Genomic DNA, 288358 nt, shown 5'->3' on the forward strand with positions numbered 1-288358 from the left:
CCCAGTCTGATGCATGGCATACCAGAGGCAGGGAGGGGACCTGGGGAGCCCTTTCACTGAGTTTCGGCACACAGACTGCTAAAGGAAAGCCTAAGTGGTGGGCTTGAACATGAGAATAGAAGAGCTCTTTTTAAAACACAGGACTTGAGCTGACTACAGGGGTCACAGGCAGAATAACAAACAGAGACAGGACTATAAATAGCAGCTGCAGCTGGAAAGCAAAAGACAGGCCTGACCTGTGCATAGTATAGAAAGGACCTCAGGCAGGCCATCAGTCTCACCCTATTGCTCCCTCCTCTTGTAGAGGCCCCTCCCCATGGCAGGCATCCTCAGCTCTGCCAGAGAAAGACTGCATTATCACTGGAAGAGCTGTGAACCTGGAAAGATTTCTTCTTCCCCAATCAAAGGAGTTAAAACTTAAAACACAGCGAGTCAACCACAGATCTGGGGACAGGGCTCCTCCGAGTCCACACTGCAGGGCTGTGAGCTGATCCTTTATTTCTGCTGGGTTGTCATTGTTCAGTTCTGTCTGCTTAGCCAGATTGGAAATAGTTTGCTGGAAAAAATTATGGTGCTGTCTAACATGATGTAACAAGATGTCATCTTCTAACTCCAACGCATAAAATGGATTTACAGGAAGGAGAAGAGAAAAAAAAAACAAAGCCCCAGGGAGCACTTGACTCAGATAAAAACCACTGGGTCTTGTTTGTGAATGGCTAAAAGCTGCATGTTATTTTACTTAGAAGAACATGAGAACAGACTGGCATTTCAGTGGAAACAAAAGATGGGGGCTACACAGCCCAGAGGAAAAGTGTGCTGAGAAAACGAAAACGAATATTCATTTCATTTTGCACACACATACAAACACACCACAAGCCCTGTCTACCAATCACACAGACACACAAAACGTGTGCCACAAATACCACACAGGAACACATACCACACCCCTTCTAAGCCTCGCCCAGGCGTGACAGGCACTCACCACCCACACACATTGTCGCATATCCTCCGGCATCGCCCCAACACCCTTGCTACAAAGACAAATACACTCATTCTTTTTACTCAAGAATCGTTTAATTCCTGTATCACTGAGCCATGGGCGTAAGCATATATTCTGGATCTAAGCTTTTCTAATGAACGAGACTGTCATGGGCTTTGCAGAGCTCCCTTTTATAAAGGGAAAAGACATAGTGGAAAGAGGATCAAAGGTTTTGTGGGTTTTTTTAAATATATAGTGGTTCTAGAAAGGCACATTCTAAGCCAATCCTAATATAGTGCCGGGAAGTAACATGAGTAAGAAAAGATATGATAGGGGCCAGGCACAGTGGCTCACACCTGCAATCCTAGCACTTTGGGAGGCCAAGGAGGGTGGATTGCCTGAGCTCAGGAGTTCGAGACCAGCCTGGGCAACATGGCAACACTCTGTCTCAACTAAAAATATAAAAAATGGACTGAGTGTGGTGGCTCACCCTGTAATCCCAGCACTTTGGGAGGCCAAGGTGGGTGGATCATGAGGTCAGGAGTTCGAGACCAGTCCTGACCAACATGGTAACCCATCTCTACTAAAATTACAAAAAAAAAAAATTAGCTGGGCATGGTGGTGGGTGCCTGTAATTCCAACTACTCGAGAGGCTGAGGCAGGAGAATCGCTTGAACCTGGGAGGCGGAGGTTGCAGTGAGCCAAGACCATGCCATTGCACTCCAGCCTGGACGACAGAGGAAGACTCCATCTCAAAAAAAAAATTGCAAAAAATTAGCTGGGTGTGGTGGCATGCACTTGTAGTCCCAGCTACTCCAGAGGCTGAGGCACAAGAATCGCTTGAACCTGGGAGATGGAGGTTGCAGTGAGCTAAAATAACACCACTGCACTCCAATCTGGGGGACAGAGCAAGACTTCATCTCAAAAAATAAAAATAAAATAAAAAAGAAAGAAAAGGGTTCCGTGGTCATTTGTGTTTCTTGGAACTCTATTGCTTTCTTCCTTTATTTGAAGCAAGTTCTCATGTTGCCTCGGGGACTGTCAGTGCTTCAATTATATACATACACCAAAAATAATGATATAGAAGGAAAGGGAAAGACTGGGCAACCCACAGTCTTTTCAGACCTTCTTTATTCATCAGCTTGCCAAAGACAGACAGTGTTAGTAGGACATACATATATCAGGAAATGAAGTAAAAATAATTAAATTAGTTTTATGCAGAGTTTTCACTGTTCTGGTAAAAACTAAGTCCATACACATGTATGAGCTATGAAATATGAGTTTTGTAATTTCATCAAACACTCTTATGCTTGCATTTAAAACTGGCATTATACAATATAAACATAAATAATGAAATCTATAGTGGTAATTTTTAAATGATTATTTTTCTTAGAAGGATCTTACATAGCAAATTTTAAAATGTCATGATAAGTTGAGAGGGAAACTGCAGGAAAAAAAAGAAAAAAAGCTTTATATTTTAGTACCTGTAACAACACTCTTCTGCTATTTGAACAAAAGACCCCAAATTTCCATTTTGCGTGGAACCTCACCAATTTTCCAGCAGGCTGGATTATCTATCCTCCCTATAAGAATGTCTGCACCACCTGGGAAAGAGTTTATCTGTTTTATCACTGTTGATAAAACAGCTCCTATATTATTGTTGAGAACATCAAAGGCTTTTAACACATAATTTTTGAATTTATAAATGATTGTATAAATTAATGTAAGCCCCAAATGCCACTCCTGTTCATCTGAAGGCAGAATGAGTCAGAATGCCTGGCACATCCAGCAGATTTCATTCTAGAACCAGCCTGTTCATTCAGTTCCCAGTTATAAAGGCTAAAGGTAATAAAGGCTAAAGGAACACAGTTGTAAAGGGCTTAAGATCATCAAGGGTTAAAAGCAGCTTGAGAGAACTACAGGCAGGGGACAGTTGGAACACGGGCTGGTGATACCTTGAAGGCTCTGGAAAAATGCTAAGAGGAGGAAACATGGGCTTCCCCACCATGAACCCTGGGCTCCATTACAGCCAGTCTTCTTACTGCCCAGACTATATTGTACAAAGCCTAGCCCTCCTCACACTAGGGATTCTCACTGCCACCTCCACCACTTGGTACATGTCCTTCCAGGAAGGTCGTCTTCATTTCTCTAAATTTCTTTCATCCTCCAAGGACTTCGTGGCTGTAATTGATCTCTCCCTGTAGCTGCACTGAGCAATTTAGTCCTTGAACATATATTATTTTGAATTGTTCCATTATTGCTTCTGTGTATAAATCTCGTCTGTTAGGACCAGGCGCAGTGGCTCATGCCTGTAATCCCAGCACTTTGGGAGGCTGAGGTGGGCGGATCACGAGGTCAAGAGATTGAGACCATCCTGGCCAACATGGTGAAATCTACTAAGAAGACAAAAATTAGCTGGGCATGGTGGTGCACACCTGGAGTCCCAGCTACTCAGGAGATTGAGGCCAGAGAATCACTTGAACCCGGGAGGCAGAGGTTACAGTGAGCCAAGATCCTGCCACTGAACTGCAGCCTGGCGACAGAGCAAGAATCCATCACAAAAATAAACAAACAAAAAGTTATCTGTTGCCCTCCTTGCTCACATCACACACACACACACACACACACACACACACACACACACACACACACACCAAACTAGGTTGGAAGAACCCAGTTCTATTATATGCAGTGGGTGCTGGGTGCGTCATGGGTGAAGTCATCTGAACTATAGTGAGAGGCACATGTGGGCCCCACTTTCAAAAACTGCAGGCTAGAAAGGCCTCCAGCTCAGATGCTCGCTCTTTTAAGAAAGAACAAGACTGCTTAGACAAGTGTGAGGTCCTTTTCTTCAAGGCACCAGCCAGACAGGATGGGACCTGGGCTGGGAGGTACAAGGACCTACTATCGCCTCCTGGGAAATGTGAAAAGAGAGAATCCAGGCTCCCAGGCTCTTGTGTTCAAGCCACCGCACTAAAATGGAATCATCTGATGCAGATGAAAAAGCAATTAATTAGCTAACCAAAAGCCGTTTCCTCTCTGACTAGCCTGGGCAGATGTTCATTCTGGATTCAGCTTTTCCGTGACAATCATAAAGAGTGCCAAGACACTGAGTCAGGCTGGCAGCCGCCTGCACCTCAGTTTTGTATGTCCTCGTCTGCTGTGGATAAAATACTGAGCTGCCAATAATGAGAATTTGCTCTATGCTTCTCCTCACACTGGGTCACAGTGGCCCAGGGCTTGAGGCTTGAAAATGTGTTACTTCACATAGCTCAAGGCTGGCCAGCTGATTGGAGGACCTCAAGTGATGAAAGAAGGGATTCACAGGCCAGGTGCAGGGTGGCTCATGCCTGTAATCCCAGAACTTTGGGAGGCTGAGGCGAGCAGACCATGAGGTCCAGAGATTGAGACCATCCCGGCCAACATATTGAAACTCCATCTCTACTAAAAGTACAAAAATTAGCTGGGCGTGGTGGCTAGGACCTGTAGTCCTAGCTACTCCGGAGGATGAGGCAGGAGTATAGCTTGAACCCAGGAGGTGGAGGTTGCAGTGAGCTGAGATCATTCCATTGTCCTTCAGCCTAGCGACAGAGTGAGACTGTCTCAAGAAGGCATCCACGCGCCACTGCACTCCAGTCTGGGCAACAGAGCAAGTCCCTATCCCAAAAAGAAAGAAAGAAAGAAGTGATAAAGATAAAAACCCTCCAAAGCAGGCTCCATATGGCCAGTGGATTCATGATGCAGCTGTGAGCAACAGTGAGCCCATTTCAAATAAACTGAGCAAATATTATTTATTGAGCATCCACTATGTACCTCACCTGAACTTGTAGGGGAACTCATGTTTGAGCTGGGAAAAATAAGATGATAAGGAGAAGTAGAAGATTTAAGCAGCAGTGTAGGCTAATAAGTAAGATGGCAGGCCCTAGACTTGACTGCTGGGTGTGTCATTCCCCAGATGCTTAGCCTTGGGCAAACTCACCCAGTTTACTCATCTGTACAAAGGGGATGATAAACAGTGCTTTCTCTGCAGTATTGGGAGAAAGATTAAATAACGTATTACACATAAAGTTGTTAGCCTAATTGAGCCACAAGTGGAATAGCTATTTGTATCACAATGATGGTGATGATGATGATGATGATGATAATGGTGATGGTGGTGTTTGTAATCCCAGCACATTGAGAGACCATGGCAAGAAGATCACTTGAGTCCAGGAGTTTGAGACCAGCCTGAGCAATGTTGTGGCTGTCTCTACAAAACATAAGAAAAAAAAATTAGCCTTGTGTAGTGGCATGTGCCTGTGTGGTACATAAGTTAAAGGGAGAAAGTCATTGACTTTCTGTGGGGTATGAGAGAAGTTATCTGTTTGTAAATGTATCCTTTTTCCAAATTGATCTTCTCTCTTCCACCTCAGAGGGTACATGGGGAGTTATTGTACCTTGTGATCACCCAGTAAATCCTCACTGGTGATGAAGATCATTTATTTATTTTGAGACAGGATCTTGCTCTGGAGTCCAGTAGCAGGATCTTGGCTCACTGCAGCATCAACTTCCTGGGCTCAAGAGATCCTCCTACCTCGGCCTCCTGAGTAGCTGACACCATAGGCACATGCCGTCATGCCAGACTAATTTTTTTTCCTATTTTTTGTAGAGACAGCCACCATATTGCCCAGGCTGCTCTCAAACTCCTGGCTTCAAGTGATCTTCTTACCATGGCCTCCCAGTGTGCTGGGATAACAAATATGAGCCACTACACCCAGCCATGATGGAGACTCTAAGTTGATGATCCTGGGGTAGGATGCCAATGGGCCAACTGAGAGTAAAATCTGGAAGGCAAGGTTCGAAGCACTGGGTTTGGAGCCTAGCTAGGACAGCTGTGGCTCGGCATCCATCAAGGCTCCAGCAAAGGCCTAGATACAGAGAAGGCGAGGGGCAGAGTCTGAAAAGCACCAAGTAAGATCTCTGCAGGCCTCAAGTCTTTGCAAAATCTCACATGTTCAGTGTGCAGGGATTAAAAAGGTCAATACCAAAGCCAGCACTGCTGTTCCTGTGTCTCCTCACCCAGGAACCACAAAGCTTGGGGACTGCAGAAACTGGGGGTCTCTGGCATTTGGCAGAGCTGTTATTGGGGTTCTATCATTGTGGGGATGATCCCTTGACTTTAGAGGCCCCCCACATGTGTTCACGGACATAATAATAAAGGACAATAGGAAACTTCTCTAGAAAAGGACCAAGATCCCTGAATGCTTCCAATTTTCCAATGTCTCACAAAATTTTCTCATTCTTTGCCCAAACAATCCATTCTAACCCCTCGTTTTTCCTCATTCGTCTTTGGCTCTCACACTTCCCCTCTCTTCCTGTCACACTGGACTTCACTATTTATTTGCATCGCACCACATGTGCCTTTGCCAAACCTAGTAACTAAATAAAATAAATCTTTTTTTTATTAGATTTCTTTGTCCTTTATTATTGCTTTGCTTTTGTTATTACTACACCATCAGGAAACTTGGATATGATATATTGGCTGTCAGCATCCAAAAGTAATAAAATGTTTTCCCAAATCTCTTTCAGGCAGTTCATCACCAACAATCTCTTCCTACCTTGAAACGTTTTGTTTTATTGCTCCCCTTTGTATTCTGCCCATAGGCCAATCCACGTTCTGCTGGTGCCAGTTTTCCTCCCGCCACTCACACCCAACCTTAGAGGCCATTTTCATCTCAGGCTCTGATACATGACAGTCTCAAGGTTATTACTTTACTGAGTTCCTGTGTGCTCTTGGGCAGAGACCCTCCATGAGCTGTAATATTTTGCTTGCAATTTCCCAGGGTACCCACCAGCCTTTATCTAGATGGCTGAGCCCTGCAATAACTACTCTGCCTTCTTTATCTAGATCCAAAGCTGTCTGTCTTATGAAGTAAATACTCCTGTGCATGCTATCTCACTCTTCATCTCTTTATCACTTGTAGAATTGCTTTTATGTATGTTCTGCATCCTATCTCATGTTCAGATTCTCTCTGATATGAAAGAGAATCTGATAGGATTTTTAGGATGTGTGTGTGTGTGTGTGTGTGTGTGTGTGTGTGTGTGTGTGTTTCAAAGTCTGATGAATCAGGAAAGACCTGGCTATTTACTTCTCATTAGAGAAGACAAGAAATGATGAAAAATTTCCACAGCTTGGTCTCATTCTCCTCTCTAATTTGATTTTCAGAAGCAATGTGTGATGCTTTTGTTTTTTACCCCTGAAATCTGCAACAGTTCCAACTTACCTTTCAGTGTGTAGTCCTTTCAATCTGAAGACACCTCTTGGGTCTCAAGAGCTAAGAACCAGACAGTATTTGCGGAGTAACTGAATTACGTCAGAACCCAAAAGTTCCCATTGTGTCTTCCTGTTGTCCCTTCAGGGGTGTTCTGACACAGACTGGATCTTTCCACCTCCTTAAATCAAAATTGAAGTAATGTAAAATTTTGACAGCCTCCAAATACCCTCTCTTTTTCCTGACTCTGTGTGCTGGGGCTCAGGCTGCGCTTCCTCTTTACCAGTAACCTTAAGGAACAATATTGTGCTCTTTAATTCAAATTTTCTTTTTGAAGAAATCATTCTTAATATGAAAAGTTTCTGTTTCTGGAATCCCGACAGTCATTTTCCCCTTGTTTGGAGGGATGACCGTGGAGAGCGAGGGGTGATTCATTAAGTTAAAGTCAAACTAGGAAGTGATTTCCAGGTTCCGATGTGATAAGGATAGTGAGAAGCATAGAAGTTCACATAGACTTCATTAGCGAGGAAAGAGCATTGCTCTATAGCTTCTTTTCTCTTTCCCGAACTCAAAAATAATGCTAATTCAGGTGTCTCTGAAGTGCAAAAAAAAAAAAAAGGAGAAAAAAAGAAAAAGAAAAAGAAACCACCTTCCCACATTTCAGTCCCATGTCCTGGCCAAAGGGCCACCCCTGCAGGCAATACCGGTCCAGGGACTGAGCTACAGGTACATTTGAAGCTGTTTTGTTTTCTTTTTTTTTTCTTTTGCCTCAATTCCATGAAATTCTCTCGCACTGGTCATCTCACCTAATAAAAGCTGGAGCTAGCTGGAGGGACAGGTATAGTTGGTGGGATTTTGCTCAAATCAAGCTTTGAGTGTTTAGATGAAGGCAATTTACAGGGTCTGGTCTTAAAGTTATAAAAGTAAGATACAATAAGTCTGGCTGCACCATTTACTGGCTATGTATTCTGAAGCAAGTCCCTTAATCTCTCTGATTCTCAGTTTCCTCATCTGTGACACAGAACTAATAATATTAACTTGGTAGAATTTTGTAACATTTAAACTAAATATTCCACAGTTCTTGGCACATGGCAAATTCTTAGAAAATACTATCTATTGATATAACTATATTATAAAATATTAGAAAATAAGAGAAAAGCAATTCTGTAACTGAATATTTCAGCATTTCTGCTTTTTTTTTTTTTTTTTTTCTGAGACAGAGTTTCGCTCTTGTTACCCAGGCTGGAGTGCAACGGCATGATCTCGGCCCACCACAACCTCCGCCTCCTGGGTCCAGGCAATTTTCCTGCCTCAGCCTCCTGAGTAGCTGGGATTACAGGCACGCGCCACCATGCCCAGCTAATTTTTTGTATTTTTAGTAGAGACGAGGTTTCACCATGTTGACCAGGATGGTCTCGATCTCCTGACCTCGGGATCCACCCGCCTGGGCCTCCCAAAGTGCTGAGATTACAGGTGTGATCCATCATGCTTGGCCGTATTTCAGGTTTGATTTTCCAGGATCAGAGACTTAATATTTTTTAATGTGTCAATTCTTCCCAAATTAATATAAAATTCAATGTAATCCCATTTAAAATCATAGCAGGAGTCTTTGCAGAAATTGACACTGATTTTTAGTGAAAATGCAAAGGACTTAGAAGAGCCAAAGCAACTTTGAAAAACAAAAATGACAAAGTTAGAGATCTCACATGACCTGATTTGGGGACTTATTATAACTACAGTAATCAAATACGCTTGGCATTGGTATAAAGATAGATGAATAGATTAATGAAACAGAACACAGAGTTACAGAGTCCAAAAATAATTTCACACATATAGGGACCATGGATTTTCAAGAAAGATACAAAGGCAATTTAGTGTAGGAAAGACAGTCTGTTCAACAAACAGAGCTGGAACAACTCGATATCCACATGCAAAAAATTATATAATAACTGATCCATATCTCACACCATATATAAAAATTAATTCAAAATGTATTTCAGACCTAAATGTAAAAGCAAAAATTATAAAACTCTGAGAAAAAAACGTAGAAGAAAAACTTTATGAAGTTGGGCTAGGCAAACATTTTCTTAGACAACACAAAAAGCACAAATTGATAAACTGCTCTTCATCAAATTTTTAAACTTCTGCTCTTCTAAAAACACAGTTAAGAGAAAGAAAAGATAAGCCCCATAGAAAATCTTTGCAAACTACATATCTGATAAAAGGCTTATATATGGAATGAATGATAAACTCTCCAAATGCAATAGTAAGAAAAAAACCATTTTTTTAATGGCAAAATATTTGAACAGACACATCACCAAAGATAAAAGAATAAGGAACTTCTGGCTAGCTGAGAGAGGATACGAAAGTGCCATGCGCCTTCCCCTATACCTCACCCTAGCCACCTCCTGATCTGTGATTCCAGAATTTATCGAATTTCACACCCACTGCTGCCTAAAAACTTCTGCCACCATGTTCTTCCCTGAACCTCTTGGACACTGAAGCTTACCCAGTCCAGATAAGTCTAGAGCTAGATCTGGACTTTGAACGGGGAAACCTCTTGTCTCAGATTCAATCCAGTGTCACAGTTCTTCAGCTTCCTTTGTCTTTCTGGATATTGGCTTTTCTTGGAGAGTACAAGCTTGTTGTGTTTTAGAATCTCCCTCGTGGGTTTGTCTGACTTTGTCTTATGATGCAATTTAAATTACGCATTTTGGGCAAGACTACTTCAACTGTGATGTAGAATCTTTTCTAATGCATCACCTCAGGCAGCATCTGCTACCTTTAATATCATTAACCAGGAATTCATACTTTTGGTCATGTTAATTTTGACCCCTTGGTTAAATGATGTATATAATCATAAAATGTAACAACATAATATAATATAAATATAAATATGTAACAATGGAATACAAAGACAGAATAAGCTGGGTGCCATGGCCCACACCTGTAATCCCAACATTTGGGAGCCAAGGTGGGATAATTGATCCCAGGAGTTTGAGACCAGCCTGGGCAACATGGCAAAACCTCATCTCCACAAAAAATTATAAAATAAAAACATTAGGCCGGCGTGATGGCACATGCCTGGAGTCCCAGCTACTCGGGAGGCTGAGGCAGGAGGATTACTTGAACCCAGGAATCTGAGACTGCAGTGAGCCATGATCACACCACTGCACTCCAGCCTGGGCTACAGAGCGAGACCCTGTCTCAGAAAACAATAAAAATAAATAAAGTGTATATGATACATTTGGTCTTGGTACACCCACAGAACCATCACCACAGTCAAAAACATCAACATCTCTATCACCTCTAAAAGTTTTCTCATCCCTTGGCCACCCTCTTCTCTGACTTCTTTCCTGCCACCATTCCCAGGCAACCCCTGATCTGTTCTTTGTCACTATTGATTAGTTTGCATTTTCAAGAGTTTTATGTAATGGAATCACATGGTATGTACTCTTTTGGCCTGGCTTATTTCACTCAACATAATGACTCTGGGATTCATCCATGTTGTGGCATATATCAATAGTTCCTTCCTTTATATTGCTGGGTAGTAGCACACTGTGGATATTTTAGGTTGGTGCATAAGTTATCATGTTTTTTGCCGCTAAAAGTAATGCAAAAACCACGATGACTTTTGCACCAACCTAATACTACAGTTTATACATCCATTCAGCTTTAATGGACATTTAGGTTGTTTCCAGTTTGGGGCTATTACCAATAAGGCCGTTATGAATATTCCTGTACAAGGAATGCATTTGTACAGACATCTGCTTTCTCTTTTAGTGAGCAAACACCTAGGAGGAGATTAGCTGAATCATCTATTACCATATGAGAAGTGCATGTTTACCTTTTTAGGAAACTGCCAAGTTGTTTTCCAAAGTAGTTCTATCATTTTGTATTTCCACTAGCAGTGTGGGAATTCTAGTTCCTGTGCATCTTTGCCAACATTTGGTATGGTCAGGTTTTTAAATTTTGGCCATTTTAATGTGGTTTTAGTTTGCATTTCTCTAGTGGCTAATAACGGTGAGTATCTTTTCATGTGCTTATTCATTGTTCTTTTTTTTCTAGCACAAAATATTTCTTTGTTTTTTTGATCTTCTTTCTCTCTGTTTCTCTTTCCTTTCCTTTCTCACTTTCTCTCTTTCTTTCTTTCTGACAGGGTCTCAAAATACCCAGCTAATTTTCAATTGTTTTTGTAGAGATGGGGTCACGCTATGTTGCCCAGGCTGGTCTTGAACTCCTGGGCTCAAGTGATCCTCTCACCTTGGCCTCTGAAAGTGCTGGGATTATAGGTGCAAGACATCAATCCTGGCCAATTTGTACACTTTAAATACATGCAGTTTATTCTATGTCCCTTATACCTCAATAAAGCTATTTATACATACATTTTTAAATCCTCATCTACATAAAAGGAGACCATTTAAAGTTTAAAATTGATGGGTTGGGAAATAACATATAAGCATAATATTTAGAAATATGAAGCTAAGCACCAGAACTGCCCAAAAAGAAATGTTTAGGAGTAGTCATCTTTGGTAGCCAGAACTGGGGCAAGTGGGTAGGCAGTGGGTGGGGAGCAGACAAGAGACTAATGTTTTTCATTATGGGCCTTTTGCTTGTGTTTGATTTTTAAACAATGTGCAGGTATTACTTGCTATCCACAAATAATTGAAAAGAACATTTTAAATAAGAATTATCTAATTAGGTAATTGAAAATCACTCTGGGTTGCACTGTGGTGAATGGATGGTGAAGAAAGGCATCCGGAAACAAGGGGGCCCAGTTCAGAGACTTCTGCAATAATTTTGGTGAGAAGTACGAACCTAGAGGGATCTGAATGTAATCTCTCCTTGTGTGACAACTGATGCATGTGATGACCACTCACTCTCTCTCAGTCCGAATCCCAACTGTCTCCCTGCAAATCCCCACCTCCTACCCTCAGCAGCCATCAAGCTTCCCATTCTGAGGCATAGCATCGGCAAGAATCTTGAGGTGGCCTGTGGTGTGGGCACATGGGCATGTGGCCACTTGGCCAAGAAACATTGTAAGATTGGAGGACAAGGCTCCAGGGGAGGGCTGGGGGCTCCTGGGATGCGGTTAGTTCGTTCCATCACTGCTAGAACCCTAGCCTAGGTTCCTTCTTTAAACAAACACATAGAGGCCTACTACCTTACCTGCTTCAGGGAGGGCCAATGCCTGGACTCTAATTTCTGAAACCTGATGACAGAAGCCAGTGCCTTCTGGTCATTTTCACAGAATTGTTGCCAGTTACCCGTAGTCTGTTCATCCAGTTCTTCCCTTCCTTTGAATGCCTGCATTCCTTTCTTGCCTGTTGACATTGGCTGTGGCAATGGAATTTTCCAGTTTCATAGAAACCATCACAGTTTTAAGGGTATGGCTGCTCTGTAAACTCGTTGTTTCTGTTACAGCCTGAGCCCTGGAGCTCTTGATGAAACAAATATTTTATAACATGTAGGGTTTGTCGCTGAACTGGTCAAAGCACCGATTACCAGCCACCAGTTAGCTAGAAAAGGGCTGCACACTTTATTGATTTGTCCTGTTCTAATTTATGTTGCTCAGCTTGTAAATAACTGTAAGCAACTCAGAGCAGTAGAAGTGGACACATGGGGTTTGAGGTAAATAATAGGGCAAGATGACTCTTTAAGGCAGTGAGACATTATTAAGTGAAAAAGCAGGTTACAAATCGCTAAGTATAGGATGACCCAATGTTTCTAAATATGTATGTGTGTTTGTGTGTGTGTGTGTGTGTGTGTGTACACAAAGTTAAGAACATTAAACAGTGATTCTCTTAGATTGAGGGATTTGTGGAAGATTTGTACTTTCTTAATTTTTGCTTGCCTGGTTTTTCCAAATTTTTTTCAAACATGTGTTGCTTTGTAATAATAAGAGAAACAAGTTATTTAAAAACATAAATAAAAACAGCAGATCTTGGGCAAACATCATGTGTTTTGTCTGAATTCCACATACCCCTTCATGAAGAGCCAAGACTGGTCTGACTAGTGGGGGGTCCAAATTGCTGGGGGCAAGAGAGTGGGAGCTTCTCACAGGTGGCAGTAGGGGACATCCAGACTGAGGAGTCAGCAGACTCATGCCCCTTACAAGAAACACTCCAAAGTCATCAGATGGTGGTCCAGAAAGTTGCTACAGCAGGAAAGACAAAGGCACGTATTAAAGCTGCACTCAAAGTTAGAAATCCAGGGACACTAATTCATGTATCCACTGATCGCAGCCAGCACTGTGCTGAGAAAAAAGGAGATGGCAAAAGGCAGCTGGGGAGGGGCCCTAGTGGGACCTGGGGTGCAAGGCTTGTTGGCAGGGCTTGGGACACTGGTCAGTCAGCGTGGCTTCATGATTTCTGACTTGGTTCATTAGGGCTGCTACAATAAGATACTATAAACCAGGCCAGGTGTGGTGGCTCATGCCTGTAATCCCAAGATTTTGGGAGGCTAAGGTGGGCAGATCACTTAAGCCCAGGAGCTGGAGACCAGCCTGGGCAACACAGTGAAACCCCCATCTCTACAAAAGACACAAAAACTAGCCAGGCATCGTGGTGGTTCCTGTGGTCCCAGCTACTTGGGAGGCTGGGGCTGAGGATTGTTTGAGCCCAGGACGGGGAGCTTGCAGTGAACTGAGATCGTACCACTGCACTGCAGCCTGGGTAACAAAGCAAAATCCTTCTCAAAAAATTTTTCAGAAGGTCGGGCATGGTGGCTCACACCTGTAATCTCAACACTTTAAGAGGCCGAAGCAGGCAGATCTCATAAGATCAAGAGTTCAAGACCAGCCTGGACAACATGGCAAAACCCTGTCTACTAAAAATACAAAAAATTAGCCAGGTGTGGTGGTGTGTGCCTGTAATCCTAGCTACTCAGGAGGCTGGGGCAGAAGAATGGCTTGAACTTGGGAGGCAGAGGTCTCAAAAATTTGTTTTTAAAAAGAAAGAAAAAGAAAAAAGAATGTCATAAACTGGGTGGCTTACAAACAACAAAAATGTATTGCTCATTGTTCTAGTGGCTGAGAAGTCCAAGATCAAGGTGCTGGCAGATTCGGTGTCTGGTGACGACCTGCTTCCTGGTTCATGGATGGTGCCTTCTGCTGTGTCCTCATGTGAAGGAAGGGGAGAGGGAGCTCTCTGGAGGCTTCTTTATAAGGGCATTAATACCCCCCCAAATCTCTACCTCCAAATATTATTGCATTGGGTATTAGGCTACCACATATGAATGGGGGAGCCAAGCACAGACATCTTATAGCAATCCCCAAAAACAGTAATCACTCTTGGCTTCAACCAGGGGAACATGAACCACATGGCTGCAGTGTGGGGTCTGCTTCACATTTCCAGGTTTTATTAAAAAAAAAAAAAAAACAACAGTTGGCTAGGATGGCTATTATTATTTATTTTTAACAGTTTCTCAATATAATGTACACATATGCAAAGCACTTTAATATGCACTATTTTCACATAAAAGAGACATTATTATTCCCTTTTCATAAGAGAGTAAATTGAGGCTTAGGGAAAATATTTGCCTTACAGTATTTACACAGTGATTGGGCCAGGGCTGGGAATATGGTTTCCTGGCCTTTAGTCCAGTACTCTTTCCACTATACTATCTCATGCTTATTTGTTCATTCATCCATTGATTCATCCAACATCAGTCTTACTTAGAGCCTGTCAGAGTTATTGCAGGTGTGCCCAGAAACTGAGAGGTGGGCCCCAGTAATTACACTCCAGTATCTGACCTAAATCAATAATTCTCCATTTTTGAATGCACTTACAATTGCCTGGGGAGCTTTTAAAAAATACCACTGCCCAAGTCCCATCTTAAACCAAATGTATTTATAATCTCTGCTGTTTTGAAAGCTCCCCAGGTGATTCTAATGCATAGCTAAAGTTTAGAAGCATAGTTTTTAAGAGTAAGCACGAAGTGTGACCATTTCAGCTACTCTCTAAACCAACTTTTCTAGTGGAACTGTTCTGGATGCTGGTCTTGAACTCCTGTGCTCAGAAGTTCTGTTTGTCATCAGATGCTCGCTGAGGGGTGAAAACTGAGTGTCACAGACGTTGATTTACTATTATGATAGGATGGTGCAGGATGGTAAGAGTTCTGGACAGCAGCCAGAGGCCCCAAACTGTGCCTGGATATTACACTAAAGAGAATCTGAGCTCCGTATAAGGGATTTGCTTAGCTTTCCATTGCTGTTTCTAGTTTCTCTTTTCTGAATTTTTATATGTAAATGAGGGTAGAGGAGCAGCAAAGAGAACTGAGAAGAACTAGACAGGGCTTAAAGAGGATCTCATCCAAATTCATGCTAAAACTAGCTAGGAAATTGAATCTCAGAGAGGGGAAATAACTTGAAATAATTAGTGAACAATGCTAAACAGGACATGATTCAGTGCCAAAATGTGGCTGCAGGCCACAACTGCTTACTCTCTCAGTGCTTTTGAGAACTAATGGTTCTCCACGGGTCATAGTGCATAAGCACTTTCTTTCTAGGTTGATTGACATTCACATTTTCATCTCCCCTGAAGCATTTAGCTGGAACAAATTCATAAGGCAAATTGGATAAAGATGGACAGGAGAAGGAAGAAGAAAAAAGGCAACTCTCATTTGTTAAGCATCTACTGCATGTACTAGCACCTCACCACAGCTCCACAAGGCTGGAATTATTTATTATTCTCATTTTGCAGAGGAGAAAACTGAGGCTCAGGGTAGTCAAACTAGTTTGCCTCAAATACAGAGTTGGTACGTGGCAGTGGAACTGGGTTGCATCTGTCTGTTTTTGCTATGCTTAGCATTTATGAAACTATGACTATAAATTTGAAATTCACTTCTTATTGGTAGTTTGCCTGCAGGTTGATGAACTGGATGGTGTTTTATGGTGACAAACTGAGGACTGAGATATCTACTATCCTCTCCCGTCTTGTTTTTGCTTTTCGTTTGTGTTTTGTTTTTGCTTGAGTTATTTATTCCTATTTCCCTAAGTTGATTGATGTGACCAACATAAGCTGCATGTGATCATGAAGCATCCATGACTTTGGTGGAACAGACGAATAGAAAGGACAAGACAGGAAGAGAACCCAAGGTGAACTTGAATCACAGCCTAGGGCAGCCCCATCCAAGATAGGGAAGCCATGGTATGTAGTATCCCATAAATTTGTTCCAGCTAAATGCTTCAGGGGAGAAGAATTCCAGTGGAAACTGGAAATGAGGACTCTTTTTTTCAGGCTATTTTCAATTTATCCAGGAATAGAAGATATTGTTTTCTAAACACATGAACACATTGATGACAAAGGATAAAAACACATAAATGTCACTGTCTTCTAAGGAAATCCTGGAAACAGACGGGTTTCTTGACCAGCCAGGAGTACTGTTTTGTTTCATTTCACTACTATGACACAAGCATGGCACATCAGTCAAAAGAGCTTTGTGACCTTGGATACAACAATTATTTTTCATATCATTGTTTCTAACTATGGGGCAGCTTCCACATGCTTGTCTCCCCTTATTTGTTTCTGGAAACTGTCTCTCATCACGAGGCAACACAATGAACCAGCCTAGATTTCTGTGAATAATGCATGTATCTCTGATCCTGAGTGTTGCTTTGCATTTTATAGCCTGGGACATTTATAGCTGAGAATACCTGAAGGTAAGGCCTATTTGCTACTCTGTTGGCTTCATATGGTATTTTTCTTGGATGCCTTTCTCTCTTTTATGAAGAAAGTAATCATTTTCAGGTTCTGTAACACAGAATACACTCCAGGATACTTAGACACTGGCTAGTTGGTAGGTTTACAAGGGTAAAGGAAAGGAAATATCATCTATTGAGCATGTAGTATGTATCCCCATTCCTCAGGAGCAAGTATTACCATCTCAATTATACAAAAGAGAGAATAAAGAAGTGAGGCAGTATCAGGGGCATGCACTTTGACACGACATTGGCTACACACACCACCTAGTTCTGCAGACTTGGTCAAGATTTCTGAACCTCGGTTTTTTTCTTTTTGTTTTGTTTTGTTTTCTCATTTAGTTTTATCTTAACAGCTTTATTGAGGTATAATTGACATGCAGCACACTGCACATATTTAAAGGTCTGTGTTAGTTTGTTCTCATGCTGCTAATAAAGACATACCTGAGACTGGGTAATTTATAAAGGAAAAGGTTTAATTGACTCACAGTTTTGCGTGACTGGGAAGGCTCAGGAAACTCACAATCATGGTGGAAGGGAAAGCAAACAAATCCTTCTTCACATGGTGCCAGGAAGGAGAATGAGAGCGAAGTGGGTGGGGGAAAGTCCCTTATAAAACCATCGGATCTTATGAGAACTCACTCACTAGCACAGAAACAGCATGACGGTAACTGCCTCTATGATTAAGTTACCTCCTACTGGGTTCCTCTCAGGACACATGGAAATTATGGGAAATATTAATACAATTCAAGATGAGATTTGGGTGGGGACACCACCAAAGCATATCAAGGTACAATTTAAGTTTGCCATATGTGTAAACCCACAAAACCATCATCCAGTCAAGATAATTTTAACCTTCTCCCCAAAAGTGTTCTACTGCTCCTTTGTAGCCCCTCCCTTCTCCTCCCTCCCACCCTGTTCCCTGGCAACCACAGGACTGCTTTTGATCTATATGTGGTAGGCAGTAATAATGGCCCCCTCCAAAGATGTCCATGTCCTAATCTTCTGTGACTATGTTACCTTACATGGAAAATGGGACTTTGCACATGAGATTTCCCTGAGTTATTCTAGGCCCAACCTTATAAAGGAAAGAGAGAGGCAGAAGAGTCCGAATTAGTGAAGGATCAGTGATGATGGAGGCAGAGTTTTCAGGGCTAGATCTGAAGACACGACACAGCTGACTTTGAAGGTGGAGAAAGGAGCCACAAGGGAAGGAACTCAGGTAGCCTCTAGAAGATGAGAAAGGCAAGGAAATGGAATAACCCCTAGAATCTTCAGAAGAAATGCAGCCCTGCAGACACCTTGATTTTAGCCCCATAATTCCTAGTATGGGAGGCTGAAGAATAGCTCTCAAAAATATCCAGGTTCTAATTCCTAAAACCTATGAATGTTACCATATATGGCAAAAGGAACTGTGCAATTATGATTAGATTAAGCATTTTGAGATAAGGAGATTATCCTGGATTATCTGGTGGGCCATAAATGTAATCACCAATATCCTTCTAAGAGAGAGGCAGAGAGAGATTTTACTATGGAAGAGGAGAAGGTGAAGTGATGTCAGAAATAGACTGGAGAGAAGTGCTTTACAGATGCAGGAAAAGGTCACAAAACAAGTAGCACAGACACTAGAAGCTGAAAAAGGAAAGAAAATGGATTCTCCCCTTAGAATCTCCAGAAGGGACCAATGCTGCCAACACCTTGACGTCACTCAATAAAACTGATTTTGGACTTCTGACCTCTAGACCTAGAAGATGACGAATTTTCTGTTGTTTTGAGTCACTAAATGTACGGTAATTTGTTATAGTAGCAACAGGAAAATAATACATTGAGCCTTGGTTTTACATCTATAGAATGAGGATAATATATTATTTCTGGGTTCATAGTAAAATTAAATAACTTAGTTTACAGCATATGGAGTTATTTCCCTACAGTCCCCCTTATTCCTTTCTCCTGAACCCTGAAAGAATGTGGTCTTTGGCATAACTTAAGTTATACTTCTAGACGTGGTGAATATTAGCAGGGAAAGATTTGTTTGTGCTGTAGAACCTCTAGTGGGAAGACTATGGGATATATGAGCCCACTCTAGGGAAGGATCGTATTATATAACCAGTTGTACACCAGGACCAGGAACTCCACAGGGCTGGTTCCCGGGTAGGGAGCGCAAATGGTTAGAAACACACCAAGAAAAAAGGGGTTTGTTTTTTAAAAGTTTTCTTGTAACATAATTAAATGAATTAAATGTAATTAAAAGTAAATGTTCTTTGGTTTAAGCCACAGTTAGTTGAGTTTGTGATAACTTACAGAGGAAGGCAATCCTTTCTGATACAGAGGGTTTGTATTGAGTAGTAGCAATAGGATAACATTTTTTTTTTTCTATGTTGGATGAGTGTCTCATCACCAGGGTTCTAAATGCACTTTCTGGCAGTTGTATCTTTTTAGCCTAAGTGAAATTTTGGTCCTTCAATATATCAGTTAGGTTTTCACAAGAAACAAGTGACACACTTGACACAGAAGTGATGGTTAAAGAGAGCTGAAGGCCAACTACAAGGGTACAATCAGCATTAAGAGAAATTAACAGAGGGCAATGAAGCACCTTGAGACTAGATACAGTAAGTTAGGCCATCATACAGTGGGCCTTGCCTGAAGGGACAAGGCAGGGAGTGGGTCCCAGAACCCAGTGAGAACTGGGCTCTAGACAAGGAGCTTTGGCCTTAGGTGAAGTGTAAAGCCACTGCTGCCCTACAACCCCACAGGGAGGGAGCCAGCAGAATGCAGCCTTGACTCTTTCTCAGCCCACCCTCCAGAGTCCAGCCAGGGCCTCCCATTGGCTGAACCCTGCCAGAGGCAAAAGACCAGGGAGTCAGGAAAGGCAAGCAGGGTAAGTCAACATAAAGATGGAGGTGGGGAATGGGGAAGGGGAGAGACGGAGCAATAAGAAAATAATCAGAAATATTAATAATTAAACTGCACAACTGTTTTGTGTTAATGTAAATTTGTCACTACGTCTAAGCCATTTGATATAGCACCAAAACTCCTCAGCTACCAAAGACGTGGCTTACTCCACGTCTCAATAAATCAAAATCTTTCATTTCAAATCTTTTGAATTTCAGAATCTCAATGGATGACTGATGACATTAGGTAATGGTAAGTCTCATTCATAGAAATTTTGCTAACAGGGAGACTGTAGGCTATAATAAATGGGCCACTCTGGGCCTCCAATTAAGTATCTGTGGCTTCTGCTGGCACTGGGCTGCATGTTCCTTGCATTCGTTACCTTGGGAGAGCCTTGTTCCAATTTTATTGGCAGTGATGTACTTGGCTCTTTCCTGAGGTCTGTTATTGAGCACATATTTTCCCTTATTACTCTCACATTTTGAAGAGGAGAGAGCAATTACATGGGCATAGAGAGTACCCCTATAATGACAAAAGTACAATAAGAACTAGGACTTGGGATTTCCTGTGTGTCATACTGTGTCCCTGAGCATTAGAGAGAGGACTCTATTAAATGTGACTATTAAGTCAATGGCTCATGAGGTTGAGTAATTCATCAGCTGTGATACTCTGCTGTTGGGGTCAGGAAGGATTCAGAAACTCTGGGGGAATCACCCTTCGGGACAGTAGAGCACAGATTAACACCACTTTTTAAGTGTGTAGACACCTCAAAGAAGCTTTTAGGTTTTCCCTCCTCAAAATTCACAAGGTAATACATATACCTGTTTAAAATTCCAATTGTACAAAAAGGAATACAGTGATATGTCAGTTTACTGGGGGGCAGTTTCACTTCCCAGAAGCAACTACAGCAATGGTTTCTTCTGCAGTCTTTGCAGAGACTCTAGGCACATACAAGCTATATGTATTCTTTAGAAAAGCTAACACTGACTTAGCATTTATGATGCATCTGCAGTAGATGCTATTGGGCCCTTCCCAGATGGACCATCCATGTCCTTGCTGCTGTGAGCTTTGGCTGTTAATGACTAGTAGTGTAGCCCCAGCGTCCCAGGTTTTGGAGTATGCACTGTGAAAAAGTACCCACTTGTAACTGTTGCACCTTGAGTTCTTGTTCTTTCAAAAAGTTCTGCAGTCCTAGAAAAATAAAAACCCATTGAATCCAGAGATGCCTGAGTTAGAGACGAACTTTGGTCAATTCTCCTCATTACCATACTAAAAACCCTGCCCCAGGAGGAGGTTACTGGCCATTTTCTTGAACTCCTGATCTCAGGTGATCCACCCGCCTTGGCCTCCAAAGTGCTTGGATTACAGGTGTGAGCCACCACGCCCGGCCTATTACTGGCCATTTTCTACACATGCAACATATGTAGAAGTATGATCCTCGCCTGCACCTGTGCTGCCTTTACTTCATGTCTACATACTGACTCAGCTAACCAGTTCAGTAAAAACCCTGCTTTCACCATTGTTCAAGAGGAACTGCTTTGGGAAACCATCCTGGTGTCCCTCTTACTTGTTGCAAGTAATAAAATCTCCTTGTTAAATCCTCTTTGGTTGCAGCCATTGAACTGTCACCCATCAAGCAATTGTACCCACCTGCTGTGTGGGTAACAATGGCTGCCCTCTCTCTCCAAAGGATTCCTTTCATGAAATGGGAGCTGCCAGGGCTGATGATGGAAAGTGCTGTTAAAGAACAGAAACTCCTAGTAGCAATGAGGATGAAAGGATTCCAAAAAAGCAGAGATAACTGGAGAAGCCATGGCAACCTCACTGCCACACTGGATAGCAAGGTAGAAGTGGCAGCCAGGGGTCCTGAACTGACCTATAGAACTGAGATGGCCAGTAGAACACAGCATTTCCAGGGATAAGATAAATGGGCAGCCAGAAAGGGTACTGCTTAATACAGAACCAGAAGAGATCAAGAAATGATGGAAGGCTTAGGTTAGCCATCACTCCAAAGAAGAATCATCATCTCTTGCCCAATGTCAAGACTGGAGCCTGTTCTCAGACCTAGAATTCATGGTCTGAAGGAGAGACTGTTATCTATGAGGAAGGATCCAGAACACCATCACAAATATACATATAGATTTCTTCATTCCTTCTTCAGAGTGATTTGTGGTTATTTCTTTGAATAACCGTAGATGGAGGAAAGAAGAATAACCTGATCTTTTGAAGGATGTTGGATTCAGGGTTCAAGTTGATAGGGATATCCAGGGGTCCTAAGTACCATCAGGTTCCCCTCTCCTCTCACAATCTCCCCCCAGCTCCCCCTCCAATCCTGTGAGAGTATGGGCGTACTGGATTCAGATAGTAAATGGAGCCTTCATTTAAGTGTCTCTCAGTGTGTTCTGTTACAAACCTAGTGGTCATTTCCCTGGTTCCTAAATGTGTGATTGGAATGGACACACTTAGCATTTCACAGAACCTCACGCTGGTCCTTAACCGGTAGAGTAAGAGCTATTGTAGTAAGAAAGGCAAGCAGAAGTTCCTGGAACTGCTTCCACCCCTGTCTCCCCAGCCAAGATAGCAAACAAAAACAATATCCCATCCAGGGGAAAATAACATTCACATGGTACAGACAATGTTCCCTTTTTGCAGTCTTGCTCCAGGGTTATGTTCATTTTCCTGTTTTCTGTCATAATTTACTCCAAAGGGACCTGGACCATATGGTGTCACACTGGTCTTCCACAATGTTAGTTGAATCTGTTGAGCAAGAAATACAAGTACAGTCATGTGTCACTTAGCGACAAGGATACACTCAGAGAAATGCATTGTTATGGGATTTTGTGGTTGTATGGACACCGTAGAGTGCACTTACACAAACCCGGATGGTGTAGGCTACTACACCCCCAGGCTATGTGGCATAACCTGAGCTACAAACCTATACAGCATGTTACTGTACTAAATACTCAAGGCCACTGAAATACAGTGTATTTGCATATATATGCATATCTAAACATAGAAAAGGTACAGTAAAAAATACAGTTTTATAATCTTACTGAATCATCATAACATACGTGGTCCCTTACTGATCTAAATGTTTTTATGAAGTGTATGCCTGTACTGTACATTAGGAGTCCCCAGTCCTTGGGCCACAGACCAGTATGGGTTGGTGGCCTGCTAGGAACAGAGCTGCACAGCAGGAAGTGAGCAGCCTGCAAGCAAGTGAAGCTTCATCTGTATTTATAGCCACTCCCCATTGCTTGCATTATCACCCAAGCTCCACCTCCTGTCTGATCAGTGGTGGCACTAGATTTTCATAGGAGTGTGAACCCTATTGTGAACTGTGCATGTGTGGCATTTGTGTGCTCCTTATAAGAATCTAATGCCTGATAATCTGTCACTGTCTTCCCTCACCCCCAGATGGGACTTTCTAGTTGCAGGAAAATGAGCTCAGGGCTCCCACTGATTATATATTAGCATGAGTTATATAATTATTTCATTATATACTACAATGTAATAATCATAGAAATAAAGTACACAATAAATGTAATGTACTTGAATTTTCCCAAAACCATCCCCCTTCACCCAGTTCATGGAAAAACTGTCTTCCATGAAACCAGTTGCTGGTGCCAAAAAGGTTGGGAACTACTTTTCTAGACACCTTGAAGAAATACATACATTTCAGAGGTGGATAAACCCCATGAAAATTCAAGAGTTTACCACATTGGTGATATTTTAAAATACTTATTTAAAAAAATTTGGGGGATAGTTTTAGACTTAGGAGAGATTGTAAAAAGAGCACAGAGATTTTCCATATATTCTTTACCCAGCTTCCCCTTATGTTAACATCTTGTATAAGCATAGAACATGTATCAAAACAAAGAATGATCCTGTACAATAGTATTATCTAAACTACACATTATTTTGGATGCTGAAGTTGTCCAATGATCTAGGGCATGTCAGGACATTTTCCCCAGAATGAAAAACATGTTACTATATCTTGCACCTCTACCAAAAAGGAAGTATTACGACACTTAGTAGATCTCTTAGAGTTTAGAAATCAGCATATGTTGCTCTTGAGAATACTGTTCCTACCCATTTAGCAGTTGATGTGGAAGGTGGCTAGTGATGAGGTCAGATCAAGAAAGGGCTCAGGGCCAGGAGCTATGGTTCAAGCCTCTAATCCCAGAGCTTTGGGAGGCTGAGGTGGGTGGATAGCTTGAGCTCAGGAGTTCGAGACTAGCCTGCGCAACATGGTGAAAACCTGTCTCTACACAAAACACAAAAATTAGCCGGGAATGGTGGCAGATGCCTGTAGTCCCAGCTACTCTGGAGACTGTGGTGGGAAGACTGCTTGAGACCATGAGGCAGGGGTTGCAGTGAGCCATGATCATGCCACTTCACTCCAGCCTAGTCACAGAGCGAGACCCTATCTCAAAAAAAAAAAAAAAAAAAGGAAAAAGAAGGGGCTTAGTGGCACTGTCCTCTGTGGTTAGGGCAACCTTGCCTCTTGGGCTGTATCACCTGACACATCTCATGATGCTAGAGATATCTGCAGTGGAGCTGCAAAGCCTATAAGGAGCCTCTGGCAAGTCCCCAAAGAACCACAGTACAGTCCTTGAAGGTTCTGGAGCATAGCCAGGGCAACTCTTAACAACAACAAAAAAGAATGTAGAGATCTTTTATTCCAGTAATCTTATTTTAAAAGTAAAAAGGAGGCCTAAGGTGATAGGCATAATTGGCAGAGTTGGCTTTTGTTCTGGTGTTTCTCTCTGCAGTCATTCTTCATTTTCTGATGCAATTTTAGCATATTTAAATACTAACATGTTTTGGAACAAACTTAGAGAAATTATGAAGCTGATTTAGGCAAAAAGCACAGGAATCTTTGATTTACAGGGAATTTGGGGATATAATTCAGCTATATTGAAGCTATGCAGCCAAAATGTAGATGGTCATTATTATTAAACTATAAATTTTGTGAGGTCAGGTACCTTGTAATTGAAAAATATTGCCTCCTCTGTGCCTTGTTGAATAATTGGATAAAACAAATATACATACATGAATGACTGATGAGTGGCTGTTGTGATGTGTAGCTAAGTTTATTATTTTTAAGATTCTTACTGCATTTGTTGAAGGCCAAGTTGAGGAGGGCATTGCATAAGGGAAATGAAAAGGTGTTTAACCACAGTCCCCACCATTCAAGAGCTTACAATCTAGTAGGTTAGGGGACAGACACACCATGGTAAGTGATGGAGACTTTTTAAAGAGCAATGTGATGAAATTGCTATGGGAACCGGGAGGAAACATGTTCTAGGATTTGGGAAATGGTATGCGTGCTGGAAAAACGTTGTGCTCCTGATCAGAGAACCTGGGTTCAGAACTGCTTCTTCCACGAATCTGTCCTGTGACTTCGTGCACCAAATTTATGCTTGTAAATTAAACTCCCAGATTTCTGTTTTCCATTTTGCAGCTCCAGGGGTTGGAAGAACCATTAGGTTCCCTCGGACAAATGACCTCCGCTAATTTCCTATCTCGTTGTTTCTTACCCCTGCACCCCCCCGACCACGCTCCATGTGTCACTCCTCTCCAGAAGGTCAGTCGAGGAAATAAGCACCGCCTCTTTAAAGGAGCTCTCAAAGAACGCCACCGCGGGGTATCCCGGGCTACGGGGCAGGGGCGGGGTGCCGGGGCCCCCGGGCTTCCCACGCAGCCGGGGACGCCGTTGCGTCACGGCGCCTGCAGCCAATTAGGACGTAGCCTTCCGGGACGCATTACTAGGGCGACCGCCGGACGCCTCCGCGCTACGGGATGAATTAGCGGCGGGTTCCGCTTGGAGGTTGTGACCCCAACGAAGTCCCAGCTTGCCCACGCGCCCCCCTCGGCGTCGCGCGGCGTGCCCTGCTTGTCACAGGTGGGAGGCTGGAACTGTCAGGTGGGGTTACGGCGCAAGGAAAATGGCGGCGGCCGGGGGATCTCAGAGGTGCAGGAAGGGGAGCTGCAGCCCGGGGTTTTCCTCTTGAGCCGTGGGCCTCCCCCGAACTGCGGCCCCCGGTAACGGCCACTGGCCTGGGAGTTGGGGTCCCGGTGCAGGTGGCATTGGCGTCGCTGGCTCAGGTGGGAGAAGCGCGGGGAAGCGACTCATGGAGGCTGGCGAAGGCTTAGGGTGCCCAGGGGCAGCACGAGCTGCGAGGACGAGGTAGTCGCGGGGCGAAGAGGGTCCCGTCGGTATTTACGCGACCAGCGTCCAAACCTTCCGGCCGCGACCTCCGCGGGTCTGGGAGCGCGACCTGAGCTCTGCTCCTGTTGAATCCCAAGCGCTGAAACGTCTCAAGTGGCTACCACGTGCGGGGCTTCGACGAGAGCTGTGGAGAGCAGGGGTTGGGGCTGCCTTCCCTGTGAGTCCTGCAGGCGCCAAAGGCCTGCCTGTAGGTGCCAGAGTGGCAGTGCCACGAAAAGAAGGGTAGGTCCTAGCCAAGGCGGATACCAAACCTGATCTTTAAGGTGTACCATAGCTTCTAATTGCCGATTCGAAGAAAAGAAATGGAAAGGTAAGGTACTTAGATGTGGTTGTGGAGATGTTTTGCTTTCTTGTACTTCCCTGGTTCAGATGGGTTCCCTGGAAACATTGCATCTGCCTTTAAAGTTCATTAACTGTATTTCTTGTGTACCTCGCAGTAGATGAGATTAGGGATTGAGAGCCCGAGAAAAGTATTGAAGATAGGTGTTGAAGGCATTACCAAGATGAAATATTTGTTCATATCATTAACTTATTTGGTCAGAGAACTTATTTCATCCAAAAAACTGATTGGATGAAAGCCCTTTTTGTAAAACATATTTATTTTTGAGAGTTAGTAAAAATAAATATTGCCACGTATTTTTAGATTTCTATTGCACATTGTACTTTGCTTGATATGACAGATAAACATCATATTCAGGGACTTTTGTTTTTGGTAGTAGGCTTGATTTTGTGGAGTAGTACCTTGTTCTGTAACTGAGAAAAACAGTAGTGCTGTGTTTCAGTCATCAGTAGTTGCCGTCTCTGGAGTACCAACTGTGTGTCAGTGTCTGTGAAAGCTAGGCTTCTACTTTTTAGTTTGAGCACATGGCACACTTCTTTTGCCTTCACCAGGTCTGTAGGCTGGCTGTTGCTGACAACCAGGAGAAAGCAATTGGGAAAACCCAAAAGATTCTTTTTTCCAAATTGGATCCATGGAGATTTTGTCAGCTCAGCATGGGGTTGACGTTATGTGTGATTTTTTGTCCAAACTCTGCCACTTAAAAATATCTTAGGGTAATCATACAACTTTACTATTAGTGTCTTATCTCTAAAGTGAGTGTTTCGTATTCAAACAATCTCACTGCACTGTTGGGAGGGAAAGAAAAGACAGTATATGTAACAGGGCTTAAAAAAGGTAAAAACACAGTGAAAATACTTGAAATTTATTCCTCTGGATTCATGTACTCTACCAGGCACTGAATCAGGGGCCTTATATATGCCAACTCAGTCATGCAGCAACACAGCGACGTGGATACTTTCATAATCTTTATTTTACAGATGAGGAAACTGAAGCATATTGAAGTTTAATTTCTCCATATCACACAATTAGCATTGTGTTTCCAGCCTCTGTTCTTAACCACCATATATACTATTTTCCTATGACATACAGGTGTGTTATGTATTAAGGGGAAACATTAATATATGTACAGATTTTTCTTTTTTAATATCTATATTTTTCTTTTTCAAAGATTCTAGCAATGTCCTAGAATGAACACATTTTTCAAGCCAGTAGTTTTGTTTGTGATCTTTTAGTTGTATAAATAATAATCATGATTTATTCCATCGACATCCAATAGTGATTTGTGTGGTAACAATTACATTTACCTTGGTTAAGTTGTATATTCATCTTAACTTTTGTTGCCCATTAGTTAAAAAGGAATTTTGAAGCAGAGTTATGACTACTTTTTTTTCTGAGATGGAGTTTTGCTCTTCTTGCCTAGATTGTAGTGCAATGGCAAGATCTCAGCTCATTGCAAGCTCTGCCTCCCGGGTTCAAGTGATTCTCCAGCCTCAGCCTCCTGAATAGCTAGGATTACAGGCATGTGAACCACGCCTGGCTAATTTTGTATTGTTAATAGAGAGGGGATTTCTCCATATTGGTCAAGTTGGTCTCGAATTCTTGATCTCAGGTGATCCACCCACCTTGGCCTCCCAAAGTGCTGGGATTACAGGCTGAGCCACTGTGCTCGGCCATTTATGACTAATTTCTATCAGGAAGCACAGATCAATTGAGATTTTTGTTTTTAATCACATTTTTTAAAAGAATAATTTGCTGGGGGAGTTTTAAAAGAAAACTGGCTTTAGTTAAGCCTGTTGTTTTAATATAGTTGTGCTAATTTTTCCTGTCTTTGTTGAAAAAAGAAGATGAGGCCGGGCGCGGTGGCTCACGCCTGTAATCCCAGCACTTTGGGAGGCTGAGGCGGGTGGATCACGAGGTTAAGAGATCGAGACCTTCCTGGTCAACATGGTGAAACCCTGTCTCTACTAAAAATAGAAAAAATTAGCTGGGCATGGTGGCGCGTGCCTGTGATCCCAGCTACTCGGGAGGCTGAGGCAGGAGAATTGCCTGAACCCAGGAGGCAGAGGTTGCGGTGAGCCGAGATTGCGCCATTGCACTCCAGCCTGGGTAACAAGAGCGAAACTCCGTCTCAAAAAAAAAAAGAAAAAAGAAGATGAGTAAAAGTGGCTAGGACGTTTATTCTTTCACTGAAACTTTATGGAATAGCCCTGCTAAGTCTTTAGGATATAAAAATTAACTCCTGACCTCACCCTTGAGGAGTTCAGGCAGAAGTCCTAGGTCCAGAAGTTTGTAGATGGTTGAGATAAATAAATAAATGATTAATTAATAAAGGGTGATAAGGACTCAAATATAGATGTGGGTACAGAGAGCCATGAGAGCACGTAAAAGGGAACAGTTGGTTCTTCTGGGGTGGGCCTGGCCAGAAAAGGAAGGGAGTTAACTGGATGGTAAAGGCATTGGGAGAAGCAGAACAAAGCCAGGGCAAGTGAGAGCTTATGGTGTCCAGGGATCAGACCAAAGTATGGTAGGTGTTGCTGGGAGAGAAGCCAGGAAAGGTTAGGGCCGGGTTGTGAACTCTCAGCTAAGAGAGTGACTTTATTTTGCAGGCAGTGAGAACTGTAGAAGGATCTTATTTGATGCCTTACCTCAACTTTATGTTCTTGAAAGGTGACTTTGGTGACAGGGTGAAAGACAGACTATAAGGGGGAGACCAGTTTAGGACAGTTTCCGTACTCCAGACAAAAGTTGGTGAGGGAGGGAACTAGGCTTTAGCTGTGGCAGAGCAGAGTTCACATTCCACACACATTTTGCAAGCATATTGTGAGAGTGATTGGATGTGAAGATAACAGTTGCGGAGGAGAATACCTACTCACAAAAAGAAGAATAAGGTTTATTTCTTTGGAACTATATGATTGGAAATTGGAGATCTTTTTAACTAATTTAGGAAAAAGGATAGAGCAGAGAGTTCTTTGTTTAAAAGGTGTAGAAAGAATCATCTAAAGTATGTTCGGGGGAAAAATGCTAGGATAATGGGTATTGGAATTTTTTTTCTTTTTACATTAGGTTTTGAATATATTTGTACAGAAATCATTGTAATATGGAATTATCACTGATGAATTCTCTAGTTTTAAAGCTGAACTCCACTTAAACATTTATAACACCAAAGTTGTCCAGCACCTAACAGCATAAGGTATGTGGTGGTTACATTATGTATATATAAAAATTCTGAATATGTAAAAATATTAAGATTTGTACACTTTACTGTATATACTCACTTTAATAATTAAAAAAAGAGGCTATAGTGAGAATATGGCAATGCTAGATCACTTTAGATGAGAAAAACCAGCAGGGGTAATTATGAAAGAGGTACTTTAAAAGAGTTTAAAAGGAGTATGAGAGGATCCAGGAGAAAAATTATGAAATGTATAATTTTTTCTTTGGTCAAAATGGCTTTTATATAATTGTCTTGCAAAGGCAAATGTGAAATTAAGGCTGTCACGTCATGCTGTTTCACAGTTTGGTCACAAAATTATGCCCCAAGCACTCCACCTATTCATTAGTTCTTTGTCCTAAGAATTAGTGCATAGTTGCAAATTGTAATCTAAATTTTGATCAGTAGAATACATAATATTTTATGAACACAATAGATTTTTTTGGAAAATTCTAATCAAATCCTTCTTTCATCATTGTGAAATGTGGTCCTTGTTAAAGAGAAATGGCTGTGTGGTCTTTTCACCTGTGAGAAGCTAATTGCAATTGGATAATGAGGACTGCTCTAATTCCTTTGGCTGCAAGGTTTTTAATGCAATGAGCTAAGAAAAGCCTTCTTTGTGTTCCCTGTGGCTGTGAGGTAATGCCCCCAAAAAGTCTTATGAGGCTTACTCACATCTTTACCTTGTCCTCTCCTTGTGGCAGTAGGGCCATAGGGATCCTAGTATGAAAACTCTCGAGGCAAGTGGAAGAGACATATGAGGGATCGCCGTCAGTGAAAGCTGACGGTAGAGGATTAGTCACTCTGCAGCCTTTCACAGTTGAGATTTCTGACAACTTCAGTTCACTTTGTCAGAGGAAGTGGATTACTGTTCTGGGGACAAAGGTAAAGGGAAGAGTTACGGTATCCTTATTTTTCCACCTCAAATAAGAGATCATATCCATTTTATATATGTAAGTGTATATAGTTAATTACCTTGGGAGAACTCGTGGAGCAGGGGGATAGCATGTTGGTGAGCTGGTATCTAGTGGTGTTGTCACGAAGAAAGGAAATGCTGGATGAAGACAGGAATGAATGATAAGAGGAATGAGTGGTGGCAGCCATTCTTCCTGGCTCTTCCAGTTCCATGTGGTTGACAGTGTGGGCTGAGGGGATTGTTTTTAACTCTTGACAGGGACTCTTCCCCCACAGGAATGTTTAGGTGTCTTGGGAAAGGCAGCCTTGGTTGTCTTTTTTACTGCTTTCCTATCTACTGTCTTACAATTATTATTTCTTTTTGTGTAGCTTTTAAATAAAAATTTACCTGTGTAGAGTTAGGGAGGAAAATGAGTGAAAGTTGGGATGGCTTGAACACCAAAATGTTTCTTGACTTACTTGATCATGAGTTTGGTGATGGGGACAGAGTTAAATAAGACACGATTTCTGTCTTTTAGCTTACTGTGTAAAGGGGCAGATAAACACAAATCAGTGCCTTCAGTACAGAGGTCATTGAGATTTCATCACCTCTAGGTCTTCTGTGATTAAAAGTAAACAAAGCAGCTGTGAAACTGTTACAATGACCATAGGTAGTAATGGCGACCCTCTCTTTTAATGATGAGTGAGTGTAGGTGTATGCTGAATTCTGTTCTAAGTGCTTTAAGTTTTTAACTCCTTTAATCCTCCCAGCTTCCACTATGAAGTAAATATAGGTGCTGTTATTGTCCTCATTTTACTTATGAGGAAACTGAAGCCCAAAGAAGTTAAGGGGCATGGATTTGAACCTATGCAGTCTAATTTCAGAGTCTGCACTCTTAATTGCTGTGCTAGAATGGCTCTTTTGATCTACTGTAAATTTAAAATATACTGTACTTGTGTGGCTTTAAGTGTAAGGGATATTTTAATGAGTATGCCTTGTGTTAGGTCCAAAGATTCTGAATATCCATGCCGAGTGTAACTTACTGTAGCTACTTCGGGTGATTCTGTTTCTAATGTGGGCGATTTAAATGAGACATCCTTTTTGTCTTTTCCCCTTTCATGTTTTATAATGATTGTTTTGGCACCCTTTTGATAGTCTTGCATGTTCCGTTATATCATTCTGAAATTCAGTAAAATATATTACCAGGTTTATTGTTTGGATTATAATCATACGCATAATGAAATTTTACGATGTAGTGCTCAAACCAGAGAGTTTGTGAATTACTGGGTTAACATACTTCTTAATGAATGAGAGTAACTGCAGAGTTAAACTTAGGTTGTATTTTTAGTTATTTATTTATTTTTTTAGAGACAGGGTCTCATTCTGTTGCCCAGACTGGATTGCTGTAGCCTGGTCACAGCTCCCTGTAACCTTGAATGCATGGACTTAAGTGATCCTCCCATCTCAGCTTCCCGGAGTAGCTGGGACTACAGGCATGTGCCACCACACCTGGCTAATTTTTCTGTTTTTTTTTTTTTTTGGTAGAGATGAAGTCTCTCTGTGTTACCCAGGCTGCTGTCTAATACCTGGGCTCAAGTGATTCTCCCTCTTCGGCCTCCCAGAGTGCTGGGATTACAGGAGTGAGCCACGGCACCTGGTCCTAGGTTGTTTACATTTTTAACGTGGTGGTTCATTAAGACCAATTGATTAAATTAAAGGAAGAATTCTGTTTGCTTTGTTCACTAAGAATGGAAAAGCAGTGGAGAAGCAGGATAGAAATAATCTAGAGGACTCCAAGAAGTGCTAGAGTGACCTTATTTTGTTGAATTTATTTATGGTAGTAATGAAACCTATACAATTTAGCTCCTCTTTCCTTCAGAGAAGAAATATACTAGAAGTCAGAGTTAATCAAGATTAAGTCTTCATTTGCTAGGCTACTGTGATAAACAGTTCTTGTCTATTGAGTAGGCTAATCTTCAGGAAACTGAATCTACATTGGATATAATTGGATCTAATGGATATAATTTCCAAAGCTGTATTTATTTCTCTTTTTATGTCTATTTAACTATAAAAAAATTAGGAGTGTGTTATAGTCTCATTTCAAATGAGAAACTCTGAAATTGTATCTAATTTTCTCTTTTGCAGTTGTACTTCAGACTAGTCAAATATGTATGTCTTTTGCATACGTATTTATTAGCTCTTTATAACATTTCTAGGAGATGGGGAAGTATTTATACTATTTTCCTATGGTTGCCATCAAATTATTGCAAACATGGTGCCTTAAAATGACAGGCATTTATTTTTCAGCGTTCTGGAGGCAATAATTTTTTTTTTTTTTTTTTTTTGAGATCGAGTTTTGCTCTTATTGCCTAGGCTGGAGTGCAATGGTGCTATCTCAGCTCACTGCAACCTCCACCTCCCGGGTTCAAGCGATTCTCCTGTGGAGGCCAGAATTTTGAAATCAGTATCAGTCAGCCAGGATCACAGTGTTAGAGGGCCATGCCGCATCTAGAAGATCTACGGAGAATTTGCTCCTTGCCTCTTCTAGCTTCTGGTGGCTGATGGCATTCCTTGGTTTATGGCTGTGCCACTAATCTCTCCCTTTATGATCACATTATGGCCTTCTCCACTTCTGTCTGCTGATAGATCTCCTTCTTAGGCTGGGCATGGTGGCTCACGCCTGTAATCCCAGCACTCTGGTAGGCTAAAATCATCTCCTTTGGGAGGATTGCTTGAGCCCAGAAGTTGAAGACTGGCCAGGGCAACATTAGGGAGACTCTTTCTATAAAAAAATTAAAAAGTTAGCCAGATGTGGTAGCCTGTACCTGTAGTCCTAGCTACTTGGGAGGCCAAGGCAGGAGGATCACTTGAGCCTGGGAGGTTGAGGCTGCAGTGAGCCATGATCATGCCACTGTATTCCAGCCTGGGTGACAGAGTGAGACCTTGTTTCAAAAAAAAAAATTTGGAAGTGCTCCCTACCCTTTTGTTTTCTGAAGAAGATTGTGTAGAATTATGTTAATTCTTTAAACATTGGTAGAATTCTTGAATGAAATTATCTGGGCCAGATTTCTTTTTTGAAGGCTTTATTCAGTTTCTTTAACAATTATTAGGGTTATTCAGATAATCCATTTAATTTTGGGTAAGTTGTGGTAGTTTGTGATTTTGAGGAACTGATCTATTAACACACAAAGTGGGCATCCTCATTACTGCTGGGCAGGTGTGGGAGTGTCAGCCCCTCTTTAGGACTCTACTGACACCACTGGGAGGGGATGGCCTTCTTACCCCTGGGCTGAGGGGAAAGTTCTGACTGTCTGCTAGGCCTCCTCTGATACCATGCCAGTGGGGATGAGAAGGGGTGTTTCATTACTGCCACATGGGAGGAGAGGCTTTCCAGGTGGTCTCCATAGTCACTCCCTGGCAGGGTCTTATTACCACCTGTCAGGGAAGAAAGCCCAGCTTCTCGAATATCACTCCTGCAGGGATAAGGGGTGGAGACACCTGGGAGGCAGGTTGTGGCACATTACAGACTCCTAAGGGTGGAAACTTAGGCTCCTCACCTGGCTTTTGCTATTGTAGGTGGGGCTGGGCCACAATTTTTTCTGTGGTATTGGCTGGAGGGCATGTTGTTGCTCCCTTCTTTGGGTTAGGAGAGGAGGGGTGTTTGTTGTTTGTTTTTTGGTTTGCTTGTTTTTGTTTTTAAGCCCGTTATCTGTGGTATATGATGAAGCAAAAAGAAAACCCAGGGAACTCACCACCATGTTTTCCTTGGGTCCCGAGGCCCCTACCTGGTTCGCCTTTTCTCTGCCTTCAGAATTCAGTCTTCCCATGTTTGTTTTAGGTATAATGGCCAGGATTTTTAGTTGTACTTAGCTGGAGCAGTAGGAGAAGGTACATTTACTTGATCTTGCTGGAATTGAAAGTTGGACAGGGATTACTTTTTTTATGGAAGAAAATATAGGGTGGAAATTGAGATGCATGAATTGGCCACTAAAACACTTTAAGGAGCTAGTTTTGGGTTCGTTACTTGGAAGTAACAGCTTAACTATGTCTTTATTTCTCCAGAGAAATTCTGTAGGTCGTTGTTGAGTAAAACCAAATTCTCTTTAGTTTTAGATCTCTTAAAAGGTTTGACAATCTAGTGAACTAATTTATTTCCGCATTGAGATATAAATTAATAGTATAATTTCTGGTTTAGCACATGATAGAGAAAAATTTATCTTTGTGAAAGATTCTTTTTTTTTTTTGAGGTGGAGTTTCGTTCTTGTTGCCCAGGCTGGAGTGCAGTGGCGAGATCTCGGCTCATTGCAACCTCCTCCCCCTGGGTTCAAGTGATTCTTCTGACTCAGCCTTCCTCAGTAACTGGGATTACAGGCCTGTGCCACCATGCCTAGCTAATTTTGTATTGTTAGTAAAGATGAGGTTTTTCCATGTTGGTCAGGCTGGTCTTGAACTCCCCACCTCAGGTGATACCCTCACCTTGGCCTCCCTAAGTGCTGGGATTACAGGTGTGAGCCACTGCGCCCAGCTGAAATAGGCGTTTTTGGAGGGGACTGACTCCAGTTTTTTCTAGTCGTTGTCAGAGATCTTGGAGCTGTGAATCCTTATCTAAAAAGAAGAAAAAAAAAAGTGTAGCAGTTCAGATCTATGTAAGGAAATTGTGAACATCTGAAACCTACCGAAAAGATTACTGAGTGTCTTCAGTGGAACCCAGGTGCTGGCTAGAGCAATGTTCTTGGTTATCTACTACTCTGGGATTTGTAGCTTTCACTGTTTTTGGTTTGTTTTACAACCTTGTAAGTTGTGAATAATAACAATACAAATTATTCTTGCCCTTTTATATGCAGAGGATATTTGTTGGAAGTACAATGGATTTCTTTTCTTCTTTTGTGGAAGAAGCCAGTGTTTTAATCTGTTAAGCAAATTCAGCTTCCTGAGTTGCCTGTGCATTAATCCAGTCGGTTCTCAGGTGTTTCAGGTCCCTGGGCCCATAATAACCTGTTTACTTCATGAACCATCTGATTATCCCAGTGCACCGTTCCCAAACTCTGCTTTCTCTTTTTTTTCTCCCATTTATCATGCTCACAGGCTGAAAAACAGAGTGGGTATTCTCTTCTGGGAAGCTGGCAACAAATGGATGATGTGATACGTGCATTCCAAGGGAAAGTAAATTGTGATGCTTTTGAACCCATGGTCAGTTAACAAGGCAGTTTCTAGCTACTGAACGTACTGTAAAAAGCAGGACTCTAAACGCTTTGGGTAAGTCTTTGTAATGATTAGATGCTTGAGGTTATTGTCTTGTTTCATGTGTCTGAACACAAAGCTTTTTGAATTGATTCATAGTTGTTCCTGTTTATGTTGTATTGTTGGCATATTCTATGCTTGTTCTATAACCTTTTCATTGAAAAATAAACATTTCTGTTGGAGGGAGATAAATGTCCTTTTTTAGATAATAAAATAATACATTTCTGTGAAAGAACAAAACCAGCATTTCTGTTTGGCATTTGGTTGTGTGATTCTTTTTGAATCTCTTATTTTAAAGATTAGGTACTATTTTATTTAGAGTTATAATAATAAATTTTTTAGAGGTCATCCCTTACACACTCCGCTGAGTGCAGTAACTTGCTTTCGTTTGCAACATAGCTTAGCTAGTATCCTCTTTTTGAAACATTTCAAAAATGGTTTGAGGGTGTCCAGGGGCGTTCATCTATGTGGATAACTCTGACAACTGATTCTGGCCATGTCCTCTCTCATCTCTAGGCTCATGACCTCTGTCTCCCCAGTGTTAATCTGCAATCCCTGGCTGTCACCTCAGTCTCAATGTGATTAAAACTAAATTCATTCTCAATCTCATATTCAGTTTCCTGCCAGCATATGTCTGTCTCTGTCTATTCAATTGTCCAGACTAGAACCTTTGTAGATAATTTCAACACCCTTCCCCCTTTATTGCTGCTGCTTTTATAATGCTTTTGATGTTTCTTCTCCTTATCTTTATGCTTACACTACTTCACTAGCATACTAGTTGGTTTCTGATAGTCTCCATTTGTTGTTTCTGTGATATAGTGAAGAATCCATTGTATCTGTCTTTGTCTTTGGTTCCTGACAATGAGCTTCAAAAACTCTTGGAATTTCCTTATAGGTGTATCTTTTGTTATTTATAACAAGAATCTCGTTTGATCACACCTGAGTTTATCTTAAGAAGGTGACTCTGGGTGGGCCCTTCCATAGTTCAGGAAAGGAGCTGTCCACATCAGAGAGACCTTGGAACTTTTAGCCCATCTCCTGGTCTCTCCTAGGGAGAGGAGAGGGACTTTACAGCAAAGCCGAGTTATCTGGCCAGTGATTTAATCACTCCTGCCTAGAACATGAAGCCCCATATAAAAACCCTACGGCAGCAGTGAACACACTGGTTAGCTAGGAGGATGACATCTGGATTTCTATTTTTTTCCCCCCAAACCATATATTCTATAATAACACGTGAATTTCTTCAGGAGAAAGCATGGAAGCTTTGCGTCCCTCTTCTCTCTTCCCTAGACTTCCCTTGCCCTGTGCACGTCTTTCATTGGGCTGTTCCTGAGTTGTATCCTTTATAATGAAACTGTGATTGTTTAAGTATAGTGCTTTCAGTGATTTCTGCTAATTGTTGTAGAGAATTGTTGAAACTGAAGGGAGGTTTTGGGAATCTGAATTTGTGGCCAAGTTTGACATTAGTGTGGATAGTCTGGGGATGTCTGAAGTAAGAGCAGTCTTGTTGGAAACCTTGTTCTTTAACTTGTGGAATCTGATGTTAACTCCAGGTAGTGTTGGAATTGAATTGAATTGTAGGAGACCTAGTTGGTGTCAGAGAATTGGTCACAGAGTGCAGTGTGCTAACCCTTTGATAGGCATTGTGGTATGTGTGCTGCGTGCATTATTTCATGTAACGCCCACCACAGTGTGCAAGACCTGGAGGTTTTTCAACTTGTTTCTAGTTTTTTTGTTTTTTATTTGTTTGTTTGTTTTTGAAACGGGGTCTCACTGTGTTGCTCCCACTTGTCTTGACTCCTTGGCTCAAGCAATCCTCCTGCCTCAGCCTCCTGAGTGGCTAAGACTACAGTTGTGTGCTACCAGGCCTGGCTCGGATCTGGTTTTATCATCTTCATTTTACTGGTAAGGAAACGGAAGCCGTAACTTGCCCAGTGTAACAGAGGTCAGTACTTTCTGACTAAAGCCCTGTACTTAACCCTTTAGTTGGGCCAACTATCTTCCTTGCTATAGAAATTATTACCCTCCTATGATCTGGCTGCTGTGGACCACATTTTCTAAATTAAACTTTTATCATATAATTTTTGAACTCAGAACTTTCAGTTGGTGTCTCCATTACTGCAGGAAAAAAACCCATTATTTGCAGGCAGCCATTCAAGGCCCACTGGAATCGAATAGGCTCAAATTAATGCTATCCCAGTCTTTGTATACAACAAAAGAAAACAAACACCTATTGTGTTTCTTGGAGGGGCCACTCAGTCTGTATCTACAGTGAGTTGCATTGAAGATGAAACTATGTCTTCTTGTTACTTGTAAATTGTAATTGGAAAGTTAGAGTATATGAAAAGAATGTCTGTGTAAAAATAACATATGCTGACCAAGTCAGTAGCACAGATGATAAGATGCTTCTGGAGTTCAAAAGAGGCACAATTTGACTAAGCAGGTGTATCTTGAGCGTATTGTTAAAGAGATGATAAGATTTTGAGAATTGTGACTGAGGAGAGGACCCTTAATGCTCAGGAAGACCATGAGTGAACAAGAATGGAGGGGATTCTTGGGCATCTATGGAAACGCAGTGTGGATGACAGTGAATACTTAAGTTAATCTGGGGGAAACTTCTGAAACCAGAGTCTATTCCTTGTCCCCAGACAAGCTGGAAGTTGAAGCATATTGTTTTAACTGACAGAACTTGTGCTAAATTTTTGTCCTTTGAAGCTAGAGTTTTTTTAGAATGAGCCAAAATCTATTTGAGGGCTAGCCTAGGTGATAAAAGTTGGGTGATTATGTTAGTTAATACTAATTTTAAGAAAGATCTTTTTTGTGTGTTACCTGAGCTGATCAAAGGAAATTTTAAACTATAAAAGTTCAAAATTATTTTTAGTAGTAGAACATGAGAAGAAACATATTTAAAGTAACCAGTCTGAATGAGGGAACGTTCTTCAGCATAGATAAGTTTTGGTAAATATATATAGTTTTAAAAAGTCTTCTTCTTTTTTTTTTTTGTAATCCAAATATATAATAAAGAGATTATATATTTCTAAGAATAAATTTTAATGGGAAGTATTACATCTTTCAAAGTGGATAATGAGAAAACTAATATCAAATATTTAAGACAAAACTAAAGCAAAAATCGGGGATATATTTTTATTTTAAATGCTTCATGTGTAATAGAAAACTGAAATAATAAATTGAGCCCTCAAATGAAAAAGAGAAAGAAGAATGCTCAGAACATATACATATGAATATGTGTTAATAATATAGAACGTAAAGATGTAGTAACGACAATTAATAGAACCCAAGGTTGGTTCCTTTTTTTTTTTTTTTTTTAAGTCTTTCTTTTTTTGAAAAGTCTTCATTGTACATGAACTCACATCATTATACCCAATCTCTTGGTATTTTTTTAGGGTCAGAATCTCTCCTGACCCTAGTGCCAGCTACTTGGGAGGCTGGGGCAGGAGGATTGCTTTAGTTGCTCAGGAGTTCAGCACCAGTTTGAGCAACATAGCAAGATCCTGTCTCTTCATAAAATCAACTTGAATGCTATATAAGAAATATTTATACTTTTTGGAAAATAAAAAATATGTAAAGAACAGATCAGAATTAGATTACTCAGAGATAGTTGATAACCGTGTTTATTTTTATTGTGCTACTTTTGTTTGTGTCATTACCTATACAACTTTGTAGCATACTTTTTTCACTTTATATTATTAGGATTTTCCCATGTTGTAAGATTTTTTTAAAACATGATTTCTATTAATAAACATATTATCATACATAGAGATTTCTGTTTTTGTTTTCTCCTTTCAGTAAAAACAGAGTCATTATTTTATAAGTTGCTTTCTTTGCATGTCGTGTCTGCCTTTCTGAATGATTTGTTCATGTATATTCAGCCCTATGTATCCACAGGTTTTGCATTCATAGATTGAACAAACTATGGATCAAAAATATTCAAAAAAGAATTGCCTCTGCACTGAATAGGCACAGACTTTTTTCTTGTCATGGTTCTCTAAACAATACAGTGTAACTATTCGTACAGCAGTTACATTGTATTAGATATTATGAGTAGTAGAGATAAAGTGTGTTGGAGGATGTGAGCAGGCTATATACAAATATGATGTCATTTTATGTAAGGCACTTGTGCATTTGTTAATTTTTGTTGTCCTCAAGAGGTCCTAGAACAGATTCCTCCATGGATACTGAGAAATGACTGTGCTTCACTTTTTTAAAAGTGGTTGCATCATATTCCAGTTATATGGCTATGCCATAATTTAACTATTTTTCTGTTGATGGACATTCATACTATTTCTGATTTTCACATACAAATGGTACTTCCATGAGCATTTTTGTACTTGTGTTTACTTATTTTTATGACTACTTTTGAAGAAGATTAGAATCAAATTATTGGGTTAAAATGTATATGCATTTTATAATTTGCCAGCCATTGTGAATTCGCCTTTTAAAAGGGCTCTATCAGTTTATTCTCTTAGCAATTGTGTTTGAGGCCTTATTTTCCTATACCCTCACTTAGCTATATATTATTATTGTCAAATATGAAAAAGTAATTGGAAACATGGTATCATGTTACCTTAGTCTGAGTTCTTTGCTTTTTTTTTAGTGTTCCTTTTTGTATGTGATTCTTGATTCTTGGCCCATTTTCCCATTACAATTCTTTAATGCTTTCATATTTTACCTGTAACTCTTTAATTCATCTGGAATTTATTTTGATTTTATGGAATGAAACTGCTTGATTCTGGAGGAGATTCAAGGGCTAGTGGGTCTTGAAATTGTGTGTCTGGAAAAATTTAGAGGATAAAAATAAATTTTGCTGCCTTGGAAAGTAGTTTGTCTCAAATTTATTTAAAAACTTAGTTTATTATTAACCAACTCTGTAAAGTATGTTGGGGCAATAAGAAAATCTTGCCAACAAAAAGACCCCTTCTTACCAATACAGAAGAGAAAGAACGCTTTGTTTTTATTTGCCTGTCAGATATATACAGATAGGTAGTTTGAGACTACAAAATTTGAGCAGAACTTAACTCATACGGTAAAACAGACAAAACTTCCCTTGTGTTCTGAGACAAATGGATGTACACTGTGATAGTTTTCTGTGCATCTGATGAAATTCCCGAGTTAATTTCAGCAGTGTGTTTTTGCGGTGTCTAGGGTCAAAAGGACTATGACCTTGGCATTGTAAATCTGGAGACTAAGATAGTATCTAATTCCTGACCAAAAGGCTTGGCCTGTTAGGTTTTGTTTTTGTTTTTGTTTTCTTAAAATTTTTATTTACTTTTTGTTTTATTTTTTACATAGAGATGGGGTTTTGCCATGTTTCCCAGACTGGTTTCGAATTCCTGAGCTCAAGCAATCTGCCCACTTTGGTCTCCCAAAGAGCTGGGATTACAAGCATGAGCCATCACACCTGGCCAGGCCTGTTAGGTGTTTAAAGAGATCCTCTTGGGTGTGGTTGTCTGAAAATAGTTCTCTAAAATACCCAATTCTTAATCCTGGAAACTGTGAAATGTTACCTTATATGGCAAAAAAAAAAAAAAAAAAAGTTTTTTTAAATTAAATTGAGAATCTTGATGTCTAGGGCTCTTATCCTGGACTATCTGAGTGGCCCCTGAAAGTGATCCTGTGTATCTTTATCAAAATGAGGCAGAGGGAGATTATACATACACTGAAGAGTAGGAGGCAGTGTGACCAGGAGGCAGAGATTTGAGTGTCAGGGCCACAAGTCAAGGCATTCCCACAGCCATCAACAGCTGGAATAAGCAAGGAATAGATTCTCCCCTGGAGCCTTTGGAGGGAGTATGACCTTGCTTTTGTTCTAATGATGCTGCTTTCAGACTTTTAGCCTCTAGGACTGTAAGAGAACAACTTTCGGTTTCAAGCCATCAACTAATTTGTTACAGCAGCCATAGGCAATTACTGTACACCCTAAAAAGGGCTGTCTCCCTTTTATTAAACAAAGGAAGATTCATTCTGATTACTATGGTAATTATTGTGAATGACAGTTAATTCTTGTCTACTCTTTACTAATCACCATTATTTATTGGTTCTCAGTGTTGAATAACAGGCTAGACAGTCTACCAAAATGATGTTAAAACAAAAATGAAAAGTTAACCTCAATAGTAAAGTTAATAGGGTGTAGGGTCTGAGCTTTGGGTGTAGGGCCTGAGCTTTTGCGTTTTTAACAAGCTCCCCACCCTTCCCCAGGAATCTGGATGCACCGTCAGCATACGGGAACTACAAGTCTCATATATCTTTAATTTTTTCATTAATTCAACAATTGTTTAGAAGGCTTAAAAATTTCAAATCATTAGGGTTATTAGTTTTGAATTATTAATTCTTAGTTTTATTGTGTTGTAATGAGAAGCTTGCCCTGCAGAATTAATTGGAATTTCCATTATGGCTTAACAATACATTTTTGTAAATGACCTCCACTGTGGATAGTTGGGAAAAATATAGCCATTTTATATCTATTTTTTTATTGAGGTGAAATTTACAAGAAATTAAGCATTTTAAAGTGAACAAAGCATTGGAGTTTTTAGATATTCATGGGTTGTGCCATCACCACCTCTGTCTAGTTTCAAAATATTTTTATCACATCAAAGGAAACCATGTACCATTAGCAGTTGCTCGCTTCTCCCTAGCCTCTGGCAGCCACCAGTCTGCTTTCAGTCTCTATGGACTTAACTATTCTGAATATTTTAGATAAAGGAAATTAGGCAATACGTGACCTTTTGTGTCTTATTCACTTAGCATAATGTTTTTCAAGCTTTACTTAACTCTTTAAGAAACTGCTACTTTGGCTGGGCGCTCACGCCTGTAATCCTAGCACTTTGGGAGGCCAAGGTGGGTGGATCACAAGGTCAAGAGATTGAGACCATCCTGGCCAACATGGTGAAACTCCGTCTCCACTAAAAATACAAAACTTAGCCCGGTGTGGTGGCATGTGCCTCTGGTCCCAGCTACTTAGGAGGCTGAGATGGAAGAATCGCTTGAACCCAGGTGGCGGAGGTTGCGCTGAGCCAAGATTGTGCCACTGCACTCCAGCCTGGCGACAGAGCAAGACTTTGTCTCAAAAAAAAAAAAAAAAAAAAAAAAGAAACTGCTATTTTACATTCCCACCAGCAATATGTGAGGGTTACACATTTCTACATCTTACCAATGCTCATTATATTCCCTTTTTAAAACTGTGCCCATCCTAGTGGGTATGTAGCGATACCTCATTGTGCTATTGGTTTGCACTTCCCTAATGATGTATGATATTGCCTAGCTTTTCATATGCTTATCAACCATTTGTATGATTTCTTTGGAGAAATGTCTATTCAAGTCCTTTGCTCATTTAAAAAAGTTATTTGTCTTTTTGTTGTTGAGTTGTAAGAGTTCCTTATATCTTCTGGATACTAGACCCTTGACTTGTGAATTTTTCTTCCATTCTGTGGGTTGTCTTTTTATTTTCTTTATGGCGGTCTTTCATGTGCAAAAGTTTTTAATCTGGATGCAGTCCAGTTGATTTATTTATTTTTTCTTTTGTTGCTCATGTTTCTGTTGTCACATGTAAGAATCCCTTGCCAAATCCAAGGTTGTGAAGATTTACCCTTGTTTTCTTATAAGAATTTTATAGTTTTATCTTTTCTGTTTAGGTTGATTGATTTTTGAGTGAGTTTGAGGACACCTTCATTCTTTTGCATGTGGCTTTGCAGTAGTAATCATTTGTTACAGATACTGTTCTCTCTCCATTGAATGTCCTTTACACCCTTATTAAAAATTAGGTGGCCATAGATGTATGGTTATAATTCTGGACTCTCAATCAATTGGTCTATGAGTCTCTCTCTTTTTTTTATTTTTACACGGAGTCTCACTCTGTAGCCCAGGCTGGAGTGCAGTGGCATGATGTCGGCTCATTGCAACCTCTGCTTCTGGGGTTCAAGCAGTTCTCCTGCCTCAGCCTCCTGAGTAGCTGGGACTACAAGTGCCCACCACCATGCTTGGCTAAATTTTGTATTTTTTAGTAGAGATGGTGTTTTGCTGCTTTGGCCTGGCTGCTCTCAAACTCCCGGCCTCAAGTGATCTGCCTACCTCAGCCTCCCAAAGTGCTGGGATTACAGGCATCAGCCACCGCATCCGGCCTACAGGTTTCTTCTTATGCCATTATTGTTATCGCCCAAGCAGATTCTTCTTGCCCACTGCTCTGATAAAGCTGATACACTGAGAACAGCAGATGTTGTGCAAAGAAAGTTTAATAATTGCAGGGTGGCTGAGCAAGGAGGATGGGAGACATTTCTCAAATCTGCCTCCCTGGCCATTTGGAGTCTAGGGATTTTTAAGTCTAGGGATTTTAAGTCCCCTGAGTAGTTGGACCTACAGGCACCTGCCACCATGCCTGGCTAAGTTTCGTATTTTTAGTAGAGACAGGGTTTCATCATGTTGGCCAGGCTGGTCTCAAACCCCTGACCTCAGGTGATCCACCCATCTTAGCCTCCCAAAGTGCTGGGATTACAGGCGTGAGTCACTGTACTCCGTCAATATTGTATTTTAATCCCTAAACCTGGTATATCCTTCCATACATTAGATTTTCTTTTACCTCCTTGGTTCGGTAGGCAGGTGGCTAGGGAATGGGCACTGCTGATTGGTTGGGTCAGGAGTGAAATCACATGAGTATCAAAATGGTCCTCTGTGCTGAGTCCGTTTCTGGGTGGGGATTACAGGGCCAGTTGAGCCAGTTTCATGGTATGAGTCACCCATCCAGGTGGCATCAGTTGGTCTACCATAACGTTGAGGTCTGAAAAATATCTCAAGAATCAGTCTTGGGTTTTACAATAGTGAGGTAATCTATAGAGGCAGTTGAGGAAGTTACAAATCTTATGACCACTGGCAAGTTACTCTTGTCTAGTAAGTAATTACGCCTGTAATCCCAGCACTTTGGGAGGCCGAGGTGGGTGAATCACGAGGTCAAGAGATCGAGACCATCCTGGTCAACATGGTGAAACCCCATCTCTACTAAAAATACAGAAAATTAGCTGGGCATGGTGGCGCGTGTCTGTAATCCCAGCTACTCAGGCGGCTGAGGCAGGAGAATTGCCTGAACCCAGGAGACAGAGGTTGCGGTGAGCCAAGATCGCGCCATTGCACTCCAGCCTGGGTAACAAGAGCGAAACTCTGTCTCAAAATAATAATAATAATAATAATAATAAAAACAAAAAAGATAAGTTAGAAAATAGTGTCTTGTTATTATTTAACAATGTCTAAGTCTTAGCAAAATTCAGGCCTCTACCATAAATCTGACATTGTGTCCTTTTGTTAGTTGTACAAAGATAGTTTTGGTCCCTGAACAAGGAGGGGCTTAGTTTTGGGAAAGAACTGTTATCATACTTGCTTTAAAGTTTAAATAGAAACTAAATTTCTCCAAGAGTTAGCTTGGCCTATGTGCAGGAATGAGCAAAGACAGCTTATGAGGTTAGAAGGAAGATGGAGTCAGCTATGGTAGAGTTCTCTCACTGTTAGAATTTTGCAGTGCCAGTTTCAATACCATACTGCTTTGATTACTGTCGCCTTGTAGTAAGTTATGAAATTGGGAAGTGTGAGTCCTCCAAATTTGTTCTTTTTCAGTATTGTTTTGGCTACTTGTAACCCCTCCCAAATCCATTCAAATCTGATGATTGGCTTTTCCATTTCTGCAAAAATGGTTATTGGAATTTTGATAGAGATTGCATTGAAACTATAGATTGCTTTGAGTGGTATTGCCATGTTAACAGTATTGTCCTTTATTATTTTCATTTTATTTATTTATTTATTCATTCATTTTTAAGACAGAGTCTCACTCTGTTGCCCGGGCTGGAGTGCAGTGGTGTGATCTCAGCTTACTGCAACCTCCACCTCCTGGGTTCAAATGATTCTCCTGCCTCAGTCCCCTGAATAGTTGGACCTACAGGCACCTGCCACCATGCCTGGCTAAGTTTCGTATTTTTAGTAGAGACGGGGTTTCATCATGTTGGCCAGGCTGGTCTCAAACCCCTGACCTCAGGTGATCCACCCATCTTAGCCTCCCAAAGTGCTGGGATTACAGGCGTGAGCCACCGTACTCCGTCAGTATTGTATTTTATTCCCTAAACCTGGTATATCCTTCCATACATTAGATTTTCTTTTTCCTCCTTGGTTAAATTTATTCCTAGGTTTATGTTATTGTAAATGAAATTATTAATTTTTCTTTTGGTTTGTTTATTGCTGGTGTATAGAAACAGTTGATTTTTGTGTATTGATCTTGTACCCTTCAACTTTGCTGAATTTATTAGCTCTAGTAGTATTTTTGTGGGTTTTTGGGGATTTTCTATACATCGGACCATGTCATGTGCAGATCATGATAGTTTTACATCTTCCTTTCCAGTTGAGATGAATTTTATTTCTTTTTCTTGCCTAATTGTTCTTGCTAGAAATTTTAGTACAATATTGAATAACAGTGGTGAAAGCAGTCATTCTGGTTTTATTCCTGATTTTAGGGGCAAAGCTTGTGGTCACTTCATCCTTGAGTGTGAGGTATGAACATCATTGTCATAAGCCATTGCTGGAGGTTTTTCATAGTTCCCTTTTCTTTTAAATCTTCAACAATTTTCTGAGTAGAGTTAACTGGAAAACTTTAAAAAAGCTAATTTAAAATTTTTGCTAGTTTATGGGACATACTCTCAAAATTGAGAACAGAAGAAACATTCACATGGTTATAATTTTTGTCCTTAAGGCTTACATGGGCAAGAATATACAGAAAGCATTTATGGAAAAGGAGTTAAAAGGAGACAAGACCTTCAGACCTCACTGAAGAGAAGGTTCCACTTGTTTCTTTGGTTGTACTCTCTGAACTGTTGGAGTTGACAAGCTCCTTCTAAGGCTTTACTTTTTTGTCACTGGCTTGTAAAGCTGGAAAATTTGCCTAGATTAAGTCTTTTAATGTTTTATTTTTTGTGTTAATTTCTTTCTTGATTTGAGATAAATGTTTATAAACATCAACCAGTTTTTGTTTCTGAGGTCTACACTGGAGGAAAGGACCTTAAGCATCAGAAGTTGCTCAGACAAGTGGAAACTTTTTCTTTTCTTATAAAAATGGAAGTGCCCTGGTGTCAGAATGCACATTATTCTTGCATTTGGTAAAGTGTTCCATTACTTGTCTTTTTTGTAGTCATTTTAATGACATTCAGATAGGTTTTATGCAAAACATTTATGGTAGGCCAGATCTTGAAAATATTTTTGGCAAGGAGGTAGATGGCGATTACCTTTCCTGTTAATTTCAGGAATTTTCAGTTTTCCTAAATATTTTTAGGAAGAAACCTAGGTTCTGTTTAGAGTATTTTGTCTCCACAAATCTTGCCAGTCCCTCCTACCTGCCCCCCCCGCAGTACCTTGTAATGGAAGACTTTGTGCCACGTCTAGCTAATGCATTAAATAAAACTTTTAAGTCACAGAGATGAGGAAGAAAAAAGATTGGCTGTGGATAGTGTGTTGCAACTATTTTTGCATTAAATCATAATTATGCCTTCTGTCTTCTCTGGAGTTGAAAAAAAAGAAATGATTTGTCTCTGAATATAGTTGATATTTGTATATGTGCGTGTGTGTACATTGTGTGTGTGTGTGTGTGTGTGTGTGTGAAGTTCTGAACAAAGAAGGCAGGTTGTATGCTTCTTATAGTAAAAGGAATCTGAATCTATTACGATCTTTCTTTTAAGTTAGTGTCCTTGGCATAAAGAGAGCAGGTAGGTGGAGGAGAACCTGGTAGGCTTAAAACCAACCTGATTCTCCTGATTTGGGTCACCCGAGTCTGGAACATCCTCTTTAACTTGGTTATCAACATGTTTTTATCATCCCTTTATTTCTTCTATAATTCCTTATAATTATAATCTTGATAATTTATGAGCCTAAACAAAGACTTTTGTGTTGATTTCTTCAGTGACATAAAAATTAACCTACTTCTGTGGATGGGTAGATGAACATGGATGCATTCAAAAGGATGGAACCTTCTTTGGAGCAGAGTCTACCAAAATTATTTTTTTAAATCATCTGAAGCAAATTGTGCTGTTGGATTGACCATTTTCCTCAGCTCTTTTAACTGTTTACAGGGAATGAAGATGCGTGGGCAGCAGGTTGTCGTTGCTTAGAGTTCATGTCTTCACCATTATCTGCAGTCTGAACATTGACTCTGGAGGTTCCGAAACCTGATTTCCTAGTTTTATGCAGTGCTCATGACCTAATTTATACTAGTGAAATTTATAAGGGATTGATTTTCAAAGCACAAAGGCTTGTTTATTAATTTACATGGGCTATGGACCTTTCCAGTCCAATTTGACGTTTGGATTGTTTTTGTGTTGGTATCTGAGTGTCAATCATCATCTTACCAATAATAAGAAAGCTGTGGGGTAGTGTATTAAAGGTGATATAGTGACTTATGCAGCTATGTAAATACATGTGTTAAAGAAAAAGTTATAATTAGGGAAGAAGGCAAATGTTATACCTGATTCAATGGAAAAGTAAGATAACCCACAAATTTATATAAAGAAATGTTGAAATGGAGACAAAACTGGTTCGTTGCGGAGGGGAGCTGGGTAGAGGCTAGGGAGGTCAAATGAACCCACCACCTGGCAGGATAGAATTTTCATGTCTCTCAGTTACCTATAGCTTAAAGAGTTATAAAATAGCCCTCAGGAAACAGAATCTGATAACGTATAGCGGTATGCTATAAATCATGCCTAGTTTTCCATCATGTTTTTCTCTACATATTCCTGTGAATTGCAGTGGGGGGTTAAAGGATTTTTTTTTTTTAAGTTTGAGAGACAGGGATTTGCTAGGTTGTCCAGACTGGACTTGAACTCCTGGGCCCAAGTGATCCTCCTGCCTCAGCCTCCTGAGTAGCTGGAAATACAGGCATGTGCCACAGATAATTGAGTATGGATCTGGATTCTCTTTTAAAATTGTGCCATTACCTGGTTAATGAATGAATAGTTTTAATGATTTGGTTTTAAGTAATTTAACCTTTTTTTTTAATAGGGCCTCACTCTGTCACCCAGGCTTGAGTACAGTGGCACAATCTCGGCTCACGGTAGCCTCGACCTCCTGGGCTGAAGTGGTCCTCCTGGCACGGCCTCCTGTGTAGTTTGGGACCACAGGTGTGCGCTACCTCACCTGGCTAATTTTTACCAATTTTTTTTGTAGAGATGAAGTCTTATTTTGTTGCCCAGTGCCAGGATTACCAGCATGAGCCACCACACCTGGCCTTAAATTGCTAGCTTTTTTTTTTTTTTAGGTGAGATGAGGTCTCATTGTTGCTTAGGCTGGAGTGCAGTGGTGAAATCATAGCTCATTGCAGCCTTGAACTCCTGGGCTCAAGTGATTCTCCTGCCTCAGCCTTCCAGGCAGCTGGGATTACAGGCATGTGCTACCACCACTGGCTAATAATTTATTTTTATTTTTATGTAGAGGTAGGGTCGCACTATGTTGCTCAGGCTGATCTAGAACACCTGGGCTCAAGTTATACTTCCTCCTCAGACTCCCACAGTGCTGGGATTACAAAATTGAGCCACAATCCTTTACTGGGCTTATAGAAACTGATAATTTTCTTTTTGGCACTGGGTCTTTTTTTGGATAGCTGGTGGTGACTTGGAGTCTGGCAGCAAGGGGCAGTGTTAAATGTAATGTGGTGTTGTATGCTTTTCTTTGTAAACATGTAACCATTAAAATTGCATACAGTTATTGGGAGGCTATATAATGGGGTTGGAAAGAGTCCTGGCTCTATGATAATCTGGATTACTGACCTCTACAACAACACATGCAATTATTATGATTTTTGACCTAATTCTTCAGAAACTTTGCTTTAATTCATTCTGAACATTTTAATGCATCTTTAAATAATTTTTAAATTAGCATGCCTATTTCATAGAACTCAGCACAGTATTTTTCTATTAGCCAGCATAAATGTTGAATGATTCCTTCCTTTTAGTGATTCTTTCTGATACAGTTTCTCCTAATATGTGATGCCCTCTAGTGAATTCAGCCTCAGAAATATTTTGAAGAGCAGTAATCAGTAAAATGAAATCTCAGGGAACATTCTAATAATTAGAACTATTCCTTTATGCTTTGTTGAGATGCAGGTTTCTGTCCCTGTAAGTGTTCAAGCAAAGATTTGATAATCCCCTATGAGTCTTATTGTTGAATGAAGTGAAACTTTTCCAGATGACTTCTAAAGTCTCCTTCAGCTTCGTGTTTCTAGCTTCCATATAAACCAGTAGTCCTCAGCCAATACATATTGAGCATTCAATTGGCGTTTGCAATATCCTGGGGGGTTGTGAAGATTCCAAAGGTAGGATAGGTCATAGATGTGATTTCAAGTAACTAATGCATCAAGAAGATAAAATAATAGTAGCTAACCTTTATTGAACATTTACTCTGTTCCTGTAGCTGCTGAAGACAGTTTACTTTGTCATTTAATCCTCACAATAGTCTTTAGGTACCATTTTTAGTCCAAATTATTTGTGTAGATATTGGGACTTAGAGAGGTTAAATAATTTGCCCAGGGTCACACAGTAAGTGGTGGGACCAGGACCCGTTTATGGAAAATAATAGTGGGTAGGAGGTGAATGGCAGGCCAGCCATCAAAGCTTCATCTGTATTTACAGCCACTCCACATCACTTGCTTCACTGAATTCTGCCTGCTCTCAGATCCGCTGCTGCATTTGATTCTCATAGGAGTGCAAACCCCTTAACTGCCCATGCAGGGGATCTAGGTTGTGTGCTTCTTATGAGAATCTAATGCCTGATGATCTGTCACTGTCTCCTATCACCCCTAGATAGGACCATCTAGTTGCAGGAAAAGAAGCTCAGGACGCCCACGGATTCTACCATTATGGTGAGTTGTATAATTATTTCATTATATATTATAGTGTAATAATAGTAGAAATGAAGTGCACAATAAATGTAACATGCTTGAATCATCCTGAAACCACCTGGCCCCTGCCCCTGCCATCCATGGAAACATTGTCTTCTATGAAACCAGTCCCTGGTGGCAAAAAGGTTGGGGACTGCTGGTTTACAGGTTGTCAGCTCTCTGAGGGTCTGTTTAGTTGTTTGTATATTAAGCTAGCTCAAATTACTTTTGGATACTTCTTTACATTGTTACACTTAATTATGTGATTCTCTTATTAACTTCTGTCACAAAAGTGATAGTTAATAATTTGTACATAAGGTTTGCAGTTCATTTTAATTTTTGGCCCATAAAGTACTTAGTATAAAGACTTGATAGAATGACACAATCTTAACTTCTTGCTTTACTTTCTTTAAAACATCCATTCTTTGAGGATTAGTGAATCAGCTGCTCCTTCCTGTGCCTAAGAATCCTTTGAAGGCATTTATGCCTTACAGGTTTCTTTAGATTTTCAGGGACATCTGCCATCCTCTTTACTGGATTTTAAGGCTAGGATAGCGTTGTCCTTTTAGTTTTTTATCACCTAGACTAAATAGAAATTGATTTCTCCATTTGTAGGTAAATTAATTTCATCAAATTAGAGCTAAACTTTTGAAACCTTGGATTGTACCTGTTTGTGGTGTATTCAGCATAGTGCTTATTGTATGGAGAAAATGTAGAATACATCTTCAGTCTAACTATTGGAAAAATAATGAGCCTTAAAGAAGAAGGGAATATTATACTATAATAAATAAGGTAGATCATTCTCATTTCTGGAAACTTTTTTGGTGTCCATTTTGTTTGCTCCAAGGTATCTATATGTAACTTCTAACAGGTACACAACTAAGTTACAGATTGTGACCCTAATGGCCTGACCACCCCCTAGGCTTCATCTCTCCCTTATTTCACTTCTGTGCATACCTTAAGACTTGATGTTATCAACATACCACTTTATCTTTCCATTTAGAATATCTGTGAGTAATGAGAAGAAATTAAATTGGAGGCTTTCCTAGTGAAAGGAGAGCTACTCAGAGGTGTCCAGCCTAGGATTTTAAGAAGTCTAGAAAGATCGAGCAGGGCTCTTGAGAAGAATATTTTAATGGAAGTAGGAGGTTAGGAAAATCCTGCCTGACTCTGTGCCCGTTTTGGTAAAAACAGAACAACTTTTTAAGACTTCTTGAAATTTATGCTTTTCCTTCTATTTTTCTAATTTCTCTCTCTCCCTCACAAAATTTTTTCTAGCAGTTAAAAATCTCAAAGGGTTATTTCAAGGATAGGAATTAAGGAATTCTGTGGTCTAAATTCTGTGGCCCAGGATTTGGGAACATAAAGTGAAAAGTGTTAGTGAGGGATTTAAAAAAAATAAAAGTCATAAGCCAGTTTCAGAAGCATTTGGAATGGGGCCTCCACAGATTATGAGTTAACATAAGAGATTGGGGTGTTAGGAGATAGTTTTGTAAATCATTATTTGAAGTTAAGAATTTATTCATAATGGTTAAAGACTATGTTGTTATTAGTGCTATTTTCAGGTACATTTTTGTGACTTTTTTGTAGGCTGATCTGAAAACCTGTTTGCTTTGTATAATATAATTTTTATGAGAAAGTGCATTCTGAATTCCAAACAGCTGATTTAAATGCAGAGTTTTAGAATGCTACCTGCTCATAAGTTGGGACTGTTGTCTCTGTTCATATTTTGATAGAATTCCCAATGTGATACATTTCTAATCTGGGAAACAAAATTTTATTTGACTGTAGATGAGGTAAATCTCTGTAGAATAGTGATGTGTGTAAAAATAAGTTACTTCTTAAGTGGTTGTGGTGGTGTGTGCCTGTAATCCTACTACTTGGGAGGCTGAGATGGGAGGATCACTTGAGTCCAAGAGTTTGAGTTCGTGGTGAGCCATGATTCTGCCACTGCATTCCAGTCCGGGTGACAGAATGAGAGCCTGTCAATAAATAGGTAGGTAGATAGATAGATTTAAAAAACCAAACACATCTATGGAGGATCACTCAAGCAATCCTCCCATTTTTGTAGAGGTGGGATCTCACCGTGTTACCCAGGCTGATCTAGAACTTAGCTTAAGCAATTCTTCAGCCTCAGCCTCCCAAAGTGCTGAGATTATAGGTGTGAGCCACCACCCTGGCTGTGTATATGCTGATTAATTCCATTTAGATCAAGTTAAAAGACAGGTGAGACTAACGATGGTCATAGAATTCAGAATTGTGGTTACCATTGGAGTAATTATTGGGAAGGGACATGCATGGAGGTGGTTTCTGGGTTGCAGGCAATGCTATCTCAATCTGGATATACTGACTTTGTAAAAAATTTATTAAATTATATACTTAGGATTTGTATATTTTGCTGAATACTACAGTTTTAACAAGGCTGAAAGTATGCCTCAAAATGAAACACAAAAAAGAAAAAAGTAAAAGAAACGAAAGATTGACTGGATTGGGAGTTAGAAAAACTGGGTTTAGACCTCAGCTCCACCACTAAAAATCTATGATTTTAGGTAACTCATTGACTTTTTTGCCTTAGTAATTGTATCTGTAAAATGGAAATAATCCCTGCCTTGTGTATTTCAATTAGGGTAAACGTTTTCATCCTACTATACTGAATCTCATTACATCATAGAGATAAACCTTTGAAAGCACATTGGAGGTTGTTAAAAATACTCTGAATGTAAAGTGACATTATTTTCCTGTTAATGCTTTTATATTAGTATTCTGTTTAATAGAAAGGACCCCATGTAAAAGTAGCAAAAAGGCCAAAGAACCACATTTGTTATACTTACCTTTTTTCTTTTTTCCAGACAGGATCTTGCTCTGTTGTCCAGGCCGGAGTGCAGCAGCCTGATCTTGGCTAACTTCAACCTGTCCTTCCCGGGCTCAAGCTATCCTTCTATCTCAGCCTCCTGAGTAGTTAGGACTACAGGTGTACACCACCACACTTGGCTAATTTTTATATTTTTTCTTTTTAGAGATAGGGTTTTGCCATGTTGCCCAGGCTGCTCTTCAGCTTCTGAGTTCAAGTGATCTACCTGCCTTGGACTTCCAAAGTGCTGGGATTCCAGGTGTGAGCCACTGTGCCTGGCCTATACTTGCTTTTGAATTTCTGGAAAAAAATAAAAAATAAAATGATAGTAATTTATCTGACTTTTACTTTTTACATTAAGCCCTGTATCAAGTTGAAATTGAGCTCTTTCATGCAGGGTATGATGGTTCATACTTGTAATCCCAGCTCTTTGAGAGGCCTACATGAGGGGATCACTTGAGGTCTGGAGTTCAAGGCTGCAGTGAGCTATGATCCTATCATTACACTTTAGCCTGGGCAGTAGAGTGAGACTCTGTTTCTGGGGTGGGGAAAAATTCAAACTCTTTCAAAGTGTGCTAGGGTTTTATGCTGAGGATGTAATAGTGCACAATATCAATATGGTTCTTACAACCACAGAACTATGGAACTAAGATTCTAGAGGGAATGACAGATGGAAAACAAGGAAACAAATGAATAGACAACTGCTGGCTGTAATGAGAGCCATAAATGAAGCACTCAGGACTGAGACTGAAAACCTAAAGGAAAAAAAGGAGGTAGTGAAACAAAGTCTGAGAAGACCATTCTAGGTAGCCTGGACAATTTGCACCAAGCCCTGAGGTGGGACGTGGCCTGTTGGAGAACTTGACAGAAGGGTAGTTAGCATGGAGGTAAGGGAAGTGGTAGGCAAAACACTTGGATAGATAGGTGAGATCCAACTCATGTAAGACTATAGAGTTTAGTGGGAATTCGATTTTACTCTAGGCTCAATGGAAAGCCGTTAAAGGCTTTTAAACTGGAAATGATGTAACCAGATTTACATTGTAAGATTACTAAACACCCAAGTATTGGGTAAGTAGATGAACCTGTGAGTCTGGAGTTAAGCTAATGTGTTGGAGATATTTTGGTAATAACAACATAAAGATAACACAAAGGAAAGAGAGGAGGAAAAGGATAGAGAGAAGACAACCGATGTCTGAGTGATAGGAAGCCTCAGCATTTGGAGGTCCAGTAGAGGACGGGGAACCAACCAAGCCAACCAGGAGAGAAGGATCACTGAGGTCCGAAGAAAACCTGGAAAGTGATGTCACAGAAGCCAAGTGAGGCTGGCATTTCAAGGAGGAAGTGGCCATGCATGTGGAATGCTGCCAAGAGGGCAGAGTAAAATGAGGACAGAGAAGTAGCTATTGGATGTGGCTACATGAAAGTGGACTTTTTTGCCAAAGTGGTTTTAGTGGAACATTAGAGGGTGAAAGCTGACTGAAGAGGGAAGTTGATTGAAGAGGGAATGGGAAGTGAGAAAGCAGAGACTGTGTATGTAGTTAATGATTCATTTCTCTGGGCAGTCAGTTTAGATATATACTTTGCTACTCCAGAATATTTGAAGAGTCTTAAAAACTCATTCAGTAAGCCTAGGGGTTTGCATTATCCATAAATGGCTGTAGGAACTTAGCATTGGCCTTTGACTTCCAATAATTTTCTTCGGTTAGCATTTAACTGTTAATTTGAGAGATTCTAAATTTCACAGGAGGTTTCCATGTATGGTAGAGTATTCAGTCTGTTAACTTCTAGAGAACTAGTATTAAAAATAAATTGAAACTTGGATTATTTACCTTTTCAGGGAAGTAATTATAAGCCTTGAAAATTATGCAAAAATGATTTTATCTTGAAATGCTTAGAAATTCATTTTGTTTTTTTTGTGATTACAGTGTTCAGTAAGATAGACATCTAAATAGGGATTGCATTTGGCAGTTATATGCATGTTCTTGTTCTAAACTAAGCAGTGTTTCTATGGTTTAGAGTTTTCCTTTATAAATAGAGTTTTAATCAGTGTAGGTTAGATTTTTTTTTCCAGGCATGTTATAATTAGCACTGGCTACAACTTAATCCTAAAATGTGTATAATAAATCTAATAACATTTTATAAGCACTCCTGCCATGAAATGAAAGCAGATAGGAATTATTTGAATATTTAAAAAAAAATCTGTAGTGTATATCTTTCCAAAACTGTGCGGGAAGTATGGGTATTTTTTTTTTAAAGTTAATTCATAACTTGCTTGGTCCTGTCACTGATGAGAATGAGGTTTCTTACATTTTGGAGCCGCATGGTCTTATATGGCATGACAGCTCATTTATATATTCTTTTGAATATACTGTGTAGTAATGTAGTTGCTGGAAGAAGCAGCATTGCTGTAGGATCTACTTTTGAAATGCAATGTGTCTTCCAATTTAGGCTCACTGCTTTGGGAGGCTGAGGCAGGAGATCGCTTCAGGCCAGGAGTTCAGTTGAGACCAGCCTGGTCAACAAAGTAAAAACCTATCCGTATTAAAAAAAAAAAAACAAAAAACGAAACCCAAACAAACCCAAGGACAAGCAATTTGGATTATAGGAAGTTATTTAATAGTATGGTTAACTCCTCTCTGGAGTAAGACACACTTGGGGTCAGTCTCGGCTTTTTAGAATCTTAGGTCATCAAAAACAAGGAAAGTCAGACAGACTGTTATAGCCTAGAGGAGCCAAGGAAAACATGATGGGAAATGTAATGTGGTATTCCCGTGGGACTCTGATGCAGAACATTAGATAAAAACTCAGGAAATTTAAATAAATTTGGACTTTAGTTAATACAGATGTAATATTGCTTCATTAGTTGAGACATCTACTAATACAAGACATTAATATTAGGGGAAACTGGGTATAGAGTATATGGAAATTCTGTCCTTTCGCCACAATTTTAAAACTACATTAGGGCAGGCACAATGGCTCACACCTCTAATCTCAGCGCTTCAGGAGGCTGAGGTTGGGGGTATCACTTGAGCCCAGGAGTTCAAGACTAGTTTAGGCAACACAGGGAGACTCCGTCTCTATAAAAATAAAATAAAATAAAAAAAACTACTCTAAGTAAAAACTTTTATTAAGAAAAAGAACGAATTTTTATAACCATCTTTAGAAAATACAACCTGCCACACTTTGTAACTCTGATTATATGATTTAACCTTAGTAGATCTCCCTGTCTTTATCTTTAAAGTGAGGTTATAATGTATCTGCCTCCATAGGGTTGTTCTGAGGATTTAATGAAGTAATGCAAGCAAAAGGACCAGGCAAAGTGGAATGTTCAATAAATACTAGTGAAGATGAAAACTCATCTTTAATTTTTTTTTAATGCCTGCGTAAGCAAACACATTCATAGATTTTGGTTGAGTTGTTAGAGATCTGACATTGCAAAGCAGACCCAGTTTAGGGCCTAGACCTATTATATCATCCATTTCCAGTTGTCTTAACTTGAATTCAAAACTGAAACTCCTAATGGATTTTAAAGGCAATTCTACTTTGGTCTCAAACCTTAAAGTTTATGGGCAGCATAGTGAATGGGAACGAGTACTGAACAGGAATTCGGAGACCTGACTTTTAGGTCCCAGTTTGCCACTAAATATTTGAGTGATTTGGGGCAATTTCCTTTACCTTTTAGAAACTTCATTTTCTCCTTACTAAAATGAGAATGTTAAACTAGATGCGATTTAGTTGTCAAATTGTGTTACGTTGATATCTAAGAGAGCACTGTGCTTCAGAGCAGTCACCTTAGAGGTTTTGTCTTCCCTGGTGGCCTCCAAGGAAAATTAGTCTATTACCGATGTTTACATCTCATTTTGGACCAAATATAGATTGCCCTGCTTGCTGATCCATCATATTCTCTGTATTAGGCCCCATGAGACTCTTGAATTGCTTCAGAAACTCAAATTCATTTTCAAAGTTTGGATATTTGTTAGTATTCATTAAGGATAATTAATAGAACATGCTAAAGGTTATGCAGGGATTTCCCACAAAGGAGTTCTAAAAATATTGTAAATATTGACAGCGTTGTTGGAGTAAGTATTATGGACTTCCCAAATCAGTCATTTTGAAGGGCACAGGGCTCTTTTGGAAATAATTCTGGAATTATTATTTTTTTAGTGTATTTACTCACTGTACAATGTGATTCTAGTTTTGAGATTTTTAAATTTGTAGGGTTTTATTAGTTTCATTAACTTCTTGGCTTTGCCATTAACCAATATTATTTTATTGTAATTTTAAGGTAATAGCACTAGAAAAGTACTGTGGGCAAGACCTGTACTGTGCAGAATAAAATCTCTAATGCAGATCTAGTTTCTGTTTCTTTGTCCAGAGCTTAGAGGAATGCTTGGCCATACATTCTGTAAATCTTAGCATTAAATTTTAATATGACTAGAACCATTATGATCAGAGTGTGTAACTGTGTGTACATTTGAATGAAAGTATAACGTTTAGTAACATATTTTCTAGGCAGTTTTAAAAAAGTGATTTTATTGTAAAATAAGTTGAATTATTTATCAAATATTTCAATTCCAAAGTGTTTTAGATTGAATTTCAGTGACCTAAAATTCTGTTTGTAGAAATAACTTTGTACGTCTTTTACTATGGTATGATATATATGTGTTAAATTTTTAAAAAACAGTAGCTCACTTAGGTAAAACTTTTGTTAAACCCTGACTAATTAAATTATCCAAACATTAACAGACTGCTATATGGTATTAGTGGTTTTTGTAATATTAATAAGTCACTTAGTGTGATCTTTCACCAGCGAATAATTGCATATTTTCCATGGAAAGCATTGTGATAAGAGACATGTACTACTATTGGAAATCATTAACTTTAGAAATTATCAGCAGATGTTTTCCATGTGTGGTTGGCTTCAGTTGGTTTGGTCCCTCCTTAGTTGAATAGTTCTAACCTGACCGAGAGATACATGGCTAACATTTACATGAGTGTTTGGAACTTAATGAAGCACTACACTAGGTTTCCAGTTAATGGAATTTGCACTGTTTTAATTTTTTGGACAGCTTTTTTCTCTACTTTTAAGGAGGTATCATGTGCAGTGTCATCTTTTTCAGTACTTGCTATTAGTGGTACGTAAGGAAGAAGGGTTAAAGAAGTGATTTTTTAAATAGAGCTATGATTTTATTAGAGGTTAGGAATTAACTTTCTGTCTTTAATAAGCTCATATTTCCATCATCATAAATAGTTCTTAAGTTTTCACTTTTTTTAAGATTTAAATTTAACACTTTTATTTAAAATAAAGTTTATTTTTATCTCTTAGTTGAATGATATTTGAATTTCTCTAGCAAAAACAGCACTTTACTTTCTTCGTTGCTATTTTTAATGGTAACTACATTTTTCTCTGTAACCTATAGTTAATAGGAAAATAGTTGATTATGCCATTTTTAGGTTAAAAGTAGTTACTTTAGGAATGGCACTTTGGATTAGTGCTGCAGGAACACTTGGATTAATGCTATAGCAGATTGTTTTTAGCTTGCTAATTTACTACTTTCTTCAACTCTGTTTTGGGTTTGTATTTGTCATGTATGTTATATGTTTATAGAATAGTTCGAAATTGGGTTCGGAAGAGTCAGATACTTTTCAGTCTTTTCAGCATATGTTTTGAGTGTAGTTTATGTATGTGGTCTGGTAAGTCTTTCTGCCCACTTCCAGATAACTCTTGTTTTGTATATTTGAAGCTTTATGACTTTTTGGACTTAATCTTTTCTAGTTTCCAAAGCAATACAGGTTTGTTAGAAAATATTAAACCACTGAAAATACATAATAAACTGGAAAGTGTTGGTAAATCCTCATTGCCTATAGGATAAGGTCTTTGGTATAGTCGGGAAAGAGCATTATCTTAGAAAAGACCTTTTGACAGCCTTAACTGACCTGTTAAATATTTTTTAATACAAAAATTAAAGCATACAATTTTTATGTTATGTTATCACATATGTAAATTACAGAAGTTGAACTATAATATTTAGCATTATTCACAAGATATGAACTTTTATTTATTCTCATTTCATTGTAGACTGGTAGAAAATTTGACATATATTGGGGATTGGTTTTAAGTTTAGTGTTTGGGAACCACTGATCTAACCACTCTTACTCTTCTCTCACTCCTCCTCAGAATATAGCCTGACTTGTCCTCTTGCTCTTCTAGTGTGCTGTTACTTAGCTTTGATTTGCTTGTTTTTGTTCATGTGGTTACTTCCTTCCCAGTTAAGTGCCACACATCCTCCATTGCTAATTTCAAATCCTCCATTGGCAGAGACTACCAAATTCCTACCAGAATTTGTTCTCTTCATCCTGAGACTGGAGCTAGCTAGTTCTTGTTTCCTGAGTTCTAGCCAATGGAATACGAGTGGAAAATGATATGTAGTGTTCCTCTGCATTCTTTTCTTTTTTGCTAGGTGGATGTGTAACATGATGTGAAACCAGGGAAATGGAGAGCCACAGTGCAAGCAGCCTAGGTCCCCAAATGACTATGTAAGAGAATTGCCCCACCAATGTGAGCCCTCCTCCTCTATGATAATTACATATGCAAGAAGTAAATTACTTTGTTAAGCCAGTACATGTTTGGTGCTATTTGTTACTTCAGTTCCACCTACTGTAATAGCACTACTTTCTCTAGGAGGTGGTTCCTGACTATGGTAGTTCGCTTAGATTATCTTTTTTTCTTCAAAAATTCTATGATATTTACTAGGTATTTTTAATTCACATTTTTTAAGAACCAAAAACAAAGGCAGGAAAAAAGATAGTATCTATTTAATTTATACATGTCTTGCTCACATAGATGGTAGGCCTTTGGAAGAAAGTGACTTTGTCTTACAGTTCTTTTGTGTTTCCCATTGTACCCAGCTAAGGCAGTCAGTAAAGACTTGAAAGAATGAAAAGTTGGGAACAAATCTTTAAAGCATGGATACTGGAGTCTGCAATGGTGATAAGTTTTTTAGTTAACTTTGTTTATTTTAGTTTTCTCTGGTTAGATGTCCTTCTTTATAAAGGAGAAAAATGGTATAGAAATCCATAATTTAATCAATTGAAATAAACATAAAATAGTGACATTTGTAGTAGGGAAGCCATTTTCTTCTTTCTTCTCTTTCCCTTTTTCCCCTTCTATAAACATTAAACTTTTACAGTGTTTCTGTTCTAGGCCCTGGGGGTATAGCAGTGAATAAAACAAAGAAAAATCTTTGCCTTTCAGAGTCAACAGAAAATAAGTAAAACATTTGAAATGCTAAATACAACCAGTATTGAGAAAAATAAAGTGGGGGTTTATGGGTGGGTGGGCAGCAATGTGAGTGGTGCTTGAAGTGTGTTAAATGGGGATGAGATGTGTTAGGTGGAGCTGAAGTGTGTTACATGGTGCTGGTGTTAAAATTTAAGTTGTATAGTCAGCGAAGTCCTGTGTGAGTGAGTGACTCTTGTGTTAAGTGCTGAACCAGGTAAATAGAAACCTTGTGGCTACCTGGAGAAAGAGCGTTAAGTAGAACAGACCACAAGTATTCCTCAGCCCAAAGTGAGAGTGATGCAAGTGTTCTAAAATTGATTGTGGTGATTTTGCACTACTCTGAATATACTAAAAACCACTGAGTTGTACACTTTAAATATTTGGATTTTATGATATGTGAATTATATCTTAATAAAGCTGTTAAAAAGAAAAACCATCAAAGCTTTAGAGGTCTTCAGCATCAACCCAGGGAAAAAACCCCGTTTTCCTTACTGCTCTTTTTAGAATATTTGGCTTTGTAGTAGTCATAGTTTACTACAGTAATCACATGAATGTTCCAGTTATGTCTAGAGACTGTGAGTCACAGTAATCATGAATATATTAATAAATTGTATCAGATTACTCTGGCTGTAAGGTTTTAAAAATTCCAACACTAAAATTTGGTCATGTATGTGCAATCTTCATAGCTTGCTGCTAAAGTAACAGTAGATTATTATCCATTTATAACTTGGAGAAAAAAGGTAATGTTGGCTTCGTGCTTGGTAATGACCAATTTGAGATTGCGACTGTGTTCACTTTGCAGCCACGTCCCTCACCAGAGTGCCAGTTGCCTGATAGCACTGAGCTTGGAACTGTCCTTACTTTCTCTTCTCTTGTAATGGTTTATATTCAAAACAGGTTGGTTGTCCTTGGATCTTGCTTTTTCAGATTCTGACTCTTAGATATTATCTTTCCTTTTTCCTCTGGAAATAAGTTTTAGCACTCAATAACTGTTTCCTTTGTACACCCACATTCCAGATTCCAGCCACCTAGGCTGCATGAATTTAGATCCCTTTTCCTAGACACTGCGAATTGTAGCGCTAGAAAGGGTCTCAGAGTGCAGAGTTGTGTAGCAAGTCAGTGCAAAGCTCATATTAGGTTCTCAGCAATCCTGAATGGCATTGTTTCCAATGCCATTACTATATTTCCATCAGGAATTAACACGTGATGCTCACTAAAGGCAGTTACCTTGATCATAAGGAGATTCTCCAGATTTTATTACAATGTGAAAATTATGGACTATGAATTTGTATAATCTTAGATAAACTATCAGATCATTTCCTCTCAACCTGTAATCATTTTTTGGCCCAGGATCAGTTTTCCTTCGTACTGATATGTTAGCATATGATCTTATCCTGGTTTAGAATTGAGAGCACGTGACTTAGACTATAGATCTAGCCCTAGATCTGCCACAATATGACCGCACAAATATCTTAATCTTATTAAAGACATTTTGTATTTCAGTTGTAGTTCTGATAGCATTCCCTCCTCCACCTGTGCACCATACAAGTGAATGGGCTTGGAGAATACAATTCACAAGATGCGAGTTAAATGAAAGCGTATTTGATATTACCTTCTTTACCTCCCCTGGGAAAGAAAAGGAGGAATTTCCACTCCAAGAAGTAGAACTTCTTTACAGTTTCTTACCACATAGGCAAGATACAGTGGGGAAAGAGCCTGTTCTGTTCCATCTGGTCAAGGAAGAAAGAGGAATTCTGCTAAGAGGTCTGTGTAAGGCAGGGCCCAGTGCCCTGTGGCCCCACCTGCCATAGTTATCTCACGAACAAAGGAGAACAAATCCAAGTGGAATGGAAGACAAAAGACAAAAGATTCTATTAGAAAGCAGGGGTCAGGGGCTCTGCTTCAGGTGAACAAAGGCCCTGAGTTTTTACAACCCTTCATATTTATTAAGTAAAGTGAATAGGGAGGAAGAGTGATAGTCAGCTACTTGATTTATCGCAGGTACTGCTTCCCTTGTTTAACAGGTTCCAGATATTCAGGTAGATAACCTCTAGGAGCATGGGATCTGAGGCGTGACTGCCCTCAACATTCCTTCTGGCGCAGACACAGTTTGTTAGTTTGCTGACATCCTGCTTTCATGAGGACAGTTTGTTGTTTACTCATATAGCCTCCAGAGGTATATTGAGTTGGTCATGCCCCACATTATTGGGGTATCTGGCACCCACCTTGGCCTGAAGAGAGCCAGCCAGTGTAATGGTGGGTCTGTTCAAGTAACCCACTGTTACACTTAAAACATGCAAAACACTGGCCACACTTTCACACTTCACGTGAAGCATTTCTGTCTAAATCCAAACGGATGTGTCTTCATCTAGCTATATCAGCTTTCTTTTAAAAATTAATAATAACCAGTATTTACTCAGTATGTGTACCATACACCAGTTGCTGTTCCAGGTACTTCCTGTGTATTAACTCATCTGATTTTCACAACTCCTTGATGTGTAGGTACTGCTATTATCACCCGTTTTTTACTGAGGAAGTAAAAGGTTGGAAATTTCACAATTATTAAATGGCCAAGCTAGAGTTCAAACCTGGATAGCCTGACCATAGTCTTAGCTAATTTAGGGGCTACCCTGATTTTGAAGAGTAGTTTGATTGTAGAAAGGCCTAGGACTCAAAAAAGGAAATTTTCCTGGTAACCCTTAATAATACACTAAGTTACTTCTCTGAGTTTCTTCATCTGTAAAATAGAGTTTTGAGAAACTAGGCACTTGAAATGCTTCCTTTTGGAGAAGTCTAAGATTTTGGACTCATAGATAATAATACCGAAATTGTTACTTGTTTTCAACAAACTTAATACAGCATGCAAATTTTGAAGATTTAATTTTGTAGTCATTCTGTATACAGTATGCATACCTATGTGCAGAAGTATATTAAGCTGCACTGTCCAATGTGGTATCTACTAGAGTAACACATAGCACTGACTATTCGTGATGTGACTAGTCAAATTGAGATATGCTGTAAGTGTAAAATGTATACCAGATATCAGACTTAGTATGAAAAAAGTAAACGTACAGTATCTTGTTAATAATTTATTTGGGTTGATTACATGTTGAAATGATAACATTTTAGACATACTAGGTTAAATATATTATTTACTTTTAAAAATATGGCTACTAGAAGAGTTAAAATTACAGTTGTGACTTAATTATATTTCTATTAGATATTTATATCTAATAGATATATATTATATTAGATATTGCTGTTGTAGAAAGTCCTAAATGAGAAAGAAGGTATGGTTTATATGAGCAGGAAACTCATCTAGTGAAATAGGCAGAAGACAGTATGTATCTGGTAAACCTAAGTACATCTGTAAATATATAGGCCATGGATAAAGCATATATATTTTTTTATTTTTCTGTTTTTTGAGACAGTCTTACTCTTTTGCCAGGCATCAGATTGGAGTGCGGTGGTACAATCTTGGCTCACTGCAACCTCTACCTCCCAGCTTCAAGCAATTCTCCTGCCTCAGCCTCCTGAGTAGCTGGGACTGCAGGCGCGTGCCACCACATCCAGCTAAGTTTTGTATTTTAATAGAGATGGGTTTTCATTATGTTGGCCAAGATGGTCTTGATTTCTTGACCTTGTGATCTGCCCACTTTGGCCTTCCAAAGTGCCGCGATTACAGGTGTGAGCCACTGTGCCTGACCGGATAAAGTATATGTTTGATAGAATATATTAATTGAAACAATAGACATGTATAATTCAGTAGTATATTTATTGAGCACTTACCAGGCACTCTTCTAAGCACTTGACATATATTAATTCAATACTTATCCTAAGGTAGGTACTGTTATTACTCATGGAGGCACAGTGAGGTTGTTAACTTGCTTTAAAGGCTACATTGTTAGTATAGTGAGTAATGGAGTTAGACAGGGTTCGTGTAGAGTTTGCCTCCAGAGCCTGTGCTGTCAACCATTGTGTTTTATTGCCTCATCAAACTAGGTGACCTTATGATTTGCTGTATTTCTGGCTCTCATGATTTCGTATGGTAGTATATGCATAGGTAACCCACTCGAATTTAAAAGCTTAGCAGGTGGCCTTAGTACCAGCTTGTATTTGTATTTTGCTTGTAGATATATTTTCAGTTTCCCAAGAGTGAATAATTTTTATTTACGGCTACCACTTCTAAGGCTGGTTGTTTATGCCTCAATTTTAGCGTATTAGTTGCATTTGTGGTAGTACTCCACAACCTTTGTGTATGTTATATGTAGATGGTATAACTGGACTTTCAGGGAGAAATGTATGAGGCCAAAATAATAACCAATGAACTATTTATAATTTAAATGGGTGATAAGAAAAGGGAATATAGGAATTTGCCATTGGATTTACTCTGCTTAGAAGCTTTAATTGCAGAAAAGATAAAATGTGTTTTAAACATTTTTATTCCTAAAGGGAAACTGTAATACTATGTCTAGGTTGTGCATATATTAGACATTTATGTATCATGTTGTATGTATCAATATATATATTTAAGTATCATCCCTTTTTAAAAAATTTTCTCCTCAAACTTTTTTTTTTTATACTTTACGTCTGGGGTACATATGCAGATCGTTAAGTACCATCCTTGTAGCCTAAAATTTAAAAAAATACTTATTTTCTGGCTACCCAGTAGGTGTGGATGCTACAAAAATAGGCTTCTGTATCAGGTTTCTGACATGTAGAAATAAGACATATATGAAAAATAGTGAGATAAATAGCAGTTTAACACAGTAACACTAGTACATTATGAATACATAAGTCATAGGAATTGTAGGGAAAGGACACTGTTTTGAACTGGTAGTTTGGGTAGGGTTACTGTAGGAGGAGAGAATTGAGCTAGTTGTAGGGTGGATTGAATTTCCTTAAGTGGAGTAAAGTGGGTATATGAGCAAATGCTTAGATGTGAGGACGTATAAATTGAGCTTGGGCAATAGGAAGAATTCAGCTGTGGCTTGAGTAGAGTGTTAGGAAGCTGAATAGTTAGAGGAAATTTCAAAAATTAACTTGGGGCCAGACTGTTGGAGACCTTAAAGTTTAAGAGTAGGTGTTTGGACTCAAGAAGTTAAGAGCTGGGGGGAGGAAAAAAAAAAAAAGTTGGGTATATGGTACTTTATCCTTGAGTTGCTGCTATGTGATGGATATCACCAATAAGTTATGTAAAATGCTAGATATTTTTAATTCTTGATAGTAGACAATACCAAAGAGCTTGCTTTCTTTATTACTAGTAAAATCTAGTGCATGAAATTGTCTTGTTAGCATAATCTCAGACTTCTTGGTTGGAAGAATTTTTATCACATAGCAAATAACTTGACAGTTTTCTACTTTTAGAGACGACAAATCAGTATTTTGCACTGACTCTGTGAATTTCATTTATAAATTTCCACATACTGTAAATTTATACTCTTATTTTTGGGGCACACTAAAATTAGCTCTTTTTAAAAAAGCTTTGGCTTATTTTGGCCCTACTACCTTATTAACTCAGACCGATGGGCTACATTGTTTAACCTGCTGAACCCCATGTTTTTTCTTTGTAAAATTGGAAGAGCAACTCCTTTCCAGGGGTGGTGAGATTATCTAGTGAAGTAAGACAGTTGCAGTAATGTTTGGCACACATGTGGAGGTGGATACTCAGTAAATTTTGTCTCCCTCCCTCTTAAGATTAAAATGGTTGTGAGTAGAGACTTAAAATAGACTTTCTTCTTATTTAATATAGACTTTCATGTAGTGGAACTCATAAGGAAATTTGGAAGGCAGTCACTTTTGTAGAGTCTGACTTTGTTATAACTTGGATTTTTAAAATGTTGAAATATCAATAGAACTTAGTGATGTTTTAAAAAATAAATTGGCAGCTGTTTTATGGGAATGTACAGAAAACACTGAACAATCGAAGGACTAAAGTATTTCTACAAAGTCATTTTATTTCGTGAGCTAAACGCTGTGGTGTTGAAAGTAAATGAAGTCCAGGAGGAATATTCTTACACCAAAAGCGTGTTCTAGATCATGCTGTTAAGGAAGTGCAGTTAAGTTTTTTAACTGACATTTTTTTGGCATACATCAGTAAATATTAATATATGTGTAGTTGTGTAATCCCCAGCACCCAACTATAGTCAAGATACAGAACAGTTCTGTCACTCCAGAAAACTCCTCGTGCTATCCCTTTATTGTCTCACATTCTCTTCCTAACCCCTGGCAACCATCGATCTGTTTTCTGATTCTTCCTTTATGGACTGGAATAATAGGGGCTATCAAATCACATGAATATCTTAAACATGACACCAACTGAGATAAAATGTTGAAATCTCAAATAAGGTAATGGTTATGAAAGTTCTTAGTACATAGAAGCATTAGGCATTTAAAAAATAGTCCCAGCACTTTGGGAGGCCAAGGCAGGTGGATCACGAGGTCAGGAGTTCAAGACTTGCCTGACCCGTATGGTGAAACCCCGTCTCTACTTAAAAAAAAAAAAAATACAAAAATTAGATGAATGTGGTGGCGCACGCCTGTAGTCCCAGCTACTTGGGAGGCTGAGGCAGGAGAATTATTTGAACCCGGGAGGTGGAGGTTGCAATGAGCTGAGATGGTGCCACTGCACTCCAGCCTAGGTGACAGAGAGAGAGAGAGAGACTCGGTCTCAAAAAAAAAATTAGTTTTGACTGGGCGAAGAAGTGGCTCACACCTGTAGCCCAACACTTTGAGAGGCTGAGGTCTTCAAGACCAGCCTGGTAACATAGTGAAATCCCCCCATTTCTGCAATCAATCAGTCCAATAACTAAATAGCCAACTAAGTAATTAAAAATAAATAAATAAAAATAATAAATAAAACAGAAGAATAAAAATATAATTGGACAGGTATGTTGCGTGCCTGTTGTCACAGCTGTTGAGGATGAGGAGGCAGGAAGATCACTTGAGTCCAGGAGTTCGAGGTTGCAGTGAGCTATGATTGCACCTCTGCACTCCAGCCTGGGTGACAGAATGAGACCCTGTCTTAAAACCAAAAAACAAAAAGGAAATAGTTTCATATATAATATTAAGTCAGTGGGTGAAGTTTAGCAGAACTCTTCTGCAAAGTCAAGTTTGTATAATGTTCGACAGCTTTCTTCCTCAGAGGCTTTTAGGCTAATTTTGAAAAGGCTTGTTTCATGTGGTCCTGATAGCTGGAAATCCCTGTGTTGTCCTTTAACCTCATATTCTTCATAAGTAAAAGTGGACAATATCTACCTTGAAAGGTTATGATTATTAAATGCTATGATTAGAAAATATAAACTTGTAAATACAAGTACACATACGTGTGTGTAAGTGTGTGTGTGTGGGGGGGGGTTGCCTAGCCTATAGTAGGCATTCTATTAATTTTTTTTTTAAAGCCTGCAGTAGCTTTGCAATGTTGACTTGCTCAAGGGATGCCATGTCTTCTTAACATCTGTATTCTCTCCCCTACTTTTCCCATGGAAAATTGATCAGTTGATCCTCAAAGCATCACCTTTCTGTTTTAACAATTTTTTTATTTTTATTTTTTTGAAATGTATCACCAGTTTCTCAGTTTGGGGGTGGATGGAAGTATAGTAAATGTATTTATGTTAATGATTCCAGGTTCATTTCATGCTATAACCGTTTCATAAAGTGTGCTTTTTTTTTTTTTAATTTATCATTGGGACATATGGGCCAAATCTTTGCCAATCCCAGAGCTTCCTTTTGAACTTGTGTTTTTAAGTCCCTAATATAAGATTGATTTTCTTTTTGACATTTTAATCTTTTCTTAAAAGTAAAGTACACAGTGTTCTGATGCATAACATTTTAGGCAGTAAGATGTAATTACTTTGCTACAAATTTAATTATTTAATCAAGTGCAGAAGCAGATTTAGAATTTTTTGTTCTTGCCCACAAATTATCATGTACACTTTCTTTATCAGTGTTCTTTTTCTCATAATTTGTGGTAAAAGTATTCGTGAAATCAGTAAATTATAGAACTGGAAAGAACCTTCATGATTATCTAGTCTATTAATTTTTAATTCTAACTCAAAGCCCCCCTTTCATAATACGTATTTCTTTTTTTGAGATAGAGTTTCGCTCTTCTTGCCCAGACTGGAGTGCAATGGCACGATCTTGGCTCACCGCAACCTCCGCCTCCCAGGTTACCTGGGAGGCTGAGGCGATTCTCCTGCCTCCACCTCCCAAGTAGCTGGGATTACAGGCACATGCCACCATGCCTCACTAATTTTGTATTTTTAGAAGAGATAGAGTTTCTCCATGTTGGTCAGCCTGGTTTCAAACTCCTGACCTCAGGAGATCCACCCACCTTGGCCTCCCAAAGTGATGGGATTACAGGTGTGAGCCATTGCACCTGGCCCATAATAAATATTTCTAGTACTCTCCTTAGTGTCCTGAAATGAAATTCCTAATGAAAATTTTTACCCCCACAAATAATATGAATCAATATATTCTCTAATTGCAATATAAAGGAAAAATAAAAGGAATATAATTTAAAATGCTGTAGAAGGTACAATTATGCTAGAAGGTTAAAAAAAAAAAGGAAGAAGAAAGCAAAAGCACCAACGGATTTGCAAAATGCTCTTAGCGGGGTAGTGTCATTTTGTTGAGAACGACTAACAGAGCCCCGGTCTTCTCATTTCATAGGTAGAGAAAGTAAGGGTGGAGGTGAAAGGGCAGAGGAGAGGGTGTTGGTTGGATTACATAGGTGTGGTTTTTAGTAGCGTGCGAGGCCTGGAGTATAAGTCTAAGCAGTCCGTAGGTATAAGACTTCTTTGCCTTATGGTTTTTCTAATGATTACATGAAATTTTTTTTTTTTAATGAGGTAATTATGTATTATTCTTGACTTCTTTGCTGTGGAGATACGGATAATATATTGGGGTCTGTATTAGTCTGTTCTCACGTTGCTGTAAAGAACTACCTAAGACTGGGTAATTCATAGAGAAAAGAGGTTTAATTGGCTCATGGTTCCACAAGCTTTACAGGAAGTGTGGTTGGGGAGGCCTCAGGAAACTTATAATCATGGCAGAAGGCAAAGGGGAAGCTAGATTGTCTTACATGGCCAGAGCAGGAGGAAGAGAGAGAAAGAGGGGAAGTGCTACATGCTTATAAACAACAAAATCTCATAAGAATTTACTCACGTTATGAGAATAGCAAGGGGGAATCTGCCTCCATGATCCAGTCACCTCCCACCAGGCCCCTCTTCCAACATTGGAGATTGCAGTTTGACATGAGATTTGGGTGGGGACACAGACCCAAACCATATCAGGATCCTTCTTTCTGAATTAGTTTGTTGGGGGAATCCTGTAGGATAGTGCCAGCTCACTGTACCTTTTGCCTCTGATTCTGCCCTTGGCACAGTGTAGCCTTTCAGTTCGTGGAGTTTCTTGGGGTCTTTCTGCTGGGTATTGTGTGGGTAGTGGACATGTGTATGATAACTGGAGGACGTTCAGTAGGATCAGAGATACCGCCAGTGCTTCCATTATCTGGCATTATGACCTTGGGCACAAAACCATTTCTTCATCTGTAAAATTCCTACCTTTTCTTTCTTATAGGTTGCCACAAAGGTCAAATAAGAGTGTAAAGGGAAGTGATTTGTAAACTTTGTAATGTGTCATATGCATATGCAATGGATTAGTGTTAACTAAAAGCCTAGCATCCTTCCTCTCTAGAGTTATAAAGATATTATGGGCCTATTTTTTATTATTAAAAATGCTCATCTAAATCTTATTTCAGTTCCTTGAACCTAACAAACACCTACCTGCCCAGGGATGCAGGATACCATACACACTCGCGTCTCTTAAGCCCCTATCTCTACCCAGGCAGCCCCCAGTAAACCCACAAACAAAACCCAAACCAAAGCTTCTCTACTTTAGCTGTACTACTGTTATTATTTCTGGCCTTCCTAGAAGAGCATACAACTCTTGTTATAGCTTTCATAGCCTTTATTACAATGTCACTATTTACTTATTTCAGAATTAGATTCCCCTGCTAGATTGTAAGTTTTATGAGACTTTTATGATCTACTTTATGTAGTTGTGTATGAAGGTAAAAGTTTATTTCCAAAATATAGTAAAACTGATACTTAGGGAAGATGCCCTATATACTATACTTGTGTATATCCTCTAGACTCAACATTTTCTGATATAAACCAGAGGTGCTTGAAGTAAACACAATACAAGGTAACCCTAGTACCAGTTCAAGTTCCTTTTTACTTTCATCCCACTAACTGATTTAATTTCTTGGAGAAGTGCCACCTGCAATAACTTCTAGACTGTTGCTTTTGTAATTATTAGTTATGTGGAATTTTAGTATCTTAATTTTATATATTTTTTAGCCTTTACACTGAATTGCTTTTTTATCAGGATTCCAGTTAATCAAGGATAAAAATATTTTGGAGAAAAACTGAGTTTTTATTAAAAATGGTAGACTTTGCATTAATAACTATTTCTGTGGCATTTTGTTAAATATCTGAAAAAACATTTTACTCTTTTTTTTTTTTTTGTGAGATGGAGTCTTGCTCTGTCGCCAGGCTGGAGTGCAGTGGTGCAGTCTCGGCTTACTGCAACCTCCACCTCCTGGGTTCAAGTGATTCTTCCGCCTCAGCCTCCTGAGTAGCTGGGACCACAGTCTCGTGCCACCACGCCTGACTAATTTTTGTATTTTTAGTAGAGATGGGGTTTCACCATATTGGCTGGGATGGTTTCAGTCTCTTGACCTCGTGATCCACCCACCTCGTCCTCCCAAAGTGCTGAGATTACAAGTGTGAGCCACCGTGCCCGGCCTACTTTTTGATAAATAAATTGTAATTTACTCATTTGTAGCAGCCTCTGACAATTTGTTTTCTTTCACTTTGGAACTTAATGCTTTTCCTTAAGGGCAGTGATTGAGTTTCTCATGGTTGATTCTCTGAATAGTTATTTTTAAAACTCTTTACATTCATAATCTAGGCCTCATTAATTTAAACTGAGCTTTGCTTTGTTGGTCTTCCTGTTACTTTGTTTCTTCTTATTTTTTAATGCATTGTCAGCCATACTCTTTGTCACCTCATTTCAGTGATGCCAATAACTTAGGGTATTCATATTAGTAGACAGCTGTCACTGATACTGTTTTGAAGGATATATGGTATTTTTCTCTGCCTGCACCATGTGGTCCTCCTTTCTTTCATAGCGTGGAATTTGTGCTACACAAATGTGAAGTTTTTTATTGGAAACAGTTCAGGATTTGGAGTTAAATGGATGTAGGCTTAAATCCTGACTCCACTGATTGCCAGTTACATAGTCTAGGTGAAGCAGTCTAGTTGTCTGAGGTGTTACCCATACTTCTTTGTATGACCAAGAAAATTGAGCATGGACACCAAGGGTGAGTTTGGAGCAAAAGTTTAATAAACAAAAGAGAAAAGCTCTCTGCAGCTGAGAGGGGGTCTGAAAGAGGGTTGTCAGCTATGAGGCTGAGTCTGGGGATTTTAGGCACTGGAAAGATGAGGAATGTGCTGACTGGTCTGGAGGCTGTTTTAGAGAAAGCACCACTTAGAAAGAGATTATGATAGTATAAAGAATTGGAGGCAGAGGCAGAGGCTTGGCCCAGGACCTTGAGCTGGGACCAGTCAGGGACTGAAGTTTAATCTTGGCCGGAGATCAATCTGGTTGAAATGATGATTCACCCTATGTAAATGAATACTTAGCTGGTGGCTGATTACAGAAAGGTAGGCATATGTTAAATATGTGAAAAGTAAGAGACTAAGGCATGCCAAGGAGAGAGAAATGTGTCCAAAAAGGGTTTTGGGTTCACAGAGTAAGTATTTCCATTCAAGGACATGGACTCTTTCCTATCAGGGGCCTGCAGTTTGATTTCCAGGCTTTGTTTGAAGAAATTTTACCAAGGGCCCATCCCAACTGCCTGCCTGACTGGTTTCTTTATCCTCTCTCATGGGCATGTTTAAATGTTTCTGAGCTCACTTTCTGCAGCTATAAAATGGATATATGGTTAACTACTTTATAGAATTGTGAGAATTGGAATATTGTATGTAAAGTTCTTTATATAGCATTTCTCTTTTCTTCCATGTCTTTTAATGATTCCTGAAAAAATACTCATTTTTAATGCAACCAATTTTAATATAGGCAGAGTAGACTGGAGAGACCAGACTGAGAGTGGGAAGCCTGCCGGCTTCTTCTATCTCTAAAATTGTGTGTTTGTGGCTAACTTTAAATGAAGATTATATAAGATGTAAACCAACCATCAGGCAGTCTGGATAAAAATTTTCTTAGCATTAAGGAAAATAAACTACCAAAAGTAAATCTGATCTCTGTTACCTCATCTAGAATAGAAAGGGTTTGCCTGGGCCACTGATTTCGGATGATGTTCTTTAACACCCCTAGGGAGGAGAGGTCCTGGCAGAGGTGAGGAGTGGGGTTGGGCTCTGAATCAGAGCTGCTGTGTTTTTATTTGTTTTATATGAGACTTCTTGGTGGTATTTTTGGATAAAGGGTTTCATGGCCCAGAAGTTTGCTAGCCAGTCGACTAAGTTATCTCTAAAGCCTGTTTGAACTTTGAATTTCCATGATATATGATTTTATAGACAATGTGGTTTTTAAATTGATCAGATTTTCAGAGATGACTTCCATGATATTTTAATAATTATACTTTTCTGAAAATAGTCTCTTTTTGTCCATCAAAGAGTTTCATCTGTATATCTTGTAAATAATTTTTTAAAATCCTGAGTATCAATTGCCTTTCTTAAGGCTTCGTGAGATTTATTGACAGTCACATTAATTATCTGTGGTTTTTATTTATTAATGGTAAGAATGTGCTACATGAAACACTTTAAGATACATAGAGAAAGTTCTGGGGTCCTTCTCTATCTGTTACTTAATTTGATTTTTGTAAATCTAGAGAATAAAAGGTTCAGCATTTTAATAGTGAAGTAGATGTTTCAGTAATTAACTGTGTTACTGTTTGTATGAAGCATACTTTTATATAAAACCATTTTCCTTGAGAATAAGTAAAAAAAAAAAAAATTAACATTTGTAACATTCACACAGAATTCCATGGTTGATATTCAATCAGAAATGCTTTGAATCAAAACTTACTTGATTTCATTCATATTATGAGGTATTAATCATGAAAACATCTCAAGTATTTAAAAAACAAAACCTAATGCCAATAAATATAAACAACAATTTTACCTATAATATATACATAAGTAATAAATCTGTTTCTGCCTTTTCTTCAGTACTTTGTGGTTTTTTGACTTCTCAAGTTAGAGTTATTTTGTAGAATAATGACCATATATGCTTTATCTGTGGCTCTACTCATTGCCTAGATAAGCTTGTTTCATGATGAAAATTACACAACATAATTTTTTTGCGAGTTAAGCACTTCTCTAGAATTTGTTTCCAGCAGAAGACTATCTTAGACTGCTATTGAATTTTCTTTCTAAAGCAGTAGTGCCTTAACTCCTTTTATTTACAAACCCCTCTGAAAAATGTTAGGGATCTTTTCTGTGGAAATATATATAACAGCATACAGTTTTAGGAGGCTGAAATCTTGAATATACATTTTAGGACTCACTGTGGGTAAACTATCCTTTGCTGTGTGAAGAACAGATTGTAAGAGGGAAACTGATTTAAATATTTTCTTTTTTTGCTTGTATCTATTAAAAGATACTATGACTGACCCATGTGAAATCAGCCAAATTATCCCATAGAACTGATTTGATAGTTTCTTTTGAATAAACATAGAAATTGACCCTTTCAGGCTTAAAACCTAGAAAGTTACAGTTGTCTTATCTGAGTTCCTTTTTCAGGAAACCAACCATCAGACCTCCCAGATAGTATCAGGGAACTGAAACTTACCAAATCACCATTTCTAGACAGTGAGACACCAGCCCCCTCACCCACCATGATTGCCTTACTAAACCACCTACTGCCTATTGACCAAGCCCTCTTCCCTACCCCTCCCTAATTCCTGGTTTGGTTTTGGCATGTAGTTATATTTCTTTCCTGCTTATAAACTCCTGATTCTAGTTTGGCAAGAAGATGGATTTGAGACTGATCTCCCATCTCCTTTGCTGTGCACCCAATTAAAGTCTTTTTCCTCTGGCAGTACTCATCTTAGTGACTGGCTTTCTGTGCTTTGAGCAGCAGAGACCTAGACCAAACCCCCAGTGTTTTGGTAACAGATGTCTTTGTTTTATCTGACAAAATGGCAGTGTGTTCATTCAGTGTGCATTAGTCTGTAACTTTAAAAAAGTATTTTATTAAAGATAATGACATAACTATAGATTTTGTAAAGAATATGAGCTGTTTGTTTTTAAAGATTTCATTGTAGGCTGAGTGTGGTGGTCAACATGGTGAAACTCTGTCTCTACCAAAAAATAAAGAAAAAATTAGCCGGTTATGGTGGCTTACACCTGTGGTCCTGGCTGCTTGGGAGGCTGAGGTGGGAGGATCACTTGAACCCAAGAGGTGGAGGTTTCAGTGAGCCAGGATCACGCCACTGCCCTCCAACCTGGGTGACAGAGTAAGACTCTGTCTCAAGAAAAAAAGAAGAAAATAAAAAAGAATTGATTATAATAAGAAACATGAAGGAAAGCATTTTATTTCTTGTCCAGTCAAATCACTTGTTAGATGCCCTCCCCTGAAACAGTGGCATTTTATGCCTTTCAATGAATACCAATAATTTTATATTAGAAAAAAATGATTAATGTCTGAATATCAACTTTTTTATGTATGGAAAACATTGGACCAGTTTCTTTAACATTATATAATTCAAATTTTATACTTTATGTTAGTGGCTAATGCCACCCTCATTGATATATGTATTAGTGATGAGCTTTATCTAGTCCTTTAATGTAAGAAATCCTAGCTTATAATTTTTCTCTTTGGAACAAATGTTGCTGGGATATTTTTTGTTAATATGTAAAAATAACACTAGTTGCACACAATTGGAAAATAAAAATAGGGGAGAGAGGAAAAAACAATAGTTTCACTAGGCAAGGACAGCCATTGGTAACATTTTGATGTATTTCGATCTAGTCCTTTTTTTGTTCGGTCATTTCACTCTCTAGTTTTCGGTCCCCTTTTGTTCTCTGGCTTTGCTTGCATTTGTTCTTGTTTCTAATTTGTAAGGTGATAGGTATCTTTACAATTTCTCTTTTCCTTCAGCATTGATGACGTTCAGGGCAGAATTGATTAGTTATTCATGGCTTGGTAATCTCTCAGCTAAGTAACATTATTTTTCTGTTTTGAAATATAATTCACATATACAATTCATTCCTTTAAACTGTACAAGTCAGTGGTTTTTAGACTGTTCACAGAGCTGTGCAACTATCACCACTGTCCAGTTATCATAAGCTTTGTACTAACTAGTAGTCACCTCACATCCCACTGTCCCTAGTCGTAGGGAACCACTGATCTGCTCTCTGTCTCTGTAGCTTTGTCTGGTCTGGGCATTTCATGTGAATGAAATCATATACTATGTGGCCATTAGTGACTGGCTTTTTTCACTTAGAATAGTGTTTTCAAAGTCCATCTATGTTGTAGCATGTATCAATACCATCAGTACCTCCTCTCTCTCTCTCTTTTTAGTATAATATCTACTGATAGATATACCACTTTTGTTCATCCATTCAACAAGTAAAAGCTGTTTGGGTCTTTTCCACCTTTATTATGAATAGTGGTGCTGTTGATTCAGGACAGGTGAGCCCCAGAATTGGGGCTTAACCCAGGAGGATTCTTGGCTTTACCCAGGAAAGAATTTAAGGGTGAGCCAGTGACAGCAATCATTTATTGAACAGTACTGTTCCTTGTGGAACAGGGTTGACTCATAGGCATTGGGCCCCGAGTAGGCAATGTATGGTCTCTTGGCAGTTGCATTTATACTCATTTATACCCACTTCAATTGCATGCAAATTAAGGGGCAGGTTAATACAAATTGAGAGGCGGATTATTTAGAACTTTCTAGGAAAGGATCAGTAATTTCCAAGCCCTTGCCAAGGAAGGGGTTGGTAACTTACAGGTCGTTGCCATGGCATTTATAAACTGTCATGGTGCTGGTGGAAGTATCTTATGGTAATGAACAATGAGGGCAGCTAGGGATTGCTATCCTTGCCATCTGTGGATGCCTGCCTGTTTTTTCACTTAATCCTGTCTGGGTCAAATCCTGTTGTGGTCAGCAGGGTTGTGACCAGAAAACAAGTCTTGTGGGTCTTTTATTTCATTATGAACATTCGTGTACCTGTTTTTGTGGGGACATATGTTTTCATTTCATTTGGGTTTATGTATCTAGGACTGGACTTGCTGGATCATATTGTAACTCTATGTTTAACATTTTGAGGACTATAATAAGTAATTTGAACCAGAAAAGTAGTTCCTTAAATAACAGGTAGGTAGAGTGTACTAGAGATACCCTAATCATTCTGAAATGATTTCACATAGTAGAGTTCCACTTAGTGTGGGTGTATGTGGTTTTAACTTTTACATCTTATAAGAAAACTTTGTGTAATAACAGGAAATTGTTGAAATACAGTGTACTTGCTATTTGAGCAGAAAAAAATTGGTGATATTTTAATAAGTTTGCTGTTGATAATTCATATTGTTTGAAACAATTTGGAAGAAACAAAACCCAACAGAAATCTGAGAACATGGAAAAACTTCCTTGTGACTAAACCAATCACTGTGCAGTGTGTACCGTAAAAAATAATGTCAAGAAGTCTGCTTCTTTATGTCTTTGCAATTTGTCCTCGCTTGACTGAGTTCTGTCCTTCTTGTATCAGGCCTTGTTTGTATCTTAATTTCTTTTCTGTGTTTCAGTTGATTTTCCTTAGCCTTCTAAGATCCCTTTCTAATGGAAAGAATGCTCAGCTGGCCACAGGAGATACAAGGTCTTACTTAGCCTGACTCTGTTGCAACTGGCCTCTGTGAGTACAAGCCAGGGCCCTCAACCTTCTAGCGCCTCACTTCCTTTGTAGGTATGCTGAAAGATGTTTAAAGCTCAGCGATTTTAATTCTAGATCGAGGCTTAAAAGATTCTTTGAACTCACTATCACATACCTGATGCTTTTCTTATGAACTTGGCATTTAGTATATGCTTCCTTATCTTCTTTCTTTCCTCCCTTATTGAAATTCATTCTTTCCCCACCTAGGTGATACCCATAGGAGGGCACAGACTCCATGTTACTACCCTTGTACTTTGCCCAAAGATGGTTAATATTTGATAGTGCAAATAATATGAGTTTTTAATGACTATGGAATGACTGGTTGATGCTTATTTTCTGTTTAAATGAAATGATTAAAATAACTTTGTAAATGTAGACAGATTCTTTTTCTTTTTATAAAACTATGTGCTTTTCACTATAGTAAACATGAGGATAGTCAGGAATGACCATTCTGTTTTTGGTAACTTTTAAAATAACTATTTTCTGCTAGAAGTTTTTTTATCCTTAAGGGACTTTTTGTGTGTGTGTGTGTTTATATTTGTGTATATATAACATTATATATAGCATATTACATCTATAACATATATACAACATACATATACACTGCATACATATATAACATATATCACACACATACCATACAGCAGACATAGCATGCATAAACATATATTACATGCATATATATAACATATAACATACACCACATAGACAACATATATTACATATATACGTATATAACATTACACATATAACACAAATAATATATATTACACATATATTACATGTAACATATATATTTATGGGCTCATATTTAGTTGGATTTAATTTCAGTAAACCTGCTTTCTGACAGTCTATATACCTTCCTCACTTAATTCTTTTATCCTCTTTTTTTCTGGCTCTATCTCATGAAGGGAGAAACAAAACACAGGCTTAAACTTCAGGTGGACAGAGGTGAATGCTACTCAGTAGACCAAATGATGGTTTTATTAGGCTCAGGATCCTTGGTGGTACCAATGTAGTTTTAGTTTACTAAGATACTTTTATCATTCCTATCTCAATTTATGTTTTCAGTCTTTTTAATTTGTCTGTGAAAATTTACTTTGAGCTTAATACATGGTAGGCAGTCATCTGCCTAGGAGGTACGGGTTATTTCTGCCTTAACATTAATCATTTTTGCTTTGATTATGGGATCATGGAAAAAATAGCAGTTACTGACTGACAGGCAACTTACTTTGGCTACGCCTAAGCTACTACTTTTTCCATATATGCCTTTTTGCCATATAAGTAACAAATGGAAATTTTTTTTTTGAACATTACAGAAAGGTTTAATTCCCTTTGACCACCATCCTCAGTCACAGCTGTCCCATCCCATAAAGGAAACCATATGTACTATTGGCAGATATTCTTTTAGACAGATCTCTTTGCATTTATAATTATTTATGTAAACCATATGGCATTAAGTTTTTTGGGGGAGGGTGTGGTTTCCTTCCTTCCAAAAATGGTATTGCATTTTCTCTTAGCAGTACATCTTGGGGAGCAGATCAATTTAGAAAATACAGCTTAACTGCATTCTTTCCAGCTGCTGCATATTGTTGCATAGTATTTGGATGTACCATAGTTCATTTAGCTCTCTCCCCATTGGCAGACATTAATGTTTCTGTTTTCTGTTACAGACAATGCTGTAGTGAAACATCTTTGTACATAGTTGAGTATTTCTCTAGGGTAAATATTAAGAGTGAATTAATGCTATTCAGAAGAGCAATAGCTACTTACCAGTTTGCCCTCTTAATTTGGTATACCACTTGATACTCCCTCCAGCTGTGAAGGCAAGGACACCAACAGTGATTTTTAGAATATTGGAGGCAAAATGTAGACATTTATTTATTTTTTAATACAATTTACAGGAGAGGGTAATGGAGTCTTTTAATGTTTTAATTTATATTTTCTTGAAAATAGTGAAGTTAAACATTTCTTTGTACATCTATTGACCATTTGTATTTTCTTCCTATAAACTGCGTATGTCTAATTAGATTATTTATAAAATATCCAGGTTAAGTTAATTTCTATATGTAACATTTTTGGGTGAATATTGTTGTATTATAACATACATATAGAGCGATACATAAATCAAGAAACCAATTCAAGAAACAATGTTGCCAAAATCTTAAAAGCTCCCTGGTGCTCCTTTCAGTTGCTATACCTGCTCCACACCTCCCAAGGATAACCAGTATTCATACTTCTAACAATTAATGTAGCTTATCTGTTTTGGAACTTTAGATAAGTAGAATCATACAGCATATACTCTACTTCTTTCTATGTATTAACTTAAATTTTAAACAAGAGAATTATATCAGGGTTTAGAGAACTGTGACTATTTAATTCACACTAAACCTTTTGGTAAACCTCAAGAGGTAAGTAATAAGAGATAAGTAATGTCATTTTGAGATAATCCTAATCACCTTTATCCTGGTTTAAGAACTCTCAGAATAGACTCCCCCGAGGGAATTATCAGGCTTATTTATTGAAATCCATTAATGGTTGAAAGTTCTTCCTTGCTTCATTTTGGGTAGATATAACTGAAGTTTGGCCCCATTCTGCTTTTTAACTCTCCTGTTGTATTTGCTTAGAATTGCTCAGCTGGGCTTTTATTTCTCCTAAGTTCTTCTAACTAAAAAGCTTGTTATCTTGTAACTTCTTTTTTTGTTCCTAGGAAAGTATTATTCTTTTGTACAGTTTCCAAAAGAATGAAACTGTGTAGTTTATTCCTTTCCTGTTTGTGTCTTTTTTCCAAACAGATTAAGGTTTGTTTCTTCTGATGATTTGCTTATTAAAGGAGTATGCTTTTCAGTCTTCAGAATATTTTTAACATAAATTCTTAAATATTTCTAGTGGTTTCTCAAAACCATACTTTAATAGAGACAGTGTTTTAAAATTAATAAGTAAGGATGAGTAAGGTCACTAATAGTGACATTCTATTTATTTTTAATTAATAATCTGCTTTCTAAAATAAAGTTTTTTTTTTTAATAATAAAAGACATGTGGTAATGCTATTAAGAATACAAATAAAAGATTGAAAGAGGAGAAAAAGATAGTAATAGCCATAGTCTTTCATCTTGGAATTGATTGTTAAATTTAGCCATGAGCCTTCTATCCTTTGGGACTCAAAGGGAAAACAAATACAGTTTTCATTGGGGGCATAAAGAAGCATACCATTTCATCAGGCAGGATGGTTTATGTTACTAAGTTCTGAAAGAAAATTACATGGATCCTCGTAGATTGCCCAGAAAGGCTTACATAAACTCTTTAACAGCAGTTAGAAAGAAAATGTAGACATGTTCATCATAATGAGGCTGTGCAAATTAGCATGTATCCATAGATTTAAAAGAAATTAGGCACCTCAAATATTTCACTAATTTAAAAAAACTTAATCAGTTTGTGTCTGGTTATGAAGCTTATAAGAAGAGTGATGCATAAATAACATAAATTCCTTCAGATTGCAGAATTATCTCAGTAATCAGGTTCTGATTATTTTATCTATCTTTTAAAATATTTCTATTTTTCATTGCTAATGATAATTTTATAATAACGACTATTACTGTATATGCATATACTATATAGCCAATAATTGATATTCATGTTCACTTTAATATGTTTGATTTTGTCATTTGAATAAAAATCAACTTATAGTTGTCTTGGAAAAATTATAAAGTTGTCTGATATATTTGTTTCAACTGACTCTCATGGACTGCTTTTCTAGTAGAGTATTGGATTAGAGATTATAACAAAAAATAATTCTAACAGGGATTAATTGATGTGTTTTCAAAATTTTTATTAAATATTTTTATTTATTTTAAGTTCAGGTTTACATGTGCACGTTTGTTATATAGGTAAACTTGTGTCATGGGAGTTTGTTATACAGATTATTTTGTCACCCAGATGTTAAGCCTAGTACCTGTTAGTTATTGTTCCTGATCCTCTCCCACCCTCTAGTAGGCCCCAGTCTGTTTTATTCCCATCTGTGTGTCAATATGTTCTCAGCATTTAGCTCCCACTTAGAAGTGAGAACATGTGGTATTTGGTTTTCTGTTCCTATGTTAGTTTGCTTAGGATAACGGCCTCCAGCTCTATCCACGTTCCTGCAAAGGACATAATCTCATTCTTTTTTTAATGGCTGGTGTATTTGTACCACATTTTCTTTATCTAGTCTACCACTCATGGGCATTTAGGCTGATTCCATGTGTTTGCTATTGTGAATAACATCGGTGAACATATACATGCACATAACTTTATGAGAGAACAATTTATATTTCTTTGGTTATATATCCAGTAATGGAATTGGATGGTTGAATGGTATTTCTGTTTTTAGGTCTTTGCAGAATTGCCACACTGTTTGACACAATGGATGAACTAACGTACACTCCTGCCAATAGCATATAAGCATTCATTTTTCTCTGCAACCTCGCCAGTACCTGTTTCTTTTTAATAATAGCCATTCTGACTGGTGTGAGATGATATCTAATTGTGATTTTGATTTGCATTTCTCTCATGATTAGTGATGTTGAGCTTTTTCTCATATGCCTCTTGGCCACATGTATGTCTTCTTTTGCAAAGTGTGTATTCATGTCTTTTGCCCATGGTTTTAATGGGTTTTTTTTCCTTGTAAATTTAAGTTCCTCATAGATGCTGGATATTAGACCTTTGTCAGATGCATAGTTTGCAAAACTTTTCTCCCTCTCTGTCAGTTGTCTGTTTACTCTGTTGATAATTTCTTTTGCTGTTGCAAGGTTTTAGTTTTCTGAAATCCCATTTGTCAATTCTTACTTTTGTTTTAGTTACTTTGTCATGAAATCTTTGCCAGTTCTTATGTCCCGAAGAGCATTGCCTTCTGGATTTTTATAGTTTTGAGTTTTACATTTAAGTCTCTAATCCATCTTGAGTTGATTTTTGTATATAGTGTAAAGACGGGGTCCAGTTTCAGTCTTCTTCCAGCACCATTTATTGAATAGGGAATCATTTCCCCATTGCTTGTTTTTGTCAGCTTTGTTGAAGATTAGACAGTTGTAGATGTGTTGCTTTATTTCTGGGTTCTCTATTCTGTTTCATTGGTCTGTTTTTGTACCAGTAACATGCTGTTTTGGTTACTGTAGCCCTGGAGTATAGTTTTAAGTTGGGTAGCATGATGTTTCCAACTTTATTCTTTTTACTTAGGATTGCCATGGCTGTTTAGGCTCTTTTTTGGTTCTATATGATTTTTAAAATAGTTGATTTTTCTAGTCTCATGAAGAATGTCTTTGGTGGTTTAATAGGAATAGCATTGAATCTGTAAATTACTTTGCGTAGTATGGCCATTTTAATGATATTCTTTCTGTCCACAAACATGGAATGTTTTTCCACTTGTTTGTGTCATCTCTGATTTCCTTGAGCAGTGTTTTGTAGTTCTCCTTGTAGAGATCTTTTCACTTCAGTGATTGGCTGTATTTCTAGTTATTTTATCCTTTTTGTGGCAATTGTGAATGGGATTGTGTTTCTGATTTGGCTTTTGGCTTGACTGTTGGTGTATAGGAATATTAGTGATTTTTGTACATTGACTTTTGTATCCTGAGACTTTGCTAAAGTTGTTTATCAGCTTAAGGAGTTTTTGGGCCAAGACTTTGGGGTTTTGTAGATATAGGATCATGTCATCTGCAAACAGGGATAGTTTGACTTTCTCTCTTCCTATTTGGATGCCCTTTATTTCTTTCTCTTGCCTGATCATTCTGCCAGGATTTCCAATACTATGTTGAATATGAGTGATGAGAGAGAGCATCTTTATTTTGTGCCGGTTATCAAGGGGAATGCCTTCACCTTTTGCCCATTCATTATGATGTTGGCTGTGGGTTTGTCATAGATGATTCTTATTATTTTGAGGTGTGTTCCTTCAAAGACAAGTGTATTGAGAGTTTTCAGCATGAACGGGGTGTTGAATTTTATCAAATGCCTTTTCTGCATTAATTGAGATAATCATGTGGTTTTTGTCTTTAGTTCTTTTTATGGATGAGTCACAGTTTATTGATTTGTGTATGCTGCATCAACCTTGCATCCCAAGGATAAAGCCTACTTGCTTGTAGTAGATAAGCTTTTTGATATGCTGCTGGATTCAGTTTGCCATTATTTTGTTCAGAATTTTTGCATTGATGTTCATCAAAGATACTGGCCTGAAGTTTTCTTTTCTTATTGTGTCTCTGCCAGGTTTCGCTATCAGGATGATGCTGGCCTCAAAGAATGGCTTAGGGAGGAGTCTCTCTTCCTCAATTTTTTGGAGTAATTTGAGTAGGAATGGTACCAACTCTTCTTTGTTTGAAATCAGTCTAGTTCCGGGTTCGTTTGTTTGTTTTTTTTGGTTCATAGGCTATTTATCACTGATTCAGTTTTGGAGCTTGTTATTGATGTGTTCAGGGATTTCTTCCTGGCCCACTCTTGGGAGGGTGTATGTGTCCCCGAATTTATCCATCTCTTCTAGGTTTTCTAGTTTGTGTGTACAGATGTGTTCATAGTCGTTTTTGACGGTTATTTTTATTTCTCTAGGGTTGGTGGTAATGTAACCAGGGGAGCATATCCAACTTCCCATTCTGAAGAGGTTCTTAGCCTTGCTAATCCCGAAGTATGGGGAAAGGGGCCCCAGAGGCATGGTGAGTTTGCCGTTTGAATAAATATCGTGGACGCAAAGAGTTTTGTGGAAAAGCAATTTATTAGACAGACAGACAGAGAGAGAGAGAGAGAGAGAGAGAGAGAGAGAAAGAAAGAAAGAAAGAAAAAAGAAAAGAAAGAAAGACAGCTCCCATGCTGTTGTTGGAGGGGACCCAGAGAAGGAATTGTATAGGTAGGAGCAGCTGGGGTTTTAACCTTTGAGTTATTCCCTCCCCGTTCATGTTCTCGTCCAATGAGAGGAGTTCTTTCAAACTTCCTCTGGAATGATTGATCTTTGACTCTGATACTGATTAGCTACTTTGTCCACAACTCTGAGTTACAGAACCCTTTCCTCCTAGAGCTTTCGGTGGGTTTTTGGGACAATGGAGCCCACATGGCTTTCCCCACCTAGTCTCAGTGAGGGAAACCCAGACAAAGGCCTTTACATTTGAAACCCCTCTGTTTCCCCACGGTTCCAGGATGGATGCGTGGAGCCCGGAAACTCCTGCCTTTGAAACCATGCCCCTCATGAACCCGGGAAGAGAAGTCCCTCAGTAATATCCCCTTTGTAATTTCAAATTATGTTTATTTGGATCTTCTCTTTTTGTTTATTAGTCTAGCTAGCAAGTCTATTTTACTAATTTTTTCACAAAACCAACTCTTGGGTGTATTGATCTTGAGAACGTTTTTTTTTTGTGTTTCATTCTCTTTCAGTTCAACCCTGATTTTGGTTATTTTTGCCTTCTGCTAGTTTTGGGGTTGGTTTGCTGTCAGTTCTGGCAAGCTTGCTGCCCCATTACTTCTCTAAGCAGCTCTCCCTGCCAACTCAAGTGTCCATGGTGATCGAGGGTCTCCTGCTGAATTCTAGAGGCTGGTGGCAAGAGTGGGTTACTCCTTGCTGGTTCAAGTCATCCATTTCTCCTGAGTTGTTGAGGGCCAGGAACTAGTCCCTATGGGTGGTAGCCCTGTGCAAGGTTCTCTGCATCCTCCCCTCTTAGCCTAGCTTCTGTGCCTTTCCTCTGAAGATCTGTTAGGAGAGCACTAGTCATCTCAGTCCCTCAGTGGCAGCTGTTTCATCTGTCGTTTAGTCAGCTATCTTCAAATATTTTTAATTGTAAATTAATACATGTTTATACTCTAAAAAACTAGAGTAATATAAAAGTAAATGAAATAAAAGTGCTGTTCTTTCCCTGTTGTTTCCACTCAGGATAGTGGTAGTGATCACTAAAGACTTTTTTTTCTTGAGACAGCAACTGGGCGCAGTTGCTGAGGCTGGAGTATAGTGACATGATCATGGCTCACTGCAACCTTAACGTCTTAGGCTCAAGGGATCCTCCTACCTTCCTCCCAGGTAGTAGGACTATAGGTTTACGTGACCATGCCTTGCTAGTTTGTTTTGTCTTTTTGCGACAGGGTCTCGCTATAATGCCCAAGCTGGTCTTGAGCTCCTGGACTCAAGCAGTCCTCCCACTTTGGCCTCCCAAAGTGCTGAGATTACACAGGTGTGAGCCACTGTGCCTGGCCCCTAAAAACATTTTTTGTTGTTGCTGTTGTACCATATAATTAGAAGAACTTACGGTATATGGTTTGTGTGTTGATATGGTTTGGCTATATTCCCACCCAAATCTCATAGGGGCCTGGTGGGAGGTAATTGAATCACAGGGGCAGGTCTTTCCTGTGCTGTTCTCCTGATGGTGAATATGCCTCATGATATCTGATGGGTTTTTTTTGGTTTGTTTTTTGTTTTTGAGACATAGTCTCACTCTGTCACCGAGGCTGGAGTGCAGTGATGTGAACTCAGTTCACTGTAGCCTCTGCCTCCTGGGTTCAAGCAATTCTCATGCCTCAGCCTCCAGAGTAGCTGGGGTTACAGGCATGTGCCTCCATGCCTGGCTAATTTTTGTATTTTTAGTAGAGACAGGGTTTCACCTTATTTATCAGGCTGGTCTCGAACTCCTGACCTCAGGTGATCCGTCTGCCTTGGCCTTCTGAAGTGTTGGGATTACAGGTGTGAGCCACTGCACCAGGCCCTCGATCTGATGGTTTCAAGGAGGGGAGTTTCTTTGCACAAGCACTCTCTTCTTGTCTGCTGCCATGTGAGATGTGCCTCTCACCTTCTGCCATGATTGTGGGGCCTCCCCAGCCGTGTGGAACTGGAAGTCATTAAACCTCTTTCTTTGTATATTGCCCAGTCTCGGGTATGTCTTTATCAGCAGTGTGAACTAATTTGTTTAGATTGGCAAAATTTTCAAAGCTAGCTATAGATATTTTAAAATTCATTGTTGGCAAACACACATGTAGCCATGATCCTTAAGAAATAGAACATTGTGAGTGGGCAGGTCAGGAGGTCAGGAATTCAAGACCAGCCTGGCCAACATGGTGAAACCCCATCTCTACTACATTGGCTGGGCATGGTGGCGTGTGCATGTAATTTCAGTTACTTAGGAGGTGGAGGCAGGAGAATTTCTTGAACTGGGACTTGGGAGGTGGAGGTTTCAGTGAGCCGAGATCGCGCCACTGTACCCCAGCCTGGGTGACAGAGCAGGACTCCATCTCGAGAAAAAAGAAAAAGAAATAGAACATTGTGGTAGTGGACAAGTTCATGCACAAAAGAGTTCTGGGAAACAGGGCTCACCATAATCAGGGCATCTGACAGGACTCTGCAGATGTTAGCTGTCCAGTGGGAACATATTTTCTGTTTCTAAATTCATCATGTGTTGTCTCCATATTTCAGGATTAGGTCAAAGCAGAGTACTGGTTGCTTGTTTGTTTTCGTTTTTTTAAGGCAGAGTCTCAAAAAAACGAAATAATGTCACTCAGGCTGGAGTACAGTGGCGTGATCACTGCAACCTTGGTGTCCTGGGTTCAAGTGATTCTCCTGCCTCAGCTTCCTGAGTAGCTGGGACTACAAGTGCATGCCTGGCTAACTTTTGTATTTTTAGTAGAGAAGGGGTTTCGCATGTTGGTCAGGCTGGTCTCAAACTCCTGACCGGCTTTGGCCATTCCAAGTGCTGGGATTACAGGCATAAGCCACCATGCTCAATCAAAGCAGAGTACTTTATGACAGATAAAATGAGTGTCATCAGCTGATGTGGAAGCCAAATGTGGCAGGGCGAGCAGGAATTTTATTAGCGCATGGTCAAGAAGCCAAGTACAGATGAGAATTTGTGCCAGGTTCACCTGGCAGTTTATTCTTGACTCAAACAGTTGGTTTGTTTAGTAGCAAGGATTTTGGGGATACAGCTTTCAGAGAGTCTTCCTCCTATGCCATGCTCTCAAAAGTTGTACTGAATGCCTTCTCTATCTTATGTATAGTAGTCATCCTGAAATCTCCCTTCAGGGTTATCTTTACTGGCCTCTCATCTATGATGATCTCTTGTTTGCTGTATTTCAAATCTCCTTCCGTCTTTCTTTACTCCTTTTAGTGGAGCCCATTTCCCAGTAGCTTATTTTCAAAAGATTGTGTGGGAAGTCACTTTGACACCTGGCACGTCTGATGGTGTTTTATGCTAACTATCCTAACACTTGCTGCAGGGACAGGTTGGAAATAATTTTCTTTAGAATCTTGTAGGCATTGTTCTGTTTTTGTCTTGCTCCTGGTATTGGCTGCTGACATGTTCAAAGCTGGTCTAATTTTTAATCTTTTGTATGTGATCTGTTTTTTCCTCTCTAGAAGGTTTGTGGAATGTTCTTTGTCTCCACTGTCCTGTACGTTACAGTGATGTTCCTTGGTGAGCATCTGTTTTCATCCATTATCTTCGCTTTTAGTAGGCTCTGTTAATGTGGAATGTCTCTGACTCCAGTTGTGGGGAAGTTTTTTGAGTTTGTTGTTGCTGATTTCCTCCTCTCCAATTTCTCACAACTCTCGTTTTGGCCCTTGTATTACTGGCAAACAGGACCTCCTGTCTTGGCCCTTTCATATTCTTTCTACTTTCCATCTCTTTATCTTCTGCTGGACTTTTCGGGAGATTTTTTTCTTAACTTTGTTTTCTAACTCTTTTGTTGTATATAACTTTTGCTAATCATCTTTGCTGTTTTAAACTTTCAGTAGTTCTTTTATTCTCTGGATATTTCCTTTCTTCATTTTATTTTCCCACAGGAACATGTTATTGTTTCCTGAATGCGGTATTTCTTGTCTTTTTAAAAACGTTAAAGATAGTTTTCTTTAAAGTTTTTTTCTCCCTGAATAGTTTATTTACTTTAAGTATGCTTTTTTTCTGTTTAGTCTCTAATGTTACGTTAGTATTTGTTCAGAAGTCTTGTTAACCTGTTCATAATAAAAAATGGGTGACTTAGAAAGCCATGTAGAGGCTTGCATGTAGGTGAGGCTTATGAACTTTGAGCCTTACTGAGGGGTGATTTATGTGGGCTGTTTATTAGGGAATCCCTCAATATTTCAGTATTTTCGAACTCCTCACCTCAAGTGATCTGCCCGCCTTGGCCTCCCAACGTGCTAGGATTATAGGCGTGAGCCACTGCACCTGGCCTGGTTCTGTATTTTCATCTTCCTCAGACTCCCCAGAGAGTATGCTCCAGTCTTCTGCCTAGGACTGTGCTGTTCAATATCATGGCCACTACCCACATGTAGCTATTTAAATTTAAATAAAATTAAGTTAAAAATTCATTTCCTCAGTAGCACTAGCCACACTTGAGATGTTCAATGGCTACATGTACCTAGTGGCTGCAGTTTTAGACAGCATAACTAGGGAAAATTTCCATCATTCCAGAATGTTCTACAGTACAGCTGGCATAGGTCTAAAGATCATGTTGCCAGCCATCTGATAGCCCATCCAGGGAAGATGGTCTGAAGTTTTAGCATTCAGGATTCTGCAGGTATATTGTCACTTAATCTCACTGTCCATGCCCTAAACTGTGCATTTCCTAATTGGGAAACTGTTTTACCTTCTCTAGAGAATACACATGCAGGTTTATGCTGGGATAGGAGAGGAACAGTTACCCAGAGGTGCAGAGAGAGAAGGGAATCTAGGAATCCACCTGCTTTTCACTCTTTACCTAATCCTCTTTGTTTGGCAAACTGCCATTTATCCCCGTTTGTATTCGGTGGTACCTGCTGCTTCTGCTTCTGAGGCCTTAGGAGGATTCTGTGGGTTTGTTCTCAACTTTTTCCTCTGCTGGCTTACACTTTGTCTTTTCAGGTCTGCCAAGATAGTCAACATTTGGCTTTCTGCTTTCCAGCTTTTAAAATGTTGTTCTCTTTTTGGTTATCCTTATCTTTGTAAGTGTAGAATTTTTAGTATGTTTTTTGAGAGAACAAAATTAGATATTTCATCTTAATGTGGAATCTCTTCAGACCTTTTTAATTTTGTTTTTAGTTTTTGCAATTCTTATTTTCTTTCATGACACATTTGTTTTTATCAAAATTAACAAATACATGTAAGCAAAAACACAAAAAATTAACCACTGTATAATGTATGTATAAATAAAAACAGTTCTCATATTCTAGATAATGCTTCGTAACTTCTCATTTTGTTTACGTTCATATTGTTCTGCTGGATGTCTTCTCTATGCCTTTTGGACCCGCTCTCCATTCTTTTCTTTTGTCTGCCTCAGGAGACCTGTGGGGCAGCACTTTTCCCTTATTTTCAGTTTGAGGTCAAGGGGAAGGAAGCCCTTGCAGGAGATAAAAGGGTGGATGGAGATTGAGAGGATAATTACCTCCAGATAGCCTCTTTGCGGCATGGTCTTGAGCTTACTATGCCCCTCTATTGAAATCAGATCTATTAATACACCTAGAAATATGTGTACTCACATACACTAATATACACAGGCGTATACACTTTTTAAAAATTTGGCTTGTTAAGGCAAAAAAATGGGATCATGCCATCTATTATATTTTGCAATTGGTTTTATTTACTGAATATCAAGGATACCCTATCATATCAGAGATGAGAATTTTCTTATTCTTTTGAATGCCTGCTTAGTATTTCATAACAAACATTAAAATAAATGTTCCCTCTTCTCTTATTGGTAAGCTTTATTATTGCCCACTGTTTATTAGTATGTATGTATGTATGTATGTGTGTGTGTATTTATTTTGAGACAAAGTCTCTGTCACCAGGCTGGAGTGCAACGGCATGACCTTGGCTTACTGCAGCCTCCGACTCCCTGGTTCAAGTGATACTTCGGCCTCAGCCTCCCGAGTAGCTGGGATTACAGGCACGTGCCACCATGCCCAGCCTGATTTTGTATTTTTAGTAGGGGTTTCACTATGTTGGCCAGGATGGTCTCGATCTCCTGACCTTGTGATCCACCCTCCTCAGCCTCCCAAAGTGCTGGGATTACAGGTGTGAGCCACCACACCCAGCTACCCACTGTTTATTATTCCACATTCTACTTCGTGAACAATGTTGTACCCATTTCTTTGTGTACTCCTATAAATATTTCTGCATGATAGAGTTCTTGAAATATAATTATTCTTAATTAAAAATGCACATTTCTATTTTGACAAATACTGCCTTATTACTAACCTAAAGGGTGGTACTTTATTTACAGTCTTAGTAGCAAAATAGCAAAATACATTTGCATCTATAGCCCTGCTAATGTTAAATATTATAAGCATTTTCAATTTTTCTAATGAAATAGAAGGAAAATGGTACCTTATTTTAATTTATATTTTACTGATCACTAATGAACATATTTCACAAAATATGTTGAGAGTTTTTCATTGGAAAGTTTGTTGAATCTGAACTGAGTTTAGATTGATTATTAATATGTAGTTATAATACATAAATATATAATTTGCTACATTTAACTATACTTATATGTTTAAATATATAAATATATGTGTATATATAAGTCAGCACAAGTTAATTTTCATTTTCCTACATTTTTGGAAAAAATGGGGAATTTCTAGAGTTCCCTAGTTAGTAGAGTAAAATGCAAGAAGTGCAACTTTAGTATAATGGAGTTGGTTGGTGTTGTGTGTACTTTATTGATCCCTAGTCTCATGAATAAATGAGTTTGCAGTTGCTTAAACAATATGCTCGGCCAGGCAGGTGGATCACCTGAGGTCAGGAGTTTGAGACCAGCCTGGCCAGCATGAAGAAACCCAGTCTCAACTTAAAAAAAATATATAAAAATTAGCTTGTTGTGGTTGCGGATGCCTGTAATCCTAGTTATTTGGGAGGCTGAGGCAGGAGAATGGCTTGAACCCAGGAGGCGGAGGTTGCAGTGAGCCAAAATCGTGCCACTGCACTCCAGCCTGGGTGACAGAGAGACTTTGTCTCCAAAAAAAAAAAAAAAAGTTTAACTCATTATATGTTTTTTTGATTCATTATTTACTTTTTGGCCTTTAAACTTTGCAGTTTTGGACTCTTCTCTGTGTGAAAGAAAACTATCTTGGGCCCCTAAAATCACTCAGCTTTGGAATAAGTCAAGCTGGGAACTGCTTAGAGCAAACCTGCTTTCCATTCTGTTCAGAGTCACCCCCTCTGCTCACTGAGATAAATGCTGATCTGATTGTCTCCTTTGGAGGGGCTAATCAGAAACTCAAAAGAATGCAACCATTTGTCTCTCATCTACCTATGACTTGGAAGTGCCCTCCCCACTTGTAGTTGTCTCGCCTTTCCAGATGGAACCAAATGTTCATCCTACATGTGTTGATTGAGGTCTCATGTCCCTCTAAAATGTTTAAAACCAAACTGTGCTCTGACCACCTTGGCACATGTCATCAGTACCTCCTGAGGCTGTGTCTCAGTTGCCTGTTCTCAACCTTGGTAACTTTCTAAATTAACGGAGACCTGTCTCATATTTTTAGGGATCACAACTGCATTTTTCTGAGAATGTCCTTGGTTATACGTTCTCTTACGTCTCTCAGAATAAACAGTATCAGGGACTCGTTAATGGAACTAAATCCTTCATTCCTTTACTTGTAAATACTACTGATAAGTCAACACCTTGCTTTTGAGGCTTTTGTTTGGATTACATGAGAATGTCAAGTGTCTATTTTAGGACATACTTGACATTGTCAAGGGATATAACAAGGTCCTTTTAAACCTTTGCATTTACAAATCTCCTATAGCTATCACTTACCCCAAGAAGTGCATATGAAGTAGGTAGAACAGAATAAAGGCTTTTTGTGGTTAGTGACAGTTGGCCAGAGTCATTACTACCTAAATGGTTTGTTTTTTGACATCAGCCTTGCAGTGTTCACAATTCAGCTTTGAGTTTCAGCAGATTACTTCCGTGTCATGACCTTTGGATTGTTCATGAATAGTTGCATATCTGTGTGTTAAATATGTAAATACCAAGAGCCCTCTATAAAGTGCCTGATAAGTGTTAGGTGGCCCAAAGATAGCCTATTTAGAATTTCTGTGTTAGTAGAGGCCCTAGAGAGGTTCTTCCCTAACCTCCTCTCTTCATAAGTGAGATGTCCAGGTTAAGTAATGCGGTTGTGATCCTCTGGCTGTTGAGTGTTGGTGCTTCATCACAGACCTCTGTGACACCAGCATCTGTCAGTCCTGGGATTTTTGCCAACAAGTCCCATGCACTCTGTTTTTAAGTCCAGAGAAGGCTCTTAACAAAATCAATCCATATACTGATTGAGTTTGTTTTATACAATTCACTTTTGAAACGTTTATATACATTTCATTTTTAACATTTATTGTAAAACATGACTCATGCCTTAGAATTTTTTCCTCCACCCCTAGTGACCTGGCAAATGTAGTCTTCTTGGCTATCCTGGCCTGGGTGTGTGACTTTGTCCCTTGGGCCTATGTTCTTGTGGTTTCTTGTAGCGCCCCTCCCCCACCCACCATTGTGTACCCTATACCTCAGTAATATGAGTTTAAAAAGTTTTCTGATTAAGCCATGCTGTTTCAAATTGCTGTGACTCCACAGGTTATTTTTTGGAGTTTTCTCTCCCCTCCCACAACCACTTATCCGCCAAGAGTCTAATGCCTTCGTTAATTCCTGTTAGCAGAGTTCATATTGTCTACTTTGATCTACCCTTAACACCTGTGGAATACCTCCTGTTCTTCTATTACAGCCCGTATCACAGTGAATTGCAATCATTTATTTTCATACTTAGCTTCTCCATTAGACTCTGAGAGTAATACTAGTTGCTGACTCTTGACTTGTTATGTGAATAAAATAACTAAGGAGATTGTATGAAAGTATGTTTCCTTCCTGAGCCAGGAACTATGGGTATCCTTAATGGAGTTCGTTAATCTTTGTCAGGGGGTATCCTCCCACGTTGTCGCACTGTAGGAATAGCATATGCAACTGAGTAAGAAGTCTAGGTGGGTGTGTCATGGTTCATGTACTCTATTTTATCTTTTGTTTGGTGATGCAGTGGTTTGAACTATAGATTGTTAGACACCATGGGCAAGGATGATTAAGCCATGCTGTTTCAAATTTCTGTGACTCTGCAGGTTATTGCCTGGAATATTCTCTCCCCTCCCACAACCACCTGGGGTCTGAATCAGGACAGCTTTCCTGTAATATAACCTAATCAGGAAATAGAACAGTATCCTCAGCCTCCGAAACTTTTTTTTTTTGAGACTGAGTCTTGCTCTGTTACCAGGCTGGAGTGCAGTGGTGCGATCTTGGCTTACTGCAACCTCCGACTCCCTGGTTCAAGCCATTCTCCTGCTGCAGCCTCCCGAGTAGCTAGGATTACAGATACTATGAGCTAGGAAATTAATGTGGTTATTAATGGGGTTATTAAGATCGTTGTTAATTCATGGAAAGGAAAGTGGTCATCTGGGAAAATTTGTTAGGTTACACTTGAAGTAGTCATAGTTTTTGAGAATTATCTACAGTTCACTTCTCTGTGTCTGTTATATCTGACTCTTATTATTTGTCAATAAAATGTTATATGCCGTTTTAAAACTATGCTATTTTTCAAATGTCTTTTTTAAAAAGCTGTCAGTATTATACAAAGAATGTACAAAATATATTAATTGCAGTGTTTTAAATTTTCAGTCATGTGGTCTTTTTTATTTTAAAGCTTTTTAAAAAGATTAGATATTTAATTTGTCAGTTATTTAAGCTGACTTTCTGCAGAAGCTGGCAGCTCCCATTCCTTGCCCCTCCCCGAGTTTTGGTGTGCTATGCATTACATTAGGCATTGAAGAATAGTAAGATAATAAAAACATACGGCTTTCTCACTAAGTTTCTATAAATTGAAAAATTCAGAATAATTTTTGTATGAGGTATTAAAAATTTAATTTATAATTGTAACATCTTTATAGCCAAATTATTTAAAAATAGGTGTATTTAACTACAAATGTAATATATTCTTTAAAAAGAAGCATAGTGTAACATTTTAGACTGAGTGGATTCTGATACCAAGTTACCTGGCTTCAAGTTCCAGTTTTGTTATTTACTAGCTGGGTAGCCTTAAGTAAGTTACTTAACCACTTGCTGCTTCAATATCTTTATATGTAAAATTAAGGTAATGAAAATACCTACATTATGTATGAGATTGCTATGACTGGTGAACAGGTCTACATGTAAAATATGTGAAACAATGCCTGGCATATTTTAAAAACTAGATATATTTTAGGTGTTACTATAATTGAAACAATCCAAAAATGCAGAATTCCCCAAAGTATAAGATAACAGTAAATACTGTCAGATTTTCTATCACATAGCATAATTTTTTAAAGATTTATTTAAAAATCTACAAGCAGTAAGGTTCACTTTTTAAAGACTATACATTCTATGGATTTTCACAAGTGTGTATAGTATTGTGACTGTCAGAGCTGTGTGAACCAGAGCAACTGCATCTTAAATAGGAGCTGGATAAAATGAGGCTGAAACCTACTGGGCTGCATTTTCAGACGGTTAAGACATTCTAAGTCACAGGATGAGATAGGAGGTCAGCACAAAATACAGATCATAAAGACCTTGCTGATAAAACAGGTTGCAGTTAGGAGTCAGCCAAAACCTACCAAAACCAAGATGGTGACGAGAGTGACTTGTGGTCGTCCTCACTGCCACACTCCCACCAGCACCAAGACAGCGTAAAAACACCATGGCAACATCAGTAAGTTACCCTATAAGGTCTAAAAAGGGGAGGCATAAATAATCATCCCTTGTTTAGCATATCATCTAGGAATAACTATAAAAATGGGCAACCAGCAGCTCCTGGGGCTACTCTGTCTGTGGAGTAGCCATTCTAAATTCCTTTACTTTCTTAATAAACTTCAGTTGGCCCTGTGGACTCACCCTGAATTCTTTCTTTCATGAGAGCCAAGAACCCTCTCTTGGGGTCTGGATCAGGACAGCTTTCCTGTAATATAGCCTAATCAGGAAATGGAATAGTTTTCTCAACCTCCTAAACAACTTCTTCTTCTTCTATTTTTTTTTTTTTTTTTTTTGAGACGGAGTCTTGCTTTGTTGCCAGGCTGGAGTACAGTGGCATGATCTCTGCTCATTGCAACCTTCTGACTCCCTGGTTAAGGAATTCTCCTGCCTCAACCTCCCGAGTAGCTGAGATTATAGGCATGCACCACCATACCCAGCTAATTTTTGTGTTTTTAGTAGAGACGGGTTTCACCATGTTGGCCAGGATGGTCTCCATCATCTGACCTTGTGATCCGTCACCTCGGCCTCCCAAGGTGCTAGGATTACAAGCGTGAGCCACTGCTCCAGGCCAATCCCCTAAACTCCTATTGGGTTGTTTATTTGTAGTCAAACCACCTTCCTACTTGTAATCTTTGCCAACCACTGATCTTCTTCCCTCTCCTTTGGTTTTGCTTTGTCTGGAATGTCATATAAATGAAATAATCCAGTAAAATATTTTAAAATCTTATATTTTGAGTCTGGCCTCTTTCACTCAATATAATGCATTTGAGATTAACTCAACATGTAGTTTGTCATTATTCTGAGTAGTATGCTATTATGTAGATGTACTACTGTTTGTTTATCCGTTCTCCCCCACTGACATTTGAGTGGTTTCCAGTTTTTGGTAACTATGAATAATGTTGCTGTAAATAATTATGTACAGGTTTTTATGTGAACATAGATTTTCATTTGTCTTGAATATTCAGTAGTAGAATTTCTGGGTTTTATTATAAGTGTACATTTAGCATATTAAGAAACTACCAAACTTTTCCAAAGTGGCCATCCCATTTTCCATTCCCATCAGCAATGTTTTCAAGTTCTGGTTGCTCCACATCCTTTTCAGCTCCTGGTATTATCAGTAGTTTTATTGTTTTTAAAATTTTTTTTTAACTATTCCAAATAAGTTTATGGTTAGCATAATTCTGAACCAACTTTGTCCATCAAACTCTTGAGACTTGGAAGAAGATACAGAATAGGGCTACATTAAATGCAGAGCCACATAGGAGCTAATAAGGAAGAGATGGAGAGACCATTAGATTTGTGAGAGCTTTGCAATTTCTGTCATATTCAATGTTGTATCCCTAGATGACTAACATAGTCTCTGGCACACAGTAATTGGGATATCTTTGTATGTTTATTGAATCATTGAAAATCAACAAATGATTGAAAGGGAAGGGATAGAAGTAGGATGGAAAAGTAATTTGAGATTAGATTTGGTCTGAGTAATCCCAGTGTATTCATGGGACCTTTCTACCTCTTTAAGTCTATGTTTAGAGACATATTTTGGTGCTAATTTCTGGCCCCTTAGTAGGAGAAAGAGAGCATGATATATCTGAAGAAGCAGTAGGCAGAAAAGATTTGATGCTACGAATTTGTTATGTGGATTTAGGAAAGTCTTCTTAACTTTCCTGAGCCTCAGCTTCATCACTGCATAATGAAAAGATCTTATTAGATGATAGCTAAGCTACTTTATATTTTTTCTGTTAATCACATCAAATCAGAAATTGGTGAGGAAGAAGCATGCCAGAGCCTTGATGGGGGGAGCATTATATATGGATACAATGTGAAGTGTGGCCCTGTAGGGAGTTGAGGGGTGAGTGTCTAAACATAGAGCTAGCTAGTCACTGACTGGCAAAAACAAAAAACAAAACAAAATAACCAGTAGATAGAAAAACGTAGTTACAGGGTTTTCAAATAGAGCAGTAGCACTGAGCATTGCAGGATTGTGGATCGAGGCAGGGTGGGGTGGGTGTATAAAAGGAAGTAGGCATTGAAAATACCAATTTAGACATTTGTAGGGTTTTTTTTTTCCCCCTGGGGAGAAGCTAGCTGTAGTGTCATCAATGCAAAGAGAAGGATCTGAGCCTCAGAAAAATAAAAGTTGAGGATAGGTGGTAACACAGACCACTCCAGGCCCTATGTGGGTTCTGGGAATTATTCAGCCTGCTGCTTTCCAGTGGTCTTTTTCTCTGCCCTTACTCCACTACCCCACCTCTTAAAAAGTTTAGATCTAGAGTTTAGCGAAAAGCCAGCTCTTAGTTGGTATTTTTATTCAGTTTGTATTTTGAAGGATTTTATACACGTACTACTGTCAAGTATCAGCAGAAATTTTAAAATATACTTAGTAGTTGGTTGGGCATGGTTGCTTACCCTGAAATCGCAGCACTTTTGGGGGCCGAGGTGGGTGGATCACGCGGTCATGATATCAAGACCATCCTGGCCAACGTGGTGAAGCCTCGTCTCTACTGACAATACAAAAATTAGATGGGCCTGGTGCCGCGTGCCTGTAGTCCCAGCTACTCGGGAAGCTGAGGCGGGAGAATTGCTTGAACCTGGGAGGCGGAGATTGCAGTGAGCTGAGATCATGCCACTGCACTCCAGCCTGGCTACAGAGCAAGACTCTGTCTCAAACAAACAAACAAACAAACAAACAAAAAACACTTAGTAGTCAGTCTTGATTGTATGTTTTAAGGAATTTGACCTGTTTTGTTTTTGTCTGTGTGTCATTTAAAAAAAGCACCATGACATTTGAAAATTTATTCTGTTTCTCATTGTGATTCTTTTATAATATTCAGAGGTCTTGATCTCTGGCATTCCTTCTTTACTATGTAGATTTTAAGGCCTTTTTTAAAAATTGTTTTACTCTTTCTAACAATTTTATTTTGAGACAAAACATAGTCTTTCTCTAATATAGTTTAGGTTATAAAATCAAATGTGTATGTATTTTAGATCGTGTTTCCAACAAGCATTTATTTTAAAACATCAGTATGATGCTTTGCTTATGAGGACCCCCTATAGTAATCCCTTGGAAATAGCCAGTGAAGAGTCTGAGTTCTCCTTAACCCTTCAACTCATAAAGAACCAATTTAAGGGCAGGTGCCCAAGATGTTATTTTTAGATTCTAAGGTAAAGAATCAATATTTCTGAATTTTTAAAAAAATTTCAATATACTCTGCTGAATTGCCATTGTTTTTAGGTGTAGAGTAGCCCCTCCTCACCCACAGTTTTGCTTTCTGCAGGTTGTTATCCGAGGTCAGCTGTGGTCTGAAAATATTATATGGAGAATTCCAGAAATAAACAATTAATGGGTTTTAAAATTTGTGTGCCATTCTGAGTAGTGAGTGGGTGAAATCTGATGCCGTGCCTCTCTGTCACATCTGGGATGTGAATTATCCCTTTGTCCAGTACTTGACGCAACATATGCTTTGCTGCCTGCCTTTTGTTAGTCCTTAATAGCCATTTTGGTGATCAGATTGACTGTTAAGGTATAGCAGTGCTTGTGTTCAAGGAGCCTTTATTTTACTTAATAATACTTTATTAATAATATTAATCTCTCACCATGCCTAATTTGTAAGTTAAACTTCATCATGGTATGCATGTATAGTATATGTAGGGATTAGTACTATCTGTGATTCAAGCATCCACTGGGGGTCTTGGAATGGATCCAAAGTGGGGACAAAGGCTTCTTAAACTAGATAACTCTTTTTGAGGTCAGACATTTATTCTGTTGAGAATATCAATTTCTTTCTTTCTTTTTTTTTTTTTTTTTTTTGAAACAGTCTGACTCTGTCATCCTGGCTGGAGTGCAGTGGTGTGATCTTGGCTTACTGCAACCTCTACCTCAGCTCTGCCTTTTACATAGCTGGGATTACAGGCACACTACCACACCCAGCTAATTTGTGTATTTTTAGTAGAGATGGGGTATCACCATGTTGGCCAGGCTAGTCTTGAACTCATGGCCTCAAGTGATTGGCCCGCACTTGGCCTCCCAAAGTGCTGGGATTACAGCTGTGAGTTCCTGGCCAGAGAGTATCAAGTACTGGCAACTTGTTAGACCAGTAGAGCATGTAGTAGGGTCATCTCTTTGAAATTCAGGCTCTTATATTGCTTATGAGAGCCTTTCTGTAGCCCTATAGTTAAAGATGATTTTATGCTTCATCATTCTGAAATTGAAGTTGAGACATTAAATGCATAGTAACAAACTATATCCTTTTTTATATCTTTCAGAATCATGGTGTCATGGAAAGGGATTTACTTTATACTGACTCTGTTTTGGGGAAGCTTTTTTGGAAGCATTTTCATGCTGGGTCCCTTTTTACCTTTGATGTTTGTAAACCCATCTTGGTATCGCTGGATCAACAACCGCCTTGTGGCAACCTGGCTCACCCTCCCTGTGGTAAGTTACACACCAGAGGAGACTGTCTGCTTGTCCTAGAGTGCCCCCTACCCTTGATAGATACCTAAATCCATGGATGTTCAAGTCCCTCCAATATTTACAGGTATCTTATGCACATCCTTCTGTATGCTTTAAATAATCTCTAGATTGCTTATAATACCAAATACAATGTAAATGCTATGTAAATAGTCGTTATTGTTTGGGAATTGTATTAGGAATAATGACGGGAATAAAAAGTCTGTGCATCCTCAGTACAGGCTCAGCCATCCTTTTTTTTCCGTGAATATTTTTGATCCATGATTGTTTGAGTTTGAGTTCACAAATGCGGAACCCAAGGATGTGGAGGGCTGAATGTATTTTTCTGTGTTCCAATGGGCTTCTTAGATCTGTAGGTTGGTTGGTTGGTTTTTTTTTTAACTGAGAAATTTTAGACCCATTTTTTCACATTTTTTTTTTCCTGACTTATTCTCTCCTCACTTTGGGACTACAATTATATGTATGTTTGATTTGTTACACATGTCACAAAGGCTCTCTTTTTTCTTTCCCTGTATTTTTTCCTCTATTCTTCATATTGAATGATTTCTGTTTATCTGTTTTCAAGCTCAATGACCCTTTCTTCTGTCATCTTTATTCTGCTGTTTTGTTCATCTAGTGAATTTCTGTTTAAAATATTGTAAGTTCTAGAATTTATTTTGGGTTCTTTATTGTGTCTCTTACTTTCTTGAGATTTCTCATTTATTCATTAATTATAGCCATATTTTCCCTTATGTCATCTGGGTGATGTCTAGTACCTTTTACTCTGTCAGGGCTGGTCTTTTAGGCAAAATTTCTTCTTGCTTTTTTAATATAAGTATATTTTGTTTTGTGATGGGATTACAAGAGTAGTTGGCAGGATCTCACTCTGCCTGGTGATAGAGTGAGACTTTGTCTCAAAATAAATAAATAAATACAAACCAATCACTTTGTCTGATGGTCAGGTAGAGTAATAGCAATATAGTACAATTTTGGGAGACAAGTGGCTGAGCTGGACTTATTGATAGTGTGATCTTTTGAGATGCACCATCTTATGAGATTTTCAAAGATAATTTCATCTATTCCTAACTTTTGCTTTATTAGCTGTTTGGACAGTTTAACACATAGGTGAGATTTAACTACCACAGTACTAGTAAAAAATTAGTATAAATTTGGAAAACTGCTGTCACTCAGCTGTTTCATTTACTAGTTACAGCATATTGGGCAGAGAAAGTTTTTCTAGTTGAGAAATGTATAGACTTTGAATTCCTTATAGCTAGGTTACAGAAAAATTGATATTCTAGTTTTGAGACAGTGAACATCTCTGTTGAAAGAAACAGAGAAGAACTGTCAAGGGTGTCTTTTATCACCTTTTATCTCATACTTGTAGAAGGAGCTAAAGGAGTTTTTATTTTTAAGCAATAGCAAAATGTTATTTTTAAATTCAGAGTGAATTTAATCTAAAATTTATTGCTTTATCCCTTATTGATGTACTTTATTTTAAGCAATCCCAGAAAGTTAAAAATAATTTTCAACTAAAAATAAATTAGGATAAACGTATTTAAACTAATTATTGCTTCACAAAAATAGTCACAAAATGATCTGCTCTTTCGTTAAGTTTCTCTTGTGGATTAAAATGATTTTGTTGGCAAGATTTTTCTTGTCTTACTATTTTTAAGGAGCACATTTTCTGTGCTAAAAGAGGCATAGCAGTGAAATGTTTTAGAATCTTAGAATTAGATGAGACTTAGAGGTCACTTTGTCTAACCTAACTGTGTGTGCAAGAGTCCCTTCTAGAACCATTTGCAGGGTGACCATTCAGTCTTTCTTTGAATGTTTCTATAATTTGGAGAGCATGTCTTTGTTCCTTTCATTTTTGGACCATTCTGTTCAACATAATCACTATTGTAATGGTCAAACTCAGCATGTGCTCAGAGCAGTTTTTGCTTCTCAAAATTCTGACTCTAACCAACAGTCTGATTACTACCAGGGATTATAAAAATTACTGGGAGTTCTGTCCTTTCACCATAAATCATGCCTTAGGAATTTAGAGATCATTTTCTAATTGTCTATCCAGGGCACAACTTTCTTCCACAGCCTTTTGATACCATTCCAGTCCTAGCACAAAACAGGTGTTCAATAAACACAAATGGCTGAATGTGATTTTTGTCTACACTGTTGCTCTTAAGAAAGTGGGTACTCAGTGTTTGAAGAATGAGTTGAGATTGCAAAGCCTCAAGTGTCTAGGGGTTTGGGGAGCCAGACCTAAGCTGAGCCTGAAAAGCAAAAGCAGATGTGTAGATGAGTTGTTATTACCTCAGACTAAATAAAGATCCATTAGAATGATAAATGAGAGTGACAGCAGCAGGCATGATGGCAAAACTTTCTCTGTGATCATGAGAGGAAACACTCTCATCTTTGTTTTCATATTGGAACACTTGGACGTAGTAAGTAGTGGTAAATAAAAGATCCTCGGAAAATGTTCCCATATTTTTATTAAATAATACACAGAGAAATCTTTGACCAATTACATAAAAATTATGAGAATTGTTACTCTTAATATAAGAAACTATGTATTATAAAATTTTGTAAGATTTATTACTGTTGACACTATTATCTCCTTACTGGAAATAAAATAAACATTAGAAATCTGAGAATAGTGTCTTTTTTCCCATTCTTTTAGTTTGGAATTCTAGAGTTCTTTATAGATATTACAATTTTATTTCTATGTAGTATAATTGTTTTTCTGCCTTTGCAGGAGCTGTAAATAAGGTTGACTGGATATGTCTCATCTGATGTTACAAATGATTAATGTGGACTTGAGATCTTGGCTGCCCAGAAGGTTATTTATAACTTTCAGGCATATTCTCATAGAATGCTGGATGTCAAGGGAGAGAATGTCATGTTATATGAGATGTTCCTGGACACACAGTCTTGGTGGTTTTTTTTTTTTTTTTTTGGAGACAACACTCTCTTGCCCAGCTGGAGTGCAGTGGTGCAGTGAAATCTCACTGTAACCTGAAATTCCTGGATTCTAGCAATCCTTCTGCCCCAGCCTCCTGAGTAGCTAAGGCTCTGGGCATGTGCCATAATACCCGGCTTTTAAAAATTGTTTGTAGAGCTGGAGTCTTGCTGTGTTGTCTAGGCTAGTTTTGAACTCCTGGCCTCAAGCGATCTTCCTGCCTTAGCCTCCCAAAGTGCTGGGATTACATGCGTGAGCCTCCACTCCCATCCTGGTCTTGAATTGTTTATTTTATTATTTTTCATAATGAAAAAGGATTGTTTGGGATCCACAGGTATCATATATTAGAAATTGCGTTTATAGAGTTAGATTTGAGGTTTGGGATTTATAGGCTTGAGACTTTTAACTCTTGATCTGGCTCAGTGGCTCACGCCTGTAATCCCAGCACTTTGGGAAATCCCAGCACTTTGGGAGGCCGAGGCAGGTGAATCATGAGGTCAGGAGTTTGAGGCCAGCTTGGCCAACATGGTGAAACTCTGTCTCTACTAAAAATACAAAAAATTAGCTGGGTGTGGTGGCGGGCACCTGTAATCCCAGCTATTCGGGAAGCTGAGGCAGGAGAATTTCTTGAACCTGAGAGACAGAGGTTGCAGTGAGCCAAGATCACGCCACTGCACTCCAACCTTGGTGACAGTGCAAGACTCTCTCTCAGAAAAAAAAAAAGAAGATTTTTATCTCTTTTCTTTTGTACAACACACAACTAACAGTCAACTTCTTTTTCCTGTCAACTAAGTGAAGGGAATTTCACTTTCCATTTCTTTGCAAAAACTTAAAAGTGTATCATATTTGGAAAGTAGAGTGGAGGTCATCCAAACTAACCTTATATGGTAACTTGATACATATACCTTGGCCCAGGATGTATAATTCAGTGATATGTTTTGGTACTTGATGGCCCTTTATACTTAGAAGTAGAAAAAGGGATATTTTTTGTTGTGGGTCCAAGCCTGGAGGACTCTGCCATAATCCTTTTTACCCCGAAGTCTTCCATGTAGGTATTTCACTTTCAAAGGACTTTCTGAAGTAGGGGTTATAATTAGTTGAGCAGTTATGGACCCTTTTGAAAATTTGAAGAAAACCCCAAGCATTTTACCTAGCAGAGGATATGCACACATTGACATATCTTTATATACAGCTTAAGAGGAATACATTTTTATTGACCTCTTGGAGGCCATCCTTCTAGGACATAATAGGTACTAAATACCCATGCTTAAAGTGAACTTCATCTGTGGGAAAGTAACTTAATGAGGACCTATGGGATATCTGTAGCTACTTAGCCCAAATGATTTTGTATCAGGATGTTAATGCTTTTACTCTGCAACAATTTGAACATATAACTTTTCTAATTTCTTTTTACTTTCTAGTGTATTTCTTTAGCTAATATTATTTTGAACTTTTGTTTTATTGATTATGTTTATTATGTTTTCAAAACCTTACTGTTTTGTATTGCTTTTTTTTAAAAAAATACTTTTTGTTGTGAAGTATAGCAAACATACTGAAAAGTAATTAAAACACAAATGTATAGTTTAATAAATAATTTTGAGTGTAACTGTCAATCAAGTCAAGAAATACAACATTGCCAGCTCTTCAGCAGTCTACCTAGATTTCCAATGAAAACGCCCTCCTTTTGGTAGAAGTAGGCATTAATCTGACTTTTAAGATAATTATTTCCTTCTTGTTCTTTATAATTTTAGCATCTATATAATCACCTTTACAATACCTTAATCTTTTAGAAAGTCTTGTAATTGACATTTATTGTATATGTTTTTGTTTTGCTGTCTCTCAAAATTATGCTTCTGTGTGTCTTTCATGTTGCTGTAGATAGTTGTAGTTCATCTACTTTCATTGTTGTATCATTTCCCCATTATATGAATATAACACAGTTTTTCTATTGGCTATACTTTGATCAGGATTATTATGATACTCACCAAGAGAACTTTTGATTCTGCATTTTATATTTTGCCTTTAGATCAATTTTCCTTTTATTAATAAGTCAAACATTAACTAGTAAATTTGTTACATGTAAATAATTTGAAAATTCAAATAAGAATTTGAAATCAATAATCAAGTTTTATTATAATCTGTGACTTTACTTTCAAGAATTCTAAGCCTATAGTATAGTGTTTTTCTAAATATTTCATATATATTGTATACCTGGCCATCAGAAAAGTGAATTAAGCAAGTTCAGCAAATATTTGAACATTACTATAATCCAGGTACTATTATAGGTGCTAAAGGCTTGTAGCATTTTAGATGTATAGTTAATTTATTCTGTATATATTGTCAGAATAAAGATCTATGTTTTTGTTTTTAAAATATCGTAGTACAGGAAGCTATAAAATGAACAGTTTAACTTCCGGGGTTTTTTTCCCACCCCCTGTATCCAGTGCTAATTTTTTTGACTATTCTTTCTAGAAAAAAAGATAATAATGTTACTTATCGATATCCCTAAAATATTACACAGTAGAATCGTCATATACACCTTTTATATTTTCTTTTTCTTTTTTTTTGAGACAGTCTTGCTCTGTCACCAGGCGCCATGCTAGGTAGAGCGCAGTGGCACGATCCCAGCTCACTGCAACCTCCGCCTCCCAAGTTCAAGCAATTCTCCTGCCTTAGCCTCCCAAGTAACTGGGACTACAGGCACGTGCCACCATGCCCAGCTAATTTTTTTGTGTGTATTTTTTAGTAGAGAGGGGGTTTCATGTTGGCCAGGATGGTTTCGATCTCTTGACCTCATGATCCGCCCGCCTCAGCCTCCCAAAGTGCTGGGATTACAGGCGTGAGCCACTGCACCCGACCTATATTTTCCTTTTACTTAATAAGAGAATCTTGATTTTGAGGACAGTTAGCATTTTTTAATTAGGAAATCACCAGAAGCTTAAAATAGAAATAGTGCTTGATATCTTCTAGATAATCTCACCCCCCCAATTTTTTATTATAGAGGCAAGGATGTTGGGAAATACTATACTTTAACTTATTAGAAATCGTAAGATTTACTTATAGGGCATGACAAAATTTACGTATGGAAAATCGTAACTTTGATTTACTCTGTATCTGTATTATTTTCTTAGGCACTATTGGAGACCATGTTTGGTGTAAAAGTGATCATAACTGGGGATGCATTTGTTCCTGGAGAAAGAAGTGTCATTATCATGAACCATCGGACAAGAATGGACTGGATGTTCCTGTGGAATTGTCTGATGAGATACAGCTACCTCAGATTGGAGAAAATTTGCCTCAAAGCCAGTCTCAAAAGTGTTCCTGGATTCGGTAGGTTATTACTCATACATTATTTTAAGTGGTTCGTTCATTTTATATGTAATGCACCCACTGTAAAACTGACTTAGGCATTAAAGGGATTCTATTTTTATCCTCATTGGGCTAAAAACAATCTCAGGTTCTTTTGTCTTTAGAGGATCTGCTATGGCAGATGACTTTATTTTAATCTCTTTTTTTAAAGTATTATTCTGAAAGAGAAATAAACACTTCTCAAGGAAATGGATATATAGTGTCTGAGGATCACCAAATTGAAGGACATGAATTAATAGTTAAGTAACTTTTTATTGCATGTAGTATTTGTGATTTAGGCCAGAAACTGGTCTGTGCTGATAAAGTACTTGACATTGACTGATTCATTTATAGTTATGTAGTAAATATTAATTGAATACCTAGGTTCCAAGCATTATACTAGGTGTTGGTACTTTCTGGACTTCCCCAAACTATAACTTTTTTTAAAAAAGCCTTTTTTAAAAAAATTTTTTTTAAAGACAGGGTTTCACCTTGTTGGTCAGGCTGGTCTTGAACTCCCGACCTCACGTGATCCGCCCACCTTGGCCTCCAAAGTGCTTGGATTACAGGCATGAGCCACCAAGCCCGGTTGTGCTTATATAATATAATATTAAAGTTCCTGGAAATATTTATTTTAAATGGCTAGGAATACAACATGTTCATTGTGTGTTGGAGAAGTAGCGATATTTCAGCATTGCATGTTAAAAACATATGGCCTCTTTTCTCAACTTGCTACTTAATGTTAAATAAGGGAGGGGAACAGATTATAATATATTCAAACCAGTTATTCACATGGGTACCCACTGTATACTCCTGATAGCCTCATTAATTACATTTATACTTCTGTGGTTTACCTAGGTAACATTTCTTACTTATTTAAACTATTTACCCTCTTAAACCCTGTGTCTGTTAGTGTACTGACATGGTTTATGATTTGTGAGGGCAAAGGTCAGGCCCTCACATGATAGGCCAGTAAGGGTAGACTAGTAAGGGTATTTGTGGTTGATTTACTCTTTGTGTTTTAATTGCTTTTGTACTCGTTTTATCTTTCCTTTTGCCACTTTTCCAATATAGAGGTCTCAGGTTAGTAAGATTTCTTATATGGCAGCTGGCTTTTCTTAGAGAACACTCTCCCATGAGAACTAGCAAGAAGCTACAAGGTGTTTTATGACCTAGCCTTAGAATTCAAATAGCATCACTCCTACCATATGTTATTGGTAGAAGCAGTTACCATCCTCAAAGATTCTAAGGGAGGGAGCATAGACCTCACAGATTCAAGATGTGTCGTAGATCTCAGTATTTAAAAAGTTGCCAGAGGACTGATAAATAAAAAACGGCCCATATTACCAATAGCAAGATTGATTCTAAATGAAATATGCTAACAGGATAATAAGAATAACAATATGCCAGTGACTTTAAAAGTATATGAGATTTAAAAAATACAGAAAAATGGAACTGACAAAATCTGACATTAACAGAAATTGAAAAAGCCACATTCAATCTCTATGGTGTGTCTAATAGAGATTGAATCCATAATTAAAAGTCTTCTTACAAAGGTTTTTGTAGGACAGTGGCAACTGTGTATTTTTTGTCACCTTTATTTTTAAAAAAATATGAAATCAAGGAGAGGAAAGAAAACCATGTATCACCTGTCTGTGTAGTATGAGAAGACATAAAATGCCATAAACTTTCAATTGATTAATGAAGAGAAGTAAATTCCAAAACATTTTCTTCTGCCCTCCCATCTTCATGAATTGAAGAGTACTAAGAGTGGGGAGAAGAAGATTAAGAGTAGAATGATATGCAACTGGGGCTTGCTGGCAACTCTGTCCCTTCTGGTGGCATTGTGTGCATGCATGCGTTCACCCTCCAGGGCCAAAAGATTTGCCTTCCCAGTGTCCCTGCCTCCTGTAAAGCCACACTGCAGCATCCACAAACCGCTGCAGCCTAGGCTACTGAGGCACTCACAGACACCACTGATGTTGATGAAAGCCAAAGAAATCATATGGAGTCTATATTACTGTTTTTATAGGGAACCAAAGTCAAAGCACTCTACCCAACTGACTATATGACATATCTACAGGAAAAAGTTTTTCCCTATAAAAGCTATACCATACAGTTGGAAAAAGTGATGGTGCCATCATATGCATAGATACCAGTGTAGGGACACAGGAAATGTGAAAAAGCAAGGAAACTTGATACTCTAAAGGAACACAAGAATTCTCCAGTTAATGGACCCCAGAATAGAGGAAACCCATCAAATACCTGAAAAAGAATTCAAAATAAAGATCTTAAAGAAACTCAGCAAAATACAAGAGAACACAGATAAAGGATTCAAACACAATCAGGAAATAAATCATGATCTGAATGAGAAATTCAGGAACATGGTAGATAGTGTAAAAAAGAACCAAACAGAAATCTTGAAACTGAAAAATTCAGTAAATGAAATAAAATCAAGAGCTTCAACAATAAACTAGATCAAGCAGAAGAAAGAATTTCTGAATCTGAAAGCTTGTGTTTTCAGATAACCCAGTCAGATCAAAATAAAGAATGAAGAAAGCGTACAGAACATATGGAACACCATTAAGTGATCAATTTTTGCATTATGGGAATTGGAAAGAAGAGGTTAAAAAAAAAGGCATTGTAACCTACTTAATGAAATAATAGCTGAAAACTTTCCAAGTCTTGGGAGTGATATGGATGTCCAGATACAGGAAGCCCAGTGATCTTCATCCAGATAAGTTTAACCTGAAAAGGCCTTCTCCAGGGCGGGCACTGTATGGTCGAACGTTCAGAAGTCAAAGAGAGAATTCTATAAACAGCTAGAGAAAGGTACAAAGTCACATAAAAGGGAATCCCCATCAGACTAATGGCAGATTTCTTAGCAGAAACTTTACAGGCCAGGAGAGAATGGGATGATATATTCAACATGCTGAAATAAAAAACTGACAGCCAAGGATACTATAACTGGGAATGCTATTCTTTAGAAATGAAGAAGAAATAAGTCTTTCCCAGATAAGCAAAAAGGAGAATTCATCATCACTAGACTGGCCCTAAAAGAAATGATTAATTACTTCTTCATCTGGAACAAAAAAAGGCATATCTAACCATCGTGAAAACATGCAGATAAAGCACACTGGTAGAACAGATATATAGATGAAAAAGAGAAGGAACTCTAACACTACAGAAAATCACCAAATTGCAGAAACAGTAAGGAAGAAAGGTAAAGGATATACAGAATAACCAGAAATCAATTTAAAAGTAGTGGGGATAAGTCCTCACCTATAACAAGCTTGAATGTAAAGTGTTTAAATTCTTCAATTAAAAAATAAAGACTGGCTGAATGAATTTAAAAAAAAAAAAAAAAAGGCAAAACAGGACCCAACTATATTCAGCTTATAAGAAACTGACTTCACCTGTGAAGATACACATAGACTTCAAATGAAGGAATAGAGAAATTTCATGCACACGAAAACCACACATGAGCAGGAGTAGGTATAGAACATCAGATAAAATAGATTTCAAGTCAAAAAAAAAAACCCACAACATAAGAAGTGACCAAGAAGGCAACTATTAATATATAATGATAAAGGAATCAATTCAGCAAGAGGATATAACAGTTATAAATATATAAACATCAAACATCAGAGCACCCAGATATATAAAGCAAATACTGTTAGATCTAAAGGGAGAGTCAGACCCTAATATAGTAAATGTTGCAGACTTCAACACCTCACTCTCAGCAACATGTAGATGATCATCCTAGACATACTAGATTTAAATTGCACTATAGACCAAGTGACCTAATGGATATTTAAATAACATTTTATTTAACAGCCACAGAATATACATATTTTCATCAGTTCATGGAACATTCTTCAGGACAGATCATGTGTTAGGCCACAAAATAAGTCTCAGAAAATTAAAAAAAATTGAAATTATGTTAAATATCCGGTCAGACCACAATCTAATAAAGTTAGAAATTAATAACAAGAGGACATTTGGAAACTGTACCAGTATTTGGAAATTAAACATGCTTCTGAATGACCAATGGATCAATCAAGAAATTAAGAAGGAAATAAAAAAAATTTTTGAAGCAAATGAAAATAGAAACATAACATACCAAAATGTGTAGGATACAGCTAAAGCAGTAGTAAGAGTGCAGCATATAGCAAGAAATGCCTACATCAAAAAGGTAAAAAGATTTCAAATAAATACCCTAATTCACCTCTATGAACTAGGAAAGCAAGAGCAAACCAAGCTGAAAATTAGTTATAGGCAAAGATATAAGAAAGATCAGAGCAAAAGTAAACAAAACATAGACTAAAAAATACAAAAGGTCAATGAAATGGAATGTTGATTTTTTTGGAAAGATAAACAATAAAACTGATAAAACATTAGCTAGACTAACAAAGAGAGAAGATGAAAAAAAAAATTGGTGTGTTAGCTCATGCCTGTAATCCCAACACTTTGGGAGGCCGAGAGAGGCAGATCACCTGAGGTCAGGAGTCCTAGACCAGCCTGGCCAACATGGTGAAACCCCATCTCTACTAAAATACAAAAATTAGCCAGGCATGGTGGTGGGCACCTGTAATCCCAGCTCCCTGGGAGGCTGAGGCAGGAGGATTGCTTGAACCCAGGAGGTGGAGGTTGCAGTGAGCCGAGATTGCGCCACTGCACTGCAGCCTGGATGACAGAGCCGGACTCCATCTCAAAAAACAAATTAGTAAATAAAAAATTAGAAGTGTAATATGAAATATTACAACTGATACCACAGAAATACAAAGGACCGTTAGAGGATATTATGAATTACTATATGCCAACCAATTGGAAAACATAGCAGAAATTGATAAATTCCTGAACATATAACTATCAAGATTGAAATAGGGAAAAATAGAAAACCCAAACAGACCAATAACGAATAACGAGATTAAATTAATAATTTAAAAACTCTCCCAGCAAAGAAAAGCCCAGGACCAGATGGCTTCACTACTGAATTCTACCATCCTCCCCCGACTTTTTTTTTTTTTTTTTGAGACACAGGGTCTCACTCTTACATATGCTAGAGTACAGCGGCGTGATCATAGCTCACTGTAATCTTAAACTGCTGGGCTCAAGTGGTCCTTCCACCTCACCCTCCTGAGTAACTTAAACTATTAATACAAGCTTGCACAATGATGCCTGGCTAATTTTTTAAAAAATAAAACTTTAGAGTCAAGCATGTTTAGTCAGGATCTAGACACCATTAAATGTTCTCTTTTAGTGTCAGACATACTGTTTAACAAGCTTAGCTGGTCTACATTGAATTTATTTAAGAACATGTATTACAAGACTATTTAAACAAAAACCTTAGATTACTGTGTATGGAGCATGCTAACGTAAACTGTCCACTAATCATTTTAAGGAATCTTTTTTAGATAAATGGTTTGTACTCCTTAATCATGGGCCATCTTAAATTAGATGTCAAAAAAAATTTGAGTCATTCAGTTTGGTTATAATTACAGGAGAAGGAAAAGGTAAAAGAATCTCTAGTATTATGTGCTGTGTGCAGAATACTATATAAGGGACTTTATATACATTAACTTATTTAAAGGTCACAACTGCATATTATGTTATGATATGCAGTTGTGACCTTTAAGTTAATGTATATAAAGTGGATTTCTTTAAGTGGATTACGTTATGTTGCATATTATGCATAATCCACTTAATATGCAACATAACGTAATCCACTTAAAGAAAATGGAGTTTATGAATGTTAAGTAATTTGCCTTCTTACACATGGAACTGTGGGGTGGCAATAAATTATGAAACCAGGTCTGTTCAGTTCTACAGTCAAGGCATAAAAAATATTTATTTTTAAATAAAATGTTCAATTACTTAACTTTTATGTATTATAATTAACAGGTACATTATACAAAATCAAAGCTACAAAGAGTTGTATACAGAAAATAAACTTTTTTCCCATGCTGGCTCTGTAGTTACTCAATTTCCTCAAAACAGTTGTTACCAATTGCTTCAGAGATACGCCATGCATATACAAGCAGATTATTTTGTTACACTCAATTTTTTTAATAGAAATGGGTGTAACAGAATATATACACTGTTCTTCATATTTTATTTTTTAAAAAGTATTTAGAAATATGTGTTGGAAATTATTCTCTGTCAGTGTATCCACTGCTCTGTTATTTTTAGTATTTAAGGATACATGATATTTTTAACCCATCCACTGTTTAAATTTTTGCCGTCTTCAGCACTTACTAATAATGCTGCAGTGATTTTCTTTGTCTATGCAGTATTTCACATAAAACTGAATTTATCAGTAAGAATTGAAACCTGGATCATAGTATGGGAGATAACTGTCCATATCCATCTGTAGGAATTAAATTCATTTCTGTTTCAGACAACAATATATATGCTGTTTGATTACACTCTCAACAATATGGTGCTATGAAATACCTGGGTCTTTGTCAAACTTATAGTTAGATAAAAAAGATATTTCAATGTAGGTTTATATTTAGTTTTCTTAAAGATGATGAAGCTAGACATTTTTCTATTGGAATGTTAATCTTTATCCTGTTGGGTTATACAGATTCTTAGTAGAAATTATTAACATTTTGTCTTTGGTGAGTTGCTTACATTTTCTCTGTCTTTTGTCCTTTTTCTTGGGTTAGGTTTTTTTTTTTTCTAGTTTTTGGAAATACTGTTTTTATGCAGTCAAACTAATTATTCTTTTGTGTCATCTGGATTTTACAATCAACTTAGCTTTTCCATCATGCTTTTATGGTTTCATTTGTCATGCTTACTCTGGTTTAAGCTAGGAGAGCTGGGCATGGTAATTATAGCTTTTTGGTTGGCCTAGGTAGGAGGATCACTTGAGCCCAGGAGTTTAAGGCTGCATTGAGCTATGATTGTACCCCTGCACTCCAGCCTGGGTGGCAGAGTGAGGCACTGTCTCTTCAAAAAGCAAAGAAAAAAAAAAATGCTAGGAGAAAGAGACTTCTTGTCTATTTCCCCAGATAGCTACTCAGCCCAGTATTCTTTTCGAATAATCTTTTCTTGACTAGTTTGAAATGTCACATTTTATCAGGTTTTATTTTATTCTGAATTTTCATTTGCTATAGGGTCTATTTCCAGACTTTTTGTTCTCTTCTGTTGATCTAATTATGCATGAATACCATGCTGTTTTATTTACCATACCTTTATATTATTTTTAATATATTACTTACATTCAATAAAATTAACCGGTTTTAAATTACATACCATCATGTAACTCACAACAGTCAGGTTGTATCCTTGTACCCTTTTGCACCGAAACCCTTGGATAATATGGGAAATGTGTGTTCAACTGTCCATACAATTTTTCTACTTTTACATTTTTACTAATAATGTAAGAGAGAGTTCCAGGTGTCCCATATCCTCGTCAGCATTCGGTGTTTTTAGACTTTCTGACTTCAGCTATTTTTGTGGCTTTGTTGTGATAACTTACTGTGATTTTAATTTTCATTTCTCTTAAGACTAGGGATTTTGAATCTCTTTTTGTGTGCTCATTGACCATTCCTATAGCTTGTTTTGTGATGTTTCTGGTGATATCTTTTCTCCTTTATTTATGGGTTGTTTCTTCTCTAACTATTGATCTACAAGAGTTCTTCAAAAATTCTGGATATAGGCTCTTTATAGATATGATTTTTGCAGGTTTTTTTTTAACCTCAGTCTTTGGTTTGCCTTTCTACTTTTTTTTTTTGAGACAGAGTCTCACTCTGTCACGAGGCACCAAGCTGGAGTGCAGTGGTGTGACCTTGGCTTACTGCAACCTCCACCTCCCGGGTTCAAGCAATTCTCCTGCCTCAGCCTCCCGAGTAGCTGGGATTACAGGCACGTGCCACCACGCCCAGCTAATTTTTTTTGTATTTTTAGTAGAGACCGGGTTTCACCATGTTGGCCAGGTTGGTCTCCATCTCTTGACCTCGTGATCCGCCAGCCTCGGCCTCCCAAAGTGCTGGGATTACAGGCGTGAGCCACCGCACCCGGCCTCTACTTTTTTAAACCTGTCTTTCAAAGAGCAAACTTTATTTTCAAGAGGTGTTTTTAATCCATTTCTTATTGTTTGGTCTTTCTTTGTCTAACCTTGTGTCACAAATATTTTCCCTTCCCAGAAGTTAATGATCTTCTTAACTTTATGTAGACCCATTTTGATTCAGTTTTTATTGTGAGGCAGGCAGGGTGAAGGTTTACTTTTTTCCTATAACACTTTCCAGTTTTTTAGCAGCTTTCATTGAAAAGTCTACCCACTATCCACTAAACTAACTTAACACCTTTTTTGAAAATTAGTTGTCTGGTAAGTGTTATTTCATCAGTATCACATTGTCACTATACTGCAATTTTATAGCAAGAATTGAAATCAACTGTTCTTTAAAAATTTATTCAACTGTTTAAGTATTTTTCCTCTCCATTAAAATTTTAAAATAAGCTTGCTAATTTTTTCAAAAAGTCCTGTTAAGATTTTCGTTGTGATTGCATTCAATCTAATTTCTCTTTGCAGTACTTGTAGTTTTTCATATAAATGTCTTTCACAGCTTGCATTTAATTTGTTTCTCAGTATTTTTGATTGATGCTATTTTGGAGTTGTTTTAAATTTGTACTTTCTAATTGTTTGCTGCCAGTTTATGGAAATGTAGATGATTTTTATATCTTGTGACTTTTCTAAATTCAACTATTCTACATGCTTTGTGGGTTTCTTAGGGTCTCTACATACATAATCAAATTGCTTGCATGTAAATATAATTTATAATTTTAATTTTCAACTTATATGCCTTTTTTCTTTTGCCTTATTGCAGTGGCTATTTTTTTAGTATAATGTTAAATAGAAGTGCTGAGAGCAGACATTCTTGCCATGTTCCTGATCTTAAGCTAGAAAGCCTTGAGCCTTTCACTGTAGAGTGTGATGCTAACTGTATATTTTTCATAGATGCTTTTAATTAGGTTGGGGAGTTCCCCTTCTAGTCCCGATTTGCTGTGACTTTTATCATAAAACAGTGTCGATTTTGGTTTTAATGCTTTTGCTATACCTATTAAACTGATAATATGAATTTTCTCTCTTATTCTATTAAGATGTTAAATTGCATTGGTTAATCTCTAATGGTAAACTAACCTTACATTTATAGGATTATCTTCACTTAACCTTTTTTTATATATTGTTGGTTTCAATATGCTAATAGCTTTCAAGAGTTTATATTTATTAGGGATTTTTTCTTGTGAGATATTTATCTGTTTGTGGCCTCATAAAATGAGATGGTCAGTTTTCTCTCCTTACATGTTTTCTTTTAAGAGTTTGTATAGGACTGATGTTATTTCCTCATTAAATGATGAAAGGAATTCACCAGTGAAGCCGTCTAAGCATGGAGTTTTCTTTAGTGGGTATGTTTTTGAGTTGATATAGAATTCTTTAGTTCTTCTGTTTCCTTTTTTTTTTTTGAGATGCGGTCTCTCACTGTCACCCAGGCTGTAGTGCAGTGGCGTGATCTCAGCTCACTGCAATCTCCGCCTCCTGGGTTCAAGGAATTCTCCTGCCTCAATAGAAATTGTGTTATCGAAGTTGTCAAAGTAAAGTGTCAAACTAAGGTATCAAGTGGTTCATAGTATTCTGTTAATCTTTTAATGCTTAAAGAGTCTGTAGTTACATTCCTTCTTTTATTTCTCACTTTTCTTGTTCCATCTGGCTGGAGTTTTGTCAGTTTTATTGATTTGCCCCTCTCCCCCTAAAAGAATCAGCTTTTGGTTTCATTGATTTCTTCCTCTCCCCTCATCAATCTGTGTTTTTAGTTTTACTTATTTCTTATCTTTATTATTTCCTAACTTATGTGTTCTTTAGGCTTAATTTGCTTTTTTTTTTTTAAGTTTTTTAACATAGAAGCTTAAGTCATTGATCTAGGATCATTTTTCTTTTTAAACACAGGTGTTTAGGACTATACATTTTCTTTCAGCACTGCCTAGTTGTGTGTTTTGGCCACACGTTTTTCTGTAGACTGCCTTTAGCGCTAGGCTGAAAGTGGCGGAGAAGGGAACATACTCTTAGAGCTTTCCATGCAAGTGAGCATGAGCTTGCACCAGTCTCTCTGCTTCTGCTCCCTCCTTACTACCTTCTGATGATTACCTTTATCTTATGTCCAGATTTTAAATTGTTTTCTACAGGGATGATTTGACCAATAGGGTCTTAACTCCATCATGCTAGAAAATGGAAATTGCATAAGGAATTTTTTTTCTTTTTAACAATTAAGAAGATGATTCCTGAAGCATAGGATTTTGGAGTTGGTACAGAATTTAGAGATTACTTAGTTTCTATGCAATACAGGAATCATCTCTGACTCATTCTTTATTCAATTAGTTACCAAATCCTAGTTTTTCTCAAAATATAAAAATATTCTGTTTCCGATTATGCTATTAGTAGCTTCCAGGTTGCAGCTGAGATCCTGATCCCTGGTCCTTTGGATCATCCTTCTCTTCCTTCAGACCCACCCTTAAATACCCAGTAGGGCTAGAGTCCTTCTCAGCTTCCCCTCTGTGTGTTACTTCTGTCAGCTTTGAATACCTGATGTGTGTCCTGTGCTTAAGGGATTATTCTTGTTTATCCTGAGGCCCACTTTGGATATTGGTTTATGAAGGTGGATAACACTCACCTACCACTTACTTACAGAAATCCATATTAGACTTAGGGTCCATTATCTCTTTCCTTGACCACCAAGTGTTTATTTCTCCTACTCTGTACTAGTATAGTCATTTTTATTATTGCAAGCCTGTCCTTCTGTAATACAAGAGGAAAATTCATCTTGAGGCCCTATTTAAATATTTCATTCTTAACTTTTACATTTGTTTGTTTTCTTTTCCTTCCTGAGTTATAAACTACTTATAGAGTATCTTACACATTGTAGGCTCTTAACTATTTGTAAGCTTGATAGAATTTCATGAAAATGCAAACTACTGACAGGAACGGATTTTGGATTGGAGAAAAAAGATGTTAGAACCTCAAAAGCAAACAAATACAGAGTAAACAAGGCATGAGTGTAAGCAGCAAACAAAACAGCATGCTTGCAAATGAGAGTTAAAGAGGGAATTAAAGTTGGAGAAATGATAGAGAAAAGAATAGATGCATTGTAATGGTTAACTATATACTGTTTCAGACTATGCCAGTTTTAGTTTGTTGACAATTTGGTGTAATTTTAGGGAGTATTTAAGATTGCTAGTCACATTTCTTTTCTCAAGTAAGTGTTTGCTTACCAGATGTTTAGAATATAATTATCTGGCCTATTTAATTCATGTACAAATGGCTAAAGGAAAACACTGTATCTGTAATGCCAGATTGAGAAATGGATGAGAGTTTAGAATTAGAAAGTTCTTTTCTTAAAGTATAAGAGCAACAGACTTATGTAACACGGTAGGAAATAAATCATTATCAGTATCTAGATTTCAGGTCAAGTTATAAAGAGCTTTGTTAAATTAACGAAACTGTTTAGAATTTACTAAGATATATACAGAGTAGATTTTAAGAAAAATGTTTTGTAGAGTTCATCTGTCTCTGATGGTAGTGCATATGTAGATTTTTACTTTTAGCCAATTTTATGACCACTTAATAACTAGTGAAATGAAATATTAAACTTAAAACTGTCATAAAAAGTCCATTTGCCTAGTGATTCTTTGCCAGGAAATGCATGTGACAATTGTATGTACCCAGCTCATGGCTTCTTGGTTTCTCTGGATCATGAATCACTCTAGAGTGAGAAAAGAGTTTGAGCCTTTTAGAAAGTTTGAAAAGGAGAGTAATATTAAAGAGATAGTGATTAAAATCTGGCCAAGTCATGGATTAAGCCAGAAGTTTTCCTGATAATGACCTCATGATTTCAAATTAAATTGTTATATAATTCTGGAATTCCAAAACATTACATTCTGTAAAGAAGTATAGTGGTGAAAACTAGGAAAGACACACATTTTGATGTATCTAGATTATACAGACAGCATGGCCTCTGATAAAGGCTTTCATCCATTCTCAGTTTTTCAAGACATACGAAGACTGTTACCGGATATGTAGAAGTTCTTGTAGTGGTCTGCTTTCACAGGATAGTGCCAACTGTATAGTTCAGCCTCCTAGAATATAAACTGCCAAAATATTAAATAATTTTTTAGTCAAATCTGAAGAAATGATTAGAATTTTTACATGCAGTTGGTATTTTTACATATGCATTTTTCTTTTTAAAGATCATGAATAAAAGCAACTCAGTTACAGTGTGTTGTTTACCTTTTTAGTATACTATAGGAACATGATTATAATGCATGATGCTGCTAATGTGAAAGTGGGTCAATACAGGGATATGTGGATTGGAAAGATACATTTTATGTGGTCAGATTTTTCAGTTTGATCTGTAGTTTATTGATGTGTTGAGAAACATCACTATAAATTTGTGTAAATATGCCACTGCTAACACAGTTTTAAGAATTATTAAATGTATTGAAGTCACCCTAATTTTATTTACTATCACATGTTAAATGCAAAGAATAGATGTCTTTCTGTTTGATGCATTTAAAATTTATAATGCCTAACTTTACTTCCTGTGACAAGGAAAACTCCCCCTTTCTTACCCAGCTTCCTCCTACTTAAAACGGACATTCACTAAAATTAGAAGAAAGTCATGAATATTTTTGACTCTATCCAGTTTGGTGAGTTCAGTTTTTAATTCCACACAATTTAATGCTGCCCTCCTGCTCATAACCAGAAGAATAAGATGAATAGATTTATCTTATTGGTGATTTTGTGCCAGGAAATGCACATACCAGTTGTACATGCCCAAACTAGAAGACTCCCCACAGGACTCAGTAACACTCCACTCCTGCTTGTCTCTTTAGTGCAATCATAGGCATCAGTTTTGTTACCTGCATTAGGTAAAGGTGCCTTATTACCCAAAAGTAACAGTAGCTCGGGCCTTCCTGGAATCAATCTCCACAGCTAGTATGTTTGAAGCTCCATCTGTGATTCTTTCTTCAAAGGGGGCTTCTAGTCAAGGATTCCTGGTTACTTATTAATTATGCTATAGCTATTACTGTCAGGCAAACTTTCTGGTGCTCTGGCCTTCTTCATTGCATTGTTTACTTTATGGTATCCTATTAACTAATCATGTAAAGCTTCACAGCGGCCTTCTTCTCCTGTGTTATTCCGTGTATTACTTAACAACTAAAGGCCAGAAGTAGTATTTTACTAATCTTAACAGTAAACCATTGTGATGCACACATCCTATGACAGAGAATGAAAATACCTGATACTGGCTTTTTCATGTTAACAGGGATGGTTGTTTGAGCCAGTCGAACCAAAGGGCCTTATTGGAGAGTATGTTGGAGTCTCTGGGAAAGATAGTCCTCCTTAATAAGATGAAAGAAGTCAGTGAAGGGCCTGTGCCTCTCCTTTTCTTTGCTTGTGGACAGAATTGTGTGAGCACATCAGGCTTGGAACTTCTGCAAGCATTCCCTCTAAGAGGAGGAGGTTCTCAGACATCACAAGAATGGCAGACTAGAATGGGAGATCCTGGCTCTTGAACTGGCATTGGGGCCAGACTTTATTTTATGTGAGAAGCATAAACCCAAATTGTTTATATGACTTTTAGATTGGTATTCTGTTATTTATGGCCAAAAGTATCCTGATGTAACTTGCTTTCCCCCATTTCAGAAAACCATAAGAAATGTATCTATTGTTTGATTTTTTCATCCAGTAAATTTTAATTAAATGCTTGTCATGCATGAACATTTTTATGAATTTAATGTATTCTACTTTACTTCTATCAAATAAAGTAGAATATATTAAACGTATTTTAGTTCTGTTGCCTGGAATACACACATACAACTCTGCTTATTTTTAGATATATAACAAATTATTTCATTTTAGCAATTCTGGTACTTGAAACATAAGTTTTGGTAATTGTCAATTTTGTAGTTTTGGTTGCCAGTGTTGCTTGGCCGAGATGAGTTTTGATGCATGGTCGGGGGGTGGTGAGTAGTGGGGAATACTTTTGTTAACGAAAAGAGTCAAACTCTGTAAAATATTTGAAGGGATTTATTCTTAGTCAAATATGAGTGACAATGGCCCATGACATAGCCCTCAAGAAGTCCTGAGAACATGTACCCAAAGTGGTTGTGGCACAGCTTGGTTTTATGTATTTTAGGAGGCTGGGACATCAATCAAATACGTTTAAGGAATACATTGGTTTGGTTCAGAAAGGCTGGACAACTTAAAGCAGTGGCTTCTAGGCTATAGGTAAATTTAAACATTTACTGGTTTACAGTTGGTTGAGTTTATGTGAAGACCTGGGATTAAGGGAAAGGATTGTTTAGGTTAAGGTAAAGGATTGCAGAGACCAAGTTTTATTGTGCAGAAAAATATCTCAGATAGCAAGCAGCCTTCAGAGAGAGAGCAGGTTGTAAAAATGTTTCTTACCAGACCTAAAAGGGTGCCTGGCTTTAGTTGATTATCTCCTGAATCTGTAAAGAAAGGAAGGAAAACGAAGGGGAAAAGGAATTCTCTATAGAATATGTAATTTTCCCACAAGAGACTTTGCAGGGCAATTTCAAACTATGGCAAGGTAATATATTTTGGAGTAAAACCTTTTGATTTTTTTCCCTTATGCCTGAGTAAGACTGGAAAGTAAGTCACAATATATAGGGTTAAACAAAACTCATCTGTTGAGAATTTATGGTTTGTAGGGCGTGACTCCCTAGATCCCTTAGAAAGGAATTTGGGCAAGATAAAAATCAGAGCTTAGTCTTAACTTTCTTCCATTGGGAATAAAAGAAAGTTCAATACAGTTAAATCATCTGCCAGGCAGTTTACCAGGATTACCCTTCTTTCTGGAATTACATTGAGAACTAATTTTTTAGGATGGCATTGAAATCTAAATAACTTAAATGAAGCTTTTGTTTTGAATGTGTTAGCTGACTTCTGAACAGAACTCAAGCCTTGAGCTGTGTGCAGTTGACAGTTTCTTTGGCCAGGAGAAATGGCTCTGAGCTTTAAGGTTATCTAATCAATCACTTACTGAGGTTACTGCAATTGTTTACCTAAATTGGATATCCTGTTGATGTGTACTATTTCTAATACCTAAGTAAATTTACATTGCATTAGGCTGCTAGATATCCCACATGTGAGCTAGGAAGTGTATTTCACCTCTAGTACTTTTAGTACCCTCAGGTCTGCTGAAAATTGAGAAATTCCTTTGCTTAAATTGATAATTACATTCTAAAATTATCTAAAAGATAATGCTTTTATAATAGGGTAACTTCACTAGAAAGCAGTATAGAATTTGGAGGGAGCTTTAGGGTTTTTAATCTGCTTTGTATTCGGTGGAAAAGCACAAATGAAATAAATCATCTAATAGTTTTGAACCAACTTCGAAATGGCACTGTGCAATAATAATGGAAAAGATATGCAAGATGAACTCACTGTATCTCATAGTTGGTAACTTTAATAGATAATTTGACTCCAGTGCCTTTAGTTGTTATTTGTCTTGTGCCTAAGTATTCGTACTGTGCAGATATTTTTAAAGAGAAAGGCAACATCGTAAGACCTGGGGGCAAAATGAATTAGCTGTTGCATTTATTATATATGTCATTTAAAAAAAATGTGTTCTTTCCCCATTTATTTCATGTAACAAATCTTACAGAAAATATTTTCCTTATGCTTAAAGTCAGATGTCTCTGAGTGTTACACTGTTGTGTAATGAATACCAGGCAGGGACATATTATATAGCCAAGAATTTAAAATGTTCTTTCACAATGAAAATAGTGTCAAAACTGTATCTTTAGAAATGTTGTTGCTGATAATCTTCAATTATTACAACCAAGTAATATGGTATAGTAAACGAGTTCCAAGTAAGATTATTTAGGTCTTGATTTCAGAATGGAAAATGGCCATTATTTGTGTATTTTTCAGTCGAGCAGAAGTTTGCATCAACAGATAGATGTTCTAAAGAAAACTTTTTATATGGAATTGTTTTAGATTTATTGAAAATTTGCAAAAACAGTACAGAGAATTTTCCTATCTTTTTCACCCAGCTTGTTAACATCTTATGTGATACATCTGACAAAACAAGAGGTTAGATTTGGTACAGTACTATTAACAATGGACTTTATTCAGATTTCGCCAGTTTTTCCTTTAATGTCGTTTTGTGGTTCTAGGATCCAATTGAGAATACCACCTTGGTTTTAGTCATTATATCTCTGCAGTCTTCCTTCGTTTTGTGATAGTCTTTTCTTGCTTTTCATGGTGGCTTTGAAAAGTAATGATTGGACATTTTGTAGAATGTTCCTTAGTTTGGGTTTGTCTGATGTTTTCTCATGATTAAACTAGAGCTGCTGTAGGCTTGGGGGAAGAATATTGCAGAGGCGAAATGCCCTTCTCATATCAGAGAGGTTCATGATATCAACATGACTTATCACTGGTGATGCTAATCTTAATCACTTGGTTAAGGTGGTATCTGTCAGGTTTCTCCACTGCAAAGTTACTCTTTTCCCCTTTACATTCTCTATCCACTAAGCACAGCCCACACTCAAAGGCTGACTGTTCGGGGAAAGGAATGAAGCTCCACCTCCTGGAGTGCAGAGTATTTATGTATATTATTCATACTTCTGTGGAAAAAATTTGTCCTGACTCCCCATTTATTTAATTAGGGATTTAATTATATCAATATGGGCTTATCCATACTTATTTGATTCTTTAGATAATAATCTGATACTATCATTATTTTGCCACTGAAAGTAATGGTCAGCTTTGGCCATTAGGAGTTTTCTTTTTTTGAGACAGGGTCTTGCTCTGTCATCCAGGCTGGTATGCAGTTGTGCATTCACAGCTCACTGCATTCTTGACCTCCTCGGCTCAAGCAATCCTTCTTCCTCAGCCTCCTGAATAGCTGGGACTACAGGTACATGCCACCATGCCTGGCTAATTTAAAATAAATAGAGAAGTTGGGGGAGGGTCCTTGCTACGTTGCCCAGGTTGGTCTCGAATTTATGGGCTCAAGCCATCCTCCTGCCTCAGCTTCTCAAAGTGCTGATACTATAGGCATGAGCCACAGAGCCCAACTTGGGAGTTCTTGAGGGTTGACTCTTGTATCCTTTTGACATACTACCGTCTTCCTTCTTTTAACCATGTATTTTTTTGGCACTTTATTCTCCAGGTTCATCTTGTATTTTTCCTTGCCCCATCCCTAGACTCAGCATTTCTCTAAGGAGCCTTAGATCCTTTTTTTGTTTGTTTGTTTCCTTTGCTGCTTATACTACAAATAGAGTGGTTTAAAGGACACTATTTATTATATTACTGTTTTAGAGGTCAGAAGTCTGATGTGGATCCTACTGGGCTAAAATTAAGGCATTTGCAGGACTGTTTTTCCCTGTAGGATTGATATGGGATCTGTTTCCTAGCCTTTACTAGCTTTTAATGGATGCCTGCATTTCTTGGCTTGTGGTCCCTTCCTCCGTCTTCAAAGCCAGCATTGGCTGGTTGAGTCCTTCTCACATAAGTACTAAGTCATCTTGTGCCTCCCTCTTCCACTTAAAAAAAAATAATTTTTGTAGGTACATAGTAGTTATATATATTTGTAAGGTTTCTCTCCCAACTTTAATGACATGATTACAGTGGGCTCACCAGAATAATCTAGGCTAATCTCACTACCTTAAATTCATCCGATTAGCAGTCTTAATTCCTCTTTGCCACATGACACTATGCATTTACAGTTTCAGGAATTAAGATGTGGACATCTTTTGGGAGATAATTACTTTTCCATACCATAAGTTAATTGCTCCTGGGATATCTTTGATTATAGGTCTTCTCAAGTAATGTACTTAGGAATCAGTTTTGCAACAGGAAGAAATAGCTCAGATAACAGCTCATTTAGAAAATTGGTCAAATTTGCAATCTCATACAATATGACAGATGAGTTTGGTCTCATGTTAACATGAACTCCAAAATTGTGATCATAACCAAGAAGCCTCAGTGTCAAGCAAGATTTTTTTAATCTCTGTAGGCATATATGATTATGTTTGTGGAATCTAGTGAAATTTGTAGTATGGGTGGTTTCTCTCCACTTTTTGGTGTTTCAAGTTTTCAATTATATCAAGAATTAAGTTTGTTAGAATATTATGCAATTATTACTTGCTCATATTTTATACTTTGATTTCTGTCTTGTATTTTCAGCACAGTCACATTTGAAACCTAATGATACAGGCATACTACAACAGGATTATTGCTGCAAAAAGTCAAAAAATTGCCTCTCATCAGAGTTTTTAAAAGCCTCCGTGGAAATTAATCATCTTAAAAGAGGGATATGGAGAGCACTACCCAGTTTGTAATGTGAGTTCAGAAAAGATAGATCTTCCCTAACATTTTCTATCTAGTATTTAGCACCCTAACAGAAGTTGAAATTCTGAAAAATATAATTAGTTATTACTTAATTCCCTGATTTATTTGTATAACAACTATTGTTACAGACAAGTACACACTCAGTAAATACAGAATTTTCTTATGATCTTTGTGATAAAAGTTTATATAAAATTTCCATCTATTCCTGTCGTTCATTCTCATTTAATAGAGGCCTATGGTAGCATTTCCTTGGTTGCGTCCACATCCTTGATTCAGGATTGAAAATAATGTTGAAGGAACCGCTGTCGATCTCTCTTCCACCTTGCTTTTTGTTTCTGGTGTCGTATTCATGGTGCCATAGTAGATACCGTATTGAGTTAATAGGAGGACAACAGTGATAAATTTTACTTTATTGTTGAGATTCAGTTATGCATTAGGTGAGTAGTGCACATGTTTTTGTTATTTCCTTAACTATATTCATCTACACTGAAATGAAAAAAAAACTTGTGAAAAGGCTTAGGCTTACTGTTTATTAAGAATGCATAATGCCAAAATATAAGTGCAAGTAAATATTTCTTTCTTCCCCTACACAACTCTAAAACTTGATAAAAAGGGAATATAAGTCAAAATTAGGTTCTAAAATGATGAGCTAGGTTTCAACAATGGAGTAAGCCCAGGGATTACTTACATCTGCTTTGAGAAGGCAATGCTGATAACATAAATGAGGTTTTAAAAAGAAGATAGCGGTAGTGGAGCTATGCCAGTATATACAGATTCTGTCTTTATAAACCTGCCAGACTCCTAGCCCTTGTCTGAGAAAATCAGGTTAAGGACAGTATATCCTGCAGTGGAAAAGTATGAAAAAGACAAATTATATATCGTAATTTTAAGGATACAAGTTGCACTATCATTAGCTCATAGAAATATGAAATAATTGTCATAAAAATGTGTTTTTTGAGGATGTCAACATTAAGAAAAATCTGATAATACTTTAAACATGGATAAAATTGGCATTGATGACAATGAAATAGAAAAAAACCCAAAAACCTTGCCAGGTATTTTTGTGATTTCTTTTTTATGTGGAAAAAGAGAAAAAAAATTAAGCTAAAGGAAGTAAAAGAGATTCAGAAACATTGATGTGAAGTTTCTAGAAGATATAACGAAATATTAGAAAAGTTGTATAGCAAAACCTCATGGATATTGCTGCCATTTCCTTATCATATGGGGAGCAAGAGGTATTCTCAGTTGGAATGCAGGAATACATTCGACCTGTCAGTATTGTTCAGTCTAGAATATCCTTTACAAATATGAGACTCTGCAGAATTAGTAAACATTTAAGGAAAAAACAGAGACAGTATCTAATACTAAAAAATGGGAAATCTAATCTCTGAGGAATAAATAATTCTCCGAGGAGAATTAAACTGTGTAATTAATACCTGTGGAAAGATTCAAGTATCTATGCAGAAATAACCTCGTTTCGTGTCAGACTGCCTGTGTTTGAAATCTGGCTTTACCACTTACCATGTCTTTAGATCTCAGTGTCTCTAGTTTACTCATCCATAAAATAGGGGTAATAATTTTACTTGATTCATAAGGTTGTCTTGAGAATTAATTGAATTCATGAGAAATGCTTGGAACAATACTAAACATAGAGTAAGCACTCAGTAAACATTTTTATTATAATTACACAATTTGTTCCTAAAAATGGCTGCTACGAAAAAAAGGACCAATTGCAAATCTTGAAGATTAAGAAGATGATTTTTGAAATAAACTCAATTGGCAGGACAGGTGTAGCTGACAAATTAGTGAGTTAGATGATCAAGCCGAGGGATTATCCTTACACTTGTCAAATGGCAAAGAAATAAAGATTATGAGAGGAGATATACAGAAGTTTTAATATCCAACAGAACTTTCAGATGAAAATATGAGAGAATGAAGAGAAAAAAGTATATTTTCTCAGATGGAAGGAATGTTTTTGATATTAAAGAAAGACTCAAACATTAGAAGAGTTTACCAAGTGCTGAGCAAAATTAATGAAAAAAGTTCCATACCTAGAATAACACTGATGAGTTTCTATAAAACTATGGGTAAAGAGGAAATTATAAAAGGTTCCAGGGGAAAGAAATAAAGCATCCAGTTAGGAAAACTCTGTTATCTGTACACATTTATATAGCTAGATTTCTTACTAGCTATATTCAGTGATAGAAGGCTACAGAAAATAGCTTTGATATTCTGAGGGGAAAATGATTTAGAACCTCAAAATTCTGTTTTTAGCCCAACTAGCTGCTAAAATTGAGAACAAAACAAATGCATTTCAGGAATGCAAAGACTCAAACATTTTTAAAAATAAATTATTTTGAGGAAAACTAACAGAAAGATGTAGGCAACAAGAAAAAATGATGAGCGAAGAAGCCAGCAAACATCATCAAATGTAAATAATAAAAAAAGTTTTTGTCAAGTTTAAGGAATGTATTAGTAATAATAATAATTCTAGCAATTATTATATAATTGCTTTTGCAGTATAATAGTATTTTTTGCAACTGTTGGGTGATTTCTACAAATCTTGTAAGAAAGGCAAGAGGAAAGCATATCCTTTTTATCCTTACTATTTTAAGAAATTTCAATTTAAACTACATTCTTTTCATTTAATTAGTGGTAGAATTGAGGGCATGCTTTTTTGTTTGGGGGTTATTAGCCCAATGTTGGTAGAATTAGATTTTTAAATACATTTGTCAAAAATGGAAGGGTGAAAAAATTTTGAGGGCAAATTCTAAAAGAAAATGGGGTATACAGTTTCCAAACCACTACATTAGGGGCCAATCAACGACATCTGCAATGGACTAGGTAATAAATATTTTAGGTTGTGAACCATACTCTCTCTGTTGTACCTATTTCCTCTGTCACTGTAACAATGAGGCAGTCATAGGCAATACAAGTAAACAAGTAGGTATGGCTGAGTGTCAATAAAACCTTATTTATAAATAAACACTAAAACTTTAATTTCATGTAATGTTTTCATATCACAAAAACATTCTTCTTGTGGGCCATACATGCAAAGACAGGCAGCAGAGTGGATTTGGTCCATGGGCCATAGTTTGCTTCCTTCCCTGTTAGAGAATAAAGGGAGGGAATAAAGAAAATTAATTTCAACTAAGACAGAAAATAGGAGAAAAATGGACTAGGGTAGGGGAAGCAAAAACCACAAGGGAGTATAACAAACAGGAAACATAAAATGAGATGTCAGGAAAAGAAAAAAGTTATCCCAATAAAAGCGAACAACATAAACTTTTATCATAAAGACAAGAAATTCTCAGGGTGTAGCCTAAATGATAACAGGGTACTAGATAAATAGGGTGTATCTCTTCCGTAGAGCAGCACTACTGAAGTATGATTTGTACAACAGTGCCAGTCAGCAAACTGTTAATATTCTACAATAAGATAAGAACAGAAATAGGATAAGTATTTAGAAACTAATATGACATTGATACGACATCCATGTGTGACATTATTATAACTCATTGTATTTCAAAAAACTCAGTTCATACAAGTTTGGAAAATTAAAAAGAAAACTGGTTTGAGAATTGTTACTAGAGAATACAATGCAGTTGTTTATAAAATGAAGTAGTTCCATGTGTATAGACATGGTCAAATAACTAAACACATTGTAGGACAGTGTAGAAGGTATGAGTGTGAGTGTGTGTGTGTGTGTGTATGAATGACCAGTCTTAACTGGAACTAACATGTTTTTTAAAAGCACCAATCATATGTAACATTTTCAAGGGTAGAAGAATTCATATCAATTTTTTTTTCAGATGGAGTTTTGCTCTTATCACCTAGGCTGGAGTGCAGTGGCACAATCTCAGCTCATTGCAACCTGTGCCTCCCAGGTTCAAGAGATTCTGTTGCCTCAGCCTCTCAAGTAGCTGGGATTACAGGCGTGTGCTATCATGCTCAGCTAATTTTTGTATTTTTAGTAGAGATGAGGTTTCACCATGTTGGCCAGGCTGGTCTCAAACTTCTGACTTCAGGTGATCCACCCACCTTGGCCTCTCAAAGTGCTAGGATTTTAGGCTTGAGCCACCGTGCCAGGTCCACATCAAATTTTTAATGATTACCAGAAAGAGATTATGACTGGTAGAACAGGATTGAAGGAAGTGGTAATAAAGCAGTATTTTCATGTTTTAGTCTACTTATATTTGTATTATTTGACTTTTTTGTTTTACAGTACATGTATTTCTTATATAATGCTTTTTAAATGTTTTATTTAAATTAATAATCTATTGGCCTTTTAAATAATTGCTACTGGCCAATTGAATATCCATTCAGAAAACAAAATATTTAACCTCTGCTTCACATAATCCACAAAAATTCATTTGAAATGGATCAATCATAAACTAAAGTGTGGAAGTTAAAACAGTAAAGCTAATAGAAAAACACATGGAACAATGTCCTAATGAGCTTCGGATAGGCAGAGATTCCTCAAGTGGGATACAGAAAACACCAAGTACATGGAGAGGATTATATATTTATATTCTGTATATGTATATATGTGTGTGTGTGTGTGTGTGTGTGTGTGTTTATACCTGATGAACTTTGTATCTTAAAAGCTACTAAAAAAAGACAGACAAACCAATTTTTAAAATGAACAAAAGGTTTGAAGAGGTATTTCACAAAGAAGAAATCTGAATGACTAATTTGAATATGAAAAAGTGCTCAGCGTAACTATGCAGGAAATGCGAATAAGAACTACACATGAATTCTAATGGCTAAAATGAAAAGAACTCATAAGACTAAGTGTTGGGGAAGATACAGATAGAGCAACTGGAAGGATCATACATTTCTGGTAGGAGTGTCAGTTGGTATAATCACTTTGAAGAACTGGTGCTGTCTACTAAAGCTGAACAGACATAACCCGTATGAGGCAGCAGTTTTACTGCTGGTTATCAATAGAATTGGGTGTTCATGTTCAACAAAAGACAGGTACAAGGTTATCTGTATTAGCTTTATTCCTAGTAGACAAGGAATCTTCATCAAAAGTATAAATAACACTGTATATTGATATATATAATTGACACCAGCAATTATATTGATACTGGCATTGTAAAGAAGAAAATACTGGCACACAACAACATAGATGAATCTCATAGACAAAATATTGAGCATAAGAAGCAAAATATATAAGAATATATACTGTGTGATTCTACTTATATGATTTATGGTATTAGGAGTTGGAGCAGTGGTTTCCTTTTGGGAGGAGAAGTATTGACTGGGAATGGGACACATGGAAACATTTGGGGATTTTAGAAATGTTCAATTATCTTAATAGGGTGATAGCCAGACATATGTATATGAGATAATTTATTAAGCTCTGTACCTATATAATTACTGTCTGCACACTTCACTTTAAGTTATATCTCTATAAAAATGTTTTAAAAACCAACTCATTCATTACCCACTTATCTGAAATTCTGTCATTATTATATACCAAATTTTTAACATATTCAAGGACTTTTATCTAAGTCTTGCATTCTTTTCCATTCACCTATTTTTGCTGGTGTACTTTTGTTTGTTTGTTTTTTTTTCTTTTTTTATTGCATTTTGGGTTTTGGGGTACATGTGCAGAACATGCAAGATAGTGGCATAGGTACACACGTGGCAGTGTGATTTGCTGCCTTCCTCCCCTTCACCCACATCTGGCATTTCTGCAGATGTACTTTTGATTTAATCATCGTTGCTTCATAACACAGTTGTTTGATGGTTCACGTCTTTTCTGCTTATTATTCTATTGCAAAGTTATCTTGAATATTCTCACCTTTTTATTATTATAGATCATCTATAGCCGTATTTAATTTTTGACTTTGTCAGATAGCCAAATTCTCATACCCCCTCAGGCTATTGATATTTTCATTGGAGACCGTTGGCATCACTGGTTCAGTTCAAAAACATTGTATAGTCTCTCCATCTCTTTCTAGTGAAGTAATTGTTTTCATGTGGCTCCTGCAAGTTAATTAGGTTTATTTCTGCACATTTTTGTTTAGTGTTGTGAATAGGAACTCTTTTGTTACACTTTACAATCCTCGATATAATATTCTTGATATTATTGTAACTTGTTAATTACAACAATAATACCTACTGGTTGAATGCTCTGTGCTAAAGAATCTTATTTGTTTCTCACGCTAGTCCCCCTCAGGTAAATACTGTTGCATTGTGCTCATTTTATATTTGGATCTGAAGGATGAATAGCTGGCTTGTGGTGGTTTCACTCCAGAGGTATACTGCTTTCACACATTACTCTGTTGGCCTAGGTGTCCTTTGATGAAGGACAGATGTGTGGGAGGGGCAGTGTGGGGTCACGTCCAATACTGGTGGATGAGACTGACGTTATAGTGACTATTAACTGGATGCTTCTCAGTAAGACCTATACACTGAAGTGATTTTTTTTGTACATGCTTGTTTATATCTGTGAAATGCAGTATTCTAGTTTGGACTTACCCAAGCCAAATAAAGTGTGTGTGTGTGTGTGTGTGTGTGTGTATTATTTACTTTATTTTTAATTTTTTTGAGACGGAGTCTTGCTCTGCCACCCAGCTGTGTTGTTGTGTGGCTGGAGTGCAGTGGTGCAGTCTCATCACTGCAGTCTCCACCTCCCGGTTCAAGTGATTCTCCCACCTCAGCCTCCTGAGTAACTGGAATTACAGGCAGCTACCATCATCATGCCCAGCTAATTTTTGTAGAGACGGGGTTTCATCATGTTGGCCAGACTGGTCTTGAACTCCTGACCTTAGGTAATCCACCTGCCTCAGCCTTCCAACATGTTGGGATTACAGGCATGATCCACCATGCCTAGCTGTGTGTTTAATCATTGGTAAATAATTTAATGATTATTTTTATGTATTCTCAGGGTACTTCTGTATTTACCAAATGATGATAGCTGTTGTCTTAGTTGGTTCTTTGTTTGCAGGGAACACCAGCTGAAATAATGAGAATTTATTATTCCTCTACTCCTGCATGGCAGGAAGAGAGGTGAATTCTCATGGATAGCCAAGAGGTAAATCCATAGACTGGCCAGGACTTGCGGAGATTAAAACTGTCTCCCAACATCTGGAGCTTTTGCCCTTCACTCTCACATGCTTTTTTTTTTTGAGATGGAGTTTTGCTCTTGTTGCCCAGGCTAGAGTGGAGTGGCACGATCTGGGCTCATTACAACCTTTGCCTCCCGGGTTCAAGTGATTCTCCTGCCTCAGCCTCCTGAGTAGCTGGGATTACAGGCACCCACCACCATTCCTGGCTAATTTTTTGTATTTTTAGTGGAGATGGGGCTTCACCATGTTGGCCAGGCTGGTCTCAAACTCCTGACCTCAGGTGATTCACCTTCCTTGGCCTCCCAAAGTGCTGGGATTACAGGCATGAGCCACCGCTCCTGGCCAATTATATGCTATTTTTATCCTGCCTTAGCCCCTCTGCTTGTTGGTCTGTCCATTTGACTGTATCCTACCAACTTGTCTGGGTTCTCTGTGGTCCTAGGTGAAATTTCTGAGGGGGAACACTTGGTCGGCCTAGATATTTACTGTGTTTGCTCAATCTTTTCATGCTCTGTGGGCTATGGGACAGACTTGGATTGGCTGCCTCAGTTAGGTATCTACCGTAGTAGTTCTAGTTATTGTGGCCAGGGAGAGATGGCTGGTCATCTGAAACATCGCACGCTTAGGGCTCCCTCTTCAAGGAGCAAGGGTGAATTTGCCCTAGAGAAAAGGAATGTAGTCACAGTGTACACTCTGATTAATGGGTCTAGTAACATTCACAATTTTCCTAGTCTTTTCAATGAAATAGAAAGTGGCTAATAGTGAAAATAGCAGTTGCATTTAGAGGCTGAGTAGTATCAGAAGGAAAACATTAAAGAGAATGCTTCTTATATACTTGACAACAGTCCTTTACTTACTGCTTTGTAAGCTGGCAACATGTGTTCTTTTACCTTTTGTAGGTATCTTAGTTAAAATACCTGTTTAGTTAGGATTGTTAAAATTTGGGATAAGTTTGTTATAAATACTAAGGAAATTTTTTTTCTTAAATTTTAATAGCTAGTTTTGGCTTGAAAAGATAATTTTGAGAATTTTGCAAACCTCAGGATTACCAAATTGCTTTGAGTGTATTCTCTCTCTCTGTGTGTGTGTGTGTGTGTGTGTGTGTGTGTTTGTATGTTATTTAACCCAAGATCAGTGCTGAATTTATGGTATATCGTGAGATGTTTATGATAGTAAATAATTTATAGTAAAACCAGAAAACTAAAATATTATATTTATTAATATGTGGATATTGGCAAGAAAATTGTATGTAAATACTTGTTAAATTGATTCTAGGTTGGGCCATGCAGGCTGCTGCCTATATCTTCATTCATAGGAAATGGAAGGATGACAAGAGCCATTTTGAAGACATGATTGATTACTTTTGTGATATCCATGAACCACTTCAACTCCTCATATTCCCAGAAGGAACTGATCTCACAGGTAAGGTAGCCTGGGTTTGGCAAAGTTAGAACTCATCTAGTCTAAACTTCTCATTTCTCAGATGAAGTAACGGAACACCAACAAGAATAAGAGCTCTTATAGGTATAGTGGCCCATATCTGGAATCCTAGCTACTCAGAAGGCTGAAGCTAGAAGACAGACTGAGTCCAGGAGTTTGAGACCAGCCTGAGCTACATAGTTAGACTTCGTCTCAAAAAAAAAAAAAAAAAAGATGAATGGCACACTCCTAAGGTCGGTCACTCAGTTAATCAATAACTCTTTGTTTCCAGCCCATTGAATTTATAGTAGGCAACTCCAAGCGGTCATATTATTCATACTTGCCATCTTAGTACTTTATGTTAAACCTCAGTATATATTTTTAAATATCAGGCTTTTATCTTTATGTAAGCATGGTTTTAAAATCATGTTTTAGGTAATGTTGATCCTCTCCTACCTGTTGTTCATATTCTCTTATCCTTTTCTAAGGTATTTATTTATCCATCAGATCCTTTCTACTCCTCAACTTCTTCCTCATAAGAAAAAGATCTGTTAAGTTACTAATTTCAGTTATTGTTGATTTACCTTAATAAGTTACCTTTCTCCTGATATTTAAACCCTATCCTTGCTACAGTTAGGGAAAGCTTTGCCCTTCTTCAAGAAAATTCAGCCATCATTGAGTTGTAGTGAGGACACAGGAAGACATATTTATAACTTGTCTGCCTTCCTAAATATTAAACTTCTTTTCTTTTTCTTTTATGAGCCTGTCCCCTAGGCTGGAGTTCATTGGTATAATCATGGTTCACTGCGGCCTTGAACTCCTGGGCTCAAGTCTATAGTATCTGGGACTACACCAGAAACTACCATGACACCTGGCTACCAGATATAAACCATATAGGCCAGGAATTGCCAATGGATTTCAAAAAAGTCTTACAAAGACTAAAAACAAAATGCTAAACAGTCTGTCATCCTTGCTAAAGCAATAGTTTTCACATTTTTTATTATTTTTGTATATGAAGCCTTCTATCAAGAATATAAGATGATAAGATACAAGCAGAACTGCTCTGGTTGATACTGAGAGGGGTGACAGTGGGGGCAGAGCTTAGACAGGAAGTACTTCCGTAGAATCTTTGGACTCAAAAGACTAAAATTTACATTTAATAGTCCAGATAGATAACTTCAAGAAGATAGAACAGAATTTGAGAAGGATTCAGTGGATCTTACAGCTCTGCTGTCTAAGGGAAGATAGGCTAAAGCAGGAGAGAACTGAAATCTAAAATCTCAAGTAATATGGAGAGGTAGAACATGAACTTACCTTTCAAATTTTTGGTAAAAGACTAAGAAGGGCAACTCTGAATTTAAGAGAGGAGAACAGGTAAATGAACATACTATTCACACTGTGGACGTAATTTATGGAACTCATTACTACAAAAGAGAATTCAAGATGAAAAATAGACATTACACACGTATTTAAGTAAGTGAATAGGTGACTGAGCCATAATTAGTTGTTAAGGGAAATTCAGGTATTTTGGATTTACTATAGGTAACAAGGAAGAGATCTTTGACACATCTATTGCAGATGCAACTGAGCTAAGTGAACTGTGGCCCTTTTTATACAGCAGTCAGAGCTCTAAAATATATGCCAACTCTGTAGTATATATTTTATTTTTTATGATTGAGATTCTAAAAGTCTTTGGATCACAGAGGATAATACAGAGAATAAAATGGCTGCTTGTTGTTGAAGCTTGCAAATATATTATTGGTTGATTCCCAGAACTAAATTATCATTAGGAAATTATACGGGACAGGCAGCCATATTTAAATTTTATAATATTTAGAATGTATAATACTTAAATTTGGATATTGAAATATCAGCTTTATTTAATAAATATAGAGTATAGAAACCTATTTACTGAAATGATAGATTCATTTTTGTGAATGCAAAAATGTACATCAAAGAATGCCAACTTTGGGAGTTATTTGGTAAATAAAAAGTAATGGAAAAAAGGTCATATGTTACTGCTACATTAATGTTAATATGTTCATACATTAGACCTTCAGAGTAATAAAATATGTATATAAAATATTTTTCATCAGAGTTTTCACTCTTGTTGCCCAGGCTGAAGTACAATGGTGCAATATCAGCTCACCACAACCTCCACCTCCTGGGTTCAAGCAAGTCTCCTGCCTCAGCATCCTGAGTAGCTGGGATTGATTATAGGCATGCACCACCATGCCTGGCTAATTTGGTATTTTTCATAGAGATGGGATTTCTCCATGTTGGTCAGGCTGGTCTCAAACTCCCAACCTAAGGTGATTCACCTGCCTCTGCCTCCCAAAGTGCTAGGATTACAGGTGTGAGCCACCACAGCTAGCCTTCAGGTTTCTTTTTATAGGTGTTGAACTCTACATCTATTTGTATGCTTTTTGGAGTCCAGAGTGCTCACCATTACATGATATAGCTGCATATATATTTTAAATTCAAATGGTATTTACCTTTAAAGCCAGACTTTGCCAAGGAGAAAAAAATACACTGATCCTGAAGCTTTTGAACATTTTTTAATAGTATAATACAGATAATTCACTGAGTTGGCAAAAAAATCATTTTTAATAGTAGGCTAACAAAATATCTCCAGTTTGGAAAAAGTATCTGTTAATTAAAACGTGTTAGTTACTACCATACTTAACTTTAAACTGGGTTTTTTTTAGCCCAGTGAGACTGTTTTATAATTTAAGTTCTGAATCTAGCTTGCATGTACATTTTCAAATCAGTGTATTTAAATCTAATGTTACATATATTCTATCTTTATATTGTTGGTTATAACTTTTTAATGATAGATGCTAATTTGGAGAAATTTGCAAAGAGCAGTATGCACAAAACTTGCCACTGTCTATAAGTCAACACTGTTTAATTTCCATTTATTTTTAGTCATTTGGTCACACACAGACATATGGGCACCCATATATATTTATTCTTTATTCTTTAAAAATGTGTTTTAAAGGTTAGGGAGTTCAGTATTTTATTGGTGTATTAGTTGGGGTTCTCTAGAGAAGGAGAATCTGTAGGATGTGTATATATAGAAGAGGTTGAGATTTATTTGAAGAAATTGACTCTTAGAGTTGTGAGGCTTGGTAAGTCCAGAATCTGTAGGGTAGGTTGGCAGAGTGGAGATTCCAGGAAGTAGTTGTGGTTCAAGCCCAAAGGCAGTCTAGAGGTAGAATTCTTGTTGGGAGAGGAGGGGACCCCTGTCTTTTTCTGTTAAGGCTTTCATTACCTGATTTGATGGGGCCCACTCCCATTATGGAGGGCCATCTGCTGTACTCAGTGTACTAATTTAAATATTAGTTTCTTCTAAAAAATACCTTCCCAGAAGCATCTAGAATAATATTTGTCTAGAAACCTGAATGTCATGGCCTATTCAAGTTGACATATAAAATTAGCCATAACAATTAGTATACGATAATTTCGAGTTCCATTTTCCTGATTTGGAAATAATCTAACAATTATATTATTGCATATAACTTACCCATATACATAAAACTTTTTTTTTTTTTGAGATGGAGTCTCACTCTGTTACCCAGGCTAGAGTATAGTGATATGATCTTGGCTTACTGCAACCTCTGCCTCCCAGGTTCAAGCAATTCTTTTGCCTCAGCCTTCGGAGTAGCTGGGACTACAGGTGTGCACCACCATGACTGGCTAATTTTTGTATTTTTAGTAGAGATGGAGTTTCACCATATTGGCCAGGCTGGTCTCAAACTCCTGACCCTTGTGATCCGCCCATCAGCCTCCCAGAGTGCTGGGATTACAAACATGAACCACCGTGCCTGGCCAAACTTATTTTTTTTAATAAATATATGAGTGCCTAGATCTTTATCCCTACTTTTATGAAGTTTACATTCTATGAGGAAAGACAGATGATAAACTAATAAGTTAATAAAAATATGTCAGGTAGTCACAAGGGCTATGTTGAAAAATAAGGATCAGGAGATAGTCATAGAAGGGGTGTAGAGTGTTATTTTCTTTAAGGTGGTTAGGGAAAGCCTCTCTGTTAAGTTTCTATTTAAGTAGGGACTAACTGAACAAAGCAGAAAAGCATGCAGCTGTATAGGTGAAAGGCATTCTGGGTGATGGGAGGAGCAGCAACTGCATGGATCCTGAGGTGGGAACACGCCCAGCTGGTTTGAGAACAGCTGCTAGTAGTCTCATGGGTGGGAGGAGTGCAGGAGTGGGAGTGTTACAGGGACTGATGTGACAAGACAGGAGGCTGTGGTCAGAAAGTGGGATGCTAGTGCACTTACTAGCATAACAGTCTGGGATGGGTAGATGAAGTCGAGGGGTAGATGGAAAAGTCTGCATCTCTAATCTCTCTGTATTTCTGATCATTCTTACCTTCCCACATTGTGGCTGTTTGTTTTAGAACTGTTTGTTCTTGTTCTCACATTCTGCAACAGTTCAGTTTTGATTTCAGAATCCCCAGAGTTTTATAAACTGGAAGATCAAACTAAAGAGTAGTTACTACTCATCTTTGTGGTGTCTCTGGGATTCCTAATCCCATTTAAGGTCCTGTCAATTGTCTATAATATAAATAATGTTTTGTAGCCCCATATCCAGGATATCCTGAAAGGAATATGAGAGGAACTTATTACTTTTCATGTGTAGGGCCTTTACTTTTGACTTGCCTGACTATTCTTCCATCATAAAATGATGTAACACGGTCTACAGCAGTGTTATTTGAATAGTTCAGTGTTGTAGAAGGCATGTATGGTTTTTGGAGGTTTTGAGGACTCAGTGATCTTAAATTTACTCCTAGTAAAGTTGTATCTATGTAGGTGTTTTTCTTGTGATTTGGAATAATAGTTTATAAATTTCGGAATGCAACTGAAGATTGTGGGTTCTAACATCTGCTGTCATCAGAAAGTATTTCATGATCTCTCCCAGCAGTTGAGGCCAAATTTCTGAACACTACTTTTTCCAAATGTATTTGCTGAATAATGGGTTTGGTTCTTCTTGGAACTTGTAAAGTTACCTCATGGAATGGAAAAATAAGTTTTTGCCAACAATTGGAACATATACTTGACTCTGTAACTATATTCAGCCAAACCATGCTCAGATGTTTGTACATGATGTGCTAATCATGTGCCCATTCTGTTACGGAGTGGTTTGGGTTAGTAATATTAGCATACTCTGTGCCTGAGCAAGGCAGATATTTCAGTTTACATTGAAGTCCAAAATTACCGGGTTTTAAAAAATGTTGATCTGATATATTTGATTGCTAGTTATTTTTTCTGGATGTCTAGGTCATTATATTTTATTAGTGTCTTAGTTTTGTTTTATTAGCATTTTATATTTTAATATTTCAGTTTTGTTATATAGGGATTATTTTACAAAAAAATTAGTTTATTAGTATTTTAATTTTCATTGAATGTTGACTTTTATGAAATCTTTTAAAGAAGTTAAAAGATTTGAATATGGATTTCAGAAAATATATAAAAATCTATTTATACCTTTGTTATAATTTTTTTAATTCCTGTAAGTGTAATGGAGCATCTCAGCTTTGAATTGCATTTTAAAACTTTTTTTCTTTATTCTTAGAATATAGCCTTGAAATGTACTTCACACTCTGTTTTCCCCCCTTTTCCACTAGACACTTCCTTGCACCATGTATGCTTATCTACTGTATGCTTGCTTAGAAATTCCAAGGGCTAATTTTGAAATAAACTAGGCATGGAGCCCCTGTGGAATCCTCCCACTTTGGCGAAGTCGTGAACAATTAGTCCCCTACCACCAGGCTGAAGTCAAAATAATGCCAAGTGGATCTCTAGATGACCAGTTACGCAAGATAGCTATCAGACCAAGACACACAGACCTTGTACCATTCCCACGTCTCTCATACCAAGTTTTCTTTTAAAAACTCTATGATAAATTTGGAAACTTCAGATGGTATTATAGAACACTAGTTCTCCATCTTCTCAGTTTACTGGCTCTCTGATTAAAACCTGCTTTCCCTCCCAGCAAACTTTGCCTCTTTTGTTTGGCTTTAGAGCAGGAAATAGCCAAACCTGGGTCTGGTTATATAAGTAGGTCTGGGATCTTGATAGCGAACCATCTGCAACGTTTGTATCTTCTCATTTGACTCAGTATTCAGTAATTATAGAACAATTAACTGCTATTTTTATCAATGAACTTCTGCACTTCTTTCCTACCTCACGTATTTCCCTTTAGTTTATGATTTCTAATGGCCCATTTTTTTTTTATAGAAAATAGCAAGGCTCGAAGTAATGAGTTTGCTGAAAAGAATGGACTTCAGAAATATGAATATGTTTTACATCCAAGAACTACAGGCTTTACTTTTGTGGTAGACCGTCTAAGAGAAGGTAAGCCCCCATCTCAAAATGTGTCTTTTTTATACAAGTGGCAAAAAAATGCTAAACTCTATATATAGCCTTTTAGAGTTTATAAAGGATTTTTAACACTTTATCTCAAATTGACTACTAGGTATTTTTGTTCCAAGTTGACCTATGTACTAAAATGTTTTGCTGTGTATTCTTTAGAGATTTAAAAGAGATATCTGTAAGAAATTATTTTCCCTTTTTTGGAACCAACATAACTCTATATTACATAGACAGATAGATACACATATAAAAACACACACATATATAAAAACGCGCGCGTGTGTGTGTGTGTATTTACATATAGAGTTAGGCTATAATTTCATGTTAGAATATTTCTCAAAAGTGTCTTAAAAGTATCTTATCACTTAATTCATTCCTCCAGTATTCATGAAAAACAAATAAAAAAAAATCTTACCATTTAAACGAACTATATGTTTGGCTCTTAGGATTTGAGAATATATCATTCTCTTATTATTTTAAGCTATAACAATCTGAAAAATCATTTTATTTTAATTATTTCACTCACTCCACCCAGCAACTGGTTGGTAAGAAGGCAAGACTGGCATCCAGTGTGGTAAGTACATTTCCACAGGTCATGTGAGTCAGGAATAGAACCTCCTTCTTCTGCTTCCTAATTTCTGGTTCATATCACACTTCTTTTCAAGCTGTGTCTATTCAGGGGCATATATGAGCAGAAAGTGATTCCATTGATGATATCACACCCATTTAAATGCTTACATTTTGATGTAAACAAAAACCAATTGTACTTTTTAACTGTAGCTCTGCATATTTGCATGTTTATATATTTATACACATTTGTACACCCAAATAACACACATATGAAGAAAAGGTAACTATTGGGAAACATAAGCCCACAGTCACATAATAGAAGAATTGTGTTTGCATGTTTCTGCTTTCACTCTGATTTCTAGTAAGCCATATTATATAATGGTGATCTCTGTGACAAATTATCACCTTCATCTGGTAACCGATATATTTTCATAAAACGCTGTGCATAACATGAAAAGTCTTGAACCATTATGTAAGAAGAGATATAAAATTCTTCTTTCCCTATATAGCATCACTGTTGTTCTTTTAGTATTTAATGTACTTTAAGATAAAAAGTATGACTTGTCAAGACAACATTTATAACCAAGTACCCGTGATTTAAAGAAAGGTTCACAATCAATTCAAAATCACATGATATGGTAAACCAAAAATGTAATCTGTATTAGTTTGGCTTGTTTTTTATATTCTATGATTACAACTAATATAACATGAACTTGTGAGCTTGACATTCATATGTCTATGAGTGCCTGTCTACCCATAGAAGTTCATGGAGAATACAGTTCTTCATGCCTGTGGAGTGGGGTGGAGAGGCACGAAGACATCAAAGTAGTGATGCTTTTTTTTTTTAATTTGATACCATTTACTGTGGCATGTAACTTAGACTCACCCTTCTCATTCAACAATGTTTTTCTATTTTAAAGTATTTAATGAATTCTTTAAAGGTATTTCTAACATCATAGAACAATCTCTAGTGCTCTCTGTTTTGAAACCTGGAAAATATTTTAGTAGCAAACTGAGTTATAACTTGGTGAATGGGTGTTACTTAGTCATCACTTCAAGCACTAGTCAATAGCCACAATATGTAATTTTTCCTGCCAGCTGGTCTGGGCAGTTGGTCACCCAACATTTCTCCTATATCAGTAAAAGAAATACAGATGATTCCATTTGCTTCAGTTAGAAAACTACAGTTAGATGATTTATTTGTTAGAAGCATAGAATGGGACTTGTATACTATAATAATAAAAATAAAAAATATGATGAGGATAATTATAATAGTATAGCAGCTAACATTAACTGAGCATTTACTAGGTACCTGGCATTATGCTATGTGTTTTATATGCCCATGATCAGTTAATCTTCATAACAGCTGTGTGTGGTAGTTTTAAATATTTATCTCATTGTGCAAAACTGAAGCAGAAGTTGAGATAAAGAACCTCATCAAAATTATTGGAATACAGTTTGTCTAACTGAATAGCTCATGTTCTTTCTACTGTAACTACTTGCTGCTTATATTTATAGTATGATTTTAGTTAAAAAAATCTCCAGATTATTAAGTACCTTTGTAACATTAGTGAGCTGGAATATTTTCTTTAAGAGTTTAATAAAAGAATTTAAAAAGAGGCTAAATGTCCAGAACACAGAGAGATGGTAGTCACAAGGCAGGTGCTTGTGATGCTGCCTGAGATGCTGGAGGAGCAGAGCAGGCAGAAGCCAAGGAGACATCAGTTGGGGAGTTGCGGGCCACTCTTGCTTCTGAGGAGTTCAAGTGAATAGAGAGAGAAAAAGTTTAATTGGTGATCGGAGCTGAGGAGGATCTTAGAGGTCATCTAGTCCAGACTTCCCTTTTAGAACAGGAATCTAAGACTCAGAAGGGGGCCCGGCCTGGCTTTCTGATCTTTAAGCTCATGTATTAAGACTTGAGATCATCATATAGATTTGAGTTTTGGGTTTGAAATACTTGTTTTTGAATTCAAAGCAGTTTATGTTTCAATCCATATTTAGCTCATATGCTTAGATTCTAAATATAAAGGAATGAAGGATGTAATCTTTCCACTATTACTCTCGGGGCATACAGGGTTAACCACTAAATAAAAATTAAATTCCCACTAGGTAATTTCGATCAGCACACCTCAACAAAATTCTTCAGTTTGTATTCAGGGAGAGAGAATTGCTGACTTAACACGCAGATTACTTATATAGTGTCTAATAGTCCTGCTTGTGGACTCTCATGTTTGTCTGCAATAGTTCTGATTTACTCTGAGAAAGTTGATAGCTACCTAGGAAATAAAAGCAGTATACCAATCGTAGACAGCTCAGTCTTCAACAGCATTATTAGACTATTTTTATTTCATGGACTTTTGCTTAGTGCAAAACTAGCAAACAATCCAGTCTGTTTGTTGCCTACAGTAGAGGACTAAAGAGGCCCACAGAAATCTCTCTCTGTGGCTCACATTGCATTTATAATAGTCAGCAAGCCTCTCCCAGGGTGGCATTTCAGTTACCCTTTTGAATAGCCAGCATGTTTTAGGAGGGAAGGAAGAAAGGCAGACAAATTATTGAAATATTGGGTGCATTATATGTCATGCACTCTGACCTTTTCACACAGCCTTTTATTGCTGGAAACTATTTATGAAATTGGATAAGACCTTTCTGTTATGTTAAATAAGATGTGGCTGTACAGTAGACTTTTGACATTTGCTAGAATATTTTCTGAGACCATCTCTATTTCCCCAATTTTGGAAATATTTTTATAGATTAGCAATTGACTTTCTTTTGAGGCCATTTTACAAGGAACATTTAAAAAAATCTATTTAGGGTGATAAAGTGCAACAGAACCTAAATGAGACTTGTACACCGAAGAGTGGGTAAGCACCCAGATCACCTGAGTGACCTGGTGACCTGCACATCACGAAGCAGAAGTTTTTCAAATTTGCCTCAGGAGAAGTATACATGACCGCATGTCAGAGACCTTTAATGTCTCTTCATGTTGAATTTTCAAATGCCATGGTACCGCTTTAGACCGTAAAGGGAATTCATATTGTTTTTTTGTTCCTTTTAGTCACTGCCCACCTCGCCTCTTTTCCTTCAGCACAAAATCTGAGCTGCTCATTTAGGATAGATCTTTTTGTTGTGTTTAGTGAAAAAAGTCATGATAGCCTTAATGAAGAAGGATAGAAGCCCTGTTTTGTTCCTGAAAACAACCATCTAACACTTACCAAGTACTTACTGTGTGCCAGGTATTGAGTTATGCACATTTCTTTACCTTGCCCATGCAGTAGAATCAACCACAGAGCTTTTTAAAAATACAGATACTAAGGTCCGAGCTCAGACCTACTGAATCAATCTGGTGATGGAGACCTAGACTCTTAGCTGCCTCTTTCACAATTCATACATACCCCATAATTCTCCTACCTAAGCCAAGTGGTAGTTTGCCTTATGCTGTGCCTGTGGAGCCTGGCTCCATTTAGCAACTTTCCCAGGGTCATACTGCTGCGGAGCAGAGGAACTTTAAACTCAAGTCTTTTGGATTCCAGATTCCAGTGCTCATGTTCTTTCCACTGTGTAATAAGCTTACAGTTTTTCAAATGCTAAAAAAATTTAAAAATAAAAAAATAAATTATTCTTTGTAGGGTTTTTTTTTTTTTTCTATTAAGATTTCTCCCTGATATCCTTGGCTCTACAGTGAGTTCTGTTTAAATGAAGAAAATATGTATATATAAAGGACTTTCTTTCTGTAAGCCTGTTTTATTTTTCTGATTCCTGCATTTACTAGTTTCTCCTTGATTTCTCTAATCTTTAAAACACAAAACAAAACATCACGTTCAAACTATCTGTCCTTTCAAATTGTGGTTCCATTCTCTGGCAGAGCCTGGCTTGAAAGAGGGATAAAAAAACGTGGTTCAGTTGTTTTCTTTCTATTTACCATCAACTTGCAGAAATAGCTTGATGACTTGATTTTCTCAACACTGGCTCATTTTTTATTAAAAATAGATAATAGTTTTTTAACTGTAAAAACAGAACATACTTACTGTTAAAAAACTGGAAAATTAATAAAGAAGAACTGAAGGCATTGACCCTGTTGCTCAAGCCAGAAACCTGGGAGTCATTCTTGGCTCACCCCCCTTTGCTTTTTACATGCTATGAAATCCAAAACAAGGCCTTTGATTCTACCCCTTAAGGATCTCTCAAATTAATTCTTTTCATTGGCAATGCCTTACTGATCTGGGCCTCCATTGTATGTTCCCTGAATTATCATATAGCTGCTCAGCTGGTCTTTCTAATTCTGGTCTTGACATAACCAGTCCTTTCTTTACTTTGTAGCTGTAGAGTCAAGCTTTTCTCTAAATGAGGGTGGTAGCACACTGAAGTAGGTGTCCAGGCACTGGAGTCAAAGGACCTGGATTAGAATCCTGGGCTTCACCAGGATTAGCAGTGTAACAGGTCGGATTACTTTCGTCAGCAAGCCTGAGGGAAATAATAACAGTTGTTACATTATATGACTTCATAAGACTCTTGTTAGGATTCAGTGAAGTCAAGTATATAAAGCAGTTAGTACAGTGCCTGGAAAATGGCAAGCATTCAATAAATGTTGCAGTGCAAATCTGACTGTGTGAGCTTCCAGCAGAAACCTTCACTGGGTTTCATGGTATTCCAAGGTTAAATCTACTCTAACATGATTTACCCAGGCCTTTTATGGCCTACCTCTCTGGCCGTGTCTCTGATCTCCCTAGTTGTACGATTCATTCTAGCCTTACTGAACCACACTTCTTTCCCAGAGTGCACAGTATGCTGAACCTTCTCCATGACTTCCTCAAACTGTAGATGTCACCTTAGATAACAGTGTCCCCAGGAAGCTTTCCTGATTATCTTTGGCTTGGTTGGGTACCTTGCTTTATGTTCCCTATATGAATGCTTTTCCTACTAGCTATATTTAAATTTTTCTTACTGTTGTATTACTTGTTTAGTTGTTATCTCCATGACGTTTTATCCCTAGCCTTCAGCATGGGTCCTGGCATATAATAGATACCCTTCATGTTTTTTGAGCCAATCAACTAATTGGTCAATGTAATTTTATACTGTGTATTCCAGTAAAGGTTTAAAATGGCAAACATAAATACGTATCATATAATAATAGCGGTACCCCAGCCTGGTCAAAATGGCGAAACCCCATCTCTACTAAAAATACAAAAATTAGCCAGGCATTATGGCACACACCTCTTAATCCCAGGTATTTGGGAGGCTGTGGCATGGGAATCACTTGAACCTGGGAGGCGGAGGTTGTAGTGAACTGAATGAGATTGCACCACTGTACTCCAGGCTGGGTGACAGAACCAAGACTCTGTCTCAAAAATAATAATAATAATAATAATAATAATAGAAGCACCAAAAGTAAGAGAAGAAATCAAGGTAAAGGGAAAATAGGAGTAAATTAAAAAAAAACACACAACCAGATCTGAAGTTAGTATACAAAACATGTTATAAGGTTCTACCTTCCTGTATAATGTGGGTCCAAACATTGGCCCTGAGCTTCTGTCCCTTTTATACAAGGAAATCAAATGGTATCATTGACAAGGTTTATAAGATCAAAGGAAACCAGATGATTAGAAGAAGCATTTTTGAAAGACTTGAAATGTCTTCCATGGTTCTTCACAAAGAGGACATTGTACATTTCATGGCCAAGATCCTGAACAGCAGCTTTATGGGAAATAATAATGAAATTTTTAGTTACTCCACATAGCCTCATTGTGGTTGTCCATGTTGGCTAATGGAATAAACACATTCCATTACATGAGAAAGAGAAGTCTCATAAAAGCTCAAAACACTGGGACTCTATATGGATTTAGAGTGTCTCAACTCTAAAGGTATGGATAGACTGCATGTCCTTCAAAACATTCTCCATAAAAAGTATCTCACTCACTGAGGATTGGATGACAATTAGTTTACACTGAGTTTGATTATTCTTTGTAAGGCATCTGTTTTACAGATATTTTGTGTCATGAGTTAAGCACTGCAGAGCCAAGAGCTATGGTAGTAAGTGGATCTAGGAGTTGGACTAAGAGAATTTAAAGAGCTTACTGAGATTTCACACATGAATTGAAGGCCTACCTCCAAACTGAGGTCTGCCAGCATGTCCTTAGAAAACAGTGGGGAGTATGTGTTTTTGTATCCGCTACAACACTTGCACATCACACTGCTGGAAGCTCAGGTCCTACTCCGTGTTACTTCATGCCCTTTCTTCACTCCAGTCATGTGGGACACACTTTACTCATGCTGTTTCTTCTTCAAAACTATTCCTGTTCATCTGGCTAGCTCCCATTGGTTCCTCCAGACAGCGTAAGTGTCTTTTCCACTTCAAACAATTTTTTTGACCCCTCCAGGTTATTGGAATTCCCTTTTCATACTCTCATCATACTCTATACATTGCTGTTAATAACCAATAGTTTTTTGGTGACTTTTTGTTGTTGTTGTTCATTTCTCTCATTGGATTTGAGCTCCTTTAAGATAGAGACACTGTGTTAGATTTGTTTTTATATCTGAGGTCCTAATACCATGCCAGGAATATTACAGGTACTCAGTAAATTTATAGTTTGGTATAAATCTTTAAAGATGACCTATTTTTAGCATCTCTGTCATACATACATATGCACATCTGATTAGCAATTCTTCCTACCCCCGTCAGTCTAGTGATCAGACACTTACAGATTTTATTTTATATGGCATTCTTTCATTGCAACAGAGATGAGATTTATGTCAGAGCCAGAGGACCATCTGGGGCAGATGCACAACAGATAATAACTGTCTTAAGACAATCTCTTCTTTTTTTAACTACTAGAGGGTAAAAAGATACGTTATTTTTCTAGATTATGTTGTTTTTCTTTCTAGAAGAGAATTACAGAAATGTGTTATATGTAAATTTAAATGAATAAGGTCTTGGCATTTGATGATGTAAAATTCAGTATGGAAATGTGGTTTTCAATTAATTAAATGTTTATTTGTAGCTCAGTGAGTTTCAGATTCTAAGATGGTGTTAAACAGATAGTTATGTAGCTTTGTGTCTCTGAACCACTTGACTTCAATAGGAGAAAAATTTCGCCTTGGTGTTATTATGTACTATTTCCCTAACACCAGCCAGCTATAAAAATGCCTGCTATTTTGAAAGGTAGGTCTGGGTTATAATGATTGCATGTCTTATGGCACCATTAATTAAAAATTCTCAAAATAATGTGTTCTTTATTAATTAGATGATCATTTTCATAGATGAGTGAAAATTACATAAGCATTATATTTTAGTCATTCATTAGTCATGTCTTTGCCTAAATATTGGTGTCCTATATATTGTTTAATATTATTTTTTTAAGAGTAACACACTGAAGAATGCTGATAACTATGACCTTTACAAAATGTGTTTATTTCAAAATTCAGAATTTTGGAAGCAGCTTTTGTGAGTAATACTTGTGGAATTGCCTTTGAGTGATGACTTTCTGTAGACTGTGCACTGACCATAAAGAATATTGTTACATACATTGAAATATTTTCGTCAGTTTCCCATTGGAGGGCAAACATGAGAGACAACTGCAGGAAACAACTGCAGAAGGTGTGAGTAGCTGTGCCATCATGATACTATTAACTCACGGTGTGGGAGATGGGCACTACATGTTTATGTACTTAGAATCTCATTTGCAGTAAAACAGAGAAGAGAGTTTTAGACGAGTATGCAAATTGTATGTAGCAATATACTTTAGCTTCCTGTTCATATGAAAATCAAATTTCTCAGCAAAGGTGAGATTTTGGCCTGAGTCTAAATTCTGTGGACCTTTGAATTCAGAAATTCATCTTAACAGGAACTAATGCCTGCCTTTTGGTTTTACATAGTATGTAGTTTCATTGTGAATGTATATGCTTCTTTTTTGGGTTTGTCCAAAAAAGGTTTACCTTGTTTCTTCTTTATTGTTGACATATGTCCATTTTATTATTTATAAAGGCTGTGCCTTTTCTCTTTTAGCTTTATAGATTTTTTCCTTATTCAAAATATTCTGTCTGCATTTTTCTAATTATTAGAACTTTTTTTGCATTTTTTTCATAATTGATATTTGTGTTGAATATTGCAAAGTAATGTTAAAACAGTACTCACTTGCTGGAGTATGTGTGTACACATGCAAAGCCAAGTTCATATGCTTCACTTGTAAAAAATATGAAACTAAATACAGAAATTGTTTACTTATTAATGTTGAAAATTATTTGCACAGCTCTCTAAATAAAAGCCATTTTCTTTTATTTTGCACAGATATTTTCATGTTATATAAAATTAGATTAATATATCATGTAACAATATATTATTATACATATTTTGTCACATAGGCTCCCTATACATATCTGACTGCTAAAAAGCATGCAAACTCACCTTGTCATAGAATCTGGGCTGAGCAAAACTAGTCCAGGTTCATTTATCGTAAGTTGGCTCCTTGGTACTGCATAAAGTAAAAGATGTTGAAAGAATGTCAGTAACTTCTGAATCAGCTGCCTTTCCCTAATGAAGTTATGTAGGAGAGTAAAGTATTAAGTGTCCTCAGTGGCTTTCACTCCCTCCACACAAGAGTATTGCATTTGACCACATGGGGTAAAGTCCAAGGATTATCCTACCTGTACACAAAATGCATATTTTTAAGTGTTTTATTTTGTGCTAACTCAATCCACATAATTTCATTGTGGTTCCCTCCTCTCTTTTTCATAGGAAATGATACTTGAAAGAGAAATTAAAATGAAACTACTGATTTACATTTGTTTCTCAATATTGTTTTATGAAGTACCTTTTCCAGTGAAAAGTCTCATTTGGTTATAATACACTGATAGTAATCTACATTGTGTTGCATGTTTTCATTTTAATATTTTTCCTTGGGAAAAAAATAGCTTTCTTTAATCTCTTGACAGCAAGCTTCATATTTATGCTGTTCTTCTTTTTCTCTGACCAAGGCCATTATCTCCGTGGTTCATGCTACATGCCTGACTTTTATGGCTGAAATATTTTTCACAAACAAATATCTGAGTATTGTTAAATAAACATCTGTCTCTAATTTCTTATTATTTACCACATATAACATTTTAAAGTAATCTACATACGGTACATGGGTATTTTTAAACTTTTAAACACCTTGCCTTTCAAAGTATGAGGCTGCCACACAATTTCTTAGACATTAAATGTGACAAATTTGTGTTGATAGTTGTTTGTCTTATCTCTAGGTTCACAACCACTTTCTTCGAAGTGACATATTTTCTCTCCAAAACTTTGAATGCTTTGGATTAATTTTGCATTGTATAAATGTAGTCTGAAAGTAATTTAGGGTTCCATGTAGAAATTCTGATAACCTGTGAGACTGTGGTACCAAAGTTTAAAAATCCTATTGTATATTCATAGTTTATTTATGACTTACACCTTCCTGTTTCATCATAGAATTTTAAATGGCCTTTAGCAGAAGATAAATAAGTGAAATGTGGCCCAATGTGCCAAAGTCAGGTAATAAAGTATGTGTGTACATAAGGCTTTAAAGGAAGGCATATTATCCAAGCTAAGGAAAGATGCTGTAGTCAAGCATGAGCCTTAGCACTGATCTCCTTGGAAGTCAAGGCATAACGGGCCTTCCTGTATTTTTCTCATTACGTTAAGTTCTTGCAGACTTACGGTGGTAACAAGCTAACTTGCTGTAGAAGAAGAAATATTAGTCAGTGCCTTTTCTAGGCACATTTATCACTCATTGGTAGCAGATCTATGTTCAGTTAACCAGTGTCTCTCAAAGCTAAAAAAAATTCCTATTTTTGCGGACTGATCTTAGATGTCCTTATTATAGAAGCTCTACCAACTTGACCATGATATACTTCAAGAGAGGAACTTCATACTGTTCCTTATGTGAGTTCATGGAAATTACTCATAATCCATAATCCATAGTACCTAAAAAGAATTGAACACTTTTTTTCTAGCTCATAGATTTACTTGTTTTAATTCAGAATGGTGTCTTAATGACCACAACAGGTTCATAATGTTAAATCCAAATGAAGTTAGCAAATAGTTTACCAATTAATTTTAGTTATGGAAATTATTAATAACCTTTTGGATCAGTAGAAAGCATCTTTGCCATGTTGATTCCATTATTCATTCATTCATTTATATATTTTTTTTACTTATTATTTATTTAATTCATTAGAAACGGTCTTACTCTATTGCCACAGCACCTGGCCTGTTCCTTTTGTAATTCAATAGCCACTCTTATGCCTAGATTAGTTTTAATGAAGGCTTGTTTTTTTTAAATTTAGGAATGGACGTTGGTAAGAACTGAAGTTAAGAAAGACTTGACAGGAAATACTTTGGCTTTTGTTTAGACTTGATAGATGAATAGAGTTTAGGCAAAGGAGAAACATGTTATAAAAAGCTTGTCCTGTACATTATTATCTTTAAAGTTGTATACATTAAAGGTGTTTATATTTAAGTATTTTTAAGAAAATGTCTGTTGTAAATGCATATAATCTGAATCTTAGGTAAGTCCTATGCGTTGTGGCTAATATCATGTGATCGAGGCATACTAATGACAGTATCAGAATAAAAATGTGTGATAACACATCGTTATGCATAAATTTGGGAAGTTAGTATATGATCCAGTGTCACAGAAACCGTACACAAGTGCAGAGTTGAGAACAGTTGTGGTGGCTGTCAGAGTAAGAGAATATAGGGAACAGGACTTTGAATTAACTCTGAAGAATGGCAAGATTTGAATTTGTAAAGAAATTGGGAGAGTATAGTCAGGGTTAGTTACTCAGCAGTGGAGACCAGCCTTTTTATGTGGCAAGAACTAAGTTAGAGAGGTAGTATTAGTTGTCATGAAGTCTCACTTGTAACAACCTATATAGAAAAGAAAAGGAATTACAAAGAGTGGGAACTGTGAAAGTATGTTTATGACTTTATAAATACTCCAAGCCTGGTGAGTAAAGTCTTCCTTCCTAGTATTCTAAGAGAGTTTATCATCTTCCTAAGCAGTTTACTATTTGTTCTAAGATAAAATAAGATCTGTTGGCTTTAACATAATCATAGTTATCCCAAAATAGTATCTTATTTTGAGACTTCTGCATGAATTATGTTCAGTTAAAATAGACTCAGTAAAAGTAATTATACCTCATGTTATTTACATCTCCTTTGATCCATGAGTGAGGTATTTACAGACTAAACGATGGCATTTAGTAGGAAAAGACTATGATTCATCCCAATTACAGAGGTGTTTCCTAGAAAAGTACCTCTGGGGAAATGTCTTATGTCTTTACTAATGATTTTGAGACTTAAACAAATAAATCTTGTCTTTTCTGTGTATGGCTGTAAATGGTCATAATTTTATACTTGCAAATATCAATTTGATCTGAATCAAACTTTTCCAGCAGTAGTTGGCCTATTTGCAAGGTTGGATATCCTCGGGCAGTGATGGATATATGTTAAGATATCAGTGGTTTATCTGAATTTTAGGTACCAGTAACATCTTTGAACTTAAAATCTGAGAAGAATCCCTTGGGTGCAGCATCTATAATGTATTTGGTGACCTTAGAGAGGGGATCGTGTCATAAGAATAGAGGCAACAGGAGCCAGATTTAAGTGAAGAGTGATGTAAGTGGAGATAGCTAGTTTAGAGGACTGCTACAGGGAGTTTCCTGTTGAAGGGGAGAGAGCTGGAGTGTAGACAGCAGAAAGAGGAAGCTGCATCAAGGATGAATAGGAGAGTTTAGCATTTTTAAATGCTGAGAAGATTATGTAGAGGAACAGCTGAAGGTGAAAGGATTAATAATGGAGCAGTTTTCTGAGAAATCAGGAGAGGATAGGAACAGAAATCAGGTTAAAAGGGACTCTATTTTCTAAGGCAGGAAGCAAGATTCAGCAGGAATATTTATTTTTGTTTGAGGAGTAGGTGGGGAGAAGGTGAAGGATGCTTTGCTGGAAGGCAAAGCATCTGTCAGATAGAGGTTAGGTAATCTGATGATGGTGGGGTACAAGGGGATGCAGGTGATTAATGAGAGTTTGGAATAGTTGTCTAAATGAGAAAAGGAAGCTGACAAAAACCAAGTAAAAGCATTGCTGAGCTCTCAAATCTCAGGCTAGAGACCCAGTCTGGGCTCTTGCCTCTACTGTACGTTCCATCCAAAGTGGTGACTTCACATGCCTCACAGTGGCCCACTCCTTCCCACCACCTGCAGTACTCCCATCTCCTCTGCCTTTGATCAGATACCCCTGTTCCTTTATGCCATCTTAGCAAGATCTTTCTCTTCAGCTGGAAGTCCTATTAGTCCCCTTCTAGTCTTCTACAACAGTTAAACCCATCTTAAGAATCACACAGTTTCTGGGTAATGAGGAAATTAGTATGTTGAAGAAACATCTGCACTCCTACGTTTATTGCAGCCATATTCATAATAGCCAAGATATGCAATCCACCTAAGTGTTCATAATCAGATGAATGGATAAAGGAAATGTGGTGTGTAAATATATACAATGGCGTTTTATTCAGCCATAAAAAAAGAAGGAAATCTTAATCATTCCCAGCAACACGGATGACCTGGAGCACATAATGTTGACTAAAATAAGTCAGGCACAGAAAGAAATTCTGCATGGCCTCACTTATATATGGAAGCTTTAAAAGTTGATCTCATAGGAGGAGAGAGTAGAGTAGTGGTTACCAGAGGCTGGAAACGTGAAGGGAAATAGCCAAAGGTTGGTTAATGGATATAACAGCACAGCTTGATGGGAAGAATAAATTCTAGTGTTCTATAACACTGTGGGGTGACTATAATTAACAACAATTGATTGTATACTTTTAGATAGCCAAAAGAGCAGATTTTCAGTGTTCTCAACACAGGAAGTAAGTGAGGTAATGGATATGCCAGTTACTGATCTGATCATTACACATTACATACATATGTTAAAATAGTACACTACCTCATAAATAGGTACAATTATTAATCAATTAAAAATAGTAAAAAGCAAGAAGAATCATGTGATTAGAAAATGTATTTTTTCCTCTTTACTAGATTGTAAGCTCCTTTGGGTCAAGCTTTTACTTTGGCTTCCAAAACCAAAGTAAAAACATTGGATCAGTCAATCTCTGTTTCTCTTTTTCCCCCTTTCCTCCTCTCCTCACTCCTGCCTCTGCCCCACCCCCAGGGCAGTGGTGCTAAATTGGTCAATAAATATTGAATGAATAAATTAATGAATGTAACAGATACATTACAATGAAATTGTATATTGGATCAGTGAACTTCTATAGGAATATGTCAGAATTGTTTACAAGGCTAATAACCCACAGGCACCACCTTAAAGTGTATTATTTTATGAAGATATATGACTTCCTCTTCACAATGACAGTGAAATATATTGTATTTGTAGATGATTATCCTAACTTGGTGGCTCAGGATATTTTGTATTTGGTTTATTTGCACTCTCCTAGCCATAAGGAGCTTATGCCAAGCACAATCTCTGTTGTCCAACTTTGCTTATTACGCAGCTTTTACAGCAACTTTTCTAATAGGTTGGATGTAAATGCCATAATGTATCATAAGCCCAGATTCCTTTTAAAAATTTCATCCTCGTAGCCTGCCTTTTAAATTTTTAGTTTACTTCTCACTCAGTGACTCACTGTGCTATGTTGAAGGAACTTTGTGTACCAAGTGCAACATCATATTCTATGGCCCTACAAGGTTTGGCTAGGAGAGGAAAACTCAGGATGAAAACATCAAAGAGGCAGCAATTACAGAAAATGGGAATGTTAGATGTCACAGAGTATGATGGAATATGCCTGAGAATTCTCACTTTTATGCAGCCTTAAGTTCCATTGGCTAGTAGCTTGTAACATTTCCATAAATTGAAGCAGATTGCTATTGTTTTATAAAGGTCATCCTCTTTCATGACTTCAGAACTTTTAATAATTCAGATCTTTGTATTCTGCTGACCATTTTCCTGTGCTATAAACCAGTTCATTTTTTTTATACCCTAATTAGCTCTTTATCTAAAATGTTTTTATCTAAAGTGTTGGCCCACAAATTCAAGATAAGCTAAATTAGCCAACAGATATAGCTAGCTATTGAGTATTAATCAAAAGGATGATAGTATGGCTTACTGTTAAAATAAAACTCAGTATTTAGATCTCAGTTTGCAATTTGAGGAGCTAAACCAGATGTTTCTCAGATGTGTCTGATGCCTCTTTTGCTATCTTGGGCCAGAGATAGATAGCAATTATAACTCAAATTTCATTTCTGTAAACTTCAAGATCATGAGTTTCATTGTTTTATTAAAGTGCCATCCAAAAATAGTGTTCTACGTCACCACAATAGCAGTGTTGTCCTCTGGCTGCCATTGTCTTACCCAAGGCCTAAAAAGTGCATACTTGAATTTTTTTTTCTGTTTCGGTATTTTAGTCCATCCACTTGTAAACAGATTTCCCATCAAAACCCCCAGTGCAGTTTATCTGGCAAGATAATGCTGAAACATACTTTCACCTTGGGAAGGTTGGTTGGAAAAGATAAAACCCTCAGCTTCCAGGTCCATCTGCTGAAATTGTCCAAATTAGGTCAGTGTATTATATCAAGTGATAACATATGGAGAGAAAAGAAGAAAATAAATCTTGACAAGTGAGCTGCCATCATTTCTGTGGCAGTCCCTACCAATACTGCTGCATTTCTACCTACTGGGTTTTTCAGGCTTCTAAGTATTGAGAGAGAGAGAGAGAGAGAGAGAGAGAGAATATATATATGATCGATCTATCTATATATGATATATACTTTATATATATAATATATATATATCAATAAATATGTGGTGGTATATAAAATATGTGGTATCTGTATAGCCACTCAGGATTTTAAATTTGCTTTGTTTTGCTTTTTTTTTTTTTCCTGTTGAATTAGTTGGGAATGTTTGAAATGAGCAAGAAGATAAGGAAAGCACTCTTTTAAGTTCCGGGATACATGTGCAAAACGTGCAGGTTTGTTACATAGGGATATGTGTGCCATGTGGTCTGCTGCACCTAATGACCCTTTCTCTAAGTTCCCTCCCCTTGTCCATCACCTCTCAGTAGGCCCTGGTGTATGTTGTTCCCCTCCCTGTGTCCCTTTGTTCTCATTGTTCAACTCCCACTTATGAGTGAGAGCATGTGGTGTTTGTTTTTCTTTCTATTTGTGGCCATCTCCTCTGTGAAACTTTCTTGGACCCTGCCAGCCAAACTGGTCTTTTCTTTTTCTGAATCCCTATAGCAGTTTAACTGTACTTCTGTTAAGATTCTTCAGTGTGTGTTGTAGTTGCACGCACAAACCTCTCCTCTCTACACTATTAGTCTGTTAGCTACCCTGTTCTTGCTTCCTTTTTTTTCCTGCACACAATGCATCTAGCCAAAAATAGGTTTGTTGTTGTTGCAGTTGTTCTTGTTATTAACTGTTCCAGCTGGCTGAATCACATCTATAATGGCTTTAATAATAAGGAAGGCCTCTTGTTGACTTTAATGAATCCATTCAAAGTACAATATGTGTGGTAGGTACAGATGTCACAGTCTTAAAGAAGGTTAGAGAATATCATTGCTTTGTATGGTATAGAGCTTGATGGTATATGGGCACGCTCTGACAATATCTTGGAAGGTTCTCTGGATTTCTTGCTGTAATTCTTTCTAGTTTATTGTCTGTGTATAATTAGACAGTGCTTTCTAAGTAGCAGAATTTCATTGTAGATACTGATGCAGCTTAGGAAAAAAAATGTTCTATGATGGCAGTTAGTCCACCTTTTGTCTTCTTCAGGACCATTAGGCCTCTGTAATAATTAGAATCCATAAAAACTGGCTATATTCTAGACTCTAATATATCATAAAAGTTTTATGTTCTTCACTGATGTGCTTTACCTTCTCAAGCACATCATAACATGCAGGTTTGATGTGCATAACATCATAAAGCATCAGTGACCTTTCCAGCAATGTTCTTAGGTGCCTGTGATTTGGGTGATTGGAAATGTTTGCCAATGAAAGAACCACTTGCTGCCCTGATAAGGAACCAATATTACTGTATTTCAAAAAAAAACCTCTAGGCTTAACTAAAGGACATGAGTAGAGGTAAGGTTTTATGTATCAGAGTGATGCTGTTGTAGCCAAGTTAAGTCTTCATGAATATGGGGTACGTGAGAAATAATCTTGATCATCCAGATGATGGGCTCATTTTTCAAACTACCTCTGTGTTGACCATGCTATCTGCCTTATTGCCTTTATTAAAACATAGCTGTCTCCTGACTCCATGCCTCTTCCCTGTTTCCCTCTCAATTAAGAGCTGTTCATTTTCTCATATCTCACTACCATATAATTTACATCTGATTTATCTATCCTAGAGTTAAAAAAAATACTGAGTCAAAATAATTTTTTTGAGCTTCTTCTCATTTAAGTATAGCAACCTTTACCTCTCTCAGATATCAGTCAACTCTTCACTACATTCTCTGCCTCAGCCTTCGTTTCACTGGAGAGGGGAGACTTAGCACCTAGCTCAGTCTTTCATTCCCTCTCTAGTCTAGCCATTCTCTTAGGTAAGTTCACCGTCTGCTTGAGTTTCTTGATCTCCTCATTATCCACACTACTTCATACTTTGAATCTTGTCTTCAGGAATTGGTCCACCTATTAAATGTTAAATTGCAACATCTCACTAGGCTGTGTTTTACTCTCATTGAGATCTCTCTTCCCTTAATGCCTTTGTGCTTTTTCCCTATCCATAATCATCCTTCTGTGTTCATGCTTTTCTTTCTTTTCAGTTATACTCTGCGATCCATTTTTTTTAACCCAAATTCTTGCTAGTATCTTGAACACGTTACCCCTATTGCCCTTGGGTGACACACAGTTGGCAGAAATGCATTTCCGGGTCTTGCCAGCTGCTTGCCTTCTCTACACCTGCAGTTGCTTTTAGCTCTGCTAGAGAAAATCCCCTAAACCATGCAGATTACTGTCAAAATAAACTCTTAGTTAATGTATTGTTTTTCTAGGGCTGCTGTAACAAATTATCATAAACTAGGTTGCTTCAAACAGTAGGAATTTATTCTCTCACAGTCTGTAAGCTAGAAACCTGAAGTCAGGTATTGGCAGAGCCACGCTCCCTCTGAAGGCTTTGGGTCAGAGTCCTTTCTTGCCTCTTCGTGTTTGCCATCAGTCTTTGCTTTCCTTGATTTGTGGCAGCATGACTCTGGTCTTTATATGGCCTGCTGTCCTGTGACTTTCTTCTTTTAAGGATATCACTAATGATATCCACTGTAATCCCCTATAACTTCATTGTGACTTAACTGATTATTTAGAAATACATTCTTTGCAGATATAAGGTCACATTTTGTGGTGGTTACAGTAGACATGAAATTGGGGACACTCTTCAATACAGTACAGAGTACGGTTGCTGACCTCAATGCTGGCTGACCATTTTCTGTTTCCCTAGTCAGCCATTCCATTCTCTGCAGTAGCAATTTCAAGTCTCCCCTGCCCATTCTCAACATTCTTGCCGCTGCTTCTCTTGTCTTTACCTTTAAGCTCTAACTTACCATTTGTTCCTTATTGTCAGCATTTAATGTTATTCAGATATCTTCAGTCTTTAAAAAGGAAAAACTCTTTAAAAAACGTTTGCAACTACATGAACACTTTTTATAACCCCCTTACACCATTCACCCCTACTCCAAGCTTCCACGCTACTGCTTTTTTTGCTTCAGATACAAGCTTCTTGGAAGAGCTGTTGATGAACTGTCACCACATCCTTATCCCCTAATAACTTCAAAACTTTTTGTGTTCAGTCTTCTACCTCTTAGATTCCGCTAAACCCAAACAGTCTCTTCAAGTGACCACCTTGTAAATCCCAGATCTTGTCTTTCTTGCTGTGTCACTAACACTTGATCATAATGGACACCCGCTTCCTCTAGAAACATTCTCTTCCTTGAGAGCAGCTTCAGGACAACTACTGAAGAAGACAGAACCCGAAGACTTCTGAGATCTCTTTTACTTCTAAGATTTGAATCATATTCTGAGATTTCAGGAATCTTCTGTTCTCTTTTTTTAATAGAACTTCTAGGCAATTTGTGGTTATTTAAACATGGTAATGCTTTTTATGATGTTGTGACTAGAGTGCAACTTCTTTCTCATGCAGTTACTGTAATTTCAAAGAGATTATTTTTAGTAACTATTTGTTATTGTAAAATTTCTCAGAAGTAGAAAATCACACCAGGGAAACTTTAAATAGAAATGAGCTCTACTGAATTTAAAATCCTAAGATCTGAAGATGTAGACTTTGATGCATTAAATTAGTCTTTTGAAGTTCTGAAGCCTGAGAAATCCTCTTGTAACATAAGGTTTTTATATTTATACAAATAGGCTTATTATCTAATTTGATTTTTCAAAGACAAAAGGACGAAGTTGTAATATAAGAGAAAGTAGAAACTGAACATTGTAAAAGTTAAGCAAAACTTGAATTGACTGTAATTTCCTCTCTTTCCTAACAATAACTTTCAGTATGAATAACTCATTTGTTTATGGTAACTTTTTTTTTTTTGGAGACAGAATCTCTCTCTATAGCCAGGCTGGAGTACAGTGGTGTGATCTCTACTCACTGCAACTTCTGCCTCCCAGGTTCAAGTGATTCTCCTGCCTCAGCCTCCCAAGTAGCTGTGAGGACAGGTGCACACCACCACACCCAGTTACTTTTTTTTGTATTTTCAGTAGAGATGGTGTTTCACCATGTTGATCAGGATGGTCTCAATCTCTTGACCTCGTGATCCACCCGCCTTGACCTCCCAAAGTGCTGGGATTATAGGCGTGAGCCACCACGCCCAGCTGGTAACTTTTTTTTAAGAGCTCTCCTCTTAGACAAATAGTAAATCTCTGTTAGAAGTGGAGCAGTTTGATTTTTATCTAAGATCAATGATTAAAAGACAATTGACCAGTCTTTAAGTGTTGTAGTAATTCCAAATCTCCCCAAGTCTTCCTAACCTAAAGATACAGATGTGATTATAATAATACCAAGAAGTCCTATCTGGAAGCCTTCTTCAGCCTACCTGCCAAACTTCAGCATCTCTCCCCAAATGTCCAACAATAATTTCCAAATATTTGTCTCCTGAGCTCTAGCCGTCTGGTAGAAGTCTTCCTTGTAATCCATGTAAAGAAGCCACCTTTATCAGGTCACCTCATGGCTGGCCGTATAGACCAGAAACATAGCTAGCTGCCTAGGACATGGCTTTGTGTGCTCCCGACATTGCCAACCCTCCAAGAGCCAAGTGGTTCTGGCCTCTCTCTGTCCTGAAGGAGATCCCACCTAGGAAATGCTTCTTCACCTCCTTCAGCTTTTAATTCCAATCTTCTTTCTCTAGGACTTAGACCATGTCCTTAGGGATAAATACCTTGGTCTCCTCTCCTGTTCTTTTTACCAGTTTCTGCTCAGGTGGCTGTGCCCCCAAACATCTTCTTCAGAGGCCTCTTCCCCACTGCCATATCATTCATGCACATACAAGGGGATGAGGAGAATGGATGAAAATTAATACTGCAGATATTTTTAGAGCAGTTAGGAGCCAGAACTCCTAACTAGACTCTGAGGCCTCAAACTCTCTTCTCTTTCTGCCCTAGTTTTATCCAGCTGTAATGAATTAATAAAAGACCCAATGAAATCCAGTCAAATAAAATTGCAGAAGTCTTCAAAGGTTATTAAAAAAATCTTAACATTGTGAATTGCTGTAAACTTGATAGACAAGATTTTGGTAAACACTACATTTTGTAAATTCTGCAGATTGGTTATTTGGCATTGACCCATTAGCAAATTGGCCTGCTTTCGAGATCATCAGATAGTAAATTCCAGTTAAGTTGATTTGGCACTTCCTACAGCCATAGTTCTTTCAGGACAGTAAACTTCACAAAACATACTAATATTAAATAATGTTTTCCAATTGAAATATTGTTCCATATTTAGTTTTATTGAGAACAAAACGTGTCCTCCCTGGTAGGGGAGGTGGTATGCAACACAATTACAATAGTTCCTCTAGGATGTTGTGTTAGAGTACTGTCCAACATAACTGGATGCTGACTTCATTTCCAATTGGATTAATTGAGGAAAGGGTGATAACTGGAGTATGTTTATCCTAAATCAGGACAGCGATTGAAAGATGCCATGTTGAGGAACAGAAAGTAGATAAACAGGACAGTGTATTGCTGTCATGTGTAGGGACACTTGCCTACTGAAAGTGTAAATTAGACATATAACAGAATAAGAATGACTTTGTCCTCTTCATCTAATTCCTGAATTCTAAAACTGTTGATAAGATGTCAAGCACTAGTGTTACTGGAGTGAATTGAATGTACTTAGTGCATGGGGTATCTTCTTGAAAAACAAATGAAAAACACAAATGTGTACACACAGTAGCTTTTATTTATAATGCTTTTTTATATTTGATATCAAAGCATATAAAGTATCCAACTATAAGTGGTGAACTTTTGCCCACTCACCTTTTAGTTCATTCTCTTTGGGTCAGCCACTGCTCCTACTCATGTCTTTGACCAATATTTAGTAATAGTCCAGGATTCTTTTTGCCATTCATCCAGTGTTTGAAAAGGGTCTGCTGTAATAAAAACACAGCATCCAAGAGGTGATTTAGACAAAGTTTTTCTGCCTTCTATATGGCATCTTAAATTTTATTTTATGGAATTTAGTTTTGAAAGAGGTGATAATCGTATCTCCTTACTCAAGAACATCTGCTGTCAGTGTTGCCTTTCTGGTAGATTTCATCTCATTTACATAATTACTCTACTCAGATTTTATCTAGAGAAGATTTTTAGAATCTGTGATGTCCATAAAAATTCTGGATCCTTCTGATTAGGAAAGTCTTCATTTAAATAAACTCCTAGTTATCTGAGAACATTTGTGAGTGAAGATGTGTCTTGAAATATTACTTAAAAATAATTTTTGCCAGCTGTTTAAACTTCCATTGTTGACTTTAAAATACTAACTAGGGCTTTTAATAGATTTCCCTTGAAATACGAAAAAATAATTGATTAGTTATTCCTTAGCTGAAACAACTTTATAGATGGCAGGGAAATCACTTGATTTCTAAAAAGAAGTGAAGAATGAATTAGAAGGAATAAAATATTTGATTTACCCTACCAAGAGGCAGTAAACCTATTTATTACCCATTCTTATGTGAACATGGATCTAATATTATATTCTGGGAGTGACGAGGCATGGCTTTTATAGGGAGGATGGAAATAAATAAGCAAATTACAGATTTACTTTGGAATGGAAACTTTACTTTAAAACAGATCATTTTATGTTTCACTGAAACTCAGTAAGAATTTCAGGAACCAATTATCTAGCAGCAGGTAGTGGTATGGAAATATATTAAATATACATAGAAAAGTCTGATACTTGAGCATTGAAAAGGGCCAGGTTACTTATTTTTACACATGTAAAACAAAGTTCAAAGGGGCTATCACTAAAATAAATACTAAGTACTAATAACCAGCAAACAAGACTAGATATCGCAAATTAAATACACTGCGTGATTTGTAACATCGAAGCTGCTCTGATGTTCTAAATGTTCTCATCTTTTCAGTCCTTCAACTTCGAGGTAAAATTGGAGAGCTGATACGTGTAATATGACTTTTGCAGTTTGGGGCATTAGAAAAACAGTTTGTATAACTGAAATTGGAACTAAATATTATAGCTATTGAGGAAAATAATGTAACTTTCCAAACTAGAGTATAGTGATCAAACTTGGTAAACTCCCCCATCACATCTGTAAAATAAAGATATATGCCTTAGGATTACTGTCAGGAACAAATGGCTTCTGTGTAAAGAGCTTAACTCAGTACCAGGACCACCCTAGTGCTTCATAAATCACCAAGTTATTACTAATGAACTGTTTAAGGATAATTTTCAGCTGCTGAGTTTTGAGTTTAGCATTGGCCTTAAGTACAATATTCATTTGCGTCCCTTAAGGTCAACAAATGAAAGAGTGCTTTTAGAACTGTTTTTTTTTTTTTTTCTTTAAACCTAGTAGTATGTTCAATTTTTAAATTAAGTTATTGTCTACAAGTGTGAGAAACAACTGCTCTATAAATTCATATGTTATTTGTGTTACCTTACTGATAGAATCATCAATCCTACAAAGTTTTATTGAGCACCTGCTATAACCAGGCTCTGAAAAACCAAAAGTTAATAAAACATAAACATTTCTTCTCTAACAGACTAGAGTCCACAGTCTAGTCCTTCAACTTCGAGGTAAAATTGGAGGCAGACATGTGATCCGTTAATAACACCCTACATACTATTTCAGCTGTTTTTGCTTATCCCTTGGCCTCAAATGTCCTATCTACTCCAGAGCTGTACACCTATACACCTTGAAAATTGGCTTGGTTATTGCCCTTCTTAGAAACTTTCTTGCCTCACCCCTTCTACCATAGAGTTATTCCTGTATATTTTACATTTTTACATTTTACATTGTTGTCCTCATCACGTAGTGTAATAATTTATTTACATACCTATCTCCCCGACAAGACTGCTAACATCGTGAGAAGTATTGTTCATCTTTGTGATCCCAGCCCTTAGCACAGGACTTAGTACTTACTAAGCACGCCATCAATGTGAATGAATGGATACTGTCTACCTTTTTTCTCTCTTTAATCACTTTCCCATATTCCAACATGCTCCTTTGACAGACACTGACAGAACATCAAAGAAATGAACCAAAACTGGGGCATGGAAAGGAAAATTGAAAAATCAATTTGATTGATAAGAAAGCATTATTTTTCTTTACTAATTTATTATATTCATAGACCAACCTGGGCAACATAGGGAGACCTTGGCTCTACAAATAATACGATATTAGCGGGACGTGGTGGTATGTGCCTGTAGTCCCAGCTATACAGGAGGTTGGCTCAGGAGATCGAGGCTGCTGTGAGCTGTGATTGTACTCCATCCTGGGTGACGAAGCAAGACCCTGTCTGAAGAAGAAAAAAGTTATATTCATGTATTATAAAGTCCTATTAATGTCAGTTTCTCAATTGAAAATGAATTATGTTGTTTATAAAACTGGACTGAGATATATCGTTATTTCAAAGAAAGGGTTACTAAGCAGAGTAACAATTTGATTAAAACTGCTGAAGAGTGTTTAATCCATTACATACATTTTTAGTAGCATTATTTAAATATATTCAGTTATTACACTGATTACAAATAATCATCTACTTATTAAAGTAAGTCCAATAGGACCTGTTACTTACTAATCTGCTACTAACACTTTTTAAAAATTTTATTGATAAGTAACAGTTGTATGTATTTTAGGAGACATATGTGATATTTTGATAACTGTATACAATGCGTAATGATCAAGTCAGAATAATTGGGTTATTACCACAAACATTTATCTTTTTGCATTGGAAACATCATATTAATAATCCTCTTCTAGCTATTTAAAATATGTGCAATAAATCATTAACTGTAATTTGACTGCCATCCTAGAACTTATTCCTTTGAACTATTTTTGTATGCCGTAACCAGCTTCTTTGCATCCCTCCCAACCTTCCCCTTCCCTTGCCAGCCTCTGGTAACCATAATTCTATCTGCCTCCATGAGATCCACTTTTTTAGCACCCACATACAAGTAAGAATGTGTGATATTTGTCTTTCTGTGCTTGGCTTATTTTACTTAATATGATTACTTCCACTTCCATCCATGTTGTTGCACATAACAGCTTCCATTCTTTTTTATGGCTGAATAATAATCCATTTTGTATATATAATACATTTTCTTTATCCATTAATCTGTTGCTAGACAGGTTGGGTTCATATCTTGGATGTTGTAAATATTGCTTCAGTAAACATGAGAGTGTAGTTATCTCTTTGACACACTGATTTCCTTTCTTTGGGATATATACCCAGCAGTGGGATTGCTGGATCAGCTGGTAGGCTCTATTTTTTGTTTTTTGTTTTTTTTTTTAGGAACTTTCATACTGTTGTCCATGGTGACTGCACCATTTTACATCCCACCAACAGTATACAAGAGCTGCAATTTCTTTGTATCCTTGCCAACACTTGCTTTTTAAAAAAAAAAAAAATAATAATAGCCAGTTTTCCATAATAGCAAACAGTATGCAACTACTTTATATTCTCACCAAGAATGTGTGAACATTTTCCTTTCTCCACATTCTCACCAGCGTGCTGTTTTGCCTTTTTGCTAACGGTCCTTCTAACTGGAGTGAAATGATTTCCCATGGTGGTGGGGTTTTTGGTTTTGTTTTTCTTTCTTTTTTTATTTCTTTTTGTTTTGTTTTGAGACGGAGTTTCACTCTGGTCACCCAGGCTGGAGTGCAATGGCACAATCTTGGCTCACTGCAACTTCTGCCTCCTGGATTCAATCAATTCTCCTTCCTCAGCTTCCTGAGTAGCTGGGATTACAGACACCCACCACTGTGCTCAGCTAATTTTTGTATTTTTAATAGAGATGGGGTTTTACCATGTTGGTCAGGCTGCTCTTGAACTTCTGACCTCAGGTGATCCACCTGCCTTGGCCTCCCAAAGCCCTGGGATTACAGGCGTGAGCCACCACCTATCTCACTGTGGTTTTGATTTGCATTTTCCTGATCATTGATCATTATTAGTGATGTTGATCATTTTTTCATATACCTATTGGCTATTTGTATGTCATCTTTTGAGAAATGTCTCTTTCAGGTCTTTTGTCCGTTTTAAAATCAAATTATATGCTTCTTTGCTATTAAGTTTGAATTCCTTATTTATTCTGGTTCTTGATCGCTTGTCAGATAGATTGTTTGCAAATAGTTTCTCCTATTCTGTAGGTTGTCTCTTGACTTCGTTGAGTGCTTCCCTTTGCTGTGCAGAAGCTTTTTAGCTTGATGTCATCCCATTTGTCTATTTCTGCTTTTGTTCCCTGGGCTTTTGAGATCTAACTGCAAAAAAACTGTAACATTTCACTCAATGTTTTCTTGTAGTAATTTCATAGTTTCGGATTTTACATTTAAGTCTTTAATCATTTCCATTCTGAGTTGATTTTTGTATATGTTGAAAGATGGGTATCTAGTTTCATTCTTCTGCATGTGAATATCCAGTTTTTCTAGCACTATTATTAAAGAGATTATCTTTTCCCTATGCATATTCTTGGCACCTTTGTGGAAAATAAGTTGGCTGTTAAGTGTGTGGATTTATTTCTGGGTTCTCTGTTCTGTTCCATTGATCTATGCATCTGTTTTTCTACCATGTTGTTTGAGTTACTCTAGCTTTGCAGCATAATTTGAAATCAAATAGTGCAGTGCCTCCAGCTTTGTTCTTTTTGCTTTAGCTATTCAGAGTCTTGTGATTTCATATGAATTTTAGTATTTTGTTGTCTCTTTCTGTGAGGAATGCTGCTGGTATTTTGATAGGGATTGTATTAACCTGCAGATTGCTTTGGATACTACTGCTGTCACTTTTCTTTAATAAACTATACTTGAAGTAACAAAGATGCCGTTCTTAAAAAGTATGAACTGAAAAATAATTTCTCTTCTTTCTAATTAATCCATTTAAAGATCTTTCAAATGTCCTATTCCTAGTATTGAATAGCCATAGATTAAAGGCTTAATACCTGGGATTACAGGTGTCCGCTGCCACACCCAGCTAATTTTTTTGTATTCTTAGTAGAGATGGGGTTTTGCCATGTTGGTCAGGATTGTCTTGAACTCTTGACCTCAAGTGATCCACCCTCCTTGGCCTCCCAAAGTGCTAGGTTTACAGGAGTAGCCACTGCTCCTGGCCCAAGTGGAGTTTGTTTTATATCAGAAATCTGTGTAAGATAAAAAATTAAAGAGTTGGAATCTATTTTCCACCCTACATTTCCATAGTATTATTTAGCTGCCTGTCAGTCTACCTGCCTTCTTATCATTGCTTCACCACCTGCCTTTCAAGCTGCTTTAACTCTTAAGATAAAAAACAGGAAATTTAAAGCTATTTCTAGTTGTCTAAATTCCTAAGGCAAAATGAAATTGATAATTCTTAAAAGCTATGAAGAGGTTCCCAACATGATTAAGAGAATATTATACTGACATTTCAGTAAAATATCAGATTGATTATACTTTGTCTTTTGAAAGAAAGTCACATTCAAGAAAATACCTTTTTTGTGCTTAGTGAATTATATGTGTAAGTATTGGTAAAATGAATTGATTAGAATCTGACTTCATTTTTTTAAGTGTCTCTAGCCAGCCAGTTAAGGATTTGAATATAAAATACACTTAAATCTTAATATGTCTGCTAATTCCTTCTGCAAAGCTTTAAAAATCTGGCTGCTGCCATGTGAATGTTTGTGGTTTCCCCTGAATTCAGATTTGATATCCTAATTCCCAATGTGATCCATAGGGCCTTTGGGAGGTGATTAGTGTTATGAGGGTAGAACCTTCATGAATGGAATTAGCGCTCTTACGGAAGAGGGCTACAGAGAGACCCTCATCTCTTCTGACATGTGAGGATATATTAAAAAGATGCAATCTGTGTGAACCAGGAAGAGGGCTCTCACCAGAACCTGACATGCTGACCTCCTGATCTCATACTTCCAGCATCCAGAACTGTGAGGAATAAATTTGTTTTATAAGCAGCCAAACATATGGTAGATTGTTACAGTAGCCTGAATAGACCAAGACACTGGCAAAATGGCATATGTTTATACTTTACCTTGGATTGGTTCTAGATACAGTCCAGTCCTCTCACATAACAAAGAGGTTGGGCTTTTTACCAGTGGATCAGACAATGATACAAATATTTGGGACTTTCTAGTTAAATTGTTTTGGCTTCTTACTCTACTGAATAAGCCTCTTACTCTTGCCCAAGGTATAAGTGGCATCGCTAAGAAATCCCTGCCATACTTGGTTCCCTCTGTTTCACTCTGATTTTTTCACTTTCTCCCTCCAGTTATATGCAGAAGATACTTTTATGATGTTATTTTAGAAGACTTATTCCCACCAGGTTTCATCAGAACATGTAAAATTCTACTAGTTGGGCATGGTGATGTGTGCCTGTAGTCCCTACTACTTGGGAGGCTGAGGCAGGAGGATTGCTCGAGCCCAAGAGGTGGAGGCTGTAGTGAACTGTGATCATGCCACTGCAGTCCACCTTGGGCAACAGAGCAAGATCCTGTCTCAAAATTTTTTTAAAAAGGCATGTAAAATTCTAATTCTAAAATTTTGTCATTCTACTTACTCCCCATTTTATTCCACCTGTATACTAAAAAAAATGTAAGAAATGTAATATACGTTTTATGTTTTAATAAAGTTTTCATAGTTTCACACTTGTGTGTTTAGGGTCTGGAAACTCAGAAATGTGGTAGGAGCCTTTTCTTTTTCATTATAAGCTTTATTTTAGTATTTGACCTTTTAATCTATGTTATTTTAATAGAAATTTTAAAAAATCAAAAGTTACATAAACTTGTTCCTGTAAGAATACATTTTTTTCCTCCATATTCAGCCCTACAGATTTATCTAGTTTTTTCCAATACTTTAATGGGAAATTTTCAATCATAGCAAAGTTCAAAGAACCTTACAGAGAACACCCATACCCACCACCTGGAGTCTCCTCCAAGCATTTGTTCAACTTCATTTATCACGTATCTCTTTCTGTTAGAGAATTGATTAGATGAGTGCGATCCTTGATTAGAGCTCTTTTATGAATTCTTTCTTTTTTGGCTTGTTTTCTTAATTTGCATCAAGTTTTATTGCTGTTTCATTTAGCTTTATGTAACTGAGATTCCTTTAATTATGTGTATGTGTCTATACACACATTTTCACAACCAGCGTTCCCAGGTGTTTACACCAAAGTGGCCAGTTACCACTATTGGATTAACTATTATGTGGGAGGGTCTCTTACACCTCAGCACAATGTGTAAAATTGTAATCTTTTTTTCTCTTCTCCTCTCAGGAGTGCCATGTTAATTTAAATGAAACAATGCATAATTAATACTTCTCTAGGAAAAAACAACCAAGCAGATTTTATTTGATATTTTTAAAGATGTCTACATAGTTTATGCTATATTTGAATCTTGCTGCATAACCCTCAAATAAATATTTTAAATATAAAATAAGCGTTATTTTAATATATACCTGTATTTTCCCCATAAATCATATGCCTAAAGCCTATCCCAGTCAATTATTGTAGTCTCCAGAAATGATTGCCTGTTGACTTTATTCCTTGTGTCTTTTTCCTCTTTTCCTTCGCATTTATGTATTTTAAACATTAATAATGTTAATCATAGCCTTTTTGTGAATAAGAGATTTATTATGTATCCTTTTCAGTCTATCCTTTCTGTTATTATGTAATAATAACAGAAATAATATTTCTATTTCCCCTTGCTCTGGTCCATGGAAAAATTTGTCTTCCAAGAAACCAGTCCCTGGTGCCAAAAAGGCCAAGAGAAAGAAACACTCGTGTCTTTCTCTTGGGTCTGCCCTCTTTTGGATTTGTGTAGTGGACCCAGACGTTTTCTTCTCTTAGGCTTTGGTAATTCATTCAAATCACTAATATCTTGAGTGTAATTATGTGCCAAGCATTATTGAGCTATAAAGACGCTTCTATCTTATCCGCATTCTGCTCAACTTGGATTCTTAGTGCCTCCTGAACACATTATGCCCATTACAACGAGAACCTTTGCCCTGATTTGCAGTGCCGTTCTTACCCATTCCTCTCTATTTTATTCTTCAGCAGTATCCTTCAGTACCTAGCTTCTTTGAGCTTTTGCTGAACTTAATAGGTACACTGAAAATGTCAGATCTCTTTATATCAAGGTAATTTTAAGTTCCAGGGTACATGTGCAAGGTGTGCAGATTTGTTGCATAGGAAAATGAGTGCCACGGTGGTTTGCTGCACCTGTCAACCCATCACCTAAGTATTCAGCCCAGTATGCATTATCTACTTTTCCTGATGCTTTCTTTCCCCAACCCCACCCACGACAGGCCCCAGTGTGTGTTGTACCCCTCATTGTGTCCATGTGTTAGCGTTGTTCACCAACCACTTATAAGTGAGAACATGTTGTGTTTGGTTTTCTGTTCCTTTGTTAGTTTACTGAGGATAATGACTTCAAGCTCTATCCATGTCCCTGCAAAGGACATGATCTCACTCCTATATCTGGCTGTGTAGTATTCCATGGTATATATGTACCACATTTTCTTTAGTCTATCATTGATGGGAATTTAGGTTGATTCCATGTCTTTGCTGTTGTGACTAGTGCTGCAGTAAACATATGCATACATGTATCTTTATAATAGATTGATTTATGTTCTATTGGGCATATACCCAGTTATGGGATTGCTGGGTCAAATGATATTTCTGGTTCTAGGTCTTTGAGAAATCGCCACACTGTCTTCCACAATGGTTGAACTAATTTACATTTCCACCAACAATGGAAATTTACATTTCCAGCAACAGTAAAAGCATTCCTGTCACTCCACAGCCTTGCCAGCATCTGTTGTTTCATGACTTTTAAATAATTGCCATTTAGACTGGTATGAGATGGTATCTCATTGTGGTTTTGATTTGCATTTCTCTGATGATCAATGATGTTGAGCTTTTTTTCATGTTTGTTAGCCACATAAATGTCTTCTTTTGAGAAGTGTCTGTTCATGTCCCTTGCCTACGTTTTTAGTGGGATTTTTTTTCTTGTAAATTTAAGTTTTTTTATAGACTCTGAATATTAGACCTTTGTCAAATGGACAGATCGCAAAAATTTTGTCTCATTCCGTAGGATGTTATTCTTTCTGATGATAGTTTCTTTTGCTCTGTAGAAGCCCTTTAGTTTAATTAGATCCCATTTGTCAATTTTTGCTTTTATTGTAATTGCTTTTGTTGTTATTATCATGAAATCTTTGCCCGTGCCTATGTCCTGAATGGTTTTGCCTAGATTTTTTTCGAGGATTTTTATAGTTTTGGGATTTTTATTTAAGTCTATAATCCATCTTGAGTTAATTTTTATATAAGGTGTAAGGAAGGGGTTCAGTTTCAGTTTTATACATATGGCTAACTTTTGGACTGAGATGATGGGATTTTCTAGATTTACCATTTATTAAATAGGGAATCCTTTTCCCATCTCTTGTTTTTGTCAGGTTTGTCAAAGAAAGATCAGATGGTTGTAGTTGTGCCGACTTATTTCTGAGTTCTCTATTCTGTTCCCTTAGTCTATATGTCTGTTTTTGTACCAGTACCATGCTGTTTTGATTACTGTAGCCCTGTAGTATAGTTTGAAGTCAGGCAGTGTGATGCCTCCAGCTTTGTTCTTTTTGCTTAGGATTGTCCTGGCTATATGGTTTGTTTGTTGGTTCCATATGAATTTTAAAAGAGTTTTTTCTAATTCTGCGAAGAATGTCAATGGCAGTTTAATGGGAATAGCATAGAATCTGTAAACTGCTTTGGGCAGTATGGCCATTTTCATGATATTGATTCTTCCAATCCGTGAACATGGAATGTCATTCCATTTCTTTGTGATTTCCTTGAGCAGTGATTTGTAATTCTCCTTGAAGAGATACTTCACTTCCCTTTCTAGCTGTATTCCTAGGTATTTTATTTTTGTTGTAGCAGTTGTGAATGGGAACTCATTCATGATTTGGCTCTATGCTTGTCTATTGTTGGTATATAGGAATGATTCTAACTTTTGCACATTGATTTTGTATCCCAAGACTTTGCTGAAGTTGCTTATCAGCTTTAGAAGCTTCTGGGCTGAGGTGATGGGGTTTTCTAGATAAAAGATCATGTCATTGGCAAACAAAGACAATTTGACTTCCTCTCTTCCTATATAGATACCCTTTATTTCTTTCTCTTGCCTGATTGCCCTGGCCCAAACTTCCATTGTAGGTTGTTCTGGAGTGGTCGAATAGGAGAGGTGAGAGAGGGCATCCTTGTTTGTGCTGGTTTTCAAGGGGAATGCTTACAGCTTTTGCCCATTCAGTATGATATTAGCTGTGAGTTTGACATTAATGGTTATTACTAATATTTTGAGATATATTCCTTCAATACCTAGAGTTTTGAACATGAAGGAATGTTGAATTTTATCAGAGGCCTTTTCTGCATCTATTGAGATAACTGTTTGTCCTTAGTTTTGTTTATGTGATGAATTACATTTATTGATTTGCGTATGTTGAACCAGCCTTGCATCCCAGGGATGAAGCCAACTTGATCATGCTGGATAAGTTTTTTGATATGCTGCTGGATTCAGTTTGCCAGTATTTTATTGAGGATTTTCTGATTGATGGTCATCAGGGATATTGGCCTGAAGTTTTCTTTTTTCTTGCTATATATCTGCCAGGTTGTGGTGTCAGGATAATGCTGGCCTCATAAAATGAGTTAGGGAGGGGTTCCTCCTTTTCAATTGTTTAGAATAGTTTCAGAAGAAATAGTACCAGCTCCTCTTTGTATCTCTGGTAGAATTTGGCTATAAATCTGTCTGGTCCTGGGCTTTTTTTTTTGGTTGGTAGGCTATTTATTCCTCAACTTCAGAACTCATTATTGGTCTATTCAGGGATTCAGCATCTTCCTGGTTCAGTCTTAGGAGGGTATATGTGTGCAGGAATTTATCCATTTCTTCTAGATTTTCTAATTTATTTGCACAGATGTTTATAGTATTATCTGATGGTGGTTTGTATTTCTGTGGGGTCAGTGGTGATGTCTTCTTTATCATATTTTTCTGTCTGATTCTTTTTTCTTTATTAGTTTAGCTATCAATCTATTTTATTAACTTTTTCAAAAAACCAGCTGATAGATTCAGGTTTTTTTTTTTTTTTTTTAAGGGTTTTTCATGTCTCTGTGTCCTTCACTTCTGCTCTGATCTTGGTTATTTCTTGCCTTCTGCTAGCTTTGGAGTTTGTTTTGTTCTTGGTTCTTTAGTTCTTTTAGTTGTGATGTTAGGATGTCCATTTGATATCTTTCTAGCTCTTTAATGTTGGCACTTAGTGCTATAAATTTCTGTCTGAACACTGATTTCGCTGTGTTCCAGAGATTCTAGTATGTTGTCTCTTTTTTCTCATTAATTTCAAAGAACTTCTTGATTTCTGTCTTGATTTCATTATTTACCCAGGAGTCATTCAAGAGCAGGTTGTTCAATTTCCGTCATGTAGTTGTATAGTTTTGAGTTTCTTCTTTTCTTTCCTTTCTCTCTCGTTTCCTTTCTCTCCTCTCCTCTCTTCCTCTCTCCTCTCGTCCCCTCCCCTCTCCTTCTCTCCCCTCCTGTCCTTTCCTCTCTACTCCTCTCTCCTCTCTGATGGAGTCTCACTTTGTGGCCCAGGCTGGAGTGCAGTGGCATGATCTTGGCTCACTGCAACCTCCATCTCCTGGTTCAAGCGATTCTCCTGCCTCAGCCTCCCAAGTAGCTAGGATTACAGGCACGTGCCAGCACGACCAGCTAATTTTTGTCTTTTTAGTAGAGATGGGGGTTTCACCATGTGGGCTACGCTGGTCTCGAATTCCTGACCTCAAGTGATATGCCCACCTCAGCCTCCCAAAGTGCTGGGATTGCAGGTATAAGTCACCGTGCCTGGCCTTTGAAGTGAGTTTCTTAATCTTGAGTTCTAATTTTATTGTGCTGTGTTCTGAGAGACCGTTATGATTTCACTACTTTTGCATTTGCTGAGGAGTGCTTTACTTCCAATTATATGATCAGTTTTAGAGCAAGTGCCATGTGGCACTGAGAAGAATGTATATTCTGTTGTTTTGTGGTGGAAAGTTCTGTAGATATATATCAGGTCCACTTGATACAGGGCTAAGTTCAAGTCCTAATATCTTTGTTAATCTTCTGTCTTGATCTGTCTGGGGTGTTAAAGTCTCCCACTGTTATTGTGTGGGAGTCTTAGTCTCTTTGTAGGTCTCTAAGACCTTGTTTTATGAAACTGGGTGCTCTTGTATTGAGTGCATATATATTTAGGATAGTTAGCTCTTGTTGTTGAATTGAACCCTTTATCATTATATAATGACCTTCTTTGTCTTTTTTGATCTTTGTTGGTTTAAAGTCTATTTTATCAGCAACTAGGATTACAAGCCCTGTTCTTTTCTGCTTTTCATTTGCTTGGTAAATTTTTCTCCATCCTTATTTTGAGCCTATATATGTCTTTGCATGTGAGATGGGTCTTGTCTTTATATCTAGCTTACCATTTTGTGTCTTCTAATTGGGGCATTTAACCCATTTACAATTAAGGTAATATGTTTGAATTGGACTCTGTTATCATGATGCTGGCTGGTTATTTTGCAGACTTGTTAATGTAGGTGTTTCATAGTGTCATTGGTCTGTGTACTTCAGTGTATTTTTCTAGTGGTTGATGACGGTTTTTCCTTTCCATATTTAGTGGTTCCTTCAGAAGTTCTTACATGGCAGGCCTGGTGGTAACAAATTGCCTCAGCATTTGCTTGTCTATAAAGGATTTTATTTCTCCTTTGCTTATGAAGCTTTAGTTTGGTCAAATATGAAATTCTGGGTTGGAAATTATTTTTTTTAAGAATGTTGAATACTGGCCCCCAATCTCTTCTTTATAGGGTGTCCACTGAGAATCTGATCATCTTCCCCTTGTAGGTGACCTGGCCTTTCTTTCTGGCTGTGCTTATTATTTTTTTCTTCATTTTGATCTTGGAGAATCTGATGGTTATGTGTCTTGGTCTATGATGCGCTTCTCATGGACTATCTTACTGGGGTTCTCTGGATTTCCTGCTATTTGAATGTTGGCCTATTTTGCTAGGTGGAGGAAGTTCTCCTGGATGATATCTTGAAATATGTTTTCCAACTTGGTTCCATTCTCCCTGTCTCTTTCAGGTACCCCAATCAGTCGTAGGTTCGATCTTTTTATATAATTTCATAGTTCTTAAAAGTTTTGTTTGTTTCTTCTTTCTCTAACCTTGTCTGCCTGTTTTATTTCAGCAAGATAGTCTTCAAGTTCTGAGATCCTTTCCTCTGCTTGGTCTGTTCAGCTATTAATACTTGTGGTTGCATTGTGAAGTTTGTGTGTTGTGGTTTTCAGCTCCATCGGGTCATTTATGTTCCTTTCTAAACTGGTTATTCTGATTAACAGTGCCTGTAATGTTTTATCATGGTTCTTAGCTTCTTTGCATTGGGTTAGAGCATACTCCTTTAACTCAGTGAAGTTCATTATTACCCCTGTATTAAGGTGATTTATAACAAGGGTTTCAAATAATCTATATAATTTTGCAAAAGAGCTCCTGAATTTTGGGATTCTAAATTTGAATATGGTATGCTATTACTTTTCTACATGCCAAGAAAGCTGTTGTAATATTTCTAGGCCATTTTTCAACACTAAGTTGCTTTGTAAGTGAATATAATTATTAAAGTGGTAAAACAACTGAAACAGAACACTAACTTCACTTCAGTGTATTATTTATTTTGGTTAAGGACCAATAAAACCAAGATTGTGGGTTTAATCCCATGTGGGCCAGTTAATATCCCACCAACAAATACTTTCAGTATTCACATGAATATGACTAATTTAGTACATACTCATGGTCAGCAGTGCAAGCTTCAGATCTCAAGATTAATAGATGTAGAAAACAATATGTTTTAATGAAAGCACTTATTTGGCAGATTTACTTTCTTTATGCAATGCCAGAGATATACCAACAAAGTGACATAAATGTTGTATATAAGTTCCCCATAAGTAGTATAATTTAATTTGCATGTTGTATATATATATATATATATATATATATATATATATATGTAAAAAATGTTGTTAAACTATAAAAACTTCAAAATAGTCCAAGAAAGAAATAGTATAAAATTGAGAATAAATCAGTTTGGAGCCAATTGCAACAGTGGGCTGCCTAGATATGATGAGAGCAAGATGCATTTGACAAACTTTCTTTTCGTTAGGTAGGAGACTTGGTTGTTTTTCACCCAGCTTCTTTCTTAAAAAGATTTCAGGTGGTGGGCAAAAGTGGTTAGATTTAATCAAATAGACAAATGGATGGAAGACCTGTAGGGCTTTCACAGGCAAATAATGGGCTGATAAGTCTGTTTGAGAAAGATGATGCTCATAGCTATGTTAACGGTGTAGCAGAGAGATTGGTGAGCTTTTAAAACCAGACATTTTCTGCTTTTGTGTATCTTACTAGATCTACCAGCAGATTGGAAAATGCACACTCAGAGGAGTTATAGTTCATTCCTTCTGTACCAGAATACCAGGTCCAAAGTATTTTCACTCTAAGAGTTAAAGAGAACTTTGAGAAATTTGCAGGAACCAGCCTTTGGTAAAATGGCTACAAGGTGAGGTTTGTTTCAGAGATCACCCGTTCAATAATTCCCATCACTGACTTAGATCCTGCTGTCATTTGGCCATCTTAGACTTCTGCCTAGACACACCTGCACTGGGAATTGTTTTGTACTCTGTTTTGTCCAAAATCATCACTTCCTTGTTTCATTTCTTTAAAGTGTTTCACAGATTAATCAGTTGTTTCTTCCTAATGACTTTTTTCTTCCTCTCTATATATTATGCACATTAAAGGAGTGTTTCTAATGGTGGAAAGTTGTAGCATCATGACCATCTGCTTGGGAAGTCATTTGACAGCAGGTTGATCCTGGAATCCTGCTCTTTACACTAGCTGAGTATTAGCTCAACCCTGGCTTCCCATCCCTGTCTTTTGATTGAATATATATACATTTACACAAAGATAAGAAGATATCTAAAAATGGGGATTGTACAACTTTCTTCCAGGGACAGTGAAATAGTAATTTACACAGGATTTGAGAACTGGTAAGAATTGAGTTAGAATCATAATTCCATGTCTTAATAGCTGTGTGACCTAGGGTGGTATATTTAACATCCCCTTGGCAAATGAGGATAATAAAGCGTTACCTAATATCCTTATTGTGCTGCTTTGGTGAAATAATATATCTAAGAAACTTAAAATATATGTGGCATAGAGTAAACACTCTGAGAATTGTTTTCTGAATGTTGTAGCCTTTGCCACAGAGAATAAATTAGCAAGAAATTATTCAATGAATAATTTTAGAATTAAAAAACATGAGTGTCTGGATGGAGATACAATGCAGTGAAAGAAAAACACCTATCACAGATCATAATCATTTAATTTCAGAAGACCAGCAACAAAGCAAGGATTCTAAAAACTTCTAAAGAGAAGACCAAAAATGAGAATGACATAACATTGTGCAAAGCAACACTGGTAGAAAAAGTGGAGGAAGCCTTCAATTTTGTTTTGTTTTGTTTTGAAGGAAAATGGTTTCCAACTGAGAATTCTGAGCATACTCAAATTCTCAATCAAATGAGAGGACAGAATAGGCATTTTCAAACATTCAAGATCTAATAAAATTTATCTCCTTTGCATCTTTCTTGGGGAGCTGTTGAAAAATGAATTGTAACAAAACAAGAGTAAACTAAAAAAGATGATGATACAGGATTTAGGAAACAAGGAAAACAACATATGAAGAGAATCTCCAGGATTATTATGTTGAAGAAGAATCCAAGGATGACAGCTGTGCAACAGGCCTGTAAGATTATAGTCCTGACCAGAGTAGGGACATGAAGGGTTCCAGGAAGAATGTCCCTAAGAAGTTGAAACTGACAGATCATCTGGCATATTTGAGTGTATGGGAAGGAGATTTGTACTTCTAGCAGAGAGTTTGAGGATAAATTAGTGACAGGTCTCTAGAAAATTAAGCAAAGAGAAAAATAAGGTAATTATTAACCAGGGAAAAATGATTAGCGGAATAAGAAATGTAATTGCTACTACATAATTGTACTGTGAATATTTACCTAGCTGTATAATATAAACACTAAATATTGAACGTACCAAGAATTATGATATAACTATATTTGGACCATGGAAAAACATAGTTCTTCTGTCTTTGCTGGGACAGCAGAAGCACATGTTCGCTAGTGCCCTTTTGATTAGGGCACAACTAACGCTGGCCAGAGAGCAGATGTAATGAGTGTCATTTTGAGCTACAACAGTGTGACCCTTCAGCCCGCTTCCCATGCCTCAGCAACTTGGAAGGGACAGGGATAAATTGGAATACATCCAGTAGTCTGGAAATCTTTTCTATGTTCTTTAGGACTGGGACTTCTTAGCTTTGAGAAAAGATGACTAAGAGAAGATTTGACAGCTGTCTAGCTGTCTTTTAATCAGCATTGGTAAGCTTTTTCTGTAGAGGACCAGGTAGTAAATATTTTAGGCTGTGCAGGCCATATGGTCACTTTCCAAACTACTTAATTCTGTTGTAGTGTGAATGAATGAGTCTGTGTTCCAATAAAACTTTATGGACATTGAAATTTAAATTTCATAAAACTCAGGTGTATAAAATGAAATTATACTTCTGTTTTTCTTCCCCATTTAAAAAATGTAAAAATTATTTGTAGCTCTCAGGCTGTACAAACACAGGTGGAATTGCTCCATTTCGCTGACCCGTGCTTTAATATTTGACGGACTGTTATGCATAAAAGTTAAAAGCATCATACTGTTTGTTTTTAGAGGACAAACTCAGGAGTAAGAGTCCCAGAGGGATAAACTTCAGCCTCAAATTTCCTTGGGTAATGAGAGCATTTCTACAAATTAGAGCTGCCTGCAAGGAAAAAGGCTGCCTCAGGGCATCTCTGTCCTTGCAGCCCTCACATACAGGTGGAGGTTGCACTAGACGACCTCTGTGCTCCCTTTTAATGGTTACATTACATGAACTTGTAACACAGTTAACATGGGTCATTCTGATAAAACCATTGTATTGTTTTCCAAAGTACAGTATATTCTCATCAGTTTTAGGACAGTGCTTTAGAATAAAGACCAAAATATTTGCCTTAACTATTTTAAATTAAGCATTTATAGTGCGGAGATTTACAAAGACTACTTGCTAGCCTAAACATGTTTGCACACAGCAGTATTTTCTAATTTAAATTCATCATAATATCCAAACAGCTCTAGCTTAGAGACTAACTAAAGGTATAAACTTCATTTTCATCTCATTAGGCCACCTGGAAGCTGCAAGCAGTGAGTAGTCTTGACGTCAGTAGTCTGTCTGCTTCATTAAAATGTTAATTTCATGGCTTTAATTCCCTTTGTAAAATGTACCAATGCAGGACACTGTATGCAGATTTATTCTAAAACAGCCCAATTTGCATGTTGTGTTTTTAATTTATTCGGATTTTTTTCTTTGTATTGCTGTTCTTAGGAACTGCTTTAGTGTTTAAGAAAGTGTTCAAATATTTAGATACATAAGGCAATTTCAGCCTAAAATGAATTTTAAAAGAATTCTGAGGAAGCTTAATTTTTTCATCAGTGACATAATTCCCACTAAGAATGAAATATACTTTTCCCCCACAACTCTGAAGCTGCATCTTTAAAGAAAGAAAGGTATAACAGCAGTTTTAGCAATAACCAGAATGAATCTAGCACCTAATCGAGAAACAGATAAGCAAATCTTTTATGTCAGTGGTCCCCAACCTTTTTGGCACCAGGGACTGATTTTTCAGATGACTATTTTTCCATGGATCAGGGAAGGAGATGGGGAATGGTTTTGGAATGAAACTGTTCCACCTCAGATCATCAGGCATTAGTTAGATTCTCATAAGGAGTGCACAACCTAGATCCCTCGCTTGCCCAGTTCACAATAGGGTTCTTGCTATTATGAAAATCTAGTACTGCTCCCTGCTGATCAGACCGGAGGCAGAGCGCAGGCAGTCATGTTCTCTCGCTTGCTGCTCCCTGATGCAACCGCCCAATGGGTTCACCCTGCTTGCTGCTTAGAGCCGATTATCAAGACCGCGGAACTGCAATGGAGAAAGCGTAATGCATGCAGACCCAGCTGTGCAGGAAGCAGGAGTTTTCTTATTATTCAAATCAATCTCAATGAGCATTCAAGGATCAGAGTTTTCAAAGATAATTTGGCAGATAAGGGCTTCGGAAGTGGGGAGTGCTGGTTGGTTAGGTTGGAGATAGAATCATAGGGAGTTGAAGTTAGGTTTTCTTGCTGTCTTTTGTTCCTGGGTGGGATGGCAGAACTAGGTGGTGTCAGCTGATCCATCTAGTACAGGGTCTGCAAAATATCTCAAGTACTGATCTTAGGCTTTAGAGCAATTTGGGGAGGTTCAGACTCTTAGAGCCGGAGACTGCATGACCCCTAAACTGTAATTTCTAATCTTGTACCTAATTTGTTAGTCCTACTAAAGCAGACTGGTCCTCAGGTAAGAAGGGGGATCTTTTCGGGAAATAGTTATTCTCAATTTTGTTTCAGAGTCAAACCATGAACTGTATTCCTTCCCAAAGTTAGTTCAGCCTGTGCCTAGGAATGAACAAGGACAACTTTAGATCTAATTTCTTTCACCATCATAGTTTCCTTAGTTATAATTTTGCAAAGGTGGTTTCACTAACAAGCCACAGACTGATACTGGTCCCTGTCCTGGGGAGTGGGGACCCCTGTTTTATGTCATGTTATTCCCAGACCAAATTGAGGGTCGGGCTGCTATTTCTCACGGTGCAGTAACGAGATGCAGATGAACTAGGGGGAAGAGAGTGTTTATTTTCTGCAGCCGGTCACAGGGAGAAGGCCTGGAAATTATCTCCAGACCAACTCAACATTACAAGTTTTCTAGCACTCATAAACCTAAGCTATACGTCTACGTGAAAGTGTGCATTCATCTAAAGACATAAGTGATTAACTTCTTTTAATCTATAACTGAGGAGCCTCAGTAAACTTACTTAATCTAAATGGGCCCAGGTGCTGGGGTAGTTATCCTTATCTTGTCTCCTGCGATATCACCAAGGTTTGGGGAGTTTCTTCAGACCCCCAATAAAACTTGTTTAATCATGCTTTAAGGTTCAGGAAAGGCCTAGGCAAAACTCTTGGTGGGCTTTTGTTACATTTCAGCCTTTGTATAAGGGCACTGGCTTTTAATATTTAACTTACTGTTGTGGAGGCCTGTATTAATGAGACTTGGCCTGCCACATTGTGAGGGCCTCTAAATTACCTATTTTTTTTGAGACAGAGTCTTTGTCACCCACGCTGGAGGGCAGTGGTGTGAACATAGCTCACTATAACCTTAAACCCTGGGGCTCAAGCAGCCCTCACACTGTGGCCTCCTGAACAGCTGGAACTACGGACATGTACCTAGATCTAGGTACAGTGCTTTTGACACCCATCAAGTAAAGTTTGCTCAGCTTTAATTTTTCAGCCAGGACTGTATAAGCTAATCCAATTGAGATGTTTATGGCATTGGCTGTTGTTTCTGCTGTTAATCATTGGTCCTCTTCAGTTAGGGCACAAATAAGATGCATTTTTTTTCTTTGAAAATTGATGTGGATGGTTTGCCATGGTGGGCTTTATCTTCAACATTGACTCTTCCCTTACACTATCTGATGCAGAGGATTGCTTCAGCCTTGGAGTTCAAGACCAGCCTCTGCAACATGTTGAGACCCTGTCTCTATAAAAAATAAATAAAAATTAGGTGTGGTGGCATGTGCCTGAGGTAACAGCTACGTGGGAGGCTGAGGTGGGAGGAAGATAGCTCGAGCCCAGGAGATTGAGCCTGCAGTGAGCCAGAATGCACCACTGCACTTCAGCCTAGACATCAGAGCAAGACCTTGTCACAAAAAAACCCACTGAATTATCCATTTGTAAACAGCTGATTTCTCTGGGACATTGTCTCCATTAACTTTTCATAAATCATCAATAATTTCACTATTCTTCCATCCAAGCTTCACCAGCCATTTGATGATGATCTTGCTTCACTTCATGTTTCTCAAGTTTGAAAAGATAGGGGCTCTTTTCAAACTTGATGTCTTATTCTTCTTAGTGCCTCAAACTAGATCCTTTTTAGACATACAAGTGGTATGGGTTTATTTTGGGGCCAAAAACTTTGAAATCCATGTGTAGTTTTTTCATAAAAGGCATTTTGCATGAATTTTTGAAGACCCATTATAGAACTGAGATAGTTAATTTTTTAATTAAGAATTTAGCAAGTAACATTTCATTCTGTGTTTCCTGGCTGAGTGGATCATGAAGCTCTTTTCTTAGATACATGACTGAAGATTAGATACAATTATAGTGGGCTCTTAGTATCAGAGGGAGATTGCTTTCAGGATCCCTCCTTCCTCCTGGACTCTCAAGGTTATCAAAATCCATGATGCTCAAGTTCCTTATGTAAAATAGTGTGTTATTTGCATATAACCTATCAAAAGTCTTCCTGTATACTTTAAATATTTACCTAAGATAAATGCTATATAATAGTTGTACTATATTATTTAGGGTAGAAAAAAGTCTGTGTTATGTTCAGTACAAATGCAGCCATTTTTTTTCCAAATGATTTTAATCCATGAAACATTGGTTGGATCCACAGATGCAGAGCCCACAGATAGAGGGCTGACTATATTTCAGATACAAAAAGACAGGGAATACCTAATTTTTTGACCAATCTGATACCATTACCACCAATTGTCTTGGGTGACTAGGACATATAAGTCATTAGTGCCACGTAAGTTACTATTTTAAGACAGTTTAATATCTCTTGTTGATGCTTCAGTTAAAATGATGGTTAACAAGGCTGACACATTTTCAGTAAGCCAAGTAGAATAGCTATCCAGTCATTCAGCAGATATTTATTGAATATCTCTAATAGGTCAGCATTGAACTAAATGCTATATGGCATACAAAGGTATTATAATATTCATATATGACTGTCAACAAACCTATACAATTTAGTAAAATTTCTATTAATAATTGAGTTGGTGAATGTTTTTTTAATTATGAGATTAACATTCTACCATAAAGACACATGCATGCAAATGTTTATTGCAGCACCATTCACAGTAACAAAGATATAGAACCATCTTAAATGCCCATGAATGACAGATTAGATAAGGAAAATGTAGTGGCCGGGCATGGCAGCTCACACCTTTAATTCCAGCACTTTCGGAAGCTGAGGCAGGTGGATCACTTGAGGTCAGGAGTTCAAGACCAGCCTGGCCAACATGGTGAAACGCTGTCTTCTAAAAATACAAAAATTAGCTGGTGTGGTGGTGCATGCCTGTAGTCCCAGCTGCTTTGGAGGCTGAGGCAGGAGAATCGCTTGAACCTGGGAGGCAGAGGTTGCTGTGAGCCGAGGTCGCACCACTGCACTGCAGCCTGGGTGACAGGTGAGATTCTGTTTTAAAAAATAAAAATTAAAAATTAAAAAAAAAGAAAATGTGGCACATATACACCATGGAATACCATGGATATATAAAAAAGAACAAGATCCTGTCTCTTATAGGAACATGGATGGAGCTGGAGGCCATTTTCCTTAGCAAAGTAATGCAGGAACAGAAAATCAAGTACTGCATGTTGTCACTTATAAGTGAGTGCTTAATGATGAGAACTCATGGACACAAAGAAGTGAACCACAGATACTAGTGCCTTTCAGAGGGTGGGAGGAGGAAAAAGATCAGAAAAAACAACTATTGGGTACTAGACTTAGTACCTGGGTGATGAAGTAATCTGTACAACCAACCCCTGTGACATGAGTTTACCTATATAAGAAATGTGCACATGTACCACTGAACCTAAGATAAAAGTTAAAAAAAGAAATGATAAAAATAAGACACACTAACTTTCAAATAACTCACATATACAAAGGAACAAAAGAAATGAAAGCTGCACTCTCCTATCCCATCAAATCCTTCTTCCAAAAGATAGTTATTAACAATTCCTCATGATTCCTTCTCAAAAGTAAAATTATATGCATTAAAAATTATGAGATTAAAAGCTTCCTCCTTCCATATCATTGAATGATGAATTTCAAAAATCTACAACAATATTTGGCAGTATCAAGTGTTTGTTCTCATTTGGGTATATTCCTCAGAGTCTACAGCTGATTCTATGACTTCTTTTAAACGCTTAACACTAATGGGATCTACAGTGACATCTTCTCAGGGAAGCCCCTGAGTTTAGGGCAGGATCTGCAGCCTCCTACCCCACTGAAAATATTAAGCGAGCTCTAACCCGCTGCATCTGCTGCAGTATATAAAACAGCCTTAGAATCACTGAGCTACTTTTCTAGACTGAAAGGTACACCAGAATGTAAGCTTAGCTTTCGATTTAAGTATGCAGTCAAATGTTTCTGAGTGAGTCTTGTTGAATGTACTTTTGTTATCAAGTTATCTTTCCTAACTTTCTTAGTTGGGCAATATTTTCACATATATACCCATGGATAAGAAAGTTGAAGGCTGCATCTAAAGAAAGACATGAAAAGAATCAAGTCAGAGAAATCTGAAGTTATACCAGGACTCTAGCTGAGCCAGCTATAATAGAAATTCTGTAGAGAGAAAAGAAAATGTCACACCAAGAGCCACTGATGGGTTTTCATGAGAATGTTGGCTAAGTAGCAGCACCATAAAGATAAAACTACAGAATAAGATAAATGATCACAAGAGAATATTAGTTTGCATGGTCATCCTACTTACTTATAAATGTTTAATTTTCTCTGTCAGACTGGATATAAAAGTTTTCGGTTTTTATTTTTAAGAAAAGGAAGTTTATTCATATTAATTAGCAAAGTTACTCCAAGCAATGTAAATTCACTGGAATAAAAGATAACCTAGCTCACCCTAAGAATGTGATAGACCATACAGTCTTACTTTATTACAGGTAAATGAAGGAACCACTTACAAATTCACACGTGGGCCATAATTCTTTTAAATAGAATTAGGTATTCATAATCATACCTAGAAGAATAACGGAAAGCTTTTCCAATTCAGAATAATATGCAAGAAAACCTGCCATAGCCTAGTGCTTCTACATTGGACACATTCTCAGAACAGTGTGTTCTTCCGCTGTGGGTAAATGTTGATTAGTTGATGTTTTGTTTCAAAAGTAGAATTTCAGTTAGATTTACAGTGTAATAAAACTAAGATGTGTACGTTTGTCTGAAATGCTTTTGCTGCTAAACCTAATGTTTTGAGAGACTTTTGAAAAGATAATGTTCAGAGCAATTGCATTCTTCCAGATCATAACCTTTAAAAACTGTGCTTATTGAGAACACCAGATCACAATTTGGAGGACTTTACTCCAGTCCTTTTATGTAATGGAAAGGGCCAACTGAAGCTGGGATGCAGGAAGCCTGGGTTTTAAATTTAGTCCTTCTATTCAGCCAAATCTAAATGTCTTTGAAAAATCACTTAATCTCTCTGAAACGGAGAAATTTTGAATTATCTCCCATTATTAAATTCTTGATTCTAACCCTTAGGCCTTTTTAGAACCAGATGTCCTAGGTTAGAATGAGTACCCTGTCCCTTACAGGCTTTAAAAATTTCTCAGCCTGAGTCTCAGATCTGAAGGCCCACTTGATGGGGTTGAGTATTGAATAAAATCATATGAGAAAGTATTTAGCATGCTATTTAGTACTCAGTTTTTTTCTTCTTTTTGTGTTTTTTTGTAGTCATCGAAATATAAAGGAATCATTCCTCCAGTAGGTATTTTAAGAGCAGTATGTTCAAAGCAATATGGAGAATATAAAAACAGGAAAGACATGCAGCCTGCCCATGAGGAGTCCATTATCTATCCAATAAATTGTTATGGATTGACAATAACACTTAACATAAACTAGAAAAATGGTTAAGTGCTGTAAGAGAAGTCCACAGAAGGAACTGTGGGATTTACAGAAAGACGACCACATACACCTTGTGATATGGTTTGGCTGTGTCCCCACCCAAATCAAATCTTGTATTGTAGCTCTCATAATCCCCATGTGTTGTGGGAGGGACCCAATGGGAGGCAGTTTAATCATGAAGTCACTCACCCTCATGCTGTTCTCAAGATAGTGAGTTCTCACAAGATCTGATGGTTTTATAAGGGGCTTTCCCCACTTTTGCTCAGCACTTTTCCTTGATGCCACCATGTGAAGGTGGACATGTTTGCTTCCCCTTCAGTTATGATTTTAAGTTTCCTGAGGCCTCCCCAGCCCTGCAGGACTGTGAGTCAATTAAACCTCTTTCCTTTATAAATTACCCGGTCTCAGGTATTTCCTTATAGCAGCATGAGAACCAACTAATACACCTTATCAAATTCTAGGGTTCAGATGCCTTTGTGGTAAAATAATAGATTCATATGTAAGAATTAAGGGGAGCTGAGAGGTCACAACAGAGGCATTCCTACATTTAAAACATTTGGCATCAATTGTATCACTTGATCTACAACTAAAAACTAAAATGATGCACTTAACCAAGAGATCTAAACAATATTGTCTTCGGAACTTGTAGTACTCCAGCTTAGAATAGGTTTTACTGGCCCAGACAAACCATCCCCTCCTTCTTTTCCCATAACGTGTATTAAATTTAGTGTTCCATGGCAGTGGGAAGTCGACCTTTAAATCCATGCTTTGAAAATTGTCTGTTAGCTCTTCCTTTCTAAATATGCCATTATTTGAGGGGTTAATGTAGCTAATTTAGAGAGAGAGAGAGAGAGAGTCTGTGTGTGTGTGTGTGTGTGTGTGTGTGTGTATGTGTGTGTGTGTCTGTCTGTCTGTCTTAAAGGACCTGATTTGTGTTTTTGTGTTTCAAGTATCTGTTAGTTATTTAAGAATACTCTTAATTACTTAATGAAGACCTCAGGTTCTGAGGAATAGTCATTCATACTCTTCACTTTACAGGGCATCATCATTATTGGTCTTCGGCATGTTTTCTCTCTTATTTTTTACGTGATCTCTTTTATCCCTGTATACTACTCTCATTTCTTCCTTCTTCCATAGGTAGTCATTCTGATATATTTAATGCATATCTTTTTTGCTTCTTTGTGTTACTGTGAAATGGTTTTGTTTTATATTCCTATGGCACCTTTTGTTTTAAAACATTTTGTTTTAAGGATCCACTTGTGTTATTTTGAGCCTGTCTAATGCTTGGCTTCTGACTACCAGCTTCTCCATGCTGTGTCCCTTCCACATCTCACTTATTCAGAGCATATACCCATGTAGCCTCCAACTGCCACCATCACAAAAGCATCACAGGAAATATTCTTATAGATGCCTTCTGTGTGCCTGTGTAAGATTTCCTTTGGAATATACAGTCATGCAACACGTAGTGAGGTTTTAGTTAGTGGCAAACCACATATATGATGGTGGTCTCATAAGATCATAATACAGCTAGAAAATTCCTATCATCTAGTGACATCGTCATATGTTTGTGGTGATGCTGATGTAAACCGCTATGCTGCCAATTGTATACAACAGTAGCACATAAAATTATATACAGTATGTAATAGTGATAATACATGACTATGTTACTGTACTATACTTTGTATTGTTATTTGAGTATATTCCTTCTGCTTATTATAAAAGTAAACAGTGGAACAGCCCCAGGCAGGTCCTTCAGGAGGTATTTGGGAAGGACAGTGGCATTGCTCTCATAGGACATAACAGCTCCATGCTTGTTTTTAACTCTAAAGACCTTGTGGTGGGGCAAGATGTAGAGGTTAAGACAATGATATTGATGATCCTGACCCTGTGTAGGCCTAGGCTTGTGTGTGTGTCTTAGTTTTTAAGAAACAGTTTTTTTTTTTTAAAGATTTTATAATTAAAAAGGTTATGGAATCAGGATAGAAATATTTTTGTATAACTATCCAGTAGGTTTATGTTTTAAGCTAAGTGTTATAAAAGAGACAAAACGTTTTAAAAATTTAGAATTTTAGAGTAAAAAAGTTACAGTAGCGATGGTTGATTATTGATTTTTTAAAATAAATTTAGTGTGGCCTAAGTGTACAGTGATGTACACCTCTATAGGCACTTACCATGAATGGAGTCTGCAGGACTGGAAGTTGCCTATAGAGGTGTACTATTTTTTATCTTTTATACTGTGTTTTTACCATACCTTTTCTATGTTTAGACACACAAATACTTAGCATTATGTTACAGTTGCCTACAATATTCAGTACAGTAACATGCTGTACAGGTTTGAAGCCTAGGAGCAATAGGCCATACCCTATAGGCTAGGTGTGTCATAGGCTATACTGTCTAGGTTTGTGAGAATATGCTCTGTGATGTTCCCATGACAACAAAATTGCCTAAAGACGCATCTCTCGGAACATATCCTTGTCAATTGACACATGGTTGTATGTACAAGAGTAGAACTGATGTTTGGTAACCTTAATTTGACCAGCTCCAAATTGTACTACATAATAGTTACTTCCCTCTAAATGCCCACTGGCAATGCACAAGGGTGCCCATATCCTCTCATTCTTGTGAACACTTGGTATCATCCAGCTTTCTCTCCTTGCCAGTCAAATAGGTATATTTTAATTTACTTTAGTCTGATTACAAAGGATTTTCACATGCCTGTTATTTTCTGGGTTTCCTCATTTATTCATTGCCTGTTTATATCTTGTCTGTAGTTCTAACTGGGATTACTATAGTGATTTGTTAATTCACACTAGGTGTTATGTTCTAGATATAATCCCTTGTTTAATTTTAGATTTTGCAGATATGTTCTATTTTATTACCTATTCATTGAACAGAAATTCTTAGCATAATCAAATTAATAAGTTTTTGTCTTACAACCTACGGTCTTGAAGTCTGGTTTTTAATAACCTTCCTTGTTACTTGGTCTCCATTTTCTTCTGTTAATTGTATAATTATTTTTTACATTTCAGTTTTATTCATCTGCAGATCTTCACACGTGTTGTTTGGTGTGAGGATCTGGTTATATTTTTCTCCAACACTGTGTACTTAATCTGTTATTCTCCATTGATTTGTGATGTTACCTTTATCATATATTACATTCCCATATATTGATGAGAATGGCTTTGAGCTCTATTCTGATGCATTGGTCTTTAAAGACATCTGATACTTGTTTTTCCACAACCACTTGATTCTTTTAGAATGTATTTTCCGTAGTGAAGACCCAGTTTTGTCTAAATCTAGTTTATGCATGTCTCATACGAGGATAGCCTTCTGCTTGCGGAACTGTTTAGGCATTTCAGCCCACAGTGATCCTGTCTTCCTTTGAACTCATAGTGTTCATTCTCTACTACACTCATGTCACTTCTCAAAATTTTATATTAACTTGTATTCATTTCCTGTGTTATTACTTAACTTTTCACATGTTCATATCTTGTACTTAAACTAACTTCCAAAAGGCAAGGATTGCTTCCATGTCTTTGAATCTCCCATGGTAGCTGTAGCTAGCACAGGTCTTACAATCATTATAACCATGATTTAGTGAGCAATTAGCAAACTCTTTATCAATACTTTTGATGTGATGAATGCATGTCTTAATTTTAAGCACATAAGGGATATGACCGAGTTTTGAAGGATATAGGACAAATATGTAGTTTCTACATGTAAAAATTAAACATGGCCATACCCCCTGCATTTTTTAAATAATTAGACTTTCTGTCACATCTTACTTCCTCTTTCCTTCTTCAGTAATTGCATTTTTTTTAGGTTTCCTTAATAAGCCCTGTGAAAAGCAATGTGGTAAATAAATTATATACAGGGCAAAGCAATACATTATAATTAGGATTTCATTATCATTTAATTAGGCATTCCATTATTGAATTGATGCCTCTGACTTCTCCTGGTCTCTGTCTAATCCTGAAGCAAATTCTTTTTTGTGGGCAAATATTAGCCTATAATAATTAGCGTATTCATCTAAGCTAAATCTTTTCATTAAATCTCTGATTAAGATAGCTCCCTAAATACAGACTGATTTAATTTAATATGATTTATCCACTTGGGTATCAAGGTCTGGTGGAAATTGTTTTTAACACCAGAGGATTGTTAATATTAAGATCATCTTTGTATTCACAGATCTCTCAGGTATTTAAGACCTTGTTGTTTGAATAGTTATATAAGCCTAGATCTGATGTCACTCTGCTAAATTCAAGAGTATCACAAGTGCTGTAACAGGCTGTCATTAAAAACAATGCTGATTCTGTTTTATATTAAAATGTTGGAGCTTAGAGTTAGTACATTCTTGTGTTACTTGGGTTTGGGAATCAATTTTCATTCCAGCTGGTTGGTCCAGCACATTTAATGTCTTTTCTGTTTTACCAGAACTCCAGTGTTATTAAAAACAAGTAGATCATAGGTATATATTCTGAATAAAGGGCCTCCAAGGACATGAATATAACTTTTTAAAAAATTTCTTGGACTTAACTGTTATTATTTCCTCACCTTTTACCATCCTTGGGCTTTTTTTCTATTAATGCTGGCCGTGACCAAATACTAAGCTTAATTTTGTTTGGTTTTTTTTTTTTAACTTCTTTCTTGATCATCTTTTTTCCAATATTTCTCCCTTGTTTTGTTAAATTCTGGCTTCACTACCTGCTCTTTTAGTTTTAGTTTCTGCCTCCCCCCGCCCCCATCAGTAGTCAACGGACTCATGTGCCTTTCTCTTCTGTCCTTTTTGTCCTTTTTTTATTAATATGTGGTATGAGAAAGTTTGCATTGCTGTATGTGAACATAATAAAGCTACATGAATTAATTCTATGAAACCAAAGCATATATTCTAATTTGCTACAACCAAAAATTCCTGAAAATAAACTGTATAAATTTTCCTAATCATAATTCAGCTCCAGTTTTAGGAAATCCCAGAGAACAGTGAGTATGTGTGTACCCACTCACACTTTCAGTTGAGGGTGAGAGAATGCCATGAAAGCAAAAGGAAAGGCATTCTAGCATGTGGAACTTTCTGGGGTCCCATTTCCAGCCATATCCTCTTCATTTTCAGATTTCTGAGAGTTGTTAACTCTTCTTTTTTCTCTCCCCCACTTATTGTGCTCTGCCCCATGTATACTGTTCTTGGAAGACAGTGGTATATATGGTAGGAACCTGAGTCACTAGGGTGAAGACTTGCAGAAAGAAGGTACCTTTAAGTCGGGACTGGAAGCTGAGGGATAACAGGCCAGGTCAGGCTAAGATTCTAAACTGGTCTGGGCTCTGGGCATAGCAGCAAAGAAGGGCTTACCCCATCAGGGTCAGCTGAGGGAGGTGGTTCACGAACCACTTAACAGACCTCTTGAACTAATAGGAGAAGGATGACACAGAACTCAAGTCAAGTACTGTGGTCATTTGCAGAAGAGATTCTCCTGGGAGGAGGTCAGAGTAGAAATGGGAGTATCACGTCCGTGAGGCAGCAATTACTGTTTTCAGAGCCATGTTTGCACTGATGGAAATGTCAGCTCTGTGAGATTTTTTTCAAGCTGATGGGACTCCCATGTGTCCTATGGATAGAAAGAAAAAAAAAATAGCACAGTAGAAAGTGAAGACTTTCTGTGAGGAGGTTGGTGGTTCTATTTAAAGACATAGTCTTGAGAGTGGTTTAGGAAACAAATACTTCTACAGGAATATCTCTATTAATGAAGAGGCTATATTCCAGAATGTTTAATGAAGTTTCTGTTGTTATCATAGAGAAGGGATGAAGCAAGCACAGGGGATTGCATTCCAGAATGTCAGGAAGGAATTGCAGTTTAAAAACAGCACTGTGTGTTTAACATTGTCAAATATGCCATACACTAAGCAGCATTTATCTCAGAGCTTGAAGGGAGAGGGAGAGAGGAGCATATCAAACTCACATAAGCTCTTTACACTTAAAAAAGGCACCTATCCTCACTGAAGAGGTCTCTAGCTTCCTGTCTTTGTAGCCCTGTGCCTATTCAGATGTTGGTCAGTTAGTGTCCTTGACCTGCTGTTAACATCACACACAAGTGACCTTGACTTCCCAGTTTATCTTCTGAAACTTTATTATCTCAGCTTGCCTGACAACTCATGAAGAACCCCAGTGCTTTAACCATAATAGTATAGTAGTGATTGCACAGATAGCGAGTGGCGGAACTGCAGAGTATCTAAGCCTTAGCAAAGAACGTCTCATGCTCCAGAGCAGAAGCATAAATTTCTGTCTACCTTCTCTTCTGTGGTCTGGGGAATGATTAATCACAATTACTTTATAGTGACAGTCTCTCATAATGCACCTTTCTACTGCAGGCTGTTAGGGTAGGCTCTATTCTTAGGCTCTCTGTCAAGAAGTACCCCAGAGAGAGAGGAGCTCAGCTCAGTTTCCCCTTTTCTGCCTATTCAATTTATGTAAACATTTCCTGAGTGCACTGAAGTAGCACAGGAATACACCAATGAATAAAATAAACAAAAATTCAGACAATAAATAAGTAAAATGTGTAGTATGTCAGATTATGAGGCTTATAGACAAAATAAATCAAGGAAGAGAGAAGACTGAAGTAGGGTAATCAGGGCCCCCCTGAAAAGAGGAATTCGTAGGAAGAGTAGAAGGAACAGTAAAGTGCTTGAGATGAGAGTGTGCCTAGTGTGTGCAAAGAATAAGAAATGCAGTGTGGCTAGACCAGAGCAAGTCAAATGAGCAGTAGTAGAGATGGAGGGCAGAAAGGTAAGTGTTTGCCACGTAGGCCACCATGAGGAGTTTGGTGTTCTCTCTGAGATGGGCAGCCACTGGGGAGAAGGGGTGAAGGGGTGAAGGGGAGGGGGTCAAAAGATCGTGACTAACATTATTAAAGGATTACTCTGGCTGTAATGTTAAGAAAAATCTGTAGGTCGGGGAGGTGGGCAAACAGAAACCAATTAGAAAGGTATTTGCAATCATCAAGGAAAGAGAAGTGGAGAGTGAGGTAAAGTTAGTGAGGTGGAAAAAAAAAGTCTGGATTCTGGATATATTTTAGGGTGGAACCAATAGTATTTTTTGATTGATTAGATGTGGAGTATAAGAAAATGAGAGGGAACTAGTGTGACTGCAAGGTTCTTGGCCTGAATTGAGGAAAGGCAGTTTTGCCTTTTAACTGTAACAAAGACTGTGGGACGTACAGGTTTTGGGGGAAAGGCCAAAAAGCAGTTCAATTTAAGCTATATTAAGTTTGAGCTACTTATTAGACATCCATAAGGACTTACGAAATTAGTAGTTAAATATGTGAGTCTAGAAAGGAGAGAGACAGGAGATACACATTTGGTAGACATGACCACATATGATCTTTAAAGCTACAAGACTGAAAGAGATCACCTAGGGAGTAAGTGTAGATAGAGGAGAGTAAGATCTCAGCTTTATTTAATGGTAGGCAGTACAGTATTAGGGATCAGAGAACCAGGCCATCTGCAAAGGAGACTTCAGAGTGGCCTGTGAAGTTGGGGAAAAGCCAAGAGAGTAAGGTGGCCAGGAAGCCAAGAGGGAGGGAGGCATTGGATTTGGTATATAAAGGTCACCGAGGACCGTTCTGTTGGCGTGATGAGGGAAGACGCTTAATTGGCATGGGTTCGAGAGAGAAATGGAAGAGGATTGAAGACAGTGAGTATAGACAGCTCAGGAAGTTTGGCTGTTTAAGTGAGCACAGAAATGAGTGGTCACTGAAAGGAGAGGTGAGCCAAAAGGGAATGATGGGAGAAGTTACAATATGTTGATGGGCAAGACAGGAATGGCTGATTAAAGGGGAATTGCAGGGGCTCTGTTCTGAGTAGGCAAGAGCAGGTGAGATAGAGGACATAGGTGGAGGGATTGACCCTAAATATGTGCGTGGACAGATCGTCCTTATAAAGAAAAGAAGGCAGTGTATGAACTCACACAGTAGGAGAGTAGATAGGGTGGTACGAGTTTGTGCAAGTTTCTTGTGATTGATTTTCTCAGTGAAATAGGATGAGAATGAAGGATGGTGAGAAAGTTATTGAAGTTTTTGAGAAAAGCAAAATCATCAAGTCCTCAAATCCGAGCAACTGGGACACAGAATGGACTAAGGGAATATGTATGTTGAGGGGCTGCTTTTGGCCAGTGTTCAGGAATTTACCAAGGACTCCCACTAGCCTTCATTCCCAGCCAAAAAACTTTAATACTTCTATCAAAACATGTGCCTGTCTAACAGGCTCAAATAAGTTTCTGGGAGAAAAGGGATACCTCACATCAAAAAGCCTTTAGCCATGAGACTACTATGTAAATGTGTAAAGTGAAAGGAAATAAAACCTTAGGAACTGGGCATTCAAATGTAGTTTGGCTTTTGCAATTTCTGGGTCTGTGGTAAGGAATTTATCTGGGAAAAGTACATTATATACTGCAAAAAATGCATCAAGAATACCAAATCAGATTAGTTACTGATTATATCTTAAGACTGATTGATCAAGATTTATATCTGTTCACATTTGAGTATAATCTGTGAATTGATCAGCTTGTGCAAGGGATTGAAATGAGCCCCTTCCCTACCTTGGAAATGGGTAGAGGGCACTAGACAGAGGGAGAGCTGTGGTCTCCACCGAGTTAGCCTTCAGAGTTCTACCCAGGCCAGTCTCATCTATGGGCACTGTGCATGAGTAATTAGAAGCTACTCAAAGGTGATTTGGACACGAGCTGTCACACCATGTGCACAGCTGATAGGGAATGTTGCTGTTGAATTGCAATGGTAAGTGAAGGGTTTTTTTGTTGTTGTATTTTGGTTGGTGGTGGAGGGAGTAGTTAGTAGGAACAAGTTGCAATGGGTATTTAAACCAGTTTCCAAATGTGTTGAGTTTCTGTATCACAGTATTGATTAAAAGCAAAAATACATCCTTCAAATGTGAACTAAACAGATTAGGTGCCACACTGTCATTGTAATGTTTGCTCTGAGTTTTACAAGAGTAATTGAAGGTGCAAGAGTGTGTGTATGTGTTTGTTTTGTTTGGTAGACCTGAAGCCCTGCTACTACTGTGGTAATCTAATAAATTAGCACTATATGCTTCTAAGATATTACAAGACATTATCTCTCACTTTTCTTCTAATATTTTTATTCTTATCTCTGTCAATTCTAACTGAATTATTTGTAACTGCTTCAGAAGTATGTTGGTGCACCCTTTTTCCTTTCTAGATAGTAGCAAGAAAACATGGTAGTTATTATTTGTGACCCTGAAGGAAATTAACATTCTAGAAATTTTTAAATGTTAGCTTGCACTTTAAAAGTGATCCCTTAATTAGGATATTATCATGCATTAACCAGGAAAGGAAAAATGATGCAAAACAATGAGACGCTTGTGGGATATATTAATGCTTATTTGAATGAATAGCAAAACATCTTGTTTCAAATAAAATGCTAATAGCAAAAAAATTGAAATCATACATGTGAATAAATTTGTTTCAAACACTGAATAATGTTTTCTAACATATTGGTTTGACAAGAATCCAAGCAGCTTTTTAGAAAGCTCTATTTAGACTATAGCACATATTACAGATTTGTGGTATTGTATCACTGAAACTTTTTTAAGGCAAATATTTGAGAAGCCTTAAAAAAAAAAACAAGCAGCTTTTAGAGGTAGAATTTACTTGCTGTAAAATGTACTCATTTTTAAGTGTACAGTTAGATGTGTTTTGTTAAATGTGTAGAGCCACATATCTACCCACAGTCAAAATATGAAACATGTCTATCACGCCCAAAGGTTCTCTCATGTAACAGGCCCTTCCCTGTTAGGAGTAGGAAAGAGGTTGAGAACCACTGGTTTAGATTATACATTAACCTTATATCTTTATATACTACTTATAGATAAAAATTCCACTACTAATTATAGCCCAACTGAGTGAATGCTGATGTTGAAAAGATGGTAATAAGAAACTTACTTCCCCACATGGCTGTAACACTGAGGCCGTAGTGTTCTTTTGGATTAAGGCTCCAGACCACCGGATCTGCTTTCCAGTTCACCCTGGCCTTAGTAAGTAAACCACTATAAGGTGGCTGCATTCCTTCCCTCTTTCACTTTCTGTTTTAGCTCACCGATGAAGGTTTTTACAAATATGAAACTTTACAAGATATTCTAGTGCTAATAAAAAATATACTTTACCCATGCACCTATTTTTAAGAGAGTTTCTGGTTACTTTCCTTATGTATAAAGGGTTGGGATTAAGTGAGAAACTGGGCTGAAATAGAGGTCAGGAGGGCCACTATTCAATCCAGCCAGGGTACATAACTTTGTCATTAATAAGCTGAGCATGCCAGACACAGCAAGAATTCATTTTCAGTGCTAAACTTAGAAGCCACCAAGATCTGTAGGCAAAATGGCAATATTGACAGAGCTTATTCTTTGCCTTCTTCCGTTAAGTTTTTCCCCCAATCCTTAAAGGGCATTTCATGCCCTTTTGCTGTCCCAGAGTTACCCAAACTCATATCTAGCAAGATGTTTCTCTCTGGTTCCAAAGTGGGAGTAAACTGTTTTCAATATCCTAGACAAATCTCCTACTATATGAGCACAAATTAGGATAGTTGACTGTTACTACTGAGTAATTCACTCTATCCTGTGAATTAAAATAATTTTAGTAGGCAACATTCCTTGATCACTTACACTGAGGATAATCTCAGTTAATCGTCCCCAAGGTTATGTATGTTTCTCAAAGCTACACATCAGCAAGGAGTGTAATTTGGCAAAAAACTTAGGGTTTTATCTGATTCCCGAACCCCGCTCTTGAATACAGCTTTCCATGGTCCTCTCTGCTTACCCAGTTTGTTTTTCCCCAGGGTGCTCTTTACAGCCCCTGTATCTGATCATAATCTCTTGGAGTGCTTGCTAAAATGTAGATTGCCTATCTCAGCCATACAAACTGAAGAAGAGTCTTTGGGAATGAAGCCCAGAACTCTTCATTTTCAATTCCCCAAGTATTCTTAGTTTACTAGAGTTTGAGAACTACTGTCATAGCCTCTCTTCCTCAACTCAGGAACAGATCTCTAGTTTGTGGTAACTGCTGTAAAATGACAGCTCCATAGGAACCTATTTTCCATAGGAATCTGCAGTTCACCTGTTCAGATTTAGAAAATAAACTCTCTCCATTTTATATATAGCTATTTCTAATAGTTGGGTGATCATGCTTCCTTCTTCTCAAGATATACCACTTTGTAATTCAAAACTACAATAAAACTTAAGAAATTTTCTTTCCCAAAATCAAGACTACAAAAAAAAAGTATTCAAAATTTCTTAATGGATACTGTATTCGTTTTCTAGACTGCTATAAAATATTACCACAAAACTTGGTGGCTTAAAACAATAAAAAGGTTCATGTTCTTGTAGTTCTGGAGACTAGAAGTTCAAAGTTAAGATGCTGACAGGTACACGAACTTCTCCCACGGCTCTAGGGGAGAAGCCTTCCTTGCCCTTTCCAGCTTCTAGCAACTCCTGGGATACCTTAGCTTGTCACTGCATAATTCTAATCTTTGCCTCTGTCTTCACTACATTTCTGTTTCTTATAACGACATTTTCGTTGGATTTAGAGGACACCTGAATTCACCATGATCTCATCTCAATCCTTATCTTAAATCCACTACAATCCTATTTCCAAATAAGGTTACATTCTCAAGTTCTGGTGGCCAGGTATTTTGGTGGGACACTGTTCAACCCACTAAAAATACTTATTTACCCTCGTGTATTGTTATTCTCCCTATTTAAATTTTAGGATCAGTAACTACTCATCCAGATGTGGACTCTCTTGTTCTAACTGAATTTAAACAGAAAGTTACTACTACAATGACTGTTTTTGATGTTGCTGTGGAGTGAATGTTTGTGTTCCCCCAAAATTCATAGATTGAAGCCTCAATCTCCATTGTGACATATTTATTAGAAGGTGGGGCCTTTGGAAATTAACTTACAAGAATGGAGGCCCTCATGAAAAAGTAGTGCCCTTATAAGAAGGGAGGGGGGAAAAATGACAGATAGGAGGCAGAACTAACTCGCATCTCCCATTCGGATGAACAGAGCAGCCTGTAGAGACTCACATCATGGACTTTTGATCCAAGAAATACTGCAGAAACATACCAGGAAAGCTGAGAGAATCCACAGACCCTTTGAAGGAAGCAGCTTGCCACTGCAGGCTCAGTGAGACAGCCAAAAAACTGTGAGTGACCAAAATGTGAGAAGGGAAACATCCACCCCAAACACACATCCTCACTGGGGAACCTGAAGGTTCAGATCATGGGAGAAGGATTTGACCTTACCTGGAGCTGAAATGAATTTAAGAGAAACAAGCAAAATACAGGGGGAGAGGAAGCAGTGGGGAGAGCCCTGTGGCACTCTTGTTCCCAGGGAAACCATTTCTGACTTTGTCTCGCAGGGGTCCTTGGGGAGGGCTGCCAGTGGAATTCGGGAAAGACCATAGGGAGAAGGATTCTTCCAGCTGAACTTTGTAACAACTTTGGTGGAACATGAAGTTTTCTGGACAGAATCTGGTGAAGAGGGCGAACAGGGAGTGCAGATTTGAGTATGAGCTCAGCAGGCTGAGAGAGACAAAACCTGAAAGCCCTGCTTGCTTTCTCAATGGGGAGGTTTGTAGCCTGCGGCAAGTTCTCAGCCTTGCTCACTGGCTACCTGGAAATAAACTTAGAGCTATTGAGGGAACACAGCAAGAGTGAGACCCGCCTTTCAGGCTGCATCGGAGCTGGGTGAGGCCTGTCACTGTTCCCTGGCGAACCCTGTGTGACACAGCAGAGGCAGCCATAATCAACCTGGGAACATAACTGGCCTGAGAACCATCCCCCCATCCCCCTCCAGCAGCCACAGTAAGCCCTGCCGAAGGAGAGCTTAAGCTCAGACATGCCTAGCCCTACTCGACCTGATGGTCTTTCTTTTTCTGCACTGATAGCTGAAGACAAAGGACATAATCTCTTGATAGCTCTGTGGTCCTGCCTACCACCTGAGAAACCCAAATATTTATCCAGGCAACCTGAGGGCAAACTTGTATCCTCCCTATACTACCACAGCTGATGCTCTCTTGAAAGCACCACCTCCTGACTGGAGGCCAACCCACAAAACCAGCACACTAAACAAAACTACAACTAAGGATCCTCACAGACTCCACTTCGTATTCCTCCTGATATCTCCACCAGAGTAGGTGCTGATATCCACAGCTGAGAGATCTGAAAATGGATTACATCACATGACTCTTTGCAAACACTCCCCAGTAACCATCTGGAAGCCTAGTAGCCCTGCTGGGTGGCTACACCCAGAAAAGAAATAACAGTTACTGCAGTTCAACTCTCTGGAAGCCTCTTCTCTAGGGGAAGTGGGAGAGCACCTCATCAAGGGAGCACCCTATGGGACAAAAGAATCTGAACAGCAGCTCTTGAGCCCCCAGTGTTCCCTCTGGCATAGTCTATCCAAATGAGAAGGAACCAGAAAAACTATTCTGGTAATAGACAAAACAAGGTTCTTGAACAGCCCCAAAAGATTACTTTAGCTCAGCAGTAAAATGAATCCAAATGAAGGTGAAATCTCTGAGTTTCCAGAAAAAGAATTCAGAATGTCAACTATTAAGCTATTCAAGAAGGCACCAGACAAAGGTGAATACCAACTTAAAGAAATTTTTTAAGTGTTACAGGATATGGACAGGAAAATATCCAGAGAAATCGATTAAAAAAAAACAACTTCTGGAAATGAAGGAAACACTTAGAGAAATGCAGAGTGCACTGGAAAGTCTTAGCAATAGAATCAAACAGGACCAATAGATAGAAGAAAGAACTTCAGTGCTCTAAGACAAAGCTTTTGAATTAACCCAATCCAACAAAGACAAAGAAAAAAGAATGAACAAAAACAAAGCATCCAAGAAGTTTGGGATTATGTTAAACAACAAAACCTAAGAAAAGTTGGTGTTCCCAAGGAAGAAGAGAAATTTTAGTTTGGAAAACATATTTGAGGGAATAATCAAGGAAAACTTCCCTTGCCTTGCTAGATATCTAGACATCCAAATACAGAAAGCTCAAAGAACACCTGGGAAATGCATTCCAAAAAGATCATTGCCTATTCTTTATCCTTTTTTTTTTTTTGAGATGGACTCTCTCTCTCACCAGGCTGGCGTGCAGTGGCACAATCTGCAGCCTCCATCTCCTGGGTTTAAGCAATTCTCCTGCCTGAGCCAACCAGTAGCTGGGATTACAGGCACGCACTACCACGCCCAGATAACTTTTGTATTTTTAGTAGAGACCAAGTTTCACCATGTTGGCCAGGATAGTCTCAATCTCCTGACCTCGTGATCTGCCCAGGTTATCTAAAGTCAAAATGAAGGAAAGACTCTTAAGAGCTGTGAGGCAAATGCATCAGGTAACCAGCCTGTAAAGGAAAACTTATCATATTAACAGCAGATTTCTCACCAGAAATGCTACAAGCTAAAAGGGATTGGGGTCCCATCTTTAGCCTCCTTAATCAAAATAATTACCAGCCAACAGTTTTCTATCTAGCAAAACTAAGCTTCATAAACTAAAGGAAAGATAGTCTTTTTCAGACGAACAGAAGCTGAGAGAATTCGCCACTACCAAGCCAGCACCACAAGAACTACTAAAATAAGCTCTAAATCTTGAAAAAACAATCCTCAAAATACACCAAAATAGAACCTCCTTAAAGCATAAATCTCACAGGACCTATAAAATAGTAAGACAATGACAAAAAACAAGGTATTCAGGCAACAACTAGCAGAATGACTAGAATAGTACTTCATATCTCAATACTAACATTGAATGTAATGGCCTAAATGCCCCATTTAAAAGATACAGAGGTGGGCACAGTGGCTCACACCTGTAATCCTTGCAAAGTGAGCAGATCACGAGGTCAAGCGATTGGGACTATCCTGGCCAACATGGTGAAACCCCGTCTCTACTAAAAGTATACAAGTTATCTAGGTGTGGTGGCACATACCTGTAATCCCAGCTACTCGGTGGCTGAGTTAGGAGAATTGCTTGAACCCAAGAGGCGGAGGTTGCACTGAGCTGAGATCTCACCACTGCACTCCAGCCTAGTAACAGAGCAAGACTCTGTCTCAAAAAAAAAAAAGATACGGAATGGCAGAATGGATAAGAATTCACCAATCAAGTATCCACTATCTTCCAGAGACTCACCTAACATCTAAGGACTCACATAAACATACAGTAAAGGGGTCGAAAAGGTATTCCATGCAGATCGACACCAAAAGTGAGCAGGAATAGCTGTTTGTGTATCAGACTAAACAAACTTTAAAGCAACAGCAGTTAAAAAAAGACAATGAGGGACATTATATAATAATAAAAGGACGAGTCCAACAGGAAACTATCACAATCCTAAATATATATGCATCTAACATTGGAGATCCCAAATTTGTAAAACAAGACCTAAGAATGAGATAATGACAACACATTAATAGTGGGGGACTTCTTTACTCCACAGAGAGCAATATACAGGTAATCAAGACAAAAAGTCAACAAAGAAACAATGGACTTAACAGATATTTACAGAGCATTCTACCCAACAATTGCAGAATATACATTCTATTCATTGGCAGCTGAAACATTCTCTCGGATAGACCATATGATAGGCCACAAAACAAATCTCAATAAATTTGAGAATATCAAAATTATATCAAGTACTTTCTCAGACCACAGCAGAATAAAATTGAAAATCAACTCCAAAAGGATCCCACAAAACCATGCAAATACATGGATATTAAATAACCTACTCCAAAATGATTGTCAGGTCAACAAGGAAATGAAGATGGAAATTAGAAAATTATTTGAACTGAATGATAATGGTGTAACCTATCAAAACCTCTGGGATACAGCAAAAGCAGTGCTAAGAGGAAAGTTCATAGCATTAAACGCCTATTTCAAAAAGTCTGAAAGAGCACAGACAATCTAAGGTCACATCTCAAAGAACTAGAGAAACAAGAACCAAACCCAAACCCAGCAGAAGAAATAACTGAGATCAGAGCAGAACTAAATCAAATTGAAACAAACACAAAATACAAGAGGTAAATGAAACAAAAAGCTGGTTAGTTGCAAAGATGGAGAAGATCCAAATAAGCTCAGTTAGAAACAAAATGGGAGATATTACAACCAGGGCCATGGAAAGACAAAACTGCCATCTGTAACTTACCGAAACCATTCACCTTCTACTTTCTAGTTGTCTTACTCCTGAAGACAGCAACTTGCCCACTACCTCATTGATAATATCCCATCTTCAGCCAAATTTACTTTTCCTCTCAATGGAGAAAAGAAAGAAATTGCAGTGAACTCTATTATATGCAAAAACACACAGAAAGATGGTAGGGAATTTAATAACACTAGACTTTTTATTGGAGCATAATTTTACAGGGTTAATCTGTATTATATATTTTCTAGATTTACAAGTATATGTAATTTAAACAGTGTGCTATGGTTTTGATGGGTACAAAACTAGGTCAGTCTGCCTCTGTAGCTCCTGCTCTTAGTATGCCGTTTTTAGAAAGTAGAGTAGCATAGTGGAAAGGCTTTAGAGTCACACAGAACTGACCACTAACTGTGATATTCAAAAAGTGACTTCTCTGTGGCTCAGTTTCTGCAACTATAAAAGAGACAATCTCTCAAGGGCTCTTATGATACTTAAAAGTGACTGTGTGCACTGATAAACACTGTAGGGGCAAGAATTTTCTTTTCTCTTCACCCATGTACCCCAGATGACTACAGCAGTGACTGGCACAGTGAATGCTCTGTAGATAATTTTTTGCATGAATAATGCCTGGCACATCGGAGGCACTCAATAAATAGTAATAGCCACCTGCATCTTCAGTCATCTTCAATCCTAACATCAGAGCATAGAGACTATAATAATGTGCTGTCTCTAGTCTCATTTATTTCAAAGACCAGCAAATTAGTAGATTATGCACATGCTCATGCTTCTTTTAGGCCTTTATTGTTTCATTTGCAGGGGTTTTGGCAACTTGTAAACAAATTTGTTGGACCCAACTGTAAGATAAAGTACACTTTGTTACTGTTCTTGTTTTCACATTGAATTTTGAATGCTCTCTCAAAAATTATAATGAAAACAAAGGCGGCATATGAATTTAAAGGATTATGAGTACATGAATTTATACATGTATATGTGTTGTATACAAGTCTTTGTGATTTTATCACATGTAGATTCATGTTTCATAATCCTTTAAGCTCTTCTGTATTTTAGTGTCTTTTACTATATGTAATTTTAAGTATGCTTTTTTCTCTCAAATCAGATCCATAGGGTTTAAGTATCTTATTCATCTTTATCAAATAACTAATTTCTGCATTAACTGTTTTTTAGCTTTATTAAGTACTGCTTTTTATCTTTAGTAATTTTCTTTTCTCTCCATTTGTATTCTGTTTTTCTCCCTCTAATTTTCAATATGAGTAGTTTCTCTTTTACAGTTTTTCTCTTTAGTAATGAGGCATGTAAGGTCATAAATTTTTCTTTTTAATACAGTCTTCTCTGTATCCTATGATTCTTTTTCATTCCTTTTTAGATAATTCATAATTTTCCTTTTGATTTTATCTTTTATCCACAGGTTATCTAAACTTTTTTAAAAAAGAATAATATTTATTTTTATGGAATCTTGATGTGAGACTGTGCATCATAAGATCTCAGTATTTACAAAATGTGTTTAAATTTTCTTGCCACTAGCTAAGTTATCAGATTTTTATAAATTTTTGTGGTTACTAACACCTTTAAAATATTTTCGAGTGTCAAATGGGTCTGTGAGAAACACGCTCACCCATCCAAACCCAAAGAATGGACTTAGAGGCATGAAGAACAGCGAAAGTGAGACTTTTAATAGCGGTCTTGTAAGATCGGGTGTCTGGTGGACAGGTACACCCAGAGTAGCTATAGCTGATAATTTATCTCCAAGCACACAAGTCCCTCCCTCAGTTCCTCAGTGGTTGAGTACTATGGGGTTACAGTCTTGACATCGCCTAAGTTTCATTATCCCCCTTATAAGGTTATACCCTGGACCACTTAAGTTTCAATTTCCCAGTAATGAAACTTTCTTCCTTTTATAGGCTAACCCCTCCTTTACTTTCTGTTCGCTTATTGTGACCCTCTAGGTGCATGAGCCATGTGGTTTGTTAACGTTCATAGGCTGGATGCCAGTACTTAGATTTATCATGCCTTAAAATGGACCATTTAAAATGTTTTCTCACAGGCAAACCCTTTCCCCCTTCACCATGAGATTGTTATAATTCTTTCAGCACCAAGATTTAATAGAACCCAGGTTGAAAAAATCATACCATGGAACAAGTCATAGAAATTGTAATAGGTGCTAACATCCAGGAACTTACTGTGTGCCAAGTACAGTGCAAAGAGCTCACTGTACATTAGCTTACCAAATTGTTAACACAACTCAATGGAGAGAGCATTTTAATTATCTTCTATATTTTTAGATGAGAAGATAGCCAACCATATAAATATTGGTCACCTACTCATTTCTGGAGCCTTTTTAAATGGAGGGCATTATGCTAGATGCTAGATCTCAAAAAAATCAAAGACATGGTCTTTGCCCTTAAGGTACTTGAGCATCTAGTAAGGACACAGGATAGCAACCAAGTACCCAGATGAGGTTATCAGTGCATGTGCTTTAAGCATTCAAAGCGGGGAGGCCACTTTGGGCCTTGGTACTTGAACAAGCTTCTTCTTAGAACCCTTAGCATTTGAACTAGACATCGAAGGGAGTTGAGATGAGATACTTCAGGAAAAAAGGCTAAATATTTGAAGCAGAAGGAATATTTTTGGCAATTTTGTGAAACGTTTGTTTCAGTATTTGTGTTGAGTAGAAAAGTTAGGAGGTTTCTAATTGGCATTCTCAAGGCCTAGGTGAACAGTGCTGTGGACAGTGGTGTGGAGACAGTATTGAAATGTAATTTCCCCCTACTGTGTTGGTGTCAGTGGACTCTAGGAGCTAAAGTTAGTGAAAAAGGGTACAGCCTAGTAAACAGCCTTTATTGAGAATTTTTATGTATCAGATCCTGTTTTGTACATTTTTACATACCTTATTTAAGCTTCACAACAGCCTTCCCAGGTCATTTATAGATACAGGAACTAAGTAAGCCACAGAGAGATTGAGTAACTCAGCAAGAGGCAGAGCCAGGATCTGAACCCAGGCAGTCTGCATCCACAGCCCTTCACAGCCCTCCACACTCAGTTCTGTCATAAATCTAGAATCTTTCATCAAAGAAAATTTCTGTCAGTGGTGCCATCAAACTTGCTATTTCTGTACTGAACTTTATAATCCCAGACACACATGCGACACACACACACACACACACACACACACACACTATAGATTGTCAAGAGGAAGGAAGAAAGAGGAGCATTCTTCTCACAATTTTGATACCAATTTGTAAAAACAGATGACTGTATTTGATCTGTAAGCATTAGGAACCACCTGTATGAGAAAAGCTAGGACATGTGAATGAGCTTTTCCTAAGATTTTAATACTGAATGTGACAATTGTGTAGAATGACTGAGTAGAAAGATAGAAGGAGCTACATGGGGAAAGGAAATTGGTCAAGGCTGTTGCAAAAGGTGATATTGGTGAAAGACCTGTAATTCTGACTGAGGAGAGAAGTCTTTGGGCAGGAGGTAGAAGCAGAAGTATTTCTTCTAATCATGCAGAGGAGTTTTGAAAGGACATGAAATGTGAACATAGTTCTGAATCTGGCTAATTGGCAGACAGGTTACAGGAGGTAAAGACATCTTATTTGCCTCTAAGTGAGAAAAAGAAAAGGGTGAGTGGCATTGAGATAAGGCAACTAAAACAAGGATTATGGTTGTGGTTGGCGGACAGAAATGAATGGCCTCTGAGGCCTGCAGATGGAGAGTGCTCTACATATTAAACTGGCTTGTACTGTCTAGTCAAGGATGAGTTTCATCGCTTATGAAGATAAACAAAAGATTGATTTTTTTTTAATGCAAGTGAGTTAAAGATGAGACATATTAATATCTTCAGGAATGTATCATACTCAGTTTGTCAGCAATAGAATAGGATCTTCTTTTTTGGATGCTTGATCAGACAGCCCACCTTTCAGCATGTAAATTCCCACTATGGCATACAAGGTACAGGGTCAGCCAGCCTTTCCTCAAATGGTAAATCCGTCACCTCTTGATAGCTCAGTCACAAAGCTTTTCCCATGGGCTTCTAACTACTGGCCCAATTCTCTCTAGAACCAAGCGGGTCTGGCCTAGTCTGTCTTCAGATTCATCTCCACTGAAGCTTTCTTCAAGGAGCCTTTCATTTACACTTCCTCTCCCCACTATGAACAATACACAGCACTTCTGACTCCTGAAGGACTGTCCTTTCAACTTTGAGTCTAAGCCTGTTGATGTAGCATTTCCATTTATAAAGTAGCTCTCATTAAGTGATTATTTTATAATTCAGTGATGAAATCAAATTGAAGCCTGGTTCTTACCCTAAAGTAAATCACAGAGTAGTGGAGACTGACAAACATTTGCAGAAAACTTGAAGAATTTGTTTTTAAAAAGTGAATACAACCTAATCTGTTCAGTGGAAAGGTTAAATGTGGCATAAGGTGGGAGAGTTGCTTCATATCTTTATTACTGCTATTGAGGTAAAATTTAAAGAGTGAAATGTGAATGTACAATCTGGTTATTCTGACATATGTAAGCATCATGTAATCCACACCTGAATCTAGAATGTCGCCCCAAAAATTTCCTTATGCCCCTTCTCATTTCCCACCCCACAGGCAATGACTGTTCTGATATCTTATCAGCACAGATTTGTTTTGTCTCCTTCATATGATTCAGTAAGTAATCAAAGTCCTCATCAGAAGTATGGAAGAAAGTAACATTCAGAGACTTTGAACCAATAAGCTGTACGCCCTTGGGCAAGATACCAAACTTCTCGGCCTCATATACAGAGTTGGATTAAATGACCCCCAGGGTCCCTTACAGATCCAACACTCGACCTGCATTTCTAATCTCTATGTCCCCACCCTCTACTTGGTTCCCTGAGCCAAAAACAGACCTAGATTCATTCCTCCCTGCTCCCTCCTCTTCATTCTCCCACATCCAGTTCACCACTGTACAGTATCGTGTCACACATCTTTTTTGGCCCCTACGTCCTCTCCATGTCTTGCCTGCTGTATTGCAGTAGCCATCAAACTGCTCTATCCCTTTTGCCCCTGATCCTCCAAACCATTCGGGTCACTGCCCCCAAAGAGTAATCTTTGCGGAAATGAAATATATGGGTCCCTTCTGTCTGAAACCCTTAAGTGGTTTTCCACTAATTAAGATGTTTCTCTGCCACCTACAGAATTAAGTTTAAATTCTGAAGAACATGAAGGCTTTGGACCACCTGGTTCCTGCCTACTTTAGTGCTCCCATCCCCACTGTGCTTTTCTGCGGGGACATTCACTCTGCCACTACCCCACCTCGTTCCTCTCCTTTACTGACCCCTCATGTGTTCCTATAAAGTCTATTTAGGCCTTTATGTGTGCGCCTGTCTCCCCGGTTATGTTGAGAACATCTTGAGTGAGGTTTGGAACCACGTCTTTCTTGACTGTCTGCAGCACCTAGCAATCTGACTGACTGCTAAAAACACTTACCCCCAAAGTTAAATTCAGGATGAAAGGATACAGGATCAGGGTCTTACTTGGAGTTCAAGTTTATTTATCTATTTGTTTTTTAAGACTAGGTCTCACTGTATTGCCCAGGCTGAACTGCTGGGCAAAAGTGATTCCCCCATCTCAGCCTCCCGAGTACCTGGGCTATAGGCGTGTGCCCCGTGCCTGGCTCAAGTTGATGTTCTTAAAAACAAAAACATATATGGAAGTTTTCACATGTTTCTCACCACCTAAGTTTAATTGTAAGTTTTTCTTTTCAGTAGTTATCGTGGTAACATTGGGTTAAAGGTGAGAAAATCTGTTTTTATTTGGAGAGATGGCTATATTAATAGGATATATCAAAACTGTGAATTCTGTTGATATTTAAGGAGCTAGTCCTGTAATGTTTAATTCCCATCTCAAGTTTGAGTTAATGTGCTTAGTAATTTTAGAATGGCAGATTACTGTTTCTGCAAATCAAGATATTTTCTTTCTAAAGATTTTTGTGGTAATTAACAAGCAGGAAATAAAACTAAAGATGACTGGTAAATATTGACCCAGGTGCCCAGGAACACCAGTATCTCTGACCCTTGCTTGTTCATTGTGGTTCACGTTGTCCTGATTTCTCGGTTTCTGGTGCTGCCCTGCAGTGTGAATCAGCATTCTCACCCAAATTGATCCCTGCTTAGTCTATGTTTTTATCTTTTCAAAACCTAGGTAAGAACCTTGATGCTATCCATGATATCACTGTGGCGTATCCTCACAACATTCCTCAGTCAGAGAAGCACCTCCTCCAAGGAGACTTTCCCACGGAAATCCACTTTCACGTCCGCCGGTATCCAATAGACACCCTCCCCACATCCAAGGAGGACCTTCAACTCTGGTGCCACAAGCGGTGGGAAGAGAAAGAAGAGAGGCTGCGTTCCTTCTATCAAGGGGAGAAGAATTTTTGTTTTACCAGACAGAGTCTCATTCCACCTTGCAAGTCTGAACTCAGGGTCCTTGTGGTCAAGTTGCTGTCTATACTGTATTGGACCCTGTTCAGCCTTGCAATGTGCCTGCTCATATATTTGTACAGTCTTGTTCGGTGGTATTTTATAGTTACTATCATAATCTTCGTGCTGCAGGAGAGAATATTTGGTGGACTGGAGATCATAGAACTTGCATGTTACCGATTTTTACACAAACAGCCACATTTAAATTTAAAGAAAAATGAGTAAGATTATAAGGTTTACCATGTAAAAACCTAGGGCATATTTTGGAAATGTTCTAAACCTTTGTAAGCTCAGATGCATTTTTGCATGACTATGTCGAATATTTCTTACTGCCATCATTATTTGTTAAAGATATTTTGCACTGAGTTTTGTGGGGAAAATATTGCTACAATTTTTCTTAAATCTCTGAATGTAATTTCGATACTGTGTACATAGCACGGGGTAATCAGGGTGAAATAACTTGGGCTAGAATATTATTAAACAATCTTCAGGCTTTTAGCAGACAAGGAACACACATATTTTTCTTAAAGGCCCAATCCTAACAGACTCCCCATACCAGAGGCAGATCTGAAACTCATGAACAATGGCCAGATCACATGCTGTTATTGGACTGCCCGGGTTATCTCACTGAGGTCAAGTGTTCCTCCAGGTACCCAGGCAGGTGGTGCCCAGGCTCCATCCCTTGGCACACTTCTTCCTGCGCCAGACAAACCCATCTCATCCTTAAGATCAGAGACCAGAGAACTCCCTTGTCATGAAACTGATCAAGCATTTTGACAGGAAGCCCTTCATTATTCATAACATCATGTGCTGACCAAGATGTCAGAAGACCAGCTGTGCCCTTTTCTCTCGTGGAAGATAAAACCTGGACTCAGGGAGCAACCACAGGCTCTCCACTTTGAAACTTGGTTTGAATTTTAAAAGATAGGAAGTAATATGGTTGAAGTTCCTTTCTCACATTCAGTATTGCATGCTTAGTGCTGGTTTCCTTACATTTTGGCAGGTGTAGCTTTTTCTGTTAAAAATGGTATACATGAAGTCACATACTTTTATAAAGGAACACTTAGAACATTCTGTTATTCCAGTCAGAAACTGTCTTTTGAAATATTTCTTTACAACCTACCAAAAAAGGAAGGTTGTTTTTTCTACATGTGCATGGGTATCTAACATCTACCATTAAAACAGCAGATGGCTTGCAGACAGGGTGGTAATGGTTTATCCTAAATTATTCAACCCCTTGGAGCCTTGACAAATATTACTTTTAAAATCAAAGTAAAAACACAAAAATTAATCCTTAATGATAGCAAGGGATCTCTTTAGTTTTAGCCTTCCTCTTTCAATAGTAGTATCTCGACCCACTTGTGACCAATTGTTTGCCCAAATATTCTTGTCATTTGGACTCAGTGGAAAATCCAGCGCACCAACAAGCACCAGTGTCCTTCTGAGGCAAAAGAAAAGTGTTGTCATTTTCATTCTGTTGGCGCTCTACACTCTTTGGTTTTTTTTTTTTTTTTGTCATGTGAGAGGGATGCTGGTCAGAGCTGCAGAAAATAGGCAATTAGCAGTCTTAAGCTTTTAGCAAAACTGTCAGTTTTACTTCTGCATTGAACCAGCCTCAGAAGCTACTTACTGCTTTATACTGTGAGGTATGAAGGCCTTCTCAATAATCGCATCTGCATTGCCATGATAAGTAAACACATCATGACCTGAACTTATCAAGCAGATTCTCTGAGAAAGCACCGGTTGAGGCTGAACACTGTTAACACATCATTTTTATTGGAAGAGTATTAACTGCTGCCTCTTCTGAAACACACCAATCCATATTCAGCTGTTCCCTTTCTAAAGCTGTTTCTAATCCTCTGGGAGCTACTAATTAGTTATTATGCACATCTGCTCCAGACCCAGCTATTTAACTTCATGGTTTTAAGGCTTGTTTTCTTCTTAAACAAAAAAAACAAAAACAAAAACAAAAAACACCTTTTTTTGTTATTTCCCTTTAATAAAAGAGTTTTCTAATTTATGTTTCTCTAAGATTTCCTTTGGTTGTATTTGGAAACACAAATATTTTAATAGCCAGGATTGCATTTGTGCTGGGTAAAACAGGAGAGCTGTGCTTTCTACCCCAGCGTTGGTAATGGAGCCCGTCTGCCCTTCCTACAGTCATGAGACTCCTTGTTCGAGGTAACAACATTTAATTGCATGTCCTCTTTAACTGAAACCTTTAGAAGGGAAAAACCTTCGTTTTTTAAAATTTTGTTCCTTTTCATCATAGAAAACATGTTTAAGATAAAATACAAGCTTGATTTTACCTACCCCAAATTCATAAAGTGCATTTAGTGCTGTACAGCTAAAGCACTAAACTTAGGGATACAGACACTGTACCCGGTTTTTAAGAATTAGAGATAGTAATTCCAAAAATAATGAAGTCCTTTTTTTTTTTTTTTGCAATAAGGCTCTCTTAAAAAATGTCATTATTTGTGTTTTCCTATACATTCATCTGTGTGAAAGCATTTTTCTTCTCTGATTTAAAAAAAAATTAAAGAACTATACAGTTAATGGTCTGGGACTTGGTACTACTTAGAATTAATGCTAATGTGTCAAGAAGAAATTAATTTAGCTTCAATAATTGGCCTCAGGAATTGTCCCTTCCACACTTGCCCACTTCACCGCACCAGAGCCAGAGCAGCTGCTTGTCTGCAGCAAGACACAGTTCCTGTGTTCGTAGTTTCAGTCCTTTCTTGGTAAGCTCAATGGACTTTGAAATGTTTACAGTGCTGTATGTCCAGTTGCTAAATGTACCATTCTGAACGGTGTTAAAGCGAGTGTAGTTTATTTATGACAGGAACCATGCTACTTGAAATACGAACTTAGAAGGAGGGGCACTGATTAGGTAACAAGTTCTTACACCAGACTTCCTTCATGAAACAAGCCAAAATAATGCTAAAATTCATTAGAAGAACTTGGTAAAAGACTGAAATAAATGTTAGAAAAAGCCCATAATTTAAGACTCCTATAAAATCCTTCCTTGTTATATGCTATTAAAACTCAGATTCAAGGGAAATAACAGCTTCCACTTGAGTCACTTTGAAACTAGTTAATTCAACAGCACCGTGTTAGAAATCATTTATTGGTAGCCAAGACTGAACTCTCCAGAAACATTTGTTTCACCCGGACTTCAAACTAGACCCCTGACTATGATGCCCCTGTGTCCTTTTTTCTATAAAGACTCCAACGGAGGGAGCCTGTTGGTGTTAAATTGTTTACATTTCTTTATACAAATAATGTGCTTTCAGTGCCTTAGTTACAGCTCCCTTTCTTTTTCTTGTTCCAAGGATTCTGTAGTATGTAGTGTGTTTCTTAGGGAAAGTCTTTTGCTACTGAGAGGGAAATGTTCTCTACACAGTGGACACTGTAGCAGGTAAACACTAACATATGAAGGAGTGAGCTTCATGCTGAGGTAGTGGTTGCCTTGGAGCTGTTTTTTTTTTTTTTTTTTTTTTGAGACGGAGTTTCGCTCTTGTTACCCAGGCTGGAGTGCAATGGCGTGATCTCAGCTCACCGCAACCTCCGCCTCCTGGGTTCAGGCAATTCTCCTGCCTCAGCCTCCTGAGTAGCTGGAATTACACGCACGCGCCACCATGGTTTTGCTACCTGATAAGCTTCAGATTAGATATAGCCCTAAAGTTATCCTGTACCTACATTAGATTTTTATTTCAGAAGAGAAACTTGGTTTTAGTAATTCATTTTTTAAGATTATGTGCAAAACACCAAGTTTTAAAAATAACTCACAGAATGGCCTTAGCTTTCAATGTCCGATGGTATATTTGTGAGTTGTGTTACCTGTAATATACATCCCAGAATAAAGGAGTGAATTAAATAGTTTGTACGTGTTTTATTTCTGTTTTGGCAAGAATGACGAAACCTGCAGGTTAAGGTGCTGCTTTTTTCCTCAGTGTCCTGCATTGCAGTGTGTAGTGTTAAGGAAAAGCTGGCTAGTTAGGTCTCTTTTTCCCACAGATGTCAAGAAAAGTGGCCTAATCAAGAAAACAATGTACTGCCTCCATAATTGAAAAAGTCCAGGTGCCACAATTGAATTCAGGGTTCAACGAATGTCATCAGAACTTGATTTTCCTCCCTCTCACAGCCTTGCTATTGAGAAGTTTGGTTGTTCCACAAATGTGAGATCTTATATAAATACCACCATCACCAACTCTTAGCTAAGATAAATGGGACTCTGTGCCCCGAGCCTTCACCTCACATTAGGGAGTATATAACTATGAAAGCAAATCTTGGACCAAAATCTGACAAATGGGTAAAAATGTGCTTAGCAAACAGACAAACACAAGAGAAACATGGAGCCTCTTGTAATGGGGCCTTCTGCAATGCCCCACTCTGTCTTCTCAAGTGAGCACTTTGTGTGATAGATTCATGTGGAGGGGAGCCCACGATATTGTTCTCTGGGAATGGGGAATGCAGGACCAGAAGAGCACAGACCGGCCCCAAGAACGCCAGTCCCATAGCCTGGAGCATTGGGCTTGTGGAACTCCTGCCCTCCGTTTAAGCAAAAGGAGGCGGAGGGCTTTGTTTCTCACCACCCATCTACCTTCAGCATTACTCGTTTCACTGATAAATTATATAAAGGCTTAATTCCTCTAGCAATTCCAGCTAGTGTGTCCTGGGATGGACATAAGACACTATTCCGCACATATATAGTACACTCTTCATACTGAAATGCTTTTAAAGTAAATGACTAAGAGACAGCTTGTGCTGTCCTTGGCTTGATTTGCAGGATCCATGTGGGATGGCATGGTGCCTGCAGCCACTTCAGCCCTGCATCCTTTCAGGTTCAAGTCCAGTGGGAGCGAACAAGAGAGACTGCTGCCCCAGTGGCGCAACAACAACCCTCTATGGGGTTTCAGTGCTCATTCCTGAACCAGTCAATTGCCCAGATACATGACATGTGTTACACCCCTGGGTTACTTGTGGAGCCTGTTGAGTAACCTGGACTACATGGATCGGGGAGGGATGAGTTTTTTAAGACAAAAATTCAACACTTGTTATTAAGAACAGGATGAACTGATGCTGGATGGCCAAATGACCACAAATGTCCACCTCAACTATCAAACTCCCCAACCTCCCAGTGTGGAGGGAGGCTGGAGCAAGTGTGATTTCCTGTGCAATGAGAGGCATCAAGAGGCTGGGCAGCCTTGTCCATCCACACCAGGGAATATTTGGGAACCTGAGGGTTCTCCATAGCAGTGTCTGGACAATCTCATCAATTATTTGCCCATCAGAATGATTCAGTCATTGCCTCCACACAGATTTGTATCAAGGGCATTTCCTTATGGGAAGTTTCTGAAGTGTAAATACTACAGCTCTAACGATTCCTGTTGGCAGAGGCAGTTCACATTCTCCCAACGCTGCAGGTTCAGAATCTTGCAATGTTCCTCCTTCCTGGACACTCAAGCTGTCACCACCACCCATATCTCCCTCACCAGGGCAGTCCTTCTTTGTGTTCTGCACACAACTATTGCATGAGAGCTGGGCAGGTCTGGCAACATCCCATCAGTTTCCTGCTCCCACAGTCTCCCCACGCCAGTCATGGTGCACTGGACTCATTCCTTGATTGTACTGCAACACCAGTTTTATCGTGGAGCTTCCCTTCTTGTAATTCAGTGCTTCCTACCAACTGTTGGACAGTCCCGACTCCTCTGCCTCCCCCGGGTCCTCTAGTCCAGCCTTAACCTTGTTCTAAGGCATTTTCTCCTGAGTGAAACTTCTCATACCCGCACAACTGGTTGCTCAAACCTCCTCATGTCTCCTAGCCCTTTCCCAACTTTGTACACATTTCTCATTTGTGAAACGTGCTTCCTTAACCAGCCCGAGTCTAGTTGAATCCCATTTTTTCTCTGAAGCTTATCCTGATCAATCTAGCTTGAAATGTCCTCCTACCATGGGTGATACTTCTCTGTAGCTCTCACTTGACTGGTTATAAGCTGTCTTATGTTACAGTTATTTTTCAGTTTTATCATCATCGTTGGAGTATAAGCTTCTGGAAAGCCTAGATAAGGGTATCTAATATTTCACTTATCCCAGTGTTCAGCCCAGCCATTCTTTTTGCACAATGTATTCTTAATGGTGACTGCTTAAAGTCATTCATAAAGCATCCGGTTCTAAATGAAAGCTGGGTACAGCAGTTTACAAATTTAAATTTTTTTTTTTAAATAATCAAAGGTCCACCCTTGTAATCTCAGCACTGTGGAAGGCCAAGGTGGGCGATCACCTGAGGTCAGGAGTTCTAGACCAGCCTGGCCAACATGGTGAAATCTCATCTCTACTAAAAATACAAAAATTGACTGGGCATGGTGGTGGGCGCCTGTAATCCAAAGCTACTCAGGAGGCTGAGGCAGGAGAATTGCTTGAATCCAGGAAGTGGAGGTTTCAGTGAGCCAAGATTGCGCCATGGCACTCCAGCCTGGGCAACACAGCAAGACACTGTCTCAAAAATAATAATAATTATTATTGAAGTGCAAGCCCATCTACTTCTGGAAAATAGATTTTTTGACAAAATTATTTTTGATGATGTGATTCACCAAAATATTAGTATCTGAACTCTTAGAAAAGTGGTCTCAACATGTGTGCCCTCAAGAAGCCTTGCTCAGGTGATTTCGCCATGCCCTCTTCTACACTTAAACCAAGAAGAACTTGCCGAGGTCTAATGTAATCATTACGCATTTACCCTTGTCCCACGATCCCACTTCTAAGAACCTAGTCCAACGATACACTGGCGAAAACAAACAAAACTCCACAGCCCTCTCCTAAGAATGCTGGAAACAACCTAAACATCTGGTGGGGAACTGACTGGACAGTTCATACGACTGAGTTCAGAGGCATGAGGACCATCTACAGATACTGACGGGAGAATTATCTCCAAAATATTACTTGGAAAAGGTGGAAAACAATGTGGAGAGTTATGCTACCTTTCATCTGAGAAGGTAAGGCCATACAGACATACACACATATATCAGAAAGTAAAAATCATTAAAAAATCTAAAGAAAACTGGCTACTATCTTATCTGTTCCCATGTTCATAACAGTATTATTCACAAGAGAAGAGCCAAAAGGAGTTAGCAACACAAATGCCCATCAGCGGATGAATGGACAAACACAATGTGGTGTGTAGACACACACACACACACACACACACACGCTGGAATATTACTCAACCCTTAAAAACAGAGAACTGTTATTTGTGATGGGGATGAACCTGCAGATATTATACTAAGTGAAATAAGTCAGTCACCAAAAAACAAGACAATACCAACTTTGGGGTATATTTGTTAAGAGTGAAAATGGAAACTCACCTGCCTAATAGTCTGGTAAGCACTACATAAGCTTAATGGTTTTATTACTTACGGTAAGTAGTTTCAAGTCTACTTCTGAAGCAACTGGTGTAAGACTCCTCCTAGTCAATGCAGGCAGCAGGTCTGCTGGTCCTGCGCAGTCACGGTGCTGGCTGAGTGGCCAGTGTGTGGGGGAGACCATTCCACCATAGCCGTCTACCCGTGGGAACTTGTGGGGACTCAGGAACCTTCTGGGAGGGTGCGGGAGGGGGACTGCCACCTCATCCTGTCCTGGGCCTTCCAGCCAAAATGCCAGTCCCTTAGCAGAGCCAGGAAGAGTCCCAGATAAACATTCATCAAATCTGGCCAGCTCTTCTCCCACCAATAGCATGTCCCCAAAAGCCTCCCTCTGCATACTCTCCCCGAAAGCCCCCTTGTCATGACCACTCAAGCATCCCTGCATGTGGGGAGTGAGCAGGACACACACACACCTCTCTCCAGCATGACCCTAGGCTCTGCCTCCTCCCTCACCGGCCAGGACTTTTAAACCAGGTGCATTAGAATCACCTGCAGAACTATAACACCTGCATCCAGGCCCCACCTCCAGGACCCTGACTTCATTGGCCAGGTGGGCAGTGTGAACCTCCAGAGCCATAAAAGTTCCCAGGTGATTCTCATGAGCAGCCAACGTGCCCGCTCTTCTAAGACCTCAGATGTAGGGCTTCCATTCTCTAGGCCTCTGGTTCCTCATTTATAAAATGAGCATTTGGTTGTAGGTGTTCTGGACACCCGAGGTAATTTATATGTTGATTGCATTTAGTAAATATTAACTATTTCCTGGATGTGGGGCCCTGCCGTAGGACTGGGGAGGGAACAAAGATAAATAAGCTTTATTTGACTGGGCGCAGTGGCTCACACCTGTAATCCCAACACTTTGGGAGGCCAAGGTTGGGAGGGGGCGGTGGATTGCTTGAGGTCAGGAGTTCGAGACCAGCCTGGCCAACATGGAGAAACCCTGTCTCTACTAAAAATACAAAAATTAGCTGGGTGTAGGGGCATGTGCTTGTAGTACCAACTACTCAGAAGGCTGAGGCAGGAGAATTGCTTGAACCTAGGAGGCAGAGGTTGCAGTGAGCCAAGATCACGCCACTGCACTCCAGCCTGGGTGAAAGGGCAACACTCTGTTCAAAAAATAAGCTTTATTATTTGCCCTGTGCACATGTGTGTGTACGTGCGCATGCGTGCGTACGCGCGCGTGCACACACACACACACAGAGTTTTCCTTCCAAAAAGAAAAAGAAAAAAAAACCACTGTTTTTGAAGCATTACCTTTCAGAATGTGAAGCCAACCAGGGATGAAGTGAGTAAATAAACAAGAGAGGACAGACATCCTGTGCCAAGGCATGGCCCTGTATCAAAGTTTGGGGGCAGGCAGGCCTGGAGGCTTCCCAGACATACCTGGTAAGCACAGGGCACCAACCCTGTGACCACCTTTCCATTGCCCAAGGCCAAGTAGGTGTTGTGGACAGTAGCTGGTAGTGCGATCTCCAGAAACCATTATGAAATGACAAATGACCACAGCCCACTCCCTGTAACCATTTATATCCACCTTGCTGACAATGGGAATTTTCTATCGCACGGGCTGGCTGGAGAAAGGGCTCACGTCTTCAACTCTTCATTCTATAAGATTGCAACTCCGTCTAAGAAATACCCCTTAGGGCCAGCTCCTGCAAGGGAAGGGAGCGGCAGACTTGGTTCCTCTGGGTTGGTGCCTATGGCTGCAGGGAGTGGGCTGAGGAAGGGGGTGGAGTGCTCAGGGGGTGTGAGTGCACAGTGACAAATGTGAGGCTGGGCCTGCAGCCAGGCGACAGCAGGCATGGGCTTTGAGGAAGCATGAGATCATTCTGAGAAGGGTGCACAGAGCCAAGAAGATCTCCCCCGCCTGCCTCTTCCAGTGGAGATGACTTCACTCATCCTGAGGCTATGATGGCTGGAGAGCTTGCTGCCTTAAGGAACCAGCCCGTGAATCTGCTCAGGAGCGCTACTGAGGATGAGAAGTCAGCTATGGGTCCTTCTAAAGAGGTTGTGGGGGAAACAGTGGCTGGAGACAGGGTCAGCCTTGTGGGTGTGCAACTGGTACATTTGCATAGGGCCCTGCCCTCTAAAGGGGCCCATTCTTGGTTTAATGCTCTGCTGTTGCTGTCTTGAAGTTCTTAATAGTTTTTGAACAAAGAACCTCCTATTTTCCTTCTGCAGCAAGCCCTGCAAATTATGCAGCTGGTCCTTGCTGGCAGCTATAGTAGGCCCAGGAAAGTCTGATTTAGAATCATGGTCCTCAGCCCTGCTGCTCACGGAAATCACCCAAGACACTTTTCAAAACTACAGGTAGTCAACCTTCATACCCAACCCCAGAATGAGGACAGGCACCCCCCCTGGTGATTCTCATGCACAGCCAGGCTGGAGAACATGGATTTTGAGGAATGATGCTCCCTTGCTTGTGGCTTGTAAGCAGCCCTGGCTGAGCTGTGGCACACGCTCCTGAGAAGGCCCTCACTGTGCAGTCTGGAATCATGGAGCCTACCACGCTGTCCTGAAGGCCTCTCCCCTGTCTCCTGGCAACCACACAGACCTGAAGGCAGGGACTGGACCTTGTTCATCTTTACACCAGTCACACAGCCGGCGCTCAAGAAACTTATCTTCCCTCCAACTTGTTTGAACTAAAAAACAACACGAGCTCTGCATTTTCATCATTGCCTCCTTAAACTTTGGGGCTAAGAACACCCCACGACTCACTAGCACAAACCGCTCCTACTTGCCAGAGGAAGGTGGATGCTAAAGGACTTCTCATCTCCGGCTGAAATTTCTCTGCTACTCCTGAGCGCCAGCTACTACTTGAGAATTACATTTCTGTTACAGCGGCTTCAAATCTTAATTGCCTTATCAGATATTTCAGTTGTCCCGTTGTTTCTCAGAAACTTACAGAATAGTTTAATTTTGAAATATCTCATTTTCACATGTGTGAGTGCACTGTGTTTTGCCCGTGCATTCTGCGAAGTCTTTCTGTGTTTATTTTTGCAGAGGGCATTAGAGATGAGGAACCTGCTGTGTTCATGCTGAGAGGAAGACGCAGCACGCAGCCCAGGTGGAAATAGATTCCTGAGGGAGACTTTCTGAGATTCCAGCAGTGCCAAAGGATTTGAAGGTGGTAGAGGGTAGGTCCTGTTTTATTATAAGTTGTTATGTCCCATTTGGTTAGAATCCTCTAGAAAAGCAGAAAACCATTTCTAGAATATTCTAGAAAAATGTTTGGGTCCTGAGACCTCTTTACACACTTACAAACTATTGAGGCCACTAAAGAACTTTATGTGGATTATAGGCATCAATATTTACTGTGACAAATATATATTTATATTATTTATATTTAGTCATAAATATATTCATGTATATTTATATATGTGTATGTATTTAAAATAAACATATATGTTAAAGTAAATGATCTTTTTTTAATCAAAAATATTTTTCAAATAAAAAATGTAGTGAGAAGCATGGCATTGTTTTACATTTTGCCCATCTCTCCAATGTCTGGGTTATTAGAAGCTGAATTCTCATGCCTGTTCTGCAGTCAACCTGCTGAATATTACATGCCATGTAGCCTCTGGACAACTCCACTGTACACTTTTGAGAAAATGAGAGTGAAAAGGCAAATAACATCTTAGTATTTCCCCAGACACCACCCAATCAGAGGTTAGAGAATACCATTTTGACCTGATGGACCCCCTGAAAAGGTCTTGGGGAACCACAAATGTCCCAGGTGTGAGAACCACTTTCTGAATGTCTGTGTCTGGCGTGTGATTTGGCAGCCAGGGTTATGAAAGACGGAGGAGTGAGGGAGAGCCAGGACAGGGCTGTGGACCCAGCTCCCTTAACTCCACAACTGTAACTCTGAGCATGTCCCTTTCCATCTCTGGGCTCTCTACACCTTAGTCTCCTCAACATTCAGCTACACCAAAGGATTTCAACCCAGGCGAAATAACAGAACTACCTGGAGAGCTGTAGGAATGTGCAAGAGCCAGGCCTCATTCCAGAACGATGGTGTCAGGATATCTGAATGTGGCGCTGGGTGTTAGTATCTAAAAAAGCTCCCCATGTGGTACATCAAAAGGAAACAGGCACAAACCTAAAGGCATACCCAGACATCAAAGCTGGAACCATTTCCGCAACAAAATAAAAAAATGATAGAATGGATAACCCACAGGGTACAGGAAATATCCATGAGTTCATACTAACAAAAAATCAAAATCAGGAGAAGGTGCCACTTTTCCTTACAGTAGCATCCCAATTAATAAATGTTGAAAAATGATAGAGATAGCAAACCACCATTTAGCAAACACTACTGTAATAATCGTTGCAGATAATCATTGGTGGATACTTGAGTAAAAATAGATGAGAAATGTGATATGTGCATAGCCTTGCAGTATCTCCCCATGAGCTACTATTAATTACAAAGGGAAAATAATAACTTTATAGAGAAGAAGTCTGCAAACACCACCAGGCTTAAGATATATTGATGTCAGGTAACCCCTGAGAAAGAACCAACATTATTCTTGCAAAAATCACTTAATCTCATCCTAAGAAAACTTCAGACAACCCAAATTGAGAGATATTTCAAGTCAGCTGTCTGGCCCTCTTTGAAAGTGTCAAGGTCAAGAAAGACAAAGGCTGAGGAACTGTCGTCAACTGGGGAGTCTAAGGAGATATGACAACTAAATGGAACGTGGGATCCTGAATTGGATCCTGGCAAAATGTGAATTTGCTCCATAGATAAGTTAATAATATTGTGTCAGCTCCATAGATAAGTTAATAATAATAATGATGTTAATTTCTTGGGCTTGGTAACTACTCTGGCTATGTAAGATGGCAGCATTTAGAGGAGCTGAGTGAAGTGCACACTCCTGCCTCATGATTCTTTGCTCTGTGGTTCCTTCTGCTGAGGCCACTCTTTTCCCAGATATTCACATGGTTTGCTCATTCATTCTCTTCCTGTCTTTACTCAGATATGCTGAGGCATGAGATGCCGTCAGTTTTTCCACCATGGGAGAATGCCATGAAACCAAGTACTGTGCTCCCCATTCACTTTTCAGAAGCATCCCACAAACTTTCTTTTGAGACCGAGAAGGAAAACATCAAGCAGGGGAGGGACCGGGCCAGTGCATTATGGTTCTTGGCTGGATGAAAAGAAGGTCAGGGGATATGAGCCATGAGAGGGGCCTGCAAATATCCAAATGCAGGGTGGTGGTAGGACAAAAGGCAGCTTCTATCCACCATACCAGGGCCCAGGGCCCAGGGCCAGAATCAGGCCTGGTCAGAGATGGCCAATTGCTCTCTCCAGCCCCAGCTCACCACTGGGGCCAGATGTTTCCAGGCTCCATTTGATCACAGCACAGGGCACACAGACCTACTTTGTATCCTGAATTGTCCTGTTTGGGATGCACATCTGCTGTAGGGAAGGGAGGAGGTCAGACCCTGCCAAGGAATTTTACAGAAAACTAATGAAAATCAGCTGGGGCTATAATCCCAGCACTTTGGGAGGCTGAGCTGGCAGATGGCTTGGGCCCAAAAGTTTGAGATAATCCTGGGCAATATAGCGAGACCCTGTCTCTTAAAAAAAAAAATCCATTACCCTTTTCCACCCATTCTTTGACTCGAATCTCATAGCATTCAGCGATGAAGGAAAGCTGGGCTGAGCGCATTATGTCCCTTTCTCGGATGTGGAACTTAAGACTTGGTTAGGTTTTTCCTAAGATCACATAGTGAGAATGCGATTCCAAGTCAGCCTTTCTGGGGAGCAGCTGAGTCTCGACTGTTGCAAGTTATCCAAGACCAGTCACTGCTGCCCATGAGGCAGGGTTTGGAGTTCACCAAGGCTATACTTGGGCTGTGGAGATGTGTGTTTGAATCCAGCTCAGCCACTTAGGAGCTGAGTAACCCTGGGCATGGCCCTTAACATTTTTGGGGTCATGATGTGGATAATGTACGAAACAGTGACTTGCAAACTGTACAGTATCATGCTTCTTACTTAGCATCTGTATGAGGGCAACAATAAGGTTAAAAAAGTCACTTTTCAAATAAGGTTAAAAAAGTTTAAGGTTAAATAAGGTTTCAATAAGGTTAAAAAAAGTCACTATTCCACAGTTTGCTGTGATCATCAAAGGACCACCGTGCAAATAAAGCTGCATGTACGGAGTCTTGCTCTACACCAGGCACCGTGCTGTGTACGCGTGTGAGTCATTTTTTGAGTCCTCCTTATAACTCTATGAGACAGTGTTTGGGTTTTTCTATTGCTGTGTAGCAAACCTCCAAAGCCCTAGTGACTTCATAACAAGAATCACTCATTATCTCACAACTCTGTGGGTTGCCAGGTGTTTCTTCTGCCTCCTGTGGTGCTGGCCGAACTCTGCAGTGGCCTCAGTCACGTGGCTGGCCACCGGCTGGGAGCTCAGCACGGCTCTTGGCCAGGGTCCTTGACTCTCCTCCCAGTAGGTGTCTCCACATGCCTGCCTGGGCTTTCTCACGGCGTAGAGGTTGAGTTCTAAGAAGGAATACTCCAGAGGACAAGCTCTGACACGCAAATGTTCACCAAACCTCATTTGCATCGCCTTTGGCCAAGCTTGTCCCAAAGCCAGCATGGTTCACTGGAGCTACCAAAGAGCAGCCTTCTATCTGCAGATAGAGACTTTTGCTATCCCCATTTTACAGGTGAGGAAACTGAAGCATAGAAGGGGTAAGTGACTTGACCAAGGTCGTGGAGTTACTAATTGGCAGAGTTTGAGCTGAGATGGAAAGATTTGGCAGATTTGGCTCCAGGGTCCCTGCTTTCACCCCTTCACCCATGGTCAAGGTCAGCTGCAAAGGCAACCCTCCCTGCAAAGCTCTAAAGGCTGCTGTATCCCGTTTCCTGGCCAACCTACCCCAGCAACCTCCCTCCCCACCCTCTGCCTCCTTGGCCAACTGTGAAGTGCTGCTGCTGAAATGGTCTTTCTCTCCCAACACACAGTGAGCTTAAGACCCCTCCCTCTCCTCCTCTTCAGCTTCCTCCCTAATTTCTCCTTGCTCCCTAGAACCATAAGACTGTCCTTCTTGGGGCTGCCTCAAGATGTTCTCAGAGGTCTCTGGGAGCAGAGGTTCAAGTTCAGCCAAGAACAGCTATGGGGCAACGAGGACATTCTGAGACTGGGCTTTATCCCATGTGGGGTCTCAGTCTTTTGGGGCCCAGGTCCTTTCAGTTGGCCAGAGGAATCATGAGGCCACTGACTCCATCTAGGGGCACCTGTGGGCTGCTGTGAGTCCTAGGGCATCCCTAATTTTGCAGCCCAGTCCCTGTGGCTATAGAGGCAGTGGGGGCACTGCCCTCCAGCAGGGTGGCCAGCACCAGGCCTGGCTGTGCCTCCGCTGAACTCCATGAATGACCTTGGCCAAGTTGCTTCCCATCTCTAGGACTCAAATGCTCACTGCATCATGATGGCGGGTGGGCTAGACAAGCCTCCTAAAAACCTCTTTTAGATGTTAGAAGAGGAAGCAGGAGTTTGGTAAAAGCTAGGAGGAAAGTGTGCAGAACTGGGCAGCTCCAAAGTGAGGTCTTTTGCTCAGCAGGAGGAGATAGGAAGATATTGAGACAGGCAGACACTTTGATCAGCATCTCAGATCTACTTTCTCACTCACTCAGCCAGTATTGTTGAGTCTTCTCTGTGCCCTGATGTGGCTGGAGGCCATGAGGGTGGGCAGTTCTGAGGCAAGCCTCTAAAGTGAGAGTTGTCAGAGGGGAGGAGGGCAGGGCCACTTCACATAGAATCTTGCAGGCAGCTGTGAAAAATGTTCATTGCTTATTGTATGTCTATTGGAGAGCTGTCAAGAGGAGTAACATGACCTGCTTCATGTTTCAAATAAAGATATCAGTCCCGTGCTCCATGAAGGATGGGCTGTGGGGGTTAGAGTAGAACTGGAACTGAGGATCAGCTTACAAATTCAGGAAAGGTCCCTCGGTGAAGGCCACTACTTATTATATACGAGGGAGCACAAGCATCTCATACTCACCCCTTCTCTGCCAAACCTACTCCCGAATCTCTCCTTTGGATTCCTTGTTCTGTGGCCTGGTGATGTCACCCTCCTCCCATCCATCCCACCAGCTGTCGGTGGTGTGTCAAATACCTGCTGTGTGCAGACCCAGGCAAAGGCAAGTGCTGGACTCTCAGGCCCCAGCTCCTGCCCTTGTGGCCACAGCTGGTCTCCATTCCACCCATTGTTTGCAGATACCCAGGGGATAACATACTCCTATCTCTGAAACTCCAGCCAGCCTTGGAGAATTTCAGGGGAAGATAGCATCCCACATTTGCAAAAACTTCCCATTATGGAGCAAGACCTCCAAGGAGGCCATAGAGTAAGGAATAAAGGTGTCTTCTTTCCCCTCTTTTTCCTTGAGCCACTGAAGATAGAAAGTGAGGAGCCGTCCCTTTACCTTGGAGTCCCTATCTCAGTGTTCTGTGCTTAGCTGACACCATATAATGAGCTCATCCTGGGTACTGTTTTTCTCCTTGTGCACCCCTGACCACTTACCACCATGACTCAACTTCCAGGGACCAATAGCAGCTCCATCCTTCCTGGTCAGCAAACCACAAGCCTGAGTTTCCATCTTCAACAGAGATGCAAGTTCATTCCCGCCTGGGTGGCACCTTGAACTTCTCCTAAGGCCTTGTCATCAGCACAGGCTCTGTGCAAGGCCAGTCTGGACTCAACCCCAATGTCATCACAGGCCCTTGCTTGAACCTGGGCAGAGCTCAAGGCTGCATAACCTTTCTGAGCCTCAGTTTTCTCAGCTGAAAAATGGAGATGATAAAACCCAGCTCAGGGCCACTGTACAAAAGATAAAATAATGTAAATAAAACACACAATTCATGGTAGGTGATCAAAAAATATCATTGCCTGCCCCTACCTTTGGTAATTAACATGAGCTCTGGACTTACCATCTTACATTTCTGATGGACTTCCTACAATTAAACTTTGGAGTGGATGTGTTGTAGAGGTTAGTCTGAATCATACATATGCAGTGGTCTCATTCTCACCATGAGTTGGAATAATTGGTCCTTCCAGAGTGGCCTGAAGTTGTTTCTCCAAACCAGCTCTCTTTGTCATCTCATCCAGAGGTCCCCGTGGAGGGATAGCAAAAGAAAGTACCCAGATTCTGGTCCAACTGGATGGGAAGACACAGACTGGTGGCAGACGAAGGACTTACCTAGTTTGCAGATGAAGGACTTAACCACATTTGCACAGTGAAGAGATGCAGCTCTAGGGGCAGAAATCAGGTTTTCTTTTCTTTCTTTCTTTCTTTTTTTTTTTGAGATGGACTTATCACTCTGTAGCTCAGTCTGGAGTACAATGGCATGATCTCGGCTCACTGAAACCGTCTCCTGGGTTCAAGCAATTATCCTGCCTCAGCTTCCCAAGTAGCTGGGATTACAGGCAACCACCATGATGCCCAGCTAATTTTTGTATTTTTAATAGAGATGGGGCTTCACAGGTTGGCCAGACTGGTCTCAAACTCCTGTCCCCAAGTGATCTGCCCACCTTCACTGCCCAGAGTGCTGGGATTACAGGTGTGAGCCACCATGCCTGGCCCAGAACTCAGGTTTTCTGATTCTTGGACAGCTTGGTCTCCTGGGTAGCCTTTATCTGGACTTACAAGAGCTGAACTGATAGAGGCAGGTGAAGTGGGGCTGAGCTCTGTAGCCCAGCCTGATTCTAAGTGCCAGACCACCCAGATGATGTCTAAACATATATTTTCTAGATTTATTCTGGTCACAAGCTTCCCACAAGAGGAAACTTGGCCCTGAAGTTCTGGCTGGTGACTTATTTCCTGTCCCCTTTATACCTCTCCAAAGAGTTCCAATTCACTCATTCAACAAGCACATATGAGTTTGTATTCTAATAAGTAAAATAGTATGCATTTGTGTTAGTTCATTCTCATACTGCTAATAAAGACATACTCATGACTGGGTAATTTACAAAGGAAAGAGGTTTAATTGACACACAGTTTAGCATGGCTGGGGACACCTCAGGAAACTTACAAACCTGGCAAAAGGTGAAGCAAGCATGTCATTCACATGGCAGCAGCAAGGAGAAATGCAGAGTGAAGCTGGAGGATAGCTCTTTATAAAACCATCAGATCTTGGGAGAACTCATTCACTATCACGAGAATAGCACGGAGTTAACCACCCCTGTGATTAAATTACCCTCCACTGGGTCCCTCCCATGACACATGGGGATTATGGAAACTACAATTCGAGATGAAATTTGGGTGGAGACATAGCCAAATCAGCACTGAATACTTAGAATATGGCAGACTATGCATATATTTCTTATTTCATCAACAGTCTGAGTTGGATTATTGTTAGTATTATTTCACCTACTTACTGAAGAGGAATAAAGACTCAGAGAAAAGTAATTTGCTAAAGAACACTATGTTGGATGGTGCTATGTTAATTTGGTTAAGCGAGGGCTATATTCCCAGAATTCCCTTCCCTGTATGGCTCCAGGTTATAGGAGCCATACAGAGTTGGCCAAATGGCAACTGGTATGAGATTTGGAAGACAGAAGTGGAGCAGAGGCCATTACTCTCTGAAGATTTTCATGGTTGCATATGGTGTGAAACAGATGCAAAGGTGTCTGACAGGTCCCAGCTTGTCCTCACTCTTTTCTGCTTCGCATCTAGCTCATCACCCTGACTTCTGGCGCTCCTGACTAATAAGGACTCTGGGCCCTCAACCAGAAGATTGATTGTGGCCCCACAAGATGGTAGCTAGATGGAGACATGAGTTTTCCATAGACCTCTCCATGAATGTCCCCTTTGTTGTTCCACCCCAGTGGCTGGAGAAATGCAAGGGTGCAAGTCATGCTTTTGGTATATACTATGACATGGGATTACCTCCAGAAGAAACTTTGGTTGTATAAAGACTCAAATATAAAGGAATTTTGGCATCTTGGTATCCAAAGCTTTAGGGCCAAGACCTTATACAGGCATAGTATCCCCATACCATAGAAGAAGACCATTCTGTGGAAGCCCAGCCCTCTGGACTTCCTCAGTGTGGAAGTCTCTGGAACAGTAGGAAAATGGATTCCCTCAGGCCAGGACTGGAGAGAGGCTGGAAGACAGAAGTCGGGCACACAAATGGATGGGGCTGGTATGGAATCCCAAGAGTCACAGCCTAGGACACATCCTGCAGCCCCAGGTCAAGCACGTGGGTACCAGTGGCTCCAGGTTCCTCCACAGTGCCCTGGGAAGGGACAAGTCACAGAACTTGAAGATAGCAGCCAGTGTCTCCTTGGAGCTAGAAGGTTTCCAGGAACCAAAGGAAGAATCAATCATCATTCCCTTGACTCAGGACTCAAGACCCAATTTTAGCCACTTTAAGCTCAGCATGGTGCAGAGTTTGGCATGATGAAGTGGGTCAGCTGTGTAGTAAGAGGCAAACTTCAAGACTTGAGCAAGTCAGTTAATCCTGCTGAGCTTCTGCTTCTTGATCTGTAAAATGGGGAGATGGCACCCACTTCCCAAGGTGAATTATTGAAAATGGTCAATGTGGCATGCCTTGGAAGCCCTCTCCAAATGGAATGGCTGAGTGCAGTTCCTTCATAAGTGGAGGGTGTCAGGAGATAGGACGAAGAAGTGCCTGGGGAATCAGGACCCTTGGTGTCCAGTCTGGGCTCTGCCTCTCGCCATCACCATAGCCTTGAGGTCTGATCATTGGAGGGGGCAGAGGTCAGCACTAGAGGGTGTCTAATCTCTTGATGCTCTCCTAGGCCAGGTCCCACACCCTAAATCTCACAAATCCTGCTTCTAGCAAGGTGAAGGGTGATGAGACATGAGAAGACATGCTTGAGACATGATGAGATGTGGCCTCTCATGTTTTCAGGAGCAGAAAGAGGCTCCATTTTTGGGCTAAAGATGAGGCTGGGGGATTTTCCCTCCTATGTAGCAAATACTTGGAATCCAGGATCCTTTTGGTATAGGGGTACCTGTGGGACCCCTGTGGGACTCCTGTGGTCCTGCCGATCTTCCTCTGTTATGTTCTTATGTTTCAAGGTTGGCTTTTGCATCCCCCTCTCTTCTTTCTTTACCCCAACCACTGTATCAGACATTACATCATCTTTCATATGTGTGTTCTCTTCCTCCTCTTTTCCTTTATCATCATCATTAGCAAAAGTGAGAGCTGATGATAAAACTGGCACTCAGGGAGGGCATGGGACTCATCCAAGGCCACACAACAGCAACTCTTATTGAGCTCCTACTGTGTACCAGGCACCCTGTCCCTTGGGACTGTCATGCCACCCCTGACTGGGAGAGTATTTATTCCCACCCTGAACATCCAAAGACAGAACCATAGAGGCAGGATGAAGGGAGACTTCCAAAGGCCACCTGGGATGCTGAGAGGAAATGCTAACAGATAACTTCTAATCTGCACCTGCTGAACTAGAGAAGGTAGCCTTTAGTGATGGGAAAGATGGGGGAAAGGGGTGAAATAGCTGAAGTGAGAAAAAAATCATGAAAGCTGTGGTTGGATCAGTGGGCATGAACTTACTCCACAGTAACGCCTGAAAAGGAAAGAGGGAGGGAAAATAAAAGGCTGCGTTCCATGATCAATAACAAAATAGTGGAAGACATTATGCTATATGGTCAATGAGACTCAAACTCTGAATGCCCCTAGAAAACAGATGTTGGCTCTTTCAGAAAGGAATGAATGGCTCATTCTATTTGAGGTCCCTACGTCATTTGACAGTCATCCCTTGGTATCATCTCACAGAAATGGTCTTGATTGAACTAAATTTCATTTCTAGACACTGAAAAGTGGCACCTGGCAAAGAATATGCAAACAGCAGGAAGGTGGGGAGGGGTGCCTGATGATGTCTGTGACTCCCCAGGCTCATGCAATGACCACGGGTAGCATGCTGGCCCTCCCTGAACCTCAGCCGTACACAACTTTCCATGGGAAGCAGATTCCATGTCACCCTGCCTTTCAGAGGGTACGGGGATCATACTGAAAAGCACTTGGTCTCCCTCAGACGTGAATGTTCCATGGGGTTAGTCATTCCAACGGAGTGCTTGTGTGAAAGTATGCAGTTGATCAGAAAACAGCTAATGGAGACCGATAACATTGTTAGCTTGAAATGAGAAGGCTGTGTAGAGTACAGGCCTCATCTGACCTGACAGCTGTTGTGCTGGGTGTAGTTAGTCAGGACATGAGGCTTCTCTTTGGGTAAAGCTTTTATTAGCAGTGCTGGGAAGCTGATCAAATAAAAGCATGTGATGCTGCTTGAACCATGATGCTGTTCCTCATTAAATGTGTCAGAGTAGCACCTGATCTACTGACCTGCCCCCAAAAACTCTGGCATAAGATGAGGGGTAGGGAATTGGAAGGACAGCTGAATTTACATAAACCTGCTAGGTCTTATGGGAACTTTAAATAAGGATTGAGAATACCATCTCCACCTCCAGCAAAAGTCAGCCTTTCATCTCCTGGGCAAGGGGTATTCCAGAGATGATAAGGAACTCACCACAAGTCAGGGAGAGGGGATGGTAGTTGAAGACTTTTGCCTCAGCTAGTCAAGATAATAATTCTTAACTATCAAGGAGAAACTGGGCAAACTCTTATTGTACAGCAAAGTAGACCTTAAGCAGAAGAATATTAGAATTACCCAGCTCCCAGAAAGAAACAGTAAGACTGAGGCCAGGTGCAGTGACTCATGCCTGTAATCCCAGCACTTTGGGAGACCAAGGCGGGTAGATCGTGAGGTCAGGAGATCGAGACCATTTTGGCCAGCATGGTCTCTGTCTCTACTAAAAATACAAAAATTAGCTGGGTGTGGTGGTGCACACTTGTAATTCCAACTACTTGGGAGGCTGAGGCAGGAGAATTGCTTGAACCCAGGAAGCAGAGATTGAAGTGAGCTGAGATTGTCCCACTGCATTCCAGTCTGGCGACAGAGTGAGACTCTTTCTCAAAACAAAAAACAAAAACAAAAACAAAACATGGAACGGTAAGACTGTTCATGAGATTACAGAGGCCCTAGCTACAGAGAGTGAATGGTTATTTGCTTGCAGAAAAAAACCTACTTCTTGGAGCAGAAAGAGCTGGATCTGGTCTCAACCCTACGGTCAAGATTCCAGCACCAGGGACCTGGTAGAGTTGGACTCCCAAAGCAGATGGTGCTGAGGGGATGAGCTTTTCATCTGTCCATGACTGGGCTGTGACTCCATGCCAGCAAGGAAACAGACACTTGGTCCCAAAGTAGGAGATCTCCATTTCATCAGTCAACGCTTTCATTGGCTGCCAACTGCTATCTCTGACTATTCAGGGAATCCCACAAAAGGGGAGGGGGGGCCACCAACTGCTAAAGACACAAAGCCCGTGGCCACATGTGTTTGAAGAGGTAGCTTTCCTGTACCTTTCTCATGGACTCAAGCTGCCCCTCCAGCTTCCCCCATCTCCACTGCTCCCATTCTGCACTCTGCTCACCAACACCCCTCCTGGGTAGCTGCACAGGAGACTCCCAGCTCTGCTGTACCCACGGTGCCCTTCTTATGCCAACCAGTGTGTCCTCCCTTCCTAGCTCCTTTCTTGTTAGCTTGGCACTTGCCTTATCTCTCCTAGTGGGGTTTGAGGGTCTTATGAACAGGACCCCTAACTTGCACCTTTATCTCCTGCAGAGCTTAGTACCATGCTCTACACATAGTAGGAGCTTAAAAGAGCTTGTTGAATGAAAGATCTGAACAGGGACTTGGAAGAAAAGCATTCGCGAGTGGGTGCTGGTCCCTTAGTAAGTTGTGTCTGTCTCTTCCAGACAACTCTCAATAACAATCAGTGAGTTGATTGCTTGCATTTGTGCAGTGTTCCCCAGTGCCCAGCAAACCGTCCCTCTCTGTCCTTACAATAACCCTTCTCATGTAAATGTTAACCAAACACAGGGGTGGAAGCTCCCACCCCAACAGCAAATTGACCAGGTAGGATGGCTCCGTGTCCTCCTAATCAAATGGCCAAGGCCCATGTGAGTGTTCAGGAACCCAGGCCCAGCAGCTGACACAGTGGTTGTAACCATGAGGCCAGGACTGTGTGCAATGAAACAAAGCTTCCTCAGCTTGAGGGCTTTTCTGGTTCCCCATAGGGAGACTGTTAAAAGCTCAGCTTCAAACTTAAGGGGACATCTCAGCCCACATCTGGAGCCCATTTCACATCTAGCTCACATCTCTGGGAAAAGCAGCCCGCATTTCATGCTGTTCCACGTCCTCCCTTTGCTGTTCTGGCCTGCATTCCCTGCTCCTCAGGGTCAGAATGAGAAGCAGGCATGTTGACTCGAGTGAACTCATTTGCTCTCCTGGTGCCTCTGCACCTGCTCCCTCCTGGGCTATGAATCCAGCCGTTTCCACAGCAAACAGTCATAAACAGCCGGAAGGGGACCAGGACTTCAGGTGCAGGAGGAGGAATGGGGAATAGCTGAAAACACTTTGGCAAGGCCCACTTTCATACAGATGTTTTTAGCCATAAACCGGGGGGAACTGCAAAGCAAGGGGTGGGCCAGGGTACTAATGACAAAGCCTGCAAAGTGCATTAGGCTGAGGCTCAGACAGTGACTCAGAACTTCCTCAGAGTGCTGGGCTCCACCTCACACAAGCTGGGATGGGATAGGGGCTGGAGGCTTCAGGGATGTTGGGTGTGCAGATCAGGAAGTTGGTGCCAAGAAGACCCTACTTGTGCAAAGACACGGACACCTCAAATTCCCAAGTCCACACTCTGCTGTGGCATCAGTCCCCTTTCCTTAATTCTAATTAGCAGCATTTTTGAAATGTCTCTAATTCACCTCCAACGTGTGCAAGCTTTTTGACTAAGACAGAGTCTGTTCTCTTGTTTCCAACCATGTGGGTGGTGGGTACATGCACAGCTGAAGATACATAGGTCAGTGTCTTGCACTACAGCAGAGGGTACAACATGCAGGGGAAGCACAAAGTGAAGAGGGATGGAGTCATTGGTCTTGGGACTACGGGATCGTTCTGTGGAGGAGGTAGCAGTGAGGTGACCCTTTATAGGTGGGTAGGATTTGGATAGCCATGGAAGGTACAGCACAGTGCAGATCAGGGAACAGCATCTACAAGGAGGGGGATGGGATGTGCCAGGCAAGGCACATCCTGGGAATGGCAAAGAGCCTGGTGTTCTGGAGCATGGCATGGTTTTGGCCATAAGCAGGGAGGATGGTGCTGGATGTGTATGTGAACCCAGACCAGGAAGGGTTCAAAATGGCAGGAATAAGGAAATTATTGAGAGTATTTTACATGTGAATTAGTTACCAACTTTTATAAACTAAGAGATTTCACAGACAAAGTTGGGTTCTTGCATCTTGCGAAAGTCTAAGAGGTCTGGCAATTTGGAGTCTCCATTCTCTTGTAGCTACACTTAGCTGTGGCTGGGCAGTGGCCACCCCTAAGCAGGACAAGCATTCTCTAATCTGCCCCAGTCCTCACCACTCCCTGTTGTGGCCCTTTTATCAACTCACCCTGGCCTGCATCCCTTTGGTCATCTGACTGCCCTCCATGGAGTTTGTGGTCTCTACTGTAGACCCTGACCAGATGCCAGCAATCCCAGTAGATAGTGGGAAATTCCTGCCTGGCTGTGTTTAGGAAAATATTTTGAGCTTGGAGTCAGTCAGTGAGGGGTTCTTGAAAGAGTCCTTGTCAAAAAACAAGATACTCAGAAGGCCAAAGCAGGGGAAGCAAGGAGAGGGCAGATCATGGATTAGGGGTGGAGAGTGAAGAAGAGGAGAAGAAGCTGAAGTGAACTCCAGCATTTCAAGATTAGGATTCAGGGCAGAAGGTAGAGTCATTCAAGGAGGTAGATGTGCGAGGCAGTGCTGGGCACGGGAAGAGGATGGTGCGCCCTGCTTTGGTGTATGCAGTTTGGGGTTCTGGGCAGAGACTGGAGACTCAGATTCGTGATTCTCTGCAGAGATGACAGTCATGGGGACAGGTGTGGTCAGAAGGGCCCTGTTGAGGGAGGAGGTAGAATGGAGCCGTGGTTCCTCGCTGCTCTGCTAGCAAGCTCAGCTGCCATGCTGAGAAATTCATCACAACTTCTGTTGTGAGGATCCCTCTCTGGAGTTGTTTCCTCCCCAAATCTGCGTGTTGAAATCCTAACATGCTATTCACCTAATGTGAAGGTATGTAGCGGGGGGCCCTTGGGAGGTGATTAGGTCATAAGGGTGAGGTGGAGCCTTCATGAATAGAATTAGTCCCCTCATAAAGGAGACACCAGCGAGACCTCTCACCCCTTCAGCCATGTGAGGACACAGCGAGGAGATGGCCACCTCTGAGCCGGGAAGTGGGTCCTCAGCCAACACTGAATCTGCCTCCATTTTGAACTTCCCAGACCTCAAAACTGTAAGAAGTAAATGTGTGTCATTTAAGCCACTCAGTCTGTGGTATTTTTGTTGTAGCAGCACAAACAGGTTAAGGCAATCTCCCTAAGCACATTCCTTATCTGAAAAGGTATGTCCCTCGGGAGCGCGGCAGTGGCCACCCCTGCTTCTCAGACACAGAGGGGCAGAGGGTGTGGGCCAGGCGGGCCTGAGTCACATGGAATAATTTTGTCTCTTGTTCCTTGGAAGCATTCCTGGGGGATGAAGTGGGGCTGAGTCATGTGAGCCCCTCCAGCAGATGGTGGAGGGCAGTGAATCACAGCTCTGGTTCTCAGTCAAAAGCAGAGTAGAGGCCTGAAGAGAATGCATCTATGGCCAGGTTTGGGATGCCCAGCTTGCTGGCGACTGCCTCTTAAACAATGACTGTTGTGGCTGCCACTGTGGAAAGCTTCACTGTTCAGACTTTCACATGTGTTTCCTCACTGGATCTCCGTTTCTAATTATACCTTCCTTTGTGTGGATATTTGATGACTGCATCCACGCTGGACTCTGTGGGAGCAGGGACTGGCTCTAATTCTGCTCATCATTGGATCTTTGGCATCCAATCCATTTAAAATGGAAGACTGAATGAACACGTTAATGAATGGCTCCATTTGGTGTTACATTTTAATATAATGTATGTGTGTGTGTAACCCATTTATAAACATTTACATGCTATTTCATTCATGGCATAACTTTGGAAAAATAAGAATAAAGCAGACATTAAAAATAGAACTTGCCTCCTAGAAATAGAAACTGGGGATTCCTGGGTGATAGGAAAAATATATTTTCACTTCATGTGTTAATCTCTCTCCTTGCTCATCCTGATTTTACAATGAGCCAAAAAAGTTTACAAAGTAGTTTATACTAACCGCATTGTTCCACAACTCTCTCTTCCACTGAATACAATATGGTGGGCATCTTTTGTGTCTGTAAGCCTGGCCTCGACTTTCACCCTTATGGGCTCCTGATCCATGTTCCAGCTCCCTTGGAGCCCACTCTCTGTTGGGTGGATCCCACACTTGGGTTTGGGGATGCTGGTTCACCTCTCACTGCTTGGGTGCTGTATTCGTTTTTTGAGGAGACATGGCCTGCATTACAGCTGGCTGAGATCTGGCTCTTAGAAGCGGACAAAGTGAGGAAGCGGCAGAAGTGAGTGCTGTGTGAGGACCCCAGACAGATGAAAGAAGCAGTCCAGGCTAAGTAAGGGGAGAGGTCAGAGTCCAGAGAGTCAGAAAGCTGTGGGGTGGTACACTGCATGCTGGATGATCCTGGTGGGCAGGCTGGGGCTTCCATAATGAGGGAGGACCCTGTCTAGCTGGGCTTCTTGGTCCCTGGTGCCAATGATGGATGGTTTTTTTTTTTTCACAGGCTCTGCAAATACAGAGCCACCCTTTCTGCCGATTTCCCCGCCTGAAGACCTTAGACAGGATCCAGATCTCCCAGCCTGTGGCCAAGGAAGCTGCAGGCAGGAGACAGTGGACATGCTTGAGAAGCTTTGACTTGGGAGTCACAAGACCGGGAGACAGTCTTGGCTCTACTAGTTACTCATGCAACCCCTCTGAGTCCTGTTAAATTGAACTGAATTTGGCCTGAGACTGCCTTCCTACTTTGAGTTTCTACACAGCAAACTGCAACTTAACTTTGTACGTAAACAAATTGCAACTTAACTAAGAGTATATTCCTGTAACAAACAGTGGAGTCTCAGCCAATCAGAGAAGCTGAGCTTCAGCCAATCACAGGCTACCAACTGATCAGATCATGCCTTTAAAGGCAAATGTTCAGCTGTAAATCAATCAAGCATTTTCTATGTGTCACTTCCTTTTTCTGTTTATAAATACTGCCTGCTCATATTGCTAAAAGTAGCTCTGAACCTCTCCTGGTTCTGAGGACTGCCCAATTCATGAATCATTATTTGTTCAAATACACTGCTCAATTTAATTTATCTGATTTTTTTCTCTTACCAGTCCAAATTGACTTCCATTACTTCGGGTTTTAGAATGTATTCACTTAATACCATGCAAAGTGGTTTCATTTGATTATTTAAATTTTCCTTTCTACATTAACTGCCCTTTTCTTTGTTATTTGTGTCTTTTTCATTTCTCATTTTACGCTTTTCAAAGGATCAGCTTTTGGATTTATGTATTGGTCCTATGTTTCTCTGTTATCAAATTAATTATGTTCTGTTTCTATATTTTCCTTCCTGCTGTTTTTCTTCTTTCAGAATTGGGTCTTAATTCATCTGTTTTATTATTAATTTTTTTACTGATATATCTGTCAAGGATTATTAATTTTCCTCCAAGGACGGCTTTATTTGTATTCTCATTGGATTTAACATGTGTACTTTATTTTTTTAATATACATACTTAATTCTATTTGTTTCTATTTTCCCCTTTAACCTGTGAGTAAGGAGTTTATTAATTTAGAAGGGAGTTCACCAATTTTCAGATGAAAGGGATATTTTTATATTATTAATTTTTAATTTTATTACATTTATTGTGACCTATAAACATCACCTATACTATTTATTGAGGTTCTCTTTGTGGCTTAATGTAAGATTTTCATGAGTGCTTATCATCACTTAGCATTGAAAAGGTGTGTTTCTATTATTAGGGTACAGTATTGCCCTGTGATCTTACTGAAGTTGACTATAAATTGACCTATTACTTTTTGTTTTCCTGATCTGCCCTATACTGAGACACAAATTTAAATCTCTCTGTATGTGTGTTTATCAATTTCTCCTGATTTTTTCATAATTCTTACTGTTTGAAATTTGCTACTGCGTTGACAGGCATAATTCTTACATAGGAGTTGTGAATTACAACCTCAGGCATTAGAAAGTGTCTCTGTCTTGTATAGTGATTTCTGAATCCTCCTGTTCCTTACACTAACTTCATTACTCTTGATTTTTTTCTTCTTGGTGTTTACTTAGCACAACTTTGCCCATTCTCTTATTTTCAGCCTTCCTGAATCATTTCGTTTTAGACATGCCTTTTGTACAGCGCAGAGTTGGGTTTGGCTCTATGAGTCTATCTGAAATCTTTTTAAGAGCTGGATTTAGCTCATTTACATTTATAGATATGACAAATATATTTGTTTAGAGTTTTGTCATATAATTTTGTTTTTGGAGACAGGGTCTCACTGTTGCCCAGGTTGGAGTGCCATGGTACAATCTCAGCTCACTGCAGCTTCCATCTCTCGAGTTCAAGTGATTCTCATGCTTCAGCCTCCCAAGTAGCTGGTATTGCAGGTGTGCACCACCATGCCTAGCTAATTTTTGTATTTTTCTCTTTTTTAGTGGACACAGGCTTTCACTGTGTTGGCCAGGCTGGTCTCTAACTCCTGGCCTCAAGTGACCTGCCTGCCTCAGCTTCTCAAAGTGCTGGGATTACAGGTGTGAGCCACCACATCTAGCCTTGTTATATAATTTTATATCATGTGTTTTGTTTTTCCTTTTAATTTTTACTTATCTTTCAGTCTTTTAGCCTGTGGCTTTATTTTATTCTTTTTCCTTTTGGCCTTGGTTCTTTTTGTGTGTGGTTCTTCTCATGTTGAGAGGGTGGATTGTTGTTGTTTTTCTAGTATTTACCTTTAAGATTAAAGCTTTATGTAATGGCCTTAGCTTCCTTAAGCAAAATATATTAGTTCTTTTCTATAAACAAGAATAAAACTAGCATGCTTCCTTTCCCCTCTCTTCTACTAAGCTTTCCTGGTTAATTAAATTATCTTTTTGCATTTATCTTCACCATGTTAAATATGCACATACTTCTTATTGCCTAACCATTAAGTTTTTTGATCACATGTTACAGAGAAGGCAATTAGGAAAACCTAGTTTCCATTTTTTTTACCCCTTTTCTTCACTTAAAATAATTGTTTTAACTATATATTGTCAGAACAGATATTTTTACATTTTGACTTGTGACTCACATCTCCATTTTTCCTTTTGTTTTTATAGTCCTGCTCTAGAGTTTACAATAAACGGCTTTCAAATATTATACCGTTAAACATATAGTGTAAGAAGCTCAGCACAGTATAATCCCATTTCCTCCCATTTCCCATGGGAATTCTTTATGCTATTTTTGTCATACATTTTATCCTGTTGTAAAAAGACTTTTAAAAGACACAAAAAGTCTTTTCTATTTACCCTCACCTTTACCAGTTCCAGCAATCTTCATTTCTTTGTGGAGATCTAAGTTTCCATTTGATACATTCCTTCGGTCTGCGAAAGTTCCTTTACAAGTTTTTATAGTGAAGACCTGCTGGTAATGAATTCTCTCAGGTTTCTTTGCCTGAAAAAGTATTTATTTTGCCTTTTTTTTAAAAGCAAAATTTTTGCTGGGTATAAAATTATGAATTAAGTTTTTGGTTTCCTGCTCCTGCCCTCCTCAGTGCTTTAAAGATGTTTTTCTAGCGCTGGTTTGCTAAAGTCTGCTACAGGAGTCTAATCTATTACTTCTGTGTGTAACATTATCCTCCTCTTTGGTTGCTTTCAAGATTTTATCTTTATCCTTGGGTTTCAGTGGTTTGACTCTGATGAGCTTAATTTTTGTTTTGTTTTGCTTTTATTTATTCTTGTTGAGGTTTGCTAAGATTCATGGAACTATAGTTTGTTGCTTTTAATTAATTTTGAAAAGTTCTTGGACATGTATATTCAAATAATTCTTTTTCTTATGCGATCCCAGTGTTAGATCATTGATATGGATACTGTCCACAGCTTTTGGATGCTCTTCTGAATTATTATTATTCTTTCCATTTTTGTCTCTTTGTGTTTCAATTTGAATAATTTCTGTTGATTGGCCTATCTTTAAGTTCACCATTTCTTTCTTCTGTTGCATACAGTCTGCTTAAAAGCCATCAAAGAAACTCTGTATCTTCTATTTTAGCATTTCTATTTGATTCTCTTTTATAATTCCATCTCTGCTGAAATTCTCTATTTGTTCACATACGTTGTCCACCTTTTCCACTAGACCTCTTTCTACCAAATAAGCATAATTATTTTAAAGCCTCTGATAGTTCCAGCATTGTTCCTGTTTCTGGATCTGGTTCTGTGAATTGTTTTATCTCTTTACAACAGGTTATTTTCCGACTTTTTTGTGTATCTCGTAAATGTGTATGAGTGTGTCTTTGTAGTTTTAAAATTGTGTTCCAAACACTGTGTGTCAACAACAATAAAGACTGAGGTAACTTGTGTTAATGCCAGAAAGTAGGTATCCCTCTGTATCTGCCAGGCTGTTAGTGTCGGGTGTTGAGTCAATTAAAATCAGTAGTTGTGCTGCGTTTTAGTTTTGTAGTTGTAATAACTTACTTCAGGGCAACATATACTTCAAATTCCTCCAGTGGCGGGTTGCTGCTATCTTGTATTTAGTATTATTGCACCTGGGGAGCCAGAAGACTTTTCTCAGTGTGTCTACTTCCTGCTCAGCTTTCAGGGGACCCTGCATGCCTCCACCACAGAGGGGAGCCCTCTATGTTCTTCTGTTATTGCTCATTACTCAGAACAAGGCTCCTACTGGGTGCAGGTGGGGTGGTTCTCCATTTTTCTCATTTAGTTTTAGTCTTAGGCAGGCTCTGTGCACCTGGCCCTCATTATTCTTGCTTCTCCCTTTTGTGGCATCCATACCTTGCCTCATACCTGGCGTCTTAGGCAGGGGAGAGCTGCCTGCCTCACTATGGTCCCAAACTCCAGTGATATCAGACTTCTGCTTTGTATCAGTACAGAATTCTGGGACTGAGTGAGTTTCTTGCCACTTACCACTAGTAGATGAAGAACAAAAGAGTTTCCTACCTGCCAAATGGCCTTTGCTTTCACCTTCAGCCAGGGAATGTGATTTTTGCCTGGGCCCTTGATTTCCTGTCCTTCTAGCAGCTTAAGGCCTTTTCCTTGTAAAAGAGAAAGGCCTGGGAAGCGGCTGGAGTTTTGTGCCTGTCCTCCAGTGGGAGTGGATTACCCCAGTTTTAAATCTATTGCTATTAAGAAAGGTCATCTCTTTCCCCCATTCTGTTTCAAAATTACTTGATGGAAGGTCATGGTGAAGAGCTTGTGAGTGAGGGTTTCCAGACAGAAACAGAAACTATCCAAAATTAAATAGACAGAGAATAAGGTTTCTATGGATATGTATTTGCATACAACAAAAAACAAATAAACTTTAATTCATATATGTCATTGTATCTAAAAATTAACTCAAAATGAATCATATACCTCAATGTAATAATTAAAACTATAAAACATCTAGAAGAAAATATAGGAGAAAAGTCTTTGTAAATTTGAGTTAGGCAAATACTTTAAAAAATATGACACCAAAAGCACAACCCATGAAAGAAAGAGTTGATAAACCTGACGTCATCAAAATTAAAAACATCTGCTTTTAAAGCGATACTATTAAAAGAATGAAAGGCAAGCCACCGATTGGAGGAAAGTATCTGGAAAGCAAAGATTTGATAAGGCACTTGTATATAGAATATATAAAACTCTCAAAACTCAATAATAAAATTAAAAACCTAATTTAAAATGGGCAAAAATCTTGAACAGACACTTTACCAAAGAAGATAGATAAATGGCAAATAAGCACATGAAAAGATGCTCAACATCATTAATAATTAGGTAAATGCAAATTAAAATCACTATATTATAAATGCAATGAAATACCATTACACATCTATTAGAAAAGCTAAAATTAAAAAGACTGATCCTACCAAGTTTTAGTAAAAATATGGAAGAAAAGGTAACTCTTATACACCACTTATGGGAATATAAAATAGTATAACCACTTTGGGAAACAGCTTGACAATTTCTTAAAATGTTAAGCATGTATCTCTTATGTCACTTTGCCATTGCACTCCCAAGTATTTACCAAGAGAAATGAAAACATATGTCTGTAACAAAGACTTGTACCCAAATGTGCATAATAGGTTTATCTGTAATCAATGTCCATTAACAAGTGAGTGAATAAACACATTAAAGAATATCAGCCAGGCATGGTGGCTCATGCCTGTAATCTCAGCACTTTGGGAGGCCGAGATGGGCAGATCACGAGGGCAGGAGATTGAGACCATCCTGGCTAACATGGTAAAACCTGTCTCTACTGAAAATACAAAAAATTAGCCTGGTGTGGTGGCGGGTGCCTGTAGTCCCAGCTGCTTGGGAGGCTGAGGCAGGAGAATCACTTAAACCTGGGAGGTGGAAGTTGCAGTGAGCCAAGATCACAAGATCACACCACTGCACTCTAGCCTGGGAAACAGAACGAGACTCCATCTTAAAAAAAAAAAAAAAAAGAATATCTAGATAACAGAACACTGCTCAGCATTAAAAAGGAATGAATATGGGCAAACCACAAAGTAATTATGCTGAATGCAAGAAGCTAAACAATATTGAGTACATATTTCATAATTACATATATCTAAAATTCTAGAAAATGCCAACTAATCTGTAGCGATAGAAAACAGATCAGTGTTTGCTCATAGATGGGGTCTGGGGAGGGCAGGAAGGAGAAATCATAGTGGGGAATAAGAAAGTCTCAGGAAAATGATAGACATGTTCACTACCCTGGTTGTGCTGATGGCTCCATGGATTTATACATATGTCAAAACTTATCAAATTGTATACCTTAAATCTGTGCAGTTTATTGCATGTCAATTATATCTCAATAAACTTTGAAAAAACAGAATTAAATTAAATTAAAAGCAATATATATAGAAACCAACAAGTCTTTGCTAGAAATGAATCAGAATTTATTCATCATCTCAGTAAATACAAATGGACTAGACTTTCTAGTTTAAATAGAAATTGTTGGATTATTTGAAAGAAAGAAACAACATTCTGTTATATTTTGTTGACAAAAGACATATAAAAAACTTAAGGACTTCAAAGAAACATACTAAAAAATGCAAGATCTCCAAAGGGTAAAAGGATGGAAAAATATATGCCAATGAAACATTAACAGAAAGAAATCTTATATAGCTATAGCACTACAAGAAAAGATAGAGATAGCCTAAGTGCACATAAAAGATGAGCTGAGAAATCTGAATTCATAGCAAGTTACTTTAGCACTTCAGCATATCTCATAATTGTTCAATCATTAAAATCCTGTAAGGATATAGGGGAATGTACAGAACCAGTAACAAACTTGATGTAAATAGATACATGAAGAACTTTTCATTCACCAACTAGAAAATATACATTTTTCTCAAATTCCCTTATGACAAATTATAGCATTCTCCATTTGTCTGTCTGTCTATCTATCTATCTATCCTTCCATCCATTCACATATCCATTTATCTATATGGAAAATTAAAAAAAATGACCTACGAACAAGGCAAAGAAGTCTCAACCACTTTCTTAAAATCAGTATCATACCTACCATATTCCCTGTCCACAACAAAATTAGTTAGAAATCAGTGATTAAAAAATAGCACAAATCTCCTGACATATTTGGAAATTAAAACACACACACACCCCTCTAGCAAGTCATGGATTAAAAAATTATAATGGAAAGTAGAAAATTCTTATAACTGAACTAAGTAAAAATATTACAGTTAGAAAATGTTGTGGAATCCAGCTAAGGTAGAAATGACAGAGATGTGTGGTATTTATATTAGCAAGTTAGGAAGCCTAAAAATTAATAAGCTAATAGCCAATGAAAGAATAAGAGAAAGAACCATAGAGTAAATCCAAATAGAGAGCAGAGGAAAGGAAACTATAGCATTAAAAGCAGAAATGAATACAATGTAATTAAAATATACATTAGAGAAAGTCAATCAAGCCCCATAGCTGGTCATTTGAACAGATGAATAAGAACAGAGAGAGATCCAAGATGTCCGTCTAGCAGCAGCTCAGGGTTGCAGCTCCCAGAGAAGGTGCAGGGAGTGAGTGGACGCCAGACTTCCAGACGAATTTTTGTTGCCTATGGACCAGAAGATTCCCAACAGAGGAGCCCCACGGGTCACCAGCGTGGCTCTCTTGGCTGGCGCAGCTGTTTTGCCAGCATCCCAGCGCGGTGGTTCTCAGTGCAGAGTATGCAGGACTGGGTACCCTTTCAGTTAACATTTGGAACTCCAAGAAGACAGAGTCACCCATTCAGCTGATTGAGAGGGGGACTGAAGCCAGGATCCAGATCGGGAGATTCCCGGGCAGAAAAGCACCACGAATCAGCACCGCTGTTTCAGCTGGTGTGGTCGCTGCATGGGAAATTGCACAGATCCTGGCGCCTTTTCGGCAGGCAACTGGGGCACCTGGGAGAGAATCAACCATTCAATTAAGAAAAGAAGAAAAGGGGGCTCTGAGGCGGGGAGCCAGGTGATTGGGCTTGGCTGGTCCCACCCCCACAAAAAAACAGCAATTGGAAATGCTGAAGGTTGAGAGTTTCACAGCAAGCACAGCTGAACCTGGGAAGGTCCAGCTCTGTGGGGGAGGGGCATCCGCCAAAGGAAAACAAAGAAAGAAAAACAACATCACCACCAACAAGCTGGATGTCCACTCAGAGACCCAATCTGAAAGTCAGCAATTACAAAGACGGGAAGAAACCAGCACAGAAAGGCTGAAAACATCCGAAAGCAGAATGTATCTCCTCCTACAGGGGATCGCAGCTCCTCATCAGCAACGGAACAAGGCCAGATGGAGAATGAGTGTGATTAATTGTCAGAATCAGGCTTCAGAAGGTGGATAATGAGAAACTTCTGTGAGCTAAAAGAACATGTTCTAACCCAATGCAAAGAAACTAATAACGTTGAAAAAAGGTTTGACAAAATGCTAACAAGAATAGACAATTTAGAGAAGAATATAAGTGAATTGATGGAGTTGAAAAATACAACACAAGAACGTTGCAAAGTATGCACAAGTTTTAACAGTTGAATTGATCAAGCAGAAGAAAGGATATGAGAGGTGGAAGAGCAACTCAATGAAATAAAACGAGAAGACAAGATTAGAGAAAAAAGGATAAAAAGGAATGAGCAAAGTCTCCAAGAAATATGGGACTATGTGAAAAGACCTAATCTATGTTTGATAGGTGTACCTGAATGTGACAAAGAGAATGAATCCAAGCTGGAAAATATTCTTCAGGATATTATTCAGGAAAACTTTGCCAACCTAGCAAGGCAGGACAATATTCAACTACAGGTAATACAGAGAACACCACAAAGATATTCCTCAAGAAGAGCAACCCCAAGGCACATAATCATCAGATTCACCAGGGTTGAAATAAAGGAGAAAATGCTAAGGGCAGCCAGAGAGAAAGGTCAGGTTACCTACAAAGGGAAGCCTATCAGACTCACAGAAGATCTCTCAGCAGAAACCCTACAAGCCAGAAGAGTGGAGACCAATATTTAACATCCTTAAAGAAAAGAACTTTCAACCCAGAATTTCATATCCAGCCAAACTCAGCTTCATAAATGAAGGAAAAATAAAATCTTTTGTGAACAAGCAGGTACTCAGAGATTTCATCACCACCAGGCCTGCTTTACAAGAGCTTCTGAAAGAAGCATTACACATAGAAAGGAACAACCAGTATGGGCCTTTCCAGAAATATACCAAAAGGTAAAGAGCATCAACATAATGGAGAATTTACATCAACTAATGGGCAAAACAGCCAGCTAGCATCAAATGGCAGTATTAAACTCACATATATTATTATTAATCCTAAATTTAAATCGACCAAATCCCCCAGTTGAAAGACACAGACAGGCAAATTGGATAAAAAGTCAAAACCCATCAGTAAGCTGCATCCAGACCCATCTCACATGCAAGGATACACAAAGACTCAAAACGAAGGGATGGAAGAAGATTTGCCAACCAAATGGAGGGCAAAAATAAATAAATAAATAAATAAATAGCAGGAGTTGCAATTCTTGCCTCTGATAAAATAGACTTTAAAGCAACAAAGATCAAAAGAGGCAAAGAAGGACATTACATAACGGTAAAAGAATTGCAACAAGAAGAGCTAACGATCCTAAATATACATGCACCCAATACAGGAGCACCCAGATACATAAGACAAGATCTTAATGACTCATAAAGAGACTTAGACTCCCATTAATAGTGGGAGACTTTAACATCACCTTGTCAATATTAGATCAACAAGACAGAAAATTAACAAGGATATCCAGCACTTGAACTCAGACCTGGAACAAGTAAACTTAATAAACATATATAGAACTCTCCACCCCAAATACACAAAACATACGTTCTTATCAGTACCACATCACACCTACTCTAAAAGTGACTACATAATTGGGAGTAAATCACTCCTCAGTAATTGCATAGCATTTCACAGGTTTAAATGAATATTGGTTGGCTGCTTGTTATTTTCCTCCCTTATTCCTTCCTGTCTCCATTGTTAAGCACAATTATTGGCATAAAAGAGGTTTTCAATACCCATTTTTAGACTGCATTCTAGCCTGGGCAATAAAGCAAGACTCCCGTTCTCTCTCCCTCTTTCTCTTCCTCTTTCTCTCTTTCATTTTTTTTCTTTCTTTCTTTTTCATTTTTTCTCTTTAAAAAAAAAAAGAACAGATGAATAAGACAAAAAAGTCTCCAGTAAAATTTAGCAAGAAAAAAAAGGAGGAGGCATGACTAAACAATATTAGAAAAAACAAAAACACAGATTTTTTTAAAAAAAAAAACAAGATAATTATGGACAATTTTTGTGAATTATATACATCTAATTATGTGAATTATATACATCTAATTATAGACATCTCAGAGAAAATATTACTCAAGGAGGAATATAAAATCTAAATATACATTTAAATAAATTAATTACCTAATAAAAGTAAGAAGAAACTCTCCCCAGATACCTTAATAGGCTAGGCATTCCTCTCCTTCCCCCTATAAAATTTCAGGACTAGATATACACTTTTAAAAATACAAACTGTCCTAGAGATGAGAAACAGATGAGATTAGCTCCTTAAATTAACTCATTTAACTAAGTTAGCAAAACTGTCCTAAAACTAAGAAGACAAGAGAACATAAAAGTATAGTTAAATATCACTTATGAACATGGGTGCAAAAATCTTGAACAAATTGAGATAAAGAAGCTAACTAATATATAAAAGAAATTCTTCGTGACCAAGTTTTGCCCAGGATTGTAAAGATGAGTTAATATTAGATTGTCTATTCATTCACTACATGAACGGATGAAAGAGAAAATGTATGTTATTATCTCAATAGATGTAGTAAAAGCACTTGCTATGATTCAATATCCATTTATAATAAAAATTACTGGGTACCTATGAGTAGAAAGAAACTTCTTTAACTCAACAAATGGCATCCATCCCTAATCCTAGACAACTTCCTATTTAATGATGAAACATGAGAAAGATTACTGTTATACTGCAAGAAGAGAGAAAGGCAGGTCCTGGCCAAAGGATGGAGAAGAGAAAAAGAAATACAAGTATATAAAGTGAATAGGAAGAAACAAAGTTGTCATTTTTAAAGATAACACGACTCTATACATAGAATCTAAGAACAGAAATTATTAGACACTTCAGCAGGTTTTCTTAATGTAAGAACAATAGAGGTCAAGAGATCGAGACCATCCTGGTCAACATGGTGAGACCCCGTCTCTACTAAAAATACAAAAAATTAGCTGGGCATGGTGGCGCATGCCTGTAATCCCAGCTACTCAGGAGGCTGAGGCAGGAGAATTGCCTGAACCCAGGAGGCGGAGGTTGCGGTGAGCCGAGATCGCGCCATTGCACTCCAGCCTGGGTAACAAGAGCGAAACTCCGTCTCAAGAAAAAAAAAAAAAAAAAGAATAATATACAAATGCATACAAAATACTTACATTTATTAATTCACTGACAACATTGAGTAGAGTTTTTCTTTTTTTAGATGGAGTCTCACTCTGTTGCCCAGGAGGAATGCAGCGGCACAATCGCCATCTTTTTATGTATGAAGAAGTACATACATAACAATGTTAATTATCTCCTAATGAGTCTATGTTTTCAATGCAATCCTAATAAAAATCCCATTCTTTTTTATGGAACCTGAAAGTCTATTATAGAATCTAATTGGATGAACATAGGACCAAAAATTTCAAAGGTGCTTGGAAGAGGAATTCGTGAACTTTTCCAACCAGATATCAAGATGTAGAGTAAGTTACAGCAGCGTGGTATTAGCACATGGATAGATCAATAGTCAAATGGAAACTAAACATATTTCAGAAGTGTCACTATTAGTCACTGGCAAATTTTAGTAGAGATGGGTTTCACCATGTCGGCCAGGCTGGTCTCAAACTCCTGACTTCAAGTGATCTGCTTGCCTCAGCCTCCCAAAGTGCTGGGATGACAGTCATGAGCCACTGCGCCCAGCCAGAAAACATAATTTTTTAAAAAAGCGTTAAAACCCTACCCAAATAGTGTATTACTTAGCCAATTGCTGTATCAAACTTCAATCGGCTGTGTGATACAAAGTGGGTGCTCCTGGTTGTCGGTGATTCAGAGACTTAGGTTGCTCCCCTCTCGGCTTCCCTCTAACACTCTGAAGTCCTCTGCAACCATATGGCCATGGGAGGGATAGAGGGCAGGATCCATTTGCTTTCTGATCACATTCTTCAGGGATCACTAGTGCCATGGCCTCGCTTGGATACCAGGAGGGATGAGATATTCTGCCTCTGACTGTGCAGCTGTTTCCAGCAACAACTTCACATAATCCAAGGTTATAGACTTGTGGTGGACAGCTATCCATTCTCTTACAAATGGCATGAAAAGTAAGAAAAAAAAAAGTTTTTACTTAGAAATAAATCTAGCAGAAGTTGTGCAAGACTTTTATAAAAAAAACCAAATGTTATTATAAGGTACCAAAGAAGACACAATAAGTGGGACGATCATCATGCTCACAGGTGGAAGAAGTACATACATAACAATGTTAATTATCTCCTAATTAGTCTGTGTTTTCAATGCAATCCTAATAAAAATCCCATTCTTTTTTTATGGAACCTGAAAGTCAATTATAGAATCTAATTGGATGAACATAGGACCAAAAATTTCAAAGGTGCTTGGAAGAGGAATACGTGAACTCTTCCAACCAGATATCAAGATGTATAGTAAGTTACAGCAGCGTGGTATTAGCACATGGATAGATCAATAGTCAAATGGAAACTAAACATATTTCAGAAGTGTCACTATTAGTCAATGGCAAATGATGGAAACATTTGGTTATCGCGACAAAAAAATAATGTTTATTTGCTGAGGCACCAAGAAATGATTTCCAGATGGATTAAAATTTCAAATGGAAAAAGCAGAACTTAAAAATGTGTCATAAGATAATTTTGAGCCAGGAAATAATTTTTTATTTTATTTTACTTTTTGAGACAGGGTCTTGCTCTGTTGCCCAGGCTGGAGCGCAATGGTGCAATCACAAATCACTGCAGCCTTGACCTCCTGAGGCGCAAGCAATCACGCTATCTCAGCCTCACTAGGACCTGAGACCACAAGTGTGTGCCATGGTTGGCTAAGTTTAAAAAAGGTTTTGTAGATATGGGGGTCTCTCTATGTTACTTAGGCTGGTCTCAAACTCCTGGGCTCAAGCAATCCTTCTGCCTCAGCCTCCCAAAGTGCTGGAATTATAGGCGTGAGCAGGAAATAATCTTTTAAATGATCATAAACTTTAGAGAAAGGTTGAGAATTAGCTACATTAAAATAAAACATTTCCGTTGCCCACAAAACATCAAAATCAAAGCAAAACACAAGCTACATGTTGGGAGAAGATATTTACAACCCATAAAACTAAAAAAGAATACACAGAATATATAAAGAATGCCCACAAATAAATAGCCCCCTAAATGAACAAAAGATATGAACAGAAGAGAAAGCACATGCTCTCTGTGTCTGGACAAATGCAAATTAAGACTGTAATGAGATATTCTTTTCACATCATTAGATTAGCAAAAATTCTAAATTCTGACACTACCAAGTGGAGTGAAGACATGAAGAGAACTTGAAAACACTAACAGTGAAAGCCTAAATTGACACCACATTTTTGGAGAGCAATTTGGCAACAGTTTATAAAGTTGGAGCAGCCTATACTCCTTGACCCAGTAGTTCCACCTGTTAAGTACATATCTCCAAGAAACTTTATCCATGGGCACTAGGAGACATGAACAAGAATGTTTCTAGTAGTTTTATAGCAAAAAGTTGAAGGCAACCTAAATATTCATCATTAGGAGAATGGATAAGTGAACTGCAATATATCCACTTACAGTGTCTTAAAAATACAATGCTGGTTAAAAGAAACGTGACGGAAGGATTTACATAGAATTTAAGATGTGAACGTTTTACCTTTTTTATAGCTGCACCCTCACCTAATCAGGCTACAAATAAGGTTGGCAAGCTTTTTTGTTAAAGTCAGATAGTAAATATTTCAGGTTCTGCAGACCACATGTTATCTCTGTTTGTTCTTTCTCTCTGTCTGTCTCCCTGGTGTTCCTGACTTTATTTGGTTCTGGCCAGCGCTGGTGGTGCTGATGAGGTGGTCTTCTCTGCATAGATGGTGCACAAAGTTTTCTGGGGCTTGTAGTCAGCTCCCCACGGTCCCCTCTGTAGCTGAGTCCCACACTCCTCCAGAGGGCAGCTGTGTCTACCTTCAGCCCTGACAGCAAATGAGCCCCCACAAATCCCACTCTGGGTTGGGAGCGCCATTACTTGGCCCAGTGGCCTATGTGGCTCCTGCTCTGTGCTAACCCCAGGACCCCTTTATGTAGAGCCCAGAGACCTTCTAGGATACTCATCTGGACTCTCTGAAAGCCTGAAGAACGGGGACAGGGTGGGACTGCCCCATGTTCCTCCCAGAATCACCATCCATCTCTGTTGCTCTGAGCTCTGCTGACCAAGGCCACATCACCAAGCCTCTGCCTTTGGAAATCTCCAGACCAGAGGTAGGCACTGATCTTGGGGTCCAAGTGAATCCCAAAATGTCAAGGGAACCGGCCATGCATCCTCTTCTTCCCCACAGTGGGGGAGGCCCTGTGTCAGATGTGTATTCCCAGAATGTGTCCGAGGCTCTGAGCATAGCTCCATGCTGGCTTTGGGTCTGCGGCTCACTGAACACTGGCCCAGCCTGGAAACCGGCCACTAGCCTCCCTTGTTGCAGACACTCCAGGAGCAAGGGAATCTCGGACATTCTTCTCATCTGGCTGCAGCGGAGTAGCCTCTCACCACGAGCCCGGCCCTTGCTGGGAGGCCTTGCCTCTTCTGACATTGCCAGTGGGAAGGTGGGCAGAGCACTTGGCATTTTCTGGGAAACAGATTTCTCCCTGGGTCTGTAGGTGGGAGCTACCACCACTGCAGGTGGGTTTCTGAACTCAGAACTGCTGGGTCTTCAGTGCTTTTCGCTCTCAGCTCTGGCCACCGGCTGCAATTCTGAGACACAAGGAAAATCCCACTTGGCTTCCTGTTCCAACATCCAGTCCATAATCATCAGCTCATTCCTGTGTGCCTGACTGGAACTCCCTGAGCTGTTCTCTTCAGTGTGGACATAGGGTCAGTGGGGTGCAGTGGGAAGGTCACCCTAGGCTTCAAATCCTCCCCCTGCCATCTATTTAACTGATAGATGATAATTCTCCCCTCAGAGCTCACTGTGTGGATGAAATGAATTAATATCTGAGAGAGAGTCAAACAATGCCCACTGCATAGTAAGTGATTTCTAAGTGTCTGCTCTTATCATGCTATTGAATAAGAACTCAGAGGAGCCTCAGTGCCTTGCCTGTAAAATGAGATTCTCGTGCTCACAGGAGGAATTTGAGGATGAATAGAGATGGTCTAAAATCAAGATAAGACACTGCCTGGCACATGGTGAGTGCTCAGTAAAGTCAGTTTCCTTCCATTCCCCTCCACTGCCTTCACATCAGAAGCCATGCCTTACAGAGGCAGGAGGTGCCTCAGGTGAGCAGGAACCCCTATCCTCAGAAGAAACTATGCTAGGCAAGCCAGAGCAAGAGGCAGAGCAAACGGAGTAGGAACCATTGGTGCTTGCCTGGAACTGAGAGGAGACAGAGCATCCTTGCTCCTCAGTGCCTTCGTTCTAAAGGAGACAAGTCCTGGGCTGGGAGGCACAAGGCTGAGGTACTAGCCCCAGCATAGCCTGTGAAGCAATATGCAAGACAGCATCAGTCTGAGACTGGGCTACTCTCAGACAATGAGATGGTTGGGCTTGGCAATGTCAACCTTGGCCTGGTTCAGGCCAGTGACTCCTGCTGAACTCCATTCAGCACCCATTCTCTCTTCGACTCTCTCTCATCCTCCTTTCACCCTGACGTTTGCATTTTTGCTCATGATCACTGAGTTTTGTTATTTGCTGGTGTGGCCCAGCATATTCATTCCTCCTGGTGCACGTCTCAACTCTGCCTGGCAAATGGTGATGATGAGATATCTCCATGGAAACAGATGTTGATCCCACAGTTGCTTAGCGATGTGGGCAGGATGATGTCAGCATGCTCTGGTTTCCAGAAGGGCTTGGCATGCTTTGATGTGTCTGTACTACTCGGGCTGGGATGAGTAGGATGTTTCTTTCCTTGTGTCTCCCTTTTTTAAATGTAAAAGTAAAAGGCCAAAATAAGTGGAAATTTCTTTTTGCGGGGAGGAATGCCATTGTAAGGAGAGCAAAGGGTTGGGAGACAGAGAATTGGGTTTGAGGCAGAGATAAGATAAGATGACGTGCTCCTCTGAAGGCCCACGGGCTGGGGGCACCTTGGAAACTGCTTCCAGCAGGGGAAGCTGCTGGCCAAGGCTGAGCACTCGGTGCCTTCCACTCCACTAAGTCCTGCCATGGCAATAGTCGCCTTCGGATACACGCTGCCCCCACTGGGGCACCCCCATCATTTGTGAGACCTAGAGCAAGAGTGCAAATGGAGGCCATATACCACGTCTCTAAAGACTTAAAATTATAAACCAAGTCAGGAAATTGTCAAACAAAATATATGCTATTCTCTGACTTTAACAGTTGTGATGTGGATTAGTACCTGGGCCCTGCCAAGGTGTCCACATCTTAATCCCTAAGACTTGTCAATATGTTATGTTTGATTCACGTTATGGATGAAATCAAGGTTGTGGCTGACTTTAAGACTGGGAGATAATATCCTGGCTTAGGTGGGTGGGCCCAGCATAATCATAAGGGTCCGTAAAAGCAGAAGATGGAGACAGAAGAGCAAGTCAGAGGGAAGTGACATGAGAGGGCCTTGACCAGCCTGTTGGCCTTGGAGGCGGAGGAAGGGGCCACAAGCAAGGGGATGCAGAAAGGGGCAGAAAACTGGAATCTGCCTGAGAGGCTCCAGGAAGACCCCTGCTGATGCCCAGGGAGATGGTTGACCAAGGAACTCTAAGGTTGTAAATGTGTGTTGCTTTAAGCCACTAAGGTTGTGAGAATTTGTTCTAGCGGCAACAGGAACGTGATACACGTGGGAGGTCCATGGCATGGCTGCTCAGGAGCGTGGCCCAGGAGAGGGGTTTTTTCACCTGCATCTAGGTTCTACTACCAGAGGAAAAACGAAGCGATTTCTTTACCCTTTCCCTCCTTCTCTAACCCTTTTGTGTTAGTCTGTTTTGTGCTGCAATAAAGGAATATCTGAGGCTGGGTAATTTATAAAGAGGTTCTGCAGGGGTCCCAGTTCTGAGGGTGTACAGGAAGCATGGTGTCAGCATCTGCTCCTGGGAGGGCCTCAGGAAGCTTTTACTCATGGCAGAAGGCGAAGAGGAAGCAGGCACATCCCATGGTGAGAGGGAAGCAAAAAAGGGAGAAAGAGAGAGGCCAAGCTCTTTCAAACAACCAGCTATTGTGTGAACAGAGTGGGAGCTCACTCACTGGTGCCCTCATGGGGAGGGCACCAAGCCATTCATGAGGGATCCTCCCCAATAACCAAACACCTTCTGCTAGATCCACCTCCAACACTGGAGGTCACATTTCAGCATGAGATTTGGTGATATCCAAACTATATCACTCTTCAAAACAAAATTCAACAAAACAGATAAAGCTCAAACAACCCAACCAAGCCAAACTCCTCGCTATGGAGCTAAACCCAGCTCTCCTATTAGCAGGAGAAAGGAAGGCAGCTTTTTTGTGTTATAAAAGATGTTGGGGCCAAGGGGCCATATAGGACTCTGAGGTGCCCTTCCTTATCTGACCCTACCATCAACTAGCAGTGTGACGTAGGGCAAGTCACAGAATGTTGTCATGCCTCAGGGTCTTTACCGGTGAGATAAAATTCATGAATGACAGGCAGGCTAGAAGGTTACTATCTCTTTCTTCCCTCCCTGTCTTCTAATTTGGTCAACTGTCTTGTTTACTTCTGAGAGATGTGTTTGGTCAGGAATTGCAAAGAAATCAGTTATTTATAAATAAATCCCTTTTTTTGGGATGGAGTCTCGCTCTGTTGCCCAGGTTAATGTGCAGTGGTGCAATCTCCGCTCACTGCAACCTCCACCACCCGGGTTCAAGCAATTCTTCTGTCTCAGCCTCCCCAGTAGCTGGAACTACAGGTGCATGCCACCACGCCTGGCTAATTTTTGTATTTTTAGTAGAGATGGGGTTTCACCATATTGGCCAGATTGGTCTCAAACTCCTGACCTCATGATTCACCTGCCTTAGCCTCCCAAAGTGCTGGGATTACAGGTGTGAGCCACTGTGCCTGGCCAATGTTTTCTTCTCTCTAGCCAGTCAACCCACTCCAGCAGGATCCTGCAGGTCTGGGACATACCTCACTTCCTCCAGGAAGCCCTCCATGACCACTGCTGCCCATACTCAGCACTTTCTGGCTGTAGCACCTTTGTCTTCACTTTCTTCTCAGTGTATAGCAATGCATTTTGCATATTTAGTTTAAACTTGTCAGTTTGAATCACCATTGGTCAGTTGATTATCAGGTGTTCTATTCAGGGCCTAAGACAGCTGGTTATATAATCAAGTCAAAGCCTGCAGTAACTTGTAACTCTTAGGCTTCCCTGCTCTGCTGAGTGCAATTACAGTGCAATTACTTGTCTGGCCTGATGCTTTTACAGCTTCCAAGACCCCTTCTCTGAGAGCCCATGAGCACCTGTGTACAGGCTCATCCTCCCTGCAGTCTCAGAGTAGATCCTATGCTCAGGTGGGGAGAATTAAACTGTAAGAACTACTTTTCACTTCAGTTATTTAATTTAATATGTGCCATGAGGCTTTCAAGAAGTCCTGGTTGGGACGTCTTTATATAATGGAGTTAAAAAGGAATTTTTTTTTAGTTCAAGAGAAAGGAAAGATTAATAACATGGACAACATCACCATCATGAGAAGCCTGTATTAGCAGCTCAACACATATCTTAAAGCTTGGCCATTTTGCATTTATCAGGATGGGTATTTAGTGCACCTCTAAAAGGGTCCTGTTGAGGCTTTTGTATTTCTTTCCCTGATAGTGTTTCATCCTGGCTTAACAGAGCTTCCGTAAAAGCTGAAAACATGTTCCATCTCTGTATGAGTTCATTCTTACACTGCTATAAAGAAATATCTGAGACTGGGTAATTTATAAAGGAAAGAGGATTCATTGACTCACAGTTCAGTATGGCTGGGGAGGCCTCAGGAAACTTACAATCATCACAGAAGGGACAGCAGACACTTTATGAGGCAGCAGGAGAGAGTGTGAGCTAGAATGAGGAAGTGCCGCACTTTAAAAGCATCAGATCTCGTGAGAACTCACTCACTGTCACGAGAACAGGATAGGAGAAACTGCCCTCCATGATCCAATCACCTCCCTTCCTTGATGTGTGGGGATTACAGTTCTTCCTCTGGACACATGGGAATTACAAATTGAGATGCGATTTGGGTGGGGACATAGAGCCAAACCATATCAGTCGCTGACTGCTTCTTTATGCTGACTCTCAACCTCCTCCTGCACTGAGATCTCAGGTTGATGGGAGTCACGAAGCACCCGACATTTCCTCTGGGGAAACAGTGCCAATGAGTTCCCGTCCCATGGGTGTGAACCAGCCCAAATGAGGTGCTAGTAAACCAGGTGGAGTTGCCCTTTCCAGGACCATCTCCTAGTCTTCTCTGGCCTCCACTGTCCCCAAGCAAAGGGGAAGAACCACAGCTTTGTCTTGATTAAAAGGACTCTGCTTTCACTCCTGGGTCTCTATTTAGCCACAGTCCATTACCTCCCAGAAGGTTCCTGAGCCTTCCCCTCCACTCCACATACTGAGCAGAGTTTTGAACTGTGATGAAATGGTTCAAGTGGTGGGCAAAAGGAAATAAGGGAGCAAATGGCAGGAATAACCCAGGAGGATGGCAAACATCTGCCAACTGAGGATCAAACATCCCATAACATTATGGTGAACATGCAATCTATATTTTTCAAGATGGTCTGGATTTTGGATGTTCAGTGCCACTTGCCTGATACATTCGTGATATTCTTGTGAGCCGACCACGCCTCCATCTGGGAATCAGAAAAGGTGGTGACGGCCTGTAGAGCCACACAGCTGAATGACAGGACTTTGAGCTGGTGGAATTGTTGTTGAGTCATCATCCCCACTGCAGTGATAGTATCATTGATGAAGTTCACTCCACTTTGGGAACCCCCTAAAGGAAGCTGTGCCAGTCATATTTGGTCATGTGCATATTCAATGTCTTCCATGTGCTCACATTGTAGAGAGCTGTATTTGTCTGCCTGATAGGCTGCTTTGGTTATAGACTATAAATAATTTATTTCCAGAATCTCAAGACTTCCCTTTTTCTCTAGGATGACATTTTGTATTTTTCATGTGGTTTGCCCTTCTGGGAGAATGTTCTCAGGTCTGAGTAACTTATTTTGGTTCCTCAAAGCTGCTTTGGTTTGCCCAGATGGTCTTCCTTTCAACCACTTTCCATATTTTAATGATCTCTTATTCTTATGGAATTATTCCAAATGATGTATTTGGTTTTAAGTTTTAGGCTAAAACACAGTTTTTTACTGCTAATTCCTGCCCATATGTGGTGTTTCATCTTTTGGACTGACTGGGTTAAATCTGCAATTAGCTGAGGTCACTGGGGCACTGTTTCCCAAAGTTAGGTTTGTGCAACACCTGCATCCATAGTCAGCATGATTCTCAAAAACGCAGATTTCTTCGACTAGTTGCGAACCCCCTGGTTTAAAATTTTGGTGAGGGACTGGGCGGTGGGGTAATGGGAAGGGAGGAGACCCTGGAATCTGCATTTTTCACAAGTGTAGCAGGTGATGCATGTACACCGTAGAATCTGAGAACCACAACCTAGGAGAAGGAGCTGTGCTTCCAGACTATGTTTCTCCACACATTGCAACTCACAAAGCCACGCTGTGAGAAGGACCCTGGCACTGGCTCTTTCCACCTGCCCTTGATGCAACCATCATTTGGGGCAGAATCTTGATGGCTATTCTGAAGGCAAGCTACACTATTACAGTTGGACACCAAGGAAATGAACCTGGCCACAGTGCCCAGGATGCATCTGAGTGGGCAGAAAGGGGCAGTTGGGAAGTCAGTGCTTTCCAAATTTTCTATGTAGAGGCAATATAAAAATGATGACATTTGAATTGCATACTGGGAGTACCAGAGGAGGATTCCTGGGGTTGCAAGATGCTAGTCCAGAGGCCCCAGGTTTCCCAAGCCTGGTCTGGTTGTGTCCAGGACCAAGGAAAGAAAACCCTAGCCCACCTGTCACTCATCTGTTGGAAGCTCTGCGTTAGATGACTGTGGCTATAGTCCAGATCAGAAACTGAAGATGGTCTGTAGGAAAAGGAGGGCGGGGACGAAGCAACTGACACTGAGGGTGGGGATTTTAGGACTTAACTAATCAGATGTGGGGAAAACAGAAGGAAAGGTATCAGAGGACATGGGGGTCTGAGCCCAGCTGGGAGGTGAGGCCACTGACAGCGATAATGAGAGCCTGTCCTTGTCGCTGTGAGAGCTTTTGTCTACCTCTTGCCCCTCAAAGCCATATCGCTTCCTCGGTCATCTGTCCTGGGGGCTACTCCCAAAGGCCTGAGGCTGTACAAGTGGGAAGACTGTGGCCTCCCAGATGCCCGGGCAGATGCCTGCTTTCGCCTCTTATGACCTGTGCCCCTCCTAATGATGGAATATTTCCATCATTAGGAAATATTTTCCCTATTTTATTTTTTAGTTGAGTAAGTCACATGCAAGCTATGTACCTTGTTCCCTGCATGAATTACTTGCCATGGGCTGGGGAGGGAGTTTATTGCTGGTGTATGAATTCCTAACTCAATGTTTTGTGTGTTTTTGCAGTCAGCACCAAACAGCCACCTCAGCACTTTGACAGAGAGCTTGTTTGCTCTCCATAGTAACCTCTGACTGTGCTGTGGGCAGGTCAGGCTTCTAGAAGGCAATTTACTGAGGACTCCTGGGCTGATATTGTGTGGCTGCACCCAAGTCTTCCAGCCAGCAGGTGGCAGAGCAGTGAACTCTGACTCCCTAATGCGGGAAAGTCTGGGGCTCCATTCTGATCCAGCAAATCATCATGTTTAACCCACAGTGCAGCCCCCTCCTTAACCTGTATGCCCCAAACCCATTTGCCAGTTCTTAATGGCAACAATAGGAGAAGTAGGCTTCCAGGCAGGGCTGATCCAAGAGACAGCTCTACTTTATACCCAGGAGTGGATTAGGTTTTGTGCTACCTGCAGCTCATACAATTTTGAATTGCCTCTTTAAGGAAAAAAAAAAAAGCATATGCTACTTTTGCAAACATTACAGAAAACACAGGACCGTGTAGGCAAGGGGTCTTGATGCTTATGCTTTGTTAGCTTCTGGGTAAATCTGCCCCTGCTTAAACATACTAAGGACAATTAAGGGCAGGCAGGGGCTTGGGTCACTGTTCCCTCCTGCTCACATTTTTCCTGGCACAGGTGCAAAATTGTGGTACCCTCGAATTTGAAAACAGCAGTTATCCCAAGCAGTTACCCCTTGAGGCCCCTTATAAATGTCAAGCTAATTATTAGATGATTAGATAATAGCTACAGTGTGTGCCGTCTGGGTGAGCTGTGGCTGCTGCTACAAAAACACCCTGAGAATGCCAAGTGACATGTTTGGAAAGGATTGGAAGGACTGAGAGTTTCGGGCCTGGAGGGTGAAAACAAGCCTGGAGTGGTCTCCAATGGAGAGATGCCTTAGAGGGAAAGGATGAGGAGGGCAGAGGCTGTGGCAGGTGCAAACCTCTTCCACAGAGAAAGGACTCAGATAGAAACAGCCATTTACTGAGCGTTTGCTGGGTCAGGCTAAGCTTTTTACATGCATTTTTTCATTTAACTCAAACAACCTTTAAATGTGGGTAATTTTATTATTCCTAATTACCAGGTGAAAATGGAGGCTGGATGCCATGAACTGCCAGGAAGCGGTGGAACCAGTATTTGAACTGAGAGCTTTCTAAGCTCATGTTTTTAAATCCTGAGCTGCTGGTGAGAGCCCTCTGGGCTAGGAACCCCTCTATCTCCCAGTCTTTTTCAGGAACACATGGGAGGACTCATTCTGGGATCATAAATGACATCCCCCAGATTCCACCCCAGATCTGCCTACAGTCAAGCTTGAGGCCTTCTGGACCTGGTACCAGGGCATCCTGGACTTCCCATGGGCAGGGCAGTATAGGAAGTTATGCCACCAACAAGGTGGTCCTGGAGAGGGGCAGCATACGTTCATGATTTGCAAATGTGCTCTGTGGAAACTGAGGAAGTCCGTGGAGCATTTTTGGAAGGGGGAAGGGGAGGAGGGCATCTGATGGAAAAGGCTGGGTGGAGGGGCGGGTAAAGAAGCTCCAAGGACCCCCCTGCCCCCAGATTCTACCAGAGCAGTTCCATCTTTATATGATGTCATGCTGGACTTCCTGAAAACCTTTTTTTTAAAAAACAGTCTCGCTCTGTTGCCCAGGCTGGAGTGCAGTGATGCTATCTTGGCTTTCTTCAACCTCTGCCTCCTGGGTTCAAGTGATTCTCCTTCCTCAGCCTCCTGAGTAGCTGGAACTACAAGCATGCAACACCAGGCCCAGCACATTTTTGTACTTTTAGTAGAGATGGAGTTTCACCATATTGACCGGGCTCTTCTCGAACTCCTGACCTCAAGTGATCCGCCTGCCTCAGCCTTCCAAAGTGCTGGGATTACAGGCATGAGCCACGGTGCCCGGCCTCTGAAAAACTTTTTGTTTGAACAAAGGGACCTGCACCCACAAAGTGTATGCAGGCCAACCTAGGTCCTTCCAGCCCTGCCCCCACCACACTGGCTGGTTGGGAGCATTGTTCAAGGTTATTCCAGTAAAGCAGCTCCTCTCCTGTTTGTTAAGGCAGCCTGGTGAAGCTCATGAATCGCTCCTCAGAGCTGTATTTTTAAATGCATGAAACAGAAGACATAGGATGATCACACCAATTACATTGAAATACAGTTATCGCAATATTTTTATAAAAGCTCAAATTTCTGATAGCACATCACAGATTCTTCTTAACACGATAAACAAGATGTAGTGACAGATCTAGCAACCCCCAGAATTTGGAAGCAGCGATTAGCTTAAACAATCATTTCAGATATCGTTAACAAGGACACTGTGATACGAAAGCTAACTGATTTCTACTGGCAAGTTGCAGATGCTGCTAAAATATCTGAGGCCTGTTGACTACATTCAGAAGAGCAGGAGATGCTAAATATCAGTGGAAGGTTAGTGAAAATAAGGATGTAAATTCTTTCTCCATTTAAGTTCACAGACCCTCCTAACTCTCTCCAGGCCCCACTGCTGCCTCTGTTGTAAATCCATCAGCACAGTGTGCTAGCCATTCGGGTCATTACTGCTAATTACAGCTGTTGTTAGTATTTGCTTCAGGCACAGCTGGCACTGTGGGCTCCACAGGTTCCCGGCTCTCAGTCCTGGTGACTAGAGAGGGAAATGTGTCTGCACAGCTTTTCTCCCTGGATCCTTGCCCAGTGCCTCTGGCCTGGAGCCTGTCCCTCGACCTGTCCCTCTGCCAGGGAAAGCTGCAAAGGGAGCCTGTGGCCTTTCTATCCTGGGTCCGCGGGAGTTCATCAGAGCAGACTGCTGGCTCCTGACCCAGCCTATCCTCACAGGAGTGCTGCGAGCTCACCCCCAAGAGAGAATCCGTGGGATTCTTAGGGTGGCCTGCCCTGTCAACATAGGAGGGTGTCTCTGTTGCAAAGGCCTGGGAGGAGGTGGCCAACAGAGCTCCAGAGAGCCATTTTTAGTGTATGTGGCTTATTTTTCCCTCCCCGAATGGCTTGTTTTCAGACTCATTCACAGAATGCCACAGAGGCCATGAGACCAAGGAAAGGGTGACACTTTTCCCCTGCACCTATGGTGGAATGGGCACAGAGGAGACCAAGGCTCGTGTGCCTCCCCTCCTTCTCGGGAAGGAAACTGCCTGTTGCAATTGTTTGCAATTTCTCAGAAACCCCACAGTGCTGCCAGGTCCCCTGTCAGGTGGCCCACTGTTTGAAGGGCTCCTGGCTCTGACTGGAAGATGGAGAAGGCAGGGCAGGTTGGATGAGCCCAGACAGAGCCAAGAAGTTGAGGGCTGACATGGACCTCAGGGGACATGCAACCCTCCTGCCTCATCACCAGGTAAAGAGCTGGAAGCCAGGTGCCAGTGGGTCAGGGCCAGGGCCAAATATAGCCTTTCTCACCTCTCCTCTGGCCTGACCAGTCTGAGCCTCAGAGTCTCTTGGGTGGGATCCCTCATCCCTCCTGGTGATGGGGTGGGGAGAGGACAGACATTCAGCCTGCCAGATCCTGATTTCCTCATTGGTGAAACGGGAATGATCATCCGTCCCTCTGTTACTAAGTGCCCAGCACAAAGATGACAACAACGTCACAAAAAAGAGGCCCCTGCCCCTCTCCCCTTCTGTATTGAGTTCATCAGGAATCACCAAGGCCTAACCTCCGGCCTGGTGCTCAGTGGGGACTAAAAGAATCCCTGTTAAAATAAAATGCCTGGTGATGATGGATGGCTCTGACCTCCAAATGCCAAGACCGGACTCTTTGCAAATCTAAAGGCTCCTAGGCAGCAGTGGGAGGAATTTGAGCAGAAACATGGAACAGCACGTCCAAGGACATAAATTCCAAGTTATTTTTGTTGGGAAATCTGAAGAAAATCATTCCATCCACATTCCCCACGTCGGAACTGTTCTCCCAGGTTGGCTTTGGCAGAGACCCACTCCAGCCACCCCTCCTTCCTGCAGGCAGAGGTGAGGCCCCGGGAGCGGGCAGGACAGGCCAAGTTGCCTGCCCAGGAGAAGCTGTCCCTGCATCCCTGCCCTGACTTGGAAAGATGATGGCACCAGGTGGCAGGGGCTGAGCCACAGGTGGTGCATGGAAATGGTCTGTCCTCTGGGCAGGAAGTCAGACCCTGAGGGATCATGTCCTTAATGAGGGGGGAATGGGGCTGGGAGGCGCCCACATCACAAGGAAGCATTTCTGATGCTCCGCCCACTACAGAGCTCTCACCTAGCACAGTTTAAACCCATTTTATTCCAATAGTCATAGGAATGAAACATGTTTCAGCATGTCCCCTATTAAATGTATATTAAATTCACTTATAAATTATATGACATAAATTACTGTACAGATTTGTGTATTATACACATGAAAACTTTTAAAAAAGAAAAGCATGGAAAAGTAAAAGGATATAAATAAATCTAAAGAGAAGATCCACATGTTGATCTTGCCTTGGGAACAGATGAATCCGGTGGAAAAGCCCCACCCTGGAGGCCCGCGGTACAAACTGCACTTGCATTCATTGCTCTTCTGTGTCTTTGAATCTTGCTTCTTAACTGGTTCAGGTTAGTGGGAGCCTCTCCTGCCAGACAGGGCTCGTGTCTTGTTTTTCCACCTGGTATAGAGTTGCTAAAACATCAGAACATGAATGCTTTGGGAAGTGCATTGCAAACAGCTGGTGCCTCATAAAGGCAGTGAACTCTCCTGAGCACCTCCTTTATTCCAGCTTTGTGGCAGGCCTTGGGTTTTCCAAAATTAAGATCTGCCAGTCTCTTCCAGGGTTTCCAAAAATAAGACCTGCTCCCCACCCTCATGATGCTCACCATCCCGGTGGGGGGAGACAGGCACACGGAGACCATGCTTCTGCCAGGGTCCTACATGTCAGGGAAGAGCTGTACATACCCTTTGGGGACACTGAGGAAGGAGCAATAATCACACTGGGGTACAAGTGGGGGCACCACAGAGAAGCAGCTGTTTGAGTTGGGCTTGAAGGATGGCCAGGCCCCCTGATGGAGAGGAGCAAAGGAAAGATGGGGGAAGCAGAGGTGGAGCATGTGCCAAGGCCCAGATGCCTGGAGGCGCATTTTGAGAGGTATGGAGGTACAATTCCAGAGGCACAGAGGTGCCTTGAGGGTGTGGCCACTGGTCAGTTTCGGCTGGAACTCACAGGAAATGGAAGTAGTTGTGACAGAGGAGGCGGGATGCTGGGCATGAGATGGCTGTGGAGGTTCTAGATGGGAAAGTGTATGGTCACTGTACCTGTGTGGCTTTCCTGCCTGCAGGAGCTCAGTCGGAGTGTCCTTTTCTCCATGTAGCTTCAGCCCAAGGGGAAAAGGGGATCAGACAGCTGGTGAGGCAGCAACTCAAACTGTGGAGGAAGAGAGGCTCTCTCAGGCTCCCACCCCCTCCAGTGCTGAAGGCAACAGCAGGCCCAGGTCAAACTGGGGGATCTGGAGATCTGGAGAGCAATGGGTGTCTTCACAGAGGCTGACCCTCCATCCCGGGGCTCACAGCCCCACTCAGAGGCCATGAAATCCCCGGGAGCTCTAGCCTTGAACAGGGGCTTTACCTGACTCTAGTCTGGGGATGTCAGCCCGGCTGCCCTCACCAGCTCTGGGTGGGAGGCTGGCTTCAGGGCCAGTGGCCCATCCCTACCCCTCTGGTGAGTCCATGGCCCTGAACCCCTTCCTCACTCCCTGTGATGGGAGGCTTGTGGCCTAGATCTGGGGGCAAGGCTCAGAGCCTGAGGCAGCTCCAAGTTGAGCGGGCCACATCTGCTCTCGGGATGGGAGGTGTGAAGATGCTGGGTTTCTGGAGTTGGGGGTGGGGACTGCCCACAGGTGGAAGATCCATGAAGGGGAGACAACCCCACCCCTGCCCCCAGTCTCCCCTCCTACACCACGTGGCTCTGGGCCTGCAGGACTTTTATTCTTGACCCTCCATGGGCCCTGGGCCCTCCTGGTTTAGGCCTCAGGTGTGGGGCAGTGTGGCTGGGAACTGGACTTGGGACTTCAGGGTTGGTCTCAGTCCAGAGGCTGGGAGGAGCTGAGAAGAAGGTTGGGTGTTGCTGAGTCCCAGCTTCAAATGGGAACATGACCTGGTCTGCAGCCATATGGAGAGGCAAGAGAGAACCCCAGGAGGTACTGTCCGGGGCTGGGTCAGCAGGAGCCATTGCTCTGTCTCCAGTGACACCCAGAGGGCAGAACTGTAGCTGACCCAATGCTGAGGCACCAAGCAGGGAGGCCTGTGTAAGAGAAACCTAAAGCAGGGTTCGGGATGATCCAGGCCAGCTTAACAAATGCAGGATGGAGAGGCCCCAGGCTGGGCCACTTCAGGAAAACCTCAGCCCACAAAGCCCAAAGTAAATCGGAAGTCCACATCACTATCTGTAAAGCCTGTGGATTGGTTTTCTTACATGGCAAAGGGAACTTTGCAGATATGATCAGGTTACGAACCTTGAGATGGGGAGATTACCCTGATTATCTGGGTGGGCTAAATGGAACCACAAGCATTCTTATGAGAGGGAAGCAGAGGGTCAGAGTCAGAGAGCAGATGTGTCCATGGAAGCTGCTGTCCATGTGATGTGGTGCCACGGGCCGAGGAACACGGCAGCCTCTAGAAGCTGCAAAAGGCAAGGAGGTGACGACATCCCTAGCTAGAGCCAGAAGGACACAGCCCGGATGCCACCTTGGCTTTCCCCCAGTGAGGCTGATTTTGGTGTCTGACCTCTAGAACTGTGAGATCATACATATTTGTCATTTTTAAGCTACTCATTTTGTGATAAATTGTTTCAGCAACAACAGGAAAGTAATAATGTAAGATGCATGAACTTTTCCAAGGTACAGAGCTAGAGAGGGGTACAGGTTAAAACTGAACCCAAGTCCTTCTCCAAAAGATGTTATGAGCTGAATTTTTGTGTTCGCCTACAATTCATGTTGAAGCCCTAACTCCCAGCATGTGAGGCCTCTAAGGAAGTAACTAATGTTAAATGAGGACCTAAGGATGGGGTCCTGATGGGATTAGTGCCCTGATAACAAGATACAAAACAATGAAATCAGTCTCTCTCTCTCTCTTTCTGTCTGTCTGTCTCTCTCCTCTCTGTTTCTGTCTCTTTCTCTGTCTCTGTCTTTCAGATACAGCAAGAAGGTGGCTGCCTGCAAGCCAGGAAGAGTCCTCACCAGAATCTGACAGTGCTGGTCCCTTGATCCTGGACTTCCAGCCTCCAGAGCTGAGAGAAATAAGCCACTTAGACTATGATATTTTGTTATGACAGCTCGAGCTGATGAATACAGATGTTAAGAAGCTCAGAGCCCACAGCAAAGGGTGATACTACCTGCCCAGGTAAGAGAGGTGTCCCAGCCTACAGCTGAGCTGGAGGGACTGATGCTGAGCCTTGCCTTGGGACACTGGAAGGGTGCTCCACAGGAGATGAGGAGCTCAGAACTGCAAAATGACCCCTAGCCTCTGCTCCTTCATGGAGGGTCTGCCGCTGTCTGACAGCTCTCTGTTCCCATAGGGGTTAGGACCCAGGAGTTGCCCTTCCATAATCACAACTGATTGGGGCTTCTGTTGACAGGCAAGGTTGGGCCAGTATGCCAGTAGAACCTATCCCCTTGACAGTTGGAAGAGACAAAGCCCAGCTCTGCCATGACTATGAGACCCTGGATAAATCACTGACTCATTCCTGTCCTGAGTCTCTCTAGCTGTACAAGGGATGGCAACGTCCACCTCTGCAGGCTGTTGAAGGATCAGTTGCATGTTAGTCTAAGTGGAACTGATGCTTAGCTCTATGACCACTATGCCTCCCTGGGATTACATGACTTTATTATACCCCTTGGAACTAAGTCAAGTATTCTTAAACTCCAGTCACCTGCTACCAACTAGCATACTTGGTAGGTACATTTCTATGGGGCTGGCCTCCTGTGCTGAGCTTTTACTTCTTTATAACAGGGAGATGTGGCTTCTTGAGTGCTTCCCCGTGGGGGAGACATTTGGTCACCTGGAGCCTCCGGCCAGTAGTCTGTTTTAAGCCGCTCCATTGTTCTGCTATTCTCCCCTTTCCAGAATGCCTAGTGAGAAGGCTGCACACTTCCCCACCTCTTGTTCTCGACGTAGTCTGAGAGCTCTGGGAGGGAAGGGGGAACTGGGGAACATGTGCGCAAAAGGAGAGAGCCAGCAGTGGCAGCCTCTTCAAGTGACCTTCCCAGATTTGTTTTGAAAGTACCATTCAGTGATACATCTACTCACAATGCTATATTTATCTATGAAAGAGGCAGGATATTTTTGAACGGATGTAATTTCTGGCTCTCTCCCTTCAAAAAAAGAAAGTATCATTCTTATTTATTTCCTCCTGCCTCTGCTTCTGTCTCTCACACACTTCTTTTGTATAAACATACCCCCCCGACATGCTCATATGCACATGCACACACACACAGAGGCAGGTACACAGTCCAACAGTTAAAATTCCATGACTCTCTATGGCTGGTTCAGACCTATCTAGCATGGTGGATAGAAAGGCAGGTAGACAGAAGGAACAGGAGGAAACTGTGAGTTTGTTCATTTATATTTTTGCCTTCAAGTTCACTGAACACTCACTCAATGTTGAGGGAAATTGGATGAGGTCAAGAGAGAGCTCTGAGACACCTGCTGGGATGGGGGCTGGGGGAACCAGGTCAGAAAGAGCACTTTGCTCTTTAGCTTCCAAGAAGTCACAGAGAACAGAGGTATCCCATTTGCAGGTGACCGAAAGCTGAGATCTGGGGTAAGGGAGGTCCGGAGCAAGATTCAGGATTGTCAGGGCAAGCCTGAGAAACACAGTAAGATGAACTGTTACCAGGGTGAGCATCTTTGGTTCTGCATTTAAATTAAATTGCCAACACCAATGCCTCAAGTGTGGGTGGGGGGATTCCTACCTACAGGGTGAGCAGGTGCCCCGTGTGTGATCTGGGCACTGGGACTGTCAGAGCTGCAAAGGTCTCCAGGCAGTAAATCAGAAAGGGAGGAGGTGTGGAAGCACGTGGCTCCAGGTCTCTTTAGCTGAGTCATAGACAGATGTTAGGTTCAGGTATCAAAGAATTGAAGGGAGAGAGAAAAATGGGTGGGGTGTGTGCACAACTGTGTGCCTAAAGAAGAGACCAAATTTGAGACCCAGAGAACATCAGCAGTAGGTGTCTTACAGACTCAAGAACCAGGGGTTGGGAAAGGGAGAGGCAGGGGGATCTGGTAGAAAGGGGCAAGAGTTGACCTAAAGGACTCATCCCTAAGGTGGTTTCCTAGTGGAACTCGGGCTGTGCTGGGGGCTGCAGAGTCCTGAGCTGCCCCTCCAAAGACAGCAGTTCCAGGAGCTCTTGGAGAATAGGACATGACTTAGTGTATGGATGAGTGGGTAAATTCTTACCTGAGTTTGGTGTGGGGACCCTTCCTGGAGGGGCCACCAGGTCACAGAGGAAGCCAGAGAGCATGGGAGTCCCTGGGGACAGTACCCTCCATACCAAGTTTTACAGCTATGGGGGGCAGGACCATCACTAGAGTCCAAAGCTCTAGACCTGTCGCTGCCTAGCTGGGGAACCGTGCGCAGCTCATCAAACCTGTCTGAGCCTCAATTTCTTCATCTGTTACAGGAGAGTGGTGAAATACTACAGAGAGCTTTGTGAGGATTGAATGAGCTGAGGCGTGGAAAAGGACTTTTAAAAAGTGCTTTCTAAACTGTAAAGCACAATACAAGTGCTGTTTTATTTTTCTCTAAGAAAAGGCAGAAGTCTTCTGTGGAAAGAACACAGGCTTTGAAAAATAATAGACAGGTGGAATCCTGGTTACGTCTCCTATAAGCTATGTGGCCATGGGGACATTCTGGAACATAAGTAGATAGGTGTATAGTCATCGCCTCCACCCACTGTTTCTTAACGATTAAAGTATAATTTACATAGAGTAATTCATCCTTTTTAGTAGACAGTACTATGAACTTTGACAAATAAATACATTTATGTAACCCACACCACAATAAAGATATAAACCAAATGGTCCCAAGATTCTAAAAGCTCCCCCATCCACTCTGTATTGATCTCTATGCATCTGGCTACTGGCAATCACTTAACCCATTTTTTGCCCCTATGGTTTTGCCTTTTCCAGAATGTCCTATGAATGGAAGCATGCAGTATTTTACCTCTTGAGTCTGGCTTTTTTCACTTAGCAATGCTTTTGAGGTTCATCCCTGCGGCAGTGTACGCCAGGAGTTCACTCCTTTTTATTGCCAAACAGTACTCCATGAACGTGCTAGTTTATCAGTCGCCCAGTTGAGGGACATCTGGGTTGTTTCCAGTTTGGGGCCATTATGAGTATAATTGCAATAAACACACAGATTTCTACGTGAACCTGTTTTCCCCTAAGGTAAATCCTAGGAATGGAATAATTGGGCTGTATGCTGGATGTTTGTTTAAGTTTATAAGAAACTAGGAAACTCTTTTCCAGTGTGGTTGTGCCCTTTTTCATTCCCACCAGCACTGAATGAATACTCAACTGTTTCCCATCCTCGGCAGCACTTGGTATTGTCATTATTTTATTTTAACCAATTTAATTGTATCTCATTATGGTTTTAATTGCATTTCCCTATGATTAATGATGTTGCACCCTTTTCTTTTCCTTTTTTTTTTGGACACAGAGTCTTGCTCTGTTGCCTAGGCTGGAGTGCAGTGATCTTGGCTCACTGCGGCCTCTGACTCCTGGGTTCAAGCATCCTCCTACCTCAGCCTCCTGAGTAGCTGGAATTACAGTTGTGCATCACCATGCCCAGCTAATTTTTGTATTTTTAGTAGAGATGGGGTTTCACCATGTTAGCCAGGCTTGTCTCAAACTCTTGACCTCAGCAATCTGCCTGCCTTGGCCTCCCTAAGTGCTGGTATTAGAGGCGTGAGCCATTTTTCACACCTTTCCAAGGACTGCACACCTTTTCAAGTAGTTATTTGCCACCTACAAATCTATTTCGTTACAAGTATTTGCCCTCCCTTTTTAAAATTTACGTTTCTTATTTACTTACTATTGAATTTCGGGAGTTATTTTAATATTGTGGATACAAATCCTTTCTTGGAAACATGATTTGCTAATGTTTCCTGCCAGTCTGTGGTTAGTCTTTCCAGTCTCTTATCAGTGTCTTTCAAGCAACAGAAGTTATTAAAATTTTGATGAAATCAACTTATCAGTTTTTTTTTTTCTTTTCTGGATCATGCGTCTAGTATTGAGGACATTTTTGCCTAGCCCAAAGTCACAAAGATTTTCTTCTGCGTTCCTTCCACAAGTTTTATAACTTTACATTAAGGTTCATGATCCATTTTGAGGTAATTTTTACATAGGAGTGGGAAGTGTGGATTGGAGATTTACTTTTTTGCAGATGCATATTTAATTGTTTCCGCACCAGTTGTGGAAAAGTATCCTTTCTCTACCGAATTTCCTTTGTATTCGTGTAAAAAATTAGTGGGCTATATGTGTCTATCTATTTCTGGACTCAAATTCTGTGCCACTGACATATCATTTTTTTCTTTTCCCCTCCAAAATCATACACTGATCTCATTACTATAGTTTTATGATAAATAGATCCTGAAATCAGGAAGCATGTTTCCTCCAACTTTGCTTTTTTTTTCCTTCCCAAGTTGTTTTGGCTATTCAAATTTCTTTGCCTTTCCATACACATTTTAGCCTCAGATTGTCAATTTCGAGAAAAACTTTTGCAGGGAGTTTGACTGGGATTGAATGAAACCTGTAGACCAGTTTGGAGTGAACTGACATGTTAATACTGGGCCTTCTTTGATGTCTCTCATCAGTGTTTTATTATTTCAAAATAGAGATAATGCAAATGTTGCATATAATAGATATATTGATATAATCTGCAATAATGCATATATTGCAGAATTTAAAACAAATATTTCATGCATTTGGTGATTTGGTGTTCTCTTTCAGTCTGGCTTAGAAGTTAATTTATTTTATTCATGTTTTTCCAAAGAGCCAGCTTTTTATTTTATTGACTTTTCTCTATTGCTTTTCTGTCATCAATTTCATTTATTTCTATTTTTTATTTTTATTTTATTTTTTGAGACGGAGTTTTGCTCTTGTTGCCCAGGCTGGAGTACAGTGGCACAATCTCGGTTCACTGCAACCTCCACCTCCTAGGTTCAAGTGATTCTCCTGCCTCAGCCTTCAGGTAGCTGGGATTACAGTACATGCCACCATGCCCAGCTACCTTTTGTATTTTTAGTTGAGATGGGTTTCACCGTGTTGGGCAAAAACGGTGGTCTCAAACTCCTGACCTGAGGTGATTTACCTGCCTTGGCCTCCCAGAGTGCTGGGATTACATGTGTGAGCTACCATGCCCAGCTCAATTTCATTTATTTCCAGTCTTTCTTATATTATTTTCTTTCCTCTGCCTGTCTTGAGTTTAATTTGCTTTTCTACTCTAGTTTTATAAGGTGGAAGACTCATCATTATTTTATAACTTTATTCTTTCCTAATGTAAGTATTTAATGCTATACATTTTCCCTCAAAGAACTGACTGAAATGCATCACACAATGTTTGATTGCTTGATATGTTTTTATTTTCATTCAGTTTAAATTATTTTCTTATTTTCTGTTACTTCCTTTTGACCCATAGATTATGTAGAAGAGTTTTAAAATTGAGGATTTTCCAGATATCGTCTCATTTTTTTTAGTCAGACTCTCGCTCAGCCACCCAGGCTGTAGTGCAATGGTGCATTCTTGGCTCACTGCAACCTCCACCTCTCAGGTCCAAGAGATTCTCCAGCCTCAGCTTCCCGAATAGCTGGAATTATAGGCACCTGCCACCATGTCCGGCTATTTTTTTTTTTTTTTTTGTATTTTTAGTAGAGATGGGGTTTCTCCATGTTGACTAGGCTGGTCTCAAACTCCTGACCTCAGGTGATCCGCCTGCCTCAGACTTCCGAAGTGTTGGGATTACAGGTGTGAGCCACTGCACATGGCCTTGGTTTTGATTTCTAGTTTAATTCTGCTGTGATCAGATAACTTATTTTCTATTATTTAAATTCCTTTAAATATGTAAGTTTTAAAACTGACACTGAATATGGTCTGTTTTGCTGACTATTCTGTGTGTTCTTGGATGAGTATTTTGCTGTTGTTTTGTGAACTATTCTACAAATATCAATTAGATCAAGTTAACTGACAGTATTGTTTGGATCTTCTATACCCTTAGAGATTTTTCTGACTGCTTCTTTTATTGGTTGTTTACAGAGGAGACTTGTAGTTTCCAAGTACAATGTGGATCTATTTCTCCTTTCAGTTACATCACTTTTTTGCTCCATATATTTTTCAGCCCTCATTTTGGGTGTACACATATTGAGGATTATCCTGTCTTTCAGTGGATAACCCTATAATCATTATATACTAGCCACCTCTATGACTCGTAATATTTCTTGTTCTGAAGTCTATTTTGTCTAATACTAATGTGGCCACTCCAGCTTCTTTTTAAATAATGCTTGCATCATAGATCTTTTCCCATTATTTTAGCTTTATCCTATGTAATAAAAGACAGAATATAATTTTGTCTTTAAAAAAATACAGTCTGACAATTGCACCTTTTGTGTATGCATTAGTTTGCTAGGGCTGCCATAACAAAATATCATGGACTGGGTGGTCTAACCAACGGAAATGTATTTGCTCACAGTTCTAGAGTCTGGGAGTCCAAGATGAAGGTGAGAGTAGTGTTGGTTCCTGCCGAAGCCTCTCTCCTTGGCTTGCAGGTGGCTGCCTCCTCCATGCGTCCTCATGCGCCTTTTCTCTGTGTGTGCATATCTCTGGTATCTCTTTTCTTATAAGAACACTAGTTATAATGGATTGGGCTCTATTCTTAGAATCTCATTCAACCTTAACTACTTCTTTAAAGGTTCTAATTTCCAAATATAGTCACGTTCTAGGGTACTGGTGGTTAGGGCTTCAATGAATGGATTTTTGGGAGACGCAATTCAATCTATAACAGTATATTTAGGCAATTTACATTTAATATAGTTACTGGTATGTTTAGATTGAAATCTACAGTCTTGCTTGCTTTTTTCTGTTTCATTTTTTCATATTTTTCTTTTTTCAGATTAAATATTACTTATTATATTTTTTATTTTTATTTCATTTTAAATTTATTTTAGTGGTTTCCCTAAGATTTATAATATAAATATTAATCACAGCCTAACTCGAAATACTATCGTATTGCTTCATTTGTACAGTAAGGGTCTTGCAGCAATATATTCCTGATTTCTCTCACCCATCTTTGCACCATTGCTGCCTTACAGTTTTCTTTTGTAAGTGCCATAAATACCCAAGACATTACAAGCATTTTGCTTCAGGCAGTCAGTTATCTTGTGGAGCAACTGAAAACTTACTTTCATGTATGCCATTTCCAGTGCTCTTTATGTCTTTTTGTAGATACTGGATTCTTACTATCATATACTTTCTTCTAAAGAAATTCTTGTGATCGTTCTTGTAGCATTGGCCTGCTGGCAATGAACTTGCTGTTTTTATTTTCCTGAAATTTTTTATTGCTCTTTTATATTGGAAAGATATCTTCAGCGGGAATAGATTCCAAGTTAAAGTCTTTTTTCTCTTTTTTCCTTTCAGCACTTTAAAGATGTCATTCAGTTGTCATCTGGCTTGCATAGTTTCTGAAAAAAGTCTGCTTTACTCTCTCCTTTGTTTCTCTGTTATGTGTCATTTTTCCCTGGCTACCTTCAAAATTTTCTCTTTGTTCTTAGATTTCAGCTGTTTGAATATAATATGTTTACGTTTACTCCTCTTCTTCCTCCTGTTACCCTTTCTCTTTCTTCTTTCTCTCATTTTCCTTCTACCCTGTTTGCTGTTCTTAGGTTAATGAATCTGTTTTGGTGTCTATCATTATTTTTATAAACTCTGAGCAACCATCCTTACAAATACTGTTTCTGCCCTGTTGTCTCTCTCTTCACCTTCAGTTCCATCCATGTTAGACTGTTTCATATTGTTCTGTAGGTCTTCAGTTCTGTTCCATTTTTCACTTGTTTTTCTCTTTGTGTTTCTGTGTGAGTAATTTCTATTGACCTGTCTTCTAATCCACTGTTGCTTTTCTTAGCTGTGTCAACTCTACTGATGAAACTTTCAATAGCATTCTCCAACTCCTTGTTTTCTATTTCTAACATTTCCATTTGTTTTTCCTTTCTAATTTTGCTCTCTTTGCTGGAATTATCTACTTCACTATACATGTTGCCCACCTTTTCACTAAAACTTTTAACATATTAGCTGGGGTTATTTTATATTTTTTGTATGATAATGTCAACATCTTTGGCATGTTTGAGTCTATTTCTGTTGATTACCTTATCTCTTTAGAGAGTGTTATTTTTTCTTGCTTCTCTGTGTTCTTTGTGATTTCTTTGTTGAAAGTCAGACATATTGTGCAGAACAGTATACAGACCAAGGTAAATAGTATTTATGGCTGGAAATGGGCATGCCTTATCTTTTACTGGGCCTTTGTTCTGAAGGTTTGAGAAAGCTAGTCAGGAGTTGAGCTGTGTTTGGGTTTTACTGTTATTATGGCTACTGTTAGTGCATCACAGGCTTTAATTTCTCACGAAGTGTGTGTGTTTAGGGTGGCAGCTGGTTTGCCAGAGGGTGTTGCTTAATGTCTGTTCCACCATCAGCTTCAGGACTTTGCTTTGTGCCTACACCTTCAGGAAAATTTATCTCCATACTCTTGAACCTCCTCTAGCAACAGATTGCTGTTACTTGTTACTAACACTTTTAGCCTGAAGTCGGAGAACAGGGCAGGGTTGAGGGGCATTGTCTGCTATCCCGCTTCTGCTTCAGTCTTAGGCAGAAGCTATGGTCCTGTGTCTTAAGGGTGGAGATAGTTCAGTGATCCTGTCCCTTCCCTCTGTGTAGAAGACTCTACTGGTCTGCTCTTATTTTTTGCCCTTACCCAGGGTAGAGGGTTTTTACTCTTCCCTTCTCCCAGGTGTGATAGATTTTCATCTGTTCCCTAAGGACAACAAAGTTTGCTGTCTTTTCTTCAGTGGTTTTTTTTCCCCCATAGGGAATATAGGGATCAGGGCTTGTGTGAAACTTTGAGCTTTCCTGCAACACTGTTCCCCTGAACCCAGAAAGAGGTCTGTCTGCTCATGTCTCTCACCCTCCTCCTTTCTTGTGGGCATCCAGTGTGGTCCATGGAGAAGGGACTGCAATGGAGTGTGGATTCCCGCTATGTCTACAGCTCACCAGGGGTCTATACAATTCTATACAATGATACAGCCCTCACATAGTTCTTAGAAAGTTGGCTGAATTCTTTCCAGCTTATATGGAGTCTGACATGTAAGCAAGTACCTGTGTTCTGTCTCCCTTCGGAGGTGCCTATTTTTTCTTACATTTTGGGTTAGTTTATTACTTGCAATCCCAGTTCTCTGATGAGATCAAGAAAAGTCATTTTGCAGATTGTTGGCTTTTTCTTTCGATAAGGGTGAGAGCAATGCTCTTTGCAGCTTTCTACACCCCAGGTAGGAGCCAGAAAGCCACAGCTTTGGAGTTTAAGAGTCTTGGAGCTTACCTGTTGGGTAATCTTTAAAAGTGGTATTTGTGTTTTTACTTTTTGGATTCTTTGAGAGTACAGATTACTCTACGTATAGTTAAAGCAGAAGAATAATGTACACCTTTGTTCTATCTCACGCAATGATTTTCTTTTTGTTGTTTGTTCTTACACATTTTTAAATTTAAGTTTTGAATAGGATGCACAATTACCTGGTCCAACATTCAAAAGAGTATGCCATAAAAAGCCTGCAGCCCATCCCTATTCTCCTGCCACCTGGTTCTAGGGAGCCAGTGTTACTTGTTTCTTATTATCCTTGCAAGTATCTTGTGCAGTTACAAGAAAATACCTCCATATCCTTTCCCCATTTATTTTTACAGAAATGGTAGCATACTCTGCATGCCGTTCTGTTGTCCTTTTGTTTTTTATTCGCTTGGCCATATGTTTCAAACACCTTTCTTGATCAACACAAAGGATTTTCTAATTTTAATGACTCTGTAACATTCCACTGCCTGGGCACAACTTTAGTTTAATCACATACTATTTATTTAACTACCCATTGACGGACATTTAGGTTGTTTACTGCCTTTGACATTGTTAACAAACAGTATTATAAGCTTGCTTCCCTGATGTGCGGAGGTCATCTGTAGCATAAATTCTTGCTCATGACATTTCTAGGCCTAAGGATGTGCACATCTGTATTATGTGTATTGCTATATTGCCCTTTACAGGCATTACACTCATTTAGAGTCTCCCCTAAAATGCACAGGAATGTCTGTGCCATTTGCCAAATGTGCCTTTGCCAAAATGCAACATTCCCAAACTTTTGGATCTTTGCCAATCTGGTAGGGCAAAAATAGTATCTCAGTGCGGTTTTAATTTACATTTTTCTTACTAAGAGTTAAACTGAATGACTTCACATTGGCTAAAGACAGTTTTTATTTCTCTTTCAGTTCTCTGGAACCCAGGGTGCCTCAGAGATTCCCATGGGGTTTGGGAGAGACAAGCGCAGGAGCCGGCATTCTCATCCCTTGGCCTCTCCCAGATTCAGCCCAGCAGTTTGGTTTTCACTTTTTTTTTTTCTTTGAGACGGAGTTTCGCTCTCGTTACCCAGGCTGGAGTGCAATGGCGCGATCTCAGCTCACCGCAGCCTACGCCTCCTGGGTTCAGGCAATTCTCCTGCCTCAGCCTCCTGAGTAGCTGGGATTACAGGCACGTGCCACCATGCCCAGCTAATTTTTTGTATTTTTAGTAGAGACAGGGTTGTTGACCAGGATGGTCTCGATCTCTTGACCTCATGATCCACCTGCCTCGGCCTCCCAAAGTGCTGGGATTACAGGCTTGAGCCACTGCACCTGGCCAGTTTTCACTTTTTAAATATGTATTGGAGTTTGTGCATAAAGTTTTATTGTGAACAAAATGTTCCTGTTAGATTTAAACAGAGAATTGTCGATTGAATGCAATGCATGTTTTAATCACGTTTGATAGCTGATTAGGGAGTGGGACCCCGATTCCTTGCCTCCCTGGATGTCAGTTTTCTTAGAGGAAATCCAGGGAATAGAGTGCTGAGGATTTCAAGGCTGAGAGAGGAGAAAGATTTCAGTCACATTCATCATGATGCATTTCTGAGGAAACCAAAGCCATGGCCTTGTGTATCTGACACATGAGCTGCCAGGACACACAGGCTCAGGTTCCCATCTCAGGGATGCAATCTCCCAATGCAGCTTGAGAAGGATGTGCTTGTGTGTCCCTAGGAGGGGCAGCTCCTTGATGACTGCGATGAGGTCCTGAGCTTTGGCTTAAGCAAGGCATGATCCCAGAAAAGACCTGGAATCATCTATCCTGGAGAGGGTGAGTTCTGTTCTCATGTTTTCCCAGTGTAGCATGGCCACAGGGAAAGTAAACAGGATTCCATGATCAGGCCAACACCTAGCAAGAGATAAGGGAGCAGCTGCGGGGTTCAGAGGGGAGGGAGAGAGAGCTCAGGGGCGGGAGGCCAGGGCACCAGCATAAATCCCCATGAGGGACCTGAACTTGAACTCTCACAGGCAGCCAGAGCCAATCTTATCTCATTCTTGGGGGCAGTGGGAACCCTGCTGATTTGTGGGTCACAAAATAATACTGTAACTATGCTCAAAGAGTAAATAAATTATCCCAGCTCACAGAGTTGTGTGGCCCAGCCCCTTGGCTTCTGCCCTGTCACCCACCTGAGCCTGTGACTTCCCCCACTGCCTGGGCACAGCTGGGACCACCCTCTCTGTTCTGGCTGAGAGGCAGGTGCTGCCCTTCCTGACATCTTGAATCTCTCCTCTGTTCACACACCTCCTTATAGCTGCAGGTTCTTGGACCCCTCCCCAGCCAGGATTGTTGAGGGACAGGGAATCCCCAGAACCTGCAGAGCTCACAGTGGGCTCGCCTTGTGGAAGAACTGCCCCACAGTGCGTCTCTCAGCCTTTGTGAGCAGCTGCCTGTCCCCAGGGTCACCCGTCTAGAGATGGGAGAGATCAGAGTCACTGAGGTGTTGGGGTGGCAGGTGGATACTCTAGGTAACCATAGCTAACGAACGGTGATTTCTTTAAGCTCATTGCATATACTACCTTGGTAACTCCTCACTGCATGCCTTTGAGGTAAGACTAATGTTATCCCCATTTAAGAGAGGAGGAAACTGAGACCCTAACTTCAAAGATGAGGATCCCTCTGAGAGTCAGTCAACATGGAGAGGTCAGGGGGCTGGGGCTTCTTGGCTGATGGCCAGCGGGCCCTGTCCAGAGACCACTGGGTATAGACCTAAGGCTTCTCCCTGGCCAACTTAAAAGTGAGACTCCTAGGAGGGAGGAAGGCAGGTAGAAGTTGAGTGAGACAAGCTGGTGGTCATAGACATCTGTTCTGCCCTGGACCAGCTCAAGAGGCCCCAGCAGGGCAGCACATCTGCACATGCACCTCCCCAGGGACATTTGGGAATGAGGGGATTAGAGGCCACCAAGCAGCAAATGTGATTGCTAAAGGACTTCACTAAGAGAAGAGGATTAGCTGGGGATTTGGAGGAAGTTTCCACAAATCACTTTGGCTCCTGGCAGCAAAGATTACTTGGGGCTCAGACGAGGTCCCACTGGGCAAAGCAGAAAGAGACGAGTCATGGGATGCTTCCCTGAGGTTGCCAAGACCCTCCAGACAGCCCAGGCTGAGCCTCACACCAGTGCTGGGGCAGTGGCTGACGGGCCACTCCCGGGGACTGGGCTTTGTGGGAAGGAGCCCTTCCTAGGAGCCTGATCCCGGGACTAGTCCCCTCATTCCTTGGCATCACTTTCCTACCTGCCAGGTAAGATGCTGGAACCCACTCGGAGGCTCCAGTGCAGTGGGCAAGTACCCTGGCTGGCAGGCAGCAGAGACTGGGTTTGCTTCCTGGCTCCATGTCCGCTAGTGGTTCCTCCCACCCAGCCCACCTTTCATCCATATACCATGTGGATAACTGTACTTCCTGCAGAAGGTCGTAAGGATGAAAATAAGGTGTTTAAGTGCTCCCGGTTTGCCTAGCACGGTGACAGCTCAGGTTAGTGTCACCCAAGGGTCCTGCCTGCTCACGGTCTTGAGGTGACAGCCTGAGGAGGAGGGCTGTGTCTCCACAGCCCCATGCTGCCACCTGGAGGTCACAGGGAAGGGAATAAAATGATTGAGATGGTGATGAAAATGATCAACATGATGATGATAGTAGCATTAGGGGTGAGTTCTTACCTAGGCATTGACCTAACACTTTAATCTCATTTAAGGATGAGGTTCCTACTATCTCATTAAATAATGTGGTACAGCTATGTATGTGGCTAGAGACACGGCCTGTGTCATTTTACATCATACTTACAATGACGCTGTCAGGTAGAGATTTATTCTCTCCACTAATTAGATACAGGACAAGGTTCAGAGATGGTAAATAACTTCCCAAGGTCACGCGGCAAGTCAATGGCAGAGGTAAGATTGAAATTATATCTGTTCGAAGCCAAGGCTCAGACATGTTCCTCCACATCCTGTGCCTCCCACAGAGATCTGGTTCCTGGACAGGCTCTGGGCCAGGAGACAGGTCTGGCAGGAAGAACAGGCGTGGCTGTGGAGGGAACTTCAAGGGAACTCAAGAGCTGTGGTCCAGGAAGCATCCATGCTTGTCCCAGCTTCATCTGCCCTCCTTTTGCAAGGAGACATGTGATTGACCAACACCAACCAGATTCTGAGGGCAAGATCACAGCCCTTCAGATTTATCCAGGCACTTTCCAAGCCAGCATTCATGTTCACGAAGTCTACAGAAATGTACATTTGAAAAGCAGAGCTTAGGAGGAAATGTGCTGTCTCTTGTGATTAAGGAAACATTTCCAGTTTATCTGTATGTTTTGTGTCTGCATATTTCATATTTCTCCAATGCATTTCAAATACATTATTTAAAAAAATCACATCATATTGAAAAGACCCCCAGGAATTATCTGGCTCATGGATAGGACTCAGTGACATATACAGTGAAAGAAAGAAGGGAGGAAAACTGGTCTGGGGAAACTGAGGCACAGGGCAGAGAGAGAGATGTTCTCAAAGTAACACAGAAACAGGATTGGGCCTGAAATGCAGCTCTGCAGACACCAGCCTGTTCCCTTCCTGCTCAGCTGAATGGCACCTGTAATGGCTGCAGGGTCCACCCAGCAGGAGGACAGGCCCATGTGCCCAGTGAGGTCACCATGGAGCAAGCAAAGACTTGTGAGCTGGGGCGCAGCCCAGCCAGATTTGCACTTTTGCCAAGTAGCCAGGTCCTCTCCGCTTCCTTCTGTTGGCTCTGAGGAGATCTGTCTGCCAGAGAGGGAGGGAGGGGCTGGTCGGGCTGACTGTACACATCCTGTGCCTGCGCCTGCTATTCTCTCAAGCATCTTTGCTGCCCTGTCTCCTGAGTACTAGCAAGATCATCTGGTCCTCGATTCTTTCACCTGCCCCACCCTTGAGGGCTCCCGGTGGGAGATGAGATGTGCTGGAGGTGAGCCTCTGCCATGGCCCTCAGCCTCATCCTGGGACTCAGGAGGGTGATATCCCCTCATTCAGCTACCCTGAACCCCACTGTGCACCAAAGACTGCATGGGTGTGTTGGCAACATTATCTCAGTCAATTCTCACAGCAAACTCAAGAGGCAGTATTCTTGACTCCCTGCCTTTTAAATACACTTGATTGATTTCAAAGCTGTTTTGGGTTCACAGCAAGGCTGAGCAGAAAGTACAGAGAATTCCTGTAGACCCTGTGCCCCCACATATGCAGCCTCCCCTCAGCCAGCATCCCACACCAGAGTGGCACATTTCATACAATCAATGAATCTATGTCTGCACAGCATGATCACTCACAGGCCGGAGGGTTTTCTTCACTCTTTGTGACATACATTCTGTGGGTTTTGACAGGTGGCAGCATTTTTAAATGCCCAGTTGACAGAGGAGAGCAGGTAGGCTTAGAGGTTAGGGCCAAGGTTGAACAGCCAGGAGGTAGGTGGCAGGGATTCAGCCTTTGATGAGTGGAGAAGGGGCTTCATGCTAACAAGCTGTCTCCATCCCAGCGCCCCATGGAAAGGTCAATATTGTACCTGGTTTCCCAAATGAAAATCAAATAGGACACATGGACCTGCTCTAGGGGTGATGAGGTTGCAATGACTCCAACAGAGGTGAAATTGATTCATATTTGTCAGGCTGGGAAATGGGAGAACCAGGCTCCAGGATCTCCTGGCCTATTGCCTGGCAGCTCCTTTAGGCATATTTTTGGACAGGCCACGCTATGTCCTACTGAAGGCTCACCAGGTGACAGGTGCAAGCTGGCCCCTGGAGATCACCCTGGGCAAGACGGAGCTGCTGCTCTTGAGGCGCTCGTAGCCTGGTGGGGTCACAGATGCATCTGAGCTTGTTTGGCCTGGAGTCAGCCCACGCTCACCAAGGTTTTCTGCTTATTGCACTGGTTGGGCAACATGGTATAGAAGAATTTATAGAACTGAACAGGCTGGCACTTGAGACATTTCTGAATTTTCCCCCTTTATAGATGTGAGTTTATGGCCAGCCGTTCCTACAGTGACTCATGAAAGTTGATCAGGTATTCTAACATGGATGGGGTGACAATTATGATGGAGATCGATCACTGTTCCTTTCAAAGGCACTATTTGGGCTTCCTGTCAATCTCTCTCACTCTTATCTCTAGACTTCTAAGCCCTCCCCAGCCCAGGGCAGCAGATGCTTACCCTCTCCTGGGACTGGCTGGCTCTCCCTTGATCAGGCATGTTTGGGCCAGGAGCTGTCTTCCTCTCCCAGGGCTGTGTGGGCCAATGGAAAGAGCATGGCTTTAGGGTACAACCAACCCTCGCTCTGCCCTTTGTGTCTTCATGGCCTGAGGCAAGACCCTCTGTTTCCTTATCTGAGCATTCTGGTATTCATCCCTGTAAGGGAGTTTAAGGGCTGGAGATAATGAAGCCTAATTCTTGTCACAGGACAGGTTCTCAAAAGCTGGTGGCTCCCATCCTGAGCTAAGTGAAGTTACCTCTGGCATGCTCTCACTCTGAAATACCTCCTGTCCAAAAAATGCCTATAGGGGCTGACAGCCTAGGGGGTCCTGGAGCCTCGTCCTCCCATTTCCGAGCCTGACAACTATGAATCAATTTCTTCTCTGTTAGAGCCATTGCAGCTTATCACCTGTAAAGCAGATCCATGTGCCCTATTTGATTTTCATTTGGGAAACCAGGTACAATATTGACCTTCTCATGGGGGGCTGGGGCCAAGAGAGCTGGTTAGCATGAAGCTGCTCCTCCACACACCAAAGGCTAGGCAGCACCTCACTTTCCACACCTAGCCCAGTGGAGATTGGTGCTCTTCTCCTGCAATATACTAGAGTCCCCTGGGGAGTTTATTAAATGCAGATTCTAAGTCCCCCGAAATCTACTAAATTGGACTCTGCAGAGGTAGGCCCAGAAAACTATTTTCTCCAACTTTCCCAGTGATTGTGGCTTGAGAATCACTACCTTAGAACACCTATGGGGCATCTGCGTCACTGCCTCTCCAAGGAAGAGTCCAGGAATCAATGCTGGGAAGGTTTAACTGACTTACTAGAGAAGAAGAAGTTGGGAGAGGGAGAAGAAAATTTCACTATTCTTTACTCTTTTCTTTTTTTTTTTTTTTTAGATACAGTCTGTTGACCAGGCTAGAGTGCAGTGGCATGATCTCAACTCACTGCAACCTTTGCCTCCTGGATTCAAGTAATTCTCCTGCCTTAGTTTCCCAAGTAGCTGGGATTACAGGCACCTGCCACCATGCCCAGCTAATTTTTGTAGTAGAGACGGGGGTTCATGGTGTTGATGAGGCTGGTCTTGAACTCCTGACCTCAGGTGATCTGCCCACCTTGGCCTCCCCTAGTGCTGGGATTTTCAGGCTTGAGCCACCGTGCCTGGCCAGAAACACATACTCTAGAGTCACATGCCCAATAGTGAAGCATCAGCTCAGCCCTGTTGCATATTTGAAAGTATGCTAGCTGCATATTTGTCTCAGAGTAATTCTCCTAGCTTTTAGTGTGTTTTCAACATTAAAATGGGAATAATATCTATTTCAAGGAATTACCAATAAGATTATAGGAGATTCATGCTGGAAATGCATAACATGGGGCTTGGCACAAAGCGGTGTGCCTGTTACCAGTTTATTGCCCCTCAACTGCAAATCCACGCTTCTTTGCCCTAGTTTGTAACGCTGGAGCTGGACCCCGTAAGTATCTTTTGTCAGCTGTTGCAATGTTAGACTGTGTCAGTAGAGGGTGCTAGAGGGACACTGCAAGGTATAGCAGAGGACCAGCTCCTCCTCTTGGCTCTAGTGTGCCTTTTTTTCTCCCACAGGGCAGTTGCCCCAGCAGGGGGAAATCCAATGGTGCTTTCTCCAGTGATTTTCTCCAGTATCCAGCAGAGGGGCCTCTTGTGCTCCAACTGGTCCACTGGCACCCAAGTGAACTTCTCCACTGCCCAGTGCTCTGCAGCCACACTCTCTCCCACAAGGTGGGACTCTCATCCACCCTCTCACTTCCTTCTTTGGGTGATCTTCCCAGCCCTAGAGGTAGCAGCTGCTTCCTGCTCTTACTATTCCTGTATTCCTTAGAGTCCTCTTTTGCCCGTTTTAGAAGTTAACACCTTTTACTAGATAATAACTTTTTTTTTGGGGGGGATGGGTTTCACTCTTGTCACCCAGGCTGGAGTGTAGTGGTGTGATCACAGCTCAATGCAACCTCTGCCTCCCTGGTTCAAGTGATTTTCACCTCAGCCTCCCGAGTAGCTGGGACTACAGGGACCCACCCCTATGCCCGGCTAATTTTTGTATTTTCAGTAGAAACGGGGTTTCACCATGTTGATCAGGCTGGTCTTGAACTCCTGACCTCAGGTGATCCAACTGCCTTGGCTTCCCAAAGTGCTAGGATTACAATATGAACCACCGTGCCCAGCCGATAATTTTTTATGTTAAATTTTCCTTATTCAAATTGCTGGTGTGATTTTTGTCTCTTGACTGGACTATGTTATATAGCAGATGTTTTAAAATAATATTTCACTTTCTCTCCACCTCTAGAAAAGTTTTTTTTTTGAGTCTTGTACTGTTGCCCAGGCTGGAGTGCAGTGGTGTGATCTCGGCTCACTGCAACCTCTGCCTCCCAATTTCAAACTATTGTCCTGCCTCAGTTTCCCAAGTAGTACGGATTACAAGCTATGTCACCACACCCAGATTATTTTTATATTTTAGTAGAGATGGGGTTTCACCATGTTGGTCAGGCTGGTCTTGAACTCCTGACCTCAAGCAGTCCACCTGCCTCAGCCTCCCGAAGTGCTGCTATTACAGGGGTGAGCCACCACGCCTGGGCCAGAAAAACATTTTTACATACGTCATTTAATGACAAGAGAAAATGACCACACCCCACCAGAAACTACGGTAGCTCTGAGGGTTGTGGCCGACAAATGACTGCCTCCTTTGAGGGCTCGCAGAGTATGAGCAATACACACTTCCTGGCCAGGGTCTGGGGAAAGCCATGTAGGGTAGGCAAATCAGCACAGCCTCACCCAGCATTTTCATGGTTGGCATATCAGCACCAAGGTCTTCTGTAGAAACTTCAGTACTGACAGGTGACATTTTGAGAAAGATTCATAAACACAGACCAAACACTGGTGATAAGAAACAGGATTCAAGAAGCAGAAAGATGGCCGGTGTGTGTGTAATCCCAGCACTCTAGGAGGCCGAGGTGAGTGGATCACCTGAGGTCAGGAGTTTGAGACCAGCCTGGCCAACAGGTGAAACCTTGTCTCTACTAAAAATACAAAAATTAGCCTGGCGTGGTGTCAGGCACTTGTAATCCCAGCTACTTGGGAGGCTGAGGAAGGAGAATTGCTTGAACCTGGGAGGCAGAGGTTGCAGTAAGCCCAGATCACCCCATTGCACTCTAGCCTGGGAGACAAAAGTGAAACTCTGTCTCAAAAAATAGAAAAAGAGGCAGAAATCTCAGCTCTTTTAAGTTAAGAATAATATGGAACTCAGGAAAGACCCAACAAGCTCAGCCACTATGCCCCCAGCTGTGCTAAACTGGGGTAAGCACTTGTGCCCTGTGGGGGAGGTTCGAAAGCCTCAACCTACAGCTTCCCTTCCCATCCTTTGTGGTTTGTGGGGTGTCCATATAGGAAGTAAAGCATGCTAAGAAGATCCCATTGCATTGTTCTTTAGGGATATCTGAACCCAACAGACCCCAGCAACAGGGCAAGATTCTGTTGCCCAAAGTGGGCAAAACCAGGTGAACTGTCCCCTGCCACCAACAGAAAGTTAGCTCCTCCAGGCTTCATTCTCACTGGTTTTGTCACTTTCTCCTACCTGAGCAGCTAGATCAGAGGCAGCCCTTGGCTATAACATCCATGGTTGACGGCCTGGCTGTGTGGTCCTGCCTCGCGGCTGCGTGGAAGTGAATGTGTAAATGGGAATGCGCACGATTGTGTGGGTGGAACCCCAGGGTCCCAGTGCTGAACGCTGGGCTGCTCCTACCTGGTAGGAATATCCTGTCCTCCACGTGGGCCTAGGACCCCCAACTACAAGTTATAAGCCACAGCAGTGTCTCAGAGGACAAGGGAATTAGAAGGAAGGACTTTAGCAGTCAGACCAAACCCATAATTGGAGGAACTGACTAAGATCAGACAGAGGGGCTATTGCAAGACTAAGATTACAACCGAGGCCCTGCCCTACTCACACTGTGGTTCGATGTTGTCAATTTAGCCACAGGGAGGGCCTGACTTCCAGCAAACTCCTTGCTTACAGTGATGAGCAGCCGGCTTGAGCAGTGATCAGTGGAGATGGCCACTAGGTGTCACTGTCTCACCATTATCTCCGGCTGCACAGTGGCCCGATGTTTCTACCTCCCCAAGGCAATGTCGACGCTGGCTAACCACCAACCTCAGGCGGGTGAAAGGAGTTGTTTTTGTTGTTTTTTGAGACGGAGTTTCGCTCTTGTTACCCAGGCTGGAGTGCAATGGCGCGATCTCGGCTCACCGCAACCTCTGCCTTCTGGGTTCAGGCAATTCTTCTGTCTCCGCCTCCTGAGTAGCTGGGATTACAGGCACGCGCCACCAGGCCCAGCTAAGTTTTTGTATTTTTAGTAGAGACAGGGTTTCACCATGTTGACCAGGATGGTCTCGATCTCTTGACCTCATGATCTACCTGCCTCGGCCTCCCAAAGGGCTGGGATTACAGGCGTGAGCCACCGTGCCCGGCCAGGAGTTTTTAATCTTCATTGTCACAAGCATCATAACAGAAGCAGCAAATCCCAGGCCAAGGAAGGAGAGCACTGTTTGACTTACTGCCCTGGAGAGCATGGGTCTCAGCAGAGCTGCTGGTGCTGAATTGGAGGGGCTCTTTTTTCTGGCTAAGTGCTGTCCCTTACTGATGATTGCGGAGTAGAATCTGTTAGGAACTGGATCCCCAGGTTTGTGACATAGAAGGAACCTTAGAAGTATGCAAGCCCAGCCTCTTCATTTTTGGAGAAGGAAGCCCAGGAGAGAAGGCCATTTCCCCAAGGCACACAGCTGGATGGAGGCAGAACTGGGTCTTGAATCTTAGACTCCAGAGTCCTCACCCAGTGCTCTGTCCACTCCACCGTGCTGCCTCTCTTTACACCACATGTGCTCATTCATTAATTCCCTTAATATCTATTGAGCACTTACTACAGGCTCAGTACATGGGTGGGGAAGTTGCAGTGGCTGGAACAGAGGTGAAATTGATTTTATTTGTCAGGCTGGGAAATGGGAGAACTAGGCTTTAGGATCCCTGGGCCTCTTGCCCGGCAGCTCCTTTAGGCATAAGCCATGGCAAAGTCTCAGAGAACAGGGAGGTATAAAGAATTTAGGGGTCAGGCAAAGCCACCAGTTGGAGAATCTGACAGCTGGGTGTGGTGGTGGGTGCCGGTAATCCCAGACAGAGAGGCAGCTGCAAGCCAGGAGATTACAACCTGGGTCCGTCTTTACTCACACTGTGGGTTAATGTTGCCAATTTAGCCGTAGGGAGAGCCTGACTTTGTGGATGAATGAGATTGAAAACTCTTAAAGAGGCAAGATGACATGGCACGTCAGTTCCCAGAGATCACAGCTGGGGCCAGATTCCTTCTTTTTGGACCAGAGTACTTGTCAAGCTCATCCAATCTTTATGCAAACAATAGTAAAAGTGAGAATAGGATTCAGACCAGGATAAAGTCAGGTGAAGCTGACGGAGCAATTCCACAGCTGTGGCAGCTTGGATGGTGCATGCTCCGGCTCTGGCTGGGCTGCCTGGAGGCTCCACCTTCTGTGGCCCACACTGGATAGTGAATGAGCGCCCGGGCAGTGGGCAGGAATCTTTGGACGGTGCAGGATTTGAAGCAGCAACAATTCTAACCATCAGGGAGCAGTGTTTCATCACATTCCACTTGGTCAACGAGCCTATTCTCTAAGGCAGAAGAAAGTAAATGTTTAAGGGATCAGAGAGCTGTTTAAAATAAGAGTGTTGGCCGGGCGCGGTGGCTCACAACTGTAATCCCAGCACTTTGGGAGGCCGAGGCGGGTGGATCACGAGGTCAAGAGAGCGAGACCATCCTGGTCAACATGGTGAAACCCTGTCTCTACTAAAAATACAAAAAATTAGCTGGGCATGGTGGCGCGTGCCTGTAATCCCAGCTACTCAGGAGGCTGAGGCAGGAGAATTGCCTGAACCCAGGAGGCGGAGGTTGCGGTGAGCCCAGATCGAGCCATTGCACTCCAGCCTGGGTAACAAGAGCGAAACTCCGTTTCAAAAAAAGAGTGTTTACGTGTAGAAAAGAGAAAGACGCATTAGCCTGGACTTAACAATGCTCTCTCAAAGGCAGGCATTTTATCGTTTTGCCTGTCTCTCCTCTAACTTGAGTGGGTATATCGTTGACACTGCTGCAAAATTGTCCATGTCAGCCCAGTGCAGTGGCTCACACCTGTAATCCCAGCACTATGGGAGGCCAAGGTGGGCAGATCACCAGGGGTCAGAAGTTCAAGACCAGCCTGGCCAACATGGTGAAACCCCGTCTCTACTACAAATACAAAAATTAGCTGGGCATGGTGGTGGGTGCCTGTAATCCCAACTACTCAGGAGGCTGAGGCAGGAGAATCACTTGAACCCAGGAGGTGGAGGTTGCAGTGAGCTGACATCGTGCCACTGTATTCCAGCCTGGGCAAGGAGAGCAAGACTCTGTCTCAGAAAACAACAACAAAAACAATAACAAAAATTGTCTATATGTCCAACCCCCTTTCACATGACCCTTCTCCTGTGATCCAGTTTCTCTGAGATTGGGAAGTCCTCTGGGGGTATCTGGTGGCCTCAGAAAGGATAGCCTAGAGCCTGGTGAGAAATGCCTCATCTGTGCAGCCCCAAGCCCATCTACCGGCCCCTCCTCTGTCCTCCACCAGGCGGCAAGGTCACGCCCATTACCCATTCTGCGCCCGTCTTCTCAGACACAGCTATCACTGGCTTTGCCACAGCCGGGTGCCACTGCTGTACTCATTATCGACTGTTATGCTGAGATATTAAGCACTTTGGCTTGGCTGGGGAATTGTTAATCAACAACCTTGTCAGAGTGATGGATTCTTCTACGATTATTGCTTAATTAGCTTGTTTAGAGGTAAAAATCAACAAGGCCATCGGTTCTCTGGGGACTGGGAGGTAGTAGAAAGGGATCTTGGTGATATCCCAGGGAGCCTCTGACCAGAGTAGGCCTTAAGCTTGCATTCATTGGGCATCTCACAGTCGCCGTGGTTGCTGAAGTCTAGGGAATAGCCACCATTCAGTAAAGTTGCAAAAGCAGCGATTCCTGAAATGTCACCCAAAGACCATGTGCATTAGCTGGGGAGCTTTAAAATCACAGATCCTCAGGGCCAGCCCCAGACCTTCTGGATTAGAAGAATCTCAGAAAAAATTTTAAACAAGTTACTCAAGGCAATTCCTACGCACAGTAAGGTTGTGACTCACAGCCCCAGAAGTTCGAGATTAGTAGAGTTAACTCTGATGAGCGTTGGGTAACTCAGCATTTCCACTGGGAATGGATTTCATGTGGTTGGGCTCGTGCTCCAATACCCTCACCAGCACCTGTGGCTCCAGTCGTCTTCCATCTGTTTTAATCTTCCTATTTCTGTTGCGTCCTCTGTCTCCTCCATCTAATTTGTCTGTTTCGCTCTTGGCCATGCCTCGTCTGTCTGCTCCTTGTCTTTCTGAAGTCTCCTTCCTTCCCCAGGTCCCCGTCTCCATCTTTTGCCTTTCCATCTCTCCTCCACTTTCCTCTTCTCTCTGTGCTGCTTGTTGTCTCTTGGTCCCTGAAAGCTTTCACCTCCCTTTCTATATTCTCTCCCATCTGGCAGGGACTGGAAGCCTGAGAAATACCCTTGGCAGGACAGATCCAGGCACATGCATTTGTCCCACCCATGAGATGCATGTGGGTGACATTTGGAAGGCAGGAGAGAGGCAGAAGGCATCTGATTCTGCCTCCAGGAGGGTGTGCAGGTGAGTGGGTTTTAGCAGATGTGAGGTTTTGTCCTGTAAGTCACTGGCCTTACGCTGCAGGAGGCCAGAACCAGTACGGGCGGCTCCTGCTGTGTCTGGCTTGGGTAGCAGTAGCAGCTTCTTGATTCTCTCAAAGCGAGTAGTGAGCCTGGGAGTTAGTGGTGACCTTCCTGGCCTTTGCTCCCTTATCCAACAGCCTTGTAGGTGCCTCATTCCTTAGACTAGGTCCCTTCCTTCTTGGAATACCTTGATGGTTTTTGTTTTCCTGACTAGTCCTGGCGGATGCACTCTCTGTCCCCCTTCACCATTGAAACTTTCTCTAGTCCGTATTCTTTCCCCTTTCTTATTCCCATCCCTTCCTCCTAACTTGTTAAATAGAATTACAAGTTTTAAATGTTGAATTTTAGGTGTTATATTGTCTTAGTTCTTAACTGAAAACACAGGTGAACGGAATGCTTTTTAAAGTTGTAAAATCCCTCCATAAATTTAGTTGCCCATAGTGAGTCCCCTTCTGGGTTCTATCCTAGGGGGTTGGGAGCAGGGAGAGAGCCCAGGTACGAGTCCCCTGTGATTTCCTTCTGTGAATCCTGCCTCCACCCCCTTTGGGAGATGCTGAGAATCAATGGGGGCAAAAGATCCATTTCTGTCCCAGGGAAAAGCCAAGCTAAAGTCACACCTCTACCCTCCCAAACCACTGGCTATGCACACGGAGCTGCTGTCTGGAGCCCAGTGGCCCTGGAGTGAGCGTGTGCGTGTGTGTGCGTGCGTGCGCGTGCACACGTGCTGTCAGATGGTCACCTCACTGGGGTCACCCCCAGCTCCAGGGAAGCAGACCAGTCCCTTTCCTCCACCCAGGACCAGCCTCAAATCTAGTTGCTGCAGAGGCCACAGTCACTGAATCAGGGGACTTGGGCTTCAGTCTTGTATCTGCCACTTCTAATGGCATGGCCACCTCTTCTCAGGGCCTCAGGGATCTCATCTGAAAATGGACAAGAAGAGCCTGGACACCTTGCTTCCATCACAGGGCGGCTGTAGCAGCAGAAGCTCTAGGGAACCTGAGGGGTAGGTGGGGTTTGTGCCTGAGCCTCTTTCATTTGCTCTGTGAGGGATCCCACCCCTCCATCTGGGCACTAGCCATGGTCCTTGCCCACCTCCTCATTTTGCAGAGACAAAGCAACCAGTCCCAGGACCTACTGTAAGAGGCTGGCAGGGCCAGGGTGTGTCTGAGATCTTCAGCCTGTCAAGCCTGCCCTGCTCTGCAGTACTTGGTCAACCTTAGCTGAAGGACATGGGAGTCCTGGAGAGGTGCAGCCTTGGGGTAATCTGGCTGGTCTGCCCTGTGCTGGGGCTAAGGATCAAGGCCCTGCCCTTCCCTGTGGAGACTGGAATATAATCTCCCCCAGCTCCAAGCAGGGAAGCGAGGACCCCTCTGCTATGGCTACCTGGAGCCTTTCTGAGCCTTCTGGAGACCCAGCATGGCAGGGAGAGTCAGTTTTTCAATCAAGCAATTGAGAACCCTGCCCCCTTTAACTGCTATTAGTTTAAACAGAAAATTAATGTCTGGTCCCTGAGCAAAGCCTGTGAGGGAGGAAACTGCCCTGTATCCTGAGGACAACAGTCCAGCCTGTGCAGACCCCCCAGCTGCTCACCACTGATCCTAGGCCTGCAGCATCGTCCATTTCTGCTTGTCCCCCCGGATGCAAGCAGGCTCAAAGGAGCTTGGGATGACACGTGGTTGTGGCAGCAAATTGTGCAGGTGGGCTGGACTTTCTATCTGGATGCCCTGGTGAAGGTCAACTTTGAACCCTGTAGGAAATGGCTCACCATTGTTCTAGATTTCCCTCTTCTTACATTCTCTGTTGACCTGCCAGTCCCAGGATCTTTAGACATTAGATTTTTTCTTTTCTTTTCTGAGACGGAGTCTATCTCTGTTGCCCAGGCTGGAGTACAGTGGCATGATCTTGGCTCACTGCAACCTCTGCCTCCCGGGTTCAAGTGATTCTCCTGCCTCAGCCTCCTGAGTAGCTGGGATTACAGGTGCCCGCCACCATGCCCAGCTAATTTTGGTATTTTTAGTAGAGACAGGGTTTCACTGTGTTGGCCAGGCTGGTCTCAAACTTCTGACCTTGTGATCTGCCTACCTTGACCTCCCAAAGTGCTGGGATTACAAGCATGAGCCACCACGCCCGGCCTTAGACATTAGGTTTAACTCCAAAGTCCATGCTTACCACCATGGCCATCTATCCTGGCTAACCAAACAGGGGACTGGGAGGCAAAGTGACCTGTCCCAAACTTTGCTGTGTGTCTGACTCTCTGGCTATTCAAAAGCCTCAGCAAGAGGAGTTCAACTCCTTGAGCAGGTAGCTAGTCTACTTGAAATGATTTTGAAGACTTTACAAC

At 39.8% G+C, this 288358-nt stretch overlaps 1 protein-coding gene across 13 annotated transcripts; it reads left to right on the forward strand.

Annotated features, from left to right (window-relative positions):
- Positions 1-25572: 25572 nt before the first annotated feature.
- On the forward strand, positions 25573-211229 carry LCLAT1 (lysocardiolipin acyltransferase 1). Of its 13 annotated transcripts, XM_078348443.1 has the most exons (9): positions 25573-25730; positions 29461-29587; positions 35589-35759; positions 84308-84411; positions 99728-99896; positions 106002-106200; positions 132961-133107; positions 139365-139481; positions 207075-211229. In XM_078348443.1, exons 5-9 carry the CDS (start codon positions 99732-99734, stop codon positions 207575-207577), a joined length of 1131 nt encoding a protein of 376 aa, XP_078204569.1. In that variant the 5' UTR covers positions 25573-25730; positions 29461-29587; positions 35589-35759; positions 84308-84411; positions 99728-99731; the 3' UTR covers positions 207578-211229. The 13 variants fall into 13 exon arrangements, 11 of the variants coding, with proteins under 11 accessions (XP_078204569.1, XP_054101048.1, XP_017819924.1 ...); XR_013526133.1 differs by lacking the exons at positions 29461-29587; positions 35589-35759; positions 84308-84411 and adding exons at positions 194556-194721; positions 196750-196888 and having other exon boundaries at positions 25573-26367; XM_054245073.2 differs by lacking the exon at positions 84308-84411.
- Positions 211230-288358: the final 77129 nt, after the last annotated feature.

This window comes from Callithrix jacchus, chromosome 14 (genome assembly GCF_049354715.1).
Source record: "Callithrix jacchus isolate 240 chromosome 14, calJac240_pri, whole genome shotgun sequence".
Lineage (NCBI taxonomy): Eukaryota > Metazoa > Chordata > Mammalia > Primates > Cebidae > Callithrix > Callithrix jacchus.

What these genes read in the sequence shown, in the direction of transcription:
- LCLAT1 (XM_035272876.3), top strand. An exon ending in CCTGGCTCACCCTCCCTGTG is followed by an intron (nt 99,897 to 106,001) that starts GTAAGTTACACA and finishes TTATTTTCTTAG; the next exon opens with GCACTATTGGAGACCATGTT. An exon ending in GGTAGACCGTCTAAGAGAAG is followed by an intron (nt 139,482 to 207,074) that starts GTAAGCCCCCAT and finishes TTCAAAACCTAG; the next exon opens with GTAAGAACCTTGATGCTATC.